The sequence below is a fragment of the Drosophila busckii genome, chromosome X (genome assembly GCF_011750605.1).
Source record: "Drosophila busckii strain San Diego stock center, stock number 13000-0081.31 chromosome X, ASM1175060v1, whole genome shotgun sequence".
Lineage (NCBI taxonomy): Eukaryota > Metazoa > Arthropoda > Insecta > Diptera > Drosophilidae > Drosophila > Drosophila busckii.
This window is the reverse complement of record NC_046608.1, coordinates 9,956,347-10,212,125: the sequence shown is the minus strand read 5'-3', so window position 1 is coordinate 10,212,125 and position 255,779 is coordinate 9,956,347. Positions and strand designations below refer to the sequence as shown.

At 38.1% G+C, this 255,779-nt stretch overlaps 9 protein-coding genes across 13 annotated transcripts; 7 read left to right on the top strand and 2 right to left on the bottom strand.

Annotated features, from left to right (window-relative positions):
* The first annotated feature begins 11,584 nt into the window (after nucleotides 1–11,584).
* LOC108605922 (netrin-B) lies at nucleotides 11,585–70,364 on the top strand. Its single transcript, XM_033294423.1, has 7 exons — nucleotides 11,585–13,304; nucleotides 67,833–68,021; nucleotides 68,117–68,266; nucleotides 68,357–68,476; nucleotides 68,557–68,622; nucleotides 69,132–69,363; nucleotides 69,437–70,364. The coding sequence occupies exons 1-7, from the start codon at nucleotides 11,762–11,764 to the stop codon at nucleotides 69,576–69,578; spliced, it is 2,442 nt and encodes an 813-aa protein (XP_033150314.1). The 5' UTR covers nucleotides 11,585–11,761; the 3' UTR covers nucleotides 69,579–70,364.
* Nucleotides 70,365–78,466: 8,102 nt separating this feature from the next.
* On the bottom strand, nucleotides 78,467–79,829 carry LOC108605117 (gamma-butyrobetaine dioxygenase). The gene is made up of 2 exons (XM_017994680.1): nucleotides 78,919–79,829; nucleotides 78,467–78,859 (listed from the first exon to the last, which is right to left on the bottom strand). Exons 1-2 carry the CDS (start codon nucleotides 79,827–79,829, stop codon nucleotides 78,550–78,552), a joined length of 1,221 nt encoding a protein of 406 aa, XP_017850169.1. The 3' UTR covers nucleotides 78,467–78,549.
* A 24,625-nt stretch (nucleotides 79,830–104,454) lies between these two features.
* On the top strand, nucleotides 104,455–154,311 carry LOC108605558 (netrin-A). Of its 2 annotated transcripts, none has more exons than XM_017995323.2 (7): nucleotides 104,455–105,711; nucleotides 134,929–135,117; nucleotides 146,671–146,820; nucleotides 148,727–148,880; nucleotides 153,458–153,523; nucleotides 153,590–153,941; nucleotides 154,005–154,095. In XM_017995323.2, the coding sequence occupies exons 1-6, from the start codon at nucleotides 104,595–104,597 to the stop codon at nucleotides 153,900–153,902; spliced, it is 1,989 nt and encodes a 662-aa protein (XP_017850812.1). In that variant the 5' UTR covers nucleotides 104,455–104,594; the 3' UTR covers nucleotides 153,903–153,941; nucleotides 154,005–154,095. The 2 variants fall into 2 exon arrangements, with proteins under 2 accessions (XP_017850812.1, XP_017850811.1); XM_017995322.1 differs by having other exon boundaries at nucleotides 104,457–105,711; nucleotides 148,727–148,876; nucleotides 154,005–154,311.
* An 835-nt stretch (nucleotides 154,312–155,146) lies between these two features.
* Nucleotides 155,147–159,460, top strand: LOC108607194 (DNA topoisomerase 2-binding protein 1-B). The gene has a single exon (XM_017997855.1). The coding sequence runs from the start codon at nucleotides 155,147–155,149 to the stop codon at nucleotides 159,350–159,352; it is 4,206 nt and encodes a 1,401-aa protein (XP_017853344.1). The 3' UTR covers nucleotides 159,353–159,460.
* Nucleotides 159,461–160,819: 1,359 nt separating this feature from the next.
* On the bottom strand, nucleotides 160,820–169,424 carry LOC108606820 (receptor-mediated endocytosis protein 6 homolog). Of its 2 annotated transcripts, none has more exons than XM_017997301.2 (7): nucleotides 169,187–169,424; nucleotides 167,403–167,566; nucleotides 167,162–167,308; nucleotides 162,575–166,230; nucleotides 161,674–162,510; nucleotides 161,516–161,612; nucleotides 160,820–161,458 (listed from the first exon to the last, which is right to left on the bottom strand). In XM_017997301.2, the coding sequence occupies exons 2-7, from the start codon at nucleotides 167,547–167,549 to the stop codon at nucleotides 161,318–161,320; spliced, it is 5,025 nt and encodes a 1,674-aa protein (XP_017852790.1). In that variant the 5' UTR covers nucleotides 167,550–167,566; nucleotides 169,187–169,424; the 3' UTR covers nucleotides 160,820–161,317. The 2 variants fall into 2 exon arrangements, with proteins under 2 accessions (XP_017852790.1, XP_017852792.1); XM_017997303.2 differs by lacking the exon at nucleotides 169,187–169,424 and adding an exon at nucleotides 168,010–168,028.
* Nucleotides 169,425–169,509: 85 nt separating this feature from the next.
* Nucleotides 169,510–170,291, top strand: LOC108606821 (protein BUD31 homolog). Its single transcript, XM_017997304.1, has 2 exons — nucleotides 169,510–169,698; nucleotides 169,758–170,291. The coding sequence occupies exons 1-2, from the start codon at nucleotides 169,605–169,607 to the stop codon at nucleotides 170,096–170,098; spliced, it is 435 nt and encodes a 144-aa protein (XP_017852793.1). The 5' UTR covers nucleotides 169,510–169,604; the 3' UTR covers nucleotides 170,099–170,291.
* Nucleotides 170,292–172,807: 2,516 nt separating this feature from the next.
* LOC108605118 (protein sisterless A) lies at nucleotides 172,808–174,241 on the top strand. Its single transcript, XM_017994681.1, has 2 exons — nucleotides 172,808–173,374; nucleotides 174,182–174,241. Exons 1-2 carry the CDS (start codon nucleotides 172,808–172,810, stop codon nucleotides 174,239–174,241), a joined length of 627 nt encoding a protein of 208 aa, XP_017850170.1.
* A 2,431-nt stretch (nucleotides 174,242–176,672) lies between these two features.
* LOC108605120 lies at nucleotides 176,673–178,818 on the top strand. Its single transcript, XM_017994682.1, has 2 exons — nucleotides 176,673–177,406; nucleotides 177,729–178,818. The coding sequence occupies exons 1-2, from the start codon at nucleotides 176,673–176,675 to the stop codon at nucleotides 178,816–178,818; spliced, it is 1,824 nt and encodes a 607-aa protein (XP_017850171.1).
* A 3,744-nt stretch (nucleotides 178,819–182,562) lies between these two features.
* LOC108606347 (Kv channel-interacting protein 4) lies at nucleotides 182,563–254,870 on the top strand. Of its 3 annotated transcripts, XM_017996395.2 has the most exons (8): nucleotides 182,563–182,578; nucleotides 186,302–186,345; nucleotides 191,779–192,165; nucleotides 192,387–192,449; nucleotides 243,038–243,229; nucleotides 248,536–248,609; nucleotides 252,673–252,885; nucleotides 253,456–253,653. In XM_017996395.2, the coding sequence occupies exons 2-8, from the start codon at nucleotides 186,306–186,308 to the stop codon at nucleotides 253,564–253,566; spliced, it is 1,080 nt and encodes a 359-aa protein (XP_017851884.1). In that variant the 5' UTR covers nucleotides 182,563–182,578; nucleotides 186,302–186,305; the 3' UTR covers nucleotides 253,567–253,653. The 3 variants fall into 3 exon arrangements, with proteins under 3 accessions (XP_017851884.1, XP_033150382.1, XP_017851883.1); XM_033294491.1 differs by lacking the exons at nucleotides 182,563–182,578; nucleotides 186,302–186,345; nucleotides 191,779–192,165; nucleotides 192,387–192,449 and adding an exon at nucleotides 234,378–235,320 and having other exon boundaries at nucleotides 253,456–253,545; nucleotides 253,594–254,870; XM_017996394.2 differs by lacking the exons at nucleotides 182,563–182,578; nucleotides 186,302–186,345; nucleotides 191,779–192,165; nucleotides 192,387–192,449 and adding exons at nucleotides 234,378–235,320; nucleotides 235,434–235,475.
* Nucleotides 254,871–255,779: the final 909 nt, after the last annotated feature.

The following is a 255,779-nucleotide window of genomic DNA, read 5'->3' as shown; positions in this document are numbered from 1 at the left end:
TAAGATTAAAAGCGCAAAGAACAAACTGGCGACCAATCAGCATTCAGTGGTAAACTTTGATTGCAGCCCTATAAACGAATGCAGTCCCTGCTCTCTCTCTCTCTCGCTCTTGTTTCGTTTGGACTGCTCAAATGTTAAACTCGATAGTGCTTAGACTTATTAAACTTGAAGCTAATTGTTAATGCGCCAAGTTAATTTTATTTGCAGCAGAGCATTGAAAGTGCGCGTTGTGATTTAGGCCAAATAGTTCGCTGTATTTGGTGCTATCGTTGTTGCCATTTGGCGACCGCATGCACTTGACAGAGATTGCAGAGGGCGCGCCCAAGGGGCGTTGCGTTGTTTGAGCGCAATAGGCGTGGCACTTGCACTCTGCCTGCCTTTAATTACTTTTTCGATATTAACTTGCTGGCAGTCTGCAAACAAACACACACACACACACACACGTACGTACGCCCACCTGGACCACGCCTACGCCTACACATGCATTGAACGTGCGCCCACTCGATCGGTTCATAGCAACAGCAGCAGCAGCAGAAACTCACCAAACAGCATCCACACAACTGTGTTGAGCAACAAATGTTGCAGCAACATGTTGCTAAGATATTTATAGCTGTTGCTGCTGCTGCGCTGAAATTTGATAGCTAGCTGATTTGGTGACCCATAAATAATTGGAGTAAACAATGCGCGAAGCGACAAGCCAAAACGAATTGAATACCAAAAGGCAAAAGCAAATGACAACAACAACAACGAGCAGAACAAGCGCAACCAGTAACAGGGCAAGGAATTCAGATCATAAATCTAAATGCAGCTACATTTAATCTGGCTTAAACACGCATTTTCTTGACAATTTCACAGTAAATCTGTGTTGCCTAGACCCCCAACCACGCCCACACGCTTGCTCTGTGCTGTTGTAAACGAATTGAGCCTGTTGTGAACTGACAGGCGGACAACGAGTCACATAATTAATATGCGATTTTCGACTCTCTCGGTAACGCTTCGAATGACCACTGAGCTCACTATAAATTCACAAATGCTAACAGTAAATCAAATTCAAATGCAAACACACACACACACACACACACACAGACACACTGACTGCCTGCCCCAAAGGCTAAGCTTGTCCAGAAGCAGGCGGAGTAGCAGCAAATAAGTTTATAAATGAAGTGGCCAGCTCAAACCAGAGCATCAAACGAGTTAATGAAGCGTGAGTTCGTTCCCCCAGCCACTGCAGCCCCATCAAAAAAATAAAGACGCTGCATACAAAGGCTGAAGCCTGCTCCAGCTTCAGCTCCAGCACGTTGTTAAAGAATGCAGAACGTGGCGGAAAAAGTCAAACGATTTGACCGTTAAATTCCTGGGGGTTGCCTCCCCAATTCGCATGCCACATGCCACACAATCATGTGGCAAAAAGGGCCTAACACACACACACACTCACACACACACACGCACAGTCAAACAAACAAAATAGACAGCAGCTTATTTTGTCTCCCCCTTCCCTCTTCCTAGGCCTTCTTCCATTTCCCTTGCCATTTCCGTTTTTTGTGCTTCTGCACCCGAATAAAGTATTTTGCCAAATGCTAAGTAGTTCTTGCTTTTAGTCTAAAATACTTACACTACACTCAACTTGTGCTGTTCTTCTTCTTCCTTGCTTGCTTAACTTTGTAGTTACGCTTGAAGAGTTAAGTAAATTAATGAAATGTGCTTTTCACTTTTATTGCGCCATCAGTTCAAGCTCGAGTTTAATGTGTCTTTAATCCACTTGCAGTTTACTATCCACTGGATGATGCACCTGGACATCACAACAGCATTCTCGCTCCCCACTCAGCAACTGCTCGAGAGACAAGCCAAGGCCTTCTCCCAACGCTTTGGATGAGTTGTAAATGCTGCACAATTCTCAAATTAAAAATGAATTAGCTTAGCTAATATTTATTTATAATTTAATCATGTATTGATGTAACATGCATTTGTTATTGATGTAACTCCATTTGTTCTTCCAGTTGAGAGCGACGTTCGTTGCTGCCTATGAGAAAATATCTACATTATTGACTGTTGCTGAGTTACAGCCTTTTGTCTTTGATGTAACAACCTTTTGTTATTGATGTAACTCTATTTATGACAAAAGCAAGATAGCTGCATTGGTCTTTTAGCCATAACTTTCATAAAAATCAAACGATTATAATAATATAATTATAAACTTTCAAATGCAGTTTTGTTCAGATGCATCTCATAAAACTCTGAAATCGGTCGCCATTTCGCTGAGTTAGAGCTTAGCGAAGCTTGATATTTCATAGAAATTTGTCATGCTTTTTTACTATTTTTTTCATAACTTCGCCAAAGAATTTTTTTATCAAAAAAGTTTATACTCATTTTATTTGTACTTTTAACGCCAACATTGTGATGTAAAAAACATCTCAATCGGATTTTTTTACTCTGAGTTATAGCTTCGCAAAGTTGGAAAATAAACAAAGTCAGGCAGCAGCATTGGTTTTACTACCATAACTTAGTCTAAATAATTTTTTCACTAACCAAACACAACAGCATATGTTTATTAAGATTCTTATGAGTAAATTAATGTATAGAACTCTTCAGCCCGATATTGTTTGGCTGAGATATAGCTTCTCAAAGTTAGAAACTGATGAAAAATGAAGACGGCATCATTTTTGGCAAAAATTTACAGGGGTTACATCACGTTTTTTGCCAAAATATCGAAAATCTTACAATTTCCAAATTTGAATGCAGTTTGATTGAGATGCTTCTTACGAGTCCAACATGGCATGAAACTCCACAATCGGACGCTATTTTGCTGAGTTAGAGCTTATCAACGCTGGATATATTACATACAATTTTCTGGTTTGCTTGCTCTTTTGTTCATAGCTTTGGCAAATAATTTATAAATTATACATTACAGGAGTTAGATCATGACATTAAGTACACTCTGCAGGCAGAGGAGTTGGAAGTGGCGAGCTTTATGCAGAGCTTTTATATGGAACATTCGATCTATTGACTGGCTGGCTGACTGTTTCTCAGGCAAGCTATCGTTTTTTTTTTTTGTTTATATATATAGATTGTAGCGAAGTATATTAAATTCTTGATATGCACGCAGTTATCTTAACTTTGAAAGTGAATTTACCTAATCATCTGTTTTATTTTCCAGCTGTTAGCCGTGCAGGACTACTACAATTAGATTTACATTCTAGAGAGTTGCCGGAGTTAACTGGACTAAGGACAACAATATCAGCATCAGCGGCAATAACAACAATAATAGCTGCTAGTACTGCTTGAACGGATGCCTAATCAATTGCTTTTATTTAAATTATTACAATAATACATTGTTATTCTTTATAATGTCTTAACTTTTAAATTGCTTTCTTAATGTTTCTTTATTTGTATTTATTATATTCATGTTATTTTATTTGTATTGCTTTGTATTTAGTCTATATATATATATATATAATTTGAGATAACAACATTTATGTTTATTTTAGTTGCAAGGCTTAAATTGTAGTATTATTAACAGAACTCTTTGACAATAAATAATCGAATATTATACAGAATACGACAATTTCTTCATCTTTTGGGGGATACGGGCTTTTCCAGGCTTTTCAGTTTAGCTAGCAGGATGAAACGGATTCTTCGTTGGGTGCAATGATTTTCTACGGAGTCTGGTTGCTGTCTCCGCTAATGTTTCATCCTAAAAGTATGCAACACTTTTTTGGATAACACGAGTTTTGTAAAAATTGTTGCATACCACAACGGGCTGCCAAGCACAAACGATCCTCTAGAGAAAAGTGGCCATATCTCGGGAGGATCAGGTCGCATTTCCAAAATGTTCAGTTCCCGGCACTCACAGGACGAGAGGCTATCGATTTGTATGAACAAAATATGGGGTCATCTAATTGTCCATCAACTTGGAGTTTTTCAGCCTCAGGGCCGCGAGCAAAGTGGCCAAAAACACAAAATACGTATTTTCTCCGGAAGTACAAAGACTATCCGGATGTCCTTTTGCAGGACGATAGCCCTCTTTAAAAGGAATCATTTGGCACCAGTTTCGTCCTGACCATGGCAAGGATTCGGGAGATATAGCCTATTTTCTGTACACGAAAAATACCGTTTTTCTCGGCTCCTGTAAGGACCTTCGTCCTTTGAGTGGTATATTCTGAAAGCTATCCAGGAGCACTACTTGGACACCAAAGGACACCTCTGTACTCCTTGTAGTTTTCGAGGAAAAGGACATTTTGTGTTTTTGGGTCAAATTTTATTGATTAATTCCGGATATCCTGGAATGTAGTTCAATAGATTCAATGCCCAGGAGCACGAATATGTAAGTCCTTTTGGGATTGCAAGGATAACGAAGGAGCAGGAGCTAAACAACAACCGTTTTGTATTGACATTTGGCCACGCAAAATCTAAACAAAAAAAGACTTAAGCAACGAACTCATTGGCATTGGCCAAATTCGTTGCCTAAGTCATTACCTAACCACCCCCCTTTCCTGCATCTCAGCAATAATAAGAAAGCAATTTTCGTTGTATATTAATAAATTATTTATTGTCAATTAGTTATCTATAATTATTTATAATATTGTGGCTCCAGTTGCTCCATATAGCGGTAGGTAAAGATCTTACTGAGAAGCAGCATCCAACGCTTAGGCAGACGCCGGAGACTTAGTGTTGTAGCTATGTTGCAAGTCATCCACTGGAGCCAAAAACACATTGTGCTGGAAGAAAATAAAAAGAAAAATATTGTTAGTCAAATAAATTCTTCAATTCGAACTAAAAGCTTAAAGGAAATGCAGCTAAGTCAATTTTTAATTTCAAACTTTCAGAAGCTATAACTCAGCTAAAAAAAATCCAATCCAAATGTTTTATATCTCTTTTTGTTGGCGTTAAAATCAGTATTAAAATGAATATAGAAATGTATGATATAAATATAGTATGATGTATATATAAATAAAATAGTAAGCAAACATAAAAAATTTCTGTGAATTCTCGCACTTTGATAAGCTCTAACTCAGCGAAAGGGCGTCCGATTGTGAAGTTTTATGCATTGTTAGACTCGTAAGAAGTGTATAAACAAAACTGCATTCAAATTTGGAAAATCTAAGATTTTCGATATTTTGGCAAAAAACGTGCCAAAAATGATGCCTTCTTCATTTTTCATCAGTTTCAAACTTTGAGAAGCTATATCTCAGACAAAAAAAAAATCGGACTGAAGGTTTCTATACCTTAATTTACTCATGAGATGCTCAATAAACATATGTTTTTGTGTTTGAATAATAAAAAAATTATTTAGACTAAGTTATGGTAACAAAACCAATGCTGCAGACTAACTTTTTGCTTATTTTCGGACTTTGAGAAGCTATAACTCAGCTAAAAAAAATCCGAGTGATATGTTTTTTACCTCATAATGTTGGCGTTGAAAGCACAATTAAAATGAGTGTAAAAATGTAGTATACAAAAATTCTTTGGCGAAGTTATGAAAAAAATAGTAAACAAGCATGACAAATTTCTATGAAATATCAAGCTTTGCTAAGCTCTAACTCAGCGAAATGGCGACCGATTGTGGAGTTTTATGCCTTGTTAGACTCTTGAGATGAATCTGAACAAATTTGCATTTAAAAGTTTTGAAATAATTGGTTGATTTTGAAGAAAGTTATGGCTAAAAGACCAATGCAGCCAACTTGACAAAAGACAAAAGGCTGTAACTTAGCAACAGTCTGGGTAATTAATATAAGTATCTACTCATTGGGAGAAACAAATAGAGTTACATCAAAAACAAATGCATGTTACATCAATAGTCAAACGTTTGCGTTGCTTCAACTTTGGGAGTCTGTAACTCAGCAAATTGCAGATTTTTATGCCTTGTGAGCTGTAACTGAACCAAGCTGCATTTAAATTTTACAAATTGTTTTGCTACATAAAAAAATAGCCGCGAGTTTAACAAAAATGCAACTTTCATTAAGGAAATGCTGCAATTCTCAGTTGCCAGCAGCTTGCCCCACATGCAGCAGCAAGCTCTCACCTTGCAACTTGCAGCAAACATTGCACTGCAGTGTGGCATGTGGCGGCAGCAGGAAAAAGTAAAGCAATCATGGCTTAAATATGTTTATATTTTTCATTAACTTTAATTGCAATTGCTGATGTTTTCAAAATATTTATTTATGCAGTTGCAGTTTTTATTTACTTTGCTTGCTGGCAGAGCAGAGCAGTCAAAAATTATTTGCAGTTTTAATAAACAAAAAAAAATAATAAAATATGAAAACATAAATAAAGCAATGTTAACATAAATGTTTGTTGTTATTGTTATGAAATATGTTTGTGTGTGCGTATTTTTGTTATGTATTTCTAATGAGCCCTGCGGCTGGCACATTTGCTTCAATCTGCGCCCACACTATAAATGTGTGTGTGTGTGTGTGTGGGAGTATAATTTATTTCATTTAAATGATTTATTTATTTTTGCAACTGCTTGCTGCTGGTTCCTTTGCAACATACACAACGCACTGGGCATATCCTTGGCCCACACACACACACAGAGAGCGAGTGTGTTTGCTCTCTCGCTCTTATGCGCGCTCTCTTTCTCGCATTGTTGTGGCAGCTTGTTGTGCTTATTGCTGCTGCTGCTGCTGCTGCTGTTGCTCTTGTGGCCTGTTGTTGTTAAATTGCTTCTGGCATTTGATTTGTACATCATTTTTAACGAAGCATAAAGTTTTATATGGCAAACAGGACAACATCCTTGTTCTTGTTGCTCTTGCCATAGCTCTTGACTTTAACCTCTCTGTGGTTACACTGTGCAATGTGTGTGTGTGTCCTTAATGAACAAAAAAGTGGCATGCAGATATATATACAATTTATATATGTGCGGCGTTGTTATATTTTCTCGTTTATTTCCATTTTGGGCTATGCCACAAAAATGTTTAGTTTGCCTTGCTGTGTGTGTGTGTGTGCTTGACAGCATATGAAATAGGCATTTTCATTTGCAGGAAATATTAAATCAACAAATTACAAAAACAGCAAACTGCCAACTAAACTGCATGTAAATTTTAAATCTAAAACGTTGTCGCTCTCGCTTTTGCTCACGCTCTCGCTCTTTGTCTCTTTAGTCTCAGTGAGTCAAGTGGCAGGCAGGCAGCAGTTCTCATCAATGTGCATCTCAAGTGCATCATCGTCATCTTCATCATCGACGAGACTATCGGAAAATCACGTAATGGGCACGTAGGCTAAATATTTACTTAAGCCACGCAGTCCACACAGACCCAAGCGCTGCATGTCGCTCTCACTCACTCACACTCTCGCTCGCTCGCTCGCTCTCACTCACACTTGGGAGCAGTGTGCGTCTTAATGTTGTGCTGGCTAACCAATTGACTTGACAAGCGTCGATGAGCGGCAGTGGGAATTTCAGTGAGGCGGGTGCGGGCAATGGGGCGACAACTTCCTGCTGCAATTGTTTGAGTTAATTGCCACTGCAACTGCAACTGCAACTGCTGCTGCTGCTGTGGCTGCCACTGTAAACAGAAGCCAAGCAGGCGGCAAATAAACCAAAACGACTTTGACTTTGACTTTCGGCAGTTGAACTCACTCTCGTTGTATTTTGTTATTTGTTTGAGAATTTGAAAGTTGTGGCCGCCTGTCGATTTATGTTTGATTTCTGCTGCTGCTGCATCCCGCGGTGCTGCAGCCTCTTGCTGTTCCAAGGGCAGGCTCAGCGCTCAGTGCTCAGTTCGGTCGATTAATCACGCATTAAAGCACGTACACATGCTTAGCTTTAAAGCAAACAAAGGGAGAGGGAGTGAGCAATATATACAAACTGCTTGTTTTTAAATATATAAACTTCAACTTGAATTTAGCGCTTGCTTAACATTTTGCCTGTTTTTTTTTTGAGAATTGCATAGAAAGCTGATTTTTCATAATTTTATGCTTGCCTGCCTGCCTGTAATTTTGTGATTTTGGTCAACTGCTTAGAGCTCTAACCAAAATGACGGTTACGCCCAGACTACAAAAAAATAAAATAAAAATAGGCAGGCAGCCAGGCAGCTGTGTGGCAACTATCATTGGCGCTATCATCAGTCAGCTCGGTTATGCTTTGGTTTACAGCTTGGCATGTTGAGCAGTGTTGCCAGCTTTAGCTTTTTGTATATAGCATATAGATCTGTTAGCTGCTGCAGTTGAACAACGTTTGATGTATTCCATAGGCATATATTTTATTTATTTTAGCTTGAGCATTAACTTTGCTTAGTATTTGCTTTAGTTATATTTATATAAATATATACAAAAATAAAGCTACACAGCAAACTTGAGTGCATGCATATTAATTTATGCATAGCCAGTAGAAAAAAAAACATTATTTTCCTTTTAAAACTAGCAAAGCTTCTCAGCTTGAGTGTGTGAATTTTTTATATTTAGCTTTTAAGGCTTAAGCCACTGCACCTAGCTTTGTACAATGTTTACAAAATATGTTGTTAATAAAAGAATTATTGCATTTGCTGCATTAGTTTCGATTTTGTGTATAACGCAAGTCAGTTAATGCAGTTAATGCTATTGCTAGCTTATAGTGATGGTCTAAGCAGCTTCGAAGCATCGAGCCAATATGAAATACGATGTGGATTTAGTAAAATATTTATAATATATATATCGTTATAATTTATTAAAATATATGTCATATGTTTATCATAATAATTCTACATTTAAATTGCTTGCATATAATAAAATATTATACATTAAGTGTTTGCACTGTTTTCTGTATTTATTTAAAACTTTCTTTGTTTTTTTTTTTTTAACTCTGAGGCCGCAACACTGTTGAGCACACGCCCAGATTTGTGGCCTGGCTAATGGGCAGCGGCTTTGACTTTGGCATTGGCATTGGCATCGGGCGGCACCATCAGCATTTTTTGCTTGGCGTTATAATTAGCCGTTGTGTGGCATGCAACGCAACGCTTGCAACATGTTGCCAGCGCAAGTGAAAAGCGCAAAGCCAAGCAATTGAAGCTGAAACTGAAAGTTTCCCCCCCACTCTCCAGCTCAAGCTCTCGAGACTGTGCTTAGTAAGCAAATGAAATTAAAATGCCAGTGCCCAACCAAGTCCGAAATAATGTGAATCCAACTCAAAACTTCGCTACGCACAGGTCAAATATGTTTCATATTTATATGAGGCTGGGGGTGAAGTGCGGGGGGAGCTACGCTGATGGGCTTGACAGCTAGCAAACCTTACTTTGTCTCTCTCTGACTTGGCTGGCATAAATATTTATAAATAAAAACAAAGCGTACGCTATACAAATCCGTTATAAATAAAACATAACGAGTCGAAATTGTTGGGAACCACTTGAAACGCAACTGAAACCAAGAAATGAGCGCAGACGGCGACGCAGCAAATGTCAAAAACAATAAATCAAAACAAAAAAAGAACCGAAAACAGGCAAAAAACTGGCCAGGAGCTGAGCCAGTGAGGCTGAGGCGGGGCAAGTGGGTGGCGGTGGTGGCAGCTTAAAACCGTTGGCTGTCCAGTGAAACGGAAGCTTCTTTCACAAGCTACGGGCTATGGGCACGTTTGCAGCTTTGGCTCGTCCCAAAGGTAACAAGCGATAAATAAATGCGTGCCCCAGCATGCCGCAGGCAGGCAGCAGCAGCAAGGGGCAGGCGGGCGGGCGGGGGCAACAGTCGTCATGATAATGCGGCCTTACAAATTGCAGATGACACTACACAAACAAAGGCGCAGTCGGCGTCGCCGTTGCCATCGCAGTCGCAATTCAGATTCAGAAATTGTAGGCAGGGGGGCATGTGGGGCAAGCGTTGCAGTGCCTTGCTGTCTGTGGGGCATGCCGCTGGACACACTGACGGCATTAGCTTGAGCTTTTGCTGCTCGCTGCGCAGGCGTCGCGCGTTGCGCATTTTGCATTCAATGAATGAATTCAGCGGAAGTTTTTCTTTTTTTTGAAAGCGTATTGCGAATTGAGGTTAAGGCAACGCACACAAACACACACGTATATATATCTATATATAAATCTGTCAATTGTTTGCTTTGTATGCATTTATAATTATTAAATATCCGCTTGGTTGCCAAGCAGTCAAAGCAACACGATCCTAGCAACATAAGCTTAGCAACATTTGTTGCCAAGCCGCTACACAGTCCACACAGCATCCAAAGCATCCACAGCAACACACCGCACAGTGGTGTGCAGCATATAAAATTGTACTGCTGCAGCAAATTCGTTCAACAAGTTTGGTTAATAATTATTGTATTTATTATTTGCTTAAATTTTTAATATAAAAATAGGCTAATAATGATTTATAAACGCAAAATAATTATAATTATTATGTTGCAATTTTTTTTTTAAATGTTTGCCATACATAAAATAATCTAAACTGTTTGATTAATCAATTTTAAACACTTTTAATTAATTCTGGCTTTGCTCTGATTCGAAACATGATATGCTTGTTGCCATTTATTAATTTTAAATGAAATTGATAGCTGCCCATTTGTGTAAATTTAAACGGAAGAATGCAAATTATATTATGAATTTGGAAATACACAAAAAGATTGTTATACATGCTACAATATAAGGCTACAGGCAATTATAAATAATAATATAAATTTGCTTTGGCTTGTTTTGTTTTAAACAATTTTAAAGCAAGTTGCAAATTAAATACAAGCGCTAATTAGCAATGGGCTGGCTGTCTGATTATGACCATAAAATATGCTTATCAAATATTGAATAACCTTTTAGGCGACTGTGTGTCAATTCATTAGCGAACAGAGAATCTGATTAAATTGTCATTGTTATATTTAAGTTATGAGCGAGTTGTGCATAATTAAAAATACGACAGAAGATTAAGCGTGTTTTCGCGCATTGTTAAGCAGGCGAACGCCCACGGTGCACTGAACGAAGTGCCAAGCGAACTGAGCAGAGCTAAGCTGAGAGTGAGAGAGTGAGAGAGCGCGTGCAAGTTGCGACCCACAGAGCAATGTTGCTGGGGTGTGTGTGTGTGTGTGTGTGTCAACATTTTTGCGTTTTGTTGAGATGCTGTGTGTGCGAGTTTTTAGTAACAAACAAACGTTTGCCAGGTGAACAACGTTGTTGTCGCTAAGAGAGAGCGTTTGACTGATAGAAAGAGAGAGAGAGAGCGAGAGCGCGTGCGTTTTTGAGTGCGAAAGAGAGAGCGAGTTGAAAACTGTCGCGTGTGTGCTTCGTCGCTTCGTGTGTCGTTTAATTTGTATATTGAGCAGTTGAAGCTGCTGGTTGCTGCTGCTGTTGTTGCTGCTGCTGCTGCTGCTGCTGGTTGCTGCAACATGCACTAGCGTTAGTGGTGAGAATTGGCAACTCAACTCGAATTGCGTTAGCTAACGCTTGTTGGCAGTATCCTGCCGGCTAGGACGATACAGAACTACGTTGGCCGTTGAGCGAGTTGCAACGCCGCACGCAAAGCAACTTGCAACGAACTTGAGCGAAGAAGAGAAGCAACAGCTTAACAAACAAAGCAAACAAATCGAATTTGAGCGACAAGCAGCAGCGCAGAAATCCAAATAAAATACAAAATCGCTTAAATTAATTTAATTTTAAATAAACGTTATAAAGAGCGGCAGCTGTTGCATGCGGCGGCCGTTGTGCCAGACTCAGTGACGCCGCCGCTCAGCGTCGCGTGTGTTGCGCGCCCCTGTCGCTACCTTTTTGTTGTTTTTGTTACAGTGTGCGCGCGACTGATCAAATCAAAATCTAAAGCGAACAATTTTGCAAGTGAGTGTATCGATCGTTGAAGTGACTCTTTGCTCGATATGTTGCAATTGCTGCAATTGAGTCTGCTGCTTGCCACTGCGGCACACGCAGCCGGCGGCATCAACATCAATGCCAACGATCCCTGCTACTTTGAGGGCAAGCCACGCAAGTGCCTGCCCAGCTTTGTGAATGCCGCCTATGGAAATCCGGTGCAGGCCTCGAGCATCTGTGGCGCCCACCAGCCGGAGCGCTACTGCGAGCTGCAGCGCGACGGCAGCGCCGGCGAGTGTCGGCTCTGCAATAAGTCGGAGCAGCGCTTTGGCGCCGCCGCACTCACCGATCTCAACAATCCCAGCAATGTCACCTGCTGGCGCTCGGGCAGCGTCAATGTGCCCCTCGATCCGGACACTGCGCCGCCGGACAATATTACGCTGACCCTATCGCTGGGCAAGAAGTACGAGCTGACCTACATATCGCTCTCGTTCTGCCCCAAGTCGCCGCGCCCCGACTCGCTGGCCATTTACAAGAGCTCGGACTTTGGCCAGACCTGGCAGCCGTTTCAGTTCTACAGCTCGCAGTGCCAGAAGTTCTACGGGCGTCCGGATCGCGCCAAGATTAGCAAGTTCAATGAGCAGGAGGCGCGTTGCATGAACTCGCAGCACGACGGCACTGGCGCTGGCGCTGGCACTGGCGCCGCTCAGCGTTTTGCCTTCAACACGCTCGAGGGTCGTCCCTCGGCCAATGATTTGGATGCTTCGCTGGTGCTGCAGGATTGGGTCACCGCTACGGACATACGTGTGGTGTTCCATCGTCTGGAGCTGCCGCCGCAGCTGCTGCTGAGTCGCGAGCGTGCCAAGGCAAAGGCCAAGGCCAAGGCGAATGCCAATAGCTTCAGCGATGAAATGACCGCCAGCGAGGAGCGCGAGGAGGATGAGCTGGTGGCGCATGAGCTGGAGGATCAGGACGAGTACGATTACAATCTGCAGGACAACGACAGCGCCGGCTATGATCACGAGGAGGAGTACGAGGAGCCCAAGAAGCATCTGGAGCTCGACGATGAGCTGCATCTGGACTATGCCAACGATGGTGAGCTGAAGCGCCAGTCCAAGCACAAGAGCAGCGCCTATGAGAAACATTTCCAGGCCAGCAAGCTGGCGGCTACCACGCCCACCCAAACGCCCGCCACTGCGCCCACCAAGGCCAGCACGCCCAGCAGCACCAAGGCCAGCACGTCGGCTGCCAGTGGCGCCTCCGCCGCCGCCTTGCAGCAGCTGCTCTCGGTCTCACAGCACTACGCGGTCTCGGACTTTGCCGTCGGCGGTCGCTGCAAGTGCAACGGCCACGCCTCCGAGTGCATTGCCACCAGCTCGAGCGCCACACGTGGCGACAACGACAACGACGACGGGCAGGAGGACGACACGCCCAGCGCCCTGCACAGCCACTTCGGACGCACTGCCGCCGCCCTGCAGCTGAACGCCAAGCTCACCATGACCTGCGCCTGCAAACACAACACCGCCGGCCCCGAATGCGAGCGCTGCAAACCTTTCTACTTCGACCGCCCCTGGGGACGCGCCACCGACAACGACGCCAACGAGTGCAAGAGTGAGTAGAGCCCCCACCCCCAATTTCCCATTTCCCATCAACCCATAACCTATTTACATACATAAACTATTACTTGGAGTTGCGCCACACACAGAGGCGAGTTACAACAATTTCCAAAATTAAACAACAACAAACAATTTGCTATTGCTAAATTATTAAATTTATTTTGCATTGCTTTAGTTTGAATTGTTTTAATTTGTAGCTCTGCGCGCTCAAGTTTATGTTTAACTTAATTGTTATATTTGCATTTTGTATTAGAGCGTAAACAAAATATCGTATTACTTTATATATTTATGTGCATATTTTAAAAATAATTTGCAAATATTTGGCATAATTATTTTCAACAAAATCGTAAGCAAGTTTTGCTGCTTGCTTCGTTAATGTCAAAACAAAGCTATTAAAATAATTTAACGAAGTCATAGGCATTACTAATTATATTTTATGCATTTATTTGCATAATTAATAAACAAAACTTTGATTAATTGCGCTTGCAATTAATATAAATGCAAGCAGGTTAAGAATTAAAACTGCTCAACTATTAATTGCTAATGTTAAATATTTTATGCAACTAACAGCAATAATTGAATTAATTACTAAGCATTACTTGCCTTAAACGCAAGTAATTAAATTATTTGCATTTATTTGCGTATTTAATAATCAAAACTTTGATTAAGTTTTAAGCAAATTAATATAAATGCAAGCAAGTTAAATTAATGGAAAAGTTAGAAGTCTAAAGCTTATTGCTTGACTATTAATTGCTTATGTTAAATATTTTATGCAATTATAAAAGAAATAATTGAATTAATTGGTAAATAAACATAAGTAATTAGATTACTTGCATTTATTTTTGATTAATTAATACGTTTATTTTTAATAAATTAAATTTGTTGCAAACTTAAGCAAATAATTGGCAAGTTAAATGCAAATTAGCAGTCTTAAGTTTATTGCTTGACTATTAATTGCTAATGTTAAATATCTTATGCAACTATAAACGAAATAATTGAATTGATTACTAAGCGTAATTGAAACTTTACAGCTCTTGCTGTAATCAAAGCTCGAAACTATTAAAATATAGCTTAGAGTGAAGCGTGGCGCGCACATTGAAATTAGTTTTAATCTGAATGCTATTTATAGTGGCAACTCTCGCTCTTTGGAAGTTTGGCTTGGTTTGGTTCGTGGCAAAGTCACAAAGCAGACAAACAAACGTAGGAGCGGACGAGCGGATGGTTGGAAGGGAGGGATGAACAAGCGGCGCGCACTGTTTGGGTTTGGGTTTGGCTTTGGCTTTGGGTTTGAGTTGAGTGCTCGTTTTCAATTGCGAGCATTGTGTGTGGCACGCTCTGGAACGACGACCCACTCAGCTGTCCAGCTGTAGTCCTGAAGTTCTAAGGCGCAATGAACTCGCAGGCGAACGCTACGTCCATTGCCAATGCCATTGATGACATTCTTTTCACTTTGCTTGTTTTGCATTTTTGTTTTTTGTGTGGTGGCATTTTGAATGGCATTTCACTTGAATCGCAGCTTAAGTGAAGTCCAATCGATGGATCGATGAACGTTGCAAAGTCAGCGGGTCGGTCATTTATGCCATCATCATTATCACAAGCGGCGGCACCACTGACTGACTGACTGACTGACTGACTGACAAACCAATTACATATTTGCGCAGTTCGCTCTCTCGCTCTTGCTCTCGCTCTCTTTGCTGCACACCTTGTCGCCTGCCCACGCTCCATGGAGACTCATAAATTACTAACGATTAACTTTTTGTGTGCCGTCGTCGTCGTCCTCGTTGCAGAATTAATCAAAGAAACAAATGTTAGAGCTCTTGCTGCTGTTCCCAACCCCACGCCCAGTCGTAGGTCAACGTTAAGTTCAGTTCAGTTCGTCGCCGCGCTAATTTATGGCTTATGCTCAAATCTCTGGGGCAACTGACTGAGACTCAGCCTCAAGTCTTAGACTTTGCCTTGAGGGTGAGCTTAGGCCCATTAACAGTTGCAGCTGCAATTGCGCTCTTAACTTGGCCAAGCAAAAGTAAATTCAAGTCGCGGATTTTGGGCTTGGCTTAAGGGATTTCATTTGAATTATATTTTTATTCTGTGCGCCAAAAGCAAGAGCAAGCGCAACTTGTGGCCAAAGTGATAAAAATATTTATGTTAAGCCAAATTCAAAGCGATGGCGCTCATCCATTATCCATTATCCCGACCCGAACCCGAACCCGAACCCAAGCTCTGAACTAAATGCAAGATTTACGCGCGGGCCAGCAAATAAAAAAAAAAGAAGCAGCAGCCACAGCAGCAACTGAAACTGTAAATGTTGATAGAGAAATGTTGCCCGTGTTTAGTTTTTGGCTTTGGAGCCATTGCTACCTGCTCTGGAGAGCGGCCTACCCCAAGCTGCCGCTTCCAACTCATTGAATTGCACATTAATATTTCGATTTGCTTTATTCGCTGGCAATTTGTTTCGTTTGCTTTGGCGTGATGGCAACAATGAGCGCTGGCTGGACGCATTTTGCGGCACAGTGGAGCAAACAGGCACAAAAAGTGCAGCAAAAATTGCAAAAAAAAAATAATAAATTACGCAATAAAAATAATAAATCAACTACTAAGTCAAAATAAAAATTAGAAAATATATAAGCGTTAATAACGTTAATTAATCAATTTAAAACATGCACGCCGCTTAGCTAAACTGAAATTTAAATGAAACTTAAATTCAAATAATAATAAAAATCAACTAAAGAAAATAAATCAAAATTTAATATGTATTAAAATATTTAATCTTGGTAGCAACGCTAACTTTAGTAAAAATAATACAAAAATTATTAAAATTGATAACAATTAATTGCTTATAAATAAATTTAAAACGTTTTTAAGTTGCATTAAGCACACAACGCTAGTGCAACTAATTATATAGTTAATTGCTAAATTTTATTAACACATTTAATTTGCATAGCTGCATATTTTGCACCACTGTGCCACGTGGCATAAATTGCTGCAGCGAGTTAAGTTTGCTGCGGGGTTCGTTTGTCGCTAAAGGCCGCCGCCCTCACTTTCTGACAAACACACTCACACTATCTCGCTCTCGCTCTCACTCTCTGTCTCTGTCTCTCACTCTGTTGCTCTGGGCTGTAGCTGGACCTCTTTGGTCTCTGGGGCCGAGTGAAGCGCATCTAATGCGCGACATCTGTTAAATTTTCAGTTGCAGAAATATATATATTCTTTATTCCGATTCCGAAAAATGTTAAATGGAATGCCAGAGAAGAGGCCAAAGGGCATTGTTTGTCTACAGCCGCCGCCGAGCCGCGCCCCCATTACATTTACAGATTTTTATTTCTTTATTACATTTATATGCGTATGTGTAGGCAACGGTAAAAACGGGGGTGGAAGGCAGGCAGGCAGGCGTTCCAACGAACGGACTGACGGACGGACGGACGACATATCGGGGTTACGACTTTGGCTAATTTGCTGCGTTTACATTGCAATCTCATGGGCGTTTTGGTTAATCCCAACAGCTGTGCGCATTTTGCATCTCCACAGCCACCGCCTGCGCTAAAAGCAAAACAACAATTTAGCAATTTTTGAGGCCTAATCAAGATTCGTAAGCCAAATCGTTTTGACAGCCCAACCCAGTGCAATATTTGAGGTTTCCATTGCTAATTTATCAAAAGAAAAATACAATTAAGTGTAACTATAATTGATGATGTTGTTCATATTATTGCGTTGAATTTATAAACAAAAATACAGCATTTTGTAGCTTATTTTTGTATAAGCAAAATGCACAATATCTTGCATTTTTCATAATAGAGGAATAGAAGTTCGAGCATAGATAACTTCTATTAATAGAAATGAGAATTATTTCGGGCTCTTCACAGACTTGGAACCGACAAGTAAAAGCAAGTTATTAATATAGTTATAAGGGTTGAGTACTTCGCACTCAATAGAGTGAGCTCGAAACGGAACGGAAGAACAAGAGTCTAAAAGAGAGTTTATGCTTGAATATTATCAAACGATCTTCTAATTCCGTTTCGACAAAGGTTTTCTAACACTTACAAACATTTGAACATTCAAATTCCTTATGGAAGTAATTCATTGTGGATAATTCCTTTCGTTAGCGCTATAGGTTGCATTTATTAGAAAGATACTATGGAAGAAAAAGAAGCAATTCCGTTTTGGAAAAGTTTTCCTGGTAAAGAATTCCAGATAGCAGCAGCGCATGGAATAATTCCCTTTCGTTAGCCAACAAAGGTTATAGCTGTCAGAAAGAAACTATAAAGTCTGCCAAAGAAGAAGAAAGCGCAGCTGTTAGAAGAAAAAGAAGAAGAAGGATTTTTATTTTGGAAAAACTAATACTAAGTAGTATATAAGAGCGAATTCCAAATAGCAGCAGAAGCTTCCATTTTATTAACATCAAGGATTTTAACTGTCGTAGAAGAGGAAGAAGAAACTAAACAGTTTTCTAGTTCTTCAAATCAGCGCATACCAAAGTTGTCAATGGGAAGGAAATTCTGTTGCCCTCAAGCTTTTGGGCTATGTTAATAGAAGAGCAGCTAAAGACTTAAACTAAGCAACAAAAGTTTGTTTTGCTCTTCGAACTTGAAGTAATCTGCAATAGAAAGTCGAAAGGGATTGATAACTGCTAATTAAGGCTTAACAAAATATAAATAAATATGCATTAAATATATGAAAAGCAGCAGCAGAGTTCAAGAACACTCATTCCTATCGTAAGCAAAACATCAGACTAAGTTTGAAAGTTATCGTGAAGAAGACTCTCTCTCTCTCTCTCTCTCTTTCCCACTTGAGCACTTATAACGCTTGTCTGACTGTGAGCTGATCAATGCTTAAGCAAACATATTGCGCTTTATTTAATTCAAATACAAGTAGTGTTCATATGTATTTGTAACTAATTTGCAAAGCTCTTACGCTTGCTGCACTTGATTTGCTCTTAAAGCGCGCTCAACTGTTTGCTTGCCATTTATAGTCTTTCTCTCTCTCACTCTCTCTCTCTGTGTGCTTCAATTCATGGCTGGCTGCGACAGTTGGCAACTGCTGCTGGTAGTAGTTGGAGTCTGGCAGTTAACCGTTTACAGTTAGAGCGGAGCTATCAGTTATCAGCTAGCAGCTATCAGCTGGCAGTTAAGTTGTTGCACATACAAACATGCAACAAGAATCATTGCGGCTCATATGTCTGTGTGCTGCTGCTGCTGCTGCTGCCTGCAGATTGCAAGGAGCGAGTGGGGTGAGGAGTGGGATGCGGGGCGTTGTCGTGACGGTTTAGCGGAAACAAAATGCAACACTTTATGCCAGCAACCGCAACAATGTGGTTTACCGTACGTATCTATACGGGTGCACGCCTACATGGGAGGCGTGGCAGTTGCGATATGTTGCAATGAAAACGAAACGAAAAAAATGCTGGCAGGCAGCTTTGTTGCTATTTTGCTGGCGACGCGCCTGAAAGTATGCAAAAAAGCAAAAGGAAAATAACTACAGCAGAAAGTAAAAAAAAAAAGAACCAGAACGTTGCTTATTTAAAAAAATAGCACAACACATAGTATGCAAAAAAAATAAAAGAGAATGTGGCACAGCGTCAAAGGCAAACTGCAGAGCAGCGCAGCGCAGGGCAAGGATTGAGGGTTGGGGGGTTGAGGGTGGCGCAAAAAAAAATGCTCGGATGCTCTAGCATAGAGATTGGGCATGCATAATGAGTGTCCTTTGTGCCACACAGGACTCGACTTAATTCAACTGCTTGCCATAGACTGTACTTCATTTCGCTGTGTCTGTGCCTGTGTGTGTGTGTGTGGCGAGCGGGCAGAGGGTGGGGCAATAAGATTATGTTAGTGATTTGTTGTTGTGGGCAAGGCATGCAAGGAATTTAACTAGGCAAGGGGCAGGCAAAAAAAAAATAAAAAGAGAAAGCTGCAAGCGACTGAGAGCGCAATGCATGGAATTTTAATTAGAATAACTGTGCAGCAATTAAAGTCGCTATGCCTGAATATCAAGTTCAATTACATAGCTTGTGTGTGTGTGTGTGTGTGTGTGTGTGTCTTATTAATGCAATATATGCCTTTGATGCCACAAACGAAATATTTATCAAAGGCACAAAGCACAATTGGAGTGGCAACATTAAAGTCATTAGCAACACAATTAATAAATTTATAGTAATATTTATTTAAATTGCAAATAAGCTAAATTGCAATGCATTGAAACTCTACTGTCTATAAATAAAAATATTCAAATAAACTATATGCATATATATTGAAAAAAAAATGCAAAAATAAATTAAAAGTATGCGCATTTATATTTTCAATTTAGTTCAAGACTTAAAGAAAATATTTCAAAAATGTGTTATGCTTGGCTTGAAGTTAAAATATATATTTTTAGTTTATTTGTTGATAAAAAAATATATATGAAATACAAATATATATTTTCAACTAACTAGTAGCTTAAAGACTTTATTTAAACAAATTATGCTGAATGAATGTTGAAAATTTTACAAGCTGCTAGTTTTTAAATATTCTTTTTTTTTATATATTTTACACTATTTAAGCTTTACTTTAGCTCTTACTTAAACTACATATGGCTGTGTGTGTGTGTGCTTAACTGTATATTTGTATTTGCGGCTCGTTTTTGCGTCTGCTTTTGGCTTTTACTTTTGCCTCGTTGCATTTGCTTTTAACCCAAAAGCCCAAGCCATTGCACATTGGCATAAAAACCACGCAATTTGCTACACTTTTAACACTTGCACGGCTCAATGAAGTGCAACGACACCCAACACACACACACAGAGACACACAGACAGATGCAAAAGCCGCAGCAACAAGCCGCAGCCCAAAGCCCAAGTCAAAGCAAAGCATAAAAACCTCAAAGCGCGCGCAGGCAAAACAAAACAAAAAAAAAAAAAGAGAATTAAAAACAAACGTGTGAATAAAAAAGAAACTAAAAACGGAAACGGAAACTGCAAAATGCTGCGCTATGGCTGTGAATTGTTGTTGTAGCATTGGAAACTAACATAGCCGCATGATTTCGCGGTCTATGCAACATGCAACATGCCACAAAAGCCAGCCAAAGCAGCAGCAGCAGCAGCTTGAGCATTCAATGCATGTAATCGAATCTCTGTGCCTTTTATTGCCTGCACAGTTCCAATGCTTTTGAACTTGCCCCAGTTCGCAACATTTGGAGGCAACGTGCCGCACTTTTTAACTGCCCCATTCACGCTGCTGACCACACGCAATTTAAATTTGCTGTTGAGCCTAAAGTCTGGGCCTGGATTTTACATTAAGTGCAAAAAATTGTGTCTGCGGCTAAACTAACCGAAAATTCCAATTGCTTGTAATTAACACTACACTCAAGTGTGCGTGTGTGTGTGTGTGCCTGTGTGTGTATTTGGGTATCAAGCAGCGCTGACAGGCGACAAATCGCTGCAACTTATGAACAACAACAAAATACATTTAAGTGTTTAGCTGCCTGCTGCTGTTTACAACAAAAATTATGTCTAAGGGGGCAAGTGCTAATGCCCCAAGCCAGTGGCACACACACACACACACAGAGAACACAGACATAAAATTTGTTCAGCACACACACACACGCACACTAAGGTGTGCAACCCTCAGCTATTTTTCTTCATTAACTTAGACAGCGCCGACTGCGACTGCGACTGCGACTCTGCTGAGAAAATGCTTTAATAGTTTTTCCGTGGCTTTAATTTATGTGAATTTGAAAAGCTAAAACTAGTTGGGGAGTGTAAGTTGAACACATTGTAAATGTTGCAAACGACTGAAAATTGGTTTTTAAGTAAAAGCAATTTTGTTACTGTTTTTAGCTGCTGCTGCTGCTGTAATCAGCGGCATAGAACAAAGTGTTGGTGGCAGCAATTAAAATGCCACTGATTGCTGCTGCTCTGGCGCTTTGGCTGATTTGTTTGTTGTCTCTGCAACAAAAGTGAACTTCAAGTTAGTTAACTGCAAGCCACAAAATGCCTTTTTTATAAACACATGGCAATTGCTAAAGGGTGAGCTGCTGCTGCTGCTGCTGCTGCTGCTGCTGCTGCGGGGGTTGTTGCTGTTAGTAACATATGAACTGTAACTGCTGCAGGACGATAACATGAACATAAGTCAACACTAATTGCAATTTGCAGCTAAACACACACAAGAGAGAGTGAGTGAGAGTGAGTGAGTGAGAGAGAGTGTGTAAGAATGGGAGAGCAGACAATGAACAGCAGCAGCAACTTGCTGCAGCTGCAATCTGTACATGTTGCTGGTTTTGCTTAGTTCTTGTTGCTGCTGCTGCTGCTGTGGCATGAATGAATGAAATACTTTGCATGTGTGTGTGTAAGACACATTTGCAATTTAATTTACACAAACAGCAAAAGAAAGAAAAAAGCACTTTGCATAGTTTACATGCATGTGAAAGTTGAAAGCTAAACAAGAAATATGTGTGCATATAAAAGAAATAAATATTTGTTATGCAACGAACTTTGAATGCACTCAACACCCCCCAAAACGTAACTCAAAAATCCAATATGCATGGCAATTGAACATTGCACATTGCACATTGCACATTGCTAAATTTTATCAGCAATTCTAAGCGTTGGGTGAGCCATGCGTAGTGCGCAGCTCTTACTCCTAAGTTAATACAATTACTTAAGAATTACTTACCAATTACTTTTGCCATTGAGCTTCGTCATGCTGCAAATAGAAAAACATTTGAAATAAATATATTATTTAATTTGAACTTAATGTTGCTTTTGTTGTTAAGCTGTTGACAAAAAAAATAAAATAATAAATACTTAGTATTTATTGCAATAAATAATAAATTATTAAAAGTAAAAATTAACACAGCAGCTGTAAATTACTGTTGAGTTTTATTTTAAGCGAAAAAAAATAAAAACAATAATAATCATTAAAAATCATTAAATAAATAATTAAGAAATTAAAAAAAATCATTATTTTTGAGTTTTATTTATTATTTGGTATCAAAAATTATGATTATGGGATCTTATGAACCAAAAGATATAATTAATCTGTAAAGAATATATTAAAATTGGAATATAATCATTACCGTGTAATTTTTATAAATTAAAAAAATTAAATTGGTTTGCAATTAAAATTATTTTTTTAATAATCGGTGGTTTTGTTCAACTTAAATAAAGCAATCATTTAATTTGTTTCAATGTCGTAGCTGTTCTCGATTAAACAAATATATAAACTATATATCAATCTTAAGCTTGCGATCAACAAATAGTGCAGCACTTTTATTTTTTTTATTGGAGTCTTATTCCTTTGTTGAGTATTGTAGGCAATTTATGTGTATATAAAGTGTTATTTTATGCACTCGCCATAATAAAAACACATTTATTTGTTGCACAAAATGTTTTGTGGGTTTTGAGTTAGTCTAAAATTACTTTTAGTCGCTTTGCTTAAGTGAGCAAATAATAATTGTAATTTAATCGGTTTTGCTTATGCATTTGATTTAATGAGTTATCAATAGTTAACAGCTAAAGTTACACATTGCTGATTGTTTTAGCTACTGCCACACAGAGCATAAAAAATGTAAAGCTTTAAATTTAATACACACACGCATAGGAAGTGCATACAACTGTGTGAGAGAGCAAATGGCAAATTCTCGAAGCGATTCTAGCATAAGATGCGTACGTTATGGGGCCATAGGAAGCAGCTAGATGGCAAAATAAAACTCAAAATAAAAATACACACACACACACACACACACACACCATCACATGCACATGCACATAGACAAAAGCAAACACAAATGTTTGAACGAGCTAACGGGAACAAGATATTTTCCAAAAGAGAATAATATCGCTTGAGCAAGAAATAAAATAAAACAAAACAAAACAAAAGGAAGAAAATCAAATAGAGAATCTCTAGCTAGAAATTTTTACTCTAGCATGCAACGCATAACACACACACACACACACACACACATACGAATGCACAACTAGTTTGGGCGCAGCGTTTGGGGAATGCTATATGTCAATATATAAAATCCGATTTGGCCATGAAGCAAAAAAGCTAATAAATTAGCCAAAAATAGAAGAAACGAAGCCATTAAATGACGTTCAAGTGTTGTTAGCAGCATTTTCGAATAGACTGAGAGAAAAACACACACACACATAAAATTACAATTTAAATTTAACAAGCAAGCAAAGCTAAAGCCAAAACCAAAGCCAAAGCCAAAGCCAAAGCATTTGCCAACTAATTGGAGCAACATCAATAACAGCAACAGCAACAGCCACAGAATCAAAACAGCGAAAAAAATTGTGCCCAAAAAGGCGAAACGCTTTGATGTTCGTTGCTCTGCGTATTTTTATTTTGGCCAAGCCAAAACTGGCAACTGAAACTGGACCTGAAAATGCTGTAGATAAAGGGGATGGGGGGGGTGGGGGGATGGGGCGACGCAGACTGTGGCCGCAGCTGTTGTCGAACAAATTATAAAGCCAAAAGGGCCATAAAACATGACTAAGTAGACAACTGCGGTGACTTTTTAACAACTCGCTCTCTCACTCACACACACTCTATTGCGCTCTCTCTCTCTCTCTGTGCGTAACTATCACAACGCGTGGGGTAGCGAGACTCTTAAGCGGGTTGTGGTTAGCAAAGCGCAGACAAGATCAACAAGCAAAGCAACTCATAGCTTAAATACTCAGCAATCTGAACAATCTATTTACTGTTTTCTAAGCAACATTAGCGCTGCAGTTAGCTTAAGCAGCAGTTGCTGCTCTAAACAATTTCAAACAGCAGTAAATTTGTTCAGCTCAAGTGAATTTCAATTCTCTGATTTAAAGCGAACTTCATTATATTTAAATACATTTTTTTTAGTTTTTTTTTTTTAATAATAAATAAGCTTGAACTGCTACAAAATAAATTAAACACCATTTGGCACATAATATATTTTATTTTGATTTTTTTTTAAATAAATATGCTATTGCTTAATATCGACAGTTGATAATTTATTATTAGCTGCTCATAAAAATTAATTGAAATGTATTTTTTTTAGTAAAATTTGTTCTGTAAATATTTTAATTTGAGTCTGCGTGTGCACTTTTATATAATTTATTTATACAATTTTAAGCAATTTTTTAAATTTTAATTTTAATTTTTTTTGCATACAGCAATTTAGTATGAAAAACAAAGTTCATTGATCGGCAAATGTGGCAATTAACTTTAGCATAGCATTAGATAAAGAAATAAAAATATTTTATTTTTATTAAAAAGCTTAATTGTTAAACAAAATATAATATAATAACTAAAGCTGCTGAGTGGCCACAATATTTAACAAAATGCTCAAAGGCCTTTGCTGCTTTAGCTTTAAGTCAATAAATTTTAAAAAATAATTTAAAATCAATTTAAATTAATTTATTGTAAGATTTGTAAGTGCGCAGTTTTAATTTGTTGCAAAAACATTTAAAGTCTGTGGCGCGCTTATGAAGTTGCCAAGCAGCAAACTGAGCAGCAGCAGCAGAAGTTGCATGCGGCATTTGGCAGCCAAAAAACATGACCATGAAGTACAAATTGCGAATGTGTGTGTGTGTGTGTGTGTGTGTGTGTGTGTAAGACGAGTAGCTGCTAAAAAGGCTAAAAGGGGGGCGTGTCAGCGTGATGCGCCGCTGTGTGGTGCAAAATGCTTGCGCAAATTAAAAAGTAATTGCTTGAGAAAGTCAGAAACAGAAATATGCAACAAACAGCGGCAAGCAGCCAGCGTGGGAATTGGGCAAGTCAAGGGAGGGCAGCAGCAAGTGTGGCAAGCGCTGCTGTTGCATGTGCCAGCAACTGGCAGTTGGCAGCTGCTGGCAGCCAAAAAGTCATCAGCGCATTGTTGTTGTTGTTGTTGCTTGGTAAGCGGCAAAGTCAAAAGCTCTTTGTAAATAGTTGAGAGCGCAGAGCTTTAAATTTAAGCCGCGCTGTGCTTTTTATTTAATTATTTTATGCAATTGTTTGGCTCAACAATGCGCAGACTAATTGACGAGTTCATTAACTTTCCAAAAATGCAATATGCTTAATCACATGAGCCAATGGCCGTTGCCCGCCAAAGAGAACAAAAGGTCGACATTAATTTTAAACTGTCGCTAATAACTTTTACCAGCAGCCAGGCAGCCATTGAGCGATAAACTAATGAAGGCTTAAATGATGTATTGTTGTGGCCATTTTATTGAGTGCATGACAACTAATGAGCCGCCCACCTCCCGCTGGGACAGCAGCTAATTACAATGTGTAAAATAAGAAAAATAATAATAAAAGCTGCCAGCATATTAAATATTCAATACAAAATGTAAATTGCAGCCCTTCGCACATAATTTATGAGCACAAAAGGCAGTGCCAGGTATATTCAATAACAAAAAAAAAAAAAAGAAAAGCAGCCATAAACAATAAAATGCACTAATAAAATCTCACGCATTTTTGACTTCATTAAAATGTTTCACAGCTTATTTGATGCTGCTGCTGCTGCTGCTGCCATAAATAATTATGCAATATTTTAAATGCACACATTTATTCAAAAAATGCTTGCATGCATTTTAAAGCGAATTTAATTGTTGAGGCTTTTGTTGCATTTATCTCTCGCTCTGTTGCATGCATTTTGTTGTTTTTGGTTTTGGTGCTTAAAATGCAACGAGTGCATTTATTGCCAAATTGTTGGCCAGCATTTAATTGTCAACAAATTGTATTTTATTTTATTTCACACACACACACACGCACACAAAAGTGAGAAGAGCTGACAACAAACCATAAGCCACAATGCCAAAATGTTAAAGTGTTGCAAATTCTCCAGCGCAGACAACACAATTTCGCATTAGTTTGGGCCAATAGCTGCACATATATCTATATAGCTAACATATATAGACGCTGAACTGTGTAGCGTTGTCAGCTTGTTATGGAATTGCAATGGAATCGATAAATAAATTGTTGCAAATTACAGCAGAGTGTGAATATTGCTGTATTTAGTGTACAGCGTATATCGATACTATCGATAAATTGCTAGATAAATTATGCTAAGCTGAAACATTAGTCTAAAGCAATCGATAGCACATAAGTTAGTATGTCTAATTGTAATAAAACTGCGTCTATCGATAACATATTAGATACGCTAAGCTAAGCTCAAACTTGAAGTCTAAAGCAATCAATAACACATATCAGCATTAGCTATAAAATTGCGCCTAACGATACTATCGATAACTTGTTATAAGCGCTAAGTTCACAAAATATCGACGTCTATGCAATGTCACTATTAAAATCGTTAACAAAATGGTGACTGTAATTGCTTTAAAATGGCGCCTATCGATACAATCGATAACTTTTTATGTAAGCTAAGCTCAGACAATAGCTACTAAGCATTAATTAAAGCGACTATAAAATATGAACTATGCATAACACATTAGTTAACATGTGTAATTATTGTAAAATTGCATCTATCGATACTATCGATAGCTTGCTACTGAATTAAATTCAACTTTACATAGATCTGAAATACTAAGCTTATTCTGCTAACGTCGCTGAATCGCCGCATATCGTTACAATCGATAATTTGTTAGTATACAACACAATACTATCGCCAGCTTATACGATAGTGCTACAACTGCGCTGAGCTGTGTCTCATCTGTCTCCACACACGCTTCATTAAGAGCTCAACTTTTTTATGAAATTCTTTATTGCGAATTAGCTTAGCTGATGAATGATGAATGTGTGCGAACAAATTAGAAACAAATATTGTAATTGCCCAGCGCACTTAACACAAGCGGCAAGTGTTTTCCATTCGAATTGTTGCCAGACACATGAGAGCCCAAAAATATATTTCAAATTAAATGCTAACGTTCTGTCTCGCTCAGTCTGTATGCAAATAATAGTTGTAATGTTTGGTTGTTAAGGCAAACGTTTGATTGCATTCCAAAATGCCAATGATGTGCTTAATGAATTCGTCAACATTAAAGCGTTGAAGTCGTTGCTCGCTCGCTCTTGCTCTCGCTCTGTCGCTCATTGTTGGCAAAAGCCACACAATTAACTGCAGCAGCGGCAGGCATCAATTTGCAGCAGCAATTTGCCACAGCAGCGGCAGCAGCAGCAGCAGCAGCAGCAATTGCTGGCTGATTGGCAGCTTTGGTGTTTTTGGCACGACTGAAATTTATACGCGATAATTAAATCGAATGCGTTTTTAAGCGGCGCTCAAATGTGTGTGCAATCAATTTAAGCGTACAAATAATTACGTGTACTTTACACACACACACAGACATAGTAGAAAAAAGCGGCGGCGGCGGCGGCAACAATAGGGGAAATGGCTCAGTCAAGTTAACGCTGCGTATGCGCAATTATTTTCATGCAGGCGCTGACGACGACGACAAGTGCACAACACAATTAGTGTTGAAACATGCCAACCCATTCATTAAACAATAGCTCGCAATTAGCTTGCAATTTTATTTGGACGCTGTTGTGTGCATTTAATTTCAATTTTAATTAGATGCGAACCATTTAACATTTATCAGCAGCTTTCAAGTCGCTGCATCGAGCTGCAGCTTTTTGACTTCGAGTCTATTTCATTGAAATTCATATTGTCGCCTGGCGCGTGAATTGATGCAGAAATTCATTTACTAAATGTAAATTGTTGGCCGAGCCGGAGATGACATCAATAGCCGCGCTTTGATTACAGTTCAGTTTCAATTTTCCGCTTGCTCCACACACCTCGGGCCAAAAGAAAAACAAAGCATTGAAATTGCGGTTGAAAAAAAAAAAAATGAAACGCAGACCAGCATAAAAAAGTCAAGCACATCAACACAACAAAAAAATTGGGCAGCAAATTCATCTAGAGAGCGCTCCGGAAATGAATAAATTATTTTTCAAAATTAAATATTTGAAATGGCAAAGTTAACATAAAAAGCGAATTATGCGAGCGCACAAAACTAAGTGAGAGAGAGAGAGAGAGAGAGAGAGAGTGAGAGAGTCCAAGGCGCCCAGCGGCGGAAGTGGCAAACGTTAAAACACTCGCAATGAACTGTCGGAAACATGAAGAGCGTCGCATGTTGGAAGCCCGAACCACCCACCCAATGCCCGCCTCCCCCTTTGTGCTCTACAGATTTGTAGCAAGCAGTGGCCCGATATTAATTTTATGCAAAGTGTGCAGCAGTCGGAAGATGTCCACAATGTGAAAGTGATGGCGAAATAGGCACAATCACAGGCCAGCGAACTGGACATAATGCAAACGAACGAGAGAGCGACCAAACCAAGTTTAATGAATGAAGCAAAAAAAAATAAAGAACTGAACTTGATATTGCAAGCAAAGTTATGCCAAAGTGGAATATTCTCAAGTTGGAGTTGGGGTTGAAATATGAAACGCATCGAGAGATGAATAATGCTGGATATCAAAATAGAAATCGAAATGAAGTGTTGAAGCAATTGGAATATTAAGTAGCATGTCCAAAGATAGAAAGAGAATGCAAGTGCGAATAGGGCAACTGATAGGGCAATAAATATGACAAAGAACTTGGCAACTGCTTAGACTAAATTTGAGAATTTAAATCGCTAGCGCGGCTTTATATTCAAAAACTAAACTAATTTTAAGTCAAGCGATTTTAAATAGCAATTGCAGATTTACTAAATTTATGTTAATAGCATAAATTTTTGATAGCTGTAAAAATTCAAGCTCAACTTAGAACTAAATGAGCGAATTACAACTGAAGCTTTCAATGTTGTAGGCCAAATATTTAAATAATTTAATTACAAGTAATATTATTATTAGTATTATTATAGTACAGTTTAGTTTAATTCAGTAAATTATAATTAGCTAAAGTGGCCACATAAGTAATAGTAAAATAATTTAAGAGCAAAATACGCAGCTGAATAAATTGGAATTTTATAAAAAAAAAATAGTAATATTATTTTTAAAAAATTAATACAAATATTTATATAGCCTGAAGGCCTTTGTTGCTCTGTTGTGCCATAGAATTTAATTCTTGGCTACAATTAAAATAAATAAATTTATATAGCAATAATTATTTATAATATAAAAGTCAAGCATAAATAAAGAAAAATTGGCGAATCTTGAGCAAAAATTTCGAACTATAACTTTAGTTATATTTGATTAAACTTTTTAAATTATTATAAATATAGCATTGTAAATTTGCTTAAACAAAAGGCAAACTTGTTAGTAAATTAGCAACAATGTAAAACAAATTGCAAACATTTAAAAGAGCAGCCTAACTAACTTAAGTAAACATTTAAAGAAAAAGTAAATTAAAGCAAATTTGCAACCAGCTTAACTTACTTACAACGTTTTGAATTCAACTGTGTGTGTGTGTGTGTGTGTGTGTATTTATTTATAATTTTTTTTATATGCGCCATAAGAGCGTTGAACGTTTGAATGGCCAAAGGACATTGCTGCTGCTGGCAAGGATATGCAATTGCAACACATATTAAAATTGCTATAGACTGACTAAGCAAAGCATTGAAATAGCTGCAGTAATTTTGTATAGCAGATGAAGTAGGGCTGCTGCTGCTGCTAGACACGACGACAACTGCAATGTCAATAGCCAAGTTGCAGCAACTACAACAACAACAACAACAACAACAACAACTCGAGGCTGAGTGACAAGTACGTGCAAATGATACTACAGCGTACGATGTACTTGACTTTGCAAATGTTGTTGCTGCTGTTGCTGTTGTGTGGTTGCTGCTGTTGCCGCGTTGCGTTGTATTTATTACACGTTCAATGACAGGCAGGCAGACAGACAGACAGTCGCTAGCATGAGCGCCCAGAGTTTTGTTATGACCTCAGCTCAGCTTAAAGCTGCCGGCTTACAATTCTTTGGCTGCTGCTGCAGCGGGCCAAAGGCCAAGGCAAGGCAAGGCAACAAACCAAACCAAACCCAAGCCAAACAAGCAACAATGTGCTGCAATGTTGTTCACGGGGCACGCGCATTTTGTATTTGCCTTTGCATTTCCGGCTGTGGATTCTGCGACTGTCTCTGCGAAGCTTGAGATTGAAGTTGAAGCTAAGCTGAGGCGCGGGGCAGCAGCCGTGTTGGACATGAAGCCTCCAGCAGCAGCAGCAGCAGCAGCAGCAGTTGCTGTTTCCTCTCAATTGTAACTCTGTATCGGCATGCCGAGACAACAACAACAACAACAACAACAACCACAACAATGGGGTGCGCACATTTTTATGCGCTTTAATGAAAATCCTCTTATGTCGCTGCTGCTGCTGCTGCTGCCGTCGCTGCTGCTGCTGCTGACGCACATGCAAATGTTAAGGATTTGCGTAAAAGTCACGGACGGGAAGTGACTCTGCTATATGCATTAAAGGCAAAGCAAATGGTTCATGAAAATAGAGCTTAGCGCTCAAAGTTAAAGCTGCTTATTTTTTTTATATTTATGCAAATATCAATAACTGCAGAGCGTCGAAGCGCAAGCAAATGCTCAAGTTTGTTTAATGTTTTTTTTTAATAGCATAAATATATAATTATAATATAATTATATAGCATAAAATTATAAATTGCAGTCAATTTCTAAACTAATTCATTAAATTATATAGCAGTTTTGAATGAAACTTGGAATTTCTCACTTTGTCTTGCTGCGCAAAATAAAAACATTAATTTTTTAAATATTTTATAACAATTTTCAAGTCGCTTTTTAGTTACTTTGAGTTTTTCAAAGCGAATTTTTTTTGTTGCTGCTATTTTTTATTAATAAATAGTTTGCATAAAGTAATTTATAGCTAAACTTAGAATTTCTCACTTTGTCTTGCTGCAAAAAATTGAAAAGTTAATTTTGTGCAATATTTTATTAAATTGTATAAAATATTTCAAGTCATTTTGTATAAATAGCTTTGAGTTTTTTTTTTGTAGTCATTTTTTTTAATTATTTTATTTAATTTAATTTAATTTAAGAAAAAGTTTGCATAAAGTAATTTATAGCTAAACTTAGAATTTCTTATGTTGTTCTGCTTAGAAAAATAAAAACTTGTAAATTATTTTATTTAAGTCTATAGCATTTTTCGTGTTGTTTTGTTTTAACTTTGCGCTTTTTTAAATTATTTTATTTAATTTCATGTTTTTTTTTTTTTTATTGTTGTTAGTTTGCATAAAACGCTTTACTTTTTATATATGCGCAAGTATTGGCTAAAAATTGCGCCTGTCACTGCTTTGGCTGCAATTCCCGTGACAGCAGCAGTCACAGTTTAGCTTAACGAAACGACAGCAACATCCACAGCAGCAACAGCAACAGCAGCTTTGTGCCAAGTTTTGTTTAAAGTTTGCTTCGGTTTGCATGCAACTCGGCGCGGCTGTCACTGAGAGCTGCAGGCAGCGGCAGCGGCAGCAACATTGAGGCCGTTAAGCATCAACAGCAGCGCAGAGCGACAGACAAACTGAAGAGTTGTCGACGCTTGACGACATCGTTGCGGCTCTGTGGCAGCAGCAGCAGCAGCAACGTTGTCTATTTACCTTTGAGTTAGTTAAGCTCAACGCCGACGTCGACCCCACTGACGTCGCCGGCTGTGGCTGCGTGTATATTTTACTAATTTAGATTAACCTGCAGCAGAAATAAAATGAAAGAGAAGCTAAAAAAAAAGAGGAAATTCTATCGCAGCGCACACATGAGCACGTAGCAAGGCGCTGGGAATGGAGCTGGGACTGGGGACTGGAGCTGGGGGCTGGCAATTTAAGATTATGAAAACCACACACATAGACAAGTTAGCAAAAAGCTGTGCCCCAGAGCTGCTGCTGCTGCTGCTGCTGTTATCGAGGCAGCAGCGTCTGAGCTGCAACTAGGCCTAGGCTGCCAACAGTTGTCGGGTTTTTGGTTACTGGCATTTGGCCAAGCAGTCAGCCTGGAATCCCAGACTCTTGAGTTCGAGCAGGTGAACTACAACAACAGCAACAACAACTAGCGCAGGTGCAGCAGCAGCAGCTGCTTTAAAACATTTTTCAAGCTTGGGAGGTCTGCGCTCTGCTGTGGTCTCGACTGCTGTCTGGGGCGTTCGTTCGTTCGTTGGTTCGTTGGTTCGTTGGTTGGTCTGTGGCCAAGTTCTCGCTCTTGATTGCTTGCCAGCAAATTGTAATTGTGGGAATTAGCAGTCCAAGCAACGTACAGACTGCCTGGCTGCCTGCCTAGCCACGCCCACTTGTGCCGGCGCAAGCAACTTCATTGCATATTGTAATTGAAAAGTTTAATCAAATTATAAGCTAAAATTTCATGTAATTGCAGCACTCCCACTAGCGCTGTCTCCCTCTCTCCCTCTCTCTCTCTAGTAAATAAATATGCATGAGTTGCTGCTAACGCTGCTTGCATAAAAATTAAGCCAAGTGCAACACGCGCAACGGTAAATCGATTGTTGCAACTGATCAAAGTTGCTTGATTGACAAACAGTTGCAAGTCTCGGAGTCTCGGAGTCGAGTCTGCAACATATGTGAACACCGAAAGTGAGTGCGAGTTGACTTTTGTCTTGTTGCAAGTTCTGGCTGCCTGTGCAGTTATGAAACATTAAACACTTTGCATGCCACAGCACAAATCATTAGCAGACATTCAGCAGCTGAGCAGACTGGGAGCTGCTGCTGCTGCTGCTGCTGTCTCGTAGTTTGTTGCCTCAGGGCTGCACTGTTATCGGTGCCACACATCAGACTGACTCTGACTGCTGCTTTGGCTTCGGCTGTGGCTGTGGCAGCAACACGCACACAAAATGTTTGCCGACATCTTAGATTGCCAAAACGTAGCCAGCGGGCTAAAAGCACAACGCGCCATGCGCGTGGAGTGAGGGGTGGGGAGTGGGGGGTAACGTTGTTAATTGTTATCTATGTAACTGCTGCTGTGTTGTGTCCTTCACTCAATGTGTGTGTGCTCATTGTTTCAACGCCCACACAACAGCAACAGCAACAGCAACAGCAGCAGCAACGGTAGCAGCCAAGTTAGTTACTTGTCATATGCCTATGGCAGTGGCAGTTACTGCTGCACAGTGGTGCGCAATTCACTAATTATTTATAGCTTATTATATACGTTTATAAACGTACGTTTAAAATAAATAATAAATATTATTATATTATGGAATTTTCATAGCGTTGAGTTGCTTAAAGTTGTTTTGTTAATTTTTAAAAAGTCCACAAAGTTTTCCATTTTATTTTTTCCAATTTTAATTAATTAACAAATTATTTTTTATACAATTGTCTCAGTTCTTTCTGCTTATTTGCATTAATTATATAATTTAGCTAGTCATAAAGAACGCAGTACATTTAAAAAACTTTATAATTGTTGCATTTTATGAGCTTTGAATTGCTTAAAAATATTAATTTGTTCATTTTTAAAAAGCAAAAAATGCTGCGATTTTTATTAAATTTTCTTAGCGCTTTCTGCTTATTTGTTAAAAATTAGTTTTATTATTTTATTGCATTTGATCAGCTTTGAGTTGTTTAAAAGTATAAATTTGTTAATTGTTCGATTTGAGCTTCAGTTTTAATTAATTAATACATTTTAATCAATTTTCTTATTGCTTTCTTGCTTATTTGCATTAATTAATTTTAAATATTTACTTTATTATAATATTATTGCATTTTCATAGCTTTGAGTTGCTTAAAAATATTAATTTGTTTATTTTTAAACTGCGGCATAATTTAATTAATGCGAATTCGCTAATTCGAAGCGTTCGATTTGAGCATAAAAACAATTTTAAAGTGTTTTAAATTACTTTGCTAAATTCAATTAATTGTTAAATAGTTTTTTATTACTGACTTCAAAATTCGAAGCGTTCATTTTAAGACTGTGGCATAGTAAAATAATAAAAATGCAATAAGTAAAATAATTCGCATTAAAAGTATAAAATTTGCAGCTTGGTAGTTACTTTTCAGTTGTCAACATTATCATCAACGTGTTAATTACAATTATTAAAAACAATTGCTTTGCGTATTGATTTTTGCTTACTGCATACATTTTATTTTATATTTAAAATAATTGAAATTAAATATATAAAATTTAGTTCATTTTTAGACTTTATAAATCATAAATGTAATTCCCAATTTGATTTTAATAATAATTAATATCTAATTATTATTTTGTATTTCTTTCGGCTCATTTGCATTAATTAATAAATTCATTTTTAGTTCATTCAATTAATGCAGCAAGTAAAATAATTGAAATTAAATATATATAAAATTTACTTAAATTTACATTAATGTAGCTCCCAATTTAATTTCAATAATATTTAATAATAACAAATTGCATTTTCGCTTTTGTCACACATTTTTGCTGATCGCTTTGGCTCGTTTAATAGTCGCTGCTGCTTGCCACATGCCACGCTATGCTACTTTCTTACTATATATATATATATATGCTATATATAACAGTATTTTTTGTAACGTTTTTCGCTGTGCTGCTGCTGGCAAATCTGTGTTTATAGCTGCAGCAACGTTGAACGCTGCGTATACGTAATGTTAATGTTATAGCTGCGCACACACACACAGTCCAGAGACACGCTGGCGTCCTGTCAGTCAGTCAGTCAGCCAGTCAGGCAGTCAGTTAGTCTCTGCCGTCTGCTTTGGCTCAGTGTGCGGCGCGCGCGCCTTTTGAGTTAATTGCGTTTTGCTCAATTTAATATTGAATTTAATTAGGGGCGCATTTTTGCTCGGCAGGCACAAGTGCTAGCTAAGGTAGCAGCCAAGAGAGAGAAAGAGAGAGAGAGAAAGAGAGAGAGAGAATTTTTAGCTGCGTTTGCCCTTTTGCCTTGTTGCTAGTTTGCCAGTCTGAGTTGCTTTAGCTATTTCGACAATGCGGCAAAGAGAGCGCTGCTTGGCTCAAGCGAGTGCTGCGGGGGGTTGGGGGCTGGTGTTGATTGCCACCCAAGACACATTAAAAGCTTTTAGGGCAAATGAGCAAATTAAATTTGATATGCGATGCGAAGCGATGTGGCATGCCCCCAGTTGTTGCCAACGCCAACGCATAATCCCATAAAATTAATGCGTTTAATTGAAAGTGTTAAGCATTTTTGCCTTTGGCGACAACAACAACAACAACAACAATAATAATTAACAATGGCAGACATTTGTTTAATTGCGGCTACATTGAGTATACGCCAGGTGTGTGTGTGTGACAATTGACAAAACTAATTGACAAATTGACGCCTAGTCTAAGCGTTTTAGTGGCAACTGTAGAGCCAGCAATGCAATCAGTTTGCTCATTAAAATGCTGTAAAGTAAATTGCAGGCAAAGAAAGTTAGCGAGAGTGCGAGCGAGAGCGAGTGCAGCATGTTGCATGCCACAAAATCATCAACACGTTAATTGAATTGTTGACTGACACACACACACACACACACACACACACGCACACAACACAAGAGGCAACGGCCAACGTGCGAATGTGGTGCACCGCGTTGGGTGCTGGCTGGGGGTGGTTGGCTGCCAGTGGGTGGCACTCTCGAGTATGAGCAAATTGGCAAATGTGCGCTCAATGGGGAAGGGGGGGGGGGGGGAGGGGCTGCGGGGTGCCTGCGTTGATGGGAATGCGTTTGCTTTCATGCTTCGCTTGTCTAACGGCATGCAATGCCCAACAGCAACATGCACAACAACAACAGCAACATACACAACAACAACATTTAGAACAGCAACAGGAGCTGCTGTTAGACGCACGTCAGCGTCATTTTCAGCAAAAGCCTGCGCCAGCCATCGAGCTGCATGTGGCAGGCAGCGGCAGCGGCGTCGGCGTCATCCTCATCGTCTGACCATATCCGCAACTACGTGTGTGTCCTCTCTCTCTCTCTCTCTCTGTGTGTGTGTGTGTGTCTGGTAATTAATGAAATTGCAACGCATTTGAATTTTAATTAAAACAAAGCGCGCAAATTACAAAAGCGCAGCGAGCCTGGAGACAGACAGCGAAAGGGGCAGAGGGGGGGAGTGGGGTAGGCAGCGACATCACTAGCGCAGGCTGCGCTTATCAATAAGATTCCCAATTTATGCCTGACCATATAACTTAATTAAAAAACAATTTAATTTAAGTATTTGCAGCGCAAAACTTCAAGTAAAAACATTTTAAGCTGCAAAAAATTAAATTATATTTTTTAAATAAATATAATTTAAAATAATTTAAATATTGGCAATGCAAACTTAATAAAACTTTAAAGTGCAAATAACTATAATTATATTTTTTAAATAAACATTTTACATGTATTCTATATTATTTATGCTTGCGCCTAAAAAACAAAAGAAAATTATAACAATTTCTTAAGTGCTCGTAAGCAAAGAAAATTATAAATAAATTAAATAAAATTTTAAATCTTTTCTGTTTTTTTTTTTTTAATGCTGTGGCAGCGCAACTCAATAAAAAAAAAATGCATAAAAATTAAATTATAAATTGAAAATAAAAACATTTTACATTTATGATAACTTAATTAAAAATACAAAAATAATTTAAGTATTTGCAGCGCATAAATGCAAATAAAAACAAAATAAAAACATTTAAATAAAAAATATAATAAATATTTTTAATATAGACATTTTACATTTATTTTATTTTTTTATGCTGCGGCTTTTTGCGCTTACAGAATCAAGAATCTCAAGCCAAGCCGCAGCTTTCTGCTTAGGCCGTGGCTTAAATTTGAAGACATTTTATTTTTAATGCTAGCAACTTAAAATGCCAAACTATAAAATCTCTTAAAGTGCCACAAGATTTGATTTGAGAGTTGTACATAATTATTTATTATAATATAAATATAAATATAATTGCTCAATACTCATTTAATACGCATTTAATTTTACATAAAACTAATTTGTCTCTTTCTCTCTTTTCATGTTTTGCCGCAAACTTTAGGTAAGTTGCCATAACATTTATTACTATATTAATTATTAAATAACTGAATTGCAAGTAATTCACAAATAATTTGCTAAAATATAATTGCATTTGCCTTAGCCAATTCAATTATTATAAAATAAATAGCAGCGCATAATAAAGTTAATGGCCATCAACAAAATATGCAATAACTCAAATATATGTGAATACAATTTAAAAAAAAAAAATTCCTTACTTTGCTCCTTTTTGCCTTTTGGAACTGTCACATGCTGTTTATTAACAGCAGCTTAAGCGACTTGTGTATTTTGTCGATAAGCATCAATTTATTGACTGGGAATATGCAGAGCATGTTTGGCACCCCCCGCAGCCCGCACACCCCGCTTGGCTCTTCAGTTGCCTTGTCTAGCGTTAACCCATTTGGGAGCCTCAATCGTTGAGCCTTTTTAGCAACTAAATTGCTCGCTTCCGTTAAGTTGCCCAATGGGACGACAATGTTGTCTGCCCTTAAGCACCCCCCCTAAACCCACCTCCTCCCCCCGCAGTTGAGCAAACGAGTCGAAACTTTTGCTACCTGTGCTGAGCTCTGAGCGAGACAAAAGCTCAGGCAATCCAAGTGGGCATGCCTATTATTAGTTAGTCTGCCGCCGTTGCATGTGTGTGTGTCTGTGTGTGTGTGCCCCATGGGGCAGCTGTGTTGAGTCTGTGCTGCCACAATGGGCAATTGCTTTTGTTGCTGGGCAAGAACAAAAAACACATTTTCGCTTGGCCTCTGGGCTGACCAGCGCTCAGCTCTCTGTCGCTCAGTCGCTCAGTCGCTCGCACAGTCGCTCAGCTGATACCCCTAGCCATGTAATTGCGTTTGTGATATTAGCCTGAAGTACACTTGGTCGCTTTTTATTTTGTTTTTGATTTGCTTTTTTGTGTTTTTTTCTCTGTGTGTGTGTGTGTGTGTGTGTGTGTGGAGTCCCATTGAAGTTTTTGCCTCTGTTGCAGTTTTTGAAACACATGGCCACATCAGCTTTGGGCCTTGCCTTGGCCACGTTTAATTTGAATTGTTTTCATTTACAGTTGCCATTTATTCATTCATTCATTCCATTGAGGCGCAGTCTGCTGCGTTGCCCAGTTGATTGGCAAAAAGAGGAGATGAAACGAGGGCTGCGAGCCATGTTTCGATTGCATTTGACGATTGTTAAAGCAGCAGCAGCAGCAGCAGCTGAAGTGGCAAGTTAATATAAATCTAGTAAATTCAATAGCAGCTTTAATTGATAAGCGCAGTGGCTATAGCTGTAATTAATGCTGCTTGGGCTGGACGTGCAGCCTCCAGTGGCGCCTCCATTGTCTTGCACACACACACACAAAATGTCATAACAGTAAAAACAGCAGCAGTGCCACTGACTGTGGCAGCTGTGGCATAAATCATAATTTGTCAGCTTCAAAATTGCTTTGGCGTTGACGTTGTTTGGCGCTTGTTTATATTCTTTGCGGCGACACACACACACACACACACACGCACACACACACACACACACATGTATATGTTGATATTTCTTTCTTTTTATCATTAGACTGCTGCGCTGCTTTCTTTTTCGACACGTTTGCGTGTTGTTTGTTTATTTATTTCAATTTAGCTGCCGCTTGTTTACACTTCTGGCTGCTGCCACGCCCACAATTCAAGCGCCTTTGCTTATTATTTGAAGGCAGCGATGCTCTCGCATTTGTTTTATTGTCTGCTTCACTGGCATGTCGCATTTTTCTTCATTTAATTTGCATTCTTCTCTTTTGCTTTGGCTTTTGTCTGTTGCTGCTGCTGCTGCTGCTGCTTCTTCTTCTAGTTGCTGTCGCTTTTGCTTTTAATTAGCCGAAAGTGCGCTTAACAACAAATGACAACAGCAGCAACAAAGCGAAAATTATAATTTATTTTGCCTGCACGTTGAACTGGGTCAACGTGTCGTATACGCAATATGCTGCTGCCAAAACGAACGTGTGTGTGATCCTAATTAAACGCTACATACGCTTAGCTTGAGTCACAGCGTGGCAGAGGCAGGGGAGTGGGAGGGGGGGGCGTGGCAGTCACGCGTGTCTCGTTGCAATGTGTGAAATACTCACGCATAACTGGCCGTGAACTCTCGCTAAAAAGAACAGAGCGTTTATGGCATGCCACATGCAACATTTTGTGGCATGCATTGTCTCCACGCGCAACTTGCAACGCTTCGAAATGCTCAAGCGCAACTAGGGCAACTGCTACTAGTAACTTCACTGTAGTCAGTTAGCAGTTAGTTTTATATATATTAAATTTGTTGAATAATAATAATATTATATAATTAATAAATATAAATTAGAAACCATTTGAAGCAACTTAAATTAAAAAAATATTAAAATGTATTATTAATTAATAGTAAATGCTATTGTGCTTTTAATTATAAATTAATAACCAAAAAATGAAACAAATATTTTATTGAAATGCTTAAAATATAAATATGCCAACTTCTATTTTAGTTGTAGCTACTTTGAGCTTTAAAAACAAATTTCTTTATTTTAAGCCATATTAAGCAAATGTAATGAAACAAATATCTTATGCAAATATTTAAAATGTAAACTTCATTGCTAGTTACTACTTTAAGCTTTAAAAACAAATTTTTCAAAGCGTTTTAGTTGCAGCTACTTTGAGCCATATCAAGCAAACGAAATGAAACAAATATTTAATGCAAATGTTAAAAATTTAAAGCACTTTAGCTGCTTTTTTAGTTTTATTCTTTCACTCAAAAACTGCACTAATTAAAATTTTAAATTCACTTTAATTTGCTAAATAGTTTGTATTTAGTATAAATTTAGTAAAAATAAATCTGCTATAAGCTGCTGCTGTATTTGCATTTTAATGCGCTTAAAACTTTTGAACTCAGCTTAGAGCTTGTAAGCAACATTTAAATTTAAAGTAAAGGCCAATTTGCTGGCTTAAACACACACACACACAAACAAAAATACACACACACAGACAGACAGACAGATAGACAGACAGACAGTTGTGTGTGGATAATTTTTAGTTGCAAATTTAGCCAGCAGCGTATGCTAAACTGTTAAACGAATTGATGCTTCAATTATGCGCAAGCAAGAGAGTGAGTGAGCGAGAGTGAGAGAGAGAGAGCGCATGAGAGTGAGTGAGTGACATGCCCTGTGGCGATCGTTAAATTCAAACAAGCAGCAGGCAAACGTCTGTGCCCAAACTAAACTGCAAACTGCAAACTGAACTGAGCTAAGCTCGCTGCCTAGTTCCAATTTCCAATTCAGTGCCAGTGTCAGCTCAAAGAGAGAGAGAGAGAGAGAGAGAGAGAGAGCGAATACCAATGCGTTAAGCAACAACAAGCGAGTGTGGCAAGTGGCTTGGGGGCGGGGGGGTTAGCCGTTGAGTAGGGTTGGGCAGTTGACAACTTGTGCACTTTCATGGCCTATGGGCAGTGGCATCAAATGTCCGCTCTTGCCACTGCCAGTTGCAAACAAGCAGCTGCCGCTTGTCATGTGAAATCAGCAGACAAGCTACGTGCAACGCTGCCCCCCACCCCGCCCCGCACAGTCTGTTAAATGAAGTAGCTGCAATTGCAATTGCTTGTGCTTAGCTTTGGCCTCAACCATTTTTCATCCTCATCAGCAGCCACAGACTGCAGCTGTCCCCCCCTCCCCTCCCCAACACTGTTGTCGCACTTGAAATTCAAACAAACTTTTGTGTATGTGCAACTTGATTGTGAAATCATGTTTGTTTGTCATTCTGCCACGCCCACACACACACACACAATGGCTTACCCTACGCCCACTTTTGTGCAACTCAAATTTGCACTTAACTTTGAACTCAAACTTTTCGCTCTTTATTAGAAAATAAATTCGTATCAAAGTCAAGCAATCGCTCGATCGCTCGCGTGTTGCATGTAACGCCTTTAGCTGCAACATGAACGCGTCAATAGTAATTAAATAACCCGTTTCCGCCACAAGATTTCTACACTTAAGCTCAAGCTCCAAGTGTCTGCGACATGCGGCGGCCACTAAAGTTGCTCATGTTCGACTGTCCAAAGCAATTAATTTTCAATTATCTTAACAAAAATTATACACGCATACGCACATCAAATAAAATGCATTTGACGTGCGACTTACAAAATTTCGAATTTCAAATTGTTGGCGTTGGCGTTGGCGTTTGTCAAAACAAAACATAAACAAAAGGCATGTAACTGATGCCTCCAACTCGAAATTGGCCAATTAAATGCCGTCAAAAGTGCCGCTGCTGCTGCCCCCTCGAAGGCCAAACAACCATTTTTAACAGTTATGACAGACACAGACGTTGGGGCTGCTGCTGCTGCTGCTTCGTTCATCATTATGCCTGTCAAGCGTTAAGCCCAAGCTAAGCGCATCAAACCACATCAAAAGTATAATTATTAAATACTTCAGACACAATGTAAACAGCTACAGTGAGTGCTCGCTAATTGCGCAGGCGTTTAAATTTATATAAAATAAATATTTACATACCAGCGCTGCTAAATTTCCAATTTGAAGCGCTAAAAGAAATAAAAAACATATTTAATATAATTATTGCAATAAATATCTTTACATATATAAATTCAAGTACTTAAAACTAAAACTCAGTAAATTTGACTATATACAGAATTTAACACAATTTCAATAATTTTCAAAATCAATATATAAAAATTTCTAAATATTTCGACACAATTTAAAGCATAAACAAAAATTCGTATAATTTTCTAAATCTGCTTTAAAATTGATAATAAATTTTTTTTTGTTTTTAAAATGGCACAAAAGTTTAAATATAAGAATTTATTACATGTTTCAAATAAATTGAAATGCGAATAAATCATATTTCCAATATTTGAAAATTTTTAAATATTTCCACACAATTTAAAGCATTAACAAAAATTTCCTTGAAAAAGTTTTTTTATCAAAATTTTTTTTTTAAAGTTGCAAAAAAGCTTAACAACGAGAATTGATTATATGTCTCAATTAATTATTGAAATACATCAAATTCATATTTTAAATATTTGAAAATTTCTAAACATTTCGACGCAATTTAAAGCATTAACAAAAATTTGCATAATTTTGTAAATTCGCTTTAAAAGTTAATTGATCATAATTTTCATTTGTTTTTAAAATTGCATAAGAGTTCAGCAACAAGAATTTTTTATATATTTAAAAAAATTATTGAAATACATTTAAATTTTATTTTCAATATTTAACACAACTTAAAGCATTAACAAAAATTGGTACAATTTTCTAAATTTGCTTTAAAACTAAATTTAATTTGGTCGCTTAAGAGTTTCACTTACAGCCTATTTGCTGTTGCACTTAGCGAGTGCTTAGTGTACTTGGTGTTAATCTTAGGCTTGTTTGCTAGGCTACCGCATTTGCTTTTTAAACTTTTCTATTAAAGTCTAACGCGCTTTGGTTTCGCTTTGCTTCTGTGTGCGATTTAACTGAAGCTAATTTTGCAGTCTTGGCTTCCCTTTTTGGGCGAATCATAATTGCAAAACAAATATTTGAAATTGTTGTGCGCAAGACACACACAAAATAAAAACAAAAAAAACAAAAAGTTTTTCATTTCCATTTCCATTTGGCTGCGTCCACAGCTTCAGCTTCTGTGTCTGCGTTTGCGTCTCTCCGAGTTGAAGCGCACGCCTTTTTGGAAACAATGCAATTCAATTAAATTCAAATGCAAATGCAATTTCAATTGAAATCGCTCGATAGCCAAAGGCGCAGGGCTTGGGCCACAGGTTTAAGCGTTGAACAGTTGACCGCAAGCTTTGCTTTTTGCCCAAAAGGTTAGGCCCGTCATTGTCTTCTCTGCTGGCTTCAAGTTGGAATTCTCACAGACTTGGCTGCGCCGTTTTGTCTGCCTGTTTGTCATTTAAAAATAGTTTTGCGTATTCGTGCGCTGGGGACTTGTTGGAAGGGCCACGAGCAGCAGCAGCAGCAGCCACCAAAGGGGGGCAAGCAGGGATGGGGGCAGTGGCAGTGGCAGGGGCTGTGCTAAAAATATGACAGCCAATGTCTGCTAACCGGTTCACAATCTCGCAATTCGACTCGAGTGCTGACCAGAGCAGCAGCAGCAGCTGCTGTTGTTGTTGTTGTTGCTGTTGCTGCTGCATTGGTAAAGCGATTAACTTATTTGAATAGCAGCGTCGGTCGTTGGTTCGTTCAGTCTTTGCCACAACAACTTTATCTGCCGCATCCTCTCGAAATTCTCCCCATGCTACGCTTTCTTTTTATTCTGAGAGCAGCTGCTGCTGCTGCTGCTGCTTTTGGCTGCTGCTGCTGCTGTTTGCGTTGCGTCTTTTGCGTAAAGTGTAAATATTATTCCAAGATACTTAACCATGTTTGTCGTTTGCACGCGGGGGTAGCAGCTTCAAATAAAAAATATATATATATATATATTAGCTCTTGTCCTTGTCCTTGGCTGCGTGTTTGAGTTGTCAGCGCGTGAATGACGCACTGATAGATTGACTGACTGACTGACTGACGTGCTGTTTGTTTGCATTGTCAACAAGCGACAGCATTGAGCCAATTAATGACAACAGCAGCAACTGTTGCTGTTGCACTTGCAACTCATTTTTAGTCAAAGCTATTTTAAAATTCATGCGCATCATCATCAGCGGCAGCGACTCTATCGCTGTGGCTATTAAGCGACGTCATCAGCAGCAGCAGTAACAAATAGATAGACGGACGTACGGACGGACGGGCAGACGGAAACTCATTAGCGAGAAAACTGTGTCTTGGTTGCTGCCAGCAGCAGCAGCAGCAGCAGCAATCTCTACTTTTATGAGCCGTTTGACAGTCTCTTCCCCTCTCTCTCTGCCTTCTTGGTGACTGTGTGTGACTTTGCACAGCTTTTGGCTGCAAGCTCCAGCTGTGTGGCACAGCATGTTGCAGCTCAGTTGCAGTTGCACAATTGCTCAATATGCATTTTATTATTGAGCAATTTATTTAAATCATAAACTCGCTATTTACATGTGTTCTTGTCATTTCAATTTAAACATAACTATATAAAGAGTTTATGTGATTTAATTATGTGGGCAATCAATTTGAAATTATTTAACAATTATTAGCACTAAATCGGATAAAACGATTGATGCCAAATATCGATTAAATATTACAACTTTTAGCACATATATTCAAAATACGCATAAGCAAAATTTAATAATGTATTAGCTAAAAATCTTATAAAGTCGAAATTCAAGGAATTAATATATAAACTTAATTAAATATAAATATAAAAATAAATATAAATATAAATAAAAATTTATATATAAATAAAAATATATATAAAAAAATATAAATATAAATATTTATAATTTTCTATATAATGCTAAATTAACTCTATCGCTATTTATATATATTAACTGTTAACTGCTTTTGGCATTTAATTTAAACTCCATCCCCCAGCCCCAGCGATTTGCTTAGTTGGCCTCTCTCAAGTTTACTTAACAGTAATTGAGTTTCCCCTGAACTATGCGCACAATTCATTAAAATCTTTGCCTTAAATTCTTGCCAGTCCCCATCCCCCACCCCCCCCTCGACTACGCTTATGGCGCAAGTATGCAAAGCTTGCTTACTATTTTTATGGCTGTCAGCCTTAAGTTTCGCTTATGCGCCTGAGTGTGTGTGTGTGTTTGTGTGTGTGTGTGTTTGTGGCAACAACACCCGCAACGACGTCAACGTCACTGGCGACGCATTGTGCACGCGTCAAGCGTCGACTCTTGCTGCTGCTGCTGCGGCTGCTTCTTCTTCTGCATCCTTTAGTTGCAGCAGCTGCAGCTTCTGTGCCTGCAATTCTGCTGCTGCTCCTCCTCGTTGTTGTTGTTGTTGTTTTATTTTATGTATAAAAATTTTTATGACGACAGGTTGGCAGCGGCTCTGTGAGCTCTGCTGGGCTGTGGCAAAGCGATTTCACGCTTGACGTCGTTGCCATGCGGTCCGCAGTGGCGCCACCTAGCGGCCCCCGCTCCGCCCAAAACCGCAGGCGTCTGGGTACGCGCCCAAGCCTTGAATGCCAGCGAAACGAGCAGCAGCAGCCGCCGCCGCCGCCCCAGAGATGAGTGGTTGACATGTAGCCGCCATTAGCGGTAAGATGACAAGCGTTGAAAGCGCGCCCCGGGAATTAAAACGCGCAAAAAAATCCAAACAGCAGCAACAAAGCTTGAGGCAGCGTAAAGCGCAATAGTTTTTATATATTTTCCCTTTTTTTGCTTTTCCTTTTTCCTGCTTTTTTTTCTTGTCGTTATGTGCGCGCTTCGCCTTTTGTTGCCCGTTGACAGCAATAGAGCGAGCTAAAAAAAAAAAAACAAAAAGAGGTGCAAAAATCATCAGCATGCCTGACAGCGAGCCACGCCCCCCAACGTCGCCCCCGCCTGTCACATTAAAGTATCATTTGCAGTCACTCAGACTCGACTCGACTCGTGGTCTTTTCAATCCGTTTTGCTGGCTCTGAGCTCCGCCCACTTTACCGCCCGCTTACCTGCGCGATTAAAGTCAATGCCCGCCCTCAATCCTGCATACACCCCCACCCCCCATCCCTCAAGCACTTGCCCTGTATTGATTTCACAAAACCAAACACAACGCAAAGCAAAGCAAAACACAAATGCAAATAATTTATGGACGCGTGCGCGCGCGATTTATGCGCGTTTAAAGTCGCTCACAGCTTAAATCGAGTCAGCGACAGCCACTGCCAGTGATTAGTGCTAATTTATTCGTTTTGTCACTGCCTGGCTGGAGGCTGTGGTGGTGGGGGCGTGGCAAAAACGCAACTGCCTGCAAATAACACGAGAATGAATTGTAATGAAGACATTAACATTAATAATTGCCAAACTCTCAACTGTCGGTGGGTCGCTCGGTCGCTCGCTCGCTCTGTCGGTTGTTCGCTTGGTTAGTCTATGGTCGGTCTATGCTTGGCTGGCACGCCCCTGCAGGCCAATTGCCCACTTATCCGGAAGTTGCATGCATTAAATTTATGCAAGCCACAAACTGTGGCAGCAGCAGCAGCAACAACAGCCAGCGGCAATTGCAACAGATAGATAGAGAGACAGAGAGAGAGAGAGAGAGAGAGCTGGAGGGAAGAGAAAGCGAGAGAGCAGCTAATTTGCTGATTTGCTGTTTAATAGCTTTACTGCATGCACTTAGCGATTTATCGATAAGCTATCGATTAATAGACTTGGCTGCAAGTAATTGCGCTTAGCAATTTATCGATCCAATCAATTATAATAACAAGCAACGATTTAGCGTTCGATAGCATTTGGCATTTAATTAATGCTAATTTATTATCGATTGATACAACTAACTGTGTAGCTGTGTATCGATAAGCTATCAAGTTAGCGCTCGAATCAATTCGATTTAGTGTAATAATTATGATAATTTCCATCGATTAGTTATCGATTAATACATTTTAGGCCCAACTAACATTGTCGCTTAACGCTGTCTAACGCTAAGCTATCGATCAATACACTTAGAAACAAATAAAGTTATTAAAAGTATGCACGCTCAACAAATTATCGATACATTAAACGATTGCTTACAACTACAACTGCCTTATCGATTACTTATGCAACTGCTAAGCTTCGCTTCCCAACTAACGGTAATTACGAGTAATTTTCATTCAATTTACGCTTCGCTTACATGTGTAAGCAGCTCGAGACAAGCTTGAGAATTGTGAGCCAAAGGCATTAGGCTGATTGCACAGTTAACCGTTGACTTTAAGTTCTGCCACAAAATGTTGCAGCGTTCAGCTGCGCTGCTTGCTGCGGATTTTCAAAGACTTTTGAGCTTTGTTACCAACAAGCACCACACTCCACCACCCCTCAAGTCTAAATCCAACAACAACTTTGACAGGTAGTAAGTGGCTTAAGCCCACGCAGCAACAGTTTGACATGGGTTTGAGCAACAGAAAGAGAGGGAGAGAGAGCGAGACGACTGCACTTGAGTTTGTAGCTGTGTGTGTGTGGAGCTTTTGGGTTTATTTAGCGCAAATTATTTGGCACATACCTGCCGCTAAACGGAGCCCGGCGGGGGATTCGCCTATGCAAATGCGGGTCAATTTTGTCGAGTGTCAGCAAACAATAGGGGGGAAAAAAAATGTGCAAAGTTGTGCACAGCCGACATTTGCAGACCCAATAGAGACAAGAAGAAGAGAACCAATTGCTTGGCTAACAAATTTAACATTTTTAAACATATGTCAACTAAAATACTTTAGTTAATACAAAAATAAATGTAACTAGCTCTTATAGATGCTGAAATCTTAAAGAACCAACAGTCTCCATCGCCAAATCTTGGAGTTTCAATTGCTTGGCTGACAAATTTACAATCTAAAATCATTCGTTAACTAAAAAACTTTAGTTAATACAAAAATAAATGTATCCAGCTCTTATAGTTGCTGAAATCTTAACGTTCATACAGACAAGTGCCTGCTGACTAACTTAGAAAACCTTTTTGTGCATTTTTATGTAGCGGCTCTTAAAATGGGCCAAAAAATGTCAAACAATTTGACGAGGCAGCCAAAAAGCGGCTGAAAGTCAAAGCAAAAGAGTAATGCGGAAAAAGATAGAACGAGAGAGAGAGAGGAGAGAGAGAGTGGGAAAAATACCAGCACATTTTTTATTGAACAACTTCGATTGAGTGATGCGACGGCCAAGGACTCGCGGCTGGCGCGTAGCTAAATAAACTCAATACAGAAATCCTTTCATTTTGGGCATTTTTTTTTTACTTTTTGCTGAGCAGGGACAACAGTGACGATGGCAATAAAAAGCGCAAACGACAGCGACAACAGCAGCAGCAGCAACAGCAGCAAGGAAATGTCGTCATTACTGTGCAACACATTCACATGCCACATGCCACACGCCACACGAGCAGCAGCAGCGTATTCAAGTTGAAAGTCGGCAAAGCAATTTCAACATTTTCCTACAATTGACACCAGCCAGTGAGCAAAAAAAAAAAGAAAATAAGACAGCAAGCTGAAATTTTATAGTGTGGGCTGCTGCTGGGTGGGCGGGTTGGTGGGTGGTTTGGGGGCGGCTTGTGGGTTGCCAGTCGCTTACGCAATATGCAAATGTGTTAAGAATCTTACAAATTTGTTAAGCAAATCGAAGACGAAGCCAAGCGCAGCGGCAAAAAACAAGCAAAAAAACACGCACACAAGCCCAAAAGCAAGAGCGGGAAAGCGTAAAGCGCGAGCGAGTGGGAGAATAAAAGCCGAAACACATTTATCATCAGGCTGCTTGAATAACTGTGAAACGGGGCGTAGCTGCGTATGTGTGATTGTGTGTGTGTAGGGTGTGTGTACTGGGCGTGTGTGTGTGGTGGGGTTGTGGCCGCTTTGATTTATTCATGTGCCAGGTAACACGTTGAGGTTAATAGGCGGCTCAATTGCCGTTGTCGGCTTTGAGGTTTATGAGCTGCCAAATGAGTTCAAGAAAATAGTATTACGCAGCCCCCAAACGCCACGCCCCCCCCCGTCCGCCCATCACGCACTCTTAGTGCTTTGCATTATTTGCACGAATTTTATTGCTAAACAATGCGCAGTGCATAAATCAAAGACACAGTGGCGCCCACTGGCGGCAGCGTTACACTTTTTGTTGTTGCAAACTAGTAGCTTACAAAAGCAATTGGCAATGCTTGATTTAAAATTACAGCTAATCGATAGTGTCGATAACAATTAACGCATTTATTTAATATAAATATTTGTTGCTTGCAATTAAATTAAAAATGCATTTATTTGCATATGCAGCAATCATTTTCAATTAATTAATTAAATTTAAATATTTCTTTGCTTCTTGCTCGCTTTGTAAATTCGAAAGCAATTACTTGCATATGCAGCAATCGTTACTAATCGATAGTATCGATAACAATTAACGCATATATTTAATTTAAATATATTTTGCTTGTTGCTCTCTCCCCATTAAATTCAAAATGCATTTACTTGCATATGCAGCAATCGTTACTAATCGATAGTATCGATAACATGATGCTTGCGCCATCTAGCGTGAGTGTGTGCTAATTTCAAACAAATTTGTTGTTAAACGCACGAATAAATAAAAATAATTTGGCAGCCAAACTCAACCCTACCCAACCCACCACCACCCACTGCAGTCGACCCACCCAGCCGCAGCCTATTGCTTATGCTTGGAGCACTGCCAGCGCCGTAGAGCACTTCAAACAGTTTTCTGGCCTTGCCACCTGCACGGTGGTTGTTACACCACCCCAACCCACCCACCCACATAGACAGCGGTTGCCTGGCTGTTTGTTAAAGCGACTTGCTTGACTGCGTTTGTTGTTGTTGTTGGATTTCTTCACTGGTCGTCACTCGTCCATGTAATGCGGCAAGCGTTTGGATTTGAAAATTTGATTTCAGTGACGACGACGACGACGACGGCGGCGCTAGCGGTGGCAAGGTAAACAAAAGTCTGCACAGCCAGCATGTAAATTCAATTTGAATATGAGCTTTTGAAGATGAGCTAAAGCGAGAGAGAGAGAGAGAGAGAGAAATGTGAAGCGGGCTGCGATTAAACATTTATATATAAAGAGAGAGAGTCTCCTGGGCGGGGCTGGGGCTGGGGCTGGGGCTGGGGCTGCAGATGGTGGCGACTGTTTTGCGCGCGCGACTGCACTAAGCAGCGATTATCAAGCCCACACCCCAACCAACCAGCAGCCAGTGCCGCAGTAGCGTCCAAAGTTTTTGGTTGCTGCCACACGCAGCAGCAGCAGCAGCAGCAGCATAATAAATTCATATGCGCGTATAAGCTGCTCAAAATGTATGCTAATGCTGCTGCTGAGGCAGCAACTGTTGCTGCATAATCAAACAGTTTGCTTACCTTGCCACAAAAATGAGTAAAACGCGCTGCTGTTGTCAACGCACATGAATCCATATGAATGGGTCAAGTGGCAAGCAGCATATCGAACAGTAAATAAAGCAAAGTTAGCTAGCTACTGCTTATAAATAAACATTAGCAGACGCATTGAGTCGCAGCCCACTTGGCAGCATTTGTAATGCCATTAGCCGCTGGGGCGCAACCAATTTGATTAGCAGTTGCTGGCAAATCATTAGCAAACAAGCAAAGGGGCAGCAGCAGCAGCAGCAGCAGCAGCAAACATATGCAAACAAGTGTTGTTGTTGTTGTTGTTGTTGTTGTAAGCAACAAATTAAATAAGTAACAAAGTCGAAATCACAAAACAGACAGCAACAGCAAGCCAAACAGACAGCTAAGCAGCCAAGCAGCCGAACAGCCACAGCTGCGTCTAAGGCGAGCGTAGGGCAAACAGCTAAGACAGCTTAACAGATAACATGAGACAGTCATTTGTGTTGACGAGCAGCCGAGCCCAAGGATCCCAAGCTCAGCAACCAGCAGTCAAAACAGATGATGATGTTGCTGCTGCTGCTGCTGCTGAGCCGGAAGCAGCAGCAGCAAATCCCCATGGAGCTGCAGCAGCTACAACTTGTCTGCTGCTTTTGCTTGTATTTATTTTTTTTGCTCTTACTGTTACACATATGTGTGTGTGTGTTGCCTAAAATTTTTGTAGCAGGCTCTACGCTCTTTTAGCTTTTTAATAAATGATGCTCAGCTGCTGTACAATGCGGCGTATGCGTGTCGTGTAATTAATGCGCGCCAAATGAATGAGCAAGCCAAGCAAACAAACAAACAAACAAACAGACAAATGATTTTAGCCTTGCTAAACACACATATGTGTGTGTGTGTGCATATGTGTGTGGCTTTAACTAAGCGCATGAAAGTCAAGGCGCTATGCGAATTTATAGAAAATGAAATTCAGTAAAATTAAATGACAACCGACTTTAGTGCCAAGACTAGCGCTAAAGCCCCAGAGCCGTCCACCCACCCACCCAAGCAACTCGCTCGCCTAGGCACGCAAATTTCTGCGCGTGCTACGCAACCGGCGATAAATTTTAATACCCCAGCAGCAGCAACAACAACAACAACAGCAGTAACAGTTGCTGCTGCTGCTGCTAGACGCGACGCTCTGTTGTGTGTTCAGTTTGCCAGGCGCATTTTAAAATTTATTGTTATTATGTGAATTTTATAAACGATGTTGCTGCTGCTGTTGTTGTTGCACTTAATTAAATTTTATGTGCGCGCGCCTTCTAGTCGTTGCTGCAACTAAATAGCAGCAGCAACAGCAGCAGCCCCAGAGACTGGACTGAGCCCCAAGAAAAATACCACAAAATAAAAAGAAAACGCACACAACACAAAGGATTTGTGCTTTGGCCAATGAAAATTATATTATAAACAGCAGCGCTGGCCAAAACGTAAATGAGCTGCAAAGCAACAACAACAATTGCTAGAAGAAGCAGCAGCAGCAGCAGCAATCGCAGCAGAAATTTAAGCAGCCCTATGAGAGCCACAATTTGCTTTAGCCCAACCTGTTTGTTTCTTTCTTTGCCCATTGCCTTTATTTTTTCATTTAGCCAGTGCTCAGTGTCCTGGGACTCTGAACCAGGGCCAGGGCTAAATATACTGCAAGCTAAGCACAAAATTTTAAGCGGATTTGGTGAGCTAAGCAGCGCTAAGAGCAGCAAAAATTCACCAAGCAAATGTTAAGGAACTTGTAGCTAATGTAAAATTAATAAATTAAATAAAGAGCTCAATTTAATGTTAAGCTAACTTCAAATTAAGTACAAATTTTAACAACTTCCGTTAGTATTTAATTCAATATTATTTTAAAAGCAGCCTGAAGGCCTCAGTTGCCCCTGCTACAATTAAAATCTTAATATTACAATTAAAAATAAATATAATTTAAAAGGATAAAGCTGGGCGCTGTTTTTTACTTTGGTAGCACTTTTTCAAGTCTTTACTTAATTTTATTTTAGAATTACCTTTTTAGGGCTTTATATTTCATTATTTTCAAATGCATTAAAGCTTTATTATGTTGATTTTTTTTTGGAAGTAATTTTAAGCTGCTTAAATATTAAAATTAAGAAAGCTAATCAAAATATCAAATTTTGTCTTAGCAAAAATATTTAAATTATTTTTTTCGAATTTTATAGCCTATTAAAAGCTTTGGCACTCGTTGCTGAGTTTGCAAATTGCATTTGACTTTGACTTGCAAGCAATAAAAATAGGAATTTTTTATATTAATCCCAGCACTTGGCAATTTGACGCAAGTGGCGCAACCGAACGTAAGCCACGAATAATAGAAAACTGACTGGGAAATCAAATCGAACTTGTCTGCAACTGCAGCCAGGGCCTTGATTTATGAGCAGGACTAATGTGATCTCTCGTAAGTGTCCTGGACATCATGTGTAGATGGATAATGTTAGCCAAAGCGATTGCAGCGGCAGCAGCTGCCGTTACGAAATTTGTCGCAAGTTGCTGCTTGCGCTTGGTCCTTGGTCCTTGGCGCAGTTTTTTTCGATTAAAATTTATTTGCTGCAACTTATGAAAACTTAAATGTCCATAACAGAGCAGAGCGCTGGGGCCATTGGACGCTGTCGCTCTGCTGTCTTGGCAAACTGTGTGTGTGCTACAAATTTTCAAATATTTCATAATTTGCAACATATTTTATGGGCCACATTGCAGGCACAGCCGGCCCAGCCATAAAAAAGGAGCGAGCAGGGCGAACACACAGCAGGCTAAAAACTGTACGCTATTACGAGAAAACTTTATGTGGGGGGGGCTCAATTTACAAGCAATTTCAGTTTTCATTTATGCAGACAGCATAAAAATTAGCAGTGCTAATGCCTTCGATACGCCACAGGTCATACAATGGTTTCCCCCCCCCCCCAAACCAAAAACTGTTCATATTCAATGCTTACGCATTTACGTTAAATAATTCAAATGACTTCCGACTTTGACTTTGACGCGACGGCTCCACCCATTCACAACTCCCCGCATCCCCCCCCCGCCACTGCGCTTCCTTTATAAGTTTCTGCAGCTAATGGCAAATGAAGCGCGCGCGCTCGCTCGCTCCTTGGCTTGGCTTCCTTCTTCTGGGTTGCCTTTGCCTTTACCTTTTGGCCCAGCCAGGTACGCAGTGCACTTAAAAAGTAATTTTATTACACAGCTACTTACAGTGGCGCTGTCAGCGACAAAAATGTAAGAAAAGTGTCGACCAGGTCAATAGGAGGAGCTGACGGCGGCGGCTCTTCCTCTTACACTTTGTCTTCAGTTTTTCTTTTTAAAGACTTTGTGCTGCAAACGGAAACGGAAAAGCGTTGTCGTTGACTAAATTGTTGCTTGTTGTACCTTTTTAGTTATTGCTGGTTAACATGTTACGCCTATCGCGCCTGCCACGCCCACTGTCACACTACCATTGAAAAGTTTACGTTCACGCTCACGTATTCGCCTTTAGCTTTTCTTCTTTCAACGCTCTCTCGACCGACTCTCGTTGTTTATTGTTTTTGTTGTGGTGGCGTCGCCCTCGTTTCTTAACTTCTAGAAAAAGAAAATTTTTCTCATTACACTTTTCTTTCAGCTGCGTTGACTTCACGGCTGACTCAATGCCAGACAAAACACAAGCAACCGAAGAAGAAGAAAAAAACACACAGAACTGTTGGCAAACTTTCGACTTTCTTCAGTGTCTCTTCTTACATTGTTTCTTTTTTCCCTTTGCTGGGTGGTCCAAGTGTGTCAGTGTGTGTGTGTGTGTGTGTAAGAAAGGTAATTAAATGACTCGACTTTCGACTCTTGCAACTTGCGCGCAGGCTAATGATTATATAGTCGACCCTGATTGATATTTTTATAGCGCCAACTCAGCTAAGAAAATTGCCTATAATGCGTGGCAGTGTTGAACTTCAAATGGCAGTCGGTCTAGCAAGAGCCAGGTCCTTGGTTTCAGTTAAGAGTTTTTATATTAAGTCGGGCTTAAACGTTTAAGAAGTCAGTTAAATACAAATTAGATAGAGATTTAGTAAAGCGGAGATAGGGAAGTGAGGTAAGTTGAGAAGGAAAATGTGGAGCGTAGACAGTGGAGAGAAGAAAGTGGCGAGAATAAAGTGGAGAGACACATGTAATGAGATACTGGAGAGAAACAAGTGGAAATTTGATATTGGAGAGTAAAATAAGAGAAAGTTGAGAGTAGATAGCAAGGAGAGAAACAAGATGAATGTAGAATGTAGAGAGGAAGAAATGAAGATAGTGGAGATAATGGAGAAAATATGTGGAAATTACATATTGGAGAGTAAAATTAGAGATGCGAATAAGTACAGAAGAAAGATGAGAGTAGATAGTAAAGAGAAGAACAAGATAAAAGCTGACAGATGACAGGAAGAAATGAAGATAGTGGAGAGAATCAAATAGAATGCAGATAGTGGAGAGAAGACAGAGCAAATATATGAGAGCAACAACGTCAGATAATGGAGAAAAACAATTGGAGTAAGAAGTAATCAACGGAGAGCAGAGAGTTGATATTGGAGAATAATTAATGGAGAGTAGAGCTTAGAAAGCAGTAAGGAGACTATACAATGTAGAAAGTAAAGTGGAGTTTGTGTAGAGTGTAGAGTAGAGTCTGGTAGTAAAATATTCATTAAGTGTCAATAGTCAATTGCCAATTATTTGTGCAAATTTTAAATAGAACTTTCCAGAATTAAGTAAGTAATTTAAGCAATTTAATTAGCAATTTCTTTTAATGCCGCTGCACTTGCAATTCTTTTGCTATTAGCAGCTGAAAATTGCAGCACATAAAATTTATTTTGGTAGCGCGCACTCACAATTTAGCAACAGTTTTTATTTACGAAATGAGTTTGAGTGCTTGTTTGATAAAAGTGTGCCAAATATTTGTTTAGGCACAAAGCACATGAATTTAGACACACACACAGAGATGAGTGTGTTGCTGGTGTTGCCGCTGGCTATGCCACACACACACACAGACACATTGCCCAAATCCCTCGCTACGCTTCATATTTGCATTTGACTTCGTTTCGTTTGGTGCTGCTGCTTCTTTCTCTTTTTTCACATATATTTTGATGTATTTCCGTTGGGCAAACAAATAAGTTTGAAACCCTTTTTAGTCATTGCAACAGTTGCTGTTGTTGTTGTTGCTGATGAGGCGCGTGTCTGTTTCTTGTTTTTCATTAGCAGATAGTTTGGCCAAGGCAAATAGAGAGAGAGAGACCCCAGGGCTAGGCTGATAACCCTTTTTTGTTATTTGGGGGCAGCAGCAACCCTTAGAACTCTCACTCTGCCTCTATGTTGCTTTATTAGTTGGCGTCTGCTTTTAATACTTTTAGCTCTAATCACATGTAGCAATGTTGCAAGTAGCAATGCCTTCAACTTTGCTGCTGTTGTTGAAAGTTTGTGCTTGCTGCTGCTGCTGACGGCTAATGGAAGAAGACGCTGCTTCAATTTCAAGTGGCCGCCGCCGCCGCCTGTGCAAATCAAACAAATTTCATTCAGCAGCAAACCAAAGCAGCAACAGCAGCAACAACAAACTTGCCACACAGCAGCAACTTTTTGCTTATACTTTTAATCATATAATCTACATATGTGTGCATATTAATGAATTTTTTGCTTAACTCTCACTCGCTGCCAACAAAAAGTTTTTTTTTGCCACTCGAGCATACAACATTTGTTGCTGTTTCGCTTGCTCTACGCTATATATACATATATATATTTTTATTCTGTTGCTGTTGCTGTTGCTTGTTTGTGTTTGCGTTTTGCTTTCGGTTCTGTGTTTTGTTTTGTTTTGTTTGCATTGTTGTTGTTACTTTTAAAAGCTTTTTTAAGTAACTCGCACTAAATTAAGTTAAACACATTTTATGTGAACGTGCGTGACCAATCACAATCAAACGTAACACGTGTCGTATACGCAACACTAACGTACATTAAGTAGCCGACACGTAAGCTGCTCTAGTTTCTTTCGCATTATTCATGCATTCACATTCATTCGTTTGCTTTTGGGGTTAGCAGCAAAAATTTGCAAATCAAAAGCATTGAGCACATTTCTCTTCGCCTCTTAACTAAAAACAATTGTGTTGGTATTTGTATCCTTTGTGCGTTGCCTTTGTCTCTCTCTCACTCTCTTTGGCTATGCAGTTATGCAGATTTACAGTTACCAAAGTACTTCAATGGGAGTGTGTCATGCCCCAAACGGATTTTCTATGTTTTTACGCAAACAGCTTTCAGTTCAGTTCGGTTGCCATTGCATTGAGAGCAGTGAGATTTGAGTTGCTGGGAGCTTTTAGCATTGCAGCCATTGCATTTGTTTGTTTGTTTGTTTGCCAGCACTTTTGGTTTGGCATTTTTCACGAAAAACACACGCAAAATTCATTCGACAGCACAAAACAAATCTCTCTTTGGGCTTATTTACTGTGACTCGGCCAAATGTGTGTGTGTGTGTGTGCGTGGGTGTTCGCACACACACTCAGATAAATATATCGCGCAGACAAAGGCAGCTTAGGCACTAAGCTTCAAGAAAATGTGCACACAACACGAAAAACGAAAATTTTATGCATTGAACATAAGTGTGCATAGGAAAAATAAATACATATATATCGCTATAAGCAGCAGCATCGTTGCTGCCTGTCGATTTATATAGACAGCTAGACGCTATTAATTGTGTATTCCATATTAGCATATTATATTAAATTAACTGTAAGCAGCTGCTAATGGATTATGGCCATATGCTGCGCTTTAATATTACAGCCAAAGCTTTGCCATGTAAGAGAATTAATTAACTACATGTGTCTGCTGCTTTAGCTTAAGTCACTTTAAAGTTTAATTATTTATTTACCAAGCCTCGACTATGGCAAGTTCATGCTTATTATTAATTATTTAAATTGCCAGCTTCTTAATATTTTATAAATTTATTCATCAGCATTTTGTAAAACCGAAGCAAAGAACTTTTTAGTTAATTGATTGCTTTCAAAAATGCAATATTTCAAATACGTTTATTTTAATCGAAGCATACAAAATTTATTTTTAAATGGAACTGCCATTAATAATGTTTCAATAGCTTTCTATAAATATATACATATAGCTGATAAATTAAGCACTTAGTCAAAGCTATAATCATTTGAATTTTTCAGCTACAAATTTAAACAGAAAATTTTTAAATTCTTGCTACATAACTCTATCCAATAATATAAATTAAAAAATTTAAGCTAGAGAAGTGTTGATTTAAAATGATCTGTAAATAATAAAAATGTTGAAATATATTTCTAATATTGAATTTCTGCATTCAAATCCAATCAATTATATTTTTATACATTTTTTCAAATTGATATATGATAATGCCTGATGCTGATTTTCAAATTCTTGTTACATAACTCTAATCAAATAAGCTTTGTATATAAATCAAAAAAGTTAAGTTTGAGTAGTTCTGATTCAAAATGAGCTATACAAAATAAAAATGTTGAAATATATTTCAATTCAATAACATTTTTGTACATTTTTTCAAATTGATATATGACAATGCCAGATTTTCAAATCAAAAAAGTTAAGTTTGAGTAGTACGATCTATAAATAAGAAAAAAGTTGTAAATTTGCATTCAAATCAAAATCAATTAAATTTTTATGCATTTTTTCAAATTGATATATGGCATTGCTATTGTTGCTGATTTAAGTTAAAGACTGCAAGGCAAACTGTAATCATTGCCTTGCATGTTATTGTTGCTAAGCCAATTATAGCAATCGGAAATAACGTAAAGACTTTGAGTTCTCAGCGATTTCTCCAGCACAAGCAAAGCAACAACAAGCGAAATAGTTAAATGCATGCAGCTCGTTTGACTGATGATCTATTGGACAGGTTGACTTACAGTTGCAAACGTGTCTGTGTGTGTGTGTGTGTATCAATGCTGGCATATGTTAGATCTATTGAGTTGTATTTTAAGTACCTTGGCCTGATTGCCGGCAAAGCTGCGCCAAACGCCCCAAATGCATAAAAATAACAAACATAAATACACAGTGAGTATGTGTGTGTGTGTGTGTGTGTGTGTGTGTGTTGTGTCTGTGTCGTCGTCTTGTGGCTTTGGCAATCGATTCTATCAGCAAGTGACAACACTGGCAACTGTCTGGGCATTTGGCTGATGCATCTGCTTTTAATTGCATTGCGCCGCGTTATGAGGCAACAAATCGAAAACTTGGCTATAAACCGGTTAACCACATATAGCTGAGCTCCCTAGCCTGCTGCGCATACGTTCGTATCGTCTTTTTATTTTTTATTCAGGCTCATAAATCGTTCAATCAACAGTGGCACATTGACAACAGCAGCATTGGCCATTGGCCATTGGCCAATGCATTTTCGGTTAGTTGCATGTCAATGCCAAAACTGCAATTTCTCCAGCACAACCCCCACCCCCCCACTCCCACAACTAGCGCTACCTAATTTCAGTTTCAGCAAAACGTGCGCGTCTTAGACATAAAATTAATGCAATTTATATACAAAATGTGCCATTAAAAGCGCATAACCAAGCTGTTAAATTGCCAGTGTGAGAGAGTGAGCGAGCAAGTGTGCGAAAGAGAGCGCATTATATTATGCAGACTCTCACATAAAGCAATATGAGCTTGTCGCAGTCGGCGCGTCGCCTTGTCTGGGTTCCTCTTGCTTTGCCTACAATGCAACTCTCCCTCTCTCTCACTCTCTGTCTCTGTCTCGCTCTTTTGTTGCCACTGCTACAGACTTCTTGCCATATATGAGACTGAGACTGAGGCTGCCTGAATGTAATTTAATGCCATTGCTGCTGCTTTGCTGTTCTTTTCATTTTCTTTAGTTTAGTTTGGGTTTTGTGCCTCACTTTGCATCATGCTGCTTGCCCCTTTTTGCTGCACTTGCAACTGGCATGCCACAAATTACCCAGAGCCCCAGAGTCCGTAGAGCGCATTTAGCTAAATCGCTGAATTTATGTCTTATGAAAATGCCGAGACAAAAAAGCATAAAACCAACAACAAAACAAAACTGAACTGAACCGAACTGAACTTAAGCCCAGTGCGAAGCTTAAATGCTCTTACAGCTACTGCCAGGACAGGCTTAAGCTTTATTTATATATAAAGTATAAACTATTAGGCGCCACATGTGGCACACTAAATTTATATTAAGCAAAGTGCAGCACTTACCACAATTTTTGCATTGCAAGCGCGTGCTGAAAATAAATTAAAATAAATATTTATAATTAAAGCGCAGCATATTAGACTTAATATATATTTTGGCATATATAAAATAATTAATTTTATAAACTTTGCTTACTTATGCATTAAACAATGTGTTCAATAAACTGTTTTTTAGTATAAAAAATAAACGTTAAGTCTGCATAAATTTTATTTGTAGCAGACAATTATTAACTGAATTATTTTTTGAGCTTTAAAAAAAATATACAAAACAATTTATAGCAATTTTTGCATTTTATTAAATTTCAAAAAAATATATTATATAATTATTATTTAAATAATAATAAGTTTTTAAATAAAAGCTTATTTTTATTAGTCAAATTGCGATTAGAATTACCAATCAATTATATAGTTAGCTTGTGAAAAATTTATATATATATTCTATACGATCTATAATACCCCTTTGTGGTAATTCCAGATTTTTTTTCTGATTTGAAACCAAAAATAATCGTAGTTTAATCAGTAGTTCACATTTTAAACAAAAATAATCTAATTACTAATGACTACGATTAATAACCATTACTTAACAGCTATGAATCAAGCATGTAAATAATTTCACTAGTACTGAATTTATATTGCAAATTATTAGTTTTAATATTTAGCATAACAATTGAAAGCAAATTCCAAATTTATCAAAAAAAAAAAAAATATTCAATAATTATTATTTAATTATTTAGCAGCATTTAATCAAAAAAATATGTGAATATAGAAAAAAAAAACATGATTTTATATTGCAAATTATTAGTTTTAATATTTAGCATACAAATTTAAAGCAAAAATATATTCAATCTTATTATTTAAATAAACAAAAATTTTAAACAAAAGAATATTTGAATGTAGAATAAAATATCCAAATAATTTCACTAGTACTGAATTTAAATTGCAAATTTATTAGTTTTAAAGCCTAATGGATCAAAAAAATAAATTCAATAATTATTATTTAATTACTTAAATATTAAAAAATATATTTTAATATGGATTTTATATTGCAAAATGATTAGTTTTAATATTTAACATAACAATTTAAGGCAAATGCCAAAGTGACTTTTGTTTTTAGCTCAGGCGCTGAACCAAACTAAGCACTACACTCTGCTACAGCGTTAGGGTAGAGCTCATGCTGCTAACCACATGTGCTCAGTGGTTTGCATGCTGCTTGACATTGACGCTGCTGCTGCTGCTGCAGCTTCACACATAAGCAAAAGAACTAAAGAACTTGCTGCCACAAAGATTTATTTCTTTTATTATTAACGAGTACGGCTTGGCAGGTTTTTGGTGTCTTTGGGTAAAACTTTGCTGTTTGGTCTTTGGTCTATGCTATGATTATTTCAACTTTTGCATATGCGGCGCGGCGGCGCGTTGCACATTAATTTGCCAGCACTTTTCCAATTTCCAGTTGTCATTTAGCAGTCCACCTCTGCTTTTATTTCTGCAACTTGTGGCGCGTTTTTGTAAATTGCTGGCAATTGAGTTGGCTCGACTCGGCGAGGCGCGTCGCAAGCCTAAAATTCAATTATGTACGCCCAGGCAGGCACAAGAGTCATCGATAGAGCTTTCCTTTTATAGCCACATGTGGCAAGTTGGGGCGACGCTTTGTTTCGATTGCGCTTCGATTGCAACAATTTTGTATAATTTGTTAGCCAAATTTCGCGCGTGTGTTGGCGTCAAAAAGCGATTTTTGGCAAATGCAAAATGTTGGGGGTGTCGCCCACATAAAAATAGCAAAAGTTATGGCAAGAAGTTAATGCACAATTTGCAAGACAGTGAAGCTTGCAGCATAACGCAAAGACAAACTAAAGTAAAAGCAGCGCAGCTAACTTAGCTAGCGCTGTCTATATTGAAGATATATATAGTATATATATTGACTGTCTGTCGCTCAGTTGGCGACAAATATTTTGGCAAGCCGAAAAATTGAAGTGGCAAGCAAAAATATGCAGCAAGTGGCAGCAACAAATTGTCAACACACACACACACACAGAGAGGGGGGAGGTGCTGTGTAGCTGTGTGTGTGTGTGGGGCTATCATAACAGCCTTAGCTCATAAGCAAGCAAAGTGCTTAAGGATGTAGACAGCGATAACAAGTTGGGGCCGAGTGTGAGCCAAAAAAGTGGGCAGCAAAATTGAAAAATAAATAAAATTATGCGTCTCGCAACACATTTCAAATCATTGGCCACACACACACACACGCACATAAATGTGTGTGGCTGTCATCACTGGAATGACATGACGACGCGCTTCACGCATCACTTGCTTATTATATATATAGACATATATACGATATACAATTTTCTTTTCGACCGCTGGCACAAAATTTAGTTGATTTCGGTCTTCACTTTGGGGCGCTTCGCTCATTGAAAATTCAAATCACAACACAAATTCTAAAATACACAAACCACGCAAATCGTTGGCAGCAGCAGCAGCATAAAAATGCGAGTACATAAAAATAATAATAATAATAAAAAAGACGTGAGACCCAAAGGCAATGGGCACGTTGCCTTCAATTTGGCTGCTGAGCTGGGGCACAAATCAGTTGCAGGATGCCAACACACACACACACACAGCCACGCAGGACTCTGTATATTTTTTTAGCTTTGCCTTTTTTTGTCTTTTCTGCCGTCAAAGCAGAAAATAAATAAATAACAGGCGCACAGTTATTTTATTTTTTGTTGATATGGCGCAATTTTTAGTAACCTTATTTTGATGTTAACACGTTAGCTGCTTAATTAATGCATTGCAATTAATTAAAACATTGCACATTTGTTTATATTTTGCTGCCTTTGACAATTTGTTGCAACTTCAAAGGCTTTGCATTTTTAATTAATTAAAACATCGCATTACTAAAATAAGTAATTAACTTTCATCGACTGCAGCTTTAAGCGCAGCACATGCAAATGATTTGCTCTCTCGCCCAAAACGTGTTAAACACCAAATCTAAATCCGAAATTTATTGTCTGTTGGTTTTTTGTTTTTTCTTTTCTTTTCGCTGTAATCTTAAGTCTAGACAGTCAAACTCAACTCAAGTGCTGATGGCCAGGCCAAGATCAAGTTTTGAGTGTTTCTTGCGTCTTTTAGTTTTGGTTTTTAATGCGAGCCGATGCGATGCGATGCGAGTTCGTTTTATTTTATGTGTGTGTGTGCGCGCGCGCCTCTTTTAGTGCCACATGGGGCACCATCACGTTGTTGTTATTTGTGCAATCTTTGGTTTCAGCGCATTCAAACTTGCATTAGCAGCGCCATAAAGTCAGCTTTAATTATATATGATGCCTATGTCGGCACACACAGCGAAAAACTGAACTGAATACAAATAATTGTCACACAAAATTAGTTTCGTTGTAAAGAAATTATTTAAATTAAATTCAATTAGCCACAATAGTTTGAGCAATATTTTGGCCCTCCCCCTTATAGCAAATAAACGCTAAGAAGAAGAATTGTTGGACATTACTAAATTTTAACAGCATAGTCTAGCTTTGTTTTTAATTAGTGCAGCTTTAATATCTAACTTAATTTTTGAAACAAATAAGTTCACACTCAAATGAAAGCAATTTTAATGAAATTGTCATTAATAATGTTGTTAATACAAAAGCAATATATATTTAGCTAAGTATTAATTTAATAAAAAATAACTAATTAGATAGAATTGGGCTAGTTCGAAAACTGTTTTATAATATATAAAAAATATATAAAACAAAATAGATTTTAGTATATTAGTTTTTTTTAGTATATTAATTCAAAATTAATATCTATTTAGCTAAGTATTTATTTATTAAAACAAAACTTATTACAACAGTCAACTAATAAAATTTAAATTGGGATAATTCTAAAACTGATTTATAATATATAAAGAATATATATAGAAAATTTAATTTATTTTTATTATTAGTAGTTTAGTATTTTCTTATTATATTAATAACTATGTTAGCTAAGTATAATTTAAAAAAAAACGTATACAACAGGCAACTAATTAGATTTCAATTGGGATAATTTTAAAACTGATTTATAATATTTAAATAAAATATAAATATTAATTTATTTTTATTATTAGTAGCTTAGTATTTTTTTTATTATATTAGTACAAAATTAATAACTATTTAGCTAAATTAATACTTAGTTTTGTACTAATATAATAAAAAAATACTAAGCTACTATTAAGTATTAATTTAATAAGAAACTTATTGCAACAGTCAATTAATTAGATATGAAAAGAAAATTCTAAAATATTAAAAAAAAATATATAAAACCAAAAATAAAATTTAATTTAATTATTAGCGCATAAAATTGAGCTATGCATAAAATTTAAGCTTTACATATTCAGCGCTTTAATAATAAAATTGACGACTAAATGAATTCTCAAGCAGTTAAATAATTGCTAAATAAATTTCGCAGGCTTGTAGCTTAGTTAACATTAAAAAGTGCTTTGCTTTTCGCTCAGTGTACTCAACTGCATACTTGTGTATTTCCTAAAGCTGCGGCTGGCGCCTGTTTAGCCCACTCACCAGCTCTCGATTATATCTTGTTTTTGGCAGTCAGTACCCCCGCCCCCCTGCGCCGCCCCTCATCCCTACACTACGCCTATTTGCAATTTGACTTGCAGCATTATTCCCTTTATGGCCTATTGGGGGCCTCGGCGCGTTTCTCTTTTTGCATATGGAGGAGAGCTGAGCAGACATCTTGTAGCCAGTTTGGAGTGCTCTAGGCCTGTTTGGTTGTTCGCCCATAATTTTTGTGCCGTTTACAACAAACGGCCACATAACTTGTGTGCCCCCCCACCAACCTCAGCCAGCAACCAATTGCAGCAGCAGCATTGCAATTGCTTAGCTGTCGATGCTGCCTGTCCCACGGTCTAACAGTTGCCTCAGCTCCCTCCCTCCCTCCCTCTTCACCCTTTGACTCTTTCTCTAGCAGCGCTGTGTGTGCCAAATGATTTTCACATGTTTTTTCTTTCGCACTTTTCATTTACGTTTTTCACTCGCACTTTGGCATTTAATTAAAAAGGCTGCAGAAATTATGAACTTTTCTTTCTCGCCCGCCTGCAAATTTGTTTGTTTTGCCATAGCAAGTCATATATCAAGCAAAAAGAAAATAAAAAAAAAAAAGCTGCAGCTGCGCAAAAAAGCGCGACTGAGTGCTGAGAGTTTGTTGTTCACATAGAAAGCGTTGGGTTGGGGGGTTGGGGCGTTGAAACAAATGCGAGTTGCAGAAATCTTTGGCAATGATCTGGCGAACTTTTTGCCCAAAAACTCTGTTAGGCCTCGCATGCCACATGCCACAAGCACAGCAAAGAGCAGACAATGTGTCTTGTGGCATGAGTAATGTGGCAGGGGCACAATGTGCTGAAAGCTGTAACCAAAACTGTTGCCGCCGCCGCCGCCGCCGCCGCCGCATTGAAAACCAAATGAGCTGTAAAGAAAATTTCGCGTTAAAATGCGTTTTATTGTTTCCAATTAAGCTGATTGAGTGCGTATCGTCTATATACACTATATATAGTCCAGCGACGCGACATGCTTGAGTTAATCCCACACATCGGCAAATGAGCAACCCAACCCCAAAAATCAACAACAGCAACAACAACAACAAATTTAACAACAATTTATGTGCTACTTTAGCTAATCGCTGAGTGCGTCGCATTTAATGCGCTAGTGGTACAGTTTTTACAGTTTTTCGGCTTTTTATTATTATTATTTTTTCACAATAGTCTGTGAATGGAATTTTATGCGTGGGCGGCGGCTAAGAAGGGAGTGGACTTAGTAGCAGCGCTTAGGGCAAAACTTGTGCAATTCAGTTGCGTTGAATTGTTAAACAAAAAACCTAAAAATAAATAAGCATAAACTTAACTTAAGCTAAACTAAAAATTGTTAAGATGATAGCTGCTAAATAATGTTTAGTATTTAATATACTAATTATTTTAGCTTTTGGCAATTACAAATAAATGAAAATTCTATTGAATTAAATAAAATAATTGAAAGTAATATAAAATTGAATTGAATTTGAATTTCGAAAAGAAGCAAAAGAATTTGCAATTATTTGAAAATTCAATTGAATTAAATAAATTAAACTAATTCAAAGTTTATTTTGTTGAATTATTTCGAAAAGAAGCAAAAAGAATTTGCAATTATTTAAGCTCATTTAAAATTACACGTATAAACATGAATTTTGTTTTAATTAGAATTTAATTTAGTATTTAATATGCTACAAATAATTGAAAAGTATATACATTACATTTGAGATAAATGAAAATAATGAAATAAAATAATTGAAAGTGATTCAAAAGAATTTGCAATTATTTGAGATTATCTAAACATATAAACATGAATAATGTTTTTATTATTATGATTATTTTATAAAAATAACTTGATTGTTTAATAAGCGTAATTGAAATTCAAATAAACTATTGTATATTATTATTTTTTTTCTATTACAATTAACTATTGCATAGATTGATGATAGAAAAAAACCACTAAAGCTTTAGCTATAAACGAATTGCATATACTCTATAAAATGGCTAAAAGCCAAACTGCAGCCAGTTGCGCTTAAAATTTAATTGCAGTTGCTTTTATGGCTGCAAAGCTTTTAATGCTTACAACTTTCACCTTTTTATGGTGCACAATATCAAAAGCACAATTTAATTTAATGCAAGCAGCAGTAACAGACAGTGGGCGGCGTTGGGTGCTGGGTTGGGGGTGTGGCAGGCAATATTCGCGCCTGCAAAGGATAACATTTGTCGATAAGCATTACGAGCAGCCAATGTCCATTGTCATTGTCATTGTTATTGTTGTTATTTGCCAAATAAAGCGCGCGCACCCGCCCCCCATCCACCCGCCGAACCAACATGCCACACATTGTTGTCAGTACGCGCAGCAGCAGCAGCGTCGTCGTCATCGATGCAGACATAAGATATGAAAAATATGAAGCAACAATAGTTAGTGCCAGAGCAGCTTGAGCCAAGGGACACTCACTCACTGGCTCAGTGCCCCGCCCACGCCCACTGGGGACATTGTGTGGCGCTCATGCGTGTGCAAGTTAAAGTTGCTGCTGCGTGGGTAACCCAGCTATAGATACAGCTACAATACATAACTATAATCAATACACAGCAACAAAAGCAACAAGCACTTTATAAAATTTTGCCAAAAGCATTGCGAATAAAAATGCTGCTAAAATAAATTGAGATTTTAATTAAACAAACTGCTTAAGCTTATGTGAAATTCTTATTGAGTCTTTATATAAATTTAACAAATTCGTGCAGCTAAAATAAAATAAAATAGAATATTCTTTGAAGTAATAATAGCTATAAATTTAATTAAAATAATTGCACATAAAAATTATATTTAGGCAATTATTTTATTTTTTGTAAAAATATAATTTGAATATTGTTTTAAATTGAACTCAAATAATTACGCATAAATAATTAATTAAATTTGAGCAACTAAAAAATGCAAATTTAATAAATTTAACTAAAGTACTTGCACAAAATTTTATTTTAGCAATTTTTTTTATTTTTATGCGCAATTGTTTTAATTAACAATATTCAGCTAGCCTTTTTTTCCAAATTAATTTATAACCATTGCATTGAATATTGTTATAAATTGAACTCAAATAATTATGCATAAATAATTAATCAAATTTGCTGAGCAACTATAATATTCAAATTTATTAGACTTAACTAAAGTAACTGCATATAAAAATTATATTTAAGCAATTATTCTATTTTTATGTGCAATTGTCTTAATTACTAATATTCAGCTAGCTGTTTATTTTTTTCAAATTAATTAATAATTGAATATAGTTATAAATTGAACTCAAATAATTAATCAAGTTTGCTGAGCAACTCTAAAATGCAAATTTAAATTTAATAAATTCAACTAAAATAATTGCACATCACAAATTTAATTAAGCAAACTATTTTCTTTTTATGCGCAATTGTTTTAATGAAATGTAAACAATATTCAGCTAGCTGTTTTTTTTTTTAAATTAATTTAAAACAATATAATTTGTAACATTATTGCATTATTCTATTGCATTTTGTTATAAATAATTGCGCATAAAATTGTAACAAATTTGCTGAGTTGCAAATTTAAATTGCATAAATTCAAGTAAAATTATGACGCATATAAATTGCTAGTTTGACTCTTTTTTGCGCAGTGTATACATACCTGCTATATATGGTTGGGTGCTATATAAATCACGCTTAATGCGCAATGCTCAACGTGGGCAAGAAACGTGGACAGGACAGCTTGGCGGCAACTTGGGGAATGCTCCATAAATTGCACCCAAGCGCCTGCCAATTAGTTGAGCTAAAATTATTTGATGTTATTGCGTTTGTGTCTCGAACTAAAGCTAAAGCAAGCAGCGCGAGAAAATCAATAAAAAGTAAAAATTCATGCCACCCACACTACGGCAATCAGTCCTAAGCTTAAGTTGCAGCAGTTTCATCAATCAACAGCCACACACAACACAAGCGAACAATCAATCATAGACAGCAGCAGCAGCAGCAGCAGCAGCAGCAGCAGCTCTCCAACCTGTGCAAAATATTTCTATGATTATTAATTATTTATAAAGCGCGTGGTGGGTGTGAATTTGTTGATGTGGCTGGGGTGAGGCGTAGCTGCCATTAAATGATTAGTTTTCGCACCTTTTGTTAATTAACTCAACTCAACTCAACTCAACTCAACTTTACTTTAATTCGCTTTCCACAGTGTGCCAATGCAATGGACATGCCAGACGCTGTCGCTTTAATTTGGAGCTCTATAAGCTGTCCGGACGTGTGTCCGGCGGCGTTTGCTACAATTGTCAGCATGATACAACTGGACGCTATTGTCATTATTGCCGTGAGGGTTATTACCGAGATGCCACCAAGCCGCCGAATCATCGCAAAGTGTGTAAACGTAAGTCCCAGTCGCTTGTCATCAATCAGCCGCCTAGTAAGCTGTCAGGCTCACTCTAATGCGCTGTGCTCTGTGCTCTCTCTCTCTCTCTCCAGGCTGCGACTGCCATCCCGTTGGCTCCACCGGCAAGACCTGCAATCATCTGAGTGGCCAGTGTCCATGCAAGGAGGGCGTCACCGGTCTCACATGCAATCGCTGCGCCCGTGGCTATCAGCAAACCCGCTCCCATGTGGCGCCTTGCATTAGTAAGTCAACCTGCACTTTGACCCTCTGACCTCATTACTTAGTCCCGCTCTCTCCCTCTCTCGCTCTCTCGTTTGCTTTGCAATTTACAGAAGTGCCCACAAATGCGAATATGATTCAAGCGGAAAGCGCTGGTGGCACTGGCGGCGTCGCTGGCGTTAACGGTGAATACAAAGATGGCGCTGGCTCTCAAGCTGAGGAAATGAAGAAATGTAAGTCGCAGCAGCAGCAGCGAGTAGCATATAACGAGTGTGTGGCTAAAGCAACGAGCTACTTTTCTTTTTCGTTATAGATTGCGGCAAATGCAAGGCCAGCCCCAAGAAGCTCAATTTGAACAAGTTTTGCATGGAGGACTATGGTGCGTATACTTAACACTCTTAGCAGCCCTTTAGCGCTTTTTGTTGTGCAGCAAATCTAATTAATTAATAAACTATTTGTTATTAAACAAATGTGTAGCTGATAATTCATGTTAGGGTCGGGTTTCGTTTTTAAGACTCGACCCTAGCCCGAAACAAATCAAAGCGGGCCTTAACTTCGATATAAATTTCACAAATTTTTTCTCAATTATTCATATTTTTTACTATATGAATCAATCGTTAATTTTTAAATTAAATTATTAAAGTAGCAGCATCCTGGCTCAATGCACTTAACAATAAAAAGGATATACGAGTTGCCTATTTCTTTAATTAAGGAATAGAAATTCGCTCATAGGCAACTTTTGTTCTTTTCAATATAAAAAAGCAATAGAAATTCGCTCAAACGTGTGCTTATCTTCATTTGAAAATCCAAAAGCTACTTTAACACACAATCGAGACTTAATCTAACTCCAACTAACTCGCTTACGCTTCTTCTATTTACTGCTCACAGCTCTGCTGGCCAAGGTCATTGGACACGATCGCGCCTCGCAGGACATCAGCACCGAAAAGTTCTCGATTGAGCGACAAAACGAAATCTACAAATACGAAATCAATATACAGACGATCTTCAAGCGCAATCCCATGTCGGGCACCACCAGCTCGCTGCTGGGGCGTGGCAATATGATGTTGTTGGTGCCGCGCAAGAGCATCGAATGCCAATGCCCCAAAATCAAGCTGAACAAGTGAGTTTGCCAAAAGCAAAAGTCAAAGCTAAGCTAACAACAATTTGTTGTTGTTGCCATTTGCTATTCACAGATCGTATCTTATACTGGGACGCGACTCGGAGGCAGCGCCCGGGTATTTGGCAATTGGACCCAGTTCGGTGGTATTGGAATGGAAGGACGAGTGGTCGTTGCGCATGAAACGCTTCCAGCGGCGCGCTCGTAAATGCAGTTGAATCGAACCGGAAACGGAATATGTCAGAGCGGATTTCAATTTCATACACTTGGCTAGGTATCGGTTTTTGTATAAATTGTACAGTTTACTCAAGTTTCTGACCTTTTTCGGCATTATGCTATAATTAATTACAAAAAACAAAACAAAACATTCAAACTCAAAGCGGAGTCCTTTCAACCCACACACACACACACACAGACATAGACACAATAAACTAACTAATGCTCTCTCTACTCAGTAACAATTCTAGTCTAAAATACTCGACGACAAACACAAATTCTATATACAGACAAAATAATAACAGACAAAATGCTAATTACAGTTACAAATACATGTGTGTGTGTGTGTATGTGAGTACTCGTGTTCGTATGTGTAAGTGCGCTGGCTATAAAAAACAGTTATAAATTGAAAACAAGTGCGAAAAACGTAAAGAAAAAATGCAGCTGCCTCTGTCGCTGTCGCTGTCGCTGCCTCTGCCTCTGCTGCTTGTGTAGAGAGTGTCGCGTGTCGAGGCCGCCCCAGTCGCGTGTTGTGTTGTCCGGCTAGACAAACAACGGATCAGAGCGTGCAAAAGATGTGCAGCCTCAGGCCTCAGTCCAGTGTTGGAGCTGGACATGGTCATGGGTAGACAAACAGGCATAGTCAACACATAAGTGCAGTCATAAACAATAACAACAACAACAATAACAACAATAACAGCAGCAGCAGCTAAGAGCAGGCTTTACACATTGCACATTGGCCATAGAGTAGGGGTATGCAGTATTTAGAATTTCGTTTATATATTTAGGCAGACAATGAAATTTATAAAAATATTAATTTCAGTTCATTTTATGCGATTTTTTCATTATATTTTTTTCTATTAAAAAAATTACAAATTGAAGTTAATTTTATGAGATTTTTCTATTATATTTTACTACTATAAAAATAATAATTTCAGTTCATTTTATAAGATTTTTCTATTAAATTTTTCTATTCAAAAAATAATAATTTCAGTTAATTTTATGAAATTTTTCTATTATAAAAATATTCATTTCAGTTCATTTTATGAGATTTTTCTATTACAAATAAATAAAAATTTCAGTTTATTTAATGAGATGTTTCCATTATATTTTTCTATTATAAAAATAATAATTTCAGTTCATTTTATGAGATTTTTTTATACTCAATTCAATTCAATTCAATTCATTTAATGAAATTATTATAATTTGCAGTTTAATTGTAGCCAAAGAAACTTTGCAAATCTCTCCAACCAGCAGAAGATTTTATTGGCACGCAACTATTTATTAGCTCTAGGGATTTTTGCCTGAAATTTCTCAAGCCAAATGTAAGCAGAAATAAATTAGAGCTAGTTATAGTTCATAATCAATTATTCGAAAAAATGACAAACCAGCTTGAAGCTCATTTGATATTAGTTTGAGCGCTTGGACTTAAATTTCTGTAGCTCTCTGCAGTTTGCAGCAAAATTATATCTCAAGTCCATTCAGTTTACTCACGCTGCTTAAATATTTTAATAATTTAAAGATTTATATCAGCAACTGAAAATCTCTACTATAAATTTTAAATTTGCGCTACGCTATTTTATTACTATTTGCTAACTTGAGTACCCCTAATGCTGGCGCTGCACTTGCCACACCGTTTGCATTGCATTGTCTTTTTGCTTTGCTACAGAGAATTTTTCGTTTATTAAACCACTTTGGCTGGTCGGCCGACCGGCCCCGGCTCAATACATTTTTGGCCAAATTGTATTTGCAATATTTGTTTGGTACATATTTTGTTCGCTTTTATTATTGCCCCAGCCCCAGCCGTTAAAAAGGCGGTTTTATATAGAAAGCATTTATTATATTTGCGTATGTGTGTGTGTGCTGTTTTTTAAATAACAGTAAATTTATGCAAACAGTTTTGGCTGTTAATTATGCAGATGGCTCTCATAACCATTTGTTAGTCGATTTTCACGCGCTTTTGCATAACAATTTGTTGCTTGAGGGGCGCAACACACACACATAAACACACACATAAAATGCATTTTATTTTTAATTTAATTTCACATTTGCATTATGCATGCAAATCAGTCAAATATCAATAAGCTAAAAAGCCAAAAACAAAAACAAAAACAAAAACAAAATATGCGCTATGTTAAATAAATAAATGCAGCTGTTCAAGCTGCTTGATTGAGTAGCGAGCAGCTGCAGCGTGTGGAGGTGCTGAAGAGGGGGGAGGTGTGGGGCTAGCTGCAGGGCTCAAATTGTTGGAGCTTGCAACTCGTTTGGGTAGCTAACTAGGCAACCTACGCATTCTCATAGGTGGAAGCTGAAACTTTTTTTTTTTTTGGCTCGCGGGCAAAACAAAACGAATGAATAGCATAGAAATTGAAACATGTTACACAAATTACGGCAACAATCGAACTGAAAAAAAAAACGAAACGAAACAATAGTTGTCAGCTTTTCATATAATTTTTATTTTACACTGAGAGAAATTACATGGCAATTGCAAAAATTGCATTTTTCAATTTCTTTAGAAAGTTTCAAACTTTTGCCAACTTTAAAAGTTTTTCAAACCAAGCAGCAAGTCATAAACTGTTAAATTTCAATTACCATTGACTAAGCTATGCAATTTAATATATTTCACAGCTGAAACACATTCAAACATTCTTACAAATAAATGAAATCTAGTTCGGGCCTCAAAATATTCCAATGATTTAATATATAATAATCTTATATAAAATCTGCTAATAATTTTCAATTTTTTTACATAAGCCTGAATTAATTTTTGATTATTTTTAATTTTTAATAATTAATTGAGTAAATGCAAAGATTCAAATAATTCTGCTGCAATTTCATAGCAAATTTTCTTGCTTTGCTTTGAAATGAAAAGTGTGAAACTTCAGTTGCATTTTTTGCCAGTGTATATTATGTTTTTATTAAATTTATACATGCATGTTTTCTTTTTTATATTCAAGCGATATTGTGTAACATGATATATGTAGATATATGTTCATATGACAAGCGAGTGTCGAACTTGATAAATGCTTTTAGTGCATACAGTTTCATGTTCTGTTGCTGCCCCTGCCCCAGCCACTTGCCCCACACACTCTTTGCTATTGTCATTGAGCCCACACACACACACACACACACACAGATGAGCGCGACATGCAACATACAAGCTGAAACATGCACAGTTGTCGACCATGACCATGATATGTGTTATAAATCAAAAAATGGGCGCACACAGAGTCAGCTGAAGTTGACTGAAGTCCGCGCTGGACACACAGCTGACACTTGAGCAGAGATTTGCGTGCCACGCTGCTGCATAATTAGCCAAGCAGACAAACGTTTATAATATACATACATATATATATATATATGCTATATAAATACAAACAGGCAGGCAGGCAGGCTGGCGCTAAAGTTGGTGGCAGCAGCAGTTTGAGTTTTGGTGTGGCATAAAAAACAAAAAATTCAATTGCGGTCTCTGGTCGCGACTGTGGCTTCATGCATATTTAAATGAGATTTTGCGTTAACTGAATTTTGTCAACATGACGAGCCGCACACACAATAGCCACAAAAAAAATAAGAGCGCAGGGCGGGGCGGCGCGGCGCGGGGCGTGGCCAGTTGGCAGTTGTAGGCGTGCAAGCGGAAAGCCTGAAAAAAAGTCATATTAATTTATATATATATATACATATGTATATATATAAATAAATTGGCTTTTTTTAACATTTCATTTAACGTTTTAAGCTGCAAGCGGCGGCAAGGGCGACTGGGCGTGGCACATATGTATTTTAAATAACTTGGCTGACGCCATTAGCATATAAATTGATGTGGCTCAGTTGAGCGCAAGAAAGTCAAGCACACACACACACACACACACACATGTAAGCTAGCATACACACACACATGCACACTCATAGACTATTACGATTTATTTAACACATTGACTTCCGTTTCCGCGTCAAAAAAACACAAAATTGCAACAAAAATTCAAAAAATATACAAAAAAATATTAAAAAAAAAACAAAAATTTACAAAAAAAAATTACTTCTCTTAAAAGCCAATTATAAGAAGTATGTACTTAAAAAAAAGAGACACGAACATAACCAAATTAGTCATTAGTTAATACTTAATGTCAAGCAATTTTATTTATTTAACCCACGCCACATAATTATATATATATATTTTTTTTTTAACTTGCAAAATGTTAAATTTTGTTCAACTTTTTGTTGTCATAAACAATGTATTTATAATTAATAAACTATTTGTATGCTATGAGCAGCAACAAAAAACAAGAACATATAAAAAATGCATACAAATTATATAAAATGCATACTTAAATATATTACACACATACACACATATTTAAACTACTATAATTTTTTTTTATAAATTCACTTTTTTTTTTGTATGTTAAGACGCTAAATTTGCGCATATTGTACTTATGTCTGTCTATTATTTATGTAGTTGTTAACACTAATTACATATCCTGCACTCACACACACATACATACTTGCCAAGTTTAGTAGTAGAAATTATACAAATATATATATCAAATGCATACATATGCATTATATGCATAATAACGATTTTTTTTTTTAAATAACTAATACGATTATTATCTTTGTGTGTGTTGCTAATAATCAAATGGCAATTTTTTTATATAGCCCACTATTTAAATGCTTAAAATACGATACATATAAAAATAATCGCAGCTACTAGTACATTTAGTATATGAGCAGCTTAAATTTTTCAAAATTTTCTTTTACAAAATTTCATTTTTTTTTGTAAATACTCAACAAACAAAAGTCCACAGCAGCAGCAAGAAAAACAACAACAACCATAAAAGCAAATAGTAATTTACGAACATATTTAGCCAGTACTTATTTATTGCTTTTGAAATAATTAAACAATAAATAAAATAAAAAAAAAAATTCAAAACACACACACACAATGTCTGATATTAAAGTATTGTAGTTGCTATTTACATATTAATAAATATATATATAAACACATTACATAAATAAACTGAGACACACACACATAGATATACACACGCATACATATACAATCTATATAAATATGCAATTTTTGTGGCAAATGAAAACAGATCACACTAAGTAAATATATATCAAAGACAAGTCGCAGAACAAGTTATATATATATAAAGATATAGTATATATCGCGTGAAAAAATATACATATATCATTTATGTGTACTTAAAAAAAAAATTAAAAGAAAAACTACAAAAAAAAACAAACAAATACACACAACAAATCTAAACGAATTAAGTGAAAACAAAAACAAGAAAAATTGCTAATATATAAAATAACAAAATATTAAAAAAATAAACAAATGCGTTTTATTGTGTGGGTGGGGGGAATGGAATTAATTAAAGTCATACAAATTTAACGATTTGGTTATAATCTTTGTTATTTTAGCTTATTTAGCTTCAATCAATTGCTAGCCAGTGTATATCTAAAAAACTGTAGCATACTTTTCAGCAGCAATTGAGTCTGTCTATTTGAGAATATTTCAATCAGCTTGGGAATGGCACTGACTGGCAGCGATTTGCAATAAAGTATTAAGTGAATTTAAAGCAAGCCCCCAAGGCATTTGGTTTGCTTAGTTTTTGCTGTAACTGCCGCTTGCCGCGTTGGCTCGTGAGCTGGCAAGTGAAACTAATACGCATATTTATCAAATTTCAATGCCTGCAAGGGTTGCAAAAAGAAGAAGCTGCCGCTGCTGCTGCTGCTGCAGTTGCTGCCCACACGCCCAAATCTAGATTCATTGTAGTTGCTCAAAATTGCCTCGCAGCGTTACTTTCCAGTCAGTGGGTGGTGTGGGTGGACCGCAATGCAAGGCGGGCGCACAAAGTTTTGTGGCCCTCCGCAGCACAAACTTAACGCAAAAAAAAGGAAAGCAGCACTGATGATGGGCTGGGCTGGCCCTCTTGGCTGGTTGTCCTGGCAATGTTCTGGCATAAACAAGGACAAAGCCGTGCGCCTGCTGTTGTCAGCAGCAGCAGCAGCAAAAAGTGAAGAAAGCAAACAACGCTACCAAGCTCCATTTGCACGCTTCATAAGCGCGACGAATGAATTTTAATTTGATTAAAGTGAAAAATTGAAAAATGCGCGCGCGCCGCACCCCCAAATCCAGTTGCGTATTCTTTTTAAAGCTTTTACTGTATTAAATGCTGCCAAAGAGTGGCGAATTTGAATTCGTTACGCATTAGCGTAGGGTTGGGCTATAAAAGATTTGCTCGCTGGGCATACGTGAAGTTAAGGCCTGGCCAATCGCACTGAGCCGAGCTGGGGGCGGGCGTCGCAGCGTTGCGGTTGCCATGACTAGAAATATCCATGGGCTAGTCCTGTTGGCGTTGCCAGGCTCGAGCAGCCGCATTGAGCCGCATTAAACCTTTTGCGCTTCAATAAATGTTGCGCCTGTGGTCGCCGCCGCCGCCACCACCAGCAGCATATCCAACATTTTTGATGGCAGCCTTCGCCTCAAAGCTCACTTACTTAGTTTTTTCCACATTTCTTTTTGTACATTCATTCATTTGTGCCGCCCCAGGAGATGCTTAGCTTTGCTCTTCGTCTGCTGTATGGGAATTACGCTGCTTGGATTTCAAGTGCTGCTGCTGCTGCTGCTGCTGCTGTTGCAACTACTTTGTGCCTCTTGCTGTTGCAAAGTTGTAAGCAAACTTCACGCTCTTCCAGCTCCAGTCCCAGTCGCAGGCCAAAGCTCAAGTCATAGTTGTAGCCAGCGGCAGTCGACTATAACACAATTTTGCACTGAACCCTAAACGGGTGTTTTGCAGTCACACAAACACACACACACACACACACACACACACATTGCGCATTGTAAAGTGCAAAAAAGGCGCATTTTACACAAGATTTTTATTACGTATATATATATAGAGAGCGATGTGTGTGCAAAGTATTAAAAAAGTAAACTTTTTTATAGACTTTTCATTTGCCCTGGCGCCCCTCACTGGGGACCGCGCCCACTTTACCTTACAACAGCTTTCAGCAGCTGTTTAGCTGCAGTAGCTACAACGTCTGTGCATGCTGATAAAGACGCAGAGGGAGAGAGAGAGAGAGAGCGTAGTACAGACGTAAGAGCATGCTGCAGGATCAGTGAGCTCTATGCATGTGGCAGACATTAAAACTTTTAAACAATTGCTACATGCATTTAATTATTGCATTAATTATTTATTCATTTCAATTGCAATTACAGCGCAATTAATGCTTATCAAGCTTTAATATTTAATTCATAACAATGTAAATTTTTTTGTTAATATTTTATATTATTTGCATTTGTTTAATAATTATTCTTTTGAATAAACTCAAACAATTTCGCATTATTTTTCATATTTATGCGCATATTATTTGCAATCAATAAGCAGTTGCTAGCAATAGAATTAAAAAATAAATATTGGCAAATAATGAAAAAATTAAGGAGCTTCTTTGTTGATATTTTATATTATTTGAATTTGTTAAATAATTATTCTTTTGAAATTCGATTGTGATTATTGCTTATATTTATATTTTAATTCTCTTTCAAATTTTGAATAATCTCAAAAAATAAAGAAATTTTTTTGTTATTTATGCGCATATTATTTTCAATCAGTAAACAGTTGTTAGAAATAAAATTAAAATAGAAATATCAGCAACAATTACTGAGCAACTTAAACAAATCAGAAATAATGACACATTTAAACTATTTGGATTTAGCTCAGAACTTAAATATTCTATGACCTAAAGTTATGCAATGGCAAATAGAATTCCACATAGCGCTTGTTCGATTTTTAAAAAGTGTTGCCTAGCTGAAGGCGTCAAGTGAAAAATGTTTGATTTTTTCGAACTTCCAATTTATTTAGATATGTTTTTTATCTATTGCTTAAATTAGTATGGAAAACAAATTAAATATTTGAATAAATTGGAATTAAAAAAAAACCTTAAATCAAACATATATCACTTGAAACTTTTGATTAAAACGTTAAATTATTAATTAAAGTGTTAAATAAAATAAAAAAATAGTATTTAAATTATATATATTAATGCAAAGCATGCAACACTTAAGAATTGTTAAATATTTTTATAAAAAATGTGAGCTCGAAGCTCGTTAAAAATTGCAGCGCATTGCCAAGTCTACAAAATCTGCAATAAAACCGCAAAAACTCCCTCGACTCTTGTCTACACCATTTGCAAGCTAAACTGCGTGAGTGTGTGTGTGTGTGTGCCGCAAACCCAAAAGCTTCAGTTGCCACTTCAACTTCAACTTGAGAGCTCAACTTCAACTGTTACTTGTATTTTTTTTTATTGCTTGCCACAATTTTCTTAACAATTTCTCGAAGGCTGTTAGCCCGAAAAGTTGGTTGCCAAGGCTGGGTGCTGGGTGGTGGGTGGTTGAGCGGGCTGTGCTTACTTTTAAAATTTTTATTTTATTACTATAACAAGACATAAGTAGGCATAATGGAGCGCTATAAAATATTCAAAAGAAATTGGCATAGAAACTTTTTGGTGTGCGCCGCCGCCCCAAGCATATGAGGGGGCCACACCCACCCACTTGCTGCCTTTGCTTTTTTTTTTCATACTTTATTTATATGATTTTGGTTGGAAATGTCTTTAGAAATAGCGAGCGAGCGCGTTAAACGATTAACGACGCCTAGCTAAAGGTTAATGCACTGCTGAAGCGGCGTATGGAAGTTAGCTAAAGTGGGTGGGGGGTGGGGGTGAGGGCTGAACGCAGAGTTGACAAAAATTTTTGTGAGTGTGGCCAATTTGTAGTTGAAGCCGCAGCCACTCGAGCTGTCAATCATGTTTAGCTGCGATTTGTCAGCGAACTTTGCTTTTTGCGCTTGAGCTGACTTAACTGGCAATTTGGCTAAGGCTTAAGACGTTTAGCTGGGGGGGGTGGGGGTTACTATTTAAATGAGGCTCAAGCGCAAATGGCGCGGAAAATATGTTTAGCTTATTTTTTTATTGTTGTCGCTTGAGCACACGCAAACGCGAATAGATTATGTCCCAGTCCATGTAGGCGCCAACAATATAACGGGAATTCTGCTCAGTGTCATCGTAGCCGGTGCGTCCATGCAGCAGACGCAGATTGTTGAAGCTCAAAACATCGCCGGGCTGCAACTTAAACGAATGCGCATCTTGGCGCGCTAGACGCACAAATTTGGCATAGGATTCATACCAGGGCTGCACTTGCTCCAGCGGCACAGTAAAGTGACTATCGCGCTGTGGCACGCTGTGATTGATGCGCGTGTAGGCGCCGTCAGCATCGCGACTGCAATAGCCAAAGAGTTTAGAGACTTGCAACATGTTGCAGAATTTTTTTTGGCTTACCAAATGACTGGCTGCCGCCAAATATTGTGAAACTGCTGACCCGCCTCGCTGCCAATATCATTCCAATTCACTGCGATGCTGCAGAGTCGCTCAAAGTGCTCGCGCTGCTCCTGACGCAGTCGCTCGGCAATGTGAAATGCATCGACGAGCAAATTGCTGCCACCACTTGAGGCAGTTTGCACTACACAGTGCAGAATATTAACGCTCGGCTTGTATTCGTAGTAGGGCAGATCTGTGTGCAGCGGCAGCGGCGTTGATAGATACGCATAATTCTGTGCTCCAGGCTTGGCCTGCACTACGAACTCCTCGCCGTAGCTGGTGCGTCTTATGAAGCCAACGCGCTCAGCTAAACGACGCACGACGCCAGCGTCAAGCGGCGCGCCATGCAGCAAAGCGACGCCATAAACTGCCAGCGCTTGGAGCCATTGCTGCAGTGCAGCATCTTCGCTCATTACACGCGCGTAGTCGAAACGCTGCGCCACTTGCTCGAACTGCGCGCCCGCCCATAGGCGCATTGCTGGGCGATAGTCGCGCTGCAAATATTCGCGCTGTGCCTGCGGCTCAAAGCTGCGCTCCCGCAGCCAGCTCAGCCCATAGCTGCTCTCGTGCTCATCGCTCCAGCGCACCTGCAGCTGCTGCTGCTCCGCGTTCAGCTGCAGCTGCAGCGGACGCACCTGCGTATCGAACTTATCCCAGTCATGCTGCCGCGACTGCGAATTCGCATGAAAACATTTAGCGCATTGGCAATTGTCACGCAGCCAAACTCCAGGAAAGATTAGGCGCTCCTCTGCTGCTGCTGCTGCTGCTGGCTGCAGCTCAATGTTGCGCTCGTTTATTATGCGCACGCTTAGGCAGCGGCGACTAAGCGACGCGGCTGCTGCTTGCCACAAGCGACGTCTTAAGCTTAACATTTGTGTTTCGTTACTGACGAAAGTGAAATCGAACGATTTTCAATTTTAATATGAAGCGCCGCCGTTTTCATTTTAGACTTTGACTGCCAGCTCATTGGTAAACAACACACGCGAACACACACACACACGCACAAGCACACTAGTGTGTGTTGTTTAACAAGCGCTGAACCGGTTCAGCTGATAGCTCTAAATATTGCTCCATGGCTCTCTAATCAAGCTACAAAAACATTTGCATAGCTCACAAGATTAACTAGTTCTAGTTAGAGATGTGCATGGAGGCAAAAAATATACCAGGGCTGCACTAATGCAAGCAAAAAGCTTATTAATAAAATATATACAAAAATTATGCGTATAAATAAATATAGAAAAATATATATAAATAAATATATACAAAAATTATGCACATAAAATGAAATAAAGAAAAATGTAATCAAAAATGTTTCAAATGGCTCGAAGAACTGGAGTAGGCTTTAAATATTTATTGCGGGCCGTTTCTTGAGCTTAAAATTAAATTAAATTTAAGTGCTTTGGGCCTAGGAGCGTATCATTAATATATTTACTTATTTTATGACGACTTAAGCTTTATAAAGATTTTGTAAGCTCACTCGCTAGTCTGGAGAGTGCCTTAAATATTTATTTGGGGCTAGCCCATCTCTATAACTATTCCAAACAGTTGCCGCTTTAAGATTTAATAATTTCATTTGCTTTTGAGCAAACTTATCAAGGCAATCAGCATAGTTTATTTTATATTTAGTATAGTTTGTTGCAGTGTATAGCTAAGCGCTGAGAAGCAGCGACTGAGAGCAACAACAACAAACAGATCGGAACAGATCAGATTGAATCAGTGGCAGTGGCAAGTTTGTTGCTTATCGCTTGGGTTGAGCGTTTTGAGTTGCTTGTGGTCAGTGGCCGCAGTTAGCGATCAATCAATCAATCAATCAATCAATCAATTGAATCATCTGCAGGCTTGGAACCTTTTAAGGGCCTGGTTCGCTCACTCGCTGCCTCGATTCTTGTGAAAGCAATAAAAATGTTGCAGCTTCTGCTTGGACGCACTGACCTGTTGCGCATTTGAATGAGAGCAGTGAAGCGGGTGGCAGCAGCAGCAGCAGCAACTGATGCCCAAACTCTGTTCGCTGCCCATTTAAAGTGCGACAATAAATTCCTGCTGCCGCTTTTTATAAATGCAACAGCAACTGTGCAACAAGAGAAATTCCCAAGCCGGCGGCCATAAAAATGCGGCTCACATGTGACAACGATTTGTACTTTAGCTCCTTTTATGGCACCCACCGCCTCCTCTGACTGACTGCCAAGGCAGCCGCTGCTGTCCGCTATTGTTGCAACTTGTGCTATTTGCCCCCAGCCCCGATGCCACCGCTTAAAGCGACTTCGCTGCTGTTTACAAATCGCAAAATCGCATCAGATTATACAACTTACGCTGTTGGGGCATGCAGCGCTTCAACTTGCAGCTTGGCAATGGCAACTGCTTGCCACACTGACCACAATTGACTGACTGTGCGGCATGTTGCAAACATAACTGTGTGTATTATTTATAAAAATGTTTACTAAATTTTACATATGCTTAGCGCTTAGAATTCCGCTCAATAGAAAATCCAATTCACCTTTCAATTTTTAGCTTGACAGCATTTTTATCCCCAAAAACAAAAAACAAATATTCAATTGTTAATAATTTAAAGCAAAAATAAGTACGTTAATTCAAATAAAATACAATTAATTCAAATAAATAAACAAATATGTTCAACTGTAAGTTCTGTGTAACTCAAATTTGTATTTGCAATAATTTATAATTATAAATCAAATGCAATAAATACAAAGAAAATTGATAAGAATATCAATTATTGCCTTATTGTAAATTATTTCATTAAGCTGCAATATATTAGACAAATATTTATTTTAAGCAAAAGACTTTAGTGCTTTAATCAACTAATTAAATAACAATTGAGTAGTAAATATTTTATTTGAAGCAATAAATGAATTATTTATTGTACTTATAGAATAATTTAATGCCATATAAAAACATTTATGCAAGAGTAGTTGAGTAATTGATTCATAATAATAGCAAGAGGCAAACAAAAAAGCTAAGCCAAGTATAGAGATATTTTTAAATTATATTATATTAATTTTAAACATTTATTGCAGCTTCATTGCAATTACCACAGCTCAATAAATTGTTGCCTAATTTTGTTTAATATTTAGGTCAATTAGTGAGCCACCTCCCACTTGCCTCTCCCTAGTCTGTAGTCCACTCAGAAGAAGAGGAAGCGTTTTTAGTTTTATGTTGGCACGCGCCAGCGTTTAACTCTCAAGCTTTGAGGCTGCCACACAGCTAGTTATACAAAAGTTGACGATGATTATCATGTCACATGCCATCACTCAATGCTTTTACGAGATGCTATTGTTATGACCTGCAGCCACTTAGAGAGCAATACAGAGAGAGAGAGAGAGAGAGACGGGCCAATCCCCAAGCCTTGGACCAAAGGAAAATGTTAACAGTTTTCGTTTCATGTAATTAAGTGCTGCTGATCCACTAGTTTTTATCTTGAAGAGGACCCAAAACTAACAAGGACGAAGAGCAGCAGTGAAAGCTTTTGATGCTTGTGGGGGGGCATGGGCGTGGGCGTTGGCGTTGGGAGGGGCGTTATGTTGTCTTGTGTTTGCAAACTGTCTGGGCGAGCACAGAATGTTGTACGTGCTGCTGTCCACCAGTGTGTCCTGCGTCCTGTTGTTGTCTGTTGTCCTTTATGCGTCGCCTGCTGCTGCTGCTGCTGCTGCTGATTGCACTTGAGTCGAAGCGAAAGCGAGAACCAAAAGAATTGTGTTAAGAGTCTAAACACGAACGTGCCGCTCAAAGGCCACTCGTTAGCTGAGGCGCCACCAGCTAGCGGGCGAGAGCGAGAGCGAGAGAGTGTGAGTGAGTCTGAATAAGATATAGATTGAGCGAGTGAGATAGTAAAGTTGACTCAGCCCAACGCCAACGCTAACGCCAACATCAATTGCTAAATATTTTTACTATTTGCGACAGGCAGCAAAGAAAAAAAATAGAAGTTGGACTTGCTTAAGGAGCAACTAGCTTCATATATCAAGACATGTGCAGGTGCAGCGGCAGCGACGGCGGCTTTGGGCAGTCAGCCAAGTTGCTGTCGCCGCCTGACAATGTCTGCAGAAAATTTCATTTAGTTGCTGCTTTTTATTGCCTTGCCCTGTTTGCCTGTTTGGCTCCCCAGACAGTTGGCAAACAAACAAACAACAAACATTGAAAAGAGATAGAGCGAGCGCCAGTGGGAGTGAGATAGTGAGATTTTCAAATATACTTATATCTATTTTGTTTGTCTACTTGTCTTTATTACAATATAAAAAGCATTGCAATTTGAAAATAGTAGTAGTACCACATACTAGAGTTCACACCTTGCTGCAACTACTTACACTGTGCTACAAGAGATTGCGAGTCATGTGTACACTCTTGATAAAGAAGAGATTAAGAAGAGGTGGCAACAATGAAGCCTAAGCTACCATATATGAAAAAGAGCAGTAGAAAAAAGTAGTAGATTGAAGAGAATTGAAAAGATTGACTAAAATTACAAAATTATAAGCTACATATAATTCAAAGCCATAAAATCTTTTTAAGTAAATATTTAAAATACGAGAAAATTCATTAAGGCAACATAAAGTAGATAACAATAGCAGGAGCGTTAAATTAAACAGCAACAACTTAATATTACATATTATCATAAGTTATCAAAAACTAAATACTAAATAAATAGTTACAAACGAATGTTAGATTAAGCGGTTTGTAGCACCACTTAGTGGACAATAATTATTTTATTATTAATAATTAAAAATATAAAAATAATTTTGAATTATTTTTATGCAGCTTTCGCACCACTGTGCCTTAAGCACTGTTTGGTTTAAGCAGCGCCAAGTCACACAACTCAATGCACGCTGCTTTGCTTTGTTTACTGTTATGCTGAGTCGTGATCCTGTTATTTCAGAGACAACTGCGCTGCTGCTGCTGCTGCTGCGACGAACAAAGCTTTCAAGGCATTTGCTTGTCTTTTGCTTAGCAACGTCGGCAAAGAATAAGAAGTAGAAGAAGCAGCAGCAGCAGCAGCAGCAGCAGCAGCAGCAGCAGCTTTGCCTGCTAAGTGAGACGTTAAATGCAGCAGCTTAGGACAAGCTTTTGTGCTTAGACGACAGCGACAGCAACTTTGTATTGCAATTAGTAGGCGTGGCAATTGGCTAAACAACTGGAGGCTGCTGTTGCTTGTTTGCCAACTGTAACTATTTTGAAACTAAACACGCGTGCATTGGAACAAAAGCAAAAGACGCGCGCTCTCTTTCTCTCACTCTCTTGCGTAAGAGCGCGATAGCGAGCAGCGCAGCGCGCGCTCTTTTAAGACTGCGACGTGCTGCAGCATATATTAATTTTAATTCTCAGCGCAGCGACGCTAACGCTGGCAGCAAATTAACGTCGCTGCTGCTGCTTTTGCTTTTGTTTGTTTAGCCACTGAATGATGTATCACTCACACTCACGCATATAGCAGCGTATGCTCTAGCTTCAACAATATTATTATTGTTGTTGTTGTTCTCTCCTTTTGTTGTTGTTGTTGTTGTTATTGTTAAAAATGACTTTCCAGGGATTTCAATTGCATTTTTCACACTACTAACGCTTCTTTTTAGCTTTTGTGTTTAGCATGCTCCGAGCTCATTATTTTCACACGTTGCCTGGCACGCTCATCCGAACCCCCCGACCCCCCTGCCCGACCATGCCATTGCCTACTCCACTACGTTTGTTTATGTTTATGTTTTCAGAGTTACAAAAACCGAAAATTGTTGTGCGTGCGTATTTCCTAAACGGCAACTGTTGCGCCTTCAAAATGCACGACCCGCCCCCCTTCCGCGCCCCTCTACTGACTGAAAAGGTCAATGATACTTAAAGTTTGAACAACTATATGACCAGCGGTCACACTGTATACGAAAAAAAATAAATAACTAAGTAAGAAAGAGCGCAGAAAATATAAAAAAAAAAAATGGCAGCAAAGTGTTCAAGTGCCTTGTGGAAAATTGAAAGTCTCGAGCGAGCAGCAAAGTGAAGTTGTTGGCCCCTCGTTAGTTATGGCTGGGCTGGGGTGGGGGGTGGTAGGTAAGTGTGGTCAAGCTGCATGAAATTGAAATGGCCCAGCCATAAACTTGGCCATTTGTATTTGGACCAGTTATGAGCAGAAACAAAAAGTAAAACCCCAAGACCAAAACAAATGGCAATTGCCACAAATATGAAATGTATATGTATGTATGTGTGTGTGTAGACAATAAAAGCAACTGAGCCAAAAGGGGTTTAAGGTTTCGCCATCGCACAGGACACGGACACTCAAGTCCCAAGTCCGAGTCCGAGTCCAAGGTGCAGAGGCCAATTCAAAGGCGTGTCTATAACAAGTTAGCCACACTTATGCACGTTTGTTTGTATGTGTGATCTCTCTCTTGATATCAAGTGGCTATCAAAACATACAGATGAATACCAAGTGCTAGTTTCACCCTCGCATAATTTCAATTTATATTTTTATAAGCGAGTTGCGCTCGTAAATGCTTTTTATATGAGAGAATTTATTAGTTTTGCAAATTGAAGTAATAATAATAATAATAAAACAAGTGTTTTATTCAATTGACAATAAACTTGAGCTGCTGCTGATGAATTTTCTTCAAAAGCAAACGAAGTGCACGCAAGAAAAGTGCAAAAGGAATAAGATAACAACGCAATTAACGCGAATAGCAGCGGCAGAGCAGCGACAGCGACTGCAAATGGCGACGCACTCACTACACAGTACACAAAAACGAAAAAAACCAACACTTGTGCATTAATTTAAAATCGAACACACTACTATTACTTTTATATTATTAGTTATGCTATTGCTTAATATGTAGCATTATATAATTACGATCACACATAACCTCACTTTACACACGCGCACTTGACCTATGACCACAGCTGTTGGATTTGCCTACTCCAACGCTCATTAGCAATATATTTATGCATATTAATAAAACACTTGTTAAGTATTAACACCTTCACTAATACATTGCACTTTACACAAATAAAATGAAACAATAAAAATTAGCATGGCGGTTATTTTTTTTCGCGAGCGCCCAATTGCGCGCTAATGAACGCGATTATCGATATTGAGCTGTTCATTAGGCTCAATGAGCCTTTTGAGCGAGCAAGGATCAGTTTAAAAGCTAACAACACTTAAAAATAGTTCGCAATGAATTAGCTTGATATAAATAAGTTCTTTAAGCGCTAATTAGTTTTGTAGCGCAAGACGTTGTTAATACGTTGCATATTTTTTGCTGTGGTTTGTTTAGTTTATATAATAAATGCACGTGCTAAAGTGCTCAATAATTGAGAATATTAATGTTAATATTAAATGTGCATAATGCCATTTTTTCTATAGGCAAGTGCAGCTTGCGTTGTTGGCTTAATTAGTGTTCGTTTGCCGCCGGTAAATTCTTATTGCGTATTTCTTATTGCAGCAATCGATATGCAGCAGTTCATTAGGCCCAACAAGCCTAATGAGCGAGACAGGATCAGTTCAAAAGGCTGGCAGAACTAAGAAATAGTTCATAATGAACCGCTCAATAGCGATTAGTCCTTTAATCGCTAATTATTTGTGTCGCTAAATAAATTGTGCTTGCGTATTGTATTTTGTTTTTTTATACACTTTGACATTTTTATTAAGTGCAAGTGATCAATAATTAATAATATTAATGAGCATAATAATGTTAATGTTGTGTTTTTCGCAGTCAAGGTGCTCGGCTTGCGCTTTTGGCTTAGTTAGTGTTCGATTTCCGCCATTCGTTTTCTTATTGCGTGTTATTGCTTCTCTCTTTTTCGGTACGGGCTAGCGAGCGATGCGAATAAGTGTAATTCGTATTTGCTTTGTGCGTTGATTTGCCAAAAGTCTACGCGCTTTACTTTTTGTCTTGTTTTTTATTGTGCCTGTGCCTTGCGCTAATTTTTCGTCGCCTTGCACTCAATACGAGCCTCTCATATATTGCTGTCCTGCTCTCACATGTTAAGCTATGCGCCTATGTGCTGTTATAAAAATGGAGTATAAGCTTAATTTATAAGCTGTACTTATAATTAGTAGAGTAAGTAGTATAATATACTAAGCTGTACTTTTTGCTGCTTTAAAAAAGTTGCTTTCTTTTTCAATTTTTGCATAAAATCAATAAATACTTAATGCACTTAAATTACACATTAACAAAAACTAATAATATTGAAGTGAGTGCTTTAATTTAACTATACATACATATATGTACATATGTGATTGTACGTGTGGTCGCGAGTGCGTGTGTGCGGTTTAATTGCATAAATCGTTTATAATTATAAATATTATTTTCACACACACACACTTAATTGGCAGCAAGAGAGACAAATATTATTAATATCTGTATGAAAAAATAAATATAATTTAAAGCATATAAAAAATAGCTGCTATGGCAGCCAGCGCATGTAAAACAGAGAAAAAAAAAGGTTTTTACCAATAATTACCTACAATTAAAATTGATTTATGAAAATGCGTAAAGCTGCCCAAACAGCAGGGACAGCCATGGAATTCAATTAAAAAGGCATTGCCCAGCTGCCGGCTAGTGCTCAATGCCCAATCAATTAATAAGAAAATGCTCCACATGGCTTCCCAATGCTGTAATGAGTGCGCGCAGGGGTGGAGGGGGTGATGCTGGAGTGGAAGGGGGCGAACAGTGCGTATGCGAATTGGATTTTGGTTAATTGGTCAGGTGAGGATCAGAATGTTGCTTAATGTGGAAGCTGTTATGCAATTACACACGTACCAAACACACACACACACACACACCAGTAACACACAAATGTACACTGCGAGAAAATGTATGCATTAAAATGTAATAAAATATGCATAAATATTTAATTATTTTTAAAAATATAGTTACGGAACGGAAATGTATTTCATTTTTATACATATTTAATTATTATTATAAATATATATGTGGGGTTTTAAAATGCAAAAAAAGGACAACAACAATTTGCTTGTATATATGTTTTTCTTTAAGTGTATTTGTGTATATGTGTGCACATAATTAACGCAGACGCACGCAATGCTGCTGCTCCTGCTGTTGACGTCGACGTCGGCAGAACAGAAACCTCAACGTCAGAGTTGGAACAAATGCGTTTATTTAACAAATTAATTGGCGCAAATATGCGAAAAGTGTCACTGTGTGACCAACGAACGGCGACGACAAGGGCAAGCGGCAAGACATTAACTGTAGTTGCCACACACACACACACACACACACATGTCAATTACTTACGCATTGTTGAAGCCTCTCTGCGTGGCATATAATATTTTTAAGGCCTTTTGGCCAGCGAGAAATGTTGGCCAAAATGTAATTAATAAACGTATTAAACGCATGCAACAAACACAGTGGGGCAAAAACAGCCAGCAAGGTGCCCAATTAATCAGCCAAAGCCAGCCACCACCCAGCCGACCCACCCACCCACTGGTCAATGGTCTATGAAATGAACATTATGCAACATTTACAGTTACACTGCGCTGGGGCTGGGGGAGCGCACACTAGAGCCAAAGATATGACATCGAGCTGTAAAAGCATCCCCCGGCTAGACAAATCCACCCAGCCCCCACCCACTCACAGGTTGAACCCCCGCCGAAAAAACAATGTGTGGCAAGTTGTTTCAATATTTGTTGTATTAACAACCCCCACAACTGCCCCAACCACCAAACAACACCCCACCCAGCTAGCAAAGAAACTTGAGAGTGTAGCCGAGTGGTGGGGGGGGAGGGGAAAACAAATAGCAGACACTTTTTATATTACAGATTTCACGGTCGCGAAATTTATGAACAGTTATATATCAGCCGCCAGCCAGAGGGCTAAAACAAAAACAAATAAACAATATACTTAATACTCTGCAAGCGAACAGGTGAGGCAACAAAACAAAAGCTAAGACAAGAATTCAAATGGAACAAGCATAATATAAAAAAAATGAATAAAAAGTACTAAATTGTAATACGATGAGCGCAAATTTAAAAATTGTATAAAAAAATACGTGCGTAATTTTAAAATATTATGTTGCCAAATAAATATAAAAAAAATGGCAAGAAAATAATAAATATTAATAGCAAATTAACAAAGCAAATAATAAATAGCTACGTGCAAAATAAATTTAAATTTAAGCATTTTATATGTTGATATATTTAATATATGCAAAATTGACTTTAGCTAAAGTTAGTGTATATTGCAAGTCTAGCAACAATTGCTATTGTTAGATTTTTGTATTAATCTGTCATTGTTTGAGTGCCCAGACACTGCTTGAAATACTTTGAGTTTGAGATTGAGATTGAGACATAGATACAGATGATAAAGCTGCTCCTGGGCTCTCTGGCTAGAATGCGTGTGGCAATCTTTAGCTGCAGCCAAAGCTATTTATGGGCGCTGTGGCAAGCAACTACAATGAGTGGCATCATCAAAGTGACAAATCACTGCCAGCGACAGAGCCAGAGAGAAAGGTGGAGAAGCTGCTACCGCTGCTGATGCTGTTAGCGTTATGTGGCTAAGCGACCACGCCCAGCACACCGCCGCCCTACTGGCATATAAAGTTGCATTATTAGAAAATTTAAAAAAAAAATAAGCGGGCAACTTTTATATACACTTTGATTAGAGCAACAAATATGAATAGTTCAGCTAAAAATATGACTAAGCTTAGCTGTAATTTATTTTAGATTTTTGCACAGCTTCAATGTGTATAAAATGTTAACTGGCATATAAAGTTGCATTATTAGACAATTAAAAAAAAAAGTATGCAATTTTAATTTACACTTTAATTAGAGCGAGCAACAAATATAAATAATACCCAACTTAGCATCTAAAAATATAAATATATAAAATATAATAAAATATAACAAAGCTTGTGTGTAATTTATTTTAAATTTCATAATACAAAAGTGTCAAAGTGTATGTAGAGTTAGCCAGCTATATGCAAATATGTAATCACATTTATTTGTGCCGACACTTGAAACTGAAAGTCGCTGCTGCTGCTGCCGTCGCTGCTGCTGCCACAGTCACAATTATTGTCTTGTAATGCACACGCCTCCACATTTGGAGCTTTGCAGCTTCGGTTGGTTGCTTTCAACTTAATACAAATCGCTAGCAGTCGCGAGAGCTCTGCCACACAATCCTTGTCAGCTTGTCATGCCGCGAGTGTCGCTGTCGTCCTGTCGTCTGTGCCCCATCAGGACATTGCCAACAATTTTGAAGTCTGACGTTCGCATTTCGCTTCTTTTTTTTTTTCTGTCTTATCATTTTTACATTTTTCTTGATAATTCACGTTTTATAAATTGTTGATGAGTTTTCTTCTGCGATTACGTTGCATAAATTTTCGTGTAACTTTGATTAACAATTTTTTATTTATTTATTTTTTTTTTGCTCCTCTGACTGTTAACAAAATGAATTGCCAAATAGCGTTTGGCTAATGCGAATTCAAAAGCAAATAATGGGCAGCAAATCAAGCTATAGATAGCCAAGAGATTTGTGCGGTTTTTTTTTATTATAGCAATTTGATAAATTGAAGGCGAGATAGGAACAGAATAAAGGGATTACAATTGCGAACTTACTTTCTAAACTTTTAAATGTTGCAATTCGATTGAGACAGAAAAAAACAAAAAAAATGCTGCTTCATTTTTTTTGATAATTTTTTATTTAAACTTAAATAAACTAGCTTTCTTTTAAATTCGGCTAAATTTTGATTAATCTATATATCGATGGGTATAACTAAAGTAAGAATTTAAATAATTCTGATTAGTCTATATATCTATAGCTATAATTACTTCTATACTTTAGTAATATTGTTAATAACTCTGATTAATCTATAATTTTAATATTGCTGAGTAAGCCAGCTAAATTATTTTCTTTGCTGGCTGCAACTTTTAACATTAACAAATCATTAAAATTATTGACTACACTGCCATACATAAGTCATGAGATGTCGACATCTTCTCTACTGCAGCTTCGATTAGTGCTAATTAGTATGATGTGGCAATATACACAAATGCAGGAGCAGCAGCAGCAGCAGCATGTTGCATGCCACTCAGTGCTTTAGCACTTGCCACAGCGGCAGCGTGTGTTCGGTTTTCAATCAAACTTTGCATTGCCGCCAATCAATCAACACGCCCGAAACACATCAAAGCCGCAACAATTGTTAACAAATGAAGCAGCAGCAGCAGCTAAACAAGAAGAAGCAGCAACAGCAGCAGCAGCAGCAGCTGAAAAAAGAATAAAAAAGAAAAGAAATTAGGCTAAGCAGCCAAATTGAATTTAATAATATATCAAAACAGCTTTAACAATAATTTGCGCCAACTTAACAATTTAAAGCAGCAGCAGCTAAAAAAAAAATAGAAACGAAATTGCAGTCAAATTGAATTTAATTAGTGCAGCTCAATAAATCAAAGCAGCTTTAAATTTAAACAAGTTTAAGTATAATTATTGTTAACAATTTAAAACAGAAAGCAGCAGCAGCAGCAAGTTCAGTTAAAAATTAGGCTAAACATGCATTGTGTGGCAGCAACGTTAACCCTAATCTATGCCACATGGGGCACAGCACAGCAACAGCAGCAGCAGCTTATGCTGCAAAGTCTAAATAATTGTATGACGCATGCAGCTGTGTGTGTGTGTGTGTTGCAAGCTCTTCGCAGTGACGCTGCATATCCGCAGCAAAATTAAAATTTCATTAAAAAGCAACACAAACGACAATGAAACAACTGCAGCTGTTGTTGTTGTTGCTTGCGTTGCTGTTGCTGTTGCCTGTGGCAAAGGCGCGGCTAGTTTTACACTTTTGTGTGGCAAGTGGCAGTGGCAGTTGCCTAAAGTTTCGAGTGACTTTTAAGATGCTCGTGTGGCACTTGAGTGCAGCCTTTATGGGCTCAAAGAGAGCGAGAGGGAGGCAGACACACAAAGAGAGAGACAGCGACACACACATGGCACATTAAGCGGCTTAAACAGGTTAAAATGATTAAGTAATAGTTGTGCTCAGTGCTTAACAGCGTATTATGTGGCACAAACGACAGCAACGTGCAACAGCAGCAAAAACAATGCTAGAGGGAGACTGAGAGAGAGAGCGAGACAATGGCAACTGTTGCTGTATAAGCTTGTGGCACAGTAAACAACCGCTAAGCAAGCTAGCTGAGTCGAAAATTTAAATAAGTTAATAGCTGCAGCTAAAACTGCTAAACTAAACTAAAACTATGCAAACAAATAAATCAAATTTATTTACAGCCACCAAAAAAATTATAGAAATTGCGACAATAGCAAAATTAATTATTATACAAACTAATATAATAACTAAAGATGATATATAATATAATATATAATAGCAAAATCAATCGCTGCTGCTGCCTTAGCAAAAATTATAATATAAGAGCTAGAGAATTAAAGAATTATTGCCTAATTTATCTTAACACTATTAACATATTTTTATTTGTAATTGTTGCTTATGCAATATAAACTTTAATTATCGAACTTTTCAACTAGCTGAAGCTAGAAGTTTAAATAAAAATCTTTTATTATTTATTAGAGGCAATGCTATATTAAATATTAAAGCAATTAAGCAAATTTCCAATTAGTTAATTAATCAATTCTATATTACAATTATGTCCTTCAGGCTGTTTTTGTTTCCAATGCCAATTACTCTATTAAAAATTATAATGCAAACATTTGCTCATTTGCAATTAAAGCGCCATAATTTGCATTGCTTTGCTTAGCGAGTGTGCACTGTAGCGTGCGCTACTCTGTTGCTATTGCTGTGTGGCTGCTTTGTGTATTAAAATACGTATACGCCCCGTGTGTACTTACATGAGAGGCGAGAGCGTCGTCGCTTTGTTATGCAAACACAACTAATTAGTGTCAACTATTAGCATAAAGAGTGCACTTCACACATAAGAACACGAGAACGACAAACAGCAGCAGCAACAATAAGAAAATTTGCTGAGCTGGCCTCATAACTAACACTCGAGACTTGAAGTTGACTAAGCAAAGTCCTTGCCGCAGCAACTAAAGACACAACAGCAGCACATAGAAAGCTTAAGCAGCAACAACAGCAAATGAAGTGCAAGACTTTGGCTTAAGCTTAAGCAGCTGGCCGCAGCAATCAGTTGCTGCTGTTGCTGTTGCTGTTGCTGTGGCAAACACAATGTTAAACAAGCGCAGACAAGCAGACATATGTACAGCAGCAGCTGCAACACTTTGGGGCGCCATGCCATGCGTGCAACACAACGAGCATAGCAACATATCCTGCAAACGGAAACAGCAGCAACAGCAGCAGCAAACAATGAGGCTTGTAACAACATTTAAATAGTTGCAACAACAACACACACATGCTGCTGCTGCTGCTGCTGCTGCTTGCTGTGGTCATGCAGCAAAGATGTTGCTGTCGTGTAGCAACAGCTGGCAGCAGCTTAGCTCAGCAACTTAAAGCTGCTTGTAACTGGCCTGAGCTGTCATGCGACATGCATTTTTAAATCACACTTGCTTGCAACTAGCCTCAGCAGCAGCAGCAGCTCAAGCGCCCGAAACTATGCAAAAATTATGTGTTGCGGCTAAAAGTTCGCAACTTTAGCTTTAATACAGTCATAAATTTGGCGCCTGCCAAGTGCCTGTCACAATTGCCCAACAAGTGTGAGAGAGCGAGAGCGAGCGAGCGCTAGAGTGTGAGTGAGATGCGACGAATTTATCAGGCGCTGAGCGTGTTGGCTTGCAACTATTTAAAAGCCATAAAAGCTGAAAGCTGTTGCCCGTACGGAAATGCTAGCCGGATGCAGTTGATAGGCATACACATGTGTGTGCGTGTGTGTGTGTGTGTGTGTGTGAGCCCAAGCACTTTCCGGCACATTTGGGCGACACAAAAGCGCACCGCAAACAATGAACAAGTTGAGCAGCTACACACACACACACACAAACACACGAGTTTTGGGCCAAGTTAAGGCCGCCTGTGCCTCGACTGCTGCCACTGCTGTGGACTTTTGGCCGCCCTGGACATTTGCACAAAGCTTCAAGAGCTTTGCAGCAGCATCAGCAACATCAGCAATGGCAATAGCAAGAGCACACTAATTGCAACTCATGTAAATCGACAAGAACAACACACACACACACATGCACACACATGCACACAAAGGCAGCGAGAGTCATAATGGCAACAACAACGAGCACGAGAACGAACAACTAAACGTAATAACAAGTAATAACGAGCACTTCAATGCGATTAGCGACTAATGCATGCTCTGCTCAGCTATATGGACGATATAGTCACTGGCTAGCTGCAGCTTTAAGCTCGCTACTCGTTTGAAAGTAACACTTGTTGTTCAAGTGGTTTTAGTTTGCTCTTCAGCGAGCTTATGCGCTACAAGCTCAACTCGTTATTTGCTTGTAATTCGCTTGTTATTCTGCTGCATATTCGTTCGATTTCTAGGTGTCACTTGTACTTACTCGCTAGTTGTAAAAACTCGTTGTTCGTTACTTTTTATAAACACTCGTTACACACTTTCAACATCTACTCGTTATTAGTGACATATTGCATATACTCGTCGCTAGACTTGTTGCATTTAAAGCAACACTCGTTAGTCGTTCGCCTATTACTCGCTATTATGCTGCACTTATGCATTACTCGCTTGTGAACATGCATTCGCTTTTGTAAACACTATTTACTCGTTGCATTTAATCGTTTCATTCGCTCGATTCGTCACTCGTTAGTCGTTATTATATTGCACTTGGTATTTATAATGTTACTCGCTTTAGTGCTGTAGTGTTGATGAGCACTCGTTACTTTCTACTCGTTACATTTTGCTTAGCATCTTTTTGCTTTGCATGTGACTCACTATTTACTCGTTATACTTGTTCGAACAGTGCACTCGTTACTTGTTGCATTTGAATAAAAAATTTATATTGTTACTCGCTGTAGTGCTTTAGTGCGGATGAACACTCGTTACTTAGCGGCACTCGTTACATTTTGCTTAGCATCTTGTTGCTTTGCTCAAGAGCTTGACATCAATTCTGCAATTGCTATTGAACACTTATGCTAGAGTGCTTGCAACGTCAGTGTGTGGCAAGTGGCAACAAGGATATGCAAATAGATGCCCAGCCCAGCCCAGCCCAGCCCAGTTGGCTGCGCTGTATGTAAAACTTGAAATAGTGCTTAATAGTTAGTTAAGTCGAGTTGAATGCGTTTTTCAACAGCAGCAGCAGCAGCAGCCACACACAAAAGCGAGTGCGAGCGAGACAGCAACACAGCACACGCCTTGCCTTTGAATATTGAGCGTAGATATTGTTGATGCCGCTTGGGGGCAGAGGCAGCGGCGCTGCGCTGCACTGAGCTCAGCCGATGTCGCCTGTAATTTATTTACATTGCAATTAGTTCGCAGCTATAGCAAAGGATTATAAACTTTTGCACACTAGCAAAGGATTATATATAGAATATATATATGCATATGCAAGTTTGTAACGCGGCAGCAAATTGACATTAAGTCGTGCTCTCGAAAGTTATTGCCACAAAGTCAGTCGTTGCGTATTTGTGTTGCAAGTTGAAAGCAAATCGACGCTTAGCGTCAGTTAAGCGCATAATGAGCTGCCAAAAGTCAAAAGTCGGTTAAGTTGTCTTTAAGCGTAATCGATGCAAAGCATGCGCTTTGGCTTTGGCTTCGGCTTCTTGGGCGAGGCCAGAGCGATAAGCACATGGCCAGCCAGGATGCCATTGAGAGTTCTTAATCCTGTTGCACTGGTTCGCAGCTTAGCAGTCGCTTAGCTGCCAAATCGTTCACAACTAATGCCACGCCCCACACAGCCCACCAAATCCCCCATTGTAGTGCAGTTGCGCTTTTTAGTGGCTGCAACAGCGCACAATGGGAATATAAATAAATAAATAGAAACCACTTTTCGCGCCCAGGCGGAAACAGCAAACAAAACCCCAAAGTGCCAGCCACAAGGGAAGGGATGGAATGCGGGAGGGAAGCTCGCTCGCCATTGTGCGCTTACAATAGAGACGAAAGCAAAATCAAAAGCACAAGCAACACTTAAAAGCGGAATTTAAAAAGTGTAAGAAAGAAGCGAGAGCGAGAGAGCGACAGAGCGATTGAGAGCGAGAAAGCAAAGAGTAGTTGTCAGTTTGGCGCAATGCTCATTTTTCTTGAGAAAGATGAATTGAAGCAGCGCTGGGGTTGGGGTGTGACGCACTTGAAGCGGAAACGGAAGTGCCACGTCTTGAATAAGCGCGAAGAGTGAGAGAGTGAGCGAGCTGATTGACTGACTGACTGACTGACTGACTGACTGACTGGACAAGCTGCAGTTGCAACATTGCAACTGACTACAGTTGGCTAAACTTGAACTTAATGAAGTTCTTAAGCGCTTTTCATTGTGTGTGTGTGTGTGTGTGCACAGTGGGGCTGGCTTACTTTTAATAGCTTTTTGGCTGTGGTCTGCGCTCAAAGACTTATTACTTAACAACGCCTCATTTGTTGCCCCCACAGCTATTGACGCATCATTAGAGGCGCATAAAATGTCACGCGTTTATTTTTCTTTGAATTTGAATTGTTGCGTCAGGCAATTAAAATAAATTTTAAATAAATTCGATTTAAATTTATTGGCAATTAAACAATTTAGCAGCAGCGTTAACAAAAGCAAATTTTAGACACTTATTTTTACAGTTATTCAGCGCAGTCAGCGTCGCTATAGCAGCAGCAGCAGCAGCATAATCTACGTTAACGTCAATTACTCAAACCACAAACCAAATGGAGCGACATTCAAAAGCGCCACTTAGTTGGACGTTGGGCGTGGGGCGTGGCTTGGGTGTGGGCGCTGTGTTATGAGTAAGCGGCTTAAATCAGTTTTGCGAGCAAAGTCACAAAGCCCGCAAAGCAAAGCAAATAAAATTGAGCAACAAATGGCCAAATGCTAGTAATAGAAAATGCAGAGTGTGAGCGAGAGAGCGAGAGATTGAGTGAGCGAGTAACTCTAACGAGCTGCGCAATCATCGCTTGTGGCAGAAACAAAAGCCAAAGCGGACAGCTGGACAGCTGTACAGCATCATCATCAGTGGCACTCTGGCCCGCCCATGCTGCATGCCACATTGGTGGCGTTGGCTGTTGCGCTTTTTAAAATGTGAAACACGTCTAAACCTTTGAGAGCTGTCACGGTAAATGTGCTGCCCAACGGCCAGTGGAGCTGACGCTTATGAAAAATGATTATAAATGCACAAAGCGACAGTCGCCGCAGAGCGAGAGCGAGAGAAAGAGAAACTGACGTTGTAATTTCAATGGGCGAACGCACAAAAGTATGCTACGAAAAAAAGCAAGCACACACATACAAATGGCAAATAATTAAACATTTGACGCGGCGCGGCAAGAAACGCAGTGCAAACAGTCTGGGCCAGACTTGGACGTCCTAGCTGGCTGGCAATGGAGGCGACAAAGCGGCGCACAACGCCGCAGACCGCAGCTGCAAGCGCTGCTAATGAGTGCGCCCAGTAATCAAGCGAAAGTGTGAGCTAGAGCCATAGGTAGTAGTAGCCAAGTTGCCAGTGCTTTAATTGAAACAATAACAAATGCAACAGCAGCAGCAGCAGCAGCAGCAGCTGCAATGAGCTGTGAGCAGGCAACAGGCCAAAACACAATGCTCAACACCTCAACAGAGCAGCCAGCCAAGTGGCAGTGGGAGGCGGGAGGCGAGAGGCGAGAGTGTGGATTGTGCCATTGGCAAAGTGGCCGCTACGCTTGATGAGCTCCAAATGAAAGGCAGCAGCAGCAGCTGTGGCAGCTGCAAGTGTTTGCCAAAGCTTCCAACAAAATGGGCAATACATAGACACACACACACACACACACATAGACACGCTGTTAGACACACTAACGGATGCAGGCAAATGACTTTGAGTGCAGCTATAGCTGATTATGGCCAAGGATTTGGCTCTTCAAGTGCCCAACAGCAGCAGCTGCAGTCAAAGGTAAATGCATTTGCTGCCTAACCAACAACGACTGTTAAGCTGCAGCTTGTGGCATGCAGAGAGTGAGAGAGAGAGAGCGTGTGAGTGCTTAAATCAATTAGCTGATGACTGCTGCTGCTGCTGCTGTTGCTGCTTAAGCTGCGTGATTAAAGCAATAGAGAGTAGTTTTAGCTATCGTTATCGATTGTAATAAATTAAAAAAGATATTTATAATTATGCTCATTGTTATCGCTGCATAGCAGCAGCTAAAAGTTGCTAATCGATAACAATTAACTTATAGTTATCGCTGCACATGCAAAATAAGCAGCAACTAATAGCAGCTTATCGATAACAATACTAATAATTTAACTTATGTTTATCGATGCACACTTAATCATTTGCACTAGCTACAATAGTTATGTTTTATCGATAACCAAGTCAAATTATAATAATGATTTGCTATAATAATTTGAGCAGCGTGATTCAAGCAATAGAGAGTAGTTTTAGCTATTGTTATCGATAATAATATAATAAAAAAACTTTAATTATTATTATTATCGCTGTACGTACAAAATAAACAGCTTCTAATATTAGCTTATCGATAACAATAAGTAAAATTTTAATATAATAATAATAATATACATTTTGTGCCTTAATAATTGAACTTAGAGTTATCGTTACACACTTATTGGTTTGCACAATCTACAATAGTTATGCTTTATCGATAACAAAGTCAAATAATAACAATTATTTGCTATAATAATTTAACTTACATTTATTGTTACACCTAACGTTATCGATATCTATTATTGCTTTTAATATTTTTTGCATGCATTGCTCATCAAAAACAATTTGAGCTTTAATTGTAGCAATATTATCGATTTGTAATCGACTAATCAACTCAATTGCCAACTCTCATTTGTGGCTGCAAAATAAATTGCAACTCTCGACCAAACAAAATGTCAACTACAATTTACAGCATTTATTATAAATGATTTGTGTTGGCTGAAAGCTTGAAGAGCTTAGCTCAGGGATTGTTCACATACACACACACACATACAGTCACACAGCTATTGGTTGTATGTAGCTGTTGCTGTTGGCTTTCAGTTTTTGGCATACATAATTTATCAAGCACAAATTAGCGTGCGGATTTCAGATTTGTGCCCAGTAAACGACACACACATACACACACACACATATGAACACACACACATACATGCATACATGAGTGATGGCTGCCTTGTTTTGTTGACACAATCCACAGTCCCTGGCCGCTTCACTCGGCAACGTGTCCACTCAACGTTGATAAAGTTTTTCTTATTTATTAAATAAATAATTTAGCATGGAATAATAAGTATTACATTTGGCCATGCGCGCCTGTTAAATGAATATTGGTAAATGTAATCATTGCTAATTAGCCTAGTTTATTTTTGTATTAAAAAGTTACTCAGCAACATTTGATTAAATTAAAAGTATTTTAAGCTTTTTTGGTTCAACTATTACAAAGAGTGTTTATTAAAATGCAAAATTATATTATATAATATTTGAAAATAATGTTACAATTTTAAAAGATTAATGATTTTTTAGTGCATGCTAAAAATGGAAATTGAAAATATTTCAGCTTGCCAAAATGGCAATTAAAGCTAAACAGCTATAATTTATAGTTTATATAGCTCAACTTAGCGCTCAATCTATGCAAAATTTAATGGCATTTTTATATTTTTCGAAGCATGCCACTTACTATGTTGCATATAGAGCTTGGGGGACATTAAAATAATTCCGGGTAACCGCAACAATTTTTCGTTTGGTTTTTCTTAAAAGCACAAAAAAGTAGAAGAGACGACAAAAGCAAAGAGCAAGCTTATAAAAAAAGGGATAAATTATGAACAAAAAGCGTGCAACGACAGCAGGGATATGCCACAACTTTGTGGCGGCAGGCACAAAAAACAACAACAACAACAAGAAGTGAAGCAAGAGCAAGAAAATGAAAAAAGGAGTGAAAATGCTTTTGACTTTTTGTTGTCACACTTGCTGCTAACCGCGCTCACACTTAAGCCCAACCTCAGTGGCACGCCCAGCCCCTCACTACCCACTCACCCCTCCCCCCGTCCCACACACAGTTGACTGTCAGTTGCTGTCGTGGCTGCCTGCACATCTAATGTAATCAACATCTTCTAGTTTTAATTGCATTTAACGTTACGAGCGGGCGCCTAATTCGATTGTAACGGTCAGGCGGGCAGCCTGACAGCCCTTTGGCGCATTAACACCACCCACCCACCCAAGCGTGCCAACAATGCTGCCAAGAGGGCTCTGCAGTGAGTACTTAATGAGTCTTGAAGGTAATTGGCTGTTTTTATGGCCAACAGCGTTGACTTTGACTCCTGCGACTGCCAGCGCTTGAAGCTAATTATAAAATCAATGCAAGTAGTTGCAAGTTGCATGCATGTTGCAACAACAACAACAACAACAACCTCCTCCCACATATAGAGCCTCTAAACTGAAGCTCTGCACTGTAAACTAAACTGAAACTGAACTGAACCTGAAGTGGGCAAACAGCCAAGACACGACGCATATTGCACCGTGGCCAACAGACAAAGCCGCTTGCTGCACCAACGGGCAACAAACAAACGAGCCAGCCAGCCAGACAGACGGACGAGCAGCGGTGCAAGCGAGATAGCGCAATAGAGCGAGAGACACTCGAAAAACTTTTTCAATATGACAAACAGAAAAAAAAAGAAATACAACAAAATAATAAAAACAGTCAAAAGCGACAAACTGCATGAGACGAAGGTGAAGCCGCCATGCGCACAGTGGTATAAATGCAACAAATATATAACAAAAAAAAATTAAATATCAATCAATAGTAATTGAAATAACATTGAAAACTAATAACGAAATTTTGTAGTTATAAAAATTAAAATGCGCTAAGAAAAAGGTTTATAAATAACTTTCTGAATTTTTGTTTGTTTTTATAGCAACTTAAAGAATTGCTATAATATTAAAAAAAAAAAATAAAAATGCTCATAAATTGCTGTAATACAATTATTAAAAATTGTAACAAATTTGTAAGTTATAAAAATAAAAATGCGTCAAAAGACTTAAAAAAAAAATAGGAAAAAAGGTTATAAATAACGTTTGCGCCTTTTGTTTGTTTTTATAGCAATCGAATAATTGTTATAAAGTTAAAGTAAAAAAAATTAAAATGCTGGTAAATTGCTTTAATAATTGCTTAAATTAGTAAAAAATTTTGAAGTTATGAAAATATAAATGCGTTAAGATCTTTTTAAGTTATACACAACTTTTTTGGCATTTGTTTATGTTTTTAAAGTTACTTGCTCATATGCTTTAAAATTAGTAACGAATTTTGAAGTTATAAAAAGTTAAATGAGTTAAAAGATCTTTTAATTTAATTCATTTAAGCTATTTGATGAAAAAATATATAAAATAAGTTTATAAATAACTTTTTTGGCAATCGAAAAGAATTGTTATAATATAAAAAAAAATTAAAATGCTTATAAATTGCTTTAATTTGTCAGTTTATTGCTTGATTTTTATGTAGTTTTAGTTATATTAAGATGATTTAATGCTAAATAATTAATTTATAAATTTAAATTGTTTTTTTACAGCAACTTGACAGTGACTGGCAACAGCTGAAGATGCTAAGGTGCGTAATATTTAATAAATTTATATTTTATGCACTTTGCTGTGCGCTGTGGCCCACTGTGGCGCATGGAGAGGGCGTCTCTGGATGTGCAGCACTGTGACAACAAGGAGGCAATGCCTAGACAGTGGAAAGACATATATTTATTTTCTTGTTCCATTTAAAAACTTTATTTATTGACGCTGATAGGAATCTAGTCATCTATCTATGCGTTTTAGTTGCAGCGCCGCCCGCCCGCTCGCCCACCGCTCGCTTTGCTGCTAAAGCCGACAGGCGAACGACAGACCGCCCACCCCCCAGCCATAGCCATAGTCATAGTCACAGCCCAGAGGCCGTTCGCATGTTGCCAACAATTGCAACAACAACAACAAGCAAAGCGCTCAAATAAAATGACAAACAAAACAAAACATTGGCCAAACTACTAAGCAGCCTAGGATGAGGGGGAGGACGGCTGCGTGTGAATAAACAAATGTTGATATGCAGTCAAAGTCAAGGCGGGCAGCGGAACATGGGACCACTGGGCCACTTTGAGGTTAGATTACCTGGCAAGGCGACCTAAGCTCTGAGGCCAGTCAAAAGCGTCATAATCTAAAAATATTGCCGGCGGGCAGCTAACCAGACAGACAAACAGACAGACAGACAGTTAGACAAGACAAACAAAAAGCAGAAGCAGCACTAAAATCAAAATCCCAAGCAAAGACACAATGCAATTTTCATTATGACTCGATGCGCTCTCGACTCGACTCAACTCGACTCCGACTCCGACTCGATGCTAGGCCAAAGTTTCGGGACACAGAACAGTTTGCAACTGTTTGGAAGCTGTTGAGCTAACCGCACGTACACACCCACACACACATAGACACACTGTTGAGGTAATAAAGCAAAAGTTCTGATAACACATGAGCGCATGTGTGAGCGAGATAGCAATAGCCATAGAGTTTTAAAGCCTTTGCCAAGCAGCTCAGAGGAAGCTACTTCGCAACAAAGGAAACGGAAATGAGCCTCACCTAACCTCAATATGATGCGTATGCTGTGTCTGTGTGTGTGTCTGTCTGTGCCTGTGTGTGTGTGTGTGTGTGGCAACTTCATTTGGAGCCGCTTGCAAGTCCAAATGGCAGCTGCACAAATAATCAGCCGTCTCTAATGTGCGGCATCAATTTCAGTTAATTGCTTGCAACATTTCAGGCATTAGCGAGCGAGCGAGACAGCAACACAATGTTATTGTTTATGTATAATTAGAAGCCAGCGCCATTAACGTTATTATCACTAGTTATTAATTATAATGTGGTGCAAATGCAGCCGCAAACGTTTGAAAATTCAAAACCACAAATAATTCTATAGGCTAGAAAATAAAGCGCGTTGATTTTAATAAAATTTAGTAGTTAGTTACATTTGCTGCTACTAAATAAGCTTAATATGCTTCAGCTAGTTAAAAATTATTAACACTTAAGCAAAAGTTTATCACAATTAGCAATAAACATAATAAACATTTTACTTGGCCAAGCTTTGCTTTAGATTTAGTGCTTATCGAATTTATATTTATAAGTTAATTTCTATAGTTAATGAACGCTCTGCAATTAAATAATTTTCTTAAAAATTAGCATTGTTTCAACTTGAGGTATTATTTATTAATTTAAAAAAAAATTAACAGTTTGTCAGCTTATTCAAGATTTTAAAACTCATGCAAGAAATTTCAAAATAATAAATAACTTCGCATAGAAAAATATAATTATTATATTTTATATATAATATAATATTAATTGTTCAAATTTGTGCCATATTTGCTCATTATTCATTGACTAAAACATATCTTTGAAGTATTGAGAATATTTATGACAAACTTCAATCTGATATAATTTGCTATTATTTGTTTATATTGTTAATTAAACATTACCCAATAAGAATAGCAATAAATCACAATGGCAATTATGAAAAATAATATTTAAGAAATATTTAATGAACTGCTGCGGCTAAAACTTTTTCAGCATAAAATGCAAGAGTTTTAATTTAAAAACAGCAACAATTGGCAGCACTGTTAGTATTTATATTAAACTAAAGCTAATGCTTAATGCTAAGCAGCTTAGATTTAGTTGCTGCGTTTAAAGAATTTCAAACACATGAGGCCAACACTTTTAGTTCTTATATTAAATGCAAACTAGCAATTTTAATAATAATAAAGTAAATTTTGCTTTAATACAAAATGCAATATATGAAGCTGCGCTTAAAGACTTTCAACACATGAGTGCATTTGAACAATTGAACGCTGCCACGCCCACGCTAATGACAAGGCCCACAGGCTGAAAGGCGGGCAGGCGAACGCGAACTCGAAAGCTAATTACAAAGCTAAAATCCAAAACAAACACGCGAAAGTGAAACGCTTATCAATGTGGCACAGGCACAGGCATTGGTATCGGCATCGGCGGCAACAACCGCAACATTGGGGCATTAATGAAGCCAACGCAACGCAACGCACAGCTGTAATTACCTGTGTGTGTGTGTGTGTGTGTGTGATGGGCTTTCATTAACGACAAGTCAATAACTTTTGGCTGGGGCGCAGCGAAGCCGCTGGGCGACTTCATTATCCGATAGCCATCAAAGGGTAAACAAACATATAAGCAACAACGCCCAGTGCCTAAGCTTGATCTTGGCTGCCCGAAATGAGCAATAAAATGCGCAAATGTTGCCAGCAACCACCTGCAGGCAGCGCTAGCAACAAATGTTGCTAAGCGCATGTTGCCAGAGAGAGAGAGCGCGAGAGCGAGCGCGAGCGCGTGGTGAGTTGACAGCCAATGGCAAGCAATGAAGCCAGCGCATGTTGCTAGCAACATTTGCGTGTGGATGCTGAGCATGTTGCTAGCGCAACAAATGTTGCCAAGGCAGAACGATCTCGCAGCAGCAGCAAAGACGCTGCACACTCACACACACAGTCGAACGCGAACTGGCAAAGCGACTTGACGCGCGCGCAATTCAAAACGCTTAAGTGAATTTTCAACGCCTGCGCGCGCTGCTTAAAACTTTTACAAGTAACTGCTATAACTTTAATTTTTTTTGTGCTGTGCTGTGTTTTTTTTTTTGTTTGTGTGCAATGTGCGCGCTGCAACTTTTGCTGCTCAGCTTGGTCGCTGCCGCTGCCGCAGTGCCCAGCGATATTTTTCAAGCGCGTGCACCTGAAGATCCTTGCTATGCCTACGACAAGGACAAGCCCAGTCGCTGCATACCAGACTTTGTTAATGCCGCCTACGATGCCGCCGTCATTGCCAGCAGCAGCTGCGGCGACGACGAGCAGCAGCCGCAACGCTACTGCGAATATCCGGAGCAGCAGCGCCCAGGCGAACAAGCCGCGCTGCAGTGTCAAACGTGTGCGGCGGACAGTTTTCCGCCACGCGCTCTAACCGATCTGAACAATTCGAATAATGTCACCTGCTGGCGCTCGGCGCCGCTGCCCTCCGCCGGCGTCTACAGCGGCAATGCCGGCGACAATGTAACGCTGACGCTCTCGCTGGGCAAGAAATACGAGCTCACCTATGTCAGTCTGCAGTTCTGTCCGCGTGCGCCGCGTCCGGATTCGCTGGCCATCTACAAGAGCTCCGACTTTGGCCACAGCTGGCAGCCATTTCAATACTACAGCTCGCAGTGCCGCCGCCTGTTTGGACGCCCGCGGAGCAGCACAGTGAGCAAGCATAATGAGCAGGAGGCGCGCTGTCAGGATGTGCATCGCCATGGCCAGGATGGGCTTGCCTCGCGCATTGCCTTCAGTGTGCTGGACGGACGGCCGTCGGCGCATGAGCTGGACAGCTCGTCGGTGCTGCAGGATTGGGTCACCGCCACCGATATACGCATTGTCTTCCAGCGCCTGCAGCAGCCCGATCCGCATGCGCTGCTCAGTGCCATCGATGCCGCCACTGATTTGCGCACCGGCAAGTACAGCGTCCAGCTGGCGGGCAACAACATCGAAGCGCTCGGCGCCACATCCGCTGGCCCAGCCGCTGCCTCTGGTCTGCACTACGCCGTCTCCGATTTCTCTGTCGGCGGTCGCTGCAAGTGCAACGGCCACGCCTCCAAGTGTCTGCCCGACCTCAATGGCCAGCTGAGCTGCGAGTGTCGCCACAACACCGCCGGACGCGACTGCGAGCGTTGCAAGCCCTTTCACTTCGATCGCCCCTGGGGGCGTGCCACCGAACGCGATGCCAACGAGTGCAAAAGTGAGTAGAGAACAGCAAACAAAAAAATTAAGTTCACTAAAAGTCTGAAGGACTTGACCCTAATGATCTATATCAGCTTCGAATATTTGCTTTGAATTTAGCTTTGATTTAAATTCTTTTAGCAGCAGTGGCAAGAACAATTTTTACATCACTTCAATTTATTACTGAAATCAAAATGAATTTTATTTTTTTTTTTTTGCAAACAATGCATAATTATTCAAATTTAATTATTTCATAATTATATTTCTTATTTCTAAATATGTTCAATACAATTTTTAATGAAATCAAAATGAATTTTAAATATTCTTGATTTCATAATTTTATTTTACATATGTCAAAGATTTTAGCTGATTGTTTGCATTCAAATTTAATTCATTTTTTATAATAATTTTTTTTTTCTAAATATTTTTCAATACAATTTTGTATTGAAATCAAAAAGAATTTTAAATATTATTGATTTCATCATCAAATTTAATTCATACTTAATAAAATTTTTTTTATTAAGATAAGCAGAGCTAAAATTGGCATTAAAAATGTATTTTGGTCGAGGATTTATGATTCATGTGGCTTTCTTATTATTTTATTTAATGTAGCCTTTTTAATTCTGATATTTTATAAACTCAACTCTTAAATATGCAAGAAATGCATAAAAGCCAACATCGACTAATTTAATTAAATGCTATAAATAACAATTTAAGCTTAGCATTGATTGCAATTTGAAATTTTGATTTGAATGCGAGTCGTTCAAGCGATTGTTTATTATTATTAGCAATGAATAATATGCAATTATTAACAACAAATGCGTTGCCAAAGAATTTATATTTGATAGCCCAAACTTTTTTTTACAATCAACTGCAAACTGGGGGTAAATTAGATTTATAAATCAGTTTGCGTAGCTGTCAAGCTGGCCAAGGGGTAGGAACGTAACCCAAAGCCCAAACGCCAGCCCAACCCCCAACCTCCCCCTCAAGGCTTAAACGACTCAATTTCAGCAAAGTCGCGTGTGTTTAGTTTTCATCTTAAAAAGAAATTCTCTGTTTGGGTGATGGCATGCGGACAAGCTTAAGGTGTAGCAGCGTGTGGGGGTGGGGGTGGGGGCTGGGGGTGCAGATTGCGCTTTTTATGTGTGGGTGGTTGACTGGCTGTTTGTGCTGCGGATTTGGCTTAGCCGTAATTGAACAACTACGGACACGTGTTCTAATGTAAAAATAAAAATATTTCAATCAATGCGCATAACTTGTGCGCCAACCCTCGGCAAGCTCAAAGGCAAACAAACAAAATACAAGAAGCCAATACACAAAAAAAAATTACAAAACATGCAATTGAAATGCAAGCGAAACTTAAGACAGTTAAGGGTTAAGCATTTTTAACCCTCTAAATGCGAATTAATTTGATAAGCATGCTTCAGCTGAAGTCGTCGCTGCGTATCGATAACAAACTCGAGTCGAGAGAGGGGCATGAATATTTTTTTGAAAAATATATATTTATATTGCTGTTGGCCTTGGCCAAACGATGTGTCAATGTTTTTTCGTTGCCACTTGCTGCAAGTGGCGTGTGCCTGCCACATGCCACAACAGCAGCAACAGCAGCAACAGCAGCAGTTGCAAATTGCAGGCAGCAAATTTTTGCTTTTTGTTTTTGCTTAGTGCATAAATCAGAGTCACAGCTCAGTTGCTGGGCACTCGGACTGAGGCCAGGGCACATAACTGTTATCAGAGGCTGGCCACGTGTGTGGCAGAGCGACCAGCAACGCGACCATTTGCGCTTTATTAGGGTTGCAAAAATGCAGCGAACGCCGCCGCCGCCGCAACAGCAACAGCAAACAGAACAAAGGACACACGTAGACGAGTCCGACCCGACTCGACCCGACCCTTCCGCCTGCTCCCTTGCAACACACACACACGCATATGTTGCATGTTTATGGGCAAAACGAAATTAACGCAGGCAACTTTTTGCATTTGACATTCAATGTGACCTCAAACAACAGCAAAAAACCAAAGAAAATTGGAAAATTTGCGCCCATTGCGCCGCAGCTGAGCAGCAGATGAAATCAGGGCGCACAATTTTGCACATAATGAGCGTACACATGTGTGTGTGTGTGTAATTGCTATTAGCAACAACTAATAACAACTAACGCGCCTTTCATTGTATTCGACAATTTGCATTGCCTTAACATACGAAAAATCCCGCATCTCTCTTTGCCTCTCTCCCTGCTAATCCGACATGCAACAGCAAATTGTTGCAAGGGCTCTCTACTAAGCTCTCAGCTGTGCAGATTTATGCTATACAAGTTTATATAGCACTCAGCCCTTAGCGCAGCTGTGTTACTCCTAAATTAAGACAACATATTTATATTACAATTATAATTAACTGTTCATATATTTTCAAAGCGCCGTTGTGTGCTTTTTTTTATATTAATGCGCATATTTAAAAGAAATTCTACTTGATTTACTTGAAACTGAGTCACTATAGCCATGTGCGTCTGTATGAGCGACTGTTTCTCAGCAACTATAAGAGCTAGAGCAATCAAATTTTGTATATAGCTGCTGCTATACCCAAACCCAAATACTTGATTTTATTTTGTTTTAATTCCTCCCCCCATGCTCGAAAATCGTAAGAAAAAGATTACACCCACAATATTAAGCAATAAACAATTTTTTTTAAATGTCAAATAAATCACAAATACGCATTATAATGTTTTTGAGCAATGTCGAAAATTTCAGACCGATCGGGCAAATAATTTAGGAATTATTCACATTTTAATTTTCAATATAGACAGCGGGCTACGATTTTGCTGAATACGTCGCTGCCCAACTTAAATGCATGCACTTGTTTTTATATCAATTCGCATATTTAAAAGAAATTCTGGTGTCTGTCCTGGTTGAGGTTATTGAAGAAGAACTCACGTTCTTTGGCTTCCTCTTGTCCAGAGATCTGCTGGATGTTTTTTTGTTCAACCTTCGTGTGCTCATCGGGTTTGCCAATGAAGCCGATTACTTGAATCACAATCCAAAATGCCGTACAAAATTTTTACTATAATATTTAATATTGTTTATTTATTTATTCTAATTGTAATTTGGAATTAATTCTATTTTACAATAATGTAGGAAAAGCAACTGTGGCCTTCAGGCTGATTTAATATTGTTAATAGACTCAAAAGCGTCAAACTCGCTTGCCATAGTTACAGCAATTGTTGCACTTATTATTATTATAATTAGTTTGCAATTGTTTTATTTGAATTTTGTATTGTAAAAAGTTTGAACATTGCTAAATATAAAATAAGATATTGAAGAAATATCTGACTAAACTACAGGGAGCGCCATCTCGAGCTTCGGTATGAAAATATATAACTTTATAGTGCATTAATAACTTAAAGTAATTATATTAATGTAACTATATTGCATTAATAACTGAATTAAACTTTATACTCTGTTGTTTAAATTTCGATTGAATTTCAAACTTTAGCCTGTAATTTTGAGCTTTATGAAGCTGCCCACTAATTATGCGCAGTCGTCTTTTGGCTTAAGACTAAATCAATTGTGCATTTGTTAGTTGGCAGCGCCTTAAGTGTTGCAGCTGCAGCAGCATCGCGGGGGCAATCAAAAGCGCATTAAACGCACTTCAGCATAATTAAAATGCAAACTAGAGTGGGTGCAACCTCAGCAGTTGCAACAGTTGCAGCTTGTCATGCAAAATGCAGGCGCCCCAAAAATAAGCAAAGCACATGAAAAATTTAGAAATTTCGTACAACTGCCAAACTATAATTAGCATAGAGCGAAAGAGAGAGAGAGAGAGAGAGGTAGAGTGAGAGCAAAGAAATGGGAAGTGGTTGCGTGCGAGCGGCAATAAATAAATGTAAAAATCTTAAGCCGTTGGCAAAATCAAGACATTACTCATACGCCGTGTGCGCCGCATAGCATAAAAATAGTTTTCTGGAAGCACCTTCCCCTGCCCCTTGTGCTCGTCACTGCTGTTGCGCGTCATGATTAATGCGCCGCCGGCTTTTAAGCAAATGCTTTGGCAAATTAGCCAAATAATTTGTCCAATCGCATCAGCGTCAAGTTAGTGCTTGTTTATAGGTGTTCAGCTGTATGTGTGTGTGTGTGTGTGTCCAACATAAACATATTATGCGTCAGCTTCTAGCATAAAGCACACCACATGCTTCAAGGTTATAAACAAAGTCTACTATATGCCAATTATAAGAAATTTATGTTTATTTTGCTTTCCCCACAAACGCGTCGGCAATTTAAACGCAATTCGCTCAACATAACCAAGCAATTTAATAAACATACTTATTACTAAGTATATAGTTTGATTTCTGCTTAAAGTGCAAATTCTTTGTAAGTTTTTAATTTATGTAAATTACATTAGGCAAACAACTTCGAAATTTTTTCTAACCAGCAGTTTCGCTTTGTATTTATTAGTAGCTAAGCTTATTTTTTGACTTAATTTAATTACAAGTATTTAAATTATTTATAACTTTATGTACTTAAAATTTAAATTGTGAATTTCCAAGCAACATTTTATTAAATTGTGCATATATTTATGTTTTTATTTAATTTTTTTAAATTTGTCTGCTCTTGTATTAATATCAACAATTAAGTTCAATTTTGTTAAAAAAAAGGCTTTGTGAATTGAATTTTGAGTAAACGTGACAAACAAAATAAAGCGCGTTTATTTGTAATATTAATAATATTAATATGTGAAAATACTTCGTATTTGCATTTAAGTTCTTCCAATTTATTATTATTAGTTTTAATTTTCTTATTTTATTTTTTTGAATAAGTAATAGTTCATTATTATATTGAACTTCAAATTATTATTATTATTATAAGTATATTTTTTATGTTTTTCAATTTTTAAAATATAAATGAATAATTTATTATCTTGAATCTTCATTAAATATTTTTATATAGTCTTTAATATGTATTTTTTTATATTTTTTTTACTAATTTTTTAAATAATAAATTATTTTATCGTGCAATCCAGCAAGTATTTACATAAAATCCTTCCAATTTATTATTATATTTTTATTAATATTATTTATACTTTATATATTTTTATTTTTAAATACTAATAATAATAATTATTAACTACCATCCCAGCAGTATTTGCATAAAAGTTTGTCCCATTTACTCATTATTAGTATTATTTTGTTTTTCTCATCTTTAAATATTTATAATAAATTATTATCGTGCAATCGCAGCATTATTTGCATTAGTATTATTTTTTTTACAAATTTTTTAAATAAAAATAATAATAATAATATTAGCTTGCAATCCCAGCAGTATTTGCATAAAAGTTTCTACAACTTAATACTTTTAATTTGCCTACGCTTTGATCTTTTGCTCGCGCAATAAATCAAAAACCAAAATTTTGTTGAAAATAATTTTGAAATAAATTCAAGAAATTTCTTTAAAATTTATAGCTACAGCAAAATTTTGATAAATACCCATGGGCTACTAAGTACATCGATTGGTTTGCTTGCCACGTTTTATGAACTGCGAAAATTGCGCGTCATTGCCGCAGATTGAATTTTTATAAGATTTTGAAAATATTATTGAGCAAATTTTTTGGGCTACATCATAAATCATCAAAAATTTTGCATTTGAAACGAAAAAAAAACTGTTTTCAGTTATTTGCGCTTTGCTGTTGCTTTTTGTTGGTTATACGCACATTTGCTGTTTGCCTTGCCACGTTTTGTGGCACATGTTGTCTGCATTGATGGATTTTTCATTGGCTGAGTACGAACACTGGGCTCGAAATTGCATTGTCATGTCCTCAAGTTAGTTACCTGCCTAGGCTAGTTTCAAACAACGTTTATTTGTTGCTTGCCACACTGATTTCGCTGCATGCCCCAAGGCTGTAATATCGCAGACACAGGACTCGCAACTCTCGCATTGTCAGTTTTCATCAATCAGCCAGCGCCAAAAAGAAAGCGAAAGAAAAACGTAGAAATGTAAAGCAAAATGCATAAAAAATTGCTGCCGCTTTTTTTTCTAACTCGTTGGGGATAGCAGCGTTGTCATTTTAATTGTTGTTTACTGGGCTTGTCAAATGCGCACTTCAGCGCAAAAAAAAAAAGGATATATATATATATATGATGTTGAGCTGAAGAGCCTGAGGGGGGCAAGCTCTCAAGCTTTGGCTGTGTGTAGAGATTTGGAATTGTGTTGGCAGCTTGGGTGAAACTTTTCCTTTTTTTTTTCTTGTTTTTTTGGAGAGCCCAATGCTCTGTCATTCGTCATGGCGGCCGCTGTCTGTGACGAGCCTGTCACTGCCATACGCTCTGATTTACTGGCCACACACACACACACACACACACACACACGCACACCTATCTACACTTTGTCTGTCTGTGTAGCTTTCCTTTTTGGCTGCCATTGAATGTTTGCGTTTTTATGTTTATGAATTTTAAACAGTTGCACAGCTGCGCTAGTGCGTGTTAGAGCGAGAGAGCGCTAACGTACAACAAACAGTGGCAAAGTGGAAAAATATTATTTGTCGCTGTTGCAATTTACTTATGTTTTATTTATTTGTTTGACTTGGCAAAATGCAAAGTGCTCAAAGCGCTGCAAGCGCCACAGCTCATAAGCTGCCCAACCCCAGCCACGCCCCCACACCAACACACACACACACAGACAGCCCCTTTTATTTTGACCCTTATTTGCCTTTAAGCCCACTCGGCTTAGCTCTTGGCTGGCTGCTGCTGCTGCTGCTGGCTGCTGCGACGGATTTGGCTTTCAAGTGATTATGATTATTTTTTATGCACATAACGTTGCATGCCCCAACCACACCCCTCCCTACCCCCTGGGCTGCGTACTAAGTCCACATGCATGCCAAAGTCAAAGCGAAGCGTCAGCAGCTTCATCAACCCAACCAGTCAGCCAAATAGCCAGTGCTCCAAAATATTACACACACACACACACACACAGACACGCATTTAAATGCATATGTGTAGCTCAGCTAGCGGCTAACACACACAGCTATAAAAGGCACTAGACGTATTCGCAATGCTCTATGAAAAAATAAGTAGCTTGAGCTACTTGGAAGCAACTAAATCAATCACTAATAACTTTTATTTAAAACAATAATTATGGTTGCTTTGCTTTAACAAACAGAGTTCAGCATATTAACATATATTAACTTTTATATATATTCTTTTATAATATTGAAATATTTTCTTTTAAATACTTAACTATTTATACAAAGCTCTACATATGATTATTGACATTAGAAAAGTTGCATTTAAATTAAATAAAATAAATTTATTTGCTTAATTCGTAGGGTCATTATTTGAAGTTTCTTTATAATTTATTTGCTAAGCCTCAATCAAGTGACACTTTTAGTATTTCTAGCAATTTTATTGCAATTTTTTACAACCCAAAATTTAAGTAGATTTTTTTTAAATGCAACACAGACTAACTCAAGCATAAATTAAAACATTGCTGCAATTTGGCATTAAGTCATATTAACTATTATTTATTGTGTGTGCTTATAATTGAATTAAAGTAAATTTAAGTGTTCTTTACAATTATTACAATATTATTTAGCCAACTTGTTGCCAACTTTTGTTTAGCAAAAAAAGCTGTTCTTGAGTTGAAAATAGGGGAATAGAAGTCGGAAAAAGTTAAGGTTAAAGCTGCTGGTAAATTGGGATAAATGCGAAAAGCTGATAAAAAGTCGTTCTGACCTGTTTAGTAGACACCAAACGTAAATATTTAGAAAAACACTCCGCGATCTTTTTCTATGCTTATCAAAGCAAAATTGCAGCTCAATTCCGAAAGAAAAATCTAAGATTAAAGATTAAAAAAATTAAAATAAAAATAAAGAAGCTAGAATTCCCGCTTCCCATTATTCAAACACATTTTACCCGCAGCTGCACCTGGAAAACAGCCAGATTTGACGGGAAAAAGCGAAATTGGCAACATAGTCCGCAGCTGAACTTCGAAAATAGTCAGATTTGACGGGAAAAAAGCAAAATTGACAACAGTGGTTCAAGGCTATGTTAAGCTTCTGCTTCTGTTAAGCTTCTGCTTCTGTTAAGCTTCTCTTAATTCGCAAACTCTGCAGCCACATTCTATATAGAAATATTCAGATGCTCTATGAGAAGCAGAGTATTATTCCAAAATGCATGTGTAAAGTAAGTGAAGCGTAGGCGTCTGCAGAGCTAAGCGGGGGTACTTAGGCTTTGCCTTGTCTGCTACAACGCATGTGTGTGTGTGTGTGTGTGTGCGTACTTGTGTTGAAATGTAGCCACAGGGCAGCTACAGAGAGAGAGAGAGAGAGAGAGAGCGAGAGCGAGACTTTGGCAAGATGGTTGGCGTGCGTTGATTTTTACTGTTATTACTGCACAAGGGCTGCTGCTGCTGCTTGGGTGGGGAGTTGGGTGGGGGGGTTGGGTGATAGAAAGGTGAAGCAGGCCATACATGTGTCCATGTCTATGAATGTTGCCGCATGTCAGTTCAGTCTCTGCGTTTCCATCTCCGACTGTTTGTCTGGCCATTTGTGTTGTATGTAAGCAGTTAATTGGATCAGGGGCTGGACCTGGCCTGCAACATCTTGAAAGGCAGTTGCATACCTCATGGCGTTTTGGCTAAATATTTCATAAGCTGTCAGTCAGTCCAGTGCAAAGGCAAACAAATGTCAACAGCTGCCTTAAGTTGTCTGTGTTGTTAACTCTGTTGGCTGTGGTTGGGGTTTGGCTTGTTTCTTACATGGAATCTATTAAATTATCAATTGTATATATAGCCATAACATCTGCTGCTGCTACTGCTGCCTCAAGCACAATTCAACTGAATTTTTCTGCAATATTCTGCAGCAAGTGCAAGAATTTTTATATAGCATATAGTACTTATGTATGTATTGTATGCACATTTTTGGTCTGTTGCCGCTGCTGTTGCTCATGCGCAACCAGCAACCAGCAACAACAATAGACAAGCCATGCTCAGCCAGCTACTGTCTACTGAAGCTGCTGAGATCATGACCATAAGTTCCAACTGCGCCTTTGTCTTGAACACATTTGGCTGGCGCATGGGTTGCTACAAAAGTTGTGAAACAGCTTCCTTAACTAAATTTAAATGCATACGTAATGCATAAAGTTAATTTGAGTTGATAGCCTTAGTAGCTAGCAATCATCATCTTTAGTTATTATATTGGTTTGTGTAATAATTAATCTTGTAAATAAATAATAAAGTAAATTTTGTCAGCTTATTTAGCTTAACTGCTGCTGTTGCTGTCAAAAATCAATTAAAAAATGTTATATTGTATATATTTAAAAAATTTATGTTTTAATTTTTAAGTTTCAATTGAGAAAAATTTAAACAAAACATATTTTAACGCATAATTTGCTTGAGCTTAACCAATCAGGCTTCAAATATTAATAGAAGTTTTGTATATAAAAATAAATAATATGAAATATAGAATATAAAAATAAATAATAAAAAATATGTATGCAACACTTGCTGTTAATTTTTTTTATGGGTATAGAAAACAAACTCAATTCGAACTTTTAATTTTATTTACTACTAAGCGTAGTAGCTTTAATTGTAATTCATTTTTATTTCAAACATTCAAAAATGTGTGCACAAATATATTTTATTTTATTTCGTAAAATACATAAATTTTTTAAAATTTGCAAAAATTTATTAAAGCTAAAAAAATTGCAATTAGTGCTGCATAACTAAAAATTTTCATATTTATTTATTTATTTTATGTTAACAATGAACAGTCGAAGAAAATGATTACAAAAAAATATTTAAAGTTAAATTTAAAAGTATTAAAAATTAAGTTTTTCGTATTAAATTTAATAAGCTTAGAGATTGGGAAGTGTTTGGGGAAAATCAAAAAATTCAAACAGGTCTGGCTTAGTGTTAATTATTAATGGTTAAAAATGTTAATAATAAAAATGCTTAAATATGCTTAGTGCTAATTAACGAGCGTTTACTGTAAAGCAGTCAAAAGTTCATATGCCAACAATTGTTAGTTGCTGTTGCTGCTGTTGCAACTTTAGTTGCCACCCATGCGCGATTTGGGAGGACAGCTCTAATGATATGTATGGCATATAAAGCCATAAAAATAAAGCAACAATAACAATAACATGAGAGCGAAGGCAGCAACAGCAACAGCGCCGACATAAATCAAAATTTGTGCAACGGCAACATTGGTTGTTGTTGCTGTTGCTGCTGTTGCTGCTACCTTTGGTGGGTAAAGTTGCCGCCCCGGCAACATGCGAGGCTGCCACTTGTAAATGGAGTTGCAGTGGCAGCCACAGTTGCAGCAGTCGCCACGTCAAGTGCCGCTAAACGTAATGTAAATAAGCATTTAACAGCAGCAACAACAACAACAGCAGCAGCAGCAACACTCGGCAGCAATAAATGGCAAACAAACGGGCAAATAAATCGCATTGAAGCGCAAATGCGCCAAAGATGCAACTGCTGCGTTGCAAGCAAACGTTGCAACGTCGCGTCGCGTTTAACATTTACAAACATGCAACAGATTTATGCATGCAACAACAGCAGCAGCAGCAGCAACAGCAGCACATGTTGGTGTTGACTTATGCTGGCAGCTATCAAGACGCGGCAGCTAACAACTTGCCACACGCTTGCCCCACGCCTGCCCCACGCTGTTGATTAGATCGTTGTCTTCACAGCTAAATACAAAAAATCAAAACGCTTAACAACGTGCAACACAAAAATGTGGCACATTGTATGCAACTTGCCACGCATGCATCTTTCGCAGCCGATTAGCTTGCCATAATTCGCTAGCTGCTAAATCATGCAAGTCTATTGCTCACACACACACACACACTCCGCTGTGGCATGCCCCAATGCCTGTCAGCTAGCAAATTTACAACGCAGCAGCGCAAGCAAAACGAAACGCTACGAAAAAATCAAAAGCAGCACAAGTTGCACAAGTGGCAAGCGCCAGATGCCACTAGCAGTCGCAGTCGCAGTTGCAGTCAGCGTCGCCGTCGCCGTCAGCGTAGGTGTGAAGTGCAATCAAAAAAAGTGCAGAGCGGCCCAAGCAGGTGCCAAAGTTGTTTAATCACAAGAGTTTAACACACAATTTGTGTGTCGAGTTGATTTTTCATTTGCCGCTCTTTGAGTAAAAATTGGGGTTAGCCATGGGAGCCATGGGGGGCATGGCCATCGGTTTGGGCTATGTAAACTCAGCGTAGCTGTCAAATAAAAAAGCTCATTAGCCCCAACGTCAATGAAGCAGCGCAGCGCCAATTGCAACACATTTGTTTTTATAATTTTGTTGCCACGCCCAGCGATTGACACAGCCCAAGGCGACAAATGCAAACAGCCATTAAATAAATACCAAATGTAATCGTTGCAATTATAAAATTGCAATTTTCTTTGTGAGCTTAATGAGCTGGCTAGCTTTAAAAATATTTAAACAGTTTGCAACTTTTTTGTTTTATTCTTTGATTTATTAGCGCAAGTTTCACAGCGAGTTTTGGATCACAATTATATAAAATATTTAAGTTTATGCTGCTGCTTTGAGCTAACAATATTTAAATTTAAATAAATTATGCATTTTTAGCATTACAACGCATTGAAAAATTCATTTTTATATTTATTAATATATATATTAATATATTTATAAATAAATTTAAATTCAATTTAATACAAAATAAATTAAATTGCAAGGTGGACCAGTCATGAATTATAATTAGATTATTTTATTTATTTATTATTTTATTTATTATTACATTATTTATTATTACAAACTAAAGTTATTGAAACATATTAAAAGTTGGTAGAAATCTTAATTACATTTTGATTTATTCAATAATTACTGTTATTTATTCTTTTGATGCTTTGCAGTAAATTTAATTTATGCATCTAAATAAATTGTATCTAAATTAGAGCTGCCATTTAAATAAAATTTATTATTCATTCAAATCAGCGGCAAAATTGAAACAGCATTAATCTAATATTAATCTGGAGTCGAAATTAAAGCCTGCTAAATTTAATTAAAGTTTAATTAATCAATTCAAATTCAGGCAAAATTGATTTTTAAATCTAAATGTAAAATTGAGTCTAAATTAGAGCTGCTAAATTTAAACTAAATACAATTAATTCAATCAAATTCAGCGAAAAAATGAAACAACTTTGATCTAAAATGAAAATGCGTTTAAATTAAAGCTGCTAAATTTAAATTAAATGCAATTAATTCAATCAAATTCAGTGCAAAACTAAAATTAAATAGTCTAATTAAATTAAATTTAATTCAAACAAATTCAGCGCCAAAAAATATAATCAGCTTAAGCTTAAATTTAATTAATGCTCAAATTTGTTTTTAAGATTTAATCAAATTCAACGCAGCTCTGCTTCTGCTTCTTCTTCTTCATTTGCTTTTAGTTTCTGCAATGTTTATGCTTAGCATTTGAACTTTAATTAAATTACACAAATATGCGTTCAAAGTATTTTTAGAAAATTTAAATTGTTTTTTTCTTCACAATACAAAAACGCTCAAGGGTTCAGTTCTTTGCCTTTGGCCTAAGGGTGGCTAGACAACAACAACAACAACAACAACGAGAGGACACCTGCCCAAGGTGGGCGCAAAGAAAGCTTAAAAGGGGTTTCTTGCTTAATTTGGCAAGTTTGGGAAGCTTCTGAGTCTGAGTCTGACTTGCTGGCCTGACAAGTTGAGCGCTCTGGCGATTGCGATTTCGATTTTCACATTGGGCTTTTGTTTATCAACTGGCTGGAGTGGGTGACAGGCGCTAAAAGACGATGAGATTAAGTCATCGATGCGTATAAAAAGGGACAACAAGCAGCAGCAACAACAACAAACAAACAAACAACATAGAAAGCTATACAGTTTGCTTTAGATATTCTCAGGCTATAGACGCTGCAGCATTTGAAAATATTTTCATTTGACAACATTTATTGTTGTTGTTGTCGCTATTGTTAGCCACATTTTTGGGTGGTTGCTGCTGTTGCTTGTTTATGTTTGCTTTGGGCCCCTTTCGACAAAAAAACAGGCAGCCCACTCTCAAGTGCCCATCAGTCGCTCTTAACTGTGTCTTGCACCATTGCTTAGCCGTTAGGCTTACTTTAATTTGACTGCTTTTTATATTTATCCCAAATGCCGCATACTTATTAAAAAATAGCTGAGCTGAGTGGGGTATGCCAAAAGCGCAAAAATTCAAGCAGCTTGAGCTGCAAATTTACTCAATAGTAAGAAAAATATGCAGACAATGCTTTAAAAATAATTAAAAAGTACGAAATTTATTTAAAAATATTTATTATTATTAAAAGTTATGAAAATGAGGATTTAAAAAAAATAAATTAAATGACAAGTATTTATTAGCTATGAATATGACGAGCACTTGATGCCTTAAAAATAATTTAAAAAATTCGAAAAATTTATAAAAACATTTATTTTTACTCTAATATAACAAATTAGCAACATTAACTTGTTTGCTTAATAATTTTTAATTGCATTGAGTTTAATAGTTTGACAGTTAACAAAAAAAAAATTTCAAAAATATAAAAAAAATAAAAAAAATATTTGAAGCATTTGAAATTTTTTTTATTTTATTTTTTTGCAATTTTTATAATAATAATTGCATAAAAATGATTGGAAGTAAACATTAGTTGCTCATTTTTATATAAATATTTTTATATACAATAATTTCGTTACTTATTAAAAAAAGGTTTAAAAAAAATTGCAAAAATAATTTTAAAAATAATGTATGAAGCATTTGATTTATATAATAATAATTGCATAAAAATGATTTAAAACAAATAGAAAGTAAGCATTAGTTGCAATAATTAAAAATTAGTGTGGATATAATATATAATTTGCTTAAAATTAGCAGCGGCTTTTTTTTTACAGAGTATATTTGTAGTCTTCACTTGAAACATGAAATTGATGTCGCTTATTATTGAATGGGGCGCATACAAAAATTCTGGAGCACGTAATTATCCTTTTCTTCTACCCACACACACAGACAGACAGACAGACACACATACCAACATATTTATATACAGCTAAACATTTTGTGTATTATTTTTTATTTTGCTTATTTTTGCGGCACGATTCCTTTCAAGCTCTTGCTGCATTGCAATGTCTGCCACTCGCTTTCTCCTATGCACTCACTTATTTTATTTATTTGGGTTTTTTTTTGGGGGGGGCGGACTGGGCGGTCGGTCGGTCTCGTTGTTGTACTTGTTATTTCGTTGGCTCTATTCATTTTATGACATCTTGTTATTTTTATTGTTATTGAGTTGACTTTTGTCGTGCGTTGCGTTCTTACCGTTAACGTGTTGTTGTTGTTGTTGTTATTGTTGGTTAGCTACATAAATTTCGGCCTCGTTGTGCCCATTGTTGTTAATGTTATTAATTTTATTTTTTTGTCTACGAGCTTATTAGCGGCTTGTTCCTCTCTCTCCAAGAACAACTTCATTGACGGGCGCTGGAAAATGTTTGCAGCTCAAATATCATAAGACCCTTGTCTTTAATTCTCTCTGTACAAGATCTAACAGCTTAGATTAGTAATCAAAAGCCTTTTGCCGGAACTATTTTCGCTACAGCAACAACAACAAAAGCAACGACCCATAATCAAATGCAAATTATCAAGCCCAAGCTATCACAACAGCAACAACAACAACGATCTGTCGATCGAGGCGAGGCGTGTCTCAAAAACAAAAGAAAGCGTTCGATCTCTTGAGCCGCAGCCGCATTACAAAAACAAAAACAACAGCAATTTATTGTTAAATATGCCGTGGGTAGCAGCAGCTTTGGGGTTATCTCCGCTGATTGAGACATTTCCAAGTGCGACTTCTTGGCCATGGTCAATTAAAAATATATACAACAAAAAAAAACATAGAGGGGAAAAATCAACACGCAGCGGCACAAAAGAAAAATTTACAACAACGAATACAAAATGTGCTTACAGTAAATGTAAATAAAAATAAAGTAAATATTAAAAATTAATAAACAAAAAATTACAAATAATTAAAATATAATATAACAAAAAAATATTAAATGAAATTTAAAAACAATAGTTCAAATTTAAGCAATATAAATATAAAAAATTATAGTACAACAAAACTAAACAAATCAATGCATATTAATTATAAAATAAATAAAACACTAAATAAATATAAATTTAAAAGTATTCTACCTACAAAAAATTGCATAAAATTGTAATTTTAATGAAAAATTGCAGCAAATTACATTAATAATAAAACAAAAAATTTAAAAACAATAGTTTACATTTAAAAAATATAAACATAAAATTATAGTAAACAAAAAATATATAATACAACAAAAATAAACAAATCAATGCATATTAATTATAAAATAAATGAAATTTGTGTTAAATACTTATAAAATCTAAAAATATTCTACAAGAAAAATAAATTTACAAAAATATTTTAATATAAAAAATTGCATAAAAATTTAATTTTGTTATAACAATTGTAATAACAATTATTAAAAAATTTGCTAAATTCGAAAGTAATTGAACTTATCATTTATTTTTTACTTTGAACTACAATAATACTTTAATATATAAAAAATTTGAAAATACAAATTGCAGCAAATTAAATTAATATATTAATAGCAATTATTAAAAAATATGCTAAATTCAAAAATAGTTAAGCTTTTGGAATTTGGTTATGCTTAGTGCAAATGTCTGTATAACCAAAAAATGCAGCAGCGCATAAGCTTGAAGATTTGGAGGGCTTAAAGCAACAAATGCCAACAGCTGTTAAGGCAACGCCTATTGAGTGCCAAGCCAAGTTGTAAGCTTACGATATATGTATATACATATATCAAACAGACATGCCAAAGCGCAATCAAAACGCGTTTTTAATAATGCGCTAAGTGATTGTTAGACGCGTCTTGATGGACGCCAAGCAAATGTTGTTGTTGTTGCCACACAGACATCTCGACCTTCAGCCTCCCGCATAAGATTGAGCTCAGCAGTCTGTCTGGATATTCAAACTGGAGCTGTGGCACATTAAAAGTCAATTACTTTTAATTAATCAAGTCCACTGTGCTGGTGTCCAGCATAGCTCAATTGTATGCATAATGCATGACGTTGCACAAGTTTGCGGCAGCAGCGGCAGCTTGCTGACATTGGCTTCATTAGCGTTAAAAAATAATCCGTTAAAACAAATTGAAAATAAACAATGCACAACTAGTTTGGAGTTGAGGCGACAAAATATTTCAATGCATTGGTGAAAGGTGTGAAACGGAGGCCAATTGAGCGATACACACACACACAGAGACACACACACAAAGAAGAAGAACCCTTCATTTGTACAATTTCCCTTTCGAGTCTTGAGTTGCTCCAACTTAACGCGAAGCTTTCATTTCTTTGAGCTTATCAGTGCAACAATTTAGGCACAGCAGCTGTCTATGTATGTGTGTGTGTGTGTGTAAACAAAAGAAAGTCGCGCGTTGTTGTTGTTGTTTTTTTGCCTTCATTTCAAACTTACCTGAGCTTGTAACAATATTTGTATTTTTATTAGTCAAACAATGCCCAGCACCCACCCCCAGCCCAGCTTAGAACTTCCAGCTGCGAGAAAAATTACTTCATTAAAACTTGCGGCTGGGCGCGTGGGCGTGGCATGAAGACAAAGTGTCCAAAACGCGCTTTTCATTTATTTTATTTTATTTTGTTTGTTACGTTGCTGCTTTTCCCATTTTTTTTTTGTCATTGTTGAGCTGTTTGCTTTGTATATATTTTTTTTGAGCAGTTGAGGCAGCTGCTGTTGCGATAAGAGTGAAACTCATAATTGGTGTCATTAAAAAAGCCATTTCGGAAGTTGTTAATCTTGCAACGCGCCAAGTTGCAAGTTGGGGCGGCTTGACAATTATGCCAACTAGCCCCAAAAAGTAAATTGTAAAGGTAAAACGCCAAAAAGTCCAAAGAGCAACAATAAAGTAACGGACTTAAGCTTAGATAGCATAAGCGAGAGAAAATTCTTTAGGGACTTGGGCTGTGAGCAAAGAATTAACTTAACCCTAGCAGCTAACTGGGCAACTTGGAATTAAAAGAGCTGTAAATGAACTCAAAGTTAGAAACAAAACTTGATGGCAAAAAGATTATGCAAAGAATATGGGAATATGCCAAAAAATTCAACAATTAGAAGCAGCAGAAAAACTCTAAAAAAAATCTAAAAATGTTGAGAGTAGTTTTTGTGGAAAAAAATAAAATATGAATAAGCGAAATATGTTGAGAGTATGCAAAGAATATGAAAAATGTGTAGGAAAAATAATCCAAAAATTCAACAATTAGAAACAGAAGAAAAACTTCAAAAAACTAAAAAGGTTAAAAGTAATTTTTGCCGAACAACCAAAAGAAAACTCTAATCGAATAATTTGAAAATATTTGTCTCTCTGTGATCTCTGTGAAAATCAAATTAAGTTGAGAATATTTCTTGACTTGAGAACATTGTAAAGAATTACAGTTAGTGCTGCTGCTCATTATTAACTCTTTAGCATGGCTATTATTATGATTTAATCAGCAGACGCTGTTTAGCTCCCCAGAGACGTTGGTAGTTGGTTTTGGCACTGATAAAATGTTAATACCCGCAGAGCTAGAGCGACATAAATATGTAATTTATTAAAAGCGAAGAAGCGAACTGAAAGAAAACTGCTAAAATAATAATAATAAATGTTTAGCACAAAGCGTTGTTGGCTTTTGTTTATTGTTATCATTATTAAGCCCAAAGTGATAGGCGACAGTAGCAGTTGGGGCCGAATGAGCGAAGAGCAGAGAGCGCAGAGCTCAGAGCTTGTGGGAGTTTTGCTTTATGATTGTTGCGTTTTTTTCTTCTTTTTGTAGCTTTAGCTGTTGCGCTTATCGTTTGCGCCTCAGACTCACACTCTGCTCATTTTTTAATTATAAAAGTGCGATAAATGTGACAAGCAAACGAGGCAAACAACAAGTGAAAGATAGCCCAAAGAGCAACTGCCCCAAAAGTCGTTAAGGGACCCAGCAGCAGCAGCAGCAGCAGCTCTACGAGTTGTTTCCTTTTTTTGTGGCCTATGTTTTTTATGTGCATGTGGCCAGGCCCCCCCCCCCAAGAGAGTTGTGTCGCTTTTGTCAAGAGTTGGCCAGCAAAGCATTTAATAAACAGCAACTCGACTCGCACTAAAACTGAGGCAGTGTCCTTGCGAGCAAAACAATATGAAATTGCAAAATGTCTGCCTACGACAAAAAGATAGCAAAGCCACAAAATGGGAATAGCAAGAAAGAAGATACTATGACTATGACTTGGAAATCGCACATTCGCATATTCTCGGTTCTCTTGTTGGGCCATAAATATTATCTACAATGACTAAACTGGCTGCCTGCCACTCTTTGTCTTTGTCCTGAGCCTACGCACAGGACTTGGTCAAGTGTTAATTTCTATGAAAACTTTGCCGCTCACACACACTCCACACTGTGGACTGTGGCTGCTGCTACATTTTTCTATTTTCAAATCTTTCTCGTTGTTGTCGTGATGCTGCCAGCACGGCCTAGACTAGAGATAAAAAAATGTGAAAATATTAAGAGACGAACTAACTAAATGCAAAAATATTTGTCGCTGCCATTGTCTTAATATGCAAATTGCATTGTCTCAAGTCTGTGCAGACTCTTAACTCTGCCTCGTCTCGTTCTCAAGTCTTTGAAGTCTCAGGTTTAAGGTTCAATTGCCCATCAAGCCTGTAAGTAGCAACAAGCAGCTGCAGCTACAGCTACAGTTGCAACATATCTAGTTTGCTACACTACTTGGCAATCATATTCGATCGGCTATGTTATTGATTGATTGATGATAATTGATTTATAATAGCTTTGCATAGCTAGCACAGCTTTTCAATACTTATAATCGATACTATCGATTAGTCTCATGCATGTTATACTATCGTTAAAGCTGCTTTTGATTGATTAATAATAATTGATTTAGCATAGCTTTGCAATTTTCCAGCACAGCTATTATAGCTGTAATTGCAACTATCGATAAGTTATATATATATTTTTGATACTAACGATAATGTTGCATATTTATTAAAGTGCATTGCTGCTTTGTTTGCTTATAATAATAATAATTTATAATAATTTTGCTATTTTGAAGCAGCTAGCACAGCTTATTTGAAATATTAACGATACTATCGATTAGTCATCGATAATATCGATGATGCAGTATATTGAATTCCGCTTTGATTCATAATAGTTTACAATAATTTTGCAATTTGGCAGCAGCTAACTTAAAATTTAGACTTGTTATCGATACTATCGATTATTAAAGCGCATTGTAGCTTCGTCTTAACGCTTGCGCTTAAGCAACAGCGCATTGCCATTGACCTCGCCACATTTTAGGCCACGTTGCAAGCTGCTTGTTGCTTGTTGCAAGGCACTACACTACTACTACTACTACTATTAATAAAGATTCGTTGGCTGCCGAATCATGACCAAATCAGAAAGCGATTGCGATTGCCGATTCAATGCGATTGTGTGAGAGCGAGAGCAAGTTCTACTACTAATGCCAAGTACTTTCACGATTTATGTGCCTAGCATGTTTACTATATATATATAGATTTATATTTGTTTAGCTCAAAGTGAATGGCAATTGTGTGCAGCGATAAGCATCTGGGCAATGTGCAAATGATTTCATCAGTTATGCTCGCTAACTGTAAAATCTACAACAAAAGGGCACTAAAATTGCTAAATGGTGCATAAGGTTGCGAATTCATAGGCCAGGCCAGGCCAGGCCGCTTTAAACGCTAATTGATTAACTGATTTTAACAGCTACAAATGAAATTCGAAATTCTCAATTCACATTTTTCGCCCAACTATGTGGCAAGCACAAATACAGACGCACACCTGTTAGGTCCCTTTGGTGCTGTGCTGCAAAATGCCAAATGAAGAGAGAATATAAAAAATAAAAAAGGCTTGAAAAATGCGCTGCCTGGCTGCCTGGCATGAATGGCAATGGGAATGCAGCAAGCCCAGACAGGCCGACTCTGCAACAAAGTCTGTCCCGCTGTCTGTGTGCCACATGTAAATAAATGCAAAGGCAGCTCAACGAACGAGCAGAGCAGCGCAGCGCAGTCCCGTGACGGGACATGAGACAAGCGACAAGGGACAGACAGACGGACAGACGAACATAGTTTTGCATGCATAGTTTTGCTGAATGGATTCCAGGCCCAGGCTCTCTCTCTCTCTCTCTCGCTGGCTGTGTGTGCAACAGCTGCTGCAAACTCATTGAACAATTGACCAAATCGATGTGCCATAGCCTTTTACACAAGCGTAACAAAATGAGATTAAAATGCATAAAAACGAAACCGAAATTCAGTCGAGTCAGGCCAAGCAGCATCCTCTGACTTATGGCCCAGCCTCTTCGGTTACTACTTCGCCTCCTATTGTCATCCAACGCTCTCTTGGGCCGCCAGCTCTCTTATTAATTTGCTTAAGTGCCATAAATGGCAAATACAGTGCCGCACAAAAGGATGCGTATACCTTTCTCTCTTTGCCACTTTGTACTTTCGGCATTGTCGCCGCCCAGCTGGAGATTTTACACGTACGCCCGACCCCGAGCGCTAACCATGACGAATTATCCAAACTGCATCCAAAAAAAAAAAGAACAACTGATGCAACAGCTAAAGTTGAATACTCTAGTTATTGAGAAGCGCTGCCTACTGCGCTTACTTGGAATATACGAAAAAAAAATTCATTAAATGTTGCATTGTCTTGCATTTTTTTATGTTTTATGTGCTTGTGAAATTTCGTAAATTCAATTAATTTAAGAACTTGGCGCAAATTTTCAATTTCGAATCACTTTTCAATGCAATTCTATTCTAAAACTTGAAATTCAAGAACTAAACATGCACTTTAGAGTGCAGAAAATCGATAATTACATTTAATTTGATTAGCATAAATTTAATATATATAAATTATAATACTATGCTGAAATTTTACTTTTAATCTGAACATTTTTAAAGTACTAAATATTCAGAGTGTACATTTTATAGAATTTTTTAGTTAAGAACACAGCTAGAAAACACTTTTTTCTTTAACTAACTATTAAATTGTTTTTAGGTAGAATTTTGTTCAATTTTTCGATATAAGTGAAGTTCAATTTATATATAGAAATTTCGGCAGACTTTAAATATTATTCTTTTGAAAACTTTGGAAGTACTTGACCATTCTGCCACTTGAATTTTTACTCGTGTGGGTTTTTTATATTTTATGTACTTAGGAAAATTGTATTTAATTAATATAGAGCTCTATGGGCAGATTTTTATTACTTTTCTTTTGAAAACTTTCCAATTTCTTGGCCTTTACCGAAATTCAAATTCGAAAAACGAAACATGTGCGAAATTTGATGGAATTCTTTAAACCCAAGCAGAGAACACTTGAATTATTTTTCTTCTTTTTTTTTTTTTTTGTCTACAATGGGCACATTGTGTTATATGAGCTGAGCTGAGAGCTATGGGAAAGGGCACTGGCGAAAACGGCAGTGACATTGAAAATTGCCGACAAAAGACAGAAGAGAGATCTTAAAGGAGCGATACTGTGGTAGGAACATAAACGTGGGCTGATTTATCTGCAGCAGCCGAGCACTTTTGACCTTTTGGGCGCATCGCATTACAATTGCTGGGGAGGTCTCTGTGTTCTGTGCTTGCGAAAAATTCTACAGAACTGACATAAAATGATGGACAGCGGCGTCTCTGGCGCAGGCGGGCAGAGCAGTAAGAAGAAGCAGAGACAACTCTATTGGGAGCGTTGGGACAAGTGTAAATCAGTAGCGCATATTTGAGCGCATTTAAAAATCATTAATTTGAATTAGCCCATGGACGTTGGCTGTATAATTAAGGCGCGGCTGAACAACAACAACAACAACAATAAGACTACAGTTCAGTCACGTTACAAAGTACACGAAGTTTAGTTGCTGCCGACGTCGCTGCCGCTCAAGTGACGCTAAGATAAACAAACAAATGCAAATGCAAATGCAGCGCAGGCAAACAAAAGTTAAACAAAACATATTGCCGCACTTGGAGGCCATATGCCTGACATTTCAACACCCAAGACCCACTACGCTCTCTCTCTCTCTCTCGCTCTCGCTCTCTTACCCACCCACATAGGCAGCGCGAACTAATGACAAAGGCAAAGCGCAAACGAAATGATCTTTTGAACTAGTAGCAACCGAAAACTAAAACCAAATAATCCAGCCAACTCCAATCAAAACAAAGATCAAAAAGCAACAACAACAAGAAGCAGCAGCGGCAGCGCAGTCATAGCACTTGACGTTGACGCTAGCAGCGAACAGCAGGCGGCGACTCAGCTCGACAACAACAGTTAAAACTGTTGCGCGCGCTCTTTATGCTGCGCTGCGCTCTCTCGCGCTCTCTTGCGCTCTTACGTTTTGTCTTGAGCATCACCTGACTGCAGCGACTGCGACTGTGACTGTGACTGCGACGCTGTTTTGTTTATCTTACACACACACACACACATACAAATGCATAGGGCGTGTTTTTTTCGACACCTCAATTGAAATTTGTTGCGCTTTGCCTTTTGTAACGAAGTTTTAATGAACTTGTCTTATGTTTGACCTTTCTGCTTTTTTTTGTGAAGCTCGCCAAATGTTTGATAGTTACAGTTAACTGTAATCAGCGTAATCGCTGATTAGACGCAATACAATAAAAACGTTAATTGCTGACGACAATGCATATTTTCTTTTTTTATATTTATTTTGTGCGTGTGTGTGCATTGGGCGACTTAATTAGGAAACTTGTGTGCCTTTTATTTATGTGTCTTAACGAGTCGTTTATTTAACTCCCCCCCACCCCACATTCGCGCGCTAGCTCTCGCTCGCTCTGTCGTTTGTAAAGTTGAAAATTTGTTTATTGTTTTTCGGTTATCTTTTTTTTTTTTTTTTGGGTCCTACGCACTCCACATTTATACTAATTTGGTCAAAGTAGATTCGAAAAATCGGAATTTGAATTTAAAAGGAAACAGACGTTGTTCAGAAATAATTTTGTGCCTTGATTTAAATAAAATAACAAACGGCGCAGCAACAACAACAACAACAAAACCAATTCGACGAAAAACTAAACATAAATTCTTCTAATGCCGATCTGGCTTCTCTCACAACGCGCCACTGTCTATGTGTGTATGTGTTTGTGTGTGTGTGGGCAGTCATGAACTTTGTTTTTTATTAGCGGCAGGATATCAAGCAAACAAACACATACACACACACACACACATTTATATTTAGTATATGTTAATTCATTTGCCTTACTTAATTGCTAGAAAAACTAAAAAGAGAAAAAAAACAAAAAACAAGCAGCGGAATTCCATGATGCGACTCAAGTCTCTACACAAATTTATTTTTAAGCAGACATTTATTTTTTATACATGCATTTTTTTGTTTTGTATTTATTTATTTGGCCGCTGTGGCAGCAAACAATTTGTAATCGTTGTTGTTGCCGCAGTCGTTGACAAGAAAAATGTTGCAGCTGTGGCACGCGAAAGCTGCAATTGCCTTTTGCCTCGCTGCCTCGCCTTGATGTCGCCTTAATTGCAACTTGCAAGGAAGCGTCAGCAATATGTTTGTTGTTTTTGTTTTTATTCATTGCTGCCACTGCCCCTGCCCCGATCAAAAGCAAACAGCAAGTGGCAAATGCCAGAGGTCGAGCGTGTGGCGATAGCACAAAACTCCAAGTTATTGTGAAATGTATAAAGCAATGCAGTCAGTTTTATTTTTTTTTTTTTTTTTTTTTGCTGAAACATGACGTAATGTAAGATTTTCAACTGAAAATGAAATTAAAACAAATTGGGCGCTGCTACTAGCAAAAACAACTGAGTTCAGTTAGCACAAATTTTGTTAGGGTTAGTGCTTTCGTTAAGAATTGCAGGCCTTGCAGCTAAGCATATAAAAAAATGCTGCAATAAAGCAAAAAATTGATAAACTATAAAAATAAATAAATTTTTTTGCATATGCTGCTTTTTATATATAGCAAAAATTATTTTATTTGTCAGTCTGCAACATTTGCGGGATCTTAAGCTGCTGCAAAAATTTAAACAAATTGTCAGAGCTGAGTATAGTTAGCACAATTGTTGTTTAGGGTTTGTTTTAAATAATGAAAAGTGCAGTGAAAATTTGAAAAATTCAATTCAATTCATTAGAATTCACTAGTGAAATAGAATTCCGCTGAAAAGCATTTCCGCGCAAAATTGTGCGAAATAAAATTGAATTTAAATTCAAGCGAAAATTATTTCTTTCAACAAACAATACTTTTCTATTTGCTACATTTTAAAGCTGAAAATGAAATTAAAACAAATTGCAAAGTGCTAAGCAGTGTTGCCATTTTAGCTATTTTTTTTTGCTAGCTAATAGCTAAATCTAGTAGCAGTTTTATAGAATGCTATTAGCTAGAAATCAGACTATTTAAAAAGTGATTTGATTACTTTTGTGTCTGTTTAACACTCAAAATCTATAAGCTTATGAAATTTAAAAACAAAAACATAATTTTAAATACTTAAAAATTTAATTTTAAATATTTTTTGTAATCTTTTTTATCGTCAACTGTTCATAGTTGACATTAAACAAATAAATAAATAAATTTTATAGCTTCCCTACCGATTTACTAATATTCAATACTCAATTTAAGTATTATATTATTAATTTAACATAGTAAATAATTGTTGCTATTTTTTAGCATATTTAATTTCGTGTTTAGCTAGTTCTAACAATTTTTTTAAAATTAATTTTAGCTATTTTAGCTCAGCATAAGAATTAAGTTTGCTGTAAAAATGATTCAGCTATTATAAGTACTAAATGCTTTGTTTAAATATGCTTCTTTTTATTTGCCTGTGTGAATTATTTGCCAGCAAAATAATTATATAGCCCAATTGTCAGCACATCGTTTAGCTAACGCTTTAGAATCAACAGCTAATTAGAGCTCATCTTAATAAACTCGAAAGTGCTAAAGCAATTTCCAAACAAGAGTTGACAGTCGGAAAAAACAAAAGTATGCATGTCTATAATTAATATTAGGACAAGCTGTAAGCTTGAAGTTTTAAGTGTTTATTATGTTGCTTAATTGCAGTGCTGAGCTAATAGGGTGGGGTGGGGTGGTGGGACTATCAATTAAGAGATTTCTGCGAAGAAAGTGCGAACAATTTATGAGCGCATAAAACAAAAAGTTTCAAGCGAGCAACACACACACATTGGGAATATTTTATGACTGCTTGGGGCAGCAGCATACAAATCTTTATAAATAAAAGCACCAGGTACTGGCTACAGCGGAACTAGGTCAATTGGAATAGGTCAACTCTGAAGGGATTGGAAAAGTAGCATAAATAAGCAACAAACTAAAACAATAAATAAATTAGTTATAAGCAATAAGTTTGCAGCGGAAACTAAACAAAATTCAAAATAGTTCAAGCGAATTGTTCAAATTTTAAACTATTATTGCTCTCGCTCTCTCTCTCTCTCTCACTCTCGCGCTCTTTTGTAATTGCATTAGCACTTGAATAATTATGAATTTGACTTTGTGTGAGTCAAACAATTATTAATTATCAAATGCATGGCACGTAAACAAGAATTTTGTAAATCGAGCGCTTTTGATAAATCACAGACACATGCATATATATGTGTGTTTGTGTGTGTGCGCACAGTTAGTCAGACATTTTGGTTGCCACAACTGAACACAGCGCACATGGCCACAAACACCAAAACAATTTTCGCGATGAAATTGTCAAATTGTCAGTGCAAAAACGCGCGGAGCAGCAACCGCAAAAGCCACAAACGCAAACGAGCACGCAACAGGAAGCGGCAAGGCGCACACACACACACACAGAGACACACACACATGCACATATGCAGCTAAATTGAAATCAGAATTTGCTAGCAAAATCAGCGTCAAACGGAACGCAATCAATCATAAAACGTTGAACTGTCCTGCCAGGACGACAATAAAAAAACAAGTGCACGCTTAGCAACGCCTGCCAAGCAACGCATTTTGGGCAATGTTAGTTAATTAACACTGTTAGCTTAATTAAATTTATATCGCTGCATAAATCAAGCAACAGCGTTTTAGCTTTAGCTTGCGCATTAAAATTAATTAACTCACTGATTTTAGTCGCTGTGGCTGCAGCTGCAACAAAGACTACCTGCCACAGCATTTTTCTAAATATTTGCACAAGCAGCCGTCATATAGATATATATATATCTGACTGTATGTCTAGCTATTGCTTAAATATTTGCGCTGACATAACTTTGTCTGCGGCTGGCGTGCGCCAAGTTGAGTTGGAATATTGAGAATTGTGTATTGAAAGCTAAGAGCTCAGCTCTGGAGCAGACGACAGGCAGCCGCTTTGTCTGTTGCATGTGTGAAAGCAAGATAATTATAACATGCACACACACACACATACACACACACAGCTGCAGCTGGTCAGCAGCTTTGAGTAGCGGCGCTTCAACTTTTCTTGCTCTTTGTTACACTTTGTTATTTTTATTAAATAAAAAAAGGCTAAGCAGAAGTTCTGCAACAGGCAAATGACGTAAGTTCTACGATCTACGTCTGTATGAGCAGCTATAACTTATAGATTTTAAAAGCTAGCGCTGCCAAATTTGCTATATAGCTACAGTTGTTTGCGTAGTTAAACAAGCATATGCTGAAAATTTTGTATTGCTTAACACTAAACAGCAAAATGTAAAAAAATTATTTACTTGTTAAATTTTCACTTTTGCTGCAACGTTGCTCCAAAAATATTTAAATACTAAGCAAGCAGTGCCATGCTCTAAGCAAAGTGTATCAGCAAGCTAACTGCACGCAACTTTAATGTTTTTATACACTTTGATATGTTTGTAAAAAATGCAAAAGTGTATTATGAAGTTGTGCAAATCTATGAAACAGGCAGATGCATGCGTGGCAGATCCCACAAAGTATTTATGTACTTGATCAGCAAGACAAACTGAGTCGTTATAGCCATGTCCGTCCGTCTGTATGTATGAGCGACTGTTTCTCAGCAACTATAAGAGCTAGAACAATTAAACTTGATATGTAGCTGCTCCTCTAACCAAACCCAAACGCTTTTATTTTAGATTTTTTTATTTGCATCCCACTTCACCGCAAATCGAAGAAAACAATTTACAAACACAATATTAAGCAAATAAAAAATATCTAAAAATCTGGAATAAATTACAAATACGCTTTGTCATGTTTTGGAGCGTTGTCGAAAATTTCAGCACGATTGGATTATTATTTAGGAACTATTTACATTTCAATATATACAGCGGGCTGCGATTTCGCTGTTGGCGGCGACGTCGCTGCTGAGACTACAGCGGCCACAAGCAGTGACGCGTTAGCTGTTTTACGTGTATGTCAAAGTGTATATAAAAGTTGCTTGCACCCAACTTAAATGCGTCCACTTGTTTTTTTTTTTTTTTTTGGGTTGGGTTTTGATTTCTGTGGTTGGTTCTTTTTTTGTGTTTTGTCTAGCCACAAGCTCTGACTTTGCCACTGACAGCTTTAGCTTCAGCTTCGACGCTCAAACAAAGCGTCGAGCATCAGCATCGGGCATTGGGCATCAGCAGCATCCACATCGACATCGACATCGACATGGACATCATCGTCTGTTGGCAGTGCGCAAAGATGCCAGCACAGCAATTGCCATCGAATGTCAATAGCAAAACTGTTTGCCAAATGGCAAAAGCGAGCAAAGCAAGAATCGTAGTAAAGCATAAAACATAAAGCATAGCAAAAACAATAAAAACAGACAGCGCAGCAGCCACAAAAACAAAGCAACGAATGATGAATGCGCTAAGCGAGCAAATTAAATCAAAATGATAACACTATGCAATTAATTTGAGTTTTGAAGCAGCAAGAAATAAAATAAAAATAGTAGCTGTATGCTATTAATTTATTTTATTAATGCCTGCAGCAGAGCGAAACTCACGTAGAAATACAAAAATAATTATACACTTTGAAGATGCTTGAGTTACACTTTGGGGAAAGCCCCAAATCGAATCAAATAATTACTTTAATGTCAAATTTTCAAATCTAGAGAGCTCTTAAGGCAAGGAAGTTTGATATACAGTAAATACAGCATATAAGCAACTAAATGTATAATCAAAAGTATGAAAAAAAATAAGTCTCAATTTTAAGACTTTAATTATTTATTTACTTATTGATTATGAACAGTCGACGATAAAAGAAAATGATTATAAAAAATATTAAATAAAATATGCAGATTCTAGTTCAGTTTTAGTTCTTCTATAAATTAAAATAGAATTGAAAAACCGAAAAAATTAAAAAAATATATTATATAGCTTATATAGCCAACTATAATTACATATTACTGTTTTAATTATTTTATTGTAGCTATATTAAAATAAAGTAATATAATACTTATTAATTTTTTATTTATTTCTTTTATGAACAGTCGACGATAAAAGAAAATGATGACAAAAATTATTAAATAAAATATGCAGCTGCTTTAGTTAAAATTGAATAATTGAAGTCGTTTCAAAAGCAAGCGTTAAATATATATTATATAGCTAACAAAGCTATAATTACATAATACTGCTGTAATTATTTTATTGTAGCTATATTAAAAAAAAAGTAATGCTAATTTATTTTTTATTTATTTAACAGTCGACGATAAAAGAAAATGATTACAGGAAAAATATTTAAGCTTAAATTTAAAACTATATAAAAATTAAGTTTTAGTTTTTAAATTTCCTAAGCTTATAGATTGGGAGTGTTAAATAGATCCAATTTTGATGTGCTCTATCTAAATTTAGTTGCTAATTGTAAGACTTACTTATTGCCATAACAATTTAGAAATCAATACATTTGTTGATATGGAATTTGCTGCAATATTGTTGCTTATATAGAGTGTTGCCTACATAGAATCTTTACTGTATATAGCTGCCGCCTACGCTTGTACTGAACATTAAGTACTGAACCCAGCCACAAACCAAATGCCTTATGAATAAGTTAAGCGACTCAATTGAAGCAGCTCACGCGCTTTGGCTTTGGCATTGAGTTGCTTTAAAAGCTGTTTAAACAAATCGTTGCATAAATTATGCAATTTAAGCCAATGTTAACGCTAGACAAATGACAGGACATGAACCCAAGCCCAAGCTCCATTTGTATTCATTGAGCAACTGACGCTCGCGACTTCTATTAATTTGTTATCTCAATTGCTGCTCGCTCTCACTCACTCACTCTCTCTCTTTCTATTTACAGTTTGCAACTGCAACAATCATTCGCGTCAATGTCGCTTCAGCATGGAGCACTTTAGATTATCGAAAGGCGTCTCCGGTGGCGTCTGCCAGCATTGTCGACATTTCACCACAGGACGTCATTGCCAGGAGTGCAAGCAGGGCTACTATCGGGATCCCACAAAGCCATTGACACATCGCAAGGCGTGCAAACGTAAGTCACCCACCCACACCACCACCCCCACCCCCCATTGTCTTGACCTTTAAGCATTTAAATCAAACTAAAAATTAGCTAAACGATTTTGCAGCATTTGCATGAGCAACAGCAGCGCTACACTGAGACGAAATATGTAACATAAGCTGCAAATTTATTTGCTAACGACTTACAACAATTAACAAGCTAACAAAACTACATGCAAGTGGCACAAAATGAGAGCATGAAACGCATAACTAATAAACAATTAAATTATAATTTAAAAATAATTGAAAAATTATCAAACGCTCGTATTTAATTAAAAATTTATTAATTATTGCACATTAAATTTTCAATTTAATTTTTCTTTAGTGACAAATCAAGTTATTTAGGACATTATACCAACAGATATTTTAAAAAAACTTACAACATATTAAATTAAACATTACAGTGAAAATTTCAAGCCAAAATGTTAATTCGAGCAAATTGAATTTTTGCAACCAAAAATTTTACGCGGATATTATAAATAACGCGCCGAAAGATTTTAACGGGCAGGCGTCTCTCATACGGTTTATACTAATTTTATACGTTGGCAATTTTTCGACTCGTGTGGTGTTGGCGTTTTTAATAAATTTATGTTCATAATTTTGAATGCATAATTTTTACAAATTATATTTTGCTCCAAAAAACGCGCAAATAATTTAAAACTTTGCACTGATTGCGGCGGCGGCTGTGAAAACAAAATGACCAGGCAATATACGAGACATAAAAATAATATATACAAAAACAAAAACAAATATATAAAAAGCCATAAATTGTGGCACAACTAAAAGTAAAATTAGAACAAGCTCAGCCAGTTTGAGTTACAGCGCGAATAATTTATGAGCCAGCTAATCAAATTGGCCAACACACACCACACACACACACACACACACACACACACACACACATGGCTAACTAAATAAATATGGTGTATATATAATTTTTTGTATTGCTTACAAGTAAGCAGTGTGGCATGTATTTATGTAAGGCAGCCATCCGGGGAAAAGCGTGTTACGAAAAAATTCTCAACTGCGCCCAATTGCAAATTGAATTTGTGTAAACAATAACGAGAGCAACGAAACGTAAAACAAAAGAAAAACAAACAGCAAGTGTTTCAACAAACACGAAATTGTTCGTTGTTGTTGTTGTTGTTGTTGTATTTATTTCAAATGGCGTAATTTGTATAACTTTGCTTTGCTCCGCCGCATGCTGTGCACATTGCGCATACGCCGCGTGCACATTTGTCATCATTTTTCAAGACTCTTGGCTGACTAAGCGTCATAATTTCGTTAAAGCCGTTAAAACCAAATCATTTGCTTATCGATTTTTAATTAATTATCAGCGACAACAACAAATGCGCAAGGCCGCGCAGTCAAAAGCTCACATCGTAAATAAATAAACAATAAACAAAACAAAGTCAACTTTTGTCTTGAGACGGCGACGGCGGCTTCTTTTTTGTTTTATTGCTGTTCGAGTATAAAATTTATGCGCTTTTTTGATTTTGACACGCGTGCAATTTGTTTAAAAAAAAGTTTTTATTGTTCAGTGCGGTTTTTTTTTTACTTGCTGCACTTTCCTTTTGAACCCTTTACTTACTCACAGCACTGACGTCAGCGCTGGCGTCGGCGTCGGCGTTTGCCTTTCAATTAGTTCCACTGTCAGCTCTTGCCCCACTCAGCAGTCAGTCAATTGCTTTGATTGACGCACTGTATACTGAAGACGCTGCAGCCAACAAGTGGATCAGCATTAAATTCAATTTTGATTTCTTGTTTTGACTGCCCAAAAACCAAAAAAATGCAAACAAATAAAACAAACACATTGCGCCTGCTATTTGTGTTGAGAGCAAGTCTAAGCTGCTTGCTCAAGTTGAAGCTGCTAAGTCTTTTGGCATTCGTTGTCAATTAGAAACTATGCGCCATTGACTTGAACTGCTAACTAAGCATAAAAATTTAATTACTTGAATGTAAAATTTATTTCCTGAGTTTCGCAATAATGCAGCAAATACAGCTTTTAATTTAAGCTTATTAAGCTGCTAAGTGAATAAATAGCAAGAATATTTTATACAGAACAGAAAAGAATAGAATTTCAAATAAAATCTTTATAAATTCAACTGCAAGTCAATTGTTTTTAAAAACAATATATAAGCTAACTAATTAATAATAACTTGTGCTCTTACTTATTGTTAGTTGCTTTAATTAAAATTATAAGCAGTAGCTCGCATAAATTTAAGCGTTTCAATTGATTATTTTTAACTAAACTGATTTGCCTAAATGTTTTATACTGAAATCGAAAATAATAAAAGCAGCTGCACAAATTTAGCCTAAACAATTGTTTAATAAGCGCTTGTAAATCAATTGTTAGCAACAATTCTTTGCTGCATACAACACAACAATTTTTAAATAATTAATAGCAGCTTGCAATTAAATTGATTGCCATAAAATGTTGACAACGCTGCGAAAGTAGCAAAGTTATTTTATTTTTTTTAAATTCCAATTTATATAGAAATGTATTTTAGTTTTCCTTAAATTTGTATAATGTTAGCGATGTGGCAACTTAACCTATATATATAATTTGCTCACAACTTTGAGGCAGCTAACTTAAATTTAATTATCATTTTAAGAAGATCATGAAGTTGACATATGAAAATATCAGGCAGCGCTGCAGCTAAGTATCGGGGCAGCTAAGCAAATTATAGTGTATATATTTAAGCTATATATTTTATTATACTATTATATAGTGTGGGAAGCGTTAATAGACTAGGATATATTGTTAGGGAGAAACGAAGTGGTTTTGATTTAATGTTTATTAAAAAGTGAGGTATATAAATTAAATACTCTTCTGCTGGTGGATGCGACTACCCAAGGTAGAACCAGTGGCGAAGGCCTGCGGCTATCTTTGTGCCAATGGACGAGTCTCGATGGAGCTCCCAATGGGTGTTACTGAAGCCCGCATGTGTGATCTCCAGTCGTATTGTTAGTGTTGCTTGTTTATTGAATGTGTCACGATCTGCAACTAACTAAATTAACTTAGACTAACTAACATTACACTCAGTCCACGCTCAAGCTTCTTTTTTTTCTTCTCTTCTTTCTACCAACTTTAGAGTAGAAGTGTTGATACTCTATCATGAGTAGCACCCACGAACTGCATTGCTGGAGTTAGATAATGCAATAGACGGTTAACTAACTTATATATATGATATGTATATATGTATATTTCATATATATGATTGCTTTATCGCTGATCAACAATAACACTTTAGTGGGGAACAGTAATAGACTGGGATATATAGCTAGACGAAAGGTCTTGGGGTGGCGCCTCTTAAGTCGCCTTTGACCCGCGTAACGAGTGAGCCGCTGTGCTAGTAAATTGGCCAATCTGTAGTACTAGCAATCAGCAATCTAGGGAACCTGTAGGTCTCTTTCTATGTCCCAAATTCTCATGTACTCATGGGGCATTGCACATTTTCCTCAGAGTTTCCACTCGTTTCTTATTTAAGTTTGTCTACGCCGCAACATCATTTTTAGATCGTGTTTATTTTTATTGCTATTATTATTATATTTGCAGTTTGGGCTTAGAATTACTTTGTTTAGGATGTGCACTTTGTTGTCTAGTGAAAATTTATTCCTTTTAGCAGCCACAACATGAAAATATCAATGCAACTAAAGTAGCTTTGATGCTGCTAAAAAGTAAATAAAGTAAAGTGAAAAGAAATCAGCATAAAGCGCAGCTTTTGACACAGTTGTGCCCATTGTTTGCTTATTGTTGTTGTTATATGTGTTGGGTGTGGGGTAAGTTGGGGGGTGTGGGGGGTTGTTGCGTTGTATTGTAAGCGCGTTTGTTGATTGTGAATCACGCGCTGTGCGCTTTGCATGTTTCGCATTATAATTAACGCCTTAAGGTAGAACTTGCAAACTGGCAGATACTTCCGGTTATGCGTATATGTGTGTGCTGCTGTTGACTTATGTGTGTTGTTGTTGTTGTTGCCGATGCGATTTAAATATTGAAATGATTTACTTGAAGCCAGAGTCAGCAGAGCAGACAGCAGAGTCCAGAGCAGACATAACTCATCAGTCAGCGTCAGTTAAGGGAAGTGGGTGGGGCTTGCTGGGTGGCTGTGTGGGGTGTGTCAAACATGTACGAACATGCAGATTGCAGCTGGGACATGTTGTCAAACTCATTTCGGTTACAGCTACAGCCAATTTCCTTATTTGCGCAAACTGTTTCAATGACCGGAAAATTACATATTATTATTTATGCTGACAGAGACAGCAAGAGCGAGAGTGAGAGAGCTAGACAGGCTGAATAGAATTTGTTGCTGCTGCCCCAAAAAGTATGCTATGCTGTGTGGCAGCTGTGGCAGCCAACAATTAATACACTTGCATTTTATTATTGCTACAGCGTTATGAATACAATTAACATTATCCGTAGCTAAATACGTGGAAATTAAAAGCAATAAAATCAGAAAGTCACGTGCGTAATGTTACAGCAGCAGCAACAGCAACAGCAGCAGCAGCAGCAACAGCAATTAAAATAATGTCATGAATTACCTAGACGACATGACAGAGACAGCGCGCATGTGTGTGTGCAAGCGAGACAGCAACACAAGAGACAACACGTAGCGCAAAAAAAGTTTTTTTTGTTCAGTTCATGAAACGCAGCAGTTGTTGCGGCTCTGTTGCAAGTCAGTTGGGGGAGGTTGCGCTTAATGGCGCCTGAATATCACTCAAACTCATCATTAGAATGTGTAGCAAATTGCTTAAAGCGCGCCACACGCTGCTGAGGGCTGAAACTTAATTGAATGCCAAGCCAAAATGCATTTATCATCGAAACTAGCAGCGGACTAAGCTTGGGGCTTGCTTATAATAAAATCCAACCAATGTGCAACATTTTATGCTGACGCAGCAATAAAACTTTTGGGCTGTAGAGCTTAACGAATTGCCAACGCTCTATGGCGAAATTGAAAAAACTAAAAAATATAATAAAATAGCACGAAACTTAAATCCAGTCAGCTATTTATAGACTTTAGTTTAACGACGCAACCTTTTCAGTGGGTGGTGCGGGTGGTTTGTTGGTGTGGCTGGCAACATTTGAGTTATGACATTTTGCATGCGAGTTGACATTTAAAGCTGTGCAAATTGTTCGAGCGTCAAATTGGCGCTGCCATTTGAACCGCGACAACAGTCGGCGCCCCATCCCCCCCTTCGCTGCTGTGTAAACATTTTGTTGAGATTTTTCGGCGTTGCCTACTTTTGTGCGCATCGTTTACTTTTCAATAGCCCGTTGCCGTCGCCGCCGCCGCCTCCGCTCGCTGCTCGCTGCTCGCGTCGATTTTAACGCACAATTTGCAGCAGCAGGCGCCGCCGCATAAAAACTTTTCCACAATACAATTGAGTTCAGCCATTGCCAGCCAGCCAGCCAGGCAGCTACTCCAATTGCTTACCTCAAAGGCAAGTAAACTTTGCAGCCTCTGGCCGTGTTCTCAGTTCTCAGTACATGCAACAAAGCAAGTAGCAAGTAGCAAGTTCTCCTATGCTCATTTGGCTGCCGTCTGGGCGCAAACTTCTTCTTCTTCTTCTTCTTCAAGGCGAACTTGCAACCGCGCGCGCTGAAACTTTTTGCCCCAAACAGACGCTCAAACCAATGTCGTCTAACTTTTGTCACGCCCTGCAAAGGCGAAGGCGCAGGCCATGGCTATTGATTTATTAATAGGCTCAGGCTCAGGCTCAGGCTCCTTACATGAGCTGCAGGCTATTGACTGACACTCTGTGAGCTCAACTTAAAGACTTAATGCAAGTTTTAGTTACTTTACAAATTCTAAGCTATTTATTTATTTAATGTCAACCATAAACAGTCGATGATAAAAGAAAATTATGACAAAAAATATTTAAAAGTATTGAAAAATGTAATTTAATTATTATTCGTTATAAACCAGCGCTAAAACTCTTTTAATGAGCTTTGTTAATTTGTATGTTATGCTAAAATTTCATTTATCAATTCTAACTTTTTTTTATGCATTGACTCAAATTCAATTGCAAATTTAAATTCGTTTCTACTGCAAAATAATTTTACATAATTTTTAAAGATTTGCATTAATTATATAAACTACATAATATGTATCTAAATTCAATTGAGCTGCACTGCAATTAATTTTTTCTAAGAGTTTAAGCTAATTTCAAAACGAATTTGAATTCATTTGAATTGTACAAATGTTTTTGATAGAATCAAAAATTGCACAATCATAAATTTTATTAATACTATGCGCTGCTTTTCAAACTGAAGCAATTAATTTACATTTTGAAATAATTCAGTACAATACATTGCCTTAATTTAAATTTTAGTTGCAGTGCAATTTGCAATTTATTTATATTTAAATATAATTAATTTATATATAATTCATTTAAATATAAATCGCACAGCAACTAATTTGCAACTAAGACCTTGAGCTAAGTTTACAACGAATTTAATTCATTTATTTTAATCAAATAATTTTTTTTATTTACTTTGCATTAATTAAAATTGAAAATGCACTATAACTAATTTTTACTAATGACATAAACAGATTTCCAAGCTGCAGTAATTCATTTGCATTTAAAAATTACTTAAGTTTATTAAAGTAAAGTTTTAATTCATTTAAATCAAATGCAAACAAACTGCGCTGCGACTTATTTATTTTCAAGTTATTTTTTTTTCTATAATAATATTTGACTTTATGCATATTGCAACAAATTGAAACTGAATAAATTTTTATGCATGTTGTGAAACTATTTAAACGCGTTTTTTTTAACAACAATTTGCGTTTATTTACATTGAAGCAATGATGAAATGAATTCAATTTGAATGCCAAAATTGCAAATGAAGTGAGTTATAAAATTCCAACTTTGCAACAATTGCTACAAACTTTAAAGTTGCAACAATTTGAGCTGTACGCACATTTATTGCGCGTAATGTATTTTTAGCTTTTATTTAGAAATCAGCTGCCCCATGCCGCTGATTCATCTGGACTGCAAATGATTCATCTGTGGGATTGGGCGCTGTCTGTTCAGTGTTCATCAGTTCGCTGGCGATCCCGATCGGGAACGAGTCTATTTAGCGTCTTCTGTTTTTCATTTGCAGCCGTCTATGGTTTATTATTTACTTCAGGTGTAAGCCCTTTTCGCAGTAAATCATTCGACGTGCCCGAACTATTCATAATTCTTATGGCGAGTGCTGCTTATGTGTGTGTTTGGTTTCTTTTGAAAAAATTGCATGAGTTATTTTGCGTCTGTTGCTTCAGCTCTATTGTTGGCTTATAATAACAAACAGCAACAGCAGCAGCAGCAGCAACAATAGCAACAACAATTTAGCAGCAGCTGCGTCTTTTATTGCTCGAAGAAGAACGCAACAAATTTTTTTGATTGGACTATGAAATTTTTTGTTTTTGGCTAACATTTTATGGCAATTGATGGAAGTGGTCGCTGTGACGTTCGGCAATGTATGTGTGTGAGTGTGTGTATGTGTGTGTGAGGGCATAGGTATTTCTGCTGCTGCTGTTGTTGGTTCACTTGCGCAAAGTTGAAATAAACAATAACAAATTGCGCTTGATTTGCTTTATGTTGTTTACACTTTATACACCGAACGCGAACGCGCTCGCTATCGCTCTCTCTTTCTCTCTTTGTATGTGTGTGTGTGTGTGCTTCGGTTAATTAATTTTTGGAAAGCCAAGCAAAATAAATAAAAGCTCCCCAAACAAATTTTAAACGCGGTAAATAAAATTGCCCCAAAAGCGTATCCGAGAAAATGTTTTCAAGCAGAAAATTGTCCAAATGAAATGAACTGAAAAATTTAAATGCGAATTCAGCAAATGGCATTCATTGTATGATTGATGTTTATCCACAGTAAATTATGAAAAAAATTCATTTCCATTAGCTCAAGAGTTTTTGCCTTTATCCGAAAAAAAGAAAAAAAACAAAATTAATTGCTAGCGGAATAAACAAACATATGTTGCTATTTTTATTTACACGTATAAACTAAAAAAGTAAAAATATTGTTTATTTCAATTAATTAAAAAGCATTGCATTAATGCTTAATATAAAATAAATAATAAAAGTAAATTCTTAATATAGGAAAAATTATAAAAATAAAAAGATATGCATTTATATTTAATAGAAAAAAATTAATAAAATTAAAAAAATGCATTAATACTTAATATAAAAAATAATAACATTAAAATAAGTTTTAAGTCTTAGAAAAATAAATTTTAAAAATGTATAAACAATATTTGCAAATATAAAAAAAATAATAAAAATAAAGGAAAATTTTATGTCTTATTGTTAGAAAAATAAATTTTCAAAATTTTGTTTATAACAATACTTGCTAAACTGCTGACGAATTCTGCGAAATATTTTAAACAACTTTAGCATTATATTAATATTATTATAAAAAAAAATTTGGAAATAAGTTGCATTAATACTTAATATAAAAAAAATAAAAATAAAAGAAATTGCATGAATACTTAATAAAAATAAATTCGCATTTCGTATTTTGCTTTGACCAATTTCAATTTCCCAAATAATTTTGCTGAATTCGACAAATGATTCAGAGCCGACTGCTGTCCTAATTAAGAGTTCATCAATTAAACCATCTCCCAGACAACAGACACACAGTCTCGTCTGGACTGCGGGCCCCAACGCTCTCAATTCAGCAAAAATGTGATTCAATGCCCCAAGTTGCAGATTTTCGCTTTTTTTTGTGATGACTCAAAGCGGAGAAAGGTTGCAGCATTGTTAACTGATATGAACTGCATGCAACAACATTAAATAAAGCAACAGCGAGAAAGCTGCAACAGTAATGAATATCAAAAGTTGCAACAACAACCAGCAGCAGCAGCAAAATATTTAAAAATAAATATGTTGGCTATAAGCTCCAGCTAGAGACAGAGTGCGCTCCATATAGATTTCATGATATGCTGGATGCGTAATGAACTCGCGTTGTAACTAAAATAATTTTATTCCACGTTTTGCATACACTTTGTTATCTGGCAAGGGCAAAGTGTAGCAGCAAGTTGTGCAAATGTTAAGTAACAATGCGACAACAACAACAAACTTTAGCAGCAAGACAAGCCAAGTGCTTCTAGCAATGTCTGTCTGACTTTTTGACTGTATGAGCAGCAGGAACTCAGCAACTAGCAGCGCTAGAGCAAACAAATTTCGCATGCAGCTGCTGCTATTGACCATACACAATGTTGTTTTTATATTTGTTTAAATTTCTTAGCCGCTTTGCTGCAAATTAAATAAAACTGTTTGGAAAATCGAAATAAAATAATTTAAGCACAAAAAAAGCGCCGGTAACTGCTTAAAGTGTATGCATAAGTTGGCTGCGCTGAATTTTAAGCCATGTTCTTGTTTTTTTTATTATTTTTTTTATATATTTCATCAAATTTCTCAAGCGCTTCGCTGCAAATTAAAAAAAAACTGTTTTGAAAAGCGTTTTACAAGCAAAATATTTGAACCAAACACTTTTGCTGTTCTTAAACAACGTTTAGCATATGCGGTTGTCAAAGTGTATGCATAAGTTGGGCTGCGCTGTTTTTAAATGCGTGTTCTTGTTTTTATTATACGTGTTATTTTTGTTGCTTGGTTATTTTAACAGTATTCAAGAGCTGCTGGTGCTGCTGCTGCAGTTATCATGAGGCCACGCGCACATATTTTTGCTGCCACGCCCCTTTGCCGCCCCCAGCGCAGCAACTTATAGCATATGCTGCTAAGTGTGCCCTGCAGCCAACAATGGACACAAGCGCCAAATGGTTAAAGTGCTGCTATTGTTGTTGTTGCTGTTGTTGTTGTTATCTTCCGGATGTGTCGCTGTGTGCATATAAATCGCATTTAATTTATTGTAAATCGGATTAAATTACCAAATGTTGCACGCACACGTTTGCCAACTCCAACGCTCCGCTCCACATGCCCCAGCGCTTCCATTTATAGCTACAGCTGCTTGGGCTGTCTGTTTGTCTGTCTGACTGTCTGGCTAGCTAATCAGCAGCAGTGAGTGGCATGTTGCACGCTGCACGTTGCAAGTTGCACGTTGCACGTCCTCCACCCTTGCCACGCTTTGGCCAAAAGCAGCTTATTAACTTCAAATAGACAGAAGGGAATATCAACTTCGCCTTGTTAGCCCAAAAGCAAAATGTAAAATGAGCTGCCAACTATTTTGATGAACGTAGCAAGAGCAAACAAAAAATAGTTAAAGCTTTGACAGCAAAGCGCATTGTAAATTTATAAAAAACAATAACAATTTATTAAAGCTTACATTTCATTTCAAAGTCACTAAGCTAAAGCTGCTACAAGTTTAATTTATGTCTGTCAATCACTGCTTGACTAGTTTCTATTTTCTTGCAAATTATTTGCTTTAAATTTGCATTCAAAAAAAATATAAATATATACATATGTTACTTACAGATTTAATACATATTTTTTTTTAATTTAAAAACGTTAAAGTTTATAAAACTACAGTTAATATAAATTAATTGATATCTGCATATAAAATTTAATACATTTTTTTTTACATTTAAAATTTTAATCATTGAAAGCCACAAATTAAATTCAGTTCAATAGATTGAATATATAATAATTTAATAAAAGCTTACTAGCATGCTATTATTATTTATATATAATTTTTGTTTGCAAACATTTTATTACTTCATTAATTGTTTTGCTTACACATTTTTTACATGGAATGGAATTTAAATAATTGTTAATAAGTTTCGCTGCCTCAACTACAAACTGTTGGCAAAAAAATTAAATTTAAAAGCTAAACTTTATTAAAAAGAAATTCAAGCTGCGTTAAAAATAAGCTACAAATTAAATATAGCAATAGAATTAAGCTTTAAATTCGCTGCTTTCCCCTCTCTCTCTCTCTCACTCTATACAAATCTATTAAGCTTATTTATTTAAACTGCCAAAGCTTTTGCTTTGCCGCATTCAAAGTTAATACAAAGTAAGTTTTCTATGCTGTGCGTGCAACATTTGCTTTGCCACTTAAAGTTGCAATTAAGCAGTAGTGACCAGCATTTAACTTGGCGCACTCAATTAAGAGGTGCCATAATAGGCTCCCCAGCACCCCCTCCCGCTCTCACTCACTCGCTTATCTGTTAATGCGCATTTCCACGGCTCATAAATGTGCAGCGGCAGCAGCAGCAGCAGCAGCAGCAGCAGAATAAAATGGCCCCAAAGCAGGGCAATCAGCACCCGCTGTGAGCGCGAGGCAAGCTGGAAAATGCAAATGAAAAACTTGAAAGCGAAAACTTTAAGTAACATTCAAGTAGCAACAGTTGTTGCAACTGCCACTGGTCGCTGCGTGTGGCTAAAGCCTTTTGAAGTGCGTCCGGGGTTCAATTAAGCTCTCAACGGCAAGCAGCTGGCAACTGGCAACTGCCAATGCCAAAACAGCAGCTACAATTGGCATTAAGCGTATTTGGCTGCCTTTCAACTGCTTTTCATTTCTTTTACTCACTTCTACTCACATTAATTCTGTTCTTCTCTGTTTTTTTTTTTCTAGCCTGCGATTGCCATTCGGTTGGCTCATCTGGCAAAATCTGCGACAGTGTCAGCGGTCAATGTCCTTGCAAGGACGGCGTCACCGGCCTCAACTGCAACAAATGCCAGCGCGGCTATCTACAGAGTCGCTCCATCGAGGCGCCCTGCATCAGTAAGTCACAGCAATTAACCAGAAAATATATATACTATATGCATATAGCAGTAGCGCTGACTGAGTTGCAATTAATATTTATAAATTTTAAAGCGCGTGCTGCATTTTTTGCACATTTATTTTGTATTTTATTGTTTTATTTTATTGAAATTTAAACAGGCCTTCAGCTTTAGATATTTATATTTTTTAATATTAAGCAATTGTTATCAAAATGTACAAATAATATTTATTTAAAGTTACAACTGCGCTAACAAAGTTAAAGCGCTGCTTAGTTAACAGTTTGTACTAAAGTTTGATTGCTTTTCTATATATTTTCAACAAATCTAGCGCGTTTCATATTTTATCAAGCATTTGCTTGTTGTTTTAACTTATTTAAAATGAAAGCTAATTTAACAGGCATTCAGCTGCAGCTTTTAGATCGCTTTCGGTTTGTATGATTAGTTTATGTTTTTTTCATTTCTTAATCTATATGCTGTTTAGCAATTGTTATCAAAATGTACAAATAATATTTAATTAAATTCAAAACTGCGCTAACAAAGTTAAAGCGCTGCTCAGTTTAAAAGTTTGAACTAAAGTTTGTAGCTACTGCTGCTTGATTAGCGTTTGAAATTGAAAGTAATTTTTTTATTTAGTCGAGCAGCTTGTTTAGCTTATATTATAGCTGTTAAATTGCGATTAGAATTACTAATCAATTTAATTAATTTTGAAAAATAATCGTATTGACTATATAATTCGCTTACAAAAAATCAAAAAAAAATTCTATAATTACCACAAATTTGTAAAAATAATCAAATATAATTTTTTTTAGCAAAGCTAAAGCAACTGAAAATGGCTTAAGATTGAAATTAAATTAAATTTATACAAAGAGCAATGTTTTTTTATATATAGGAGATACTTTGGCTGCTTTTCAGTTGTTGCATAAATCGTGCGCCTTAAAAAATATATGAGATAATTTAATATAAATCGAACTTACATTAGTAGCAGCTACTAGTAACTAGTGATTGGCACGACTAATTAAATGAGTTACTTTGACAGTTAGTCGAATGTTTATAAATGTTTAAAAAATATATATAGACAAAAAGATATTAGGTAGAGTAGCATAGAACATAGAAACCAACAACAGCTTAGCTCAGTTTTAATTTCGAACTAACGCATGTGCTGACTACTGGTAGCTAGATAGAAGAAGCCAGCAGTAAGTCGAATGTTTAATAAATTTAGCAATTAATATACATATATATATACATATTTGTATAGCTTTGCTTTTATTTATTGAATCTTCTGCCTACGAGACTAACAATAAGTGTAAATTATTTACATGTCTCGAAAAATTATAACGGAAATCAAGCATAGGAGTAAAAAAAACGACCAACTCTTTATAATGCTTAAAATTAAAACTATGCGCAAAAACAAAAAAAAAACGTACATCTACCGAAACCGACCAAATGCAGCCAAAAAACCATAAAAATATAAAAAAATACACCAAAAATTCATTAGACGCTGTTTGGATTTTTTTCTAATAAAGCGCTTCAAATATTGACAAATCTGTTAAGGAAAACACTAAATTGGAAGCGTTTTGATAAATCTTATACTATAATCTATAGCTAACAGTCATGTGATCACAAATTATAGCTGGGTTGGATGCTTGATATGTTATAGGCGGGTTCAGCTGGAATCTCTAGTCAAATCCCTTGCCAGACGATTTGGCTGGGCTGAAAGTTTTTGCGTTTTGCTTGTCTATTTCAACTTTTAATGCCAAGCTGCTTGGCAGCTTTATTTGCTTTGCATACAAAGCAATGAGCTAACGCTTAGACTGGCTACCAGTGGCTAGCGCTTAGACTAGTTAGCTGCATATTTATAACTCGACTGACTTATTTACTAATTTGACATATTTTTTTGTTATGTGCAGAGCAAGCGACACGCATGATCAACATGCTGGACACACAGAATACAGAGCCGGAGCCAAATGAGGCGCCAGCTGGAGCTGCTGCTGGTGGCGCTGGCCGAGGCGGAGGAGGCGCCGCCCAAACTCAATATTATCGCACTGAGGGCGGCAGGGGTAAGTAAGTGCTCATTTATTTAGATTCTCAACTACAAACGCTTGTAAACGCTTGTGCTGTTTGTCTTGTTTGTAGTTATTATTGTTGTTGTTGTTGCATGCCACAAGTTATTGCCACACGCGTTGCTGCTGCAACTCGCTTTGTAATCCTTTCAAATGGTTAAGAAAACACAAATCCGCTAAAGTGCAGTTGGGGGGGCGACGACTCAAAGTGCTGGCTGGCTGTGTGGCATGTTGCATGTGTATTGGTGGCAGTTGCAACAATGTGCGGCAGCACTTAACAGTTAGCGCAAATGTTTGCACGCAACTTTTTAGTTACTTCGAAGCTGCAGCTCGAGCTTAAATGGAAATGTGTGGCAAGCTGAATTTGTGGCATAAATCATACTACACCCCCCCAACAGCCACGCCCATGGATGTGCGCGTTTTAAAAGCAGCGCAAACTTTGGTGTAACAAAAGCAACTGCAGAAATTTTAAAGTGAAATGCGAAAAGTTTCTTTATTTAATTTGTTCATGAATGGACACTGGACTCCCCTCCAAGTTGCAACAAACAGTGGCAAGTTGCCGACACTAATTGCAATACAACTATTTGCCCAAGCAAAAGCGTTTTGCGTTTTGCTTTTGCTTTTTTAAGTCAATTTGTTGCTAATGCACGAGGCAAGCGAATTAAGCAGCAGCCAATGAATTTGCTTTTGTTGCTAATTTTCAGTTGCAAATCAGTTGAATGGCCAAGAAAGTTGATTAAATATGCACTAAGTGCACAGAGTTTATATTAATGGCAAGATACTGTTTGGCTGAACTGTACTTTTCGATATCTCGCTGGACTGCAGATAATACAAAATCAATGCGCTTTGACTTCAATTGAATAAAAACAAAACGAATGCAAAGATTTTTTTATCAGCCATAGAAATCTCCACTCCACTCCACAAATTCCAAAACATGGAATTTTATGCATTTAAATAAATATAATTCAGCTTTAATTTAATTATAAAACGAATGCGAATATTTTTTATTATTAGCCAAAGAAAAACTCTAAGAACTTTAGTCAGACTTTACAAATTCCAAAATGTATAATTCTAAATTTGTTTGTGGTCCTTTTATAAGGATATGTAATATCGGGGAAAAATTAAATTTCTATTGAGTTTTATTTTAAGCGAAAAATATAAAAATCATTAATAATTATTATTTTTGAGAATTCTTTTTTTTTTATTAAAAATAATGATTATGGTCTTAGTTTTTTTGAAATTACTCAAATATAATTATTATATTTGATCTATATCTATATATTAAAAATTGGAAAATAATCATTACCGTGTAATTTTTATAACTTATAATCATTACGGTTTTAATACATTTAAATAAAAATAATTAAGCTTTAAATTAATTTGCAAACAACTGCAGCTTTAACTTTTTAGACTTTACTGAGCTAAAAGTTTTAAAACAAGTAGCGCACATTTTATAGTTTGGAATATTTAGTTTGCTTGGTAAGTTTTGATTTCTTTACGATTTTAATATATATAAATCAAGTTGATATTACTCAGCAATACGCATTGCTGCTGCTTGAAAAATCTTAATTTATTTACAAATATTGTGCTGAATACTTTTTAATAGCTCTTTATGCAATTGTTAACATTCGTGTGCTGCAAACTAATTTTTATATATTTTAAAAACATTTTTTGTTGTTTAATTGAATATTCGAAAAGCTTTTGGGCAAATATCTTTATCACAATTGAAACGTTCTCAAACTGAAAATTGAAAGCTGCGGCTTTTTGCAGTTTTATAAAAGTAAAAGCAAAAATCCAAACCAATTTTTGAATTTTGCATACTAAATTCAATTTTACGCTACTGACTTTGAATAAACAATGAACAATGAACAACAATGAAAATAAATAAAACAAAGCATGTTGAAATAATAGAGGATAAGATTAATTGCTTATATGCAATTATAAGTGAACAATGAAAGTCTCAGCTTTGTCAATATTTTGTTGAGTGCATAAAAATTAGTTCAATATTCTTGGCTCAAACTCATCTACTTCTGCTGCTGCTGCTGTCCGAACGAACAAAAAAGTTTAGACAAGTTGCAAAAACTATTAGCAAAGAGCATAAAATATTAGAGCACTCCAAGCAATGTAAACGCATTGAGAGCTCTGATAACATTGAAGGCACAAAAAGGCAGCAGTCAATGCTTTTGTTGCTCCCCTCCCCTCTCCGCTCCGCTCCATATGCAAAGAGTGCCTGTGTGGCTTGTGTGGCAAGTTGGAAAGCATATGCAACTATCAAAGGCAAAGGCAAAGGCAAAGGCAACTCTCATAACTAAATACAAGTAAATATATGTACATAAGTAAAATGCACATTGAGCGAGCAAGCAGAAGAGCGAGCAAAGCTGTCATCATCAAATGCAAATCAGTTTGGCAACCAATCCCCACCCCCAGCCACACGCTTTGCAGTTTGCAGTCAGTTAAATTTATTTGTCAATGGCAAAGAAAAGCGCAAAACTTAGAGCAGCAGCTTCAAGTTAAACTTCAACTTAAAGTTTGCACGTTTGTAACCAAGCAGCGCACTAGACAAATGAACGGACACACACACACACACACACATACGCTAACGAAAAACTTGGTCCTTTGGCTGTCACTGCTTAAGGACATTGTAGGCGTGGTCATAGACAGAGCGAGAGCGACAGCTCGACATGAATATTAATTATGAATATATAATTTGATAATCTTATTAAATTAATTTCAAATTCTGTTGAGTTTGAGTTAATTTAAAGTTTACTGCTTGGCACACACACACACACACACACAGACAGAGCCATAACCTTTGGCACACCCTTAACGTGTGTGAGTGTGTGTGAGTGAGTGGAGAACGAGCCTAAGCTCCATGCAAAATTTAATGACATGCCATTAACAAGTTCGCTTACAAGCCAAATACGTGATTAGTTGCCAACACACACACACACAAATACACACACACGTGTGCAGTTTGAGAAAACTGTTAACACGCTTTTTATTGTCATAAATTTTCATTTAACATAGCGCGTAATGTTTTTATGCGCCGCTTATTAAATTTAAAACAAAGCAAAGCGAGCACAAATCTTTGAAATTACAAATTTAATGCATATTTTATTTGCATTTATTTAATGCGAAATATGTAAAAGCAAATAATTACAAAAATATATTAAATTAAATTTTTAAAATTTGATAAGCTTATAGATTGGGAGTATTAAAAAGTAAAGCAAATTGTTAAGTAAATTTTTTTAAATCTCATAAAAAATTCAACATAAAGATTAGCTTGAGACTACATTATTGTAATATAGAATTAATTCTAAGTTACAATTAAAAATAAATAAATGCATATTAAGTAAATGCTTTATTTTTGTAAAGAAAATTAATAAACAATATAAGTTTATTTTGATAAAATAACATAGTAATAACTTATAGAATAATTTATAGCATTTATAAGCTTTTCAACACTGCTAAATATTATTTTAAAGTATCAACAGCGTTTATTTCTTAACATTTTTTTGAAATTATTTTCAATTCGTTTTTGAGCTCTGCTTTATAACTCAACAAGCAAAGGCGCTAAAACTTGATATAGTCAAGCAAATTGCAGCTATTTTAAATAGTTTTGTTGCATAAATTTCGTAAATTTAAACAGCTTAACACAAAAATTCTTAATACTTCATTTAAGTATAGTCATTAAAACTGCTGTTTATGCTACTAAATTGACAATTTATGCCATATTAAATATTATTAGAATTTATTTAAGCAGCCATGCATTTATTTTTAAACTCAAATATTCTATGTTTATTTATTGTTATCTTTTAGTTGCTGCTCTTGGTGGGTGTGTCTAGTGCTCTTTATACTTAAATAGCTGCGATAAATATCGCTAGGCCACTTAATATAGGAAGCAAAACTTTCTCGCTCTATGTCTATCTCTTTCTATTCGCTGGCATATGGCAATTGAAAGTGAATCACTTTATTGATTAGTAGAAAGTGCAGCCATAAATAAATAAACGAAATGTAGGCAATATGCACACCCCACACACCTCCCCCCAGCTGCTCGTTTGTTTAATACAAAAGTTAATGCGTTGCGGATCGTTTCAATTGTGTCACGTTTGGCTTTGTTTATGTGTCTGTGTGTGCGTGTGTGTGTGTGACATTGGCAGCAACAATGCAAAATTTGCAACTAAAATCAACAAACAATTTGCATTGCGAAAACACAAATATCAACAACAAAATGCACGACTAAATTTAGTTTACATAAAGCAGCGCGTTCAATGCCAGCTAAAGAGGCGGGCGGGGTGTGGCTGGGGCTGGGGGGTAGCCAATGTATTAATGTAATGCCGATCGTGTTCTTTATGTTGTTGCAACTGTTGCATCTGCTGTTGCTGCTAATTGGCATTGGCCATAAAGACATAAATTTTGCAATTAAATTGTAAACACACAGACACAGACACAGACAAAAGGGCTGCCTATGCATGTGTGCGTTGCTTTTAGTTTAATACAATAAATGTTTGCTATGTCTGCTGCTAGTTGTAAACTTATTTACAACACTCACTAATTCGTCTTTTCCTCCGCTTCTAGAATGCGCAAAATGCAAAATCAGCACCAAAAGATTAAACCTCAACAAATACTGCAAAAGAGATTACGGTAAGTAGTTGGCGCTCCAACACTTGCAACTGCTCCAGCTCATGCCTCAACCTTTTTCTCGCATAGCAATAATGGCCAAAGTAGTTGGTCGCGATACGAGCAGCGAGGCGGCCAGCAACGAGCGTCGTCGCGCAATGGCTACGGACGCGCTGGACTACGAGATGGATCAACAGCAGGCGGATCAGGAGTACGAGTATCGAGCGGGCGCAGCAACTGGCAGCAGCAGCAGCAGTTCCGACTATCCCAACGACAGCGAAACGGCGCGCTTCGATCTGCGCATCCAGGCGGTGTTCAAGCGCAGTCCAAGTCCAGGCAGCGTGCATGGAATGCCGAATACAATGCTGAAACGCGGTCCTATGACCTGGATCATACCGCTTAAGGATCTGGAGTGTCGCTGTCCCAGAATCAAAGTTAACAAGTAACTAGCCAACAACTTTAACTTGGCTAAACTTTTGCTTATGCGGTTTGCTTTTTCTTGCAGATCGTATTTGATTTTGGGTCGTGACTTGGAAGCGCCGCCTGGCTATCTGGGCATTGGACCACGTTCCATTGTCATCGAATGGAAGAATGATTGGTATCGACGCATGAAGCGCTTTCAGCGACGAGCACGCACTTGCGCGTAGATGTGCCGTCCCAGCTTTCCCCTCTTATTTTCTCTCCAAATGCGTTTTTTTTCTAGCTCTAAGTTCCAAAATGCAACACGAATTTGCTTAATCATACACTTATATATAGTATGTTTAATTATTTGCATTGAATTGTAATCATAGCTTAGTTTGTTTATGTTTTTGCTCAACTTCAACTCCTATAATTTTTAATATTTTTTTTTTTTTACTAACAGCAGCATTTGATTTTAATAATTTAGCATTTTAAGTCCTAATTAGCGGTATTTAATTTATTTAATTAACTTAAACTTTTATTGTTAATCTCGACTATCAGTGAACGAAAGTATATATCTCTACTATATAAGCATATGCATCAATGTATGTAATCTATATAATTTTGTATTATAAATATAATTACTCCCGCTCCTTACACTTGCAGCAGCAAATTTACAAACATACTAGTTCATAATCAACATACAGTCTCTCCAATTTGCAATTTAGACTATAAAAACTATGATACGATATGAGTAGGCCAGCAATTTATGCAATCAACTTGAAATAATATACACATTTTGTATGTAGCAAGCACAACAACGAGAATCAAATCTGAAATCAAACATAAATAAATAGATATTGTACAGTGCAAACCTAAGCGACCGTTTGTTTTGTATTCAAATTTAAATTTAAAATTTAGCGCGCTGTTTATGTTAAGTGCGCTAGCAGAAACTAAACTGTTGTATAGCAGCTGCGCATTTACATATGTTATTTGCAGTGCAGAACGCTTAACATAGTGATAAGTGCAAGTTAACAGCGCGCGCGATAAGTGTTAGTTAACAGCGTGAGCGATAACGCTGTCCGATATACAGCTGTCTGCTGCTAAAGCAACGCTGCCATTAACAGAGAGGTATTTACTCGTTACAGTTACAGCGGCGGCGGGCTTTTTGCCACAAATAAATGCAGTTTCATAAAATCGCAACAAAATTAAACAATTTGAGTTGCAATTCGCACAATTAATGCCACAATGAGCGCTGCGCTGGACGAGACCATTTGCGCATACTTTGTGAACAACTGCAAGGGACAAACAGAGAGCGAAAAGGCGGCACTGGTGCAGTACGAACAAGCGCTAACTGTAATACGTGAAGTGCTGGCCGATACGCAGCTGCGCGAGATCAAACCCAGTCACTGTGCTCCACTTATAGCAGGCGGCGGCTTGACCAAGAAAGATGTATTTGTGCTGGCGCAATTCGAGGGCGATCTGTTCGAGCAGCTGCAGGCGAGCAAGGCTCAAGTGCTGGGCCCGCCCTGCATTGTGGAGTGTGTGCGCAAATGTGAGCCCATACCGCTGGGCAGCAGCGCTGTCTACAGCACAGCCATGAGTGGTCTGCAGATCTCCGCCAGTGGCATTAATTCACAAGAGAAGGATGAGCTGAAGAAGCTCATCAACTGGATGGGCGGACATTATTTTCAAAACTTTGGACGCAACGTCACACATTTGATATCCAATACCATCAAGTCCAACAAATATGAGCATGCTACACTCAATGGCGTGCCGGTCATGCACGTGGACTGGGTGCATCGTGTCTGGGATTGCAGTCGCGCGGACGCCAGCACTTGCGCTGCGGACAAGCAGTTCGATAAGTATCGCTTGCCCACTTTCTTTAACGCTAATATCACTTGCAGTGGCCTGGAGTGTGAGCGCAAGGATGCGATCATGCGGCTGGTGAATGAGAACGGCGGCATTTATCATCGCGCCTTTCGCTCCCAGCTGGTGGACATTGTCATCACCGAGCAGTCCAAGACGGATACGGAAAAGTACAAAGCAGCGTTGCGCTTCAAGAAGGACATACTGCTGCCGGAGTGGATCTTCGATAGTCAGGAGCGCGGCTATGCGCTGCCCACCAAACAGTATCTGGTGCGTCCGCGCAAGCAAGTCTCGACACCCACCAAGCCACAGCACAGGGATGAGAATCAGACGCTGGCGGACACTACACAGTTGACGGATATTTCACGCATTAGCTTCATTTCCGCCGGACGCCGCATGGGCAGCGATCTGAGCACGGTCAATGAAACGCTGTCCAGCAACAGCGGCGGCGGCGGCGGCCAGCTGATCAAGCAGGCCACCAGCCAGGCCAGTCAGCTGTATCAGCAAACGCTGGCGGAGATTTGTCCGCGTCGCGCTAAGCAGGCGGGCGCTTTTCTGGACGGCTGCTGCATCTATCTGAGCGGCTTTCGCGCTGCGGAGCGTGCCAAGCTCAACCAGGTGCTGAATACAGGCGGCGCTATACGTTTCGATGAGCCACGCGAGGGTCTGACCCACATCATAGTGGGACAGCTGGCGGCGGAGGAGTACAATCAATGGCAGTGCGAGGGTTTGCTGGGCAGCGTGCAGCTGGTGCGTCTGGACTGGCTGCTGGAGTGCCTGAATGCAGGACGCATTGTCAGCGAGCTGCCACATCGCTGGTCCATGCCACATGCAGCAGGCGCAGCGCCGGATGCAGCCTCACCCGCCAGCAAGCGCACACTGCGCTCCATGAATCACAGCTTCAAGCAGCCGCTGGCGCCCAGGAAGCAGCTGTTTCAGCAGCAGCAGCCGGAGGAGCAGTGCACACTCGCGCCGGAACCAGAGCCCGAACCGGAGCTGCTCACACACTACTCACAGCCGCAGGAGCCGGCAACGCCGCTGCCCATGGCCAGCTCCACGCAGCTTATAAAGCCTCCAGCTGAAGCTGCAGCTGCAACAGCCTCTGGGACTTTGGCCGCCTTGGCATATCCGGATCTCAGCGCCAGCACGCTGTCCATAGACTTTGACAAGCTGGACTATCTAACGGGCACTTCCGTTTATGTGCACGAGGCGAGCTTCAGCAGCGAGCTGTACGATCAGCTCATCAGCGAATGCAAAGCGGCTCAAGCGCTGCTGGTGCCACCAAGCTATGCCGATCCGGTGGACTATGCCATAGCCAGCTTTGAGCAGCTGCTGGATCCCGCGACGCTGCCGCTGCAGGCGCGCCATGTCGTCACCGAACTCTATTTGGAGAGCTGCATGAAGCAGAACAAGCTGCTGCTGCCGCCGGAGTACTATCATCTGCCTGTGCCGTATAATGCGCGGCGTCGTCCGCTGCAGGGCTTGACTATAGTGGTGTCCATCTATGCCGGGCTGGAGCGCGATTTTGTCAATACGCTGGCGGAGCTGCTGGGCGCGCAGCTGAACAAAGTGTTTGTCAAGCGGGAGCGTCCATTGCTCGTCTGCTCTAATCCAGAGGGTTCCAAGTATGAGGGCGCGCTCAAGTGGAACTTTCCTGTTGTGACAGCGCATTGGCTGCTGGAGTGCGCCGAGCGTGGCGAGAAGCTGCCCTTTGTGGGTCATTTGGTGGGCAGCAGCGCCAGCGATTTTCCACAGTCGCCGGCGCAGCGTCAGAGCAGCAGACAGCGCGAGTCGGAGACGCCGCAGCCAACGCCCACGCCGGCGCCAGCAGCAGAGCCAGAACCAGTTGCTGCACCGGAGCTAACGCCGCTGCGTAATCCACGCGTTGCAGAGCTGGTCACAGGACAGCCCAAGAGCAAACGTCGCAGCTCATCCGGCTCTGGCTCAAGCACGCCGGATTCGCCGCATACGCCCGTGCAGCAGCGCTACAATTTGAACTCGCCGCTGGCCGCAGGCGGCGCTTGCAACTTTGAGTTTCTGGAGCAAGTGGCGCAGCGGCTGGACACGAGCGCCGCCAGAAATTGCGTTAGGCAGATTATTCACGAAATGCGCGAGCATCAGACGCCGGAGCTGGAGCGCTTCAGACGTCAGGCCTGCACGCCGGTGAATCGACGCTCGGGCGCGCGTGCCGCTCCAGGCATACCCAACTTTTGCCTTACTCCTGAGTTCCAGCAGCGCATGGCGGATGACTTTGAGCGTCGCTGGCGTCTGCCCAAGCAGCAGATCAAACCGGATACGCCATTGGCTGTCATCAGGCAGCGCGTCATGCGCATTACCTGCGAGACGCTGGGCATAGACTACGAAGAGCAGGAGCAGCAGGAACTGCCGGAGCAGAAACAGTCGGAGGAGGAGGAGCAGGCGACACAGCGTCGCAGCAAGCGCAGCAAGCCGGAGCCAGCATTGGGCAGACTTATCTTTGAGACGGAAACGCAACCGGAGCTGGCAGCGCCCGCTTCACCGCTCGTGCTGGCTACACAAAGTCCGCGCCGCAGCAGCGCAGCTGGCGCAGCACAGGCGCCCGATGAGCTGGCCAGCACCATTAATTTCGACAAAATAAGCTTCGAGGAGACAACAGCAGGCGGCGGCGTAACAGCTGCTGCTGCTGAGGCTGCCAGCTCCAGCGACAATTCGCTGGAGCTCAAACAGATTACGGATTATTTGAAGAGCCGCGAATCGCGACGCAGCAGCTTGAAGCGCGACCACGACGGTCAGGCCAAGACGGAGCTGCAGTATGTGCAACCATTTGAAAGCGAAGGCTTCGCCTTGGCCGCCAGCGAGGATGTCGTTGGCTGGCGTGATCCCGCCGAGGCGCGTCGTCAGTCCAGCAACAGCGGCGGCTCGCCCCGCATGCGCTATCCGGGCACACCCTGCTTCAGCATCTCCAGCAGCGAGGATGAGCCCAAGCGGCTGCAGCTGATCGAGCGCATCAACGCGCTGGGCGGCAAGGTGTGCCAGCAACTGGGCAACTATGATGCCAGCTGCACGCATCTGCTCTGCGAGCGTCCCAATCGCGGCGAGAAGATGCTCGGCTGCATTGCCGCCGGCAAGTGGGTGCTCAACATTGAGTACATCGAGGCTTGTCATGCGCGTGGCGCGTTTCTGGACGAGAGCTTCTATGAGTGGGGCAATCCGCAGGCACTCAATTTGCCCACGCTGTCGACGGAGGAGCAGCAAATTGCCGCTGCTGCGCATCGTTGGCGCCTGGACTTGAGCGCTAGTGGCGGCGGCGCCTTCAGCTCCCAACGCGTCATTCTAAGCCTGCAGGAGCGCAGCCTGGCAGCCATTGGCAATGTGCTGCAAGCTGGCGGTGCCACCATCCTGCAAGTGCATTCACCCTATAGCGCCGATGCTGACGCCAGCAGCGCCACGCATTGCTATGTGGATGTCAAGAAGTCGCCGCTGAATCCCAAGGACTTTGCCTATCTGCAGAAGCTGGGCGTGCGCATCATGTCGCAGATGTGCATCAATAGTCTGCTAATGTCCGGACGCGATGCCAATCTGGACAAATACGTGCTGCGGCAATAATCCAGCCCCAGCGCCATGTCATTCATTCAATCATCCAACATTCATCTTTTTGTTTTTTCTTTGTTTGGTTATTCGACTCAAGTCTGAAATTATACATAATAATAATTTTTTTTTATGTCTACTAGCCTGTAAGCAATTATATATCTTTCATTTTGTAATTAATTGATGTTACATGTGTAATATATGAAATGAATAAACAATTACAATTTACATCAAAAGCAGCAGCCAAACGGTTGTTGCAGTGTCTAAGCCGTTTTTGTTTGAATTGCGCGCGCTGCACTTAGCCAAGACAATAACCAAAAATACGTGATAAGCGAAAGTATGCTATAGTTTCTATTCGCAGTCAGGCAACATTTTTCTCTGTTGCCCCAGAATGCTATGCAATGATTTTTAGCCATTGCGGTTCATAGTCATGTAGCTCCTGGACGGTAGGCAATGATTTTTACAATGGTTAACTCTCGTGACGTCACGTGTTAAATTCTGCACGCACAATGCAACCACTGTGGTGCCCAAATACCAGGCGCACAGCAATCAGCAGCTGCTCGCCGTCATGCAAAGCGACTTGGATAACGAACGTGACGCCCCAGCAAGTTCGTTGTCCAAGTCATGTGTGCTGAACGAGTCAAGTTCGTTGCCTAAGTCATTCTTTGTTTACATACGTCAGCACAAAAGTATGCAACGATTTGCAGCTGCTTAACACATGCAATACCCAAGCGAAAATTGCCCATATCTCCGCAGGATCAGGACGCATTTCCAAAATCTTCGGTTTGCGACACTCACAGGACAAAACCCTATCGGATCTGCACCAAAAAAAAAATATAACTTAGAAAATTTTCAGTCTCAGGGCGAGCGAGCCCAAGTGTCCAAAAACACAAAATGCTCATTTTCTCCGCAACTACAAGGACGATTCAGATGTCCTTTGGACAGTTGATAGCCCTCTTAAAAATTAAACGTTGTGCATCAATTTCGTCCTGATCCTATCAAGGATTCGGGAGATATAGCCTATTTTCTGTATTCGAAAAATGCTGATTTTCTCCGCTCCTGTAAGGACTTTCGTCCTTTGAGTGGCATATTCTGAATGCTCTTAAGGAGCACTACTTGTACACCAAAGGACATGCTTGTAGTCCTTGCAGTTTCCGAGAAAAAGGACATTTGGTGTTTTTGGGCCACATTTTGTAAATTTTTTCAAAAAATTTTTTTGTGAAATTTGGATTAATCTGGTATGCAGTTCGATATATTTGCTGCCCAGGAGCATGAAAATGCAAGTCCTTTTGGGATTGGAAGTATAACGATGGAGCAGCAGCTAAAAAGGGAGCGATTTTGTACTTGAAATTTGGTCATTCAAAATATAATCAAAAAATGACAGTTGATATTCGTCCTTTGGGATTATCCTGTGCCCACCTAGCGAAATAAAAAACTTGCTTAATTGATTTAAAATTGTTTTCTTTTATTATTGTTTTTGTTGTGTTACACAATAAGGAATATTAAGTTCATTTGCATGTCTCTCGCACATGCCTATTGTTTACAACTAAATAATAGTGTATATATAAATATTTATGTATATTATATATGTATGTATATATAGTTATCTGTATATATGTGTAAGTAGCATGCATTAATCAAGTAAATACGATTATTTATAAATACTTCTAATGCCTGCATCGAAAAATAGTTGCCACAGCGCAAAAGCTGCGCAAATTGTTTTGTTTATGTTTTTTTTTTCTTTCTACAATTCGTAAGTATTAAATAGACATAACAATATATTCTTCTAAACACAAAAAAAAAGTACAATTATAAATTAGAAACAAAACGTAGACTAAACGGAAAGTGAATTGGCAAAAGGATAACTCGATGTTCGATTAATACTTAAGGACTAAACAAATACTAGTCGCTAGCAGTTGCTATAACTAATTCTAATGGGGAGGGGGGTGGGGTAACAAAACAAAGTGACTAAATTAGAAGAGCTTAGTCTAGATAGTCCATGGTCTTGATGAACTTGACAACGGAGGTGAAGAGCGTCCAATAGAACTCGTCCTCGCCGTCCAGTTTTTTGGCCAGAAAGCAGCTAATGTACTCCACGGTGGAAAGCAAATAGGGGGGATTGGCCTGCAGAAGAGTAAGCGATTAATAGCGAATACAAGTGGGAATGTATTAATGACTAACCATGATGACCACATAGATGAGCACGGGCAGCAGATCGTCGGCGGCGGGCACGCGGCCGCTGGACATGCGCAGCAGACTCATAATGCTGGAGATGCAGCTGCAAAAGAAGAGCAGACATTAAAGTAAGTGACTGATAAATGGGGGCGTTCTAAGCTTACTTAATGATGCACTGCAGCTTTTCGCGTGGTGTTTTGTAGGCTGCCATGTGGCACAGCTGCTGCTGGGCAAAGCTCCAGGGCGCTTCGCCCAAATACTCTTGGGCAATGCAGAGCGCCGGATGCGCTGGATGCACAACTCGCTGCAGTTTGCCAATGTGCGCGCCGAGCACGCCATCGCGTGAAACGTCCGCATCCTCGTGCGGAAACATAACCTGCTCATACATTTGCTCCAGCAGCAGACGCTCGACAGCAACACGCGCCGTCTCCAGCTGCCAATCGTCGCGCATGCCGCCGCAGTCGCGCAGCTTGCTCAGCAAACTTTCAACAAACTCCTCAATGAGCTCGAGCCGCTCATCGCTGACGCTCAGCAGCGCAAACTCGGCTTGGAACTGCTGCAGCTGCGCCTGCTGGCGTCCCAGATAGAGACGCACCAGCGACTGCAGCAGGCAGCGCTGACAGCTGCGCGCTTCGCCACGCAGTCGCTCCTCCAGTTGCTCCAGCTGCTCCGCACGTAGCAGCAGCTGCTGGCGATGCACGAGCAGATACTGCAGATAGCTCTGCCGGCGCTGCATGTCGTGCTGCAGCTCCAGCAGCAGCTGGCCATGCTGTGGCCGCTCCAGCTGCGCCAGACAGCGCAGCGCTTCGCTGACATGCGAAATCTGCGGCAGGCGCTGCAGACTGATGCACTGCGCCAGTTGTATTTGCAGATAAGTTTGCAGCGGAGTAAGCGCATCCAGGCGTCCCGTTGTCTGGCGAAAGTCGCCGCTATGCAGATCAGTCTTCGATAGCACTGTGCGCAGTTTTTGCTTGACGCTGCTAAAAGCAACGCTCGGCAAGCTGCAGCGAAAGAGACAGCATGAGTGACAGCATAAAATAGAGCGAGAGCGCAAGAGTTACTTACCCATTGCCATTGATATGCGTTGCTCCTGCTGCTGCTGCTGCCGCAGCTGCGCCCGCTGGCTTTGGCTTTATGCAGTGTCCATTGCCTGTCGAGTCCGAGTTCGTTGCCTCGCTGGAGCTGCTTACCTTGCGTCTGTACTTGGCCAGTATATCCTCGCTGCTATCACAGTAGTGCACACCAAAGCTGACGCAGCCGGCGCCAGGCTCAAAGCTTACGCTGCGACTTTGCTCGCTGCCGCTGGACAAACGTTGCTGCTGCTGCTGCGCGACAACGGCAGCGCTGCTTGCTTTGCTCGAGCTGCGTCGCGTCTTGAAAATGCCCTGCCTGAGTTTATTCAAAATGCCAGCGCTTTGCTCGCGCTGCTGCTGCTGGCCACGCGTCGAGCGTTGCGCCGCCTTCTCCTTGTCCGCACTGGCATCGAAGCTAATGCTCTTTGGTATGGCGCCTGTGGCTTTGCTGCAGCTTGGCTTCAGCTCATGCAGCTGCAGCTGCTCCTGCGTCTGATTGCAAAGCAGCTGCAGCTCACGCTCGCGCTCCCGCTCCTGCTGCTTGTCATCGTCCGTTTTGGGTTGCACGCACTGCAGCATAATCTCATGATTCTCATAGTTGAGACTCTGATGGCGTCGGCTCTGATTGCTGCCGGCGGCGGCCAAGATGCCATTGCGTCTGCCGTCGACGCTGGCCGTGCGCTGCTCCATTGAGATGCGACGATGCTGCACATCGTCCGCCACTGCGGCTGCTCCACCCACAGTGCGCTGCTCCTCGCTCAGCTTGTCCAGCAGCTGCTGCACCAAGCTGGGCTGCTCCTTATCCTCCGCCTCGCCGCTGCAGTCGCTGAAATCGATCAAATCTCTTTGGGCTGCCAACGCTTGTTGCTGCTGCTGCTGCTGCTTCTTCTTCTTGTGATGATGATGATGATGATGCGACTCGGCGCGTGGCTCCTCCAGATTCAAACTCTGATTGGATATGCTGCTCTCCGCTGAGGTCTGGCGTCGCATGCAGGCGGTGCCCATGAGCGGGGTGCTCTTCCTGCCCTCCGCCCCGCTGCACTTGTACTGCTGCTGGAAGCTGCTGTCGCCCAGTCCATGGTAGCTGGTGGGCACGGAGCTGCGTGCCAGCGAGCTGGCCGCCTGGTAGAGATGATGTGCATCATCGTAGGAATTGACGGCATCGAAGAACGCAGAGTCCTCCTGGCTGCGCTCACTGGCGCTGGCATTGCCATTGGCATCCCGCACGCGCATGCGCTCCACATCGCCATCACCATCGCCGTCGCCGCTGCTGCCTGGCGTCTGTTCGCCATCCTCGAGCGCATCCGCCGGCGGCGCCAGCAGCACTGCAATGTCCGACTTGTTGGTTATGCTCACATTGTCATCCGTATCGATCTCGGCCAGCTTCTCCGAGTCGCTGGCCAGCACATCGGTGCTCCAGTTGGACTCGGAGCGCTGATCCGAGCTGGCATCCAGCGCTGCAGCGGGACGCGCTGCTCGCGCCAAAGCCTCGACCACAAAATTATTATTATCGCCGGGCAGCACGACGGCGCTTGGGATGAGGGGCGTGGCAAAGTTGCGCTCCCGATCCCGCTCGCGTTCTCTGTCGCGTTCGCGCTGCCGCTGCTCGCTGCTGGCGTCCAGTGTGTTCTCCGAATCCGAGGCGAGCACATCCGTCGACCAGGTGTCCGATATGATGCTCACGTTCTCGTCGCCCTCGAGCTTCTTCAGCTCGAACTTGCAGAACTTGTCCTCGATATCGGAGCGCGCCTTGCTCAGCAGCATTTTCTGCATTTGCGGATTGGGGCGTGCGCCATGATGATGCGCCAAGTCGCCAGCGGCGCCATCGCCATCGGTTACCTGCGACGAGGGCGTATCGCGTCCGCTTATGTTGGGCGTGCCACGCCCCGAAACATTAGCCGACACCATGTCGGAGAGATTGTCATCGTTCTCCTCCTGATCCTCCTGCTGGTCACGCAGCTGCTGCTCCTCCAGATCCAGCGAGCTGGCTACCGAATGATTCACCGAATGCGCTGCCTCGCTGATGGCCTCCAGATTATCCGAATTGCCAATGGAGGCATCGTCGTGTGGACGACGCATTGCCTCCAAGCTGCTGGCATCATCTGCCTGCGAGCAGCTGGCGGCCACCGAGGCAGCCGCGCCAGCTACCTCCGGCGTTATTTGCGCCGGCCCAATGCAGTTCATCTTCAGCAGATCCTGCTCGGTCAGCGGCTTCAGCTTGCTCTTGGCCGCAGCATTGTACAAACTAAACATGAGCACCAGCTCCTCGGCCACTGGGCTGGAATCCACGACTGCTTCGGCTGGCGCAGCAGCGTTGCCGCAGCTGCTGAGGCTTGTGTTGCTGCCGCTGTGCGAGGAGCAGCATTGCTCAGCATCGCCATTGCCATTGGAGGCTGGCGGCGGCTCCAAGGTAACAACTGGCGCCGCAGCAGCAGCAGCAGCTGCTCCATTGCTATTGCTGCTGCTGCTGAAGCTCATGCCCTTGGCTAGCTTCTTCTTGGTGGCCTTGCCCAGACGCGCGAGCGCTTTGTTGGCGCGCTTGCCATTGCTAGCAGTCAACTCTAATTGCTTCTCTGGACTGGCTGCTGGCGTGCTCTGCTCCTGTGGCTGCGCCTTGGGCAGACGCGACAGTATGCGCTGCAGTCGCGCACGCTGCTCCGCATTGAGCGCAAACTCCTCGCGCGCCATCAGCAGGCGAAAGAATTCGGCAAACTGCTGCAGCTCGCGTTGATTGATCGCCAGCTGGGCGCGCTCAAAGTCGCTCTGCTGCGGCAGAATGGCCACCACATCCTCGCCCATTTGTCCCAGCAGCAGCAGCTCCATCAGACGCTGCAGCTCGCTGTCCTCATCGCTCAGCGCCAAGCGCTGCAGCAGCTGCACTATCTGATTGAGATTATGACGCATTTGCTCGCTGACATTGACATCGATGATGCCCAAGAGATCCGCACTGGCTATAGCTGGGCATATGAAGTGCGTGAAGACCAGATCCGCCAGCAGCTGCGCTATCTCATGCTCCGTATGCCGCTGCGTCTGCCGCAGCTGCTGCGCCAGCGTCTGCACCAGCCAACGCAGCGAGCTTGGGAACAGCGCCCAGCTCTGCTGCAGACTGCGCACAAAGGACTGCACATGGGCGTGCAGCTTGCCCAGCGTTTCGGCATGAAAGTGCGCCAGCTTGCATTGATAGCTGGCGCTGTCTGTGTCCTCGCCAAAGCGTCGCTGTCGCTCCCGCGGCGTAAAGCTTTGCAGCAGCTTGTGCGGATCCACATCGAGCAGCGCCTCGTGCTCGCTCAGCACCGCCATCAGTGGCGCATGCAGTGCCGCCGTCAGAAAGATTCTCGCCGAGAATAGCGACTCCACCAGCCGCTGGTACAAGCGCGCAAAGGCGCTGCCATTGTTCCGCAGCAGGCGACGCGGCTGCTCGCTCGGCAGCACCTGCATCTCAATCAGTTCGCGCAGCAGCTTCAGCAGCAGCTCCACGTCCTTGGTGTTGATTGCATTGCCATACAGACCGCTCGCTATGGTGTTCACTATCTGGCTCAGCTGTGTCGGCGCCAGCAGCGACAGTCGATCCGCCGTCGAGAGCGACAGCGCCAGCAAATAGGGCGCGTTGTATAGATAATTGAAGAGATCCTCATACGCCAGCGCGTGCTGCAAGCGAGCAGAGCATATATTAATAAAATTATATAAATTAATTATATATAAATTATATGGCCATATACAGCAGAGTTCAATTTTTCAAACGGCTTCTAATCAATTCAATTCAATTCCAACTTATTAAAAACATTATGAGCAATAATCAACGATTATTTACCAATAATATAAATAAATAATTTGTTAAATTTAATCTTTACATATTGATGTAAATAATCTTTTAAAGATTAGATTATTTTTAATAATTTCAATTAGTTTGAATCTCTCGAAGCACAAATTGTTTACATCAAATTATTTGCTTTAAGTTGAATTGTCTTCAATAAACTTTTGCATAAATATTTCAATATTTCAGTTTAAAGAATTGTCTGCTTAAGAATAAACTTTGGATTTTATATACTATTTGACAATTATTTGTAATCATAATTAAACAATTGTACTTCACTCTGCGTTAACATTTAAAATAAACATAAACTTGCGCGTAATTATTAATGAATTACAATAATTAATCATTATTTAAAAGCGTTTGCTGCTGTTTAACTTTAGTAATATCTTTTAAGCTATTTGTTTGCTGAATTCTAAAGGGGAAACCCAATAGATTTTAATTTGGCTTAACAGTTTTTAAATAATATGCTTTATATAGTAATGAAATAATTAAATTCTTAGACTATAATAACATAACTTTAGTTAACTGTCGAGTCGATGGCCTTAGTAGCTTAGTTTGTATAATAATTAATCTTGTAAATAAATATATAGCTATGATTTGCAAAAAGGCAAAGTAAAGCAAATGCACATAAAATAGTGACATACTTTTAAATTTAGCTAATGCTATTTAAAGTTAATATTACAACTGCTACTATGTTTGCTTTTAGTAACTGCCTGCCTGCTTTGTTTATATATTATATGTATTTAGTTTAGGTAGCGAACACACCTCATAGGGCAGCACTTGTTTGGCATCCATGAAGGGAGCATTTTCATAGGCGCTGGCACGTCGACAGCAGGCAAATGGATCATGATCCGTTCTGGCCAGCAGCAGATCGTGCAGGTTCTGTCTTTGTTGTGCGCATATATAAGCCAACTATATAGAAAGAGAGAGAGAGAGAGAGAGGGGTAAGGGTAAGTTAGGTAATGAAACAAAGTACGCTACGTGACGAACGGAAACGAAATGAAACCTTTGTGATGGTCGCCGCATTGGTCTCCAGTGCGCCAGTCAGCTGGGCAAATGTCGCCTGCTCGTGCTGTATGAAGAGCTGCTCCTGACGCAGAGTACGCGCCAGATCCATTATCTCCAGCAAATTGCCGGCAGCTGTGGGCTCCATGATGCAGCCGTAGCTGGCTGCAGAAAAAATAACAAAAATTAAAGCAATTTATTACAAGCAATTTACTTAATGTTTAATATATTTAACGCGCAATCAAACAGTTTACAACTACAACGCATTTGTCTAGCTGATAGCGCTTATATATATATATATATACATATATATTTTTGAAACTCAAGTTCATAAGTTTTGATATTAAATGCGATTAAGTTAAATTGTTACAGAGCTTGCAATTAAGTTAAATGCCAACTGCTCAATTCAATTTAAAAGTTGCAAATTTATTTTTGTTAGCTCAAGAAATTCTTAGCTGATGTATCAACTGTTATTTGTTTATGTGTATGTGTGTTAACTTCCGTTTTGACAGTGGGGTGGGCGGCTTAGTCGTTGGGTAAAAGTGTCGAAAATAGTAAAATGTCTCAGCTGTATGCCAATTGTTTAAACAATCTTATCAATGCCTTACAATCAGCTGTGAGAGCCTTAGATACACACTGGCATGAAGTATTTAGATAAACAGTATGATCAATTGATAAGTTTGTATATATGCTGGTGACTACTACTAGGTGAACCGAACTGAGCTGAGAGCTGCTGACTGACTGTGGAGTGGAGTGTTGTATTATTGTCTCAATTTTACAATTAAGCCTGCAGTTGTATGTGTATGTGTGTGTGCATAATGCGGAAAATGGCAACAGCAAAAAATAAAAACAAAACAAAACTGATTTGTTTCGCTTATTACACACACACACACACAAACATACACCCCACTATATTATTTATACTGGGGGCGTTTAAAATATGCCAAATAGAGGGGTGTATTAATGATCTCTCTTTGCCCCCTATGCACATGTCTCTGCTGCTGCTGTCGCTGCTGCTCTGTCTCTGTGTGTGTGTGTGAGCGTGTGCTTGAATTTTTTGCTGTTGTTATTTGGCGTACCAAGCACTGAACGCAACCGAATACGAATGACAATCAAAGCGTACGCGCTAATCGTCAAAATGAATGGAAAATGCAGTGTGTAGGCAAAGATGATGGTTAGTCTAATGAGCGCGCGACTAAAAGAGAGCGAGACCAAGAGAGAGCGCACGTTAGTCGAAGGCCAAATGCTGCTGGCTGTTGTTATTGTAAGTCGCCGCTGCGACTTATGAATGAAAGCAACCACAAACACTATTGACATACGTATCGACATTATAATAAACAATGCGTGCACACACCCACACATTTAATTTAATAAGCTACGCAACACGCTTGTCATGCAGACCAACAGCCCAACGCATGCTGCAGACAAGCGAGCGTCCGTCCCTTTCCCTATAAACCCCCGCACATATGTACGTCACGTCACGTCTGTAAGTAGTTAGTGGGCGGTATGCACATTCACATTCACACACACACACACTTGTATGTATGTAACTGCGTTAGAGCGTGTTTTTTAAGAGGAAGTTTTTGTGTGGGCTAATTTGCTGTTATTGTACCCACTGTGGAGCTTGTGCTCTCTTGTTGGCTGCTGCACATTCACACACATACACTTGCATGCACAGTTACTTGAAAGCACTCACACACACAAATACATGCACAGGTTAACAGACGAATATCTCTTCAACTGCGTCTGTCTGGCTTTTTCTTTTTTTTTTGTGCTTTAGCTTACTTTTGGTTGCGCGTAATTTTTGTTGTTTTTTCACAGTCTTATAACTTGAGTATTTACAGTTGATAATACAATTGTTACTGCGCGGCAGCTTGAGTGTTTAATAATTTAAATTCCAATGATCAGCACAGGAGCAATAACACGCGTCTGTCAAACAAAAATAACAAAAACAATCAACTCATTACTTTTGCGATTACATATACACTAACAGCCTGCTAACAGTTTGCCCATTTCACAGGGCTGGCAAAACGCTCGATAACAAGCTGACTGTTCAATCGAGTTGGCTTATTGTGCTGCCACCACATTTTGACAGCACTAAAACAGCTGTTGACAGTTTTGCGCTTTGTTTTATTTTCACGGCATTTTTCATAGCTTTTTAGCATTTTTGCTACGACTAAATATAATTAGCAATAAATAAATAATGCCTAAGGTACGTCGTAGCCGCAAACCACCGCCAGATGGTTGGGAACTCATCGAACCCACACTAGAAGAGCTGGAACAGAAAATGCGTGAAGGTTTGTATGCGAAATTGTTGAGACACCGCAAACGTTTCATCATGACATTTTGTTTACAGCCGAAACGGAACCGCACGAGGGCAAGCGCATAACAGAATCGCTGTGGCCCATCTTCAAGATACACCATCAAAAGACGCGCTATATCTACGATTTGTTCTACCGCCGCAAGGCCATTAGCCGTGAGCTCTACGATTACTGCCTGAAGGAAAAGATTGCCGATGCCAATCTGATAGCCAAATGGAAGAAGTCCGGATACGAGAATCTATGCTGCCTGCGTTGCATACAAACGCGTGACACGAATTTCGGTACCAATTGCATATGCCGCGTGCCTAAATCCAAACTCGAGGAGGGACGCATTGTGGAATGCGTGCACTGCGGCTGTCGTGGCTGCTCCGGCTAGTACTTCCAAAGCCCCTAACATAGCACTAGCGTAGACTTATCAAACAACATGATTTTTTTTTTTGTTTTGTATTCTATATAATTGACAACGCATTAAGCGAAATGTAAACTAATGCTTCGATTAGTCATAAATTTCCCTTTTATAGAGTTTTGATCAAAATGAGATATAATAATACATATATGTATGGTACAAATGAGGAATTAAATTAATGTGTTTTTAATTATAGATTGAAATGAAGCTGCTGACGCTAAAGTAAATATGTCAAGTACATTCTAGACTTGTATTAAAGGGCACAATAAATTGTGTGTAATGTATTGAAGATTTATTTGCAATTTGCTGATTTTATTACCAAATGCAAACACAGCTACAGCTACGACGTCAAGGTTCAACTGAATGCCTCAAATCCTATTTCATTTCAATACACAGAATGCTCCTTCCCTGTCTATGTGTGTGTGTGTGTGTGTGCATATGTATTTTGACATTTTGTAGTAAATTCCCAACACAAATCCCACAGAGGGTGCTCGACCATTGCTATACACCTTCACAATGCCCAGCTCTACACAGTGCCACTAAAATGTACACACACACACACACACACCAATACATATATTTTAATTTAATGTCCTGAGCAATTTATTACTGCGCTGACATAATTCAAACTCAATGGCAATGGCAATGGCGGCGCAGTCTGTGCGCTCCGCTCTCCCCTCGGTTCATTCGATTCATGGAGCATGAGATTTTCTGTTCTATGTGCGTATTTATGGTTGGCCAAAAATGTTGTGAGCAGCGTAAGTGAACTTCAAGTCCTTGTCAGCTATCAGTGCTAATGCGATTAAAATTTTCATTTTGAATTTATTCGTACATTAAATACTAACGGAAATAGTCTGCATTGCAGTCTGTTTGGTGAATTTGGGGGGCGCTTGGCGAATTTTTAGCATAAGTAGAGTTAAAGCTTAGCAATTTAATGCAGAGACTTGGAGTAATGAGATTCTTTGTGACTTTGTGTTGCATGACAGCTCGTTAAAAATTGACAAACTGAATTAAAAAAGCAGCCGTCGAGCATTAAAATCAAATCAAAATGCTGTCATTTTTTTTACGACGCAAGCTGTTTTGACTGTTAAAATTATAGTCGGATGCGTATAGTTAATAACGCTCTGGGGATTTCTCATACAATGTTGAGTAATAGTTTTGATATTTCCCATCAAGAAATCCTTTATTGTGCCAGCCCAACCGCACTTAATTTAATTGCACTATGCCTAAGCTTGGCCAACCTTAGCCATTTGCAATTCTACCTACCTACCTATGTACATAAATTGAGGTTATGTCACATGCAACAGGCAGCGACATGTTTGCTTTAATGTGCACAAACATATGCAGTTACAAAATGGCTACCTGGCCCATCCCGCCGCCGCCCACTTGAACCGCAGTCTCACTTGTTGTCGGGGTTAAGCCTTCGCTCACTCAGGTAGGATTTGTATCTGAGCCAAGGGGGCCTGACAATTGATGATTGGCTTATCACAGCCGCAGCCACAGGCCACAGCTCGCTGCAACGTTATCAGTTCGGAATGCAAAAGCGAGTGTCACAACCACAAACGCACAAACTACTGCACAGTTAGTTACACACACAACGCTGGTCACTTGAATAGGCACAGGCAACTTACCGAGCAATTGTTCAAGTTGTTTTTACTAAAAAGATAAAAACAAAAGAGAAACAAACAAATTACTTAAAGCGTAAATGGAAGCATTTAAATTAAATATTTAATAATAAAAAATAAAATAATTAGCTGAAATAATAATTACAATAAAAGAATTTCAATTCTTATCATTTGATAATTTTATTATAAAAGTTAAAAACAAATTTTTAATATAAAATATACTAATACAAATTTAAATGAAATATTATTTAGTTGGCACTGCTTATTATTTATATTTTTGGTATATTTTTTATAACTTTTATATAAATTGCAAGTTCCAGCATTTGTATCTAAGCTCGTGCCTTTTATTATTGTTAGTTTATTATTTACATAATTGCTGAGACACTCGAGCAATGTGCATTGCTACTGCTAATTCCACAATAACTACTTGACATGCTTATCTCGCTTTAGCATAACTTTGTTTATGAAATATGTGCGTAAATAAAGAAATGTCATTTCAGACAGCAGCATAATCAAATATTAATTCAAAAACAAAATTATAATGCGCATGGCTTTGATATGTTAAGCAATTTGTATGATAAATAAATGAATGCTGAGAAATAATTTAACTAAAACTAAACTGATATTAATTTGCTTTCGACTGCAATAAATTAATATTTTCTTTTTGCAGAAACAGCCCAGGGGGTGCGGCAATGATCGCAGCTATCATTGAGGATAGCATAGGAGCTAACTGATGGCCTGATAAGCTCATAAACAGCTACCACAGCTCTATTGTCATTGGCTACCTACTGCGGGTGCGTTAATCCGTTTGTTTACTTATTTATATGGCTGGAAAATGTGGCAAAAGGTCAGCACAGGTGCCTGTGGTGGGGTCAGGTAGGCGTATCAATTGATTCATGAGCAAGGGTAGGCAGGCAGCGGGCAGAACGTATAAAAGTCTCAGCTCGAGTGGCTCTGGTCAGCAAAAGAGCTTCAGGCGTCGAGGCGAACGTATCGACAAGCGAACCACAAACTAATCAAAGACAGAGACAAACACAGAGCGTGAGCGAGAGAAATGGAACAAAGCAATCTTTATCTACACAGATTCTATACACAGCTGCCAGTGGCCATGCCGCTGCCCATGCCCATGGCGATGACAAAGCCAGCGCCGCTGGCCATGCCCGTGGAGGATATTAATCAGCAAGTGGAATTGGAGCTGCAGCAGCTTAAGACGCACTTTGCCAATGCCGAGCAGCGCTACGTGGACCAAATGCTCATCGAGAATCCAATTGTAGTGGAACGACGTGCGCCGCCAGCAGCGCCCAACAAGGCGCCACAGCCTGCTGCCGCCGCCTCCAGCGTTCCCAGCAGTCGTGAGGTGCAACGCCAGCGCGCCGAGTCCTGCCGCAAGTCGCGCTACAACAACAAAATCAAAAAGGCCAAATTGCGCTTTCGCCACAAGTTCGTCTGCAATCAGCTGACGGAGAGCGCCGGCGTGCTGGACTACATGCGTGACGTCATCGCGCAGGCAGAGACGCAGCTGCTCGCACGCGGCTTCAATCGCGCCAATCTCGAGCGCATGCGACAGAACTTTGGCATCGATCAGGCGGCAGCAACAGCGGCGGCCATGACGGCCATGGATGTCATGGAATTGCAGCAGCAGCAGCCACAGCACTGAGCACTGAGAGTGCCAAAGAGAGAGACAGAGAGAGCAGCCGGCCAGCTGAGTGTTGTAGATAGTTCAAGCCTAGACTTAAGACATGTACAGACATGCTTCCAAGCAAGTGATGCTATTATTATTATAATATATTTAATTTAAGTTTTTTTTTTTATTTTTTTTGCTGTTGTTGTAGTATTTAAAATAAACATTTAATACAAATTTAAAGCAAAGTGTTTTTGATCTAAAAGTAGCTGAACATGCATATGGTTATAAAATATTATTAGGTAAAATAAATAAAAATATTTGATAATCATTGATTTAAAGCATAATAAAAAATATAACAATATAATGTGGAATTTTTAAAATTTTTGAAATAAAATAAAATAAACTAACAATTATTACGTTGGCTGTTATATGGCTAGTCAGACAGACAGTTAAATTAACAAAAAGTACTAAGTAACTATTATTTATAAAAAGGTTTATAAATAAAAAATTGTATACAATCTCTAGTATTTTATTTTCTGCTTTTTATGCGCCTGCATAACAAGCAGCTTACAGCTTGTAGCAATCAGCTTTATGTCGCTCGCTGCTTATTTGCTATTAGCACACAATTCAGCAAACAATTTATTTTTAAAGCTTGTTAACACTTTTTAAATGCACTGTTATTTCAGCTGATTCATTGTTTGTTGTTTAATTGAAACACTCAGAGTGCCTGAGCCTGAGCCTGAGTGAAAGTCAATCGTTGGCCACAGGCAAAGCGCACTGTCAACACTGTGCTCCATCCATTAGCCCAGCCCATTGCCCATTGCCCATTGCCAGGTGGGGCAAATCCGCATTGATTGCGTTTGAGCGCCTCCAAAAAAGATGCAAATGCAACGGAAGTTATAGCCTCAAATGGCCCTGAGCAGCGATTTATGCGGTTAATCTTGCTTTTATCGCAGAGTTTTCAGTATACTTTTTTTTTAAATAAATATACGTATATTTATCGCTGGCAGTGTTCGGTTTTGGTTACGGTTTGGCGGTGGTTGTGACTGTGGCTGGGTGGGTGGTAATGTTAAATGAAGTGGAATTAAATGCCAAAGCGTTGCGTTGCATGCAACGCACCACAATGACCGGAGAAACGAATTTGTTGCCACTTTGGCTGACTGTTGTTAAATTTCATTTTGCCACGTGCACACACAAATGATTTTATGCTACAAATGAGACGCACGTCAGCAGCTGCAGCTGCAGCAGACGCAGACGCATCTCGTTTGGCAACTGCAGCGAAGTGCATCTAACGGCCTCGTCATAATAATAAATGGCAAAACGTTTCTGAAGCGCACGAGCGCGAGAAGAAAAGCATTTGCAATTTGATTTTATAGCCAGCACATAAAACTGACCAATGCTTCGCCAAAGTTTCTGTGCTCTTCGCATTTCTTTTTTGGTGCAATTGTCTTGCAGGAAGTTGTAGTTGCAGCTACAGCTGCTGGTGTGCATTAACTTTTGTGGCCGTCGTCACACCTGGCGTATGAGCGATAAGACACGCTCACTGAATGGACAAGCGAAACGACGAACAGCAGCAGAAGCAGCAGCCAAGCTGAGCTATCGAACACCTGCTGTCTGGCAGCTTTTATCCAATTCAATGCACGTTTCTAATGCGATGAATTGCTTTTTCAATTTTCCAATTTATTTTTCATTTCAAACAGCCAATCGCACACGCATGCGAAGTGCCTAAGAGAAAGAAGCACACACACACACACACACAACAGCAACTGGCAAAGGAGTACACGAAGTGCTAGTTGGAATACACGGAAACGGGCACGGTAATCGAGCACCTCTGGTTTTATTGATGGCTTTTCCTGCCTGCACTTGGCAGCGGCCGCCACAGCTGGCGACAGGCGAATGAACGAATATGAACATGCGAATGTGTTGCCATTTAACCATACAAAAGATATACACACATACACACACACATATAGTGTATGTTATATATATAAGTATATAGTTTGTTTTGGGGCCAATGGAATTGGCAACTCATACTTGAGCTTGAGCCAAAGCTTGAATACGCTTTGGCTTAGCTATGACTAATCATAAACATAATCCATCATTAACGATTAATTTTACAAATATTTTAAATTAATTAAACACTATATTATAAATTAAATGCGTATATTTATAATATATATTGCAAATATACTCAGTGCCAACAAAGCAAAGCCCGCAACAGTTTTTGATTTATTGATAATAACTATTAGCAATTTTACATTTTGATATCTGTCAAAGTTTAATTAATTAAATGCAATACTAAAAATGCTTAGTTATGTTTATAACTAATTGGATTTTATGCACATTTATTAGCTTGCAACATTTTTAGGCTTTCCATTTATTTCAATTAAATTTGTGCAATTCAATTAGACAGTATTTTAATAACTTTGAAAAGCTTAATTAATTAAATGCTCTTTTATGATAAATGATTTAATTTATGCACATGTCTTGGCTGCAATTATTTTCAGGCTGTCAGTTCATTTCAAAACCTCAACTTGTATAACAAATGTTGGCTCTTGAGTTGCTAATTATTTTTGGATTTGCACTTTATAAGTATTTTCTCATTGACATTAAATAAATAAATAATTAAATAACAAGAGTGCTAATAATAAAGTACTATGTACCTATGGCCTAAGCAAAGCTTTGTGGCAGGCACAATGGATTGATTTCTATTGTTGGCGCTGTGTGGCAGCTACACTGAGCGAAAAGTGCTTGACAATTTCAAATTCTTAGGTGCAATACAATTAATTTGATAGATACAAATACTTTTGACAATTAAATATAACTTAAATATATTGAGTGGTGATTGTAAACAGCAACGTTTGATTAATACAATTTGAGCAAGTGCTGGCAACTTAATAAAGGCTAAATTATAATTGTTGGCACTTTTGACTGAATACAACATTTTGTCGCACAGTGTAGTCAAAGTTATGGCAAGACGCCAATTGTGAACGCGTTCGCTTTTATCTAAGCAGGGTCTATTTTGATTTGTAGTTCCATTTCAAAGCCCAGGCGGCTGGCGCTGCCTTGGCACTGACTCTGGTGTTTGCCCAAGCTCTTGTGTGTCTGTGTGTGTGTTTGGCAAGGTGTTGACCATTTGTGGTCTTGGGGGGCTGCTGACATAACAGCTCTCTAATTACAGTTGGGCAAACAAATTAAATTGCAGGTGTCAAAATACCGATGAATGTGACCTGTATGGTGGACTGCGTGGCTGCGATTCGACGTTGCTCATTGCTATGTGCAACGCGTGTGTGGCATGCCACAAAATCTGCTGCTGCTGCTCTCGTTGAGCCTGACGCACGCCGAGCTGCCACTGGACGCGCTGCTGGCCGCACCCATGCATGACATTCCGCATTTGCATGTGCTGCTGCGTCACCAGCTGCGTCACGAGGATGCTGCCAATCCACACGCACTTTGGTTTCTGCAACATACGAGCGTGTCCCACAGCGTGCACAGCTACGTGGCACAGCAGCCGCCAGCGTCACTGCAGCGAAGCACACGCGAGAGTTTCGTTGTGGTCTTGAGCCTTGAGCAGCTGATGGCCAAAAGCGGCGTCGCCAATACGCGTCAACGTGCTGGTGTCTACTTCTTCATTGTCGACGACGAGCTGAACACGCTACAGCAGCTCCAATTGGAGCAGCGCTGCCGCGAGCTCTGGCTGGAGCACAAGGTCTACAATCGTTACATAATCAGCAGCAATCTTATATGGATATACGATCCTTTTGGCAGCAGCAGGCGTGACGCTGAAGAATACGGTCGCCTGATCGTCTATCCTGGTGGTGAGCCGCTGCCCTGGCTATTGTTCCACAACCTGCGCGGCTATCCGCTGCGCGTGCAAATCTTCAAGTCTGTCTATGCGCGTCCCGAGCTGGATCCAGAGACGGGTCTGCTGCGTCGCATCACTGGCGTCGACTGGCAGGTGGCGGAAATCCTGCGCATGCATCTTAACTATACGATGCTGCTACAAGAGCCGGACAAAAACTATTTCGGGTGAGTGTTCAGTTTTCAATACATAAATTCTATATGTATGATATGCATATTAGAGTTTTTTGATTGGGGTTCGATAGGCGCAAGTACTGACAAAAGCGATACAGAAAAATCTTCGCATATTTCTAATGAGCGCTGGCTTCTCACAAATTATAATAAAGAATTATTTTTAGAGATTTGAAAGATCCTTTTTCGATTTTTAAATGCTTTACTTCATTATGTGCTCGTCTATCTGCTCTGCATTGACTGTATATATAATTTGTATAATATTTGCACCTATCAAATCCGAGCCACTCTAATTTACATATCACTCACCCTTTGACAGTGAGCGCAGTCCGGACGGCAGCTACAATGGCGCCATTGGGTCCGTGATGAACGACGGGCTGGACATTTGCCTCACCGGCTTCTTTGTCAAGGACTATCTGGTGCATGACTACATGGACTTCACCGTGCCCGTCTATGACGATCAGCTGTGCATCTATGTGCCCAAGGCGCGACGCATACCGCAGTCCATTCTGCCCATATTTGCCGTTGGCTATGACATTTGGTTGGGCTTTATTTTCTCGGCCTTTGGCTGCGCTTTGGTGTGGCTAACGCTGCGGCTGATCAATCTGCAGCTGCGCATTGTGCGCATCGTTGAGCCAGGCAGATGGCAACAGGCGTTGAATATCATTGTGGACACGTGGGTGGTTTGGGTGCGCGTCAATCTCTCCCATTTGCCGCAGAGCTATGCGGAGCGCATGTTCATCGGCTCGCTTTGCTTGGTCAGCGTCATCTTCGGCGCCGTCTTCGAGTCCAGTCTGGCCACGGTCTATATTCATCCGCTGCACTATAAAGATATTTTAACAATGCAGGATTTGGATGATAGTGGTTTGAATGTTATTTACAAGTACACTTCCATGGCGGATGATTTGTTCTTCAGTGACACCTCACCGCTTTTTGCCAGCCTGAATAAGAAACTTAAGTGGAACAAAGATCTCGATGCGGATGTCACCAACGAGGTGGCCACAATTGGCGGCAAGGCTGGCATCTCGCGTTACTCCTCGCTCATGATGGAGTCGGCCAACTATTTGCTGACGCGTCGCATTTGGGTGGTGCCCGAGTGTCCCAAATATTATACCATCTCGTATGTTCTGCCGCGGGATGCGCCCTGGGAGGAGGCGGTGAATGCTCAGCTGCTGCTTCTGCTCAACGCTGGCCTCATACCCAAGTGGATTGCTGATCAGAACTTCAAGGTCAACTTGCGCATGCGCAAGATTTTGCGCCAGTCGCCAGATCAACAGAGCTCCATGCAGCGCGTGCTCACCATCAACGATCTGCAGTTGTCCTTCTATGTGGTTATTGGTGGCACTCTGCTGGCCTGGCTCGCATTTCTAGCAGAGCATGTCTGGGTCAAGTGCTGCCGTCGCCATTGAGAAAATGTATTTGCTGTCTCCTTAATGTTCCTTTTATTGGTAGCCAGAGTTTAGCATTCTCTGGTAATACACTTCATACATATATAATTATGTAATATAATATTTTAGTAATACATTTAAAAATGTATTAAAATTTTCACTTGGCTTTTACAAAAGCAAAGAGCGCGTGGTAGTTAGAAGAAGAAATCAGAACTTACCATGCAAGAGCAGGACAGCAACAGCTGTATAAGACAAAATGTTAGCGCAGAGCAAACAAAATAAGCAAAAGAAAATAAATTAACAGAAAGAAACACAAGCTGCAGCTCAAACTGCAGCAAATATATATTTATGTAATATATTAATTATTCACACTAATACTTTTCAATTTGCATAAAAACAGCACAAGGCGCGGATACGCGAATCAAAACAGAATAAGCAAGAGGTCCTGTTATCGAGCTATCGATATCGACTTGCTCATTCTAAACTTATATTATAAGTCTTTTAAACTCTTATAATCATGCAAATCGATTAGTTTGATCGTCGCGCTTGGATTCTTATGACGCGTGAAGTTTTTCGCTGCCGTTAAATTTGTTTTATTTACTTTTTTAATATGTAAATTGTGTTGTGTCAGTGCCAGTGTTAATTAATAAGCATTAATAATAATTAATAATGCATAAATATAATGTTAATGTTAATGTGCGTCGTTGTAGTCAAAGTCAGCCTCGAGGCTCCTGCGTGTCCTCGTCGTCGTGTGCGCGTGTGTTAGTTTATCTGCATATATGTATGTATGTGCGTCGTTCGTTGTTTGTGTGTGTGTGTGCGCGCTAAGCGCAATGTGAATTGCTTGTGCTAAAATTACAGTTAAGCGCTTGTTGAGCTGCTCTCTTGCTCTCATGCGGTAAGTCATGCTCACTTTTCTCTTATTTTTATTCCTTTTGCACATTTTCTTTTGTTTGCGTGACTTGTTGCACGCCATTACTTTCAGCTTTTGTCATGGCTAAGCGTTCTGTTTAGCTTTTGTCAGCGCAAATTGCAGTGCAAACTTTGCTTTGGCTAATCTTAAACTTTTGTTTAAACAGTTTGGCAATGGTTTTTATTTTTTGCTCAACTCAAATGAATGATAAATTTGGCCATGGCTATGATTTTAAATTCAGGCTATTGTTTTCCTTAATTTCGTATGCATTTTGTGCGACGCGTGCAAATTTCATTTGCCAATGCGCAAAATTTAGGCGTGCAGCAACCATAGGCATTGCATATCTACATATGTACATACATATAGTTAGCTTATATAATTTAGCCATGGCGCCTGGACTCAGGGGCGATCCACAAATCGAATGTGCTGCCCACCCCCCCCCCCCCCGCCCCAAATTGTTTATAGCAAATCCAAGGCTGCTGCAATGCGAATGACAGAGCTCAGACCCGTACCCGCTTGCAGTGTATACAGCACGCATTGAAATCACAATAAAAATGTTGTATGGCCCAGCAGCAGCTTAAAGGCCCGGACCAGCATGTACTGTGGCTAAAATGACGCGTTGCAGGGCTCAGTGTGTCTGTGTTCATTTAGCTTGTGGCCTCTTCGCACACGAAATTACAATTAAACGACCGCAGCAGCCACGACGACAACTCATTTAAGCATTCAAATGTGCAACCAGATACACACACACACACACACACATGCATATTCATATACAGTAGACAGGCTAGAGGAATGCAATTAAATATTCGTGAGCTCTGGTCAAACTGCTAACCGCATCAATTAAGTCCTTTGCCATAACTACGTAGCAATGTGTCCAATATTGAAGTACGCAGTAGATTGTGCAATTTCCAATCAAATAACTGACCATTAGTCCTTTGTTGTTGTCATTATTGTTGAATAATTCTATAAAGTCTATTCATTGAAAATTAAATCTGGCTTGGCAGCACTTCTAAGAAAGCTGCTTGCTCTAAGCCAAAAGCTGACAGTTTTAAACATGTTGTGGCTTGGCTGCATTTATGATGAAAATCAGCAGCTGCTTGACAAGATGAAAGCCTAAACCATTGATTAGCCATAAGCTGAAACGATTATAGCCAAACTCATTGACAGCTTAATGATTGCTGTCCGCCCGCCTGTCAATTACAACAGCAAAGTATATACTGGCTATATAGCCATTGAAGCTGCACATAGGGAGCGGGCCTAGGGCCATGTGTTGAATATTTTGAATATACATGGCGCGTTTTGTATTGGAGCCCAGTGAGCGACTGGGCAGTGGGCAGCACGTGCATTTGAATTGGCCATTAACGAGATCATCAAATTGACATTTTAGTCAAGTTTTTTGCACATACCAATTGGCCGGCCAACTTGGTTGCGCTCTGCCATTCGCAGTTAAGCGCTTGGGCGTATATTTAAATCGAGCACTGTAGTAGCCTTAAACGGGCAAAAGTTCACATTAGCATGCACATCACGTTTGCCGCAATATTTGTGCGAATTCAAGTCCAGCTGCCCCCACTGGCAGCCTGACTCTTCGATTAGTTCGCAAGCTAAAGATGAACTGTTAAATTGAGAGGCAGCCGCAATGCGTTGCATGCAACTTAAAGCTGTTGCCATATTGCTGCTGCTGCTGCTGGCGTGTCAAGTGCGTATTAACTTTGCTTTATGGCGTACTTTTGTTAGTTGCCCCAGTTACAGTTAGAAATGTCTTAATGGCCTAACTTTAACTTCAAAAAGAAAAAATGATATGGCAAGCTGTCGATAGCTATCGATAACAATATGTTATATGTTGACTGTCAATTAAAAACAATTTTGAAACATGATACATGTCCGTTATTTCTGCTGAAGCACGTGCCACACACACAGCTCGTTTAAAATGTAATTATGCCAACTATATGCATAGTATGTTCATTGAATTGGCAGCTGATCGAAAATAGTGCGCAGCATGAGTTGAGTGCGTGTGGCATGTGGCAAGTGCTGCAATTGCCTCCGCGTTGCACGTGCATGTGTATTTAGTACAAATTCCAAGCGTGTGGCCAAAAATAAAAACGTTACCAGCGCTACAGAGAAAAAATAAAAAACAGCGACGCGTGGTGCACACACATTTCAATTTTTAGTTTATTTCCGAATCATAACTTTTGTTTATCTTCAGCCCAGCCGCCCAGCTGAATGTTAAATTGCCTTGGTTTGGCTTTGGTTCTGGTTCTGGTATTTAGCTTGGTCTCATTTTGGGGGGTGCCAGCTATGGACACGATCTGTTTAGTCTGTCGGGTTGCTTGTTTGTGTGCGATACGCGCTTTTTTATTAACAATTATTTCAATTTTTAAAATCCAAAACTATTTTCAACTGTCTCCGCTGAGTGAATTTTTATACGTTTAATAATACATACGCATAAATTTAGTTTGCATTCTTTCTTTTTTGTTTTTGTTTTTGTTTCGTGTGTGTTTTTCAAATTTATCATATGCTTGTGCGCAGTTTTAAAAATATATATTTTTCAGCTGGCCCAGTCCGGTCCGCCTGGCACTTTTTTGCGGGCCAGTTCCAGGCCAACGTTTTACAGCCAAGTCGTTTGATTAGATATTCCATTTGGTCAAAACAGTCGCGTCTCGGAGCCAGCTGCAGTCGCATTTCCTCCGCATTTCCCTACAAACAAAAAAATAGCCATAAAAATACACAACACAAGCATATAAAATAGTAATACTACATATATGCCATACATTGTTTTCTTTTTTTGCATTTCCATTTATTGTTGCTATTTGTGTGAAAAGTATACATTTGTATTCAAGTGATATTATTAATTAAAGTGCACAACTGGTGAGTAAACAAATGTATTTTGGTAATTATTCGACCACACGCATAGTTTATTAGGCTAAATACGATACTAAAAACAAATTTAATGCAAGACGGCAAGACTATGAAAATATATATGGCTATTTATTTGGTTACAATTGCCACAATAATAACACATGCATTTGAAATTAGCAAACAATAAACTAAAAAGTCGAGTGCGCGCCGCAGGAAATTCGACTAGAATATACTCTGTTAAGGCGCTGGCGCTGCTTATAGTGTAAGCTATCGAAATTAGCAGGCCATCACTTTGTTTCAAGTTAAGCTTAACAGCAGCGATCACAGTATGTAAGCTTCGCACCGGCCGCCACTTTATTTTAAGCTAACAGCTGTTATTACTCTGCTTAGCTTAGCAGCGGCCGCTACTTTATTTCCAGCTAAGCTTAACAGCAGCGATCACAGAATGTTAGCTTAGAACCGGCCGCCACATTTACGGCATTACAGCATGTAAGCGCTGTCTGTTAAGCTTAACAGCAGCGATCACAGAGTGTGTTAGCAGCGTCATTGGCTCTGCTGCTTACCTTAGCACTTATTGTTAGTCAGAGTTCATGCCTGCTCATGTGAAGTGTACTGAGTATTTAAAAGCAATTTCAATTAGCTGGTGTTGTTGCTCTTTAGTCTGTGCTGCTGCGCCTCAGGCATTGAGCAAAATAATTTTTATCTAATTTTTTTTGTTGGTCTTGTTAGCTATATTTTATTCTCATGCATTGTTTATTTTGTTTAATTCAATGGCCTCGCATAACCATTAAAATTTTCAGTTTTTGTTTTTGCGTTTATAATACGCTTTTGGGCTTTCTTTTTGGCACAGCAACATGTATTTTATTTCATTGTTTTATTGATGGACATATGAGCAAAAAGCGAGCAGGCGACGCTCTGTCATGCCCACTTTGCATATTAAACAATAACATGCATAGAAATGAGCTTTTTGTAAAGTGCTTTGGCATTTTTTTGAAGAATAATTTGGGTAATGGCAAATTAAAGTACAAAATGTTTGAATTCAATTTCCATTTAAAGGTAATAGCAGCAAAAGTTAAAACGATTTGGGACCTAAAAGTGCGCTATATCTACATGTGTGCAGTGCCTAAAAATATGCCGCAGAAAAAGCCGCAACAAATTGCGTTTTTGCTTGAATGATAAATTTATATAGAATTTATTTGCAAAACGACCTTCAATTGGCTTGGTCTACACGCTTGCTTAAACTAAAGTAATTAATCAACGACCAAGCGACAGTTTGCTCGTCCAAGAGTTTGCTTCACACCTCTGCCAGCTAATAAAAATAGAATTTCAGTTGAACACAAATAGAATTACGTTTGCACACTTTGTGCGGGGCTAATTTGCGATTATTATTGTGGATAATTAGCTAAAACTAATTAATTTATGCAATGGGCGGCAGGTTCAAACACACAGACAGAAAGAGCGGCAGCTAGAGAGACAGTCGGAGTTGGCCAAAACTGTCAAACTGACAGATGTGTGGCAAGCAACAAGCGGCAACTTGTGGCAAGTTACAGCTCGCGCAGCTGTCTGTCAGAACTTTTGACAGTCGTTGGGCTGACTGGCTGGCTAATAAAGTTGAAAAATGTGTGTGTCTGTGTGTGTGTGTGTGCCTAACTCTAATTGAAAATCAAAGGCTCAAAATGCAATTTGGCTAAAATATGCCGCCTGCCATTGTCATTGTCATAACAAACAATTAATAGCATGCTGTGTAGTCGAGTCGAGTTGAGTAGACACAGAGCTATTGTTGTTATGGGGTCAGAGCTATCAATTCAATATGCAGATTACCATGGCAGACAGCAAGACAATCATAAATAATGGCATAGTTGTCAACACAAACACAGAGAGTGGCCGCTCGGTTAGTTGGTGGGCAGTGGGCGGTGGGCGTGGCTAGCCGGCTATAGAATCGATATGCATGCAATAATAAAATACATGCGAGTATATGAAAAGCATTTGGCTCTGCTGCTTGCCTAAAACAATTCCGCACATTTTTATAGTCGTGCGAAGGGATCTGCACACACACACATATATACAAAACATATGTATGTGTGTATTTTTTAGTTGTGGAATTTCTTTCGCCGCTTTGGTGGCAGTGCATTAACCCCCCCAGACCCTCTGACCAGCTCGCAAGATGTTTCACATGTGCGCTTTGGAATTTCACAATGCGAGCAAAGGAATTTTTTATATTCACCCCAGTGGCATAGCAATGGCTTGTGGGGTGGTGGGGTGTGTGTTTGTGCTGTGCTCTGTGTTTTGTGCTTGATTGAGTGTATATCTAAAAATGGCTTCCTGCCTGATAGTTTTTTGTGTCCTGTGTCTACAAAGCAATCAGTAAATATTTATTCTCGCCATTCGTTTTTTAACAAAAAGTTCAATAAAATAACATTTGAGCTTAGCCCCAAGTATTAAAAATAATAAACAGAGCCCCAGCCACACATAATAAAATTTGCGTTGAGTAAATATTGTATGCGAATATTCGATTGTGTGTTTGGCAATTTAGCTTTGAGCATTTAATTTACAGTTAGTGCTAACTATTGCATGCGCTCTCGCTCGCTTCGCTCTCTTTAATTCATGCATAGCACCTCAAGTAACTTTCGTAAAGAGCGAAAGTTCCGTTGCGTGGACAGCTTAACCCTCTAATGCATACAGTGACATATATGGTTTTTGATATTTAGTGCATTTTTATTAACTTTAATCTGTCTTTGCAATATTTTCTATTTTATTGTGTGAAGAATATTTTTTGTAATATTTTTTGTTTTATTACAACATAAGCATTAATATTATTATTATAATATTAATTGCCAAAATTGCCGCAGAGCCATATATGGCTTTATTAAAAATTATAATTTAAAGCAATATGTTTTATTATATTCAAAGTTAATATTTTATTTTATATTTAATATTATATTATTTATACAACTAATTAAACTTGACTGGAAATATGCTTTTGGCAGCAGAGGGTTAAGTTGCGCTATTTTGACTGCGCTCGCCTCGCTCGCCTCTCACCTCGTTCGCTCTCTCGTCCAGCTCTTCGTGCAATATTCGTGCAGCGAAGAGAGCGAAATTCCATGAGCGGCGATCTCTGCTGCTCACACAGTTTGGCAGCAATTGTAGGCGATATGTAATGATCTACATATATGTCTATGTATGTATGAACGCTCCAAGAAGAAAATTGAAAGTAAAAGAACCTGAAACAAATTGCCGAAAGCGCCAAATACATTTACCGCACAGCCGTCAAAGCAAACAGACGGAGACGTAGTAGATTAAACAAAAAAAATTCAAATCACTGCCAGCTGATCTGATCACACACACACACGCACACACACAGACAGAGAAAAACAAAACAATAGGCAAAGGCAAATTGTGCATAGTGTAAAAATTGCAGCCATGTGAATTTCGTTTAAATGCAATAGTTATTGCTCTCTCGCTCGCACAGACGTACACACACACACACACACACACACACACGCTGGTGTTTGTTTATTATTTTTGTTTGCAATTATTTTTAGTGTTTAAATAAGTTGCGACGACCTTGTTGACAGGTATAAATTTCGCCGTTGACAGCACAAAATTTATAAAAATAAATACTCATAATGCGGCGACAGCAGCCTAATTAACGTTGCATGCCACACCTGTCACACACACACACGCACACACACATAAACGCAGTCAACAGTTAACAGTTAACGAAATGTTAAGCGCAATGGCAACAGCACAACAGGAAACTTTCGAGATTGAGTTGCGTAAGTAATGCAAAAATATAATTTTTTATGATCAATGTTTGCCCTTCGGGGCGGCAGCAGCAGCATAACTATATCTATTGTTTATAAACAATAAAGTAAACAAAAACTTGGGCTTACTAAATTATGCATACAAATTATTACTCATACGCGCTGTTGTGCGATAAAAATCTATAGCCAAAAAAAAAAATACAAACTATTACGAAATTCGCTGCAATAAATTACAATTTTTATTTGAGCCATTGTGTGCACTTTAAAGCGAGCGCAAACATAAACAATTAGAATTACAACAGTGTGTGGGGGCCAATTGTTGTCAAAATTTAGCCAACAAACTGTGGAAATGTGTTGGACTTTCATATTCTATTTAAAGCAATGTTTACTAGAGCACAATAGACTAAAGCAGCAGCGAAGCAGCGAAGCAAAGCGCAAGCTGCTTATAAACTAACTTGGAATATGAGTTTGAGTTTAAATAAAATAAATAAAACTTGCTAGTTGCAGGCTTAGCATTGAGTTGTGAAATTGTAGCATATTTTTTATTAGAATTTAGTTGCAGACAAGCTTTTGTCCCAGTTGCTTGTTGCTGCTCCATGAGCAGCGAGCGACTTAATGCGCCACCCCCATGGCGTTTAAATGGCCCATACGATTCGCATTAAAATAGATTTCTTCACAGCTGCCCCACATAGCTGTTGCTGTTGTTGTTGTTGGTGCAACAACACGTGAGGCATGAACTACATATCAGCGTATAATTAAATTTATATTTAAAAAAAGCGGCAACAATAATAAATACAAGCGAGTGCAATAATAATGTTGTGTTGGCAAATAAACAACATGCGTAGCGGTAAATTTTCCAACACGCAAAACCAACCAAGCAGCCACCCAACCACCCACAAGCTACTAACATATGTTTCTTGAATTTTTCGCAAGCTTATAAAGCGAACTTATTTAGTGGCACACAAATTATGAACGCGGCACATCCCATAAAGGTGGCAATTATCGTTTGATGTTGCCTTTTAATGTCTTTGCCCCCCACCCCACACTCCCGAGCACATCAAATTGTTTTGTATTGTGTGCACACGGAAATCTGGTACTGCGTATACGTAATATTGCAATTTGTATGTGCTTTTATTTTGCCTCTGCTCATTTGTTATTATTCGCTGCTATTTCGTGCTCCATGATCGTTTGTTTTTCAGCTGAAATGTCAGCCTGTTGAAAATCTGGCTGCGGCTTTCGGCCTTTCAGCCAAAATGCCAATTTGATTTGATCGATTGTTTTATTGTTTTGGCTGCTCGATCATCAATGTGGGCAGAGTTCAGCCACAGACACTGGGCAAGCAAATTGTGTTTAAATTAAATTTCATTTATAACAATAAAGCAAACAAAAAATCCCCAAAACTTTAGACAAATTCATAAAAAATAATATATTGCTCATAGATTTACAGCTGCATCTGCTTTAAATGTTGTGCAATAGCAATAAACTTAATTTTATTTAAAACCTAAATTAATGACTAAATTACATTAAAAAAAATTTAAAAAATTGTGCCGCAAATTAAATGAAATTTAATAAAATTTTATAAATATTGTTGCTATTAAATTAAATTTGAGCAAATAATTATAAAAATTTGAAAAATTCTACAGCAAACTAAATGAAATTTAATAAAATTTTATAAATATTGTTGGCAGTAATTTAAATTTGATATAAAGCAAATAATTATAAAAATTTGAAAAATTCGTCAGCAAAGGAATAAAATTTTATAAATATTGTTGCTAAAAAATTAAATTTGATATAAAGTAAAATAATGAATTCTTCAGCAAACTAAATGAAAGTTAATAACATTTTATAAGTACATTTGATATATAGAAAGCGAAAACTACTGCGAACTTATCCGCTAACTTGTTGACTAGTGTAACTGAGTCATTGCATTTTAAAAATTCGCAATGTTTAGCTACAATTTGTGAATTTTTGGTGTTTTTCGCGACTGTCGACTGTCGAAATGAAATGAAATGCGGCTGTGGCTGTGGCTGGAGATCTAAACAATGTCTGGAACATGTCGATGGGAACTACAAACGCAGCTGGAAAAACTGTTTAGGTTTCAACTCGTCATAAATAGCATAAAATACGCCTTGAATACAAACGGCGTTTGGGGGCGTGGCGCATGCTTAGCTTATGGTTTTTATATTTATGCATTTAGTATAAATATTTGGGCGCTTGTAAAATTCGCCTGTTGATGTTTACGCATTAAAATGCGCGCTGCCAGAATAAATAACAATAATAATTGTAAAATATATATTTGCTGCATGTGCGGCAATAAAAATATAATTATTAAACAGAGACAAAGACAAAGCGCAAAATAAAGATAAATAAAAGTAAAGCAAGCGGCAGCAGCTGCTGCATTTGATGTTTGCTTGCAACAATCAATCTCAGCTCTAAATGCGTGGGGTGGCTGGTTGGGGGGGCTATAAATTTGATTTATTTGCGTCGCAGCTGCTGTGGACACAATTTATTTTGCTTGTTGCAACAAGCACTTTGCCGCACTTTAAATATTATGTGTGTCAAGCTATTTGGCTTGCCACACTCTGCTGCACCTGTGGTTTGCTCTCTCTCTCTCTCGCTCTTGGTCTTAGCCTAAAACGCAGCTGGCTAATTTTCTGGCTTGTTGCCAGCACAGTTGCAACTTGTGGGGACTTTTGGGTTGTCTTTCGTTGCTGTTTACATGTTGCCACATTGTAGTGCCAACATGGGCAATTCAACAGGCAGCGGCGACAACACACAAATAAAAAACGCTTTAGCCGCTTTTTGCGCCTTGTCAAAAGCTATTTAGTTGCAACTGTAAAATAGATAAAAAACTATTACTTGCATTTATTTATATTTGTATTTTATTATAGCGCATTATAGCCCTGGAACATCCGTTGAAAGTTTTTCTTTTACGCTTTGGCTGATTCATCATTTGTTTATTGAAATTTATTTTTATGGCCATTGCAGCGACATCGACTCGACTCTGCCTTTGCCTTTGCCTTTGCCTCTAATGTGTGTGTTTTGTATTTTCTACTCGGTGTATTTCTTATTTATTTATATGCTGTGTGTTTGTTTGCTTGCCAATTTATTTATCAACAGCAACAACAATTGATTATAAAACAAGCAGCGGCCAAAGCATTTGCAAAAAATTTTACGCAGCGCTCGCCAGTCAGTCAGTCCGTCAGTTTGACTGACTGAGCGGGAGTCAAGTACAGTAAAGCAATTGTGTGGCCATCCATCACACACACACACACACACACACACACACACACATGCGTATTGCGTGTTGTCAGCGCACGAAAAGTGGCAAACAAACTGCCAAACTGCTGAAAAATAAATCGCACAACAAACACGTCGCTTGCGTATACGTAATATTTACTATTTCACAGCCATTGTCCTTGCTCACATTTGCTTAACAAATTTGCCTACCAAAATACAGCTATATAGTATATATATTGCTGTGGTCAACAAGTCGAGGCATTGCATTAAGCCATAAATTTACATAAAGTAGCAACAATTCTTAACTAAAATAAAAATAACAAGCAGAGCCAACAAAAAATATAAGCTAAATATTAAAGTATTCTAAATGCTAACAGCTCGTAAATAATTTTGTCAAAAAATATAATTTATGCGCTTTTTAAAATATTAAACAATTCTAACTAAAATAAAAATACAAAAAAGCAAAACAAATTTATAGGCAAAGTCTAGAAAACTATTAAAAAATTCTAACAAAAATGCAGCAAATATTTATTGAATATAATTTATTGCGCTTTTTAAATATTAAGCAATTCCTTGCTGCTGCTAACTAAAAACAAAAAGCAAATAAATTTGCACAATTTAATTTATTGCGCTGCTTTTGATGCGCTTGCTCAATTAAAATGCATAATTTAAAAATAATTATATATCGGCGCGTGTGCGTTAATTGCTTTGCTATAGAGTTTTGGCTCAATTTTAATGCAATATCAATATTTTATATTTTGTTTGCAACTGATTACTGATTGTCTTGTTTGCACTACGACACGCGCATAAATTAACATAAATTTATTGCATTTATTTGTCATTGAAGTGCATAAATTATTCAGAAATTGTGACACATACACGGCGTATGCGTAATATATAATTTTTTATTTCAATGTCATGCAGACAGCAAAAACTTTTGCTTGATTTAAACAAATGAGCGCTCATAATTATTGTTCAACTGTCAGCCAATTGCCAATTGTGGCGCAGGTGGCTGGTGGGTGGGTGGGTGGTTCGACATGCAACATTAATGCTAGACACAATTAGTTAGCAAATGCCAAAATAACAAATGAAATTCAATGCATACTAAGTAAGCGCAACTAATAAAAACTAACAACACTTTTGATTTTATTGCCTAGGCGCGAAGGTTGCCAATAAAGCGTTGGCCATAATGATTATTTAATATTGAGCTGCTGCGTGTTTTTTTTCCTTGTATAAAGCAATTAACTTAAATGTGTGCTAACAATTGTTTAATGTGCTTGGAAATATGTTGAGCGCAATTTTTTATTGCATTCTAGTAATGAAATTTTAATTAAAATTTCCATAGCATAAAAATATGTTTAGCTTTTATAGTTTGCTTTGCTCCTAATTAATTAATTGCTAGTGTAAACAGTGCAACAAACAAATACATGCTCAATATTAATAATAATAAAATTAAGCTGTAATTGAAATTTGTAAAATGAAAATGCAAAACACACAAAATTTGACTCACTAATGCAGTTTATAAACTTAAATATAGCTGCTGATCTAATAAAATTGTGCTAAGCACTAAGCTTTAAATAATTTAAGTAACAATAGTTGGTTAGTTTACAATAAATTAAGCAGCCAGCTTAGCAGTTAAATAAATTTAAAGCGCTTTTCATCTCACTCCAACTTAATTGTTTATCCATAAATATAATTATAGTTATATGTAAAATTCTTAAATGGAACAGTTACTCAGAAACATAATTTAATGAGCGCTCGATAGGAGAAAGATATTTACACAAATTGTCACTTTTTATTATTTAAGTAAATATTGTTCTTCCACTGATTTTACTAATAATAAATTAAAATTAAAAAAAAAATTTAAAGCGTCACTTAACAGTTCTAAATTAAGTTTGAGTATGGCAAGCAGAACAACAAAAATTGCCATTTTACAATAATTCGTTCATTGGCTGTGTGTTTACTGTAGTTGTTGCATATTTTTTATGCCCCAAACATTTGGCAGTTTGCCTTGTTTTGTTTGTCTCTTGCACATTGCACATTTTTCATTTGATTTATGGCACAGCGTAAACAAAAACTAGAAAGAGAGAGAGAGAGAGAGAGAGAGCACCCAAAAATTGTCGCACATGAGGATTTGAATAAATTACATTTGTTTTTGCTGTTCAACAATTGATGTGTGTCTATTTTTTTTTTTTTCTATTGCAGCAGCAGCCGCGGCAGCAACTGATGCCAATAGCAATTTGAATGCCGCGCAGCGCAGCGTTAATGTCATTACCATCATTAGCAACAACAACAACAATAGTAATTATAGCAACAACAACAACAACAACAACAACAACAACAACGCTGGGGCAGCAACTAACGAAGCTGCAACTAGCTCAGTGCAACAGAATTTTGTTGCCATCCCATTGCTCGAGCGTCGGCGTCGCAGTCGCTGCCACAGCATTACGCCGCTGGCGCCCATCATTTGCATACAAAGTGGGAGTGGCAACACCGTCGCCTGCAGTCTGAACAATCCCAGCGAGGAGCTAACTCAACTCGATTCGCGCAGCGTTTCGTGTTTTCTGCGCTTGCGACGCTGCTGCGCCAAATGTGAGTGAACTTTTCAGCAAAAAGCCAAACGGCCAACGGCCAAGCTAAGAGTTCAGAGTTCAACTGATTTAGCTGCCGGCGCTGGCTTCGCTTTTGTGCTTATCTTGACCAGTTAACTTTTTTAGCTGCTGCAGCAATTTTAATTGAATTCGCTACGCTACACTGCGCGCTTTATTAGCAACGTTTTGGCCATTTTACAAATTTCCCCATTTCCATTGCAGTTTTTGGCAAAATCATGGGCAGCAATAATCCCAGCGAAGCGGACCGTTTCGACTATTATGACTGTAAGTAAATTGCACAATTGTCGTCTGAACTATGAAAATTACGCATACGCAGCGTTGTATGCGCACAGGTGTTGGAGCTATAAATTCTAAATAATCGATAGACAACAAACTAAGCAACATTAAAGTATTTGCATCTCTGTCTTGCGCGTATTTGTTAAGAGGGGGGAGGGGGGGCCAAACAAGCGGCAAGTCAGCCAAGAAAATCAATAAGACCCCAGAGACATGTATGTATAAGATAAAAGAGTCATAGAGTAGGCAGAGCCAGCAGACCCAGCAGCATTGACTGAGAGCGAAAGTAAAAGTCGAAAGCGTGAGTGAGTGACTGGGTGGGTGGTTGGTAGAGAGTGGGTGGTGGGTGGGTGGCAACATTAGGCATAAGTAGTATTTATGTTGGTATCTAAATATCTCTACACTCATCTGTCAAATATCACGTTGCTTGTTTACACTTTTTCGCCTACTCCTGCGCACAGACACACACACACGCACTGCCCGGGCCTACACACACACACACACAGGCACACAGCTGATGTAGCCTGCTGTTTGTATTTGTGGCATGTTGAGTGTGCCTCTCATTGTAGCATTTGCAACTGCAAATAGCTTACGAAAATCGTTAATAAGCTTAGCTTAGCTTATAAATAAATCAAATATTATAAGTTGAGCTTGTACAAAAAATTCAAATTGAATTTCAAGCAAGCAGCAAAATAATTTCAAATTCAGAAGCGAATTCAATTATTTTTTATATTAACACAAACAAATTTTATTATTAATTAAAAATTAATTATTATTTTTGTATTTAAAATTTAAAAGAAGTTGCTCGTTTTACAATTCACACATTTTCTAGGCTTGATTAGCTAAAATAAATAATTTAAAAAATAAATGCAGCTAAGCGTAGCTCAAATTTAGTTTGGCAAACAAGCGAATTCAATTATATTTATATAAAAATTCACATAATTTATTAATGACAAATTGAATTATGCATATTTATGTATTTAAAATTTTAAATAATTTATTTATTTCTTTTTAATTGTAACTTGGGATTAATTCTATATTACAACTATGTAGCTAGAGCAACTGGCCTACAGGCAAAAGAAAAATTTAAATAATAAATACAATTCGCACATTTACTAGGCTAGATAAGCTAGTTATAGTTTATTTCAAAATTAAATAATTTAAGCGGCTAAGCGTAGCACAAATTTAGTTTGGAAAGAATTAAAAGCTGCAGCTGCAAATTGACTGAATTACAAATGAGTTTATTATTTATATTTATTATATTTATATTATATACTTTAATTATTATGAAAAATGATATCAATTCTAATGTCATAATGCTGAATTATTTAAAACAAAATCATTTTATTTTTAAAGAAAATGCAGCACAAACAAATCTATAAGCTAATTTAAATATAATAATGAATTACATAAAACAAAATGCTTTTAGTTTTAAGCAAAGGCCAGAGAAACAAATTTATAAATTAAATGCATTTGTGTTTAAACAACTTTAGATTAAGCAATTTAAATTTTCAAGCTGCTCTGCGCTTCAATGCCAAGTCGTCGCACACTTGTTGCATGTGGCATGTGGCATTCCAATTAATTGACTGGCACAAAGCGCAATTATTTTTGCTCAAATGTCTAATAGTTTGTGTTGGCCATGGTAACAGCCGCAGTCAAAGGCAAAGCCAAAGCCACAGCTGCTTGGCTTGGCCCTTGAGCTCGCTCGCGCTCAAAAGATAATGAAGCGCGTTCGCGTTCGCAGTCGCGTCTGTGTTGCTAAGCAACAGGTAGGCTACGCACATAAGCAAAAGCGCTGAGCACACACACACACACATAGAAACACACACACACACACACACACGAGCAAAACTCAAGCGCGCGCCATCGCGACAATTCACAGCATGCGAAGCTTCGTTTCGTTTCGTTTGCGTTCGCTCGTGTTGCGTTCGCTGCGACAAGGGAAATTAAAGTACCATAGCGCTATCTCGCTTGCACGCGCTGTTTGCAGTTCAAGTGGCGCTTTAAAATTTCCCACAATTGCAGCTAAACTCGCATGCGATAATTTTTTGCTACGTGCCGAACGCTGCTCGATGCTCAACGTTGGGCAGCGTCGCTGCTGCTGCTTTTCGACGCCGACTGCGACGTTAGCTGCCAGCTGCTGACCAAAAAGTGATTTCAGCTGCTTCAGTTCTCGTTCAGCATTGCCGACGGCACGACGTGTGTGTGCGGCCGTCTACACTCGCTCTCTGTTTATCTGAGACTCTATCACTGTCTGTTTGTGTCTCTGTGTGTGTGTGTGTCTCTGTGTCTGTGTGTGTGTGTGTGTGTGTGAAGTCTGCTTTGCAATTTATGCAGCTTTTGTCATCAAACAACGACACACGCAAAAAAAAAAACAAGCGAAATTTAGTACAACAAAAAATAAACAAACAAAGTAAAGCAAAACGCTAATAATTTTTTTTGTGTTTTTTTAATGTTTAAATACCTAAAAGTTACAACAATTGGTTACAATGTACAAAAGAACAGTTAACTAAAATATATGTGTGCGTGTGTGTGTGTGTGTGTGCGTTTGTTTACTTCAAGTGTTATATATAATTAGTTAAAAGCGAAAATATGTTGACATTGTTTGAAAAATTTGCTTGCGCCTGCAGCTAGGCAATAGTTTTTTGTTCAACTGCTGCTAAGCGAAAAAACTTTACTAATCAATCAAAGTCACATCTGAAGTCTAGGCACAAAACTTTATATTAAAAATATATAGACAGCTGCAAAATTGAATTAAAGCTTTGGGGGAGCAGCTGCGTTGTAAATATTTTGAAGCTGCGTTGCATTTATAATTAATAACGCGTTAATATAATATTATTAAGCTGCAGCAATTAAAAATATTCAGCATACGCCTTTGCTTGGGCTTAACGCCTGTGTGTCTGTGTCTGTGTCATTTGTGCTGATCTTGAAATCGCTCAATGCTTTTCATGGCCAACTGGCTGCTGCGCTTTCATTTCATAGAATTATTGCAAACACTGCAGCCTTTTCCAGCTAAATGCTTCAAATCGCAACAGCATAAAGGTCAAGCCTTTGACTTTGTTGCATGCCACAGGCCAAAGTGTTGTATTGCAAATTGATGAGCGTAGCTCAATTCTTGTGATTAGTGCTCGACATTTTGTGTTTTGTACTACATCAAATGTATTTTGGGCACGCACGTTGCAATCAATAAACATGCAACACACACACAAAAGTTCATTCATACAATTTTAGCTGCTTGCATAAACAAAAAATAATGCAAATGAAATTTTTCTCTTTCTATTTGCCACACAAATGCGGCCACGAATTTGCAATTTTTCGCCAAATTTATGTGCATAAATATTTGTATACAACTTGAGCTTGCTGCTCACTCTCTCTCTCTCTCTCTCTGTCTGTTTGTTAACAACAATTATAGTGCGATCGCTTGATCTTGAGCTATAGCGACATATTTAGCTAGAAAAATGCTGTTGTTTGTTTTACAAAGTGCAAAGCTCAAGGCATATTTAAGCAATTAATAATTGTGTTTTTGTTTAAACAATAACAATTTGTTTAGACATAGCAACTGACTAAAAAGGCTACAGCGAATTTGTTAAATAAATCAATAGCAAACAACAACAAAATTGAAAACTCAATTCAACAACAAAATCAAACGAGCGCGCATTTTGATTGATTTGTGTGGCAGCAGCTAAACTTTAGGTGAGTATTTTTTCCACACGACTAAATAATAAATAAATACACACACACACACACAAAGACTGAGCGCCAAACTTAGCTCAAACTGCTATTGTTATTATTTTGAATATTGCGTTGTAATCTAATATTTAAAGCATATTCATTTCACTTGCCTGGCAGCTTTAGATTTTGTAATTACTCTTGTTTACGCCAAATTTCGCTTTGATCTCAAATTTAATTAAGCAACATTTAGTTGGCGTTAAAACGCGCTCACGCTTGTTTCGCTTTCATTGTTTTTGACATTTTCGGGTCATAATAGCTACAAAAAAAAAAAAAAAAAATTAGAAGAAGCAGCAGGCAGCGCTACTAAATTTAACGCTAAGCCTAAATGTTTTTGGCGCTTGCTTTTGTATAGCAATTGTCATAAACAAAAGATAATTAAGCTCAACGCTTTTCATGGCCATTTAAACAGCCAGTTAAAGCTATGAGCATTGCTTTATATTTAATATTATTATATAAAAAATATATAAAAACAAGTACATACAATTTCTCTTTAATTTTTCATTCTTAGAATTAAACAATAACAAAAGTTACAAGCATTGCACAATAAAATATTTTATAGCTATTTTTTTTCTATACAAGCTATGCTATAATTTTTTATTTTTGCATTTTCATTGTTGCTGAGTATCAATTTCAGTGTAAACTAAAATCAGGCAGCAAACTTTTGTATTCATATTAGTCATAATAAAAATGTTTACTTATTTTATTTAATGATTTAAAAAATGTAGACGTATTTTTTTTTTAACTAAGCATATTATTTGAATAATAACTTCAGTTGCAGTTTCTGTGAATTCATTAAATAAATTACTACAGTAAAGCTTCTGTATAATAGTTGCATCGACTGGGCATTCATTATAAAATACTTACACATAAGCAGAAATATTTATCTCGCCTTTGTTGCTCTGGCTATAACCATAGAACTTAATTCTAGGCTACAATTAAAATAAATAAATAAATTTATATGCATTCTATAACTCAATAAAACGAAAAAGCGTAGCTTAGAATAAAAAGTTTAAATAGTAAAGATTTATATAGAGCATTTTATAATTTATAAAGTATTTTTTTTTTTTTATATACACACAACATTTCTTTCAATTGGTCTCCATGCCAAACAAACTGCAACTGAGTCGCAACGCATGCAGCTTTTGTCTGTGTGTCTCTTCAATGCCAAAGCTGCCTGCTAGCCACGTTTGCAACTAATTCGAATTGGTGCTGCTGACCTTCTAAGCTCGCTGGCGAATTTTGTTTTATTTGCATTTGATTTTCTAGCTCAATTTGCAATAAGCCGCAAGCAGTACAAATATATATTTTTTATATCAAAATATAATTAGCGTAAGTGTAGCACACACACACACACACACACACACACACACACACACAAATAAAAGCACATATATGATAATATTATGCGTTTGCCCTGGGGCTTACTCAAATATAATTTTCAAATATGTCAGAGAGCGAGAGCGTCGCATATTTTCATTTGCAATTTGCATTTTTAGTATGTGGCAAGTGGCTGAAAAATCAACAAGACGAAAATGTTTTCAAGCAAATTAGCTGCAACAATGTGTGGCACATAGATTGCCAAATCAAATATACATTAGAGTCGAATAGAAATGTGATTCGTTTTATAGCAATCAGTCAGTAAGCAGCTAATCAGTGGCAATTATCAAGCGCCTGAGACTGAGCTTAGCCGCATAAAATGTTGAAGAGGGGGGAGCGGTGAGAGCAGCGAGTGGCGACAGGCGGCAACAGAATTTAATTTCGTAAGTGATTTTTTGGCAAGACAGGTGAGCACAGGCGTCTATAAATATATAGGCAATGTTGGCTGGCATACATTTGCTTTCTCTCTTTTTTTTTTTTTCAATTCGCTATGGCAGCTGCACTCACTTGTCTGTCTGTCTGTCAGTCAGTCAGTCTGTCAGTCTGTGCTACACTTGATTTGATGAAATTCGCGGCTAATCAAAGGCAAAAAACTTGTCGACTATATAACTACTATATAGTCTATGTAAATTTTGTTTGTAGGCGTTGACAGTTTGTAGCTACAACAAATGGGCAGAGTAGCGACTCATAAATAAGTCAGTCAGTAAAACAAATAGTTACTACGGGGCGTATACGCAATGAACTCAATGCGTTCAGCTTAACTACGCCCACTAGTAAAAAGAACTTCAACACTTTAGCATGCAATATTTATTTTATGACTACAACAAATTGTTTGGCTTGCAATATTTATTAAAGCTTCGACTCAAATATGCAAACCGAACTTTGCTTTGATTAACTTACATTTTCAGTTTCACTTTCACTTTCACTTTCACTTTGATTGAGTTCGCGCTAAAGAATTTTGCGCATAAATTCCAGTAAATGTCGCCAAGTCTATTGCTATCTCGCTCGCGCTTTTTAGAGTCAATTGTGTTAAGATTTATGCGTCTGCGAATGTTTTTAATTGTGCGTGAGTGTGCGTGTGGCAAACTTAAATGCAGACAACACAGACCTTAAATGACCTAAGCAAATGCGGCCGGCCGCACAGACGGACGGACGCTCAAGCCAAGGCGGACTTTGAAATATGAGACGCAAAAGCAAATAGAGAGTGTAAGAGACTGCGAACTTTTTTGTCTGCTGGCTGGCTGACTACAACTAACAACTGCTCCTTTATTTTCGCTGCCGGACGGACTAGTGTCCATTTCTTCTTTCTTTTACTTTCTTTTGTGCGTGGCAGCGCGTGCTTTACGCAGCTTCAACCGCACGCATTTTCACTTTATATATATTTCTTGCTTTATTGCTGCACGTCGCATAAAAAAGAGCGAGAGACGCGGCGCAAAGTTTGGGGCAAAAACCCAAAAAAAAAAAAAAACACAGAAAAAATTGAGCCAAGCAACAAAAAATTGACACAAAAATTGATTTTCGTGCGTTTTTTATCACAGACGCACAAGCTCACACACGCACACACGCATACATACATGCAAACAAATTTTGTTGTTGTTATTGTTGTTGTAGCTTCTCACACAGCATGTCAGAGAAAATGTTGTGTATTTTGTTTAGGAGCCCTTCAGTTCAGCTCATTGGTGAACAGCTAGTCACTTTGCTGGCTACTGGTAAACAGTTCACAACTTTGCTTAACCACATAGTGAGCATTATTTAAAAAAATAACATTGGTGTTGGTGAAATTAAAATGTATTCACAATAAATCAACTTAGCTTAAACGCGTAGTTAGCATTAATTTAAAAAAAAAACATTGGTGACAAAACGTTGGTGAAATTAAAATAAATCAATAAATTTAGTCATTGCCAGTAACTAATTTCCACAAACTTCTTCACCAATTATTCACCAACATGCGCCTACTTTGTTTCTTATTTAAAATTAATTAAATTAAGCTTGACATTATATAAATTCTACAATACAATAGCGTTGGTTATAATTGCAATTTCAACAAATAAAAGCAACAATTGCTACTTTTATTATTTAAGCAAAATATTAATTATTCTATTACTTTACTTTTGCTTTGTATTGTCGCCAGCGTCGTACTAAAGGGCTACAGCATATGCCTTTGCTTTCGCTGCTTTATGAATGTGTGCGCACATACATGTGTCTTGTATGTGTGTGTGTGTGTGTTGTGTCTGTTTCGCTTTGGGGGGTGCTCTGTTAATTTTCTTGTTGTAGCTGGCAACAGAGCAAATATTGCGGCTTAGTGAAGCTGCTCAGATCTTCTCAGCTGTGTCGACGACGACGGCAACGTTGTTGCCACATAGTTTGTTGGCCTCTTGCTTGCTTACACTTGTTATTGCTGCTGTTATGCAGGCCCAATTTGCTTTAAAGCGTCGTCGTCGTCGTCGTCGTCGTTGTCTCGCCTTGTCGTCAGGCACAGTCTCGTTTGCCTAATTTTTTGTACGTTTTACTTGCTGTCTGCTTCGCTCTGCCATTATCATTGCCATTGTCGCTGACATTTGGCTGTAATCACAGTTGGCCAATAAGCTAAGCAGGCATAATGACAAAGTTAGGCTGCATTAGAGCCGCCAGAGTCAAGGCCAAGTGATAAGCAAAGCTGAAATGCGCTAAAAAGTAGGCAACAGCAAAGCTGAGTGATGTGCATGCAGTATGCGCTGAAAAGTAGGCAACAGCTGAAGCTATAAAGTTTAGCGCCAGTCCCAATGCCTAAAAATGTTACACAAATGTGACAGTCAGTCAGTCAGTTGTTGCTTTGAAGCATGCAACAGGCTGTGGCAGCTACACTAACAGTTAAGCGCACATTGAAGAAGAACTGACGCTGCTTTAACATGAATTTCAACGCCTCAATGGCAGCCAGCAATTCATTCATTAACTCCCAAGAAAGCAACGCAAACATTTCTTGCTAATTGCAATTGAAGCAAACAAGCGCATTTGCAACATTGAAAGCAGCGCAGCTCGCAGTCGTTGTTAACTATACAGGAAATTTCTGTTGCTTCAACAACAACAGGTAGGCGCTAACAATGTTTGTCCTTTGACATTTGCTGTGCCTAAGCTGCAACCCTCACTAAACATACATGTGTGTGTGTGTGTACATAAAAAAAGGCGTGTATTTATTTTTGTTGTTGTCGCAGCAATTTGAATTCATGTCACACACACAAAGAATAAAAGCGTGAGGGGTGTGTGGAGAAGGATGCGCGACGTAAGTATGCAAATCGAAAATCGATAAGCGACTGACTTTGAAATCAATTTAAATGCGTTACATATGTAAGCTTAAATTGAATAAACAACAAAAGCAAATGCAACAATTTATTTTACGCAAGCCAAACAAAGTGAGAGGCGAGCGCTGGAGATAAATTACAGGCAACGTTTAAATGCTCGGCTTTATTCTCTCTGGCCGACAATCAATTAAAATAACTTGAAAGCAACAAGGCTTAATGCGCTTAGCAACTAAGCCTCTTGATAATTTGTGGCCAGCAGCAGCTTTTTGTGCAGAGCTTAAAGCCGCTTGCCTTGGCCAAAGTTCTAATCAGGCTCAGTCGCTCAGACGCTCAGACTGAGCAACTAAATTACTTGGCACTAATTGCACAAATACACACGCAACATATTTTATATGCAACTGAGTATTTTATTTATGTTTAGTGCGCACATTGCAAATTTATCATTTTTACAGCCAGACAAATTTTATTTCCCCCCCCAAATGTAATTTTCAATTTAGCCCAAGCCCAAGGAGTGAAAACATTGCTAGCATCAAAGTGTTTTATGCAAGTTATAAAAAACATAAGGAAAGTAAGCAAGAGAAAGCATGAAAATTTCATTTTGTGCTATGGCGACATTATGTTTCTTTTATTATTATTTTTATATTTGTTGTGTTTGGCTATAAAACTTAAATTTGTTCACACAAATTGTTAATAAAGCATACAAAATATATAAAAGTTGATTGCCTACACACACACACACTCACACATAGAAGTGTAAAGTGAGTGGCAGTGTCAAGCAAAAGTTGTAAGCGCCACTTGTGGCAAGTGTCGCACTCATGTGAGATTTGTATAAATAATAAACTTATGAAAAGCGTGCGAAAAGCAGCGGCAAATAAAATGAAATAAAAATGAAATGAAAAAATAGCAAAACGAAGCATTTTAAAGATGCTGCAGAGCATATTGTAATTAATATTAACGCTCAAACAACAAACTAATGCCATTGGCAGCAACAAAAAATGCGTATACGCCATGTGTATAAAAATAAAATCCCAAAATACAACAAGCAAAGCCTGTTAGCTAAGCTATAAACACACACACGCATAGCTTAGAGTCAGACTTGTTTCATTTATCATTTATAGCTACAAAATCTATATTGGTGTGTGTGTGTGTGTCTGTGTGTTGCTGATCTAAGAGCATAAGTAAACGCACTTTGCAACTGAAATGGCCGCCCAGGTAGCCAAATTGCCTTTCCACGCTCTTTGTGCTTATGAATCGCCTTACTCTTGTTTAACTTGGCTAAAAGCTGCAGCTAGCTCGACTACTTAGCTGCAAGTTTATTCATAGCTTTAATAATTATCAAAATCGTGCTTACCTCATTTGCTTGCAATTTTTTCCATTAAAAGTTGCAATTTTCTTTAGCTAATTGGGCAGTTAAGTTGCATTTTAAACTGTTATGCAAATAATGTATTAATTTTAACTTTTATTCATAATAAATAATGCTTAGCTATTTCAAAAATAATTTTTATTATCAAGCTAACAATTAAAAATATAAAACTTAAACCAATTGCTTTAGTTAGAAATGTAATTTTTATTTATATAGAAATTTTTCTTATATAAAATGCACACAAAACTTGTTTGAATTGAATTTTAATTCATATTTAAGTGTTATTATTTATTTATTTTTTTTTGTTTTTATTTTTTTTTATTTATATAAAAGACACACAAAACTTGTTTGCTGCATTGAATTTTAATTCATATTTAAGTGTTTTCATTTATTTTTTATTTATTATTTATATGAAAGACTCGCAAAACTTGTTTGCAGATGTGAGTTTTAATTCATATTTAAGTGTTTTTATTTTTTTTTTTGTTATTATTTTTTTTCTTATATAAAAGACACACAAAACTGCATTGAATTTTAATTCATATTTAAGTGTTTTTATTTATTAATTATTATTATAAATGTTAAAAGGCGTTAAGCATTAAGTAACTGCCAGCTATAAACATTTGATAACTGGCGCTAGCTCATGCATCAGATTCGGCTTGGCTAAAAAACTGACTGCAAGCAGTTTGCTAACCGCACTTGAGATTGACAAGTTGGCAATGTAACAAGCAGTGAAGTGATTGACTGAATGCTTAAGGCAAACAACAGAATGAGAGAGAGGGAGAGAGAGAGAGAGAGAAAATGATAGCGCAGTTAGTTTGCTATGCAAATTGAGCAGCTCTCAGTTTTCACATTTCATTTGTGTGTGTGTGTGTGTGTGTGTGTCTAGTTAGCTAGTCAAGCTGATTTGCATGCACTTCAAAACTTGTGATTAAAATTAGCATTAAAATCTAATGTCTTACTAGCTGCTGCTGCTCAAGCTCAGCTGACAAAGCAAAATTATGAAATGACATTGAGAGTGAGAGAGATAGAGTGAGAGACAGAGAGAGAGAGGCTGACCTGATTAAAAGCTAAAATCTTAATTAAATAGCGTCATGGTTGAGCGTCTTTTGACTTTTGCCAATAAATTCGCAACGTTATCTTTGGCAATAAATCTGTTTTATTGCCTTGAGAACAAAAGTTTCGACAATCTTGAGAGTAAAGTACACATAGAATGGCTGTCTATTGTTATAAATAATTTATTTGCATTGCAAGTAATAAAAATAAAATAAAAAGGTAAAAGCTGCAATTTAAAAAAATATATATAAAGTCAAATAACAAATCAAATATAAACTTACAAATAAATAAAAACTTTAGTTAAAAATACCTAAAGTTATTAATAATTAAAGAAAAAATCAATGCACATTGAAATGAATAAATTTGCAAGCTTTCAATAATAAGCAAATAACAAATCATTGCGAACAAATAAAAACTTAATGAATTTAATAAAAAATAAATTTAAAAAAATATTCAATAGTTAAAAATAGCTAAAAAAAAATCAATGCTTATTAATGCAATGAATAAATTAAAAGCTTTCAATAATAAGCAAATAACAAATAATTGCAAAAAAATATAAACTTACAAAAAAAAAAAAAATAAATAAATTTGCAATATGTATATATATAATAAATGGATAAAGCTAATTGCAAAATGAAATGCATAAATTCAATTTAAAATAAATCATTGCAAATTGCTGCAAATTTGTATAAAACTAAATACTAAGCAAATAAATACTAGGAGTATAAATTATAGTAAGCATTATTTAAATCTGTTATAATGCTGTTTGGAAAGTTGTGCAAAAACTGAAAACTATGCGCTTGTTGTTTTGCTTTAAGTTAAAACTTTGGCCCAGGCACAGAGCAGCGCATTGTGAGTTCATTCAAAATGCCAAAACAATCGTTGGCAAACTCTAGTGCGTGTGTGTGTGTGTGTGTGTGAGCGGCTTTTATAATGAGCGGCAAGTCCTGCGAACGTTGACAAGGGTTTTATGGCCATGTGCTTGTGTTTTAGTATCTTTGAGATACACAAAGCGAAATTGTGCGGGCTGCCAACAGCAACAAGAACAACAAGCGGACTTGACGTCACTTTTGACACGCGCCCAACCCTAAATTTACTGTTGATTTCATAGTCACACACACAGACCTAAGCATTGGCATTGCCACAGGTGCGAATTTTCATTTGTTACTTAGGAATTGGCCACAACCAGCAGCAGCAGCAGCAGCAGCAGCAGCAAAAACTTTTGGCTTTGCCTTTTACATATTTAATGCAACTGCTCAGTTTTATTTTTTAGCGTGTGTGTGTGGCATGTGTGTGTGGCACTGTTTTTAATTAACTGCGCTTCAACTCAACTCAACTCAACTCATTGCCAAATGTTTGCCCAGCGCAGCTGCAGCGGCTCACAAAGCAAACGCCCCAAACGATGCCGCTGCCAAAGCTTAAGGCCTAAAGTTAAACGCCAAACGGGCCAAGGCAAACTCGAGAGCCAACAGACAGTCAAGTAATTTCAATTTCTACCGCTCAACGTCAGCTTTGTGCCACAAGCAACAAACACACAGACTGACACACACACACACACACAGACTAAAGCGTGTGGGCGTGGCACGAGTAACGCGCATATAAAATTGCTGTCAAAATTGCACAGCTAAATGTCATTTCATTTGGCAGCGCACGTTGCGCGTTGCACGTTCAACTTGCCACACACACACACACGCGCGCATATTTTCTAATGACGTTGCATGCCACACACCGACACGCAAAGCTGCGCGCAGTTTGTAACTGTCAGCGGCAGCTGCATGCAAAGATTATGCCTAATTAAAACGCAGCGTTTGTCTTGCGCCTTGACTAGCGAATTCCCATTGCGTATACGCAGCGTGTGACGCGCTGCACTTGCAATTGCTGCTTGGCATTTGCATTTGGCAAGTGTTGAGCTATTTGTAAGCATTATGTGCATTTAATTAAATATTAATTATAATTCTTTTTTAAAATTTAATTTTTTGTTAACTATTTCTTTTTAAATTACTGCAGTTATATTCTATTTTAAATATTAAAATTATTAGATTACATTTAATAATTTTATTTTTTTATAGCTTTTTATATTTGTTTATAGTTATAAATTCAATTTTAAATATTAAAATTAATAGACTGCATTACATTTAATAATTTACTATTTATATTACTCTTTTTATATTACTACATTATATTTATGTTTGTTTTACATTACTACAGCTATAAATTCAATTTCAATATTAATATATTATATTTAATAATTTGCTACATATTTTTGCTTGTAGTTTTAAAATAAAATATGCTAAATATTAGTAAAGTTCGAAATGCAGCTCATATATCAGCATATAAATAATATAATATTAATCATTAAATTAAAATGCCTTTGACAAATTATAAAAGTAACAAATTTTTTTTTAATTTATTTAATTTTTTGTTAAATTTGCAACTTTGCAATTAAGACTATAATTATTAATTTTTAATATAAAACTTTCAAAATCAATTTCTTATGCTCTAAAACTTTGCAATGGACAACTGCGCAGTTTATATAAAACTTTTGTCATGCCACGCCCCCCGCCTCGCTTGCGCCTTTTGCATACTTGATTGCTTTTGATAGTTTGCTCAAAGTCTTTGGCGCGCCTCAACTTTATCAGAATTTCGAATAGTCAATTGTTTAATGCCCAATTCAGTTTCAGTTTTCAGTTTTCAGTTTTGCTGGTCGCGTCTGTCGCTGCTGCTGCTCGAACTTGTTTGTGTGTAGGCATTAAATATGCATTGCATTCAAAGAACAACAAGAAGAAGAAGAGCAACGCACGACTACAGTTATTCGAGCCTGGGAATGGGCGGAGAAATTCTTTACCTTAATTAAAAAAGTTTACAATTTCTTTGCCGACTCGGCTCGGCGACAACTTGACGCGCCTACATTTTCATGCTGTCGCACTCGCACGCTCGCTCGCTCTCACTCACTATTTCACATAATAAGCAACGAGTGCGTTTAAGCAACAGCAACAACAACAACAACAACAAAAGCAAAAAGAGTGCGCAAAACAATGAAAATGCGACAAGTTTTCTGTGTTCGCTAACTCGCTCTCGCATATTCGCTTTCTCTTTCTCTGTCTCTGTCGCTTGGCGTTAGCTTCAGCTTTTTGCCCATGGGAATCAGCTGCCAAGTTTTCTTTATTTTTTTTTTCAGTCGGCTGGCAGAAAGTTTTAAAATAAACTTGCGTCATAAAAATTTCAAAAGTTTCATTACACACACACATATGCACACACATTTGCGTTAATTTAAGATTAGCAAGCCAACGAGCAAAATGTGTCGTGCGTTTGTTCGTTTTTGTTTTTTTATTATTATTAAATTATGTGCATTGTTTTTATTTCACAGCCAGCATAAATAAATTAAAGCCTCGCCCAGCGCATTGTGGCAATAAATTTATTAAATATTTAGCCAAGCGCCCACACACACGCACACACTCAAAATGTTCAAAATGCCAAATTTATGCAAAGTCAATTTAGCAGCAGCTCAAGCAGCTTCAAGCTTCAGTGTGTGTGTGTGTGTGTGTGTGTGTGTGTGTGTGTAAGCATTTGTAACGGCTTAAAGCTCGTGTAATTCTCTAGTTCACAAGAATATTCGATTTATTGCCTTTATATATCAATTAACAGTTGAAAGCTTTGAGCTCAATTCAAAGCAACAATTTGCTATAGAAGAGCGAAAGGGGAAGAGAGCAGCAGCAGCAAGTGCTGCCAATACTGATTTCTAACTAAAAATAAGCTAACTAAGTTAGTTAGCAATTAATTTAAAGTTAGAGCAATTCATGTGCAACTCTATTGAAAAGTGAATTGAACGACTAAGCGACAGCTGCAGTTAGTTGCAAATAATATATAAAAAATATTATTTTTAGCTTGCATAAGTTTCGAATAACTAAACAGCATTAAAATCAACAGTAGTATATATTTGAAATTAAATCATTTATTGTGTTACTCATTGAATTTGAGCGTTACTAAGTTTGGGAAGCTATTTTAGGCACTTTAGGGCCGCTTAGCTTGACAATTATTGGTGTTGGGTCCAATGGGTGGATTCTTTTTAGTCTTCTTATCTGCAGCGAATTGGCTGATTTACTAGCCAATATGTTGGGTTGGGCCATAAGCTTGTCCTTATATCGTTAATCTGATCTCCGATCAGTACAAATCGAAACTCGCTTTCAATTGCTTGGTTAGTGACGTTTATCAAGTTGTATATGCAGCATATAGAATATAACTTTGTCACATTAATAATGCATTTAAATAATAAAGCTTAAAATAATTTGAGCTGCTCACAATTATTTTGTATTATTTATGGCATTAATATGCTTATGTTAAATTAAAAAATCGTCTGCTATGATTATTATTCTTTAGTTTTTGTATAAAGTGCAACGATCTGCAATTTATCTATTTTAACTAGCGACTCCACTACTTTTCTGCTTCTTCATCTTCTATGTTAAGCTGCTGCTGCTGTTATTTATTATTTATGACATTAATATGCTTATGTTAAATTAAAAAAATAAACTTTGTTTATTATTCTTCAGTTGCTGTATATAGTGCAACGATCTTTACTCTATTTATTTGAAGTAGTGAATCTCTTGTTCAAATCTGTTCATAATCTCAACGCCTCTTCTTCTTCTATGTTAAGCTGCTGCTGCTGTTAAGCTGCGATTCTGTTAAAATTACGATTCAATGTTATTTATTTACAAGCTTAATTATTATATAAACTAGTATAATAACTAAAGATGCTGAGTTAATGTTAATCAATCAAAAGTTAATGAAAAGCTGGAAATTTATATTATTTTAAATATATTTACATATATTTTTTAGCTAGTTATTTGTACGTTTGCAATTTTCAAGCTAGATGTAGCGTGAAACAAGCTAAACTCACAGCTTAAAATGCAATTGCAACTTGCACAAGGATCTCTAATTTATCTAATGTTCAAATGAATTCGAGTCATTAACCCACAAACGAACAACGAACAACAACAACAAATGCATAATTTCGAATACGAACAGAGCTGCGTTTTGGTCTAATTAAATTCGCTGTTGTTGCTGTTGTAGCCAATAAATAATGCTCTAAAAAGCACTGGGCGGCCAAAGTACTGTTAACTGCATTTTAATTGGCAATGCCGCAGGCAATGAGCTAACAAAATCCAAGTACTACAACTATGTATGTGTAAATAAATATACGAGGCTATTGTTGTTGTTGTTGCTGTTGTTGTTGCAACTGTTGGTGGTTGTTGTGGTTGGCAGCAGACGTAAATTGAAAAGTATAAGCACTCGGTATGCGAGAAGTGAGCCGTAAATGAAATAACAAAACTACTGACCAAACAGCGTAAGAGCGAGCGCAAGAGTGTGTGAGAGCGAGAGCGAGAGCGAGAGAGTTGTTCAAGTGCTTTTGCTTTTGTGTGTGTGTGTGTGTGTGTGTGTGTGGCCTTTGGTATCTGTAACTGAATTTTGCAACTGAACCGAACTGCAGCTGCAGCACTTAGGACGGATGCACTTAAGCGTAACAATTAGCTGCATTTAAAGCCGCATAATTGCCTCACACACACACACACTCACACACACACAGACAGACACACGCTGTGCAGATTTATGCATAGCACTCGGCGTATACGCAATTTACTTATATAGCATATTTTATTAATTGGCACTAGTTGTTCGCTAGCAACACTTGTTTTTAAATATAAATGCATAAATTATATAATTAATTGTATTTAAACAAAAAATTAGCAACATATTGTTAGCAACTCAAATGTTCTTAACTCAAGTTTGAAATACTTGAATTTTTTCTTAATGCCAAATTATTTAACGTAAAGAAAATAACAACATTTATTATTTTCATAGCACATAAAGTAGTTTATTTATAACTGTTGTGTTCTGCGCAATTTTTGAGTAACTTGAATTGCTTTGTCTTGATTAGAGATGACAGAGTAATTCAAACTAGGGATGCAACATCGATAACTATCAATAGCTGCGTTTTTCTTTATTTAGCAGCAGTTTCAAGCAAAAGTCAGTTTCGTATCTAAGTTAGAACATTTTCTATTAATTTGTACGCTTTAAAATTGTTGCTAAAAATTTTAATTTTTTGTATTATATATGTATGTTGAAATTTTTCTATTAATTTGTGCGTTTTAAAATAAATGCTAGAAATTTCAAACTAAACTGAGTTTGCGCACTAAAGCTCAAGCTTTTTATTATAATTATATTTATTTTATTCTAACTAAAAATAATTTATAATCTAATAATTTGTACGCTTTTGCTAGAAATTTCAAACCACAGCAAGTTTTTAAACTAAATTCAAAGCTCTTTATTATAATTTTATTTTATTGCAAACATTAAACATTAAGCTTAGCATTAGCTATTGCCCATATTCATTAAAGCCACTCGACTACATAAGTTCAAGTTAAGCAGTCGCTTGTTCGCTCTCTCTTTGTCTCTTTGTCGCTCACTGCTCTAGTCATTTATTTACTTGTCGCGCTTTTGCCGCCCTCTGCGCATTAAGTTAATGAGCAGCGCAAAAATTTACTTTTAATTATGTTGTAATAAAGATATTTCACTTGAGCAGCGCAAAGTAAAATGCAAAAAGCTTGACCGACCGACCGACCCACCGACCCAAACAGTTTGCCCTTGGGGTGAACATAAAATGCAGCATACTTCAAGGCGCAAGATAAAGCGTAAGCGAAAAACCAACGACAAAACGAAGCGTTTATTAATTGACTGGCTCAATTACGTCTATATGTATATAGTATATATATTTTATATATATATATGTGTCTGCGCTTTTGACAGTTAAGCTGCTTGTGGGGCAAAGGTGAGCGCGCTTGGGTTGGTTGATTGGTTGAGAAACTTTTTATGTTCAACAATTGCAGCTACAGCTGTTGCTGCCACACAACAAGCTGCAACAATTGCAATTGCATACGCCTTTAGTCAAATTCAATTTGTTGCCCTAGCACTCAAAAAGTTTGCATTTTATTTATGGACAACATTTCTCTAGACAGCGCTGCCCAAACTGCATTTGATTGACAGTTTTTTTTCGCTTTCGCTTTGTTTGTCTTAAATTATTGATTGAGATTTAATAAATTTAATTGCTACGTGGGCAGCTTAACCATTTCTGTGGCCATATAACTTTCGTTATTGTTTATTTGGCTGTTGTCAACAATTTTATTATGTGCCTGTGTGTTCGCTCATTAAACATATTTATGGCCACCTGTTTGGCCAATAAACATGCCATAAATAAATAAACTACACTGCGCGAAAGTTCCCCCCAGCGCTTGATTGCAATAAAAATTTCATATGCTCAGCACTATAGTAAAAAAAAACAACAACAACAATAATAAATGTTAATCTGCGCATAAGGACAAACTGAGGTAGCGTAAAATAATTTCAATTTCCGCCACAAAATGCCAACAGCGCCAAAGCTACAAGAGCGAGCGAGAGCGGCAACATAATTGTTAAAAAAAAATTGATATATAAATATAAATAAATTGCACGCATTACGGAAATAATTATGCGTAAAATAATGATATAGCTTATCATACACACACACACACAAACACAAGCATGTGTGTGTGTTTAATTTGTGGTTTAACTTTAAGCTAACAAGTTATTGTTGCTTTAACAAATTATAGCAAACAAATTATTTATGCAGCTAAATTTTATATTTAAACAAAAATATTTAACGCACAGCAAAGCAAAGCGGTGTATAAATTTTTTAAGCAACTAAAAAAACTATTCAGCATTTGCTCAATTCATTTGAAGCAATAAAATTTGTTAAAATTTGAATTTTCTTATTTTGCTTAATTCAATGCAAATTTAACAATTTTTTAATGCTGTTTAGCTGCAGTTGTGTGACTATTTATAATTATTTATTATGATATTTTGATATGCATAGCAACGAATGCAAATTAATATGCGTATTATATTTTATTTTATTTTTTTTGGCAATTTGTGCGAATTAAAGAAAATTATTTAAATTCATAGCAAATAATGAAATTGAGCAAATTATTTAAATTCATAGAAAATAATGCAAATTAATATGCGTATTATTTTTAATTTAATTTTATTGCAATTCGTTTGAAAATTGAGAAACTTATAAGTTCATAGCAAATAATACAAATTAATATGCATATTAAATTAAAATTTCTTTTGGCAATTAGATTGAAATTGAGAAAATTATTTAAATTCATAGAATATATTTTATTTTTTTTGCATTTTGTGCGAAGTGGAGAAAATTATTTAAATTCATAGCAAATAATGCAAATAATAAAATCGAGCAAATTATTTAAACTCATAACAAATAATGCAAATTAATATGCGAATTATTTTATATTTTTTTTTTGGCAATTTGTTCAAAGTGCATAAAATTATTTTGTTTCATAGAAAATAATGCAAATTAGTATGCGAATTTTATTATATTTGTTCAAAGTGAAGAAAATTATTTAAATTCATAGGAAATTAATATGCGTATTATATTTAATTTTGTTGTTGTTGCAATTTGTGCGAAATCGAGTAAATTATTTAAATTCAAGGCTCAAATTTGAACTTTTAGAGTGCGAAATGCTTTTTTAATATAGCCTATGCATTTGTATGTGTGTGTGTGTGTGTGTTTAACACAAGTCATGCTGCAAATTTGCTGAGCCAACTTCTAAGAGGCGCAGCGCTGTGTGGGGCTGGGGGGTGGTTGGGCGCTTAATGCAATTAAGCAGTGTGACAGTTACTTGTGTGTGTGTGTGTGTGTATTTTTTAGGGGGTGTAGCAGGCACATAAAACAATGCCAAAGTGGCAAGATAAAAGCAGCAACAACAACAACAACAAGCAAAGAATGAAGCGAACAAAAAAAAAAATGGCAAACAATGAAATGGCCGCTGGCTGTGCGTTGTCCAAAAAAAAAAAGAGAAACAGAAAACAATGGGAAAACGCAAAATGAGCAGCGACGCCGCCAAAATGAAGACACCAACAGCTGTGTGTAGCAATAAGAAGAAGAAGTAGAAGCAGCGGCAGCCCAGAATGTAGGCGGTTGGGCGTGGCAGGCGCATAAAATGTTTAAATATGCTATTTATTTACTCACTGTCTCGCTTGCACGCAGACGCGCGCGCTCTCTCTCTCTCGCACACTTGAGCGCTGTTTGCCTTTTTATGCCTGCGAGTTTATCAAATGCTTTTGATCTTGGCTTATTACGCGCGCTTGCCACGTGCCACAAAATGTGTTATAGCCACACTCAAATCATTTGCTTAACTGTCTGTCTGACTGTTGCAGCTCTAAAGTGAGCGCGTTTGACCTCATTGCCTGCAGCCAAAGGTCAACTTGCCACTTGCCGCTCGATCGTAGCAACATTAAAGGCATAAGGCTAATCATGTGGCTGTTACACCTTTAACTCGACTCTGTTGTGCAATTATTGCTAATAGAGCCAAATAAGCACATCTTAAGTGCCTTTTGCTTTTCGCTGCCGCCTCCGCCAGCGCAGCTCGGTGGGCTTGTCGGCCTAATAATGTGATAAACTCGATTAAATGTTTTGGCTCTGCTGCTGCCACTTCGCTTGGCCTTTGTGTATACGTGGCCATAAAAACGCGCCATCATCACAATTGCTGCAGAGGCATGAATTGCAGTTTAAGAAATCATTTTCTAACAAAAAAAAAAAAAAATACAAACACACAGACACACCACGTTGCGTATACGCAACCAGCAACAGTCAAACTTCCAGTTGCTTGTACAGCTTGAAGTGAATTCGCTGCTACAATTAGCAATAAATTCAAAATAATATAAATAATAAATATTTATTATAATAAATAAATATGTAATTTTATTATTATTAATGGCGCAAGTACAAATTAATTCTCTAGTATGCATTTATTTATATATGCAAAAAAAATAAAAAATAAATGCGCATAAAGTAGAAAGAAATTCAAAATAATATAAAATGCAGCCTACGAATTTAGAATTTCCTTTCAATATAAAGAAAATATAAAAAAAATGTATTCTCTAGTTAAATCAAAAAAAAAAAAAAAAAACAAAATGTGCATGAATAAATAAATAAATAGAAAATTTTTATGGACGTGAAATTTGCAACAATAAATTAAATAAATAGTAGTACATTCATAAATATTTTATATACAGCGTCATATATATTTAAGTCTTAGATCAAGCATATGTAGGCGCATTTATTTATTTTATATTTTATTATATCAACAGAGCTACGTATTTTGTATTTGGATTTAGAATTTCATTTCAATATAAAGAAAATATAAAAACGCTGCGTAAGAACAAATTAATTGTCTAGTAATCATTTATTTATATATACAACAAAATAAAAATAAATGCGTAAAAATTAGTAGAACAATTTTTAGTTTGTGTACAGAATTGAATTTTACTCATATGAAATTTTCAATATTAAATTAAATATTATTTTATTTATAAATATTTTATACACAGCGTTGTATATTTATTTAAGTCTAAAATCACACGCAATATTTCTTTTATATTTTATATCAATAGATATACAATCAAATTTCTAATGTTTGAATTATTGCTGCTTGTTTCGCTGCCTATTTATTTATTTATTTTAATTGTAACTAAGAATTAATTCTATATAATATATATATTACACACTTCTTATATTTAATTTATTTTTATGAGATTTATAAATATTATTATATATTTTTGCTTGACTCAAGCTGCTCAAGCTGCGCATGAATTCAATTTCTGCCATAGCCAGAGCACACTGTAGCTATAGATGTATGCAGCTAATATTTTTGACCATTAAGTGTGCTCAGCTAGTGATGAGCGCGTGCTCAAGTTTGGCGTGAAATTGAGCCAAGCTAAGAGCTAAAAAAAATGTCAAACTAAAAAATAAGCAAAGCGCTTGGGCTGCTTGAGCATTTGATTGGGTTAAAGGTTAAATATTTATCGGCTAGTGACGTAAACGAATGCGCATCTCTAGCGCTGTTTATATTATACATAAATGTGTGTATGTATGTGTGTGTGTATTACACTAAACAGCCAAAAGCGTTGCTGCCACAAAGCGCAGCCGCAACAACAACAACAACAACAAGAAGAAGCAGCAGCAAACAAGAACAAAGAACAATGAGCACAACAATAAGAGCCAAGAGCAGTAGGAAAAGCAGCTAAAGTGCCTTTAAGGGACATTCAAATATGCATGAGGCAAAGAAGTGGAAAGCCACACACACACACACACACACACACACACACAAACATAAGAAAATGGCAATCAACAGTGAAATGAAAGTAAAAGAAAAAGCCATAACACACATACCTATGGCCATATCATTGGACTTGGGCTCGCTGAGTTGAAATCTTGGCAGCAGCATTAAAATGTATACACATGCCACACATGCCACATGCCACACAGACAGACATACGTGTGGCATAATCAGGCGGCAGCGGCGTCGGCGGCTTTTGGCTCTGCACAGTCTGTTGGCCAACATCCGGGCAAACGAGCAGACGCCGTTGGGCTTGGGCTTGGGCTTGAGCTTGAGCTTGGGCGCTGTGTTTAGCCGCAAGGCAACAAAATGTTGCAATAAAAGAAAAGTTAAATTGTAATAAAGCACCCAAGGGTTAACAACAGCAGCAGCAACAACAGCAGGCGCGAAAATAAGCAAAACTATTTACCTCCTTTTTTTCTTTTCTTTTCTTGTTGCTACATTAGCTACAATTTAGCAGCTAAAGCGACTTTAGTTGGCAGCAAAAATTAAATAAATAATTGTTGTCAGTCCATCGAGAGCGTAGCTCAACTTTTGAATGCCATTTTGCTATTCACTACCCCCCACCCCAGCCCAGCCCCCCTTTGCGCTTCACTCTTGCTTACCTCTTAGTTAAATTCGCTTTGGGATTTCGTGTTGCAGCAAAATGCAGCAATTTATTCCCAAGTTGCCAAGCGCAACTTTTCGTTGGCATTAGCATAAGTTGCAAGTTGCAAGTCTCAGTTAGTTAAGCTCGCAACCGATTCCTCTTGCAATGCAACACAATTTTCTTATGCAAATAGCAGCACTAAAAACAACAATAAAAGCAAAAGCAGCAGCAGCGACTACAAACTAAAGCGATTGCTTTACTTTTGGCTATAACGCGTGTAATATGAATTTAATTTTCTCTCCTTTGTTGTTAGCTCAGCTCTCAGCTAATTTAAGCCACTAGCCATTGTCTATTGATTCGGCCAATAGCAATTGTTCGAATTTGAGTTTCTTTTATTTGAATTGAAGCTTTTGCTTGCCATTAAATTGCTGAAAATACAAATGAAAGTCTTTGAATTTGCACAAAATACAAATTTAAACATTTAATTAATATTTTTTTTTATTTATTAATGTCTGAACAGTTGCCATAATTATTTTTGTCATCAATTAAAAATAATTATTTTACATTAAAATTTGTATTTGTTGCGTTAATTATTTAAAATATATGTAATAATTATTTATTTAATTTTACATACAAATTTCAACTTTTTTAATTTATAACAAATACATTTGCATTTAATATTTATTTAATAAATAGCAAAAGCCAATTTTAGTTAAACATTCTTATTACGTATACGTTAATATTTAAAAAAAATTACAAAAATGATTTAATATCAATTAATTATTTAAAATAAATTTTTATGTAATTTGTAATAATTATTTATTTAAATTTTTTATACCAAATTTATTGCCACTGCATATTTATTTAATAATTTATTTACTTAATTAAAAAAATAGCAAAAGTTAAACTTATTTCAAAAATTTTTTAACGTATACGTTAATATTTAAAATAAATTACAACAATGATTTAATATCAATTATTTTTTAATAATATTTATTGCATTTTATATAAAAATTGCAACTTCTTTGCCACTGCCAATTGATTTACTTATAAAATTTACTCAATATTTACTTAAAAATTTTACAACGTATACGTTAAGATTTAAAAAAAAATCTATTGAGCTTTAAATTCGATACATTTGCAGTTGAGCCATGTCAAATGCTTTTTGTTGTTGCTGCTGCTGCTGCTTCGACCACAAAACATTAACAAAAAGCATTTTTGACCTTTTTATTTTTTGATATACGAGAAATACCTTAGCTGCTTATTATTAAATATTTGTTGTTGTTGTTGTTTAGCCTTTTTTTTTGTACGTTTTGTGTGCTGTGCTCGTTTGGCTCGTGGCTTATGTAAATGATTTTGATTAAACAAATGAGGCATACGCCCCATTGGCGCTCCCAGTGGACAACGCACGCTCCAACGCAAGCGACAATCAATTTTTCATTTGCACACGTACACACACACAGAAAGAGTGTATGTGTGTGTGTGTGTGTGGTTGCGGCTTGTGGCAATCGCTTTTTGTCGTAGGTCAGCCAAAAGTTTATCAAATAAATATGCTTTTTGCTTAGTTGAGTTCAGTTGAGAGCTGAGAGCCTGAGCTGAGGCGCAGCTGCTGAGCTAATACACACTTCATTTTGTTTGCGTTGTGTGTGGCCCTGAAACTTATTTAAGGCAACGCACACACACACACACACACACACACATGCACTAAAGCGTGGCGATATAAGCTTATTAAATTCCATAAGGATTTCATATATGATGCCAGGCTACTTACGTCAAGGATTAAGCGAACATGCCAAGTTTACAAAGTTTCCAGAAGCGCACACACACACACAGACAGACAGACACACATACATGTGTAAACAGTAGCGTACAAAATAATGTGTATACACTTATTAGACAAAGCCAAATATATATTTAAATTTAAGAGTGAACACACCTATTAAACAAATTATTAAAGCACAAATATATATTTAAATATTCAAATAAAATGCTTTAAATTAACAACGAATTTTTGTATAATAAAGCGACAGTTTTCAACAAGAAGAAGCAGCAAAAATTCCTAAAAAAAAATATGTTCGCTATATAAGCTTAAAATTCAGAAAACGTAAGCAAAGCAGCAATAAAATTGAGCTTGTGCTTCAAAGTTATTAAAAGCAGCGCAACTTAGTTTTATTAATTTTTTTTTTATATATTTTAAGACACATTTCAATACAAAAATAGCACGAAATATAATTTCGTAAAACAAAAATATTAATAAATAAATAGCGCCAAAGTCTCATTAGCTGTGCAAACTAAAGTAAAAAATAGCTGACTAGCAGTATATAATATATTACAGTTATATAATATAATATATTTTCTTAAAGTGTGCGCATTTATTTGCACGCTACTGTTTGTATATTTAGGCATAGTGTGAGGCTTTTGAGCCTTTAATGTTGACCAACTCGTTGGCACATATGCGACAAAATTTTGCTGCAGCTTTTAGCTCTCGAACCGAACCCCTTTAGGCATTTTGGCCAGCTGGGCGCATAAAAATGTTGGTGCTGAGCTTAAAAAACAAGCGCTTAATATAAAAAGTGCCCAAGTCTAGCGTCTAATTACAGCCTCAAGATGTTTTCACATTTCCGCAGAGTTCAAAAGTCAAAAACAAAGCGCAACGCGTTTTGGGGGCGCTGGGGGGCGTGGTCGTTCCCACGTGTACACATTTTCAAAATGGCCGCCCAGGTGCGTTGGCGCTGCCAAAAATTTATGACACATTTGACGCGCAATCATTTTCACTCGCTCTACATTTTTTCTATTCATTTTTTTTTATGCCGCTTGTTGTTGCCTCAAACGTGCGGCAGCCAATCTAATTACTCATACTTGTAGTCAAAAACAAATACACAGACAGCTATTAGAGCCTAGCTAACCTTTTTGTGTTTGCATATCCTTGTTGTTGTTGTTGTTGTTGCCAGGCGCGTAAATTTTGACGGCGCGCAAAGTTCTTTAGCATTTAATTAAAAGCGAAAAGCTGCGTGAGCTATAAAAAGCGCGAGCGCTGGCGAGAGCGAGAGCGAGAGCGACTGACAATATTTATTTATAAATTTTGAACAGCAGGCAGGCGTTAGCTAATGGCTTAACAATGGGACAAGCAGGACCCTTAAACTCAACTCAGCTCTACGCTCAGCGCTTGTCACGGCGCCTGTCACGTGCGCGTTTCGCAACGCGGCGACTGCGTATACGCAATTTATTTTGTTGCATATGCTCGAGACTCAACTACAATAGCTACAGCTATTCAGGCTTGCTTATTGTTTATTTAATAAAATGTGCGCTGCTTATGCAAAAACGCACAATAAACTTAAAGCGCCCCCCGCCTAACAACAAAAGGCGGCAGTTGCATAAATTCGTTATTGCAATTTGTTATTCCAACAGCCTTTGGCTTGCTGCTCTGTCTTTTATATTTATGTGAATATTTAGCATACACATGTCCTTGCCACACACACACACACATTTCGCTGCTTTTGTTGACAAATATTCAACTGCTTATGGCCACGTAGCCTTTGAGTTAACATAACTCGACTAGTTTATTGCATTTTGCAGCCAAAACTGCTAGCCAAGCAAGCAGCCGCAGCTCGACTATAATATACACTTGAGTTCAGTTTTGTCATCAATTCTTAATTGAAATTCAATTAGCGTTCGCTTAGCAAAGAATTCAGCAGCTTAATTACTTAAAATTGAGCTGCACACTTGTTGAAAAATTTAGTATTAATTGTCAGCAAATAGTTATTGCTCTTGTATTGATATAATCAATAAGCGTATGTCTCAATGTGTATTAAATATTATGCAATAATTAATTAATTAACTTTCGATTTTAGAATTTGTTGTTCAACTTATTGTTGTTAGCTAAAGATTTAGTTACACCCAAAGAATTTGTGTAAAATTATTGTTAACTATATTCTATATAGTCTTGGGTGGATAAAGTGCTGCATAAATTCAATAAAATATTTCAGTGCTACTTATTTTGTTTATTTTTTTTATTTTGTATTTTGTTGCTGCCTCAGAGCTTAACTTAATATAAAAAAAATGTACAAACATTTTTTTTCTCATCATTTAAATTTTATAATAATTTAAAAATTTTTTTATACTTTAACTTGCTATTCAATTCAATAAAATATTTCTGTGCTATTTATTTTGATTAACAAATATTTGTTGCTTAACTTAATATAAGAAATACTTACAAATATTTTTTCTCATCATTTAAATTTTATAATAATTTTAAATTTTGTAATTTAACTTGCTATTCAATAAAAATATTTATGTTGGTTAACAAATATTTGCTGCTGCCTCAGAATAATTTGCAAATATTTTTTTCTTTTCTTTTTTAATACTTTAACTTACTTATGGCTTAAATTGCTGCTATTTTGAATACAAGCAGTTGTTTCAATATGAGCAAAGAGTTAAGCATAAATGCATAGCTTACTAATTTATTTATTGCTAGCTAAAGTGCAAACTTTATGCTTGACTATAATTTGCACTTTGCGCTGCAAATTTATTTATATAAAACTTTGAAATTGTTTGTCAATCAATAGAAAAGTTGTATGCAAACTAATTGGCTATGCTCAAAGACAAAATGAGAAAAGCGAAAACTATCAATTGAAAATTTATGCATAGAATTCTTAGAATTTTAATTGAGTGCTTTATATCACTTTTGCTGCACTTTAGCCTTGTGACATGCGCATGCAAAAATTATATAAAAAATTGTTGTTGAGGAAGCCAAAAGGCTTTGGCCAAACAATGGCAAAAAAAATTCCTAGAAATGTTGCAACACAATCAACAATTGTGGCAAGCTTATGTCATTTGTATGGGGCTATTGTGCAATGTTTAATTTGCAACAAAGTTACGCAAGCACTGGGACGAATTATAAACAAATAAAGTTGCCAAACTGAAGTCGTGGGCAACAAACTGAGCGAGCGCACGTGACTGTGGCTAGCGACTTGGCTTAAATAATTTACATACATATACCCTCAACTGTAATTCATAATTCGATGTTAATTGCTTTAGGCGAGCGCTGCGTAATCAATATAGCTGCCCCACGCCCTCCCTGCCGCCCACTTTTGTCTTAGCTGCTGTTGTTGACTCTGGGGGCCGTCAAAGCGCTGTCATTAGTTTCCAAATACCAATGGGTATTAGCCATGGTAGCCATGCGGCTTTGGATTAGCCTTAGCCACAAAAATCTCAAACTCACACACACACAAGCAAACTCTCTAAATTGTTTACTTTGGGCTGGGGCTGGGGCTGACTGACTGGATCGATAAACTTGACATTATTCATTGAAAGTCCTGACGCACAGTTTGCCGCTTGGCCTGCAATTAATTTTAAACTTGCCTTGCGTACAACGCTGCGTATACTTAATCAATACTTAGGCGACGCGACGCGTTTGATTAATGCGCTTTAAAACTCACAAAATTTCAATTTTTATAAACAAAATTAATTTTTGCACATTTCGCTCTGAACTGAGCTGAGCTGAGCTGCTGCATAAAGTTAGAAATTTTATTTTGTCTCTTTTGGGGCCACAGCTGTTTGCTTAGCTGAGTGCGCCAACTATTGAGCCTGACATTGAATTTATGCTTAGCTCGCAAGCTATTGACATTTGATATATAGAAGTTGACAGCCCACAACCGACGCTGAGCAAATAGATCAAAAAGTCTTTTGGCTGCGAAAGAGTGAGCGACTGGCTTTGGCTTTAAGCTTAAACTCTCGTTGTATTTCATAAATTTGTAGCTTGCCACATTTTTTTTGGGGCGCGTCCAACTGCTAAAGCTCATTCATGTGATATCTGTGGCTATCAATTGCTTAAGTTGACACTTTTGCGCTGCTGCTTTTGTTGTTATGGCCATTGTTGCAATCAATGAGCCGGAAATGTAACAAATCTATATATATAATACAGCATATATATATAGATACAGTAAGCATGCGCTATAAGCAACTAAGCTGTTGAATTCTGTATTGAATTTTAAAGCTGCAGTCAAATTTATTTATGCAGCTCATTTTTATTTTTATTTATTTAATGTCAACTATGAACAGTCGACGATGAAAGAAAAAAATTTCATAAAATATTTAAAATTAAATTTAAAAATTATTTAAAATTATGTTTTTTAATTTGAAAAGTTGAAGTTTGTAGTAAATTTGAATGCAGCTTATTAATTTGTTTTATATTTGACAAGTTTTCGAAATTAATTCAGATTTATTAAAGTCGATCCAATGAATTTTTTGCATAATTTATTTTATGCACATAAGTCTAAATTCTCGTGTATAAAACAACATTCAAATTATTATTTATAGTGCTTTAAATGTTTTACTGCTTAATTCTTAATTTTATTTTATAAAAAATGTAAATTATTATTTATAGTTCCTTGAAAATCTTTAAATGTTTTGTTTCTTCATTTTTTACACTTTTTTGTTATTTTAAAGCATTTGCAGCTTTTGCTGCAGTCGCTTTTATCGAATTGCTGCCGCTTTAATTTTGTTGCTCTTATCTAATGCTCACTGTACTATAAACAGCTGTGTATGTGAAGCAGACAAGCGAATAGCGAGAACAAGAAATCACTTGGCAGTAAAAAAATAAAAGAAAAGAAAAGCACAAAACACAGAAATGAGAACTGAGCAGAGCTGAGAGCTTGAGCTAATTACGCTTACATTGTTTGTCTATGTGCATGTGTGTGTGTGTGTGTGTGTGTGCTGTCAGCTAATTAGCATTTGATTAGGTTGTAAGTGCGCGAATCTATGAACTTAATTAAGTTCCTAGGCTGGGCCACAGACTCTCGACTCTCGACGCTCGACTCTGAACTGAGACAACATTTGATTTATGCCGCTTCTCGCTCGAGCTGCTAATTGAAAGCGATCCATTAAAATATCTATTTAAGCATTCACTGCACACAGCCAAAAGGCGGCAGATAAAAAGGCAAAGAGGCGGTGCAGCTGATGAGAGTGAAAGTGAAAGTGAAAGTAAAAGTTCTTTATTCCTTTGTTCATTTCGTCAATTTTACGTTGCACTCTCGCAACGCTGCGCTGCGCGCTTAATAAATGAACATGGTGAAAGCACTCAAAGTCGCTGCCACGCTGCCACGCTGCCACACGTTGCACGTTGCGCGCGGCAACTCAATTAAAAGTCGCGCGCTCGCGCTGTCACGCACTCGATGCGCTTCAGCGCCTCAAACTTTGTCAATTTGTTAGGGCGCAATATATTGGCTTGCAACATTGTTGCATAAATGAGCGAGAAATGTTCTCATTTAATTGCAGCTGCAATTGCAATTATAATTGCAATTTGCATTACAATAAACATGGCAAACGATGTTTGGCTTTAAGGCACGCAGAAGTTTGTAGCGCGTATACGCAATATTTCGTCTGTTTGAACATTTTAAAGTAACGCTGCGTATGCGTAATATGTGCGAATTGCTCGCAATTTAGCGCTGATTCAATGCACAGATCATTCGATTCTCGTTGCTAATGAAGCCGCAATTTCTCGACTCTCTCTATTTAACGCCCTAATTCAATTTGATCGCTGCTAATTATTGCCTTGCAGCGTTATACGCGGCGTATGCTGCATATTTGATGCGTGCAGCAGCAATCAAAGCAGCTGCCTTATGAATTCTTTATGTGTGTGTTGCATATGCAAATTGAATGCAATTTTCCTAACAAGTTCAGTTCAGTGGGCGTTTTAGTTTTTAACTTGTTTCTTACCTTGCAGCTGTTGCTGCCACTGCCACGCCCACTTTGTACAAGTGGCGTGTGGCGTGGCGTGTTTTGTCAGCAATTAGCTAATAGCCAATTAAGTAATTAACTGAGCAAAATACGTGACAACTGCAAATTGTGCGCGCCGTCAAAAATATGAAATTTGTGCTAAACTTTTTTTCAGCCACATCGATTAGCGAGTTAACGAGTTAGCTGCCAATTAAGGCGCCAAACATTTTGCAATTTTTCTAATGCTCTCAGCGCTGTAACTTAAATGTGATTTTTTAAAATGCAAAGCTGCAAGCTGCAACTGCAACAACAACATCTGTGGCAACAACAACAACAACAGTTTTGCTCTCTAAAATTAGAAATTATAATTTGCGTTAACTGCGGGCGCTGGCACTTGGCTCTGGGGCTCTCTTGGCAGTAAGGTCATGACATACATTAACCCAAACTGGCACGCCACCTGGCGGCGATGGCTGGCTGACTGGGCTGGGCTGCATGCCTTGAATAATTGTCGAGGCAGCCACAGTGTGACCAAAAGTTTCATTTAGCTAAACTAAAGATTCGTTAGATGTAAAAATTGCAAAGATTTAAAGTGCAGTTAATTGTAAATATTATTAAAAATATATAATTTTATTTAAGCAGTAAATTTTTGCATTTTTTGCTATTTAAACACTTTTTTAATTGCATTTGTTTAAAGCATTAAAAAAGATTTTCATTTAGCTAAAGTTACAAGCTGCGATAGCTGTTAAAATTTCAAGCTTATTCATTAATAGCAAGTTGGAATATAAATAAACATATAAAATTTATTTTAACAGCAAGTTTTTTCATTTTTGCGTACTTTGAAAAAATCTTTATATTGTCTTGACAAAACAAGTTTGGCATTGTTTGAAAAAAGGATATTTTGAGTTAGTCGAGACAAAGATTTTCATTTGGCAAAACTTTCAGCTTCGTTAGATGTTAAAATTTCAAACATAGAAAGTTGAAATATAAATAAAAATATATAATTTTATTTAAGTAGCAAGTTTTTGCATTTTTTACTATTTAAATAATTTTTAACTTGCATTTGCTTAAAGCATTGTAACAATATTTATATTGCTTTAACAAAATATGTTTCAAATTAAATAAATAATGTTAGAAAAAAAGAAATTTTGAATTAGCTTTATTAGTTTAGTCAACACACAAAATTTTCTCATTACTCATTTTTCTATTTCTGAATTCGGCTTTTTTCCAATTTCGGCTTTGAATACAAATTAAATGCAAAGCATTGATCGCGTTTAATTTGCTGAACCTAAACTAAATATAAATATAAATATATAATTTTTAGTAGTAAGTTTCTGCAGTTTTGCTATTTAAATATTTTTTAACTTGACAATGCTTTAAAACAAAATATGTTTGGCATTCAATAGAAAAAAATAAATTTTGAATTAGCTTTATTAGCTCAATACACAAACTTTGCTCACTGCTCATTTCTCTATTTCTGGTTTTTCTTGATTCTTTGCTTTAAATACAAAATAAATCTCATTTAATTTGCTCAAGCCAAACTCGTTGCATTTAGTGCGTGTTTACTGCTGCGAACTTTTAGCAAGCATAAAGTTTTTTCGTTGTTGTTGCTGTGGCTTAAAGTTAGCTTTGCTTTTGCCACACTGTGCGCACGCAGCCTGTAATTAAATCCAGCTTCAATTTATGTTGAGGGCAAGCGCCACACGCCCCCGCATGCCCCCGCATGCTGCTTGCTGTGGCTGCTTGGCCGGCATAAGGAAATTACTCAAATCCATCAAAGCAAGGGCGACGACACGACGGCGAGGAAACAAACAAACATAAGTAAAAAGCCGGACGTAGTAAGACGCAGTCGGGCCGAGGCAGCTTGCCACATGATGTGGCACACTCTAGTGAGTGCGCGATAATTACCAAGTGTGTGGTTGGGTGGTTCGCTGGTTCGCTCTGGCCTCAAATGCTGCTGGGCATGATGTGTCTGTTATGTCTCCGTTTATGTCTCGTGTTCATCTTAATTTGGTTTCATGTTTTCATTTTGACGAAATTTTTGGCAAGCCAGCGGCAATAAAACTCAACGACAACAGACTGCCACGCCCAGCAATAGTGCGGCCCCCCCCCAAAGCAAGCAACAAAAACATTAAAGCCAGCAGCAGAGCAGCCCAAGCCAAAACTCAATTCCAGGCACATTCGAAAATTTTGTATGTCTGCCGCACTCGAAGTCCAAATGATGATCATCATCAGCATCATCGTTATCGTTATAGTCAGCATTGCCACTGACAGCTATAGGCAGCGCACACTGTCAGCAACACGTTGATGCTGTGGACTGGGGCTTGGAATTCCGTTGGCTTTGTCCACGTTGAGAGTTTGGGGCTTCCACTTTACTTTTAATTTTTTTCTCTTTTTTCTTTGTGCTCTGGCCATTTGCTATTGAAATAGCCCTCGGTTCATGTCTGCTCTGCTCTATTTGTGTTGCTCTTGTAACCCTATGCCTATTGTTGTTGTTGCTGTTGATTTTATAGCACTCGAGCAGCTTCAATTTTATTTTCATTCAGCGCTATTTTGATTTTGGGCGAACCTTTTTTTGTTGTTTGTTGCTGCTCTGGCTGCCTTTATTTCTTTTGCTTTCGCCATACTCGTCATGGCGCACAAAATTTAATTCAATTTGAAGAGAACAGAACCAGAGAACACTCGAGTTTCTCCACTCAGTCTCTCGGTCTCGGTGCACTCCAAACTTTTGCTTGTTGTCAGCTATTTTAAGCAGCAAACCGAACCCCGAACCAAGAACAGGACAAGCATCTATTTCGTTTGACAGCTTGCGAGCTTGAATGAATTTAAATTTGTGCTTCACAGAATAAATAAAATATATTAAAGTGCGCTTTGCAATGTTGAAATTCAATAAGCATAGTTAATAATTTAGCAGCGCGCATTTCAATAGTTAGTAGCTTAGTTTGTCGTTAAGTAATTTATTATTAATTCAATGCAATGTTTGATTACGCGTCCAATTAGTTATTGCTATCGATAGTATCGATAGCCAAGCAGCGTTTTTTTTTAGCTGTTGTATTAAATTCTTAATAATATTTTTATCACAAGACTAAAATTGTTATTTTTCATTGATTAATTATAGTTAAATTACGAATATTAGTTTGGAGTATTTATTTATTTAATAATTTTATTTTTATTTATATATAATATTTGTGCAAATTAAAATAATTTTCTGTTAATTATAATTTGTAATAAATATTTTATTTATTTCTTTTATTTTTATTACTTATTTATTTAAATAATATTTATATATAATTTGTATAATAGTTTGTAATAATTATTTTATTTACTTTTTTATTTTTTTTACTTATTTACTTAATAATATTTTTGCAAATTAAAATAATTTTCTGTTAATTATAGTTTGTAATAATTATTGAATTATCACTGCAAATTAAATTGCATACAATTCATTAAAAAGCAATTATGACAATTTCACTGTTAGCGTTAGGCTGTCTTCACTGTAACGCAACGCGCTGTGTGCAGTTAACGCATTTTGCTTAATTAGGCTAAACCGTTGTCTTATCATATGCTAAGCACTTGATGCCGTTACGCATGCTTGGGCTCGATTACGATTACGATTACGTATACGCAACGTGTAACGCAAGGCGAAGCGTACAAAGCACATAAATTAAATTACATTACAGCCTTTGAATTGCCAACTATCAATGCATACTAATGAGAGAGAGAGAGAGAGAGAGCCAACCAGCCACCACCCAAACATTTATAAGCATTAATGTTGATGTGTGTGTGTCGCACTTTTTGCAATGACGTTAGCTTTGAATTAATTACGTTGTGAAAATAACGTAAACGTTGCAGCTGCTTGGCTAACAGGCGAACAGCAAACGAAAGACAGACAGACAGGCAAGGCCTGTCCTCATACCTCATATATAGCACACAGTTGAGTTGGAGCTGTCTCACATTGCGTATACGCAATGGGCACTCATTACTTATGAGCATGGGAGTTAGCTAGCTGTGCTCCAGTTGGCAGCCAGCCAGCTGCTTAGCTACCCACCACACACACACACTCGCTCTCTATAAATAGTTGTGTCTCTAGTTTGCTCTAAGCCGCTTTGGCTGCGCATAAATATTTAAGCTCGCATTCAAATTAAATAATTATTTTATGTTTTATTTAAGGCGCGCGTGTGTTTTGTGCGCTCGAATCAATAAAACAAAGCGCTGGCCGCTTGACCAGCTTCAACGCTGCGTATACTTTATATTGCTTGCACACCGTTTAACGCGTCACACACACACACACACACACACTCAACGCTAGACAAGCATTTTGTTCAAATATATATTTTTCTATTTAGCAAAACACACTCGTGCTCAAGTTGACATTTTTTTTTTGCTTTTCTTTGGCTGCTTCGCTTTTATTTTTTTGTTGAGCAAACCTCGCAGCACGTGCAAACTCATAAATGCTTGTGTGCCACAGCAATTGCAGCTGCTGCTGCTGCAGCGAATTGAATGCTGCTTGCCACACTTGCCACTTGCCACTGTGTCTGTGACTCGCACCTGCTGCAACGAAATAAAGCAAAAGTAAAACTAGCAAAAGAAATAAAAATAAAGCAAAGCAAACTAGTTGACAGCCGCGCCCACCGCCCGCTGTCTGAGCAGCCCACTTGGCAGCTTCATCTGCATATGCAAGCGTTTTGCCACTCACTGACACAGAGCGAGAGCGATAGAGTGAGAGAGTGAGCAAGAGATATTGCAGCTTAGCTTGGCTCACGTGCGGGCAAAAAAAATAACAAAAACCAAATGTGTCGTGTTATGTTCTGTGTGCTTGTTGAATTGCTGCTTGAGTCGCATATTTTTCACTTTGTGGCATGCCGCTCACACACACACACACACACATAGAAAAGGGGTGGACGGATTGTCTGTCGAGCTGCCAAAAGTTGAACGTCAGCGATTTGACGCCGAAAGCTGACAATAGAGCTGTGTTCGCTCGAAAGTGTCTTGATTGCTTTGCTGTGGGTTGCTAGCTAGTCTAGTACGGTAAACACTCGCTAATTGCAACTAGAAGCAGCTACTTTTAGCATTTATTAAGCTAAAATTGCTAAATCGTTGCTAGAAAATATGCAAGAGATATAACAAAAATAAAATATTATATTGCAGTCTTAGTTTCAAAACTAAAATTCAAATACATAAAAAGTCGCATAACTAGTCACATTTATGTAAATAGCTAAATACTAAATTACAAATTAATTACTAAATTACTTTAAAAAAAATAATCAAATTTAAACATTATTTATAAATTTTCTTGCATTTATGCTGCAAAATATTTTAAATGCGTCTGCTGCGTTTTAAAAATTTAGGTTTCTTGCTTATAGCTTAAAATAGCTAGATTTTTAGCTTTTAAAGTTGAATGCTTGCTGTCTTTCTAGCTAATAGGCATTACAATAGCTAGATTTCTAGCTTTTAAAGTTGAATGCTAGCTTGTTTTGTAGCTATTAGGCATTAAAATAGCTAGATTTTTAGCTATTAAAGTTGAATACTAGCTAGATTTCTAACTACAAGTGACAGCTTTCATATATGCTGCATTTATATTTAAAATCAGTCAGATTTCTAACTAATAGACATTAAAATAGCCATATTTCTAGCTATTAAAGTTGAATGCTAACTAGATTTCTAACGAACATACATTAAAATATCTGGTTTTTAGCTTTTAAAGCTGAGTGCTAGCTAGATTTCTAGCTAACATGCATTAAAATAGCTAGATCTCTAGATTTTAAAGTTAAATGCTACCTAGATTTTGAAATAATAGGCATTAAATTGGCTAGCTTTCTAGCTTTCAAAGTTGAAAGCTAGCTATAGTGCTAATTTATAATAATTCAGCATTTGTTTTAGGCTTTAAAGTTGACTAAATCAAGCTAAAATAGCAACTGCATATTTAAACTATATTTTAAAATTTGTTGAGCCTTAAAATTAAATAACTAAAGTAGCAACAAATGCAATATAAAATGCATACTGACTTTGACTTTAATGCAGCTAATCAATCAACTTGTTTGTTTATTGACTAACAAAGCAATAGCTATATATAGTTAACTGAAAAATCGTGCACTCTCTGCTGTGCGACAAGTTGGCGTCTGGGTTGAGCAAAAATATGCAAGTCATTTGCTTTGGCATTTGATGCACTGCTGCATGCCTCGCTTGGCAAATAAATCATAACTAAACATTTGATTGGCTTTTACAGTCATAAATATGCTGGAGCAGCGAGGCAGCCACTAAAGCAGCCACACAGAAGTATTTGCAGCAATTTCTCAAGCATAAACAATACGTGAAAATGCAATATCCAAGACGTTGTCAGCGCCAGCTGCAGCAGCAATAACAATGAAGCAGCAGCAATATTAAAGCAAAAGTGCAGCTCGTTGTTGGCCAAGTTAACATAGCGAGCGCACATGTCTTCATCTTTGCTACGAGCAGCAGAAGCTGTGCACACAGCTATTTATTATGCAAAATCAAAATATGTTTACCGCCAACACACACACACACACACGCACACCCACACACACACAGAGAGAGAAGCGAAGTGATGCATTGAAATTGGCCCAAGCTGCTTCGCTGGGTTTTGGCACGCGCTTCAGTTTACGCGCGTGTGTTACGAGTTGAAGGTAAAACCAGCTTCAGTCCAATCACTTGGCTTGGCTCTATTGTTGTTGTTGTTGCTATTTATGCGGTCCGGATATTTGTAAAATAATGTCAACAAAAATCCAATTTCCTTTTACCTTCCCGTTTTGAATATACGAACGTACACAAATATATATATAAAGCCATAGTATATAGCTTGCTTTATCGGTAGCTCAGCTTGCGCCTTGCGACTTGCGCCTTCTGTCTTGAGTGTGTGGGCGTGGCTTAAGTGCACTCGACATTTTAGTGCGCGCTGCATTTTCGTGGCACGCAAAGTGCGTGGCAATCAATTAGCAACGTAGCAACGCAGCATTAGCTTTAAGCTTGAGTCTTGTTCTTCAGTATCTGCTGGACGCTGTGGTTTTGCCATCATAATTAGACTCTGTACTAAAAAATGTGCAGCGGGGCTTTTGAAGTGAGTCAAAGGAAATTGGAATTAAAATTCTAATTAATTTAACATCAGCTCCGACAACAATGATTCCTCTTTTGCCTGGAAAAGAAGTATATCCGATATATATTCCGATATATATTCCGATATAATATTCAACAAATGCCAGGAGCACTACGATCTGCATAAATTTGCTTTGCGTAGCAGCCCTGAGCTCTGAGTCCCCATATCTGTCAGTATGAGCGCTAAGATTTCAGCAACTCTTAGAGCTAGAGGCATCAAGCAAAGGCACATTGATTCGTGTACATCTTATGAGCATTTCCAGCTTATTTTGTAATTTTAATATTTATATTTGAAGTACTAAAATATGATTAAATTTTATATTTCATCAGTAGCTTGTGTAAGATATTTTTCAAAATTAATTATTATTTTTGAGTAATTTTATGAAGCTCAAAAATAATGATTATTAATGATTTCTATATTTACGCTCAAAATAAAACTCAACAGTAATTTACAGCTTCTGTGTTAATTTGTTCCCAGATATTATTACATATCCTTATAAAAGGACCACAAAGCTATGCTTTAGTACTAATTTTAGTATTTTAATATTCAACACAAATTTAATGTTTAATGAGCGCCATCAATATTGTTATTTTTGTATGTTATTTATTCTTTGCTGTATCGAGTCTCACAATGTCGACTGTGTCTGACTTTGCGCTCGTTTTGTTTGGCAGCTTACGCTCGCTCTCACTCTCTATCTCTCTCGCTCTCGCTCTTTGCACTTCCGCTACACTTCATCAAGTGCAAGTTGTAGTGCAACGAGGCAACCCACCGAGCCAGCGAACCAGCGAACCACCGAACCACACGGATTACATTGTGTATTGTTATAATAAATTTGAGCTTCATTTCCTAGCATCTTGCGTTGGGTTCGCTGCTGCTGCTTTTGTGCTCAAGTGCGCTGCCAAGTTCCAAGCTCCTCTCTCTCTCTCTCGCTATTGCTATCTCACTCTACTGCTGCTCTTACTTTCGCTAGCGTGCACTTAATTTCCTACTGTGTGTTCATGTCGTTGATTTTGCTTGCTCAATAGTATCCAAAGTGTTTGCCAGCCACTCCACACTGAGCCACTGAGCTTAGCCCACCACAGAGCCCAGCGCAATGTCTTGGTCTTGGTCTTGGTCTTGCTCTTGGCATTGACAAGCAGCTGACCTTCAGCCCCAGGCCCAGCCCCAGGCCCAGGCCCTTAGCTGGCGCTGTCAGCAAGTTCTGTTTGCTTTAATTTATGTCATTGCCATTTTAATAGATATTTATGATTTGTTTTGAGCATTTTCATGCTCATTTCCGTTCAAAACTGTTCACAATGGCGCTGGCAATCAATAAATTATGCTTAAGCAAACATTAAGTGCAAACAATTTGTGAAAATTAAAAACGTAGCAGCAGCAGCTGCACAAATGCAACAGTCGAAGTGGCAAGCACTGAAGCGATTGCTGCTCTGAAAATCACAACCAACTTTGTTGTTGCAGCAGCAGCAACACAAAAATGTCGACAACAAATGGCGTAAATGCATAAATCATTTTGCAAATGCAACTAGAGTGTTGGCCAAGGGGGTGTGGGGGTGGTGAGGTGAGTTGCATGTGTGTGAGCAAACAGTTGAAGGTAACTGTAGCAAGTTAGTTGCTGCTGTTGCTTTTGCTGCTGCTGCCAAAGAAGTCAGCAACGTTTGCAATTTTATCAAGTGCTACACACACACACACAGACACACACACATGTGTGTGTTGTTGTTAGCATATTGTTGCTGTTGCTTTGGCTGCTGTGCACTTTTGCATAAGTCTATCAATAAATAATAAATTTGTACTTCATTCAATTTGCAAAGCAGCAGAACGACGAGTCGACTCTCGTATATGTAAAATGGGGCGATAAGGATAAGCATAAGGATACTAAACAAAATGCGCATTCAGCAGCAGCAGCAGCAGCCGCTGCCGCTGCACAGTGGTGCCAAATTGAAGCTGACAACTAATTTCGTATCAAATATTTAGCTGCGAATTTGAAATCAAACTGGCAAAGCAAATTTGGCAAAAAGCTTTTCAATCAGCTGCGAGCTGCTGCATAATTTCAAACAAAGCAAATGCACATTAACTTAAGCAAAATACTAGCCAATGAAATTAAATAATTTTAGTATTAATATTGAAAAGTATACAAGATATTTGACTTGGCAGTAAAAATAGAAATGCAAATGTTTTTATTTCACCACAGAATTTCAAATCAAACTCAAAACAGCTTAGAGCTGCTCTTAGCATTTAGTTTAGCTACAACTTAAGCTATTTTTTAATGAGTGCAGACACTAATTTTGGCTTGAGAGTTTATAAATTGCTGCTAAATATTTTAATTCGTTGCTGTTTTGTAGTCAAACATTTAAATTGTCAATATTATTGTGCATTTTATTATATTTTAGCATATTTTACAAATTTCATAGCTGGCTGATTTTTCAGTTTGATTTTCCTATTAAAATTCAAAATGTAAATCATTTTCTATTATATTTGATCAGCTGTAGTAACTTCAGTTTACAGATCTTGTATATATTGAAGCAGTTCCGTTTTCTGATTTATTTCTTAACATAGTCGCACTCGAAAAATAACTCAAAATGTAAAACATTTTATTAATTATTGTTTTATTTTAGCAGTTAATGGGTTACTTATTTAAACTTTTACATTTTTTGTGAAATTTTGTTATGTTTGTTAATTGAATAGTAAGTATTTGCCCCACTTTATGCAATCTGCATTAAAATAATGTAGTCTTCTACTCTATTATATGCTTACACTTTGCCCCACTGTGCAGCAGCAAGCACCTTAAGCCATAAACAAACTCTAGTACATATTTTGCAATTGATTTGTTCGGCGCTGCCTACAAATTTTTCCGCTGAGCTGTTCAAAGTTTGTGCAAGCAACAAATAAAATATATAAAAATATATAACGAGCATTAAGTTTATGCGTGTGTTTTCACTCTCAGTTGCCATTTATTGTTATTTCAGGCAGTGTCAGCTGTTTTATTGACAATTAAGTGTGTGCACTGTAAATTTTGTTTGCTTTCTTTTCATTCTTTACTTTTGGCCCTGTTGTTGTTGCTGTTGTTGTTGTTGTTGCTGTTGCTGTTTGTTGTTGTCTTTGCACATGCCCATTTGCACGTAGCCACCTTGACAGGGATATGGGTTGCAAACTGGTGGTGTTGCCGCCGCATCAGCTGCTGGCTGAGTGGCATTGCCATTGCCATTGGCAGTTGCATCCGCTGGCTGCTGCTGCTGCTGCTGCTGCTGCTCATTGGAACCCTCGGGCGCTGCTGATTTTGCCGCAGCATCTGCTGTGGCATTCTCTGTTGGTGTCGCTGCTGCCGCTGCCGCTGCTGCTGGCGGCGCTGCTGGCACACATTCCTTATCCTTGCTGCCAGCCGCCGGCGCGCTCTCGTTTTCCGCACACGCCTGACTCGGATGTGGTCCAATGTAGAAAGGATTAAAGGGCCTGTCGACCATCTTGCAACCCAAAAAAAAAGTAACAAATTTACGAAAAACAAAATGCCGAAAAATATCAAAAAACAGTAACTGAAAATTTTGTTGTGCTGCCCAACACGCTGAACTTTAAAAACGAACTGAGCTCTCACAGCAAATGTCGAAAGGGGGCTGAGGGGGAGCAGCCTGCTTGGTTTAAATAAAAACCAAAAATACAATTTTAATAACTATACATGTGCGTTATTTTTTGTATATTTAATTCAGATTTAAGCTGCAGCGTTTTTAAGCAGTAAACTTAAAGCATTAAAAACTCTGTATGAATTATATTTTATATTAATCTCAATTTGAATTACGCTCAAATTGCCATTTATTTATTTAAGAATTTATTTTATTAAAGGCTAGAAAAGTTGGGAATGAAATTTTTGTGGATTTTGTGGAAACTTTTTTTAGAGCAAAGATATTGAAATTGGAAAGTTTATCCACGAACTTGTAATTTTGCTTAATTGCATAATAAAAGTGTTGAGTGTATTTCTAAATGATTTAAATCAAATTTAGATATTGCCACTTATTGATTTGTAAATTTTAAAATTTAATTTAGTTCAATAAAAAATTTCTTTTACAAATTTGTAAGCGAAATTAATTTGTATGAAAAAAAAATGCTTGCGAATTTGAACTGCTGCTGTTAGTGAGAATAAAAATTATATAAATAGCAGCAAATAATAACAATTTATATTATAGAATTTAAATTTATTTCATATAAATTGAATGCCCAAAGCTTTAGCGCATATTAAACTGCATTTCATTTTTATTGTGTACATAATATTTATGTCTTTAACACACACACATGCACACACATACACACACACATGCATTTCTATGTGCTGTACTTTGCTTTGACTGTAATTAATTGAATAACATTAGTTAGTAATTGTTAACAACATGCAACTAAAACAATTCTTTGTGTCTTGTTCTTTTTCTTCTTTGGGTTTGAACTTTAGCCAGAGCAACAAAACGAAAGCGAAAGCGAATGCGAATGCGAAGAATATAATTAACTTAGCTCTGTCTCTCTCTCTCTCACTCTCGCTCTGTCTCGCTCGCTCACTCGCACTCTAACAAGATGTTCCGAATGATTCGAGTGAACAGAATGCAGCTAAAACTAAAACTAAAACTACTAACAAGCAACTAGACTAGAAGGCCACAAGCGCAAACAGCAGCAGCGGAAGCAACGAAAGCGTCAACAGCAGCAGCCAAAGCAACAACAACAACAACAGCAGCAGCAGCAGCAATTGACACGTGGTGGCATCAACGATCCGAACTTGCAACATGGCCGGACCACAAGTGCAGCATACACAGCGACCCAACAGCGCCTACTACACGGGTCTCAATGGCAGCGGAGGCGGTGCCAGTTCCAGCGGCATGGCCAGCAGCGCCTCACACACTGGACTGGGACTGCATGCGCTGCGTCAGGTGTCGAATGAGACGGAGCTGATTTATCGCGGTGGCGCACATAGCAATGGTGGCAGCGCTGTCAACGAACTGAGCCTTAGCCTGGGTCAAGCGGCGCCCCCCAGAGCTAGCGGCGGCGGCAGTTCGAGTCGCATCATACAGCAGCAGCCGGCGGCGCACAGCTCCCGGGACAACATTGTGAGCAGCATAGCGGGCACGGGTAGCTGTGCCACGGATGCGCTTATTGGCACCATTGCCACCAGTGCTGGCGCCGCAGCGAGCAGCAGTGCTCAAGCTCAAGCGGCAGCTGCAGTCGGCGGCGGCAAGTCGAATACGCAGCGCAGCATTGAGATCATTGTGGATGCCACGCAGTGTGGCAAGGAGTTGGAGGATGTCGAGCAGGGTGATGCTGGCGGCGATGCTGGTGGCGAGTCCTCATCGACGGCGCGTAAATCATCGCGACATCGACATCGGCCATTGCATCGACGGCTCATCAGCTATTTGCGTAATCTATTCCAAGGCAGTGCCGCACAGAATGGTAAGAGACCCCCACCAACCCCGTCCCCCTCCTAACTAGCTAAGCAACTACTAAAATTCAAGTTCATTTGGCCACACACAACAATTTCTCTTACTCCTCTAAAATGTTTGCAGCACTTACTGCGCTGCTTTTGGCCTGGGGCTGCATAACGAAGCGTAAGCGCTGCTGCATCCCTAACCTAACATCAGCTTCAAACTAATGCAACTAATGCCAAACTGTATATAACTTGTATTAAGTCAAGCATGTCAAACTGTAGTGCAAACAGTTGCGCAATCATTGGCGCGCCGTAAATGATGAAAAGCTCATAAACATCAAAACTTGAATTGTCTGCCAAGTCAATCGATAACATTTTGCTGGCTGCTACAAAACATACATACGTATACGTATGTGTGTGTGTAGCCAGCAGCTTTTGACAGTGACATTTATGCCGGCTCTGTCTATTTTACCTTTTTTTTTGTGCTGCCTGCCATATGAAATAGACAAATTTACAAATATTTTAGCACTCATGCCATACGTATATACTTTTTGTTTTATGTTATATACTACTGTACGTTTATTTTTTGCATATTTGAGTGTTTGGCGTCCAGTGTGCTGCTGCGCGCTGCAAAAAGTTTTATTGAAAAAGTTTGATGAATGACAACTTGACTTTGGCGCTGGCGCAGCAATGAACAATTTTTTCGGCTGCATATTTTATTATATGCTATGCTAAGTGACACAGCACTTAAATCATAGCCAAGCATTTAATTTAATTTTTACAAGTGTCGGAGCATAACAAAGTGTATTTGACAATGCAATTTGCCAAACTTGTGCGCTTCAGTTTAATATTTTGTGACTTCTCAAATCAGTTGTTTGCTTGTTATTGTGCGCAGTGGCCAACTAACTGTAACGCTCAAAACAAAAGACTGTGCACAGTGGTAATGAGTGCACATAAACTTTGGCGAAATCAGCCACTGCGCGAAGTGCATTGTAAAAATTACACTGTGCAGCTGAGAGAGAGTTAGACTCTCATAGAAAGATCACAAAGAGCAAACAATTGCTACTGTCACGATCTAACGGACTATGCACAGTGGTAAAAAACGTACAAGAACTTAAGCAAATGCAATTAGTAAGCTAGCGTCAGGCTCTCGCAGAATGATAAACAAGCGCGAGCATTTGCTAATCGTTGTAACGATCTAACTGTTTGCGCACAGTGATCATGAAACGCACATAAACTTAAGCTAATGCACCTTCAATTGGCTAGAACGCTGTGCATGGTAAATACCACAGTGCAGCCGAGAGAGTTATGCTCTCAAGAAAGATAACGGAGCTCAAGCGCAATTGCTCTGTCAGCAGCGCAGCCTGCATTGCTTAGAGCGCTGTACTCAGCTTGCTTAGAGAGGACAAACGAAAAGAGTTATGAAGAAAAGAGATAACGAAGCGCGAACTACGTCAGCAGCGCAGCCTGCGGTGCATAGAGCGCTGCACTCAGCTTGCTTAGAGAGGACAAACGAAAAGAGTTATTGCTGCCTGCAGAGTCGTGTGTGTGCTCTCAGAAAAAGTTTAGCGCGCATTATCTGCTGATTTAGTAGAGTGGCGCGCTCTTGCTCTCGCTCTCGCTCTTTGTGTGGCCTGGCGTGATTAACGACAGCAGCTTGACTTACATTTGGTCTAGGTCAGTATTATTTTGTCTTGTGCAAAGTGCGTACGTGCGCAAGTAGCGCTGCAGTGTGATTTAGTTAATTATTATTTGTTTCTGCTGCAAAAGCATTAAAATATAGCAATAATTTAATAATGTAGCAAACATAACAAAGTGCAAAGGAACAAACGTATGTATATTAAATAATAATAATCATTATGATCATACGCAATTGGAATAAGAAATCAATTTGCTGTGCACAGCGGCATTTTACTTCCTGCAGTTTCTCATTTTGCTTTTGTCGCGGTCTCTGGCATTTTGTGTGTGTGTGTGTGTGTGTGATTTGTAGTTCTCTTTTTTCTTTCGTTTGTGTGTCTGGCGTTTTATTGTTTCCCCCCTTTTGGCAGCTCAATCACTGGTGGCCACCACAGCAGCAGCCAGCAGCGCTGCCGCTGCCTACAGCTTGTGACAACCTTTAGCTTTGGCTTGAGCTGTAGCTCAATTTCCGTTGCTTCTGACTTTGTTGCCATCGCCATTCGCCATCTCTCCTCGTTGTCCTTGCTCTGTCTATCTTTGCTTGTTTTTTTGCTTACGCTTGCTGCTCTCAGTGCTTCTGCACTTTAGTGCACTTCATAATTTTCTTCATTATGTTGTCAGTGGCGTGCGCCACGCCTCTGCCCGCTGCTGTACGCCCAGCTTAATTGAATTTTGCGCGTCTGCATTTTGTGGTCTCGCTTCAATTTAGTAGTGCACTTGATGTTGGTTCAACACTGAAGCTTGAGAGCCGCTTAATAATGCGCTTCACCTCAATCAACCAACCACCCTCCCCCCAATCAGCAGCTCCCCCCTAAGCAACATTAGTCAAATGCAGACGCAGCTGCAGACTTTGCTTATTGCCTTGGCCTGTTCGTCTGTGTGTCCGTGTCCGTGTCCTGTCCTGGCCAGGCTTTAATTATCATTTTATTATACGCTATTTGTTGCTATGCACACATATAATTTGCTTTTGCTTTTGTTTTGTGCTTGCTACTCTCTTTTTTAATGTCAACAGAGACATTTTAAGTGCTCTGCACACAGAGCGAGCGAGAGAGAGAGAGAGAGAGTGAGAGAGCAGCTGCAACACCTGCCACAGTGGCAATGGGTGGGGGGGGGCAGGTCTTTGAGTCTTTCGCCTTTCGCTTTTCGCTTTTCTTGGCGCGCACTTTGCACCGCTTTTCATTTCACTGGCATTCAGCCGAAAGCGCAAGGATGTCAGGACACTTTGTCCATCATGTTTATTTTCTCCTCACACACACACACATTCGCACTCGCACTCTTGAGCTGAGAGCTGTGCTTGCTGCATTTAAGTGTCAGGGCTGCCACATTTTAATTTATTTAAGCACATTCCGCGGCGTCGCGCTGCGCGTTGCGGCTTGCAAATGAGTTAAGTGCATTTCGCTTTTCACACAATTTTTTCACATTATTTTAATTTTCTGTTATTTCAATTCTTTTTTTTTTTTTGTTTGTTTGCTTGCATTTCTTTTTATTGTTGTGGAACTTGCAACTCATATAACAAATACTACTTGCCGCAATTAGTTGGTAATTGTCTCAGGCTCGGCTCAACAACAATTGCAATTTGCAACTGGCAAAAACAAAAGCGGCGCAACAACAAAGCAGAAACTGCCAAGAATTGTTTTCATTTATTGCAACTTGTTGTAAGCGGCAACAATGCTTAGCCACGAAAAACTTTGTCTGCTTGCGCGTTTACGTTGCCTACTATTTGAATATTACACATACGCCCCATGCGCGCACATAAATAACACGCATCTTAACAAGTTGCACAAGCGAGCTGCCAACACCCTGCGGCGCTTGATAAGCTGCTGCAACTAAACGCCACACACACACACACAAACACACACAGACACACATATTTCTAGCAGCTGCAGCTGCCACACAAAACGCAGCGCAGCTTCAATTTGATCAGCCCGTTTAGCCTTAAAGGCTTTGCACGTTATTTACAGCTATGCGCATGAGTTTAACTGCCAAGCATATTTTATTTCCTAAATACATTTGACGCGGCATTTCGCATTCCAAAGCGTAATGTGATATTTTTGGCTGCGGATTGATTATCAAATGCGCTTTGAATTTTGCTATTTAAAGCATTTAATTTTGATAATAATAATAATGCTAATGAATAGTATTTATATTGGCACATATTTATTTATAGCAAATGCTGCCAAAATATTTTGTGCTCATAAACTTGTAACTAAAATTATCAATAATAATTAAAATCAATTGTATTTATATTGGGGGCTGAAGGTTTTTGGCTTATTTTTCTCAAGTCTTTAAAGCTATAATAAGGATTAAAAAGTATGGAATAGTTTATCTTTCTTTATTCCTACTTATTCAAATATATGTTAGTCATAGTTGCAATAAATTAAATCGATGCTTATTATATTCAACTATTGGGCTTAGCTTTAATAGTTTCTAAATTTGTTTATTCAGCTTAATGTTAAAAATATTTCTTATACATAAAGTTGCAATAAATTAAATCGATGATAATTATATTCAGATGAATTGAGCCTAGCTTTAATAGTTACTTTAATTTCTTTATTCAGCTCATTGCCAAAAATATTTTTTATACATAAAGTTGCAAATATAAATTGTTGATTGATCAATTATATTTGTTGAACTTTAAACAAAATGCAGACTAAACGAGTTGAGACTGCAATTAATTATTTTATGCTCTATTTATATATGTATGTGTGTGTGTGTGTGTCTCTGTGTTTTTTTCGCACTTAGTGCTGTTCGTATTGTTTAATAACTTGTTCATTACAAGAGCCAGAGTAGAAAGGAATAATTTCTGCTGTTTTCCTTTCTTCTCATTTCATTTCCACATTGCTTGCGCCTCACTTTATTTATTTTTTTTTTTTTGTCGTCGTCGTCGTCGTCGACGTTGCTGTTGCGTCTTTTACGAGGCAACGCATTTACTTAGCTTTAACGATTTCATAAAATATCTTTTTATGGCTTGCTTTTCGTTTTGACTGTTGGCCAAGTTTGTGTGAAGCTGGCTGAGAGTGTGTGTGTATGTGTGTGTGTGTGTGTGTGTGTGGGTGGGTGTGCGCTGCCCTTAGTTTTCCACGCCCAGCGACTCATTTTAATGATGACGACGAATCGTTTGCTTTACAGCACATTTCTGTGCTCGCTTTCTTTTCCTTTCTTTTGGCGCTCGCTTTTGTGTTTGTGTTTTACACATTTTTTTTCTTCTTCAGCGCTGGCTGCTTATCAAAAGCAGAGAACGTGAAGCTATAAAACAGCCAAAGGCGTTAGCGAACATGAGACTGTGTGTGTGTGTGTGTGTGTGTGTTGCTCTATCTGTGTGTTCGCTTCGCTGAAGCGCACTTTGTCTTGCTAAAAAGGATTGCAAAGTGTGAGCGAGCGAGATAGCAACAAACTAGACTAACTGTTTGTTTTGTTTATTAATTTGCCAAAGGGGCTGGGGGGGTCGGGGGGGTTGCACTTATCGACACTTGGCACACACTTGAAATTGAACGAAAGTAAATATTGTTGCAATTCGCAGTGGAAAAACAACGAGAGGTGCATGCCTAATAAAAAATGTTGCCAATGGAGCGAGCGAGCGAACAGACAAACCAAACAGACAGACAGACAGATAGACAGACAGACGTTGCAGTTGCACATATAGATAGGTGGCTGGCTGTTGTGGCATGCGGCATGCGGTTTGCTGCTGCAACATGCAAAAATATATTTACACTTGGCTGCATTTGTTGTTGTTGTTGTTGTTGCAAATGCTGCAACGGAAACGGAAACATGACACCTGCGCAGCCACACACAAACACACACACACACACACACGCACGTGTGTGCAACGAGACAAACAAACCGAGTTGTCGAGTTGAGATAAACAGGAACTTATTATGCAAGTGCATGCAACATTGCAACTGCAGCAGCAACTCTATGCAACACTGTTTATCTCTCTCTCTCTCTGTGCGTGTGTGTGTGTGTGCGTGTGTCTGTGTGCTTTATCTGCAATTACGCTAGCAATGGCAATGGCAATGGCTGTAGCTGGTTAAAAGCTTCGCGCACAGTTTTGTTTATTGTTATGGTTGCCAATTGCCCCAGCGTTGACCACTAACCAACAACATGCCTGCACTACGCCCACACCACGCCCACTGCTCACCCAAAATGAGTGGCATGTTTGCAATTGGCATCAGCTCCAGAGCACAGCTGCCAACGTTTTAACACCTTGACCTCAACAATTTAACACAAATAATTTTAATTTCATAAAAACGTTGCCTGCTTTTAAGCGCATGACAATTTTTCCGCTGCACCTGTGTGTGTGTGTGTGTGTGTGTGTCTGTTTGCTTGCAAATAATTTAGATATTTTTGGCGCATATTTGCGGCTGTTTGTTGCACACACAAATGTCACTTGCCTCACTCGCTCGCTCACTCTCTCTCTCTCTCTGTTAAAGCCACAGGACAATTTAAATTATGTGGCTAATAAACTGAACAAAAATGCTGCAAATATTTCTTAAGCCTTGCTTTATTTTTCGAGCTTACAACTGAGCTTTGAGCATTTTGTTTGCGCCTTTAATTAAAAATCAAAGCTGCTCTGCTGCCAATGGAATTTCGTATTTAAAAAGCAAAACTTTATATAGCTTTATTAAAAACTATAGACAAATACATGCATATGCATATGTGTGTGTTTAAATTTATGCAAGTGTGGCATGAAATTTGCATAGAGAGCTATGATATAAAAATATTTTATATGCGTGCATATGTGTGTGTCTGCATTAGGGTGTATCAAACGAAACTGCGCAAATTAAATAAATTAAAACAAATATTTCAAATTAAATGTTTATTTTTCTGCAACATTATTTAGCTGCAACATTTGTTGCTATAAAACAAATTTTTATTGCATTATTTTCTATGTTTTATTGCTTTAATTTAAATCACAATCAGCAGCAGCTGTTGGCAATGATTAAAATAATAATAAGAGCACAATTGGGCAATAGAACTTTAAATTTAACGAATTTTAAATATTTGTGCTGCTCTTATATTTTCAAATTTTATTTTAGCCCTTAAATTGAGCCACCCTAATGTGCAGGCTTTTTAGTTATTTGTCTATTGTGCGACTGCATGTGGGCGCATGGGGCGTGGCTGACAAATAGTCCGCACACGCGCTGCCCACCGCTCACTACCCCGTGCCACGCCCCTTTCGGCTGCGCGTGTTTCATGCATTTTTAAGCAGCCATTTGTCAAGCGCGTGAAAAGTGTTGCCTGTTATTTTGCTGCTGCTTTTTTTTTGGGCTAACGTGCAACATGCAACACACACACACACACACACACATGCATGCATGCATGTGCGCTATAGCCTGCAGCTTGGTTGCTTTGCATGTATTGTGCTTATGAGTTGGGCAAAACTTTTAATTAACCAAAATTGCGGCACAAAGAATATTTCGCGCCAAAGAAAGAGCAGAGCAAAAGAAGAAGAAGAAGAAGAAGAAAAAGGCAGCACAAAGCTAAAAGTGGCAAGCTCTACCTTTTTGCTAAGCGAGCTTGCAACTTGTTAGTGGCATGTGGGGCTGGGCTGTGGGCTGGGCTGTGGGTGGGCAAAACTTTTGAGCCAACGAAACGACTTGCAAAGTACTTAAGAATGTTGCAAGTCAATTCAACGCTGTGGCAGCAACTCAAAAGATCAAAATCTCGCCCCAACTTGTGCACGTCATGTTAACAGTCTGACTGCGCGCCCGTGTGTGTGTGTGTGTGTAAGTGTGTAAGTGTGTGTATGACTGTCAGTTAGACAGCCAAAGATAAGCAGCTCAGTAAATTTGAAAACGTCAAGTGACAAACTGAGCCGCCGCCTACGGCTTTTGACTGCACAAGTAGCTGTCTCTCTCTCTTTCTCTCTCTCTCTCACTCTCTCTCTCTATGTGTGTGTGTGTGTGTGTCTACTCTATATATTTACCATAAGTACTTTAGTTCTAATCGACATTACTTTGCTTAAGGCTTAAAACATCAAATTTCACTCATGCAATGCTTTCAATTTCTCTACCCCCCCACCCCAACCCAACCCGAACCCGAACCCGCACCAATTTTACTCTACAGATTCGGAGCTTGAGGAGTTCGAGACACCAGCACGCTATAGACCCGATTCGCTGAGCGCTCTAAGCCGCGCCACACGCTTCAGCGAGGACGAGATCAAACGAATTTATCGCGGCTTCAAGGCGGAATGTCCCACGGGCGTCGTCAAGGAGGACACCTTCAAAGTGATCTATTCGCAGTTTTTTCCACAGGGAGGTTCGTGCGGTACAGTATACACTCGTTTCGTTAACACTTCTGACTTGAACTTAGTAATTTGACTAATCGCTTGCAACTCGTTTCTCGTTTTACATAACAAATTAACAAAAAAAAAAACACACACAACAAATTGCAAAACAAAAACAACAACAATTGTAACTATATCATTTGCCAATTTAGTTAACTTGTCTTTGTGTATGTGTTTTGAGTGTTAATCATGCATCGAGTCATCAGCAGCAGCAGCAGCTACACAACAACAACAGCAAGTTTGCCATGTTTTCCGCATACTTTTTAGTTTTTTTTTATATTTTGATTTCCAGTGTATTGAAGCGGCGCTGCCTAAAACTGTCATTTTGCATTTCAGACTCGTGTTGATGTTGATTTTCTTGCATGTAGCAGCAAAAGTGTCTAATTTCGCTTTTAGCGCAATAAAAATCATACAATAAAATTTGTTTAAATATTTTATTAATGCTGTCAATCAAACAAGTTTTACATTTGTTTATAAAAAATAATTAATATCATTTAAAAATAAATAATCTAACTATTTCAAAATAGTAATAGATAAATTTAATTTCACTACAAATAATTCGTTATAATTTGCGCTCAATTAAAATAAATTAAATTATTAAAAAATCCAAAGATATATTCAATACTTGACTAGTTATTATTTATATTATATTTATTATTTTTTATTTAAAAAAAAATAATCTAACTATTTTAAAATAGTAGTAGATAAATTTAATCATTACAAATAATTCGTTATAATTTGCGCTCAACTAAAATAAATGAAATATCCAAAGCTAATATTTTGATTAGTGTTATTATTTTTAAATATTTTGTTAATGCAGTCAGTTAAACAAGTTTTACATTTGTGTATAAAATTAATAATTTTTAAGCTAACGGCTTAAACGGAATAACGCTTAATTCATTCGTAATTAACAATATTTAATTTCATTTCAGTAAATGCAATTAATTTATTAGTAGTTAAACATATTTCATTTCATTACGTGCATTGCTAACTGTTTTAATTCACTTTTAAATGTAGTTTAATTTATGTGTGTGTGTGTTGTTTTACTTTATAGTTAATTGCATGCAAAACAAACATAGAGCGCTTGAGTTTTTCGAGTGCCATAGCTGTCAGCTATTGAATGGCAGCGCGCGAGCGAGACAGCAGACAGGGCTTTTGATAAATAGATAATGTTCGTCGAGAGTTCGCTGAAGGTCTCAAAGAGTTGCACAGCCAGGAATTTTTTTATACTCAGTTTCTTTTTGTGACTTTCTTTTATTTTATTTTATATGTGTGTGTGTGTATTTTTTTTTCGGCGTCCCCAGCGTGTTTGAGCGCGCACCCTTGGCTTGTAAAAACTGTAAATGCAAAGAGCAAATTAGCAAAAGTATAAAAAGTATAAAAAGCAAAATCATGTTTCACAAGTCGCGAGCTGAACTGAGTTAAGGGCGTAACTAAAGCCGCTGCCGCTGCCGCTGCCTCGGCCCACTTGACCTCGTTTCGCTTTCGCTGTATGTGTGTGTGTGTGCAAAATAACAAGTGAATTTACTCATTTACTTTTTAGCTGCGGCTACAAATGAAAGCCTTGCCACAAAAGCAGCGCAGAGCAGAGCAAATTGAGGCGTGTTTAATGAGCTGACTGACTAACTGACTGACTGACTGACTGACCGAACGACTGACTAACTGACCAATCAAGTCAAGCTGCCAACTATTTGATTCATGTTTAGTATAAACTACAATTAGCGCAGCAGCCGCGGCACTATGCACTTTGTTGGGCTATAACATAAATACAGCTTAAGCTACATAATTATATGTCAACGTCGTGGCTGTTGCTGCTGCTGCTCTTGAATGTCATGCACTAAGCCCTCTCCACACCCCCCACCCACTTGGGAGCATAGCCAAAAGCGTAGCAGCAGCAGCAAAAGAAATGCCAACAAATATTGCTACACATGTTTGCCACTAAATTATTATAATAAACTTATGTGCGCACAAGTAAATACGTGTGTGTGTGTGTGTGTGTGTGTGTGTGTAACGGTAAGCTGGCAAAACAAGCATCGGCATTGACAGGCGGAAACACTTGTAAAAACGAAGAAGAAGAAGAAGCAGCAGCAAACAAGTCTTGGCTACGGTTGCTGCCTGCTCTAAGTTATCTGATGAAAAATAAATAATGAAATCATTTTTTATTTTGATAAGCCGCTTTGCCACTCCTCACACACACACATACAAAGCACACACAGGCACACAAAGAAAAATCTAAATAAAACAGCAACAACATGCAGCTTAACAAGCGCACAGGGCAGCGACTTAATACACTTGAAAAAAAAATATAGAGCGAGAGTTTTGCATTAAAGCTTGTGCATTAATTTAATAGCATTTTATTTTAAATTTATTTAAGCTTACACTAAAGTTTAGTCGCAGACATTAATAATTTAATAGCTTAGCTTACTTGGCCAAGTTAGTGTGTATCAAATTTTAGATATGGCAACGTATCTAATGCATGCTGACAGTTGCGTCAAGCAGAAGAAAATACATTTAAACAAAAGCAACAACAATGAGCTGACAAGAGAGGCAGTGAGAGCGAGAGAATGAGAAGCAAGCATAAAGCACAAAAAAAAAAATCATCATCAAAGTTGGTGATTTATCACTTTTGTCCCCAGTCGCAATTCCAACGCCAACGAATCTCGCTCTCTACCCCACACTCGCTCTTTGCTCTCTCTCTCTCTCTTCTCACGTACGTACATTAAACACTGCGTCGGCATTTGCTTTTTCGCTCTAGACGTGTATTCTCGCCTTAGATTGCTTTGTTTTCCTTTTCCATGTGTTTTATGCTCATCACTCCAACTTCTTTTTGTTTTTGTTTTTTTGGCAATTTTTTGGCGTAAATTTTATAACAAATTTTATATGGCACATTTGCAGTCATTTTGATTTGGCCAAAATGCGCAAAATATCTCAAACAACAGCTGCCTTCGACCTTGCCGCCGCCCCCCATTGTGGGCGCGTCACGCGTCATAAATTCACATTAAATATCAAAGCGGCGACAATAAATTTTGACAAATAAATTTCTTTTCACACACAAAGTTCATGAATTTTTCGAGTGCCGTAGCTAGCAGCGTTTAGCTGTACTCTAGACATCAATAAAATAGCTGCCTGCTATGTCACGCTGTAATTTTATGAACTGCAGTTTGGGGTTTGCGCTCTCTTCTTCTTTCACTTATTGCCAAGTAGGTGTAAACATAGCAGAGAGCCGACGCCGACGCCGATGCCGACGCTTAACTGCAGCTGCAGCTGCGGCTTGATTATTTACCGTTGCTGTTGTTGTGGCTGTTGTTGCTTTGTGTGCTCCTTTGGGTGCGACATCAAGTCATAAACATAAAAGAAAAGAGAAAGAGCAAGAGGCAAGCGGCAAGAGGTGAGAAGAATGAAATGAAATGTTGAATTGCGCCAACGCGCGCGCTTCAGTCTCTGGCAATAATCTAAATGTAATGTGATGGCCCCGGAGTTAAGAGTATATTGCACGAAATGCCCACCAGAGGGCGTATGCTGTGCTAGATTATGAAATGCGACAGTAAAAAGCGGCTTAAAAATTAAAAGCCAACGTTAGAGCCAAGCAGCTGCCATTGTCGAGAGCTGCGGACTGAAGTGTACTTCAGTTCAGCAAGCTTGGCATCAATAACGACTTAGGGTGGCTCGATTTGATTTTGATAGCTCACAGGTGCAGACAGGTGTACAAAATGTTAATAGTAAATAGGCTAAATTCTAATTCCAATTTCAGTCAAATGCTCTATGATTTAGAGTAAAAGTTGATTGAAAAGTAATTTCATTGTTTAGCATATTCTCCGAATCTTATAATATTAAGCCCACTCACCCTAATATGCATACAGCTCAAAATCAGTTAAGCATAGTAGTTGTATATTTGTTAATAATGTGATAAGTAGCATAGACAACAATAACTATGCCTAAAAGTTTAGCTAGCTCTCGCTCCCACTCTGTCGCTCTCTTTCGCTCACTCCACAGAGTTGTTGCCAATCAGTGTTGACCTAAGTTAGAGCTAAAAGAAGCTAGCAGGAATATATTATATTCTAGCTTGATTAGAAAACAAAATAATGAGCATTTGAATAATTCAAACTACAAGCAAAAAAAGTTAAAATACTTTAAAATTTTTTTATGTAATTTTTATTATAAAAAAAGGATGCTAGAAAATTAAATAATAGAATTCATTTTAACGTTAATTTCTTGTTTACTGTTTATTTTATATATTATATATTTTTATTTTATTTTTAATAAGTTTTTAGTAACTTTTTAGCATATATATGAATTTGCAAGCGCCCAATAAGTTGTTGGGCTGTTAGATAGAAAGAGAGATATTTAAGATTTATGGCTATTTTTATATCTAGCTTGAAATATGCTAAAGCTGGCAACACTGACTGCCAACAATGCTCGCTTTTGAGCATAAGCTTTGTCTTTTAAGCAGCATTTAGCAGCTTATCAGACACACACACTCAGACAGATATTTACACACACGTGCGTTTAATAAGCTGCGCACATTGCCATAAGACAGAAATTAAAAGCAAAGAAAACATCAAAAAGTTACTTTCGATAGCAGCAGCCAAAAGTTGAAACTGTAGGCCAAAGTTTACTTAACATATATGACATCTATATATATATGTGTGTGTGTGTGTGTGTGTTTAAATACACATATTTTATTTATTTAAGCGATAAACAAAAACTTTGCTGACTGACAAGCAGTGAGCAATACATTTGCTAAGAGTAAGAAAAAAAAAAGAAAGCAACTGAGGGCGACAAGTGCACGACCAGCTGTTGACCTCCATAAAAAGTTTCCGATACAGCTGCCAACTCAAACGCGCAGCAGAGTGTAAACGTTATCATTTTCCATACGCTAGTGTTCACACACACACACACACACACACACAAGTGAATTCATTCGCATTCACATATTTACATTGCCTTTTACTTTTGCAGTTTATGTTTGTTTGTCGCATAGTTTATCGAAAGCATAAACACAACACTTGCAAATGTAAGCAGCAATGTATGCTACATATATTTATGTCTCTGTCTGTGTATGTATGCCTGTCTTTGTATTTGTAATTTTATGTGTAGAGTTCTCTGTGGCACGGAAAGTCAAGACGCAAAACCTTTTACGTCTCTTGACTTGCTCAAAAATAAATAAATATATAAACACAACACGCATTTAACGCAATACTTTCTCTCCTCTCTCATTACAATAACAACAACAACAACAACACAACAACAACAACTCGAACAACAACAACTTAAATAGCAAATCCAACATTATATGCACATTATGTATTCAATACACTGGATCAGGATCACAGCGGCATTGTCAGCTTCGAGGTAAGTAAATGAAATTATAATAAATTCAAGTATTTACTGCAATTGTTACTTTGAATTTGAATCGACATATTTAAATTATATAAAAGGCAGAGATCTTTAAAGCTTTAACTTTCAGCTAGAGCATTAAATTCAACAAAAATGCTAAACAAACTTTAGTTTTAAATTAAAGTTAAGAGTTGGGCAAAAAACAATTGCAAACAATAATTAGCAGCTTGTAATTTGCCTAAGCACTTGGCAAATAATTTGAATTTAATATACTCGCATTTGCTTACTCAACGCACAATCGAACTGTAGTGGGCGTGGCACAGTCACAGTGGTCAACCAAGCAAAACAACAACGTGAATTACTTTGAGACATTTTAAGCATATTTTATGGTTGACAGTTGAGTTTGAAATTTAAGCTGCTTCGCTGCTGGTTTGTGCCTCATTTAGTGGCAGCTTATTAGCCAACAACAACAACAGCAAGCTGTAGTTAAGCTTTCTAGGCCTTAGACTAGATGCAGCTAAATGAAATGCGTAGAGCTTCGAACTTGTAATAAGCAAAGTTTTTGCCAGCAGCCACTCTTTTGGCTATCTCTCGCACTTTCGGCTAAAAGTTTCTTTTGGCCAAGTTAGAGCGTCAGTTGAAAAGTGCTTGTCATTAATGGCAAGTTTGGCAAGAAACTTGGCGGCTGCTGCTGCTGCTGCGCGCATGCAGAAGACAGCAGCAAGTGATACACAGACTTAAGTACTATTTGGCCAGACGGACGGACAGACAGACTGAGACTGAGTGAGTGACTGAGTTGGTTTATTGTTTATAAAGCGCGACAATTGAAATGTGTTCAATGCCTTAAGCTGCTTGCCTTACAACATTTTGAAAAGCGTTAACATCGAATTTAATGCGCAACAACAAAAACAGCAAAAACTACTTTTGCTATTTCAATTTCAATTTGCATTGCCTACTTTGAGGCGCTAGGCGTTTTAGCAGCAGCTGCTGCTGCTGCTGCTTCTTCTTCTTGCGCTGTTTGTTTGCTGTCACTTTGTGCTTCAATTGATACACTTTGATATTTTTTAAGCAAATGCAAAGGGTAACCATGAAACTACGAATTGGTATAAGTGAAAAAGTTAAGAAAATGGAATTTGTTTAACAATAGGCTTAAAATCTGCTTACTAATTAGCACTATAAATATTGTTTTAAGTTTGTTTTATGCAATTTCTGTATGTGCGAAATATAAAAATTAATTAATTAATATTTAGCAAAATAATTTTAGAATGTTTGCACAAAATGCTTTTGATTTTAGCAATTAATATATGCGCGTATATATATATGCTTGATCGGCTAGAAAAACAATTCGTCTGTATGAGCCAGCAAAACTCAGAGTCAAGCAGTGCTAGATACACCGAATTTTGTGTGTAGATACTTTTCTATTCGAAGCTTTGAGTTGAGTCATAAAAAAAGCCTTAACTTGACTTTAAACTGAATAATATATGAATAACTTTAGAGCTGTTCGAATTTCCAATCAAGCAGTGCAGCTAAGCAGTGCAATCAAGTTGTCTGCAGTCAAAGTGTATTGTAAAGTTAGTCTGCTACTCATTTTGCTAGCGTGTTGCCTGTTTTACTTGTAGTTACGCCTGCGGCGAAACTGTAAATGGCAGCGAGTGAAACAAAAGCCAAACAAAAGAGATTGAAAGCAAGCAGCAAAGCGCGCGCTGAGCAAAAAATCAAGTGAAATGTCTCAAAATTGAAATAAAATGCAGCGTAAGTGGGTGACAGCGACTGAGACGGAGACTGAGACTTTGCTTGTTCTGGTTGTGGTTGTCGTTGTCGTTGTCATTGTTTTGGGAATAGCTGTGTGTATAGAGCTGTCTATCTCTTCATCTGCATCGCCAGTCGCGTGTTGCTGTTGCTGTCGCATTGTCAACATTTCAATTGCAGCAGCAGCAGCAGCAACAATAAAATAGCAGTAGTAGAAAGGGCAGCAAATGCGCAACGGAAACCAAAAATAAATATGCGCATGTAAAAACGCCAAAGTGTATGTGAAGCATTTTTTCGGCGTGCAGGGCAGGGCAGAGAGAGTTGGGCGTTGACATGTGGGCGTGGCCTGCTGCGCAAGCACTTCGCATGCAAATTGCAAATAATTTCTGCAGTTTTGTTCTGTTCGTCCAAACATGAACTTAACATCCGCCGACACACACACACAGACAGCACTGTGTGTGTGCCACGCCCACTGAATATGGCAGCGAAGTGTGCGCTGGCAGTTTCCTTTGCCGCATCACGTGTTGGCCGCATTGCCATTGAAACGATGAATTATGACAATTTTAACGCCAACTGCTGCGGCCAAGTTAAGGCGCCCAAGCCAAGACACAGGGGCTAACAACAATAGGCAGACAGAGATAGAGCTAGATATAGAGATAGGGAGTGGGTGAGAGTTGGTTGCCTTTTTGCCACTTTGGTTGCTGCCTCGCCATTTGCGTTGGTGAATAATGACCTAAAATTGTAATGACTACAAGGCACGTACTCGATATAAACCATGTACACAGACTGCTGCTGCTGTTGCTCTGTCGCTCTCGCTCTCACAATCGCTCTCTCTCTCTCTCTCTTTCACTCACTCGCTTTGTATAACAACTGACGGCTGACTAAGTAGACTTCCGCTTTTCAATTAAGCTCACATATTGTTGCAAAGGTGTTTTATGCACGATTTGCACGACAACAGACACACACACATAGACACACACACAAACATACACTTATATATTCAACTAAATTGTTTTGTTAAATGGCATGTTGAAGTCGCTGTGGCTGCACCTTTAACAAAAAGCAAACAAATTAGAGTTCTATATATTAAACATATGTTCGTTTATATGTATGTGTGTACGCGATTCACACATTGAAATGAATTTAATTATGCCAACTGTAAGTGCTACTTGACGCAGCTATTTGCTATTTACATAGTCACTAGCCATGAAGAGAAGATTAACTGCGGCAAGTGTGGCAAGAAGTGGGAGAACTAAATGAAACATTTTTTACTTTGATGTGCTCTAAAGCTAAAGCAAAGTTAAGTCGATTTAATTAGCTTTAGAAACTACGCAGATATTAAAACTAACTACCAGTCTAAGTAAGTTGTTAGCTTTAGCTTAAGCTATTAATTAACTACAGCAATTTATTGCAGCTGAATTTATATAAAAACTTAAAAATTTACCTTAAGGCTTAAAAACAGCGCAAGCGAATGAAAGCAGCTGCAACTTATTTATTAAATTTTATTTTATACATTAACTTTTAGCAAACGTATTAAGATTTGACTGGGGCAACTAGCAGCTCAAACTACATTTTGTGCATTTAATTTAAAGCAAAGCTTAAGCAACATCTTATAAATTTAAGTTGCAAGTGCCAAGCAATCTTTTTATATAATTAAACACATTTGAAACATTTCATTTAAGCCATAGCTAGTAAAACTTAACAAATTTATCAAGTAGCCCAGCTTAGTTAGCTCCCGCTTGATTTATCTATTAAGCAAATGCAAGTTGGACTCGTTGGAACTGGAACTGAAACTATTTGCATTCACACAATATTTGATTATGCGCACTTTATCAGCCGCAGTTGGTCCGGAGCCGGTTTCGTTTTGCACCTTTATGGGTTTTCGGCCACTGTCACGTGCAGCTTGATAAATTAGCCAAGTGCTTCGCAAAATGTCCCAACATGCAAAGCAAAGCAAAGCAATGGATGGTAAAGAGCTAAGAGCAAGAGGAAACGGAAAAGTTTAAGCTGTACGGCCACTTGGCAAGTTGTGAAAGTTTTTCCACTTTCTAGTTGCTTATCTGTGTACATTTGTCATACCAAAGAACTGAAATAAATGTCCACTTCAGCGGCAGCAATAGCTGCAGCCGCATGTGGCACTAGTAATCAGTTGGGAGTGGGAAGTGTGGGGAGTGGGAAGTGTAGCTGCGGTTTATGAGCAATTGCTTAAAACATATTTTCAATTTCTTTGCTTGTCGACGTTGCCGCATTTTATTTATGTTGCCTTACATTTTTTTACATTTGTGGTTTCTCTGTCTCTCTTTTCTTTGCCTTTCCCTTCGCCTGACAGGACTTTGTTCAAGGACTTTCGATACTGTCGCGCGGCTCAGTGGAGGAGAAACTGCGCTGGACGTTCTCGCTCTATGACATCAATGGCGATGGCTTCATCACACGCGAAGAAATGACTGACATTGTTACAGCCATATACGAACTGATGGGCCGACTGCCCGACGAATGTCCCGAAGAAGAAAAGATCAAGGGCAAAGTGGAGCACATCTTTCAGGTAAACCGATAGCGATAATATCAATAGCACTAGTATTGTAGAACGTTGAATTGTTGACTGCTTGTTGGTGAAAGTGAAAGTCAATTCACCAATGTCCTGTTGATTTGTATAACATCAATTGTTGATTGTTATTGGTGAAAACGAATTCACCAATGTCCTGTTCATTTAAGTAGTATCAATTGTTGATTGTTGTTGGTGAAAATAAGTGCAATTAATTCAACAATCTCCTTTTGCTTGAAATATATCAATTAATGATTGTTGTATCAATTGCTGATTGTTGTTGGTGAAAATTAATGCAATGAATTCACCAATGTCCTGTTCAATTTGGATCCTATCGTTGAAAGATTTTTGATGTTATTAAAATTTATATATTTATATATAGGCAGTAACTTAATCATCAATAAATTCACCAACAGACGCAGACACCTGCTTTGTTTTATATTTTATGCAAAGTTGAAATTGAAAATATATAAACGATGATAATAATGTTTTTCACCAACAACAAATCAACAATGTATTGTAATAAACAATTGTCTAACATTTAAACTACTTTGTTGTTGTTCTATGCAGAAAATGGACATCAATCGTGATGGCGTCGTAACGATGGAGGAATTCTTGGAGGCGTGCCGGAATGATGAGGCCATATCCAGATCCATGTCCGTCTTTGAATCAGCATTCTGACCATATCCGACTGACAAGGGTGACGAGTATACATCACGTAGACAGCGACATAGTCGCGGCCAGCAGCAACAACAACAACGACAACAACAAACAAAGGAGCAACACAAGCAAAAGCAAATGGAAATGGATAAACGTAAGTCAAACCACAAGATGCAACAACAGCAACAAAAACATAGTAGACACCAAACGGCAGCTGCCAAGTGCTGTCATGTCATTGACATGGATGGCGCTAGCACAGCAACAGCCACAACAACAACAACAGCATCGGCAACAAGCAACAGCAACAACAACAAGAAGCAAACATACAACTATTTCGAAGAAAGATTTGAAAAGAACAACGGGGATGATGATGACGATGATGATGAGGATGCTGATGAGGATGATAGCGATGATGAGTATGAGAATGCCGAGGAGGAGTTGCCGTCGGGCAGTCGTTCCTTTTGTCGCCACTGCTTGCGTCCACAGTCCGAGCTGCAGTCGCTGCAGCCGCCGCCGCAGCGAGTGCGCAAAAATCGCTCAAAGTCGCGCAAGCGCAGCAAGAGCCGACAACGCAAACAGCAGCAGCAGCTGCAACAACAACAGCAGCAGCAGCAACATCAACAGCAGCAACACCAACATCAGCAATATCGCTGGCCTGAGCTGACATTTGCCAATGAGCAGGCAATACGTTTTAGATGCCCACAGGTGGGTCCACATGCGCCGCATCCAATGCACTTTCATCATCCGCAGCAGCTCTGCCCAGCGCCAGCAGCAGCGCCCGCAGCAGCTGCAGCAGCAACGAAGCCAGCCAAGAGCAAAAACCGCAAGCAGCGCTCACAACGAAAACGAGCCGCAGCTCGAGCCATAGCAGGTGAGCAATATCAAACTGCCTCCAATACGCCGCTGCCACCGATTGCCATTGTGGCATTAGATAGCGTTGGCGCCGGCCCCGGCCCCGGCCCCGAGCAGCCCAGCACGCCGGATTCGCCGTCGCTGGTTAAGGTCAGCACTTGGTACACAGTTGCCAAGCAGGGTGTCTCCTGCTAAACTAAATCTAAACGTAAACGATAAAGCAAACGAAACCGAACCCAAATAGGCATTTAATGATTCGCTCGCTCGCTTGTTCAGTGAGTATCGCTCTAGCTGTAATTTTGAGACTTTCTGTTGCGTTGATTGTGCATGAAGGTTCCAAGTCGTCAATACACTGCTATCAAAATGATAAACGCTGCGCCGCGCTGCTTAACTCGAAAGCTCATTAACTTGCAATTAAATATTACGTATACGCAATATTTGATTTGTTTTGTTTGCTGAGCTTAAGCAGCAGCAGCCGCAGCAGCAGCCGCAGCTTGTTATAGTCTATATATAAAAGCAATTGGTGTGTATTTAAATAAATAAACACATGCTAGTTAATATCTACATTAAATGTATTTAATTATGTATGTGTATTGATATTTATAGCGTAAGTGTGTGTGCTTAGTTTATGATTTACTTTGCTAGCTAAGCTAAAATATTTATATATACTTATATATATGTGTGTGTGTATTGTAGTTAAATTCAAGTTAAGTGCAGTTTGTAAGCTCTATGCCAAAAGAAGAAGAACAAACTTTAAATTTGTGTGTATGTTTCAAAATTTTGGTGGTCATAAGTTTAAAATATATGTGTTATAGTCTTAGCGTATAGAAAACTTTGGTGTATAATGTTAATTGTAAAATAAAGTAAGCAAGCCATATGCAATGTTTATAAATTACTTTCGGTTCCAAAAACTCTCTCTTAAATTTAAATTTAAATGTGTGTGTTGTCACCCAATTTGACGTTAGCTGTGATCAAACCCAAAACACTTAATCCAAAGCCATTAATAATAATAACAAATATAATAATGTAAAAGTCAAGGATTCGGAAAATTAAAAACATTTGCTCAAGCGCTAAACGATCGATTTGCTGCCAACTGGTTGCTATCGTTATCGTTCGCGCACAAAAGCTGCCTGCTACAAAGCTGCGTTTACTTGCTTATGGCTTGCAATTGAATTTAGTAGTTTAATTAGTTTGAATGGCAGCAGCAGCACATTCTTGTTAATATAGTACGATCCTAATCAAAATCTGTTCAACAGTATAGAGTTTCGCTCTATGTTATGTTAATCAAAATTATTATGTTAACTTTTAAAGCTAAAACGGTGATCGCATCCAGCGCAACTTTCCAAGCAACAAATTTGAATTCGAATTGTAACTAATAATTA

Bases quoted from the DNA above. Each gene is read 5' to 3' on its own strand.
- LOC108605922 (XM_033294423.1), top strand. From the start codon at position 11,762: ATGTTGCAATTGCTGCAATTGAGTCTGCTGCTTGCCACTGCGGCACAC. The intron at 13,305-67,832 runs GTGAGTAGAGCC...CGCTTTCCACAG, and splicing joins CGACGCCAACGAGTGCAAGA to TGTGCCAATGCAATGGACAT. The intron at 68,267-68,356 runs GTAAGTCAACCT...TGCAATTTACAG, and splicing joins CCATGTGGCGCCTTGCATTA to AAGTGCCCACAAATGCGAAT.
- LOC108605117 (XM_017994680.1), bottom strand. From the start codon at position 79,829: ATGTTAAGCTTAAGACGTCGCTTGTGGCAAGCAGCAGCCGCGTCGCTT. The intron at 78,860-78,918 runs GTAAGCCAAAAA...TGGCTATTGCAG, and splicing joins TGGCGGCAGCCAGTCATTTG to TCGCGATGCTGACGGCGCCT.
- LOC108605558 (XM_017995322.1), top strand. From the start codon at position 104,595: ATGTGCGCGCTGCAACTTTTGCTGCTCAGCTTGGTCGCTGCCGCTGCC. The intron at 153,524-153,589 runs GTAAGTAGTTGG...TTTCTCGCATAG, and splicing joins ATACTGCAAAAGAGATTACG to CAATAATGGCCAAAGTAGTT. The intron at 153,942-154,004 runs GTAACTAGCCAA...TTTTTCTTGCAG, and splicing joins CCCAGAATCAAAGTTAACAA to ATCGTATTTGATTTTGGGTC.
- LOC108607194 (XM_017997855.1), top strand. From the start codon at position 155,147: ATGAGCGCTGCGCTGGACGAGACCATTTGCGCATACTTTGTGAACAAC.
- LOC108606820 (XM_017997301.2), bottom strand. From the start codon at position 167,549: ATGGAGCCCACAGCTGCCGGCAATTTGCTGGAGATAATGGATCTGGCG. The intron at 162,511-162,574 runs GTAAGTAACTCT...CTTTCGCTGCAG, and splicing joins ACGCATATCAATGGCAATGG to CTTGCCGAGCGTTGCTTTTA. The intron at 161,459-161,515 runs GTTAGTCATTAA...ACTCTTCTGCAG, and splicing joins TCATCTATGTGGTCATCATG to GCCAATCCCCCCTATTTGCT.
- LOC108606821 (XM_017997304.1), top strand. From the start codon at position 169,605: ATGCCTAAGGTACGTCGTAGCCGCAAACCACCGCCAGATGGTTGGGAA. The intron at 169,699-169,757 runs GTTTGTATGCGA...TTTTGTTTACAG, and splicing joins GGAACAGAAAATGCGTGAAG to CCGAAACGGAACCGCACGAG.
- LOC108605118 (XM_017994681.1), top strand. From the start codon at position 172,808: ATGGAACAAAGCAATCTTTATCTACACAGATTCTATACACAGCTGCCA. The intron at 173,375-174,181 runs GTCATGGAATTG...TCCATCCATTAG, and splicing joins CGGCCATGACGGCCATGGAT to CCCAGCCCATTGCCCATTGC.
- LOC108605120 (XM_017994682.1), top strand. From the start codon at position 176,673: ATGCCACAAAATCTGCTGCTGCTGCTCTCGTTGAGCCTGACGCACGCC. The intron at 177,407-177,728 runs GTGAGTGTTCAG...ACCCTTTGACAG, and splicing joins CCGGACAAAAACTATTTCGG to TGAGCGCAGTCCGGACGGCA.
- LOC108606347 (XM_033294491.1), top strand. From the start codon at position 234,660: ATGGCCGGACCACAAGTGCAGCATACACAGCGACCCAACAGCGCCTAC. The intron at 243,230-248,535 runs GTTCGTGCGGTA...CAACTTAAATAG, and splicing joins GCAGTTTTTTCCACAGGGAG to CAAATCCAACATTATATGCA. The intron at 252,886-253,455 runs GTAAACCGATAG...TGTTCTATGCAG, and splicing joins AAGTGGAGCACATCTTTCAG to AAAATGGACATCAATCGTGA.